The 276,807-nt window shown below is 44.6% G+C and overlaps 2 protein-coding genes, 3 long non-coding RNA genes and 2 pseudogenes across 10 annotated transcripts, besides 22 other annotated features; 4 read left to right on the forward strand and 3 right to left on the reverse strand.

Annotated features, from left to right (window-relative positions):
• Positions 2,044–2,163: an enhancer, noted in NCBI's record as "active region_25396". NCBI's record gives its function as "activates an Ori minimal core promoter by ATAC-STARR-seq in GM12878 lymphoblastoid cells {active_cell/tissue: GM12878}" and the evidence as "EXISTENCE:reporter gene assay evidence [ECO:0000049][PMID:35858748]".
• Positions 28,919–29,538: a silencer, noted in NCBI's record as "silent region_17756". NCBI's record gives its function as "represses an Ori minimal core promoter by ATAC-STARR-seq in GM12878 lymphoblastoid cells {active_cell/tissue: GM12878}" and the evidence as "EXISTENCE:reporter gene assay evidence [ECO:0000049][PMID:35858748]".
• Positions 29,358–171,780, forward strand: IGF2R (insulin like growth factor 2 receptor). Its single transcript, NM_000876.4, has 48 exons — positions 29,358–29,671; positions 51,460–51,599; positions 69,286–69,410; positions 70,963–71,061; positions 84,848–84,980; positions 87,461–87,590; positions 89,826–89,931; positions 92,827–92,989; positions 93,218–93,383; positions 94,695–94,798; positions 100,836–101,000; positions 103,424–103,564; positions 104,790–104,933; positions 106,021–106,158; positions 106,774–106,921; positions 107,435–107,612; positions 108,068–108,183; positions 108,651–108,819; positions 110,749–110,928; positions 116,700–116,801; positions 118,299–118,400; positions 119,182–119,374; positions 120,823–120,993; positions 121,779–121,922; positions 122,029–122,204; positions 122,808–122,895; positions 123,691–123,906; positions 124,677–124,807; positions 125,080–125,177; positions 128,525–128,661; positions 130,144–130,334; positions 132,186–132,312; positions 133,041–133,160; positions 133,489–133,745; positions 134,033–134,251; positions 136,123–136,272; positions 138,477–138,638; positions 139,856–140,063; positions 140,405–140,551; positions 144,226–144,460; positions 145,271–145,407; positions 148,309–148,423; positions 149,383–149,529; positions 150,192–150,379; positions 156,715–156,901; positions 162,795–162,947; positions 164,022–164,091; positions 164,950–171,780. Exons 1-48 carry the CDS (start codon positions 29,523–29,525, stop codon positions 165,358–165,360), a joined length of 7,476 nt encoding a protein of 2,491 aa, NP_000867.3. The 5' UTR covers positions 29,358–29,522; the 3' UTR covers positions 165,361–171,780.
• Positions 29,549–29,828: a silencer, noted in NCBI's record as "silent region_17757". NCBI's record gives its function as "represses an Ori minimal core promoter by ATAC-STARR-seq in GM12878 lymphoblastoid cells {active_cell/tissue: GM12878}" and the evidence as "EXISTENCE:reporter gene assay evidence [ECO:0000049][PMID:35858748]".
• Positions 29,849–29,978: a silencer, noted in NCBI's record as "silent region_17758". NCBI's record gives its function as "represses an Ori minimal core promoter by ATAC-STARR-seq in GM12878 lymphoblastoid cells {active_cell/tissue: GM12878}" and the evidence as "EXISTENCE:reporter gene assay evidence [ECO:0000049][PMID:35858748]".
• Positions 38,274–39,264: an enhancer, noted in NCBI's record as "H3K27ac-H3K4me1 hESC enhancer chr6:160399030-160400020 (GRCh37/hg19 assembly coordinates)". NCBI's record gives its function as "activates a minimal SCP1, AML or CMV promoter by ChIP-STARR-seq in primed H9 embryonic stem cells {active_cell/tissue: H9 hESC(primed)}" and the evidence as "EXISTENCE:reporter gene assay evidence [ECO:0000049][PMID:30033119]".
• Positions 40,255–41,245: an enhancer, noted in NCBI's record as "H3K4me1 hESC enhancer chr6:160401011-160402001 (GRCh37/hg19 assembly coordinates)". NCBI's record gives its function as "activates a minimal SCP1, AML or CMV promoter by ChIP-STARR-seq in naive H9 embryonic stem cells {active_cell/tissue: H9 hESC(naive)}" and the evidence as "EXISTENCE:reporter gene assay evidence [ECO:0000049][PMID:30033119]".
• Positions 42,078–42,127: an enhancer, noted in NCBI's record as "active region_25397". NCBI's record gives its function as "activates an Ori minimal core promoter by ATAC-STARR-seq in GM12878 lymphoblastoid cells {active_cell/tissue: GM12878}" and the evidence as "EXISTENCE:reporter gene assay evidence [ECO:0000049][PMID:35858748]".
• Positions 42,138–42,247: an enhancer, noted in NCBI's record as "active region_25398". NCBI's record gives its function as "activates an Ori minimal core promoter by ATAC-STARR-seq in GM12878 lymphoblastoid cells {active_cell/tissue: GM12878}" and the evidence as "EXISTENCE:reporter gene assay evidence [ECO:0000049][PMID:35858748]".
• Positions 42,438–42,607: an enhancer, noted in NCBI's record as "active region_25399". NCBI's record gives its function as "activates an Ori minimal core promoter by ATAC-STARR-seq in GM12878 lymphoblastoid cells {active_cell/tissue: GM12878}" and the evidence as "EXISTENCE:reporter gene assay evidence [ECO:0000049][PMID:35858748]".
• Positions 43,355–43,594: an enhancer, noted in NCBI's record as "active region_25400". NCBI's record gives its function as "activates an Ori minimal core promoter by ATAC-STARR-seq in GM12878 lymphoblastoid cells {active_cell/tissue: GM12878}" and the evidence as "EXISTENCE:reporter gene assay evidence [ECO:0000049][PMID:35858748]".
• Positions 43,355–43,767: a biological region, named in NCBI's record as "Sharpr-MPRA regulatory region 15614".
• Positions 43,473–43,767: a silencer, noted in NCBI's record as "tiled region #15614; K562 Repressive non-DNase unmatched - State 14:Gen5'". NCBI's record gives its function as "represses a minimal TATA promoter and a strong SV40 promoter by Sharpr-MPRA in K562 cells {active_cell/tissue: K562}" and the evidence as "EXISTENCE:reporter gene assay evidence [ECO:0000049][PMID:27701403]".
• Positions 44,773–45,067: a silencer, noted in NCBI's record as "tiled region #12427; K562 Repressive DNase matched - State 5:Enh". NCBI's record gives its function as "represses a minimal TATA promoter and a strong SV40 promoter by Sharpr-MPRA in K562 cells {active_cell/tissue: K562}" and the evidence as "EXISTENCE:reporter gene assay evidence [ECO:0000049][PMID:27701403]".
• Positions 47,772–48,346: an enhancer, noted in NCBI's record as "OCT4-NANOG-H3K4me1 hESC enhancer chr6:160408528-160409102 (GRCh37/hg19 assembly coordinates)". NCBI's record gives its function as "activates a minimal SCP1, AML or CMV promoter by ChIP-STARR-seq in naive H9 embryonic stem cells {active_cell/tissue: H9 hESC(naive)}" and the evidence as "EXISTENCE:reporter gene assay evidence [ECO:0000049][PMID:30033119]".
• Positions 56,350–57,236: an enhancer, noted in NCBI's record as "H3K27ac-H3K4me1 hESC enhancer chr6:160417106-160417992 (GRCh37/hg19 assembly coordinates)". NCBI's record gives its function as "activates a minimal SCP1, AML or CMV promoter by ChIP-STARR-seq in naive H9 embryonic stem cells {active_cell/tissue: H9 hESC(naive)}" and the evidence as "EXISTENCE:reporter gene assay evidence [ECO:0000049][PMID:30033119]".
• Positions 57,237–58,122: an enhancer, noted in NCBI's record as "H3K27ac-H3K4me1 hESC enhancer chr6:160417993-160418878 (GRCh37/hg19 assembly coordinates)". NCBI's record gives its function as "activates a minimal SCP1, AML or CMV promoter by ChIP-STARR-seq in primed H9 embryonic stem cells {active_cell/tissue: H9 hESC(primed)}" and the evidence as "EXISTENCE:reporter gene assay evidence [ECO:0000049][PMID:30033119]".
• Positions 58,822–60,021: an enhancer, noted in NCBI's record as "CDK7 strongly-dependent group 2 enhancer chr6:160419578-160420777 (GRCh37/hg19 assembly coordinates)". NCBI's record gives its function as "activates an origin of replication core promoter dependent on BRD2, BRD4, P300/CBP, MED14 and CDK7 cofactors, with strong dependence on CDK7, by STARR-seq in HCT116 cells {active_cell/tissue: HCT116}" and the evidence as "EXISTENCE:reporter gene assay evidence [ECO:0000049][PMID:35650434]".
• On the reverse strand, positions 63,567–67,940 carry AIRN (antisense of IGF2R non-protein coding RNA). 2 transcript variants are annotated; one of them, NR_047511.1, is made up of 3 exons: positions 66,757–67,940; positions 65,227–65,434; positions 63,567–63,663 (listed from the first exon to the last, which is right to left on the reverse strand). It is a non-coding gene; the product is annotated as an antisense of IGF2R non-protein coding RNA (long non-coding RNA). The 2 variants fall into 2 exon arrangements; NR_047514.1 differs by having other exon boundaries at positions 63,567–67,940.
• On the forward strand, positions 129,178–129,821 carry LOC124901451 (uncharacterized). The gene is made up of 2 exons (XR_007059841.1): positions 129,178–129,290; positions 129,397–129,821. It is a non-coding gene; the product is annotated as an uncharacterized LOC124901451 (long non-coding RNA).
• Positions 129,661–129,730: an enhancer, noted in NCBI's record as "active region_25401". NCBI's record gives its function as "activates an Ori minimal core promoter by ATAC-STARR-seq in GM12878 lymphoblastoid cells {active_cell/tissue: GM12878}" and the evidence as "EXISTENCE:reporter gene assay evidence [ECO:0000049][PMID:35858748]".
• Positions 138,200–138,700: an enhancer, noted in NCBI's record as "H3K27ac hESC enhancer chr6:160498956-160499456 (GRCh37/hg19 assembly coordinates)". NCBI's record gives its function as "activates a minimal SCP1, AML or CMV promoter by ChIP-STARR-seq in primed H9 embryonic stem cells {active_cell/tissue: H9 hESC(primed)}" and the evidence as "EXISTENCE:reporter gene assay evidence [ECO:0000049][PMID:30033119]".
• CHP1P2 (CHP1 pseudogene 2) lies at positions 153,358–156,488 on the forward strand (annotated as a pseudogene). The gene has a single exon (NR_003288.2). The product of NR_003288.2 is annotated as a CHP1 pseudogene 2 (transcript).
• Positions 171,982–172,570: an enhancer, noted in NCBI's record as "OCT4-NANOG hESC enhancer chr6:160532738-160533326 (GRCh37/hg19 assembly coordinates)". NCBI's record gives its function as "activates a minimal SCP1, AML or CMV promoter by ChIP-STARR-seq in naive H9 embryonic stem cells {active_cell/tissue: H9 hESC(naive)}" and the evidence as "EXISTENCE:reporter gene assay evidence [ECO:0000049][PMID:30033119]".
• Positions 176,322–181,971, reverse strand: LOC124901452 (uncharacterized). The gene is made up of 2 exons (XR_007059842.1): positions 181,118–181,971; positions 176,322–179,705 (listed from the first exon to the last, which is right to left on the reverse strand). It is a non-coding gene; the product is annotated as an uncharacterized LOC124901452 (long non-coding RNA).
• Positions 181,972–182,090: 119 nt separating this feature from the next.
• On the forward strand, positions 182,091–218,994 carry SLC22A1 (solute carrier family 22 member 1). Of its 4 annotated transcripts, XM_005267103.3 has the most exons (12): positions 182,091–182,622; positions 190,380–190,483; positions 192,508–192,662; positions 194,233–194,401; positions 196,496–196,610; positions 196,820–196,926; positions 199,929–200,143; positions 203,817–203,925; positions 215,074–215,186; positions 215,706–215,793; positions 216,251–216,350; positions 218,792–218,994. In XM_005267103.3, exons 1-12 carry the CDS (start codon positions 182,212–182,214, stop codon positions 218,825–218,827), a joined length of 1,722 nt encoding a protein of 573 aa, XP_005267160.1. In that variant the 5' UTR covers positions 182,091–182,211; the 3' UTR covers positions 218,828–218,994. The 4 variants fall into 4 exon arrangements, with proteins under 4 accessions (XP_005267160.1, NP_003048.1, NP_694857.1 ...); NM_003057.3 differs by lacking the exon at positions 215,706–215,793; NM_153187.2 differs by lacking the exons at positions 215,074–215,186; positions 215,706–215,793.
• Positions 194,168–195,367: an enhancer, noted in NCBI's record as "P300/CBP strongly-dependent group 1 enhancer chr6:160554924-160556123 (GRCh37/hg19 assembly coordinates)". NCBI's record gives its function as "activates an origin of replication core promoter dependent on BRD2, BRD4, P300/CBP, MED14 and CDK7 cofactors, with strong dependence on P300/CBP, by STARR-seq in HCT116 cells {active_cell/tissue: HCT116}" and the evidence as "EXISTENCE:reporter gene assay evidence [ECO:0000049][PMID:35650434]".
• A 4,817-nt stretch (positions 218,995–223,811) lies between the features above and the next one.
• On the reverse strand, positions 223,812–224,028 carry LOC112267977 (mitochondrial import receptor subunit TOM6 homolog; annotated as a pseudogene).
• Positions 241,419–241,619: a silencer, noted in NCBI's record as "peak6287 fragment used in MPRA reporter construct". NCBI's record gives its function as "represses an SCP1 promoter by STARR-seq MPRAs in K562 erythroleukemia cells {active_cell/tissue: K562}" and the evidence as "EXISTENCE:reporter gene assay evidence [ECO:0000049][PMID:32103011]".

A 276,807-nucleotide genomic window follows, 5' to 3' on the forward strand; every position in this document is an offset into this window, starting at 1 on the left:
GCCAGGGTGAACAGCAGGGCTGGCAGGTCAGCAAGTCCAAGAGGCTTCACTCCATCTTCAAGTTGAGTGTTCTCATCGCTAAGATGGCAGCCTTGGATAAGATGACCTTTAATACCCAAGACTTCATGGCAGTGGAAACACTGAGCATTTTCTATTGGTCTGGGTTGGGTTTCGTTCTCCACCAGGCACCGGCACTAGTGCTGGCCTTTGCGGCCCTCAACTCCTTGGCATGTGTGTCCTCAGGGTCAACATTAGCCCCTTGCGCCTGTGGGGAGGATTCATGGAGTGGTGTCAAAGAGTGCCTGGCTTGTTTTCTTCCTTTTCCTTATTCTAGTGGGAATGAAGTTCAGTCCAAGTCAGACATGCCAGAAATTGATTTTTTCTTTACTTTTCTGGTACTGAATTTAATTTCTACTTTGAGCCATCGACCCACTGTTGAGTAGAAATCAATTAATTTGGTTGGTGCCCTTCCTAAGAGTAAGTTCTAAGTTGAGGAAAGTTTATGTGGAGGCCTCTGGGCATGACGCTTGCTGGGGTCTTGTCCTCATCAGGGGCTACTCAGCAGTCGGTGCCCTCCACCTTCCTCTAGCTGAGCACCCACGGCTCATGATTCGATCTTCCCAGTGCAGCCTAAAGCCTCTTCAGGTTCAGCTCTCCTTGGTGTCTTCCACGCTCAGAAGTCTGAGGCATGTGACACAGTGGCTCATGCCTGTAATCCCAGCACTCTGGGAGACTGAGGCGGGTGGGTTGCTTAGGGCCAGGAGTTTGAGACCAGCCTAGGAAATACAGGGAGACCCCATCTCTACAAAAAATAAAAATAAGAAGTTAAAGGCATGGGCTTCAGAGACTGTTTGGATGGGAGGAAGGTCCCACATTTCCCAGCAAAGGCAGGAACTTTGTTTTTGCATCTGAAAACAACAGTGGGCATTAATTAAAAATAGTTTGACTCAGATCGGGCATGGTGGCTCACACCTGTAATCCCAGCACTTCGGGAGGCTGAGGTGGGAGGATTATCTGAGGTCAGGAGTTCAAGACCAGCTTGGCCAACATGGCGAAAACCCATCTCTACTAAAAATACAAAAATTAGCTGGGTTTGGTGGTATGCGCCTGTAATCCCAGCTCCTCAGGAGGCTGAGGCAGGAGAATCACTTGAACCCGGGAGGTGGAGATTGCAGTGAGCCAAGATCGTGCCACTGTACACCAGCCTGGGCGACAGAGCAAGACTCAGTCTCAAAAAATAAATAAATAAATAAATAAAAATAAAAATAGTTTGTCTCATAGGGTTGTTGTGAAAATTAAAGCAGTCAGTACTTAGAGCAATGCCTGGAATACTGTGAGTCTTCTGTAAATGACGTTTATTTTGTCACACTGGAGTCAGGGGAGCTTGTCTGCCCTTCTTCCTGGGCTCCTGGTTCCTTCAGGCTCTACCCAGGAAAGGTGGCTCTTGGGCTTCTGATCTTTTCTCTTCAAAATGATCCGGGGATTCTAGGGATGGAGAGGGCAGGGCTTCCATCTTTAGAGAGGTCTAGCTCCAGAAATCTTCATCCAGACTTGGGGAGAAAGTGCAAGAGAAGAAAGCCTTGCTACTCCTTGTCGTGCATTCTCCGAAAAAAATACATTCAAAAATATCTCCACCAGTCTTTCAAAATGCAAGGCCAATTACTACCCCTTTTCTGTCTGCGTTCTACCATCCTTTGAATGAGCCACAGGTGGGGGTGCCCTGGGTGACTGCATGTGGGTGGCTCAAGGACACAGGGAAATGGAGGGGGAAGCCCTGACTAACAGGTCCAAATGTTAACTTCCATCTGGTTCTCTGTGGGCTAAGAGGAGGCACCTAGTGCTAAGAAGCTGCCAGCAGAAGATGCCCTGGCAGCCTGACCACCCACAAGTCCTGACACTCGGATGGCCGCAGTCCACTCCTCCTGCAGGAGACAGGACCTACTGTGTTAGAGTCTCTGGTGGCAGGTGCTCGGGAGATGGGCATCACCTGTCGTGTAACACCCTTTGCAAAGACCGGGAGACATGGTGAGGATGGCCTGAAAGTCAAGTCAACTTCTATTCCATTTTCTCCTGGGGACGTGCAATGTGCTCTAAGGGCAGCCTAGTGGGTAGGCTACCAATGTTTTGGAAGATAATTCAAACTGAAAACGTTATATTGAAGCACGATGTCATTCTGCCATCTTGTGGCAGTATCATTCTCTGGATTCTGTGGTGATTGTGGTCTGTGGCTGTTAGAGATGTGGACTTACCCTGATGAGGACAAGTGCTTAGCCCTGCATGATGTCTTACTAACTACCATTAGGCTTTCTATGAAGAATGGATTATTTAAATAGGAAATCTATCATTAAGATGAATCTTTGAGGTGTATGAAACTTCAAATATTCATTTAGCAAATATTTATCTTCCTATATGCATGGAGCAATCCTAGGCTCTGGTGAAAAATGTGTAATTATAGTCTCCGTCTTCAATGAGCTTCAATGAGCTAGAGAATAAGGACAGTTTTCACACATACCTGTAATACAAGGCAAAAAGAAATAAATGTGTGTTATATGAGGAGCTCTGGATAAATGGAAAGAAGTTAACAGCACTGGACACTGGGAAGGGTGATGAAGAAAGTGGTGTTTGAGTCCAGGGAGTCACTGAATATCTTTGAGTAAAGGAGGGACATAAGAAAATCTGTGTGGCAGGAAGGTCACTGGGCTACTAGCTACTAGAGCAGTGATCCGCAAACTTTTTGATCAAGCACCTCTAACAAACCAACCAACCAAACCAACTAAGTGAGCATGCAACCAAACCAAAGCATTTTACTTAAGAATATAAACATTTATGGATCTAGCATGTACAAATTAAGATGTATATTAAAATAAAGAGATTAAAGTGATTTAAAAAAATAGTAGCCCAAGTATTTTCTTCTTGCATCCTATTGGATGTCCGGGTCCCCTGACTTTGAAGATTGCTGTTGTAGACCAGTTTGGGCAGGAAAATAGGGAAAAGAGAATCAGAAAGACCCTCGCAGGCCATGATGATAGTGATAGCGCAGACGAGAGATCACCTGGACCCAGGTAAGGTGGAGATGCAGGCAATGTAAGGTAATGGACAGACACTCAGAGACAGAAGTAGAGAATTGCCAGGAGCTTAGGGAGAGGGAACTGTTCAAGGTCATTCTGGGTTTGAGGTTTTGTTTTGTTTTAAAGTCTTACGCTATTGGAAAGATGAGGATTCATTTTAGAGAGAGTACAGGGGTAAAAGGCAGGTTTGTGAAGAAGATGGTGAGTTTGTTTTGTATAAGGTGAGGTTTTTGCACCAGTGAAATCTGTTTGTCTGTCCCCAGAAATCTGGAGATTTAGGACTGGACTCAGAAAAGGAGTCCCGAATGGAGCAGTGTCATCTGATTCAGATGTGATGTCAAACTTCAGGAATGTGTGAGGACACCCAGGGCAAGAGTACAGAGTGAGAAGAAAACAGAGCCAAGGACGAACCCACAAGGACACTGGCATCTAAGCGTGTTGTAGCTCAGGGTTCCTTGAGAAGTAGACTATGAGATAGAAACTTATGAGCAGGAAGTGTATTGGGGAGTGTTCCAGAATCAACAACCGTAAGGAGGGAGGATTGCTGGATTGGGTGGAGAAAGAAGTGGAAGTCTGATGTGGTTTCAACAGAGGCCTCAGCTGATCTCGTGAGGAGCTCTGAAATGAGGAGGGCCCTTCGAGGGATGGCTGTGGTGCGCTGAACTGGGTCCCCTGGTTCCCACCAGCTGGATTCCTGAGTCAGCTGTGTGGATCTCCTCCCAACTCCTCATTCAGTGATGTCAGGTTGATCTTGACATTGGCACAGTGGGAATATTTACACCATGAAAATTGCCCAATATTACAAACCAGGGCTTCCCCCATCCACCAGGAACAACTTGTTAAATATGTACCAGTATACACATTTATGTCCCTAATGAAGAGGGGAACTAAGTCTCTGCATCTTTTCATAAACTGATCATTGGATGCAGGCTGCCCCTGAGGAGAAGATGTTACTTTGGATGGGGTAGCCGCTTTCAGCTGAGGACTGTACCTAGAGAAGAACATAGCTGTGAAGCATAAAACATTTCCTAAATCTGGAGAAATTAGTGTCTTTGAATGTGAAGGGTGAATATGAACAACATACCACAGCATCCACTACAGCCTACCTTTTGCCCAACTGCTTCATATAGTGATTTAATCTCATCTAGAAACAGCTACTTCAGGATCTTAGTTACTCTCTTTTCCTGGGTAAATTTATGACAGTAATATTGGTTGCTATGGTTTGAATGTCCTTCTCCAAACTCATGTTAAAATTTAATTGCCGTTATGACAGTATTAAGAGGTGGGACCTTTAAGGAGCTATTAGGTCATGAGGGCTCTGCCCTCATAAATGGATCAATGCTGTTATTGCAGAAGTGGTTTTGCTATTGCAGGCATTCAGCCCTCTTCCTCTTTTTCTTTACACTCACTCACCCTCCCACTTTCTGCCATGGGGTGACACAGAAGGCCCTCACCAAATGTGGGCCACTTGACCTTGGACTTCCCAGCTTCCAGAACTGTGAGAAATAAATCTCTGCTCCTTATAAATTACCTAGTCTGTGGTATTCCATTATACCAGCAGAAAACAAAACAAAAAGAAAATTGGTACCAGGAGTGGGGTTGTTGCTGTAACAAATATCTGAAAAGTGGAAGTGGCTTTGGAACTGGATAATGGGTAGAGGCTGGAAGAATTGGGAGGAGAAGGCTAGAAAAAGCCTACAATGCCATTAATGGCAAATCTGGTGAGGGCGCAGAAGAAGACCCCAGAACTACAGACAGCCTAAATCTTAGAGATTACTTAAGTGATTGTGATCAGAATGTTGGTATAAACAAGGATAGTAAAGGCCATTCTGATATCTCAGATGGTATTGGGAACTGGAGTAAAGGCCATCCCTGTTATATGGTTGCAAAGAACTTTGCAGGATTATGTTCTTGTCCTAGGACTTTATGGAATACAGAATGTAAGAGTAATGAGCTAAGATATTTGGTAGAAGAAACTTCTAAGCAACAGAGAATCAGGCTGCTGTGTAGCTACTTTTAAACACATCCAGTGAGATGTGAGAGGCCAGAAATGACTTAAAGACAGACTTTTGTAATGAAAAGAAAAGAAGAATGGAAAGATTTCAGAAATTTGCAGCCTGGCTATGTGAAGAGTAGAAAGGTGTGTTTGGGAGAGCAAATCAAGGGTATGGTCAAGCAATTGTTTGCTTAAGAGATTAGTATGAACAGGAAGGAAGCCAGGTGCTATTCATCAATACAATGGGAGAAATACCTCAAAGGCATTTCAAAGATCTTTGAGGTTGTCCCTCCCATCACAGGCCTAGGGCATCTAGGAGGGCAGAATGGTTTCAGAGGACAGGCCAGGGCACTGTCCATGGGTTCACTGGCCAGGGCCACTTCAGGACTCTGCTCTCTGCATTCCAATATAATACCCCTCATCTGTCCCAGCTGTGGCTCAAGCAGGCTCAGGTGCAGCTTGGACTCCACAAGGTGCAAGCAGTAAACCTTGGTGGCATTCACATGGTGTTAAGTCTGCAGGCTTACAGAAGAAAGAGATATGGGAACATAGCAACCTTCACTTAGGTTTCAAAGAATGTTCAGACAACATGGGGGCCCAGGCAGAAACTTGTTTCAGGGGTAGAGCTACCACAGAGATTTCCTACTAAGGCAATGCCTAGTGAAGCCATTGGAACAAGGCCAGCCCTGAGAGTCCTCACAAGGGTAATGCCTGATGGGAATGGCATCACCATTGAGACTCCAGAACTGTAGCTACCAGTGTGCGACACCAGCCTGGGAGAGCTGCAGTCATGAGACTCCAACCTGAGAGAGCCGAAGTGTAGACTGAGCCCAGCAAAGCCATGTGGGTGAGGCTGCCTGAGGCCTTAGGGGCTCAATCTCTCACCCAGTGTGCTCTCTGTCTTGCATGCTCATTCACCCTTTCATCTTCTGCTATTAGGTGATACAGCAAGAAGGCCTTCACCAGATGCTGACACCTTGATTTGGGATTGCCCTAATGTAGCATTCCCAGCCTCGAGAACTGTAAGAAATGAATTTCTTTTCTTTATAAATTACCCAGTCTGTGGTATTCTGTTATAGCAGCATAAAACAGTCCAAGACATTAGTCTCCTTTGCTGCAGGTGAGGCCACAATCACTATTCATCATCTCTCTCCTTTAGTAGCTATTCTAGATCTCCCTCCCACTCAGCCAGCACCTGTGCTGGTCTGGTAACCTTACATGACCCTGGTAGGGTGATCTAAACCCTCATCTCTAGGGGTTGGAAATCTTGGTAATCATGCCCTTCTCAGGCTGTGGCTGCTGCATCATGTCTAATCGCTATTAGAATTGGGCAAAGAAATACCAAGAGACACCCTCATGAACTGCCAGTGTACAAATATGTTCTTCCACGACCCCGACGTGTGAGGGCAGACCCTGCTGCTGGTCTGATGAATCCTTTCCTTTGCAGCTGCTCTCTTGGCACCAAGAGACATGATGGCAGCTGTGGCCCCAGTGAAAGCGTTCCTTTTCTGGGAGCCAGGGCCTCTCACCCCACAAATACAGAATCCTCCTGGAGTTCATTCATCCAAACTTTAGGAAGTGTGTTCCATGCACAGTGCTCTTCAGGCTACGAGAAAATGAGCCTGGGTTCTGTTTGGCGGGAGGTGAACCATTAGGAACCATTGGACTCAGAACAGAACCCATTGAAATATGCCCCAAAGTGTTGCCTGTGGTGAGTGGAGATTCTCTTCTCTCACTAACTAAGAAGACTAAGAGAAGAGAAGCCTGAAAAATGTGATTTCTTCTGTCTCAGCAGGGCCTGGTCGGGAGTCACTGGGCCCCCTCTAGAATTAACATCACTGCATGTAAACATTAGGGACAGTATTTTTTTTTTAAATCCTGCCTAGGTATAATGTTTTCTTTTCCATTAGTAAGTAAAGCATATTCTCTTAAGTAAGCTATGCCATGGATAATATGGAATTTTTGTTATAAGCCTTTCCCATTCATCATACTCCCCAACACTGTTTTAGATCTTCCAGTCCTGGTTTTCGGATAATTCCAGGTGCACTATCTCAGAGGTATAAAAATTCCCAAAATGAAATTAATTTTAATTCATTTAAAATGCCACACCACACAGCTATTAAGGATGGAGAAGATTAGAGAGGAAAGAGGAAAATTATCTGCACAAACCAGAGAAAGATGCCATCATTCCCAAAATACTGGGAATGATAACACACTGCTTTGTAGTCCCTAATTGCAATTTCCCAGGGGGTGCTATTTTTAACTCTGTGGCTGAATTGTTGATTCTTTAATGCTTCTCCTGACTTTCCATGGTGTTTACCACAACTAAGGAATGGTAAGGGGCTGGCGAATAACAAATGATGAATGGAATCACTTGATTCTTACCTGAGAAAAGGTCACAGAGAACTTCCTATATGAACTTGATTTTCAGCTCTGTGATGAATAGGCCACGATAGATTATCCTACAGTATGACCCAATCTTGATGTTAGGCCATGTAACAAATGTCTAATCTAAAAATTTCCTCCTGGCATTTATCTCTCATTTCTCTCTCTGTGCTTAGGAAAAGTGGAAAATAATCACTCATTGGAAATTATCTTCTCATTCATTGATTTATTAACTATTTCAATGAATTCCTCATACATGTATTACGCTAGGCATTTGCATATAATCTCGTGAATCAAACATATAAATAAACAAGTAACTATAAAGTGTGAAATGCTATAAACTTAAGAAAAAAAAAAAGAATGTTGAGATAAAGAATGAGATGTGCCCAGAATAACTATTTAACCCAATTGCAACTGACCTCACCAAATCTGAGAAGGAGCTGGTATGGGAAATACCATTTTTTCTAGAAGAAACTGTACACACATAAACCCCAAGGTAGGAAAGAGCTTGGCAAGTGTGCCTGTCAAAAAGGAGACCCAGTAGGACAAAAGCTTGGTTAGAGATGGAGAGGTGGAACCAGAGTCTTAAAGGCCTGAGGCCAGAGTTTGGATTAATTTACAAATGCAAAGGAAACAATTACAATAATTTTAGCAGGAGATCGACAGTAACCCACAAAAGCCATAAATTCCCCCATCCACAAACTCAGGTGTGCAGAAATGTGACTTCTCTAAAACTGAATTCAACTTAGCCAACAACTTTTTTTTCTTCTGATGGAGGAGATCTATGTCTTGCCATGCTTCAATTGTCTCCAGTTTACTAGAGTTTCTTTTGAGAAACCACTCAGCTAACCCAAGATTCTTTCCAGCCTCTCCCCTTCTTCCTTTCATCCCAGGTGGTGCCTGGGTTCAGGTGAGATGACTACAAAGGGACCTGAAATAAGCCTCCAGAGATACCCCTCTTTTGCCAACAATTAGGGCCTTGGTGCCAACACAAACATGCCTATGCTCACTCAGCCTCGCCAGGTGAGCGGGAATCTCTGTGGAGTCTCCTTTCAGATTTTGAATCTCCCTGATTTTTGGTTTGAGATTCAAACTTTACTCAACTGACCTGACTTCACACCTGACAGGGCTGGAACTGAAGTTCTGTTTTAAAGCTTTAAGGTGGGAGCTTCGCTTGTTAATCTCTAGAAATTCTGCTGACTGCGGGTTTGTGATTTTCACTTTTCTCTGAGGTTCAGGTATTGTGTGTCTTACTCATTAAAGTTTACAACCTTTTCTCTTGGTCAAAGAGAAAACAGTTTTCTCTGAAAAGAGAAAGTGATATCCTTGTGGCTTAAGTGAAAAATTTGTAATCTGTAAAACTGGTGGGATTCTGCGACTTAGTGCAATTGACAGATCTAAAATTTCTTCTTGAGTGACTGAAATTCCTCCCACTAGGTCTTTTTGGTCTTTCAAAGGAAAATCTAAATTATGGACAATTATACTACTAAAGGAGAGATGTGCCTTTAGAAATACTGCCTGGATGCATGTGCAATACTAATAATACCTCTTCATTCATATAGTCACAAAAATGGTCTCACATAACTTATGAAGACCCCAAGTTACAATGGCCAAAATGGGGTATCTTTAAAATACCTAAAGTAGTTTATCTGTGCACTCAATCAGAAAATGCTGTTTGAAATAAAACAAAATAACGTATAGAGCTATCTTCAATGTACTTAGAAGCTTCTAGGCCAGGTGTGATAGCTCACACCTGTAATCCCAGGATTTTGGGAGGCTGAGGTGGAAGGATCACTTAAGCCCAGGAGTTCAAGACCAGCCTGGGCAACATAGTGAGACTCCATCTCTATTTTACAAAGCTTCTAATAAAGTCTTTTATTTGCAAGAGGAAAACATTTGTCTACAACAATTTCTGAATTGAAAAAAGACTGCCAAAATTGATTTTCAGTTAGGTTCTCTTTAGGGAACATGTTTTCCTTTTGGTTCCCTCAGCTCCCATCCACCTGACAGGCAGAGACTTTTAGAAATTATACAACACACCTATCTCTTTCTCCCCAAAGGGGGACAGTTATCCCGTGTGGTTGTTAATAAATTGCATGCCATTTCCCCCATTAATCTGTTTTTGTGAGTTGATTTTTTTCAGCGAACATTCAGAGGGTGAGGGGAAAGTTTTCCCATGGCCCCTGCAGCTTTAGCGCTATGAGCAGAGTACCTAACCTGCTCTGCTCTAAGCCACAGTGAAGGGAACCCAGGACCTGACAGGCCAGCAGAAGGGTAAGAACGTCTTACCAGCCAGCCTCCCTGTCTTTCATTTTGTGGAATCTGGTTGAGCGGACAGTAAAACCATGTTTGTCTCTTTTTCCTCTGCAAAATGTTGGCTAATGAGAGGAAAGGATTTGTATGACTAGTCTTGGGTATAGCAATCTTGGTGTACTTCTTGGTACACATATGGGATCGAGTTGCTCTTAGAATAAGTACATCATTAAAAATTCTAATCATCAGTGGTCACGAGATGGATCCTTTGAATTATAATAACATATATATATATATATATATATATGTATATATGATCTCTCATTCTAAACAAATTGCCTATTTGTACTTATGGGAAGATCAGATTTTTTTTTTCTTTTGAGACTGAATCTTGCTCTGCCACCAGGCTGCTGGACTGCAATGGCATGATCTCGGCTCACTGCAACCCCCGCCTCCCAGGTTCAAGCGATCCTCCTGCCTCAACCCCCCAGGTAGCTGGGATTACAGCCACCTGCCACCATGCCTGGCTAATTTTTGTATTTTTAGCAGAGACGGGGTTTCACCATGTTGGCCAGGCTGGTCTCAAACTCCTGACCTCAGGTGATCCACCTGCCTTGGCCTCCCAAAGTGTTGGGATTACAGGCGTGAGCCAATGTGCCCAGCCGAGATCAGATTTTCTAAAAGACACATAATGGTATCATGGCCAGCTTTAGAAATTCTCTTCACAAAAGTAAAGAGCAAAAATTTGACCAAAAACAAAGTTAAAATCCTTTGTAAGCTCAAGGTGCCTGCTTCAGATGCCCTGTGGGATTCACAGTGAAAGCTGCTCCACCTGGAATTCTGGAAGGTGAAATCCTGTACCTTCACTGCCATGGCCTTAGTCAGAGAACCATCCCTTTGGTTTGGTATTTTGGTGACTTTTGGCTTTGGGGATACCTGTTTGTTATTGACCCTGTTCCCTTTCATGGACAGCTTTTAGTTTCTCGTCTTTCCATTGGTGAGACACAGGGGGCCTTCGGGCCTTCAGGCCTTCATGTGTAGGTGCTCAGCTGCCCACAAAGCCGGACAGAATGTGAGTTGTACGCCATTTGTGGTTAGTGAAACTATCCTTTCATTGAGCTGTCTTTGGGGTGGTTCTGAATCTTGTGAGGACTGCTTTGCCCCTCTTCGGAGACACCTCATGAGTTCTTGATTAAATTACAACCTTGGTTAAGGCTTATTGGTTTTGGTAATTCACTTGGGAGGGTACTTGGGTGAAAAAAAAAAAAAAGCTCAAAAGCCAGGAATCTCATCTGTTTGTCTCAGCAATAATCTGATAATAAGAGATTTTTAAAAGAGTTTTTAAAAAGGAGCTGTGGCCAGGTGCAGTGGCTTACACCTGTTGTCCCAGCACTCTGGGAGGCTGAGGTGAGAGGATTGCTTGAACCCAGGAGTTTGAGACCAGCCTGGGTAACACAGTGAGATCTGTCTCAAAAAAAAATTTAAAAATTAGCCTCGCGTGGTGGTGCGTGCTAGTGGTCCCACCTACTCAGGAGGCTGAGCGGGAAGGATCACTTGAGACTGGGAGATTGAAGTTGCAGTGAGCTGATTGTGTCACTGCACTCCAGCCTGGGTGACAGAGTGAGACCCTGTCAAACAAAACAAAACAAACAAAAAACTCCACGGTCAAAGTTGGCTGAATTAAAAGCTGATTTTCAAGCCCCTGCTTCTTCTTGCTGTCTTTAGTAGCATATGAAGGAATCTAGAGAGGAATTCTAGTGACTCAGGCCCCTAAAAAAACACAGAAAAAAGTGCCATCCACCCCCTTTCTGGGATCTTCTGTCTTCCCGTGGAGTCTGAGGAGTCGTGGACAGGTAGCTTCCTCTCAGGCCTAAAGCTCGGCTTTCTTTTGCATTGCATGACCTGATCTCTTTGGCTTCTAGGGTACCAGGGATCACTTTGTACTGTGAGAGAACCACCTTTGTGTGTTCGTATTCAGGGCAACTTGAAGCTATGCTCCTGGGTGTCCATTCTCAACCATTGTGCTTGAATAAACTTTTAAAACCAGATTCTGACCTTTTTGATTATTTTAGGCTGATACCTCTGAAGACGTGCACTGCCCTGCAAGACATACATTATTATTGGGGCAACTTTGTTAGTCCTCTTCATCCCAGTCGGGAGAGCCCCTTCGGGACCACTGGCCCCCAAGCTACTGTAGCCATGTCCTTGCCGCCCTGATCCCCGCACCCTGCGAAGCTTCTCTCAAGCCCATCTACCAGAGCATGTACCTCAGGACTGCTGCTACCCAACCACTCAGGTGCCCTGTGGGCCTGGGAATTCTCTTTCGGTTTTGCAGCTTCAATGGCTAAGCGCTCTTGAGTTTTCCTGAAGTTTCTGTCTGGTGTTTATGCTCCTCACTCAGCCCTGGAAGGTAAGGGGCTGGACTCCTTCCCCGGGACCTTCCTGTATCCACACTCCGAATGTCCCTCAGGATCCCTCATCACACTTACAGGATGCACGCTGCCTTTCGGGTGGAAAATGGCTCTGATCTTTATACACATTTCCCACTCTGAAGGTGGAGTTTCCCCATTCCCCAGGGGGATGTGTAACTCTCTGCACTTTCCTGCTGGGAGTTAAACACTGCTTCTGTCGTTTCCCCTCCTCCTGCCCAACCTTCTTCCCCAGGAAGTTTACTTCCACAAGCACCTTCATCTTCTGTTCTAGGGGGATTTTGGAGCATTTGGGGCCCTCGGGTGATGGATTGGAAAGTCTTGAGGCACAGGCTGAGTCAACTAAAACCAGTGGATTGTCAGACAACAGGCCAGGCATCCTCCCCAACAGCAGCTAGAAGTGGGTCTCTGCCAGCCGGTTCCTTCACTCCTTTCAAACACGGGGCTGCCTGACCCTGGCTCTGCGCTCTCTCAATCTTTTGCTTTCCTCTAGAACAGACCTCTTCCTCCCATCCTCCTCCTGTACCAGTGCTAGGAGCAGCAAACCTGCTCTGTGAATCTGCATCTGAATCTTCTTACCTGGCCTTGAGGCTTGTGGCTTCTGGGCCGAATACCAAGTATTTGCCAACACTCAGGGGCCCTCGGGTTACAAGTGAAGGACTTTGGGGCAGCGTGGGATTGAAGAGCTGAGCGGGGAAATTCACTGACAAAAGCTTTGAAAACCTGATTCTAAAGCATCCAAACACTATAAAATGTGCCCGGAGGCTGCAGTGTAGGTGCAGCATAGAGAAAGGCAGAAGGTCATCAGGAGGCTGGAGCTGATGGGGACCTGGCCTGGGGGCGGCTTTGGAGTCTGGAAAGATCAGAACTATAATGAATTGTTTTGGATGCGGAGACTCTGGTGTCCTGTGTGTGCTCTAAGTTAAGGACCTTATTCATCATTTCAAGGACCTCGGAGACTAGTTCTGCATATTTGTGGGATTTATAAATCCTGTTTCAGTCTGTACACCTTTTTCGACCTTTCAGGGTCATCGGCTTTTGTTTTTGTTCTGCCAAGGACTAGCCAGGCCACAGAAATCTTGATGAATGGCAACAGCAAGGCAAAGAAAGCAGCTGTCTTCTATCGACACACCCAGGATCCACCTTGTCTCCTGAACAGTCATCCCCACGGGGAGACCCCCAGAAGGGGTTCCACTTACAAATGATTAAACAGTTAATGACACCTGGGAGTGTGCATTTGCTATTCATTTGTAAAATGGGTCTGATTTCTCTCCTAGCCTAAAGCTGGCAAGTTCCAGTGATGGGAACCCCTGAGCCTGATTCGCCATGGCAGAGGCCACACAAGCTGCCTTCCTCATTCACCAAAAAGGCGAGATTTGCTGGAGGGACGCCAAGGTCAGTGGGGGGACACACTCCCGGTGCCATGTGCCTCCCGCCAAGATTTCCTGTCCCTTTGATGGCAAATCTGCCCCCGTCGTGTGAACAATCACACCATCTGCATGGAGTCTGTGGGACAGAAAATGTACAGCAATAATCCATATATAATGAGTCCCCCTTCACTGCCCCCAGCCTTTGCAACTTCCGTGACCACAATTCCTATAGTACACTCTTGGGAAACAGGAAATCCTTGTAAGAGCTGCACAGTAATCACACTGGAGCTATTTCACAAACTCAAGAACTGAATTGCTTAACAGCAAAGCACAGCTTTTTTTTTTTTAAGGTGCAAAATCAAACGCAGAGCCCAGGGGCAGTTAGAAACAGCTGCCTTTCAGGGACCATTTTCTGGAGTAGCAGCCTGTAACCAAAGACTTTTTTTTAACCTAATGAGATTGATACTTCCATGAGAGTGTCTATAGGCCTGGCATGGTGGGAAGACGTTGTTCCTGCTTGTTTGGCAACAGTTATTTTTTAGGACAGTTGGCAGGACCGACTTAAACAGACCTGTCAGAAAAATGTATCATAAAATCAAAGGGCACCCTCTTGCTGCTCAAATGGTTTTCTCACAAAGATAACGAGGGTGGTGGAGTGACTTATGGATATGGTGAGATGATGTCAAGTGATGCTAAGTGCAGGTAGCCACAGAAGCATCCAGGTCCGAGGTTCCCAAACCTTTTGGTTTCAGCACCACTTTGCACTCTTAAAATCAAAGAGATTTTTTAAAATGTGAGTTGTATCTGTTGATATTTACCATAGTCAAGATTATAATGGAGAAAATATAAACACACAGGAATACTCAAGCCTGTGTGCCATTAGCGGAGAGGTGACATCATTACACATCAGATTGCCTCTGGGAAACAACACTGCTCACATACGTGCAAATGACAGTGAAGAAAGCGAAAGGTGTCTTGCAGTATTATAAAAATAGCTTTGACCTCACAGATGCTTTGAAAGGGTCCCATGGCCCCTGAGGGTCCCCAGAGCACACTTTCCTATGTCAGTCAGCATCCAGCACTCCAGGCTGGGCAACATAGTGAAATGCCATCTCTGAAAGAAAAAAAAAATTAGCTGGGCGTGGTGGCACACAACTGTAATTTCAGCTACTTGGGAGGCTGAGGTGAGAGGATACCTTGAGCCAAGGAGTTTGAGGCTGCAGTGAGCTATGATTGCACCACAGCCTTCCAGCCTGGGTGACAGACTGAGACTCTCTCTAAAAAATAATAATAGTAACTTTTAAAAATATATTTTAAAAACTCAAACATCTAGCACATGAATGTTGTTACATGCTTGGCCTTGTACTAGGTCCTGGGGAAGACACACAAAATAATATGATGTAGGGACCAAAAAGAATATAAAATGTAGCCCCTGCCTTTGAGCACACTGAAATAAATGCAAAAAATGGAAAACTGCCTAGTGATGCAAGCTGGTATACAGTAAGTGCCAAATGAGAGTCAGAGCTAAGGTGTATCCCTGGCATTTGGAATAGCAGTCCCTAGGGCCTAAGTGGGGCAAGCCAGGTGTCTTGGAGAAGGACAGTTTTGTGCTGGGCTTGAAGGAAAGATAGTTGGTTTATGGGAAAGAATGGAATTGGCATCAGAAACTAGGATTCCCCTGGGTCCCAGTTCTGTCATTAATCAAACGTGTGAACTGGAGCCCATTATGACTTCCCCGGGTGCAAAAGCAGCTGTGACATTTCCAGGTTGCTGATCCTAGCTTGAGTTCACCCCTCTCCCTGGCAGACGGCTTGCTGTCTCTTTGCTCACTCATGGTCCAATGTGTACCTCCCCAGGGCCCTGCATACCTCCCCAAGAGTGGCATGTCCCACCCTTGAACTCAATGCCGCGGCCATTAGCACTGGATAAGCACAAACTCCTGACAGATACACACTTCCCATTGTTTCCACACTGAGTGGTCCTCTCTGTAAAGGCCTTTGATGTCTTGCGGACCTGGATCTCAGTCCAGGCCCCTCTACTTCCTTGTTCTATAACCTTAGGCAAGTTGCTTAGCTGCTTGGAACCTCAATTTGTTTATGTGTGAAATTAAGGGAATAATACCTTACAGCGTTGTGGGGAGAGTTGATTGTCAATCTCTCAATCCAAGACACAGTCCAAAGTGGGGACTTTCAAGTTAGAGCTGCAATTCATCATCCATCTCTGGTAGGCTGTACATACAACATAGTTGCAAGCAACACAAGTTATGAAATATAATATTGGATTAACTGATTTATTTGTTTCAAATTTTAAATCACCACAGAACTGGGTCATCATGGAAAGATAAAAAAGAAATAGAAAAACAAATACTACTGATCCTACTAAACCTCCCCAAGAAGAGAAAATAAGAGAAAGAGAAAAAGACTATGAGTGCTGTAACTTTACAAGGTTTTAGACACTTTTCGATTTTCATAAGTAATCACAAATCCTTATTTATACCTTTCTTGATACTGCGGAATATTACTTATGAGGACTAGTAATACCCAGTATGCAATGATTTACTCAGAAGCAGAAGTTGGAAAGTCACAGAAGACCTATTTTTGATTCCAGGCCCACATTCCTCGAACCGAACTTTACCAATTGCTATTTTCCAGAAAAGAAACATAAAAAGGTAGGAAGGAAGGGAGAATGGAAGCAAGGAAGAAAGGAGGAAGGAAGGGAGGAAAAAAGAAAAAAAGGAAGGAAGGAAGAAAGAGAAAGAAAAGAAAAGGAGAAAGTTAGGAAGGGAGAAAGGAAGGAAAGAAGGATGGAAAATAAAGAGAAGAAAAGGAGAAAGGAAGGAAAGAAGGAAGGAAGGAAAGAAGGAAGAAAAGAGAGGAGGAAGGAAGGAAAAAGGGAAGGAAGAAAAGAGAGAAGGAAGGAAGGAAAAAGGGAAGGAAGGAAAGAGGGAAGGAAGGAAGGAAGGAAAGAAGGGAGTGAGTGAGGGAGGGAGGGAAGGAGGGATGGAGGGAAGGAAGGAAGGAAAGAAAGAAAGGAAGAGAAACTGCCCTGTATGGCCCTTCACCTACCCCTGCAGGGGTCATTAGGATACTGCTACTTCATCACTTTCACAGGTTAATAATTACTGTTGTTTTCTTTCCCCTGAGTTTTATCTTATGTGGGTTGGGAAACTCTAGCTAAGAGAAGTGATAGTTTGTGATCTTTTTTGATTATTAAGGAGGATGAAGCGTTTTCACTTTCAATGGAATATGTGTATCAAAGGCATGTGCATACATACAGTTAATTTGACTGAGACCCAGGGACGACTTGGGAGGTAGTTGGCGATTATTTCACTATTACTGAGTTGTACTGGTAGAGTTTTATAACTTGCATGCCATGATCACACAAATTTTTCCATTTAGATCTCATAACTACCCTTGGAATAAGGTTTTCACTTAGGATGCCTTTAGCCAAAATAACAGATGACCCAATTCAGAGTTAATAAAGAGAAGCTGGAAAATTTTTTAGCTTACATAAGAATTCCAGAGGAAGATTCCTCTCTGCCATTCTCGCCATCAGATTTGTCCTAAGGCTGGTAGTATAGAGCTAGTCCTAGCTGGGCCTATCTGCTTCCTTGTCCAGGCCCAGCTTAGAGAGAGGCCAGCTTTGTGAAGCAGCATTTTCTTAAGAGCCAGGACGCTGATTTCCCAGAAGCCACCAGTAATCCTCTGCTCATGTCTCATGGGCACAGAATGGCTTAGGCAGGCCTGTTTCTATACTAATATGGCCCAGGGGATAGACATCTTGATTGGCTTAGACTCATTAGTTGGGGTAAATAGATATTGAGCAGTCAGCTACAATGTCCTCTACATATGTCATTTTCTAGATCAGAGGTTGGCAAGTTGTAGCCTTTGCACCAAATCTGGCCAGCTGCCTGTTTTGTAAATAAAATTTTATTGGAACACAGCCACATTCATATGATTATGTATTGTTTATACCTGTTTTTGTGCTAGGATCACAGATTGACTGGTTGTGACAGAGACCATATGGTTCACAAAGCCTAACATGTGTATTATCTGTCCCTCTACAGAAAGTTTGTTGACCGTTGTTCGAGATGAAGAAAGTGGAGTTGAGGTTAAACAACCTGTCCAGCGTCAAAGAGCTGGTAGGCAGAGGCTACAGTCTAAGCCAGAGGCCCAAAGCTCTCTCTGCTACCAGCTCCACTGGGAGAATTTCTTGGGATAGGCTTGCATGTTTTGTGATGTGTGCCAATGCTGCCTTTTACACAGAGCAACACTGACGTAGGCCTGCTGAAATTAATATGTCCATAGTGACGAATTTAGTTCTTAGGAACTGAAATTCTACATGCTAATGTGGATAGAGGGATAAGGAGGGGCATGAGAAAATGAAAAGGATATTTTATAATTTATCATAAAACACTGGACGCTCCATTTTTAAAAGACACACAAACATCAACTGGAATAAGATTTAAAAATTTTAATAAGCACTGGCATGAAATTACACATTTTCTTTCTTTCTTTCTTTTTTTTTTTTGAGGCAGAGTCTTACTCTGTCATCCAGGCTGGAGTGCAGTGGTGCAATCTTGGCTCAATGCAACCTCTGCCTCCCGGGTTCAAGCGATTCTCCTGCCTCAGCCTCCCAGTAGGTGGGATTACAGGCACACACCACCATGCCCGGCTAATTTTTGTCTTTTTAGTAGGGGTTTCGCTATGTTGTCCAGGCTGGTCTTGAACTCCTGACCTCAGGTGATCTGCCCACCTCGGCCTCCCAAAGTGCTGGGATTATAGGCATAAGCCACCATGCCCTGCTGAAATTACAGATTTTCAACAGATAACTTCACATAGATTGAAATGTTGATTCATGTTTACTTTGATGAGTTTAATTCACAGAAAGTTTTTAAAATGAAGAACATGAAATGAACATAGTATTCACAAAAAAGGACACACCTGTAATATCTGTTTTTCCTTTATTATGCAGTCAATCCCTGCTCCCCAAGTGTACTTCTTCAGCCCCTCACCTACCCCTCATCTTTCTGCAGTAGTTTGTCTCCAAGGTGGCCCAAGTCCCTCTAGCCTTCTAGAATTCATACCCCCATAGAGTTTCCTCCTACATCATCTAAGAGTTGGTCTATGACCAATAGAATATGGCTGGCATGATGGCGTGCAATGTCTTAAAAGGCATCACAGAGTCTACCTTGGTTTCCTGACTTGCTTGCTCTGGGGAAATTCAGTCGCCGTGCTGTGAGGGTGCTCAGGCAGCCCTGTGGAGAGCCCCCTTGGAGAGGCACCAAGGCCCCCCACCAGCAGATTCAGTAACTTGCCAGCCATGTGACTGAGTTCATGGGAAGCAGTCCCTTCAGCCCTAGTCAAGCCTTCAGATGATGGCAACCTTGGCTCACCAAAGATGGTGTGAGAGATAATAAGTGCTTATTGTTATTTTTAGTCGTCATGTTTTGGGGGTAATTTGTTATGCTGCCATAGGTAACTAATACTGACATGCTTGCCTCGTCACATGATACTCTTTTTCTTTCATTTTTGGTCAAAAGTGATGGTGGAAGAAAGAGGCAGGCAGGTCAGAAGGAAGTTAGGGATGAAATGAAGGACAAAAAAGGAGGCTAAAAAGATGTCAAATGAAGGGAAAAGAAGGGGAAAAAAAAGAGTCCCAGATATTTCAGAATAGCACATGTTCAATTCTTCTGATAACAGTAACAATAGGTAGCTTTTATTGAGCACTTACTAGGTGCTTGGCACTGTGGTGGTATCTATAAGCACATTTTCTTTAAGGGATCAAGGGTTCTATTTTTTTACTAAAAATATGCACCTTAGAGGGAGGAAGTAATAAATATGAGGGATAAAAGCTGGACAATAGAGAACATTGCAAATAAGGCTATACAGAAAAAAATTACATGGAACTTTAAAATTTGGTAAGGAAAGGGGAAAGAAAAGATCTATGTGTGTATTATGGATATGAAAAAGATATTCTTCCTCTTTTCCTTCTTTTAGTCATTTTTCATTCATTCAATAAATATTTGTTTTAGGTACTAGGATCCAGCATTGAGCAAAACACAGTAATAGAGCTTGCACTCTGGGGCCATTTCCTCTTTTTCAGAGGATGGCATCACCAAATAGTCATGGTGCCAGAAACCTGAGAGTCATCCTAATTCCTCTTTCTCCCCACCTCTACCATCATCAATGCTGGGGTCCTGGCAAGTTCCTCTTGCTGTTCTCTGTCCCATTGCTGCTACCTCTCCTTCACTGGGCATTCATCATTTCTCCCCAGCTGCACCCATTTCCCACGGCTGCTGCAACAATGTGCCACGAACTGGGTGGCTTTGAACAACTGACATTTATTGTCTCACAGGTCTAGAGGCGGAAGTCCAAAATCAAGGTCTGAGTAGGGCCATGCTTCCTCTGAAGGGGAAGAATTTGCTCCAGGCCTCTCTCCTGGATCCCAGGAGTTCCTTGGCTTGTGCAAGCCCAACTCCAGTCTTCACATGGCACTCTCCCTGTGCACGTGCCCGCCTCATTACGTGATGCTCTTTTTATAGGGACACCTGTTATGTGGGATTAAGGACCCTCTCTAGAATCACCTCATCTGAACTATTACATGTGTAACAACCCCATTTCCAAATAAGGTCACATTCTGGGTTACTAGAGATTAAGACCTCAACATCTTGGGGGGAGTGGTCACAATTGAACCCATACCACCTGGGTTATGGCACAGTCTATCAGCCCACATATCTTGAATCCCTACCTCTAGTAATCCCCTCACTACTCCCCACATCTGTCCGGCACATGGTGGTCAGTGTGATCTGCCTAAAATGAAAACTGGATCATGTGATTACTCAGCTAAAAAGCCTCTCAAGTTTCATTTATCTTTAGCAAAGCACAAAGTTCCTTAAAACCTGCCCTGTGCTTCCCTCACTAGCTCCATCTCCCTAACTGTTTCACTTTTACTTGTATTTTAGCCACAAAGAACCAGACACATTTCCCAGAATCTGTCACAGGCCCCATTCCAAGGCAAGCTTCCTCTCATTTTCATGCTGTTTTTTTTAAAACTAAGTTCCCTACCCCGCCCCCGACCTTTGCCAAACACTCCCCCTTACAAGACTCAGCTTAAATCATTTGCTTTGGGAATTCCTCTCAGATTCCTCCAGACTGAGTTAGAATTAGAGGTGTTCTCTGTTTCCCTTAATTATCAACCTACTCATCACGCTGAGTTATAAATAATCTATTTGTCTCTCTTTTTAAAACTGTCAGTCCCTCCAGGGAGGGATTATGCATCCCTTGTCTTTGTATTCCTGTGCCTTCTTGTCTTTGCATCCCTAGTGCCAAGTATATTATTGTCTTAGTCTGTTTGTGGAGCTATAACAGAATACCCGAGACTGGGTCATTTATAAAGAACAGAAATGTATTAGCTTACAGTCCTGGAGGCCGTGAAGTCCAAGAGCATGGTGCCAGCATCGGGTGAGGGCCCTCTTACTGCATCATCCCACGGCTTAAGGCAGAAAAGCAAGAGAGAGTGAGCGCAAAAGATTAAGAGGCCAAACTTGCAGCCTCTAGCCCTTTTATAATTGGTGTTATTCCATTCATGAGGGTGACAGCCTCATGACCTAAACACCTCTCATTAGGCCCCATCTCCCAACACTATCGTATTGTGGTTTAAGTTTCCAACATATGAACTTTGGGAGAGTTCATATGTTAGCAACTTAACATATGAACATAGCATGTATCAATTAAAAATAAGTATTCAGTATATGTTTGTTGAACTCACTTTACTGTCTTCTCTTTGAACTGTGCCTTTTGCAGAGTGCAAGTAGAAGAGAGAAAGGTGGTGGTTCGATAAGCCACCTTGTTCTTGTAGTTTCGTGAGAGAACTTAAACTAAATCTTTCAAATACGGATCTAATGGGTTTTATTTATTCTGAGCTCTTTGACTCGGCTGGTATGGAACTTTAAAAATAAGGAAACTGAGGCACACAACTTGAGTTAGATAATGGTTTGTTTAAAAGGACACCGTACATTTCCCTGTCTTCTCACTTACACGAGGCGGTCTTGGCTCCCCAGCTGGAGAACTTAAGTAATGAATGTCTGTAATTAATCTGGGGACTTTTCTTGTAAACACCAACCTAAAAGTGATATTTTTGGTGGTATTGTTCACATCACTGCCACCACCATCATTTCCACATGTGCTTCTCATAACTGAGCTCCACACAGTCTCCAAATGGTAATTCACCAAAACTTTCTCTTTCCTCTTGGCTCCTGTAAATCCCCTTGGTTCTCTTTCTATGTCTCTGCTCCTTTTCTAGAGAATTTTCTCTTAATCATAACTGTGGTGCTCTTCAAGTGTGGCAAGTTGTGCTTTCCAAAGATAGCCACACCTGGATATTTATTCTGTTTCACATGTTCTTCTTATGATGTGAGTAGCCCTCCCCCATTGAGAGCTAGAGTCTAGGTTTCCTCTTTTTGAAGCTGGGTAGGGCTTGGTGACTGTCCTGATCACAATGGCAAAATTGGTGTCCTGTGATCCAAGAATGAGTCATAAGAAGGATGTAGCTTCCACCTCGCTTACTCTTCCTTCTCTCTCCTTTTGCTTGACTTGGAACCCAGCTACCACAGCTGAAGAAACTCCGGCCACATGTGGAGGCTATATGCAGGCATTCCAGCTAAGGTCTCAGCTGACAGCCAGCACCAACCATCAAATGTGCAAGTGAAAATCTTTCAGATGATACCAGTTTCCATCCTTCAAGTCTTAAAGCTGAGGGCCCAGAAGTCTTAAAACAGAAATGAGCCATTCCGACTGGACCCTGTCTAAATTCCTGACCCCATTAATTCTCACTAGTGAGAATTAATAAATGATGGTTGTTGTGTTACACCACTGGATTTGAGGGTAATTTATTACACACTGATAGACAGTTAATACTAAGAGCCTATTTTCTCTTTTGTTCTCTCCCTGGCAATTTCTTTCACTATGCCAATGTCTTGTTATCCTTCTCATCACCTTCCTCCCAAGTCAACTCTCCCATCTTTGCAAGTGCCTCCCCATAATTACATTCAATGCAGGCTTCCTGCCTGTGTTCAGTGTTGCATTACCAGTTGTCTAGTGGTCACCTCTGAATACCTAGACTTGCTATTGCACAAAAAGATACTTAGCGTCTTGCTCCTCAGATTCATTTCTCTTCTGTTTTCTCTGTTCTCTGGAACCAATCTACCTGTCTACAAGCGTTGATCATCATTGACTCTTTCTTTCCTGTCTGTCCTACCCAACAGGTTGCTAAGTGCTGCATTGGGTCAGTTGGTATGATTTTGGCTGCAAGAAATACAAAAGTTAGCTAATCATGGTGTGGCATTTTGGGGCCAATCAGGAGGTAGAAACAGGGGAGTCTTAATATAAATAATTACTAACTATGATGAAGGAGTAACTGTAAGATGTAAGAAAACTCTACATAGTCCCTCAGGCTGACGGAGAGGACTCAAGGAATGACAAGCCTTCAGATCTGAAGGCATTCAGATTTCATGGGAAAAGGTTTGTTTCCATTTATTGGATAGCAGACTGGCCAGGCTGGAGCTGGCCTGCACTAGTATGCAAGTTGGGGAGCAGGTGGTCAGCACCTCATGGTATGGATGTCCTGGGAACAGCAGGAGAATCTCTTCTGCAGTTTGCCTCCAGTGTCCTCTGCTCAGAAAGCTTAATGTCATTTAGTTGAAAGGAGAACTGCTTAAATGGATTCCTTTATCACAGAGCATATACTAGAAGATGCATTCAAAGCAGAGAGGCAATACATTAATAACACATGCACTTGGCTTAGGCATATTTATTTATTCTATCACAAAACAAAAGATCGGATACAAGAGTTTTGGTGAAGTGGACCAGTGTCATTCAGGATCCTGATGTCTTCCGTCTTGTTCCCACTGTGTTGGCCACATTTTCCCTCACAGTTATGAGGGGACAGCAGTTTCATATAGAAATTACTGCATCCAGACAACAAAAAAACACAAAAGGGGAAGGGATTTCTGTTTTGCAACTCTTTTTATTGGAGAGAAAGCATTTTGCAGAAGATCTCAGGAGACTTCCCATCGAGTTCCATCATCAGGACTGGGTCATACGCCCTTGCTCTGGCTGTAAGAATGTCTGGGAAGTGAGAATCTCACACCCACAGCCTCTGGTGGAGGTGGGCTTTGCCAGCAATCAAGGGCATGAGATGCCTGCAGGAAGGCAGCCAACCACACCTGCCTCATGCCTCTAACCCTATTCCCCTCTAAATTCCCATGCCAAAGCCTTAGGGCATTATCTTTGATAGTTACCTGGCCAGGTGTTAACTAACTGGGAACTGGGTGTTTTTGAAGGACACAAGGCTTTCTGCTGTCGAATTTGTCACCTTAATTGTGATACTTTTAATAAATTAGCTTCCAGTCTATCTTAAAACCAGATGGATTTTCCTGATGTGTCACCGTGAACATCTCTCTTTCTCCAAATCTCTCAATGAGGAGGCAGTTGATGAGTTAACTGCATGGGCTTTGGTCCCAGATCATACAGCTCACATCCAAGCGCTGTCACTTACCAACTGCATGACCTTGGGCAAGGTATATAATTTCTTTATGACTGAATTGCTCATCTTTTCAAGGAGGGTAATAAAATTACCTATTTGGTGGGATTGGTATTAACAGTAAATGATATAATACAGGAATGGTATTGACAGTGAGCCTTCAGTATGTATTATTGTATCTGCTGTTATTGTTCCCTACTTCATATCCAGCCAAATCTAAGCTTATTAGATGACCATTTAAGATCCTCTAGGAGCTGGGCACAATAAAAATTTTCAAACTTATATAAAAATTGACTACGTCCTAAACTGCGAGCTCCTTGAGGGAGGGATTATATTTTATGAGCCCAGGATCTAGCACAGTTTTTGGCCAAAAGTAGTTTTTCTTTATTCCCATGTGACTTTTGCTTAAGCAAAAGGCCTTGTACAGCAAATACAGCTTCTGTATTTTACCATGGCCTTGCACTTGCTGTTCTTTGTGCCTACAATGTCCTTTCCCTAAATTTCCCCCATTCTTCCAGATTCACTCAAAAGCAATCTCTTTCATGATGAGATCTCTTTCCCAATTCTCATTTTGAAAAATGTCAAACCTATAGAAAAGTTGAAAGAATAGTACAAGAGCACTGATATATTCTTCACTACATTTGTGACTGTTAATATTTTTAACCTCTGCTTGCTATTCATACATATATTCTTTTTTTCCCCTGAAATCATTTGAAAGTTGCCAACATCATGACACTTCACTTTCAGCATGTATCACATAAGAACAAGCACATCGTCCTATGTAATCACAGTAGCTTTATCTTATGAAATTTAACATTGATTCAATATTATTTACTGTACATTTTTTCTTGGCAGTTTATGATCTTAGAAATCAAGAAGCCTAAAATGAATCACTGTGTGTTTTGAGGGTCTTTTGGTAGAATCATGTTCCTTTCTGGGTGTTCTAAAAAGTTCCTGGATCTTTGGGGTGAGATTCTGTTTGAGTTTCAGAACAATGTGTGCATGCCATCAGTTTGATAGCTCATGGTTTGTGTTCCAAAGGGGCAGCTATTAGTGTTACCTGTCCCTGCTATTGCTCTTGACATCATGCAGGGACATCCTCAGTAGCTGCTCTTTCTGCCCTTGGTCTGTCATTTGAGCTTGTGTTTCCAAAGTCAGATGCAGGAAGATTGGGTCCTCACAACAGGGCGGTGGTTGGAGCACCTGGATGCCAAGCCTGGATCTGTCCTATCATTTGAGGGACATTTGTGTTCTTGGCTATTTGTGTTCTTAGGCTGCCATAACAAAGTACCTCTGGGTGGCTTAAAATGACAGAAATTGTCTCACACAGTTCTGGAGGCCGGAAGTCCAAAACCAAGGCATTGGCAGGGTCACGCTCCCTCTGAAGGCTCTAGGGGAGAATCTGTTCCATGCCTTTGTCCCAGCTTCTGGTGTTGCTGGCAATCCTTGGTGTTCCTTGGCTTGTAGATGCATAGCACCTCCATTCTCATATGGCTGCCTTCTCCTTGTGTGTTTCTTGCCCACTTCTTGAAAGTACACCAGTCATACTGGATTAAGAACCCACCCTACTCTAGTATAACCTCATCATAATTTATCCATAAGGAATGACCCTATTTTCAAATAAGGTCACACTTGAAGTACTGGGGGTTATGAGTTCAACGTATTCTTTTAGGGGACACAATTCAGCCTATAACAGGGGGTCTTAGGCTGATATCTGTGAGTCTCTGCTTCCTCAAAGGTTTTTCAGAAAATTTAAATGAAATACAGGAGAATTATGCCCTGCAGTATTTGACTTTACAGCAGGAGTCCCCCAACCCTCCGGGCCATGGACTTGTACTGGTCTGTGGCCTGTTAGGAACCTGGCCGCACAGCAGGAGAACGAGGGCATTACCGCTGAGCTCCGCCTCCTGTCAGATAAGTGGTGGTGCAAACCCTATTGTGCATGAGAGGGGTCTAGGGTGGACTGTCCTTGTGATGCCTGATGAAACATCCCCCACAACAGCCCTCCACCATCCATGGAAAAATTGTCTTCCACGAAATTGGTGCCTGGTGCCAAAAGGTTGGGGACTGCTGCTTTAAAGTCCCTTATATAGGATTTACATTAAAAATTTTCCAGTGGTCTCCAAATGTCCCTTATACCTTCCTATTTTTGGGTCTAGGCTCCAAGTAAGAATCACGCATTGCATTTTGTCATGCCTTTTTAGTCTCCTTTAATTTAGGACAATGGTTCTCAAACTTCCATGTGTATGAGAATCTCCTGGAGAGCTTGCTAGAGCAATCTCCTGGTGCCAAACTTCCACGTTTATGAGAATCTCCTGGAGAGCTTGCTAGAGCAATCTCCTGGTGCCAAACTTCCACGTGTATGAGAATCTCCTGGAGAGCTTGCTAGAGCAATCTCCCGGTGCCAAACTTCCATGTGTATGAGAATCTCCTGGAGAGCTTGCTAGAGCAATCTCCTGGTGCCCATCTCCAGAGATTTTCATTCAATAGGTTGAGGCAGGACCCATGAAATGGCATTTCTAACAAGCTGGTAGGTGACACAAAAGTTGCTTGTCTAAGGACCGCACTTTTGAAAACCACTGATCTAGAACAGAGGTTGGCAAGCTTTTTCTGCGGAGGGCCATATGGTAAAATATGTTAGCATTTTCAGGTCATACAGTCTCTGTTGCAACGACTCAACTGTGTCATTGCAGGCAAAAGCAGCCCTAGATAATACATAAACACATGGGTGTGGCCGTATTCCCACAAAACTTTATTTACAAAACAGCTGCCTTACCACATTTGACCCACAGGTTATTGCTTGCTACATGGATTTAGAGTAGCACTTCCACTTTTTTTCTCTTTTTTTTTTTGGAGGAGAGTTGTTTTTTCAGCGCATTAATATTTTGCAATAGTCCAGTTCAGTTTTCTTGTCATATGTTTCACAGTTTGAATTTGATTGTTTTATCTCAATTAGATTAAGTTGAACTTCTTGGCAAGACTACTTGTGATAGTGTGTACGGTAGGGAATAACTGTGAAAGACTTTGAAATGGACCAAAAATATTAGTGGTCAACTGTAATGGAATGCTAGCTGTTTAGTACAGTCTTTTGGGTTATCTGATTCTATGGGGTCTTGTGTCTGCCACTGTCTTTGAGGTATTTTACAACTCTGTAAATTGTAGACTACTGATGGTAATATACACGATTTTTGTCTTTAGAAATGCAAATTGTGTCTATTGCGTACGCAGCTGTTTTTTGACCTATGGTTACTGACCAATTTTCCATCTATAGACAACCTTATTTCAGCATTCCTAACTGCTTGAATATTTGTTGGATTCTCCTTGGATTTTCCTTTGAACCAGCTGTGACATGTTACCGGTTCTCACATTAATGAATGAGCTAAGGAATACCTTTGATACATGTTCATTCTACATCTGAGTCATGATTATACCATCTTTTAAATATTACCCTTTAGCATTTTTTATTGCATCACTTTAGAAAGCAGAAAATGCTAGTTTTTTAAAAATTGGTGATACTAGTTTTAATTACTTGATTAAGGTGGTTCTACCAGATCTTTCCATTGTGAAGAGGTATTTTGTGTTTTTTAAGGAAGTATACTTTGAAGGTGATACTTTGAGACAAAGAGAATATTCCGCTTCACAATAATTTTTCACCAGATGGTTTTAGTATTTACTGATGGTCTTTGCCTGTATCCATTATAACACTGGAGTTGCAAAACACAAACCCTTTTTCTTTTTTTTTTTTTTTGAGATGGAATCTCGCTCTGTTTCCCAGGCTGGAGTGCAGTGGCACGATCTCTGCTCACTGCAACCTCTGCCTCCTGGGTTCAAGCGATTCTCCTGCCTCAGCCTCCCGAGTAGCTGGGACTACAGGCGTGTGCCACCACGCCCGGTTAATTTTTTGTATTTTTAGTAGAGATGGGATTTCACTGTGTTAGCCAGGATGGTCTCGATCTCCTGACCTTGTGATCCGCCCGCCTTGGCCTCCCAAAGTGCTGGGTTTACAGTCGCGAGCCACCGCGCCCGGTCACCACAAACCCTTTTTCGACGTCCACAGTTTACACCTGAGCTCTCCCTTTGACCCACTACAACACTTTCTTTTCTTGGGCAATATATTAATAGCACGGTGGTTATGTCACAGGCCTGTGACTGGCTTGGGCTCAAACCCGGGCTTTTTCACTTACTAGCTGCAAGACTAACTAGTTATTTAATTTCTCCATTCCTCACTTTCCTTATCTGCAAAACGGATGCAATAAAGGCACCCCCTCTTACAGGACTGTTAGGATTAAATGAGCTAAATCACAGTGTCCGAACACTTCAGTACTTCGTACATAATTACTTGCTCAAGAAATGTTAGCTATTATTGGGTCATGATTATTTATATGTGTTTGAATTCCAGCTTTGCCACATCCCAGAGTGTCTTTGAGTAAGTCACTGAGTATCCTTGTGCCTCAATTCCTCATCTATAAGTAGGTTCCCATCTCATAGGTTTTTAAAGATTCATGCTTACATGCTTAGCAGTGTCTGGTATGGAATAAGCACTAAAAAAGATGAGCTTTTATGATGATGATGATTACTATTTTCAGTCATGATTATTTTGTATATTTACTCTAAAAGAAAGTGAATTTTTTTAGTTCAAGACTTTTAGATTCATCGTTCTACTTTCATTGTGGCTAGCTCATGGCCATCCACGTAGTGAATTAATAAAGCTTTGTTGAGTGGCACTTGCTTGACAGCGACACTTTTGTCCACTCTTTCACCTTGCTGGATTTGTGCTGCCTTCCTTGCTGTAGGAAGCCCACGCTTGGGAAATAACATTCCCACAGAAGGTCTGAGAGGCTCTGACGGGCCAAGGTTGTAAACCCCCATGATTTGACTCCACGGGCAGTTAAAGTGTGTTCCCACCCCCCACGGATCCGCTGCCACTAGGCTGTGCGAAGGCATTTACCTCCCTGGCACTTTGATCCAAGTTCCCTATTTTCCCCTACTGGTCGATCGAGGTTGGGAACAGTTGCTCTAACCTGGGAAGCACCCGCCACGATCCAGCAGGGCGCGGTGGGAGGGGAAACTGAGGCCCGGCTAGGCACCCCCGCCGCGCCCAGCCCGCCGAGAGGCTCAGGCCCCGGGAGGCACCTGGAGCCTGCGCCCCGCCCGCGCCGCTTCCTGTCCCGCGCGCTGCGCTCACGTGACCCGGGCCTGGGAGGAGCCGGGGCGGGCGGGGGTCACCTGAACAAGGGAGTCACGTGAGCGGGGGGCGGGGGTGGGGGGGCGGTGCCGGGCGGCTGTCACGTGACGCGGTTCCGGGGCCGCCGCTGCCGCTGTCGCTGTCGCCGAGCCCAGTCGAGCCGCGCTCACCTCGGGCTCCCGCTCCGTCTCCACCTCCGCCTTTGCCCTGGCGGCGCGACCCCGTCCCGGGCGCGGCCCCCAGCAGTCGCGCGCCGTTAGCCTCGCGCCCGCCGCGCAGTCCGGGCCCGGCGCGATGGGGGCCGCCGCCGGCCGGAGCCCCCACCTGGGGCCCGCGCCCGCCCGCCGCCCGCAGCGCTCTCTGCTCCTGCTGCAGCTGCTGCTGCTCGTCGCTGCCCCGGGGTCCACGCAGGCCCAGGCCGCCCCGTTCCCCGAGCTGTGCAGGTGGGTGGCCCGCCCGGACGCAGGCTCCGCTCGCGGTGCCCGGGGTGAGCGGCCGGCGTGGGGGGCGGGGAGCGCTCGAGGAGCTCCTGGGGTCTCCAAGTCGCCTCCGTTCCGCGCCGGGGTCCGCCCCGTTCCCGAGGGAAAGTTGCCTGCGTGGTGTCCGCGAGTCCCGCCGGGTCCCGTGCGCAGGCGGGGGGCGCGGGGGCACACGCGGTCGTGGCGGTCCTGGAGCCCCGCGTCCGGCCACTTGTGGCTGTCGCTGAGTCGGGGGTGGCTTTGTGCGGAGCGGTCGCCCCGGCCCTTGGGGTCGGCGCCTGCCCTCGCGCGGCCGGGCGTCCGGGAAAGTTGGAGGCAGGAACTCCAGTTTGCTTTGTTCCCGCTGCGCGTTTGCATCAGAGTTTCGCCAGCGGGGCACCGGTGAGGCCCCTCGGTGTGGAGAGGCTCACCGGGGCGTTGGAGCCCGCAGGAATGGTCCTGGAGTTGAGTGTTTGTGGTTTCATTTGCTGATTGATTTCCCCCCGTGGGCTCATTTTCTCTTTAAAGAATATATATATATATATATTTTTAGCAGGCGGTGACTTTTGTCTTCTTTAGATTGGGGGCAGGGGGTGTCGTCCAGTGTGAGCTTTCAAGACTTGACCCTTCACTTCTCTGAGCCCAACTTCCTGCCTGGTTGCTCACATGATGTCATTGTCTCCGGGGCGGATTATTCTAGTGGATCTTGCTCTGGGAACCATGATTGTATAACCCATCAGTCCCATCGAGGGCTGTTCACCTCGCGCAACTGCTAGCAGTCCAGGGCCTGGGGAACTTCGAATTTCAGGAATTTTCTGACCATCCTTTTCTGGACTGTTTAGGATGATGGAAAATTCAGCTTTTGTTTATTTTTTTAAACTTTGGTAAAAAGGAAGCAGGATGAAAAGTTTTGAACAGACAACAGTTTCTCCCTGTTACTGTTACTTTTACAAGTTACTTTTACAAGTTACTTTTCAGAGTGAAACAAAGTTGAGCCTACTTTGGGCTGAACTTGGAGTTTGTGGTAGGGTTTATGGGGGGGGTTCTTATTTTTCCCATGCATCAGAGATAGTTTTATTAGCACCCCTGTGTTCAGAACATGCAGAAATTAGTCTAAGGAGGGTGAGGCTGATCTCACGATAGAAACTCTTTGGAAAGGCCCATATTTTTTATGCTCCCTTTTTTGGAAGGGGAAGGGTGGATGGAGGGAGAGTTTGTGACACTAGTTTAAAGACCAGTTAGCTACCCTAAGATACATAGTTACTCCAGTAACTAGTATGATACAGAGAAATGGTGGCAGCTTAAACGAGGTCAGGCTGAGAACAACATTTAGAGGAAGGCATTTTGGAATAATGGCTTCTGTGACCAAAAATAAGAAATTAACTCGCCTGGGCGCGGTGGCTCATGCCCGGAATCCAGCACTTTGGAAGGCCGAGGTGGGCGGGTCACTTGAGTCCAGGAGTTGGAGGCCAGCTTCAGCAACATGGCGAAACCCCGTCTCTACAAAAAATATGAAAATTAGAGCCGGGCGCGGTGGCACACTCCTGTCCTCCCAGTTAAGGGAGGCTGAGGTGGTAGGATAACGTTAGCCCCGCAGGTCGAGGTTGCAGTGAGTTGTGATCGAGTCGAGTTGCACTCTAGTCTGGGCGACAGAGCAAGGCCCTGTCTCAAAAATAAATAAATAAATACAATAAGAAATTAACCCAGCTGGCCTAGTGTGGTTGAAGTCTTGGTCTTGTTAACAAATTGAAGTTTGTTTTCTTCACAGTTAAGATTAAGGTGGCTTCAAGGGCAGACTGATACTTTGGCTGATTGATGGGACCCTTACTTTTGCATTAGGTTAGTCATGGCAGTGTCTTGAACCTGTGTTCACGAACTTCATCTCCAGGTGGAACACGGCCTCTTGGTCTAGTAGGAATGGCCTTTGTATCTTTACGTTTTTCTGGCCACTGTCACACGTGGGCATACTTAGCAAATGCTGAAGAGGTTTCTGAGGTTGATATGCATTGTGAATATAATAAGATCTGCCCTTTGTAGTCTTAGAATATCTTAAAAGTTGTGTTTAATTTTTCTGCCAGATTTTCTTAGGATGACAAATCTGCCAATCATTTCAGAGACGGATTTTCACCCACCTCTTTCCCTGTTACTTCCCTGTAGTTGCACATGCAGACTTCTCCAGAACCACTTGCAATCTCTACTTTAAACCCAACATGTGCCAAGTGAACTTCCTGTCTGTTCCTGTTTTATAATTTTTTGAGGCAGGGTCTCACCGCGTTGCCCAGGCAGAAGTGCAGTGGTGCAGTCATAGCTCACTACAGTCGTGAACTCCTGGGCTCAGGCAGTCCTTCCACCTCACCCTTCTGTGTAGCTGGGATTACAGGTGTGTGCCACCCCACTTGGCTTATTATATATTTTTTAAAATTTTTAATAGAGATGACGTCTTGCTATGTTGCCCAGGCTGGCCTCAAGCTCCTATCCTCAAGTAATCTTCCTGCGTCAGCCTCCCAAAGTGTTGGGATTACAGGCATGAGGCACCATGCTGGGTTTATGTTCCTGTTTTAAACTGATACCTCTCCTTAAATACTTTTTGAAAACTTTTCTTGGGGCGGGGGAGGTTATCAGTCATCTGTACTTTTATGAGATAAAACTGGCTAAAATTTCCGTAAATGTAGCATGTAGTTGAGGAATAGGAATGTAAGTTGATTTTTTTTTTAATTTGATACAAAAAATTTTATCGTGTCACCAAGGTGTGACGTGTTAAGCTCCATTTTAATTTTGTTCCTGGGCATCAGTTTGCTGAAATGTAAATAACTCGGCCAGGTCTCCACTGTGAGCATGAAAAGTCGAGTCCTACAAATGTCCCCGTTTGTTTTTGCTGCTTGGTCACATGGAGGCAGTCCCAAATGTACAGAAGGATCACATTCCAAATGTTTGTAAATTGGTAATTTCATACGTGGAATGTGTTTTTCCATTGATAGTATTCTTGTTCATTGTATGGCCCCCAGAAAGTCATTATCCTTGCAAAGGTTTTGGAGCACCCAGACACCATATGGCTTTAACAGAATCCTAGCCGTAAATTCTCATTGTCTCTAAAAGATGGAGTTGGATTTCCAGGAAAACTACCTCTCCTCCCAAGCCCAGCTCTCTAGAACCTAGAGAGAATATTTTTCATCTGCAGTCGCTTAGACCCACAAGAGGGACATGAGGGCCTGCTTCAGGGGTGCCTGCGAGGCACCTTGTGGGGGCAAAGCTTCAAGGTGACCTTTGGCTCTGAGCACTCCTGGGATGGGGTGCGGTTCCTGGTGCAGTTAGTTATTGGGAGGAACGAAGGAGACAGCACCATTTCAGCAGCAGCTTTAACTGTGTCCGTGCACGTGGAGGGGCCTGCCCTCTGAGTTGTGCATTGAACAGCAGGCACGACAAAGGCTCATTTCCCAAAGTGTATCTGGCTTGAAGCAGCGCTTTAAATAAGTGCATGGTTTTTTTTGGAGAGACTCAGCAAAGCATTTTTCAAGTGTCAAGTGGATTACTTGCCAGGTGGTCCCAGTGCTGAGTTAGAAGTTAATGATTCTTATGCAGGTATTTCTTGGGAGGTGATATTGCTAGTACAAAGTTAGTAGAAAACTTGTTTCTGAGGCTAGTGTGATAGGCTGTGGGACTGGCCTGTAGAAAAGACCTGGGGCAGGAAGGAGTGTTGAAGGTCAGTGGAGGGCGGGAATAGTAGAGCAAGAAGAGAGGGCATTCAGGAGGAGAGGAGCAGAGGCCAGGCCATGCAAAACCAACAACAGTGTCTAAAGTGATCTCAGCTTGTCAGTGGCTTTACTTATTACCATATGCTTTAAACTTTGTAAAATGTCATATTATATATGTAATATGCAAGTTTCCACCCTTTAGTTAGGTGTTAACAAGATGCTTAATGGGTGAGGTCTTAGCAGTGTGCATTAATGATAAAATAATGCTTTGGGATGGTTAGATTTAAGGTAGTTAAGAGCTTCAAAATTTGTACAGGACAAGTTTTCCCCAAATTGTTTAGGTATAAATGCTAGAAAGTTTTTATTATATTGAGGACAAGAGAATAATGAAGCCAGCTGGGAGTTGAGGTTGGTTTAGTTACTGTCTCTAAGGAGATTTTTTTTTCCCTGTAATTTTTCCAAAGGAACAGTGCTTATATGCCTAATTTGGGCCACATGTTAAACCTGGATCACATCCATTTGTGTGTGTGCATTTCAACAGTAAGTGTATGTGGAAGCCTAAGGTTGTTAATTATGGTTACATTAGATCTCATGGATTAATTCTCAGAACAGCATCCTGACAGATTCCCAGGAAATGAATGCCTGCGTTGGGCCTCACGTCTTTTGTCAGCATTTCATAGAGAGAGGGATTTTTAAAAGATGGGGCTGAGAGAAATAATTGAGATGTTCCCTTCCCTATTTTGATCTTGGTATATAAACTATTGTATTGGGGAAAGAACTGAGCAGGCTCTAGAACTGAGCCTAGTGGCAGAGAGTAGCTTATCACTTTGCAGGTGCTGTTCTTTTTCTTCCTCCTTTTCTTCTTTGGATTGTCCTAGCCACAGAGAGCTCTTGCTAATGTTGTAACTGGTCATGAATGGTGTATGAGGAGGTGGGCGTAGCAGCTGTTTGACTTCATGGGACCCACCAGACTGTAATGCCGAATTACAATTTTGCATTTCCACCAGTGATGTATGAGAGTTCCAGTTCTATATCCTTGTCAACACCTGTCAGTGTTAGGTTTAGCCATTCAAGTGGAGTTGTAATGGTATCTCAGTGTGGTTTCAGCTTTCATCTCTCTGCTGACTCATGATGTTGAGCAAGAAAGGAACATCTTTTCTTGTATTTATTGGAATCCTGGATGATGTTCACCATTATCATGTGCTTACTGACTGGGTATTTTTTGTAGTGTCCTTTAAAAATCATATTTTGTCCCTTTTACCCCTTAAAAATTGTTTTTGGGTTCTTCTCCTTATTGAGCTTTAGGAGCTCCTCATGTCTTCTGGGTACAAGTTCTTTCTTAGATATGTGTGAGGTATGAGTGTTTTCTTTCAGTCTTTGCCTTGCCTTTAAATTTTCTCAGTGATATCCTTTGAAGAACAGATTTAAAAAAATTTGATGGACTATAACTTTTTATGGTTTGTGCTTTTGGTAGCTTGAGAAATCAACCTTAAAACTAGTGACATTTGACCTGGGTAATTTTTTGTTTGGAGGGCTATCCTGGGCATTGTAGGATGTCAGCCAGCATTCCTGGCCTCTACTCACTAGATGCTAAGACTATACTCTACCACTCCCCCTCCCCCAGTGGTAACAAATAAAAATGTCTCCAGGCATATCAAAGGCCCTGGAGGGGAGGGGGCAAAATCACATCCAATTGAGAACCACTGGCCTACCCCAAGGTCTCAAAGATTTTCTCCTGTCTCTGCCTCTAGAAGTTTTTTGGTTTTAACTTTGATTCCTTAACTCTAGGATCAATTTTTGTGGTTTAATTTTTATATATGATGTTTGAAGAAAACTCAAACCATATTTTTCCTTTGCTCTCATTCCATGAACAGTCATCAACACAGAAGACCTCCGTAATCAAATGTGTGGTCGTTTTTCCCCAGGCACCAAGCAGTGACCCCTGGCCAATTCAATTCCTGACCCTGTCTACCTGGAGATAGTGTCAGATGCCACAGGTTTGGGGCTCAGTTCCCGAGACCGCTCCCCACCCCACACCAGTCACAAGTCCGGGCCTCTGGAACTTCTGACCAACTGGCTTCAATTTGGGGTTCCCAGAGTGCCTCTTTGGGTCTGATTAATTTGCTAGAGTGACTTACAGAACTCAGGAAAACACTGATGATTAGCAGTTTATGAGGATATTACAAGGGATACGGATGAAGAGATGTTTAGGGCGAGGTATTGGGGAAGGGGTGCGGAGCCTCTGTGACCTCCCTGGCTCACTACCCTCCAGGAATTGCCGTGCATTCAACTATTTGGAAGCTCCCCCAACCCAGTTTTTATGGAAGCTTCAGGAGGTCAGCATTTCTTCTCCCGGGTATAGGGTGGGACCCTCACTGGGGAGGATCTTAAGACCCACAGTCCAAAAGCAGGGAAGATGAGAGTCCTACCTTGGGGCAGGTGGAAGGAGGGGCAGGTGGAGAGATTGTTTCCTGAGGCCTGACACACCCAACATTATAACAAAAGACCAATACTAGGACTGTGGAAGTTGGCAGCCAGAAACCAGATGGGAAAAAAAAACCCATACATGTATTATATATATTTATATATATATATATATAAAGTATATGTATTGTGTATATATTATATAAGCATATTTATTATATATATATTATAGTGTATATTATATATGTATTATATATAATATATAATATATAGTTATATATAATATATACACACGCACATATATAAATAACACCACAAAAAGGGTAAAAGTTTATTTATTTCCATGAATATATCTAGTTCTGTTTACTAATACTTTATGAAATATGCTTACAGCTCTGTTTTTAAGTGAGATTGGGCTACAGTTTTTTTGCTCTGCTGTTCTTGATGGATTTTGTTATTAATAATATGTTTGCTTTGTGGAAGGAGCTAGTTAGCTTTTAGTATTTTTGTATGTGGTGAAACAGTTTGTATATAAGATGGACATTTTCTGTTTCTTAAAGTTTGGTAGAATTCACCAGTAAAACTATCTGGCCCTGGCAGGCTCTTAGGTGGAATATCATCGGGGAGGACTTTTGATTATGGTTTTTTCTAGTTTTATTTTCAGTTTTATCTAGTTTATTTTTCTATTCAGATTTTCTACTTTTTCTTGGGCCAATTTTGGTAATCTCTATTTTCCTAGAAAATTGTCATTTTAATTGTGTATTCATATTTAATAAGTAGCATGCTACTCTCATATTTTTGATACTCTATAGCTCTAGGTAAATTTTTAAAATTCCTGATGTTTACTTGTGTACTTTTTTCTTAATTATATTTACTAAAGACTTATTTACCTTTTTAAAGTCTTTCCAAAAGAACTAGTGTTTTGTTTTTTCATCTTTTCACCTTTTATTTGCAATTTTATTAATTTATCCACTCAGTAACTTCTACATCATTTTTCTGTTTCTCGTTTGACTTGAATGCTTAGCTCTTTTATTTTAAATCATTTTGCATAATTAAGAAATATATTTAAAGCTTCATGTTTCTTTCTTCGGAGTACCATACCACTCATAGATTCTGATACTTTTTTTTTTCTCCATATTTCAATTTTGTGTATTCCCTTTTTGGATTCAAAAGTTCTATCTGTTTCAACTTCCTGGACCCACTAAATTTTTAGATTTTTATTTTTTTCAGGTCCATGGACTTTGGGGGTTTTAAATTTATTTTTTCCATTGTGCGGGTAAATGTGGTGGAACTTACTGACATTTCCCTTGTGGCCTAACACCTAGTCAAGTTGGGAGGGTATTATGTGTTTGGAAAAAAAGTTCTCTGTTTGGGTCAAAGTTACTCATGGTGCTGTTCAGCTTTTCTTTGCCCTAACTCTTCTTCGGTTTGTCTGTTGCTTTTATTATTTGTATCTGGCTGCCGCTGTGGACAGGCATGTAGCTGGATGTCGTTTGCTGCTGTCGCCCAGCTTACCAGTTCTCCCATGGTTCAGATGTTCTTCTGCTTCCCTGTTGTCTTTTGTTGCAGAATCTCAGCTGATGTGTAGTCACAGCTGCCTGTTCTTTCTGCGTGGACGCTGTAGCTTCTGTCAACCCTCTGAAGATCTCTCTTAAAGTTCTGCTCTGATTGCTCTATTAATTATTTTTCCTTGGGCCCAGTTTCTTTGGTTTGAGTTTGTCACCATGATTGCATGGTGCTGGTGCCCTTGCAGTGACAGGTGACTCCTGACCGTGCACTCTGCAGTGGGTCTCCACCCGACCTTGGCTGCCTCCTTGTGCAGCTGCGTGGGGTAGGGCTGGGAGCAGTTGTTGGAATTTGGCTGTAAATTGTTTTCAGGGAGACTAGGGGATGGGCAGGATGTGCCTCTGTGGCTGTTCTTGGCGCTTTAGGTCCTTTCCACCCTCCCAATGTCACCCCCAAGCGCTGTTCTGCCAAGACACAGCTGCTAAACCCCTGTTGATTGCTGCTGGCAGCGTGTGGCCTGAGACGGGGGATCTGGATTGTTGAGTTGGCTGTGTCCAATCACTTCTTTTCTCTGGACCTCATTTTCCTCCTCAAGAGGGGTGGGACTTAGTTTTCTTTCTCTCTTTCCTATTTGAAAACCTCTCATTAGGGAGTTAGTTTTGGAAGTCACTTTCCTGGGCTTGAATCCAGACTCCTCCCCTCACAGGCCTTGGGCAAGTCACAGAACCTCTGAAGTCTTCCTTTCCGTGTGTGTCCAGTCAGGATGCTAACCATGTTTGTAGGCTAGGCGTGGGATGCTAACCGTGTTGTAGGCTAGGCGTGGGATGCTAACCGTGTTGTAGGCTAGGCGTGGGATGCTAACCGTGTTGTAGGCTAGGCGTGGGATGCTAACCGTGTTGTAGGCTAGGTGTGGGAATTGGAAGACATTTGAATGCCTGGCACGTCCTCGGTGTTCATTGGTGCTGTAGTGGTAGCAGTTGCTTTATCTGTAAGTTACAGATGCTGCCTTACATCAGGGATTTATTTTTATAACCTGTTTCTCGCCCTCCCAGAGCTCTCCATTAGTGTCTTGGGGTTTCTGCCTCAACCAGAGAGCATTTCTTCTTCATCTGTTTCATGATTGGCACTCCACGTAAGCTTCCTCATGAGAAAGAAAGGTTTCCACTGTTTAAAAAAGTTTCAAAGCCACTGGACTCCGTGATTTCCGGGTCCATTTTGCATCCCAAATTCTGCAGTTCTGAGGTTTGCAGCCTTGAGGAGTCCTTCCTCACTCAGATTCCCCCAAACAATGAGGAGCTTGATAATTCGAGGTGTGGAGTTTGGATGGGGGCCGGGGGTCACCCTCCTGCATGTGGTGGCTTGGTCCCAGGCTAGGCTGGGAGAAAGGGGGCTGTCGTGGTTCCAGGGCAAGAAGAGCCGTCCTCCCTGTTTCCCTGTGGTAGGATCAGGAAGTCTCAGCTAACTTCTGCACATGGTCAAGGGGGTCCTGTCCTCACTTAGGCCTCTCCAGGCCTCCCTGGAGGGTGGAGGAATGGGTGCTGTTGTAGGTGGGAACAGAAGTGTCCAGGCCAGTGGCTTGGATGTGAAAGTGCTTCATAAATTCCACCTTGCTGTGCAACTTAAAAAAAAAAAGTACGGTCGTTTAGGTTTTCGAGGTGCCCAAAGCAATGCGTCATAAGCCTATTTTTGTCTCCGTGTTAGCCAGGGCAGAGGGGCACTTTCCTGTGACTCCTCCAGGGTGGGGAAAATCCCAGGTGCTCTGTGAACCTGGCCGTTCAGCCAGCTGCAGACCTTTGGTAGGAGTTTTCTTTTTCCTTTTGTGTGCTTTTCGATCCCCTGGGGGCAACCATTATTCAGTACATCTGGAGGGCAAGTTGTCCAGGAAGAGGAAGCAGATCCTAGGAGTGTCGTCCTTCACTGGGAGAGGTGTAGGAAGTGAGGGGGATGGTGGAAGTACTGGCCCGAGCTCTGTTTTCAGGAGTGTGTGACAGCAAAAACTGGCCTTTGCAGTTGAGTTGCCTGTGGGCTATGGCCTAGAGGGAAGGCCAGGAGGGTCTTGCTGTTAGGGCTGCCACCTTCTTCATGCCTGCTGTGTGCTGGGAGGAGAGAGCTCCTTCAGAGCGGACCCACCATTGGATTTTGAGTGTGTGCAAAATTAACTTGTTGCTATCTGCATGGTTATCTGTACTCCAGAATCAGTTATACATTTTAAAACAGCTGTTTAGTACTGAAAAAACTCCCCCAACACTCCCTGCGCCCCACCCTGGCCTGCAAATAGAGTGCCAAGCCACCAGAATAGAAGTGCTAAAGTAGTGAGTTTCCTAGAAGTGGCAAGCCTGAGACTCCAGTGAGTCACCCTCATTGTTCCCCTGAGGCACCCTGCCTCCACCTGCTCTCTGCTCTCGAAGCGTCAGTTATACCAGCACTTCTCTCTTCTCTTTTGTCTCTTTTTACAGTCACCCCTTTAGAGTGACAGGCAGCGTGAGCTCATGGCCTTGACTTTGCTGGACATGCGGAGGGAGAGGAGAGCTGGTGGCAGAGTCGGGGGTTGGGCCCTGAGGATGGGGCTGTTTTATTGGAGAGTCCGCTGTCACCAGGCCTTTCTGTAAAAGGCTGGAAGTGAGCGAGTGAACCAGGCACCCTGGTGGGGGGCCTGCATGTCAGACCCAGCGGGAAGCATGTCTGACTTGGTTGAGAGGCAGCTAAGGGCCCAGTGTGTCTGGGTGGGCTGAGCCATTGGGAGAATGGAGGGAGGGGCCAGAGAGCACGGAGGATTAGCTGTGGCCAGATCACAGAGGCTGTGGGACTTTGGGCTCCCTCTGGGTAAAAGCCAGAGCCCTTGAGGACTTCAGTAGATTGGTGGATTGAAAGGCACATGGGCCGGTGCTGTGGCTCATGCCTGTAATCCCAGCACTTTGGGAGGCCGAGGCGGGTGGATCACGAGGTCAGGAGATCGAGACCACGGTGAAACCCTGTCTCTACTAAAAATACAAAAAATCTTAGATGGGCGCGGTGGCGGGCGCCTGTAGTCCCAGCTACTCGGGAGGCTGTGGCAGGAGAATGGTGTGAACCCGGGAGGCGGAGCTTGCAGTGAGCTGAGATCGCACCGCTGCACTCCAGCCTGGGCAACACAGTGAGACTCCGTCTCAAAAAAGAAAGAAAGAAAGAAAGAAAGAAAGAAAGAAAGAAAGAAAGAAAGAAAGAAAGGTACATGGAAGATTCGATTGCTTGGATTGCCTTAGGGAACTATGAGATCCCTAGGTGAGGGTTGCAGTTGAGCATGGTAGCTGCTTTTCCTCTTCAGGTTGCCTTTAGGCTGCGATGGAGATAGCATGAGCTCTGGAGCAGGACAGGCTTCTTTCTAACATGGGCTTGGCCACTTTGTGAATTTGTGATCAGAGACAAGGTCACGGACCTCACTGGGACCTCCCTAGGCTGTCCATTCTGAGTCTGTAAGAAGGTGGAGAGGGGCAGCCCCAGCTGGGTGTTAGGCTTTGCGGAGCCTCTGCTGTCTGATGTTTGGCTCCAGCATCTTCAAAGCAGGGGCTTTTCTCCTCTGTCCACCTGATTGGCCTTTGTGAGGAACCACCACCTGGCGGTGGCCTCATTAGCATCATGGGCCAGCCAGCTGAGCTGACAGCCCGCAGGTTTTCTAGAAAGGCCCACCTTCCCTTGTAGTTTGCACACTCCAGGAAGGGCCCTGGGTCTGGGAGGGTTTTCTGGGACCTTGGTGACAGGGAGAGTAGGGGGCTGAACATTAAGGTCTGAATTCTGCGCTGGGGGCTGGATTGTCCTTAAAGGCGGTTGGCCTCAGACATCCACATGGCAAAGCAGGGAGTTTAGCCCATCTACAACTCTTCTTTATACATGAGGAGCAAAGTATGAGACCGCCCAGGTAATTGCTCTGATTGGAAGAAAATCATCACGGAGCAGGGTTTAGGGTTGAAATACTGGCCTGCATCCTGTACTGTTGAGTTGATCTGAGCCAAGGATAGCAGAGAGGACCAGCCATTTTTGTGGTAGCTTTCTGTTGTGGAGGGCACTTGCCCACCTCCTGGGAACGCCACACCCTGGTGTGTTTGCCCTTGTTCTGTTTCCCCTGCTGCTCTTCTGCTGGAAGCTCTGGACTCACCTGTCTCTGTTGTGGATGGTGCAGGGCGGGCAGGCCAGAGTGGCATCCTTGTCCTGAGAGGTCCCAGGAGGCAGTTGAGTGTGTATGTGTGCGTGAGTGCGTGTGTGAGTGCACGAGTGTGTGAGTGCAAGTGTGTGTGTCTGAGTGTCTGTGAGTGCAAGTGTGTGTGTCTGAGTGTGTGTGTGTGAGTGTGTTTGTCTGAGTGCGTGTGTCTCTGTCTTCATCAGCTCCTAGGAGATGCCTCCGGACAGGGGCCTGCCCGTCTCTCCCTCCAGTTCCTTGCCAGTGTCATGTGACACTCCTTTCAGAGGGCACCCCCCGCCCCCAGCCAACTCACCTTTTTTTGTAAACTTAGTTTTTAAGCAGTCCAACTCTCTCTCTGGATTCAAATGAAAGCTTTAGATCATAGTCTGTTTCGATAGCTCTGTGTTCCTGGTGGTGGTTTTCTCCTCACAATGACCTTGTAGGCTAGCTGAGTTTTGTCGAGGAAGTTGAGCTGGGAGAGACTGGCTCACACAGCTTGTTAGTCAGCGCTGGGGCAGGAATCTGGCCCAGGCCCTTCATGGCACCTTTCTTAGGGTAGCGTGCCCCCTCTCTATTCCAGGTGACCTCTGTTACGCAGTCCCCATTGCCTGCCCTGGTTCCCTGGGCTCTGACATCAACTTAGATGTCGTGTTTGACTTAGGGCTTCCAGCCGGATCCCTCTCCATACACCGGGCTTCCTTCCAGACCCTGCATACCTCTCAGGGAAAACCAAAGGCTGACGTTTGGCATTTCCCTGCTTCTATTTATTTGTATTTGTCGGCCCTGTATCTTTGTCCACAGCTTTGTGGGTTTGTTAGAATAGGAAGTGAAGTACTTCCTATATAAGCTCTGGCCATGCTGTGTCAAACTCACGTGCTTCCCCAGCCTTCAGCTCGGGGTAGGAGTCTTCATGCAAATCAGATTGTTTCTCTTTTAGTGTAGGCAACAGCAAGTTGTTGACGACAGTGGTTACCTTAGGCTCTTGACATTCTGCTCCCAAGGTCCAGTGTGGGAACCCTGCCTCCTTGCTCCTCTTCCTTGCTGTTTTTTCCCTTTCTCCTTAGTTAAGGAGACTGGTCTGGATTTCTGAAGGTGACTGTGCTGGATATGTATGAGCTGAAACACTGTCTGATACTGTTGAGGGACAGTAGTGAGCCAGGTGATTTCTTGAATACTCTGTTAGAGGACTTGCGTGCATGTCGAAAGTAGGAGAATCTTTTTTGGATGTTCAGGTTGGAAACACTTCACATTCTCTTTGTCTCCAACATGTTAGATTTGTTGCTTGCTGTAGACTCAGAGAAACATTTCTCTAGCTAGTGACCATGTATCTTGTTATGTGAATTTCACTTATGTGTCACCAACTGGGTTTCTGTCTTTTAAGGAAACCAAATTACAGATTCACACGTGCCTACTTTTATTATTACTGATCCCATCCTGCCTTTATCTTGCTTTATTAATTGCAGGCCAGTAGTAAAATGTTTAATAGTTACATGACCATTAGCATAACCCCAAGATTCACAGGGACTGAGGAAACTAAGATATATTTTAAAAGAGTTTGGATATATGGCAATAAATGAGGAAGGGACAGAGTGATACTTCATGGAGATGTTTTGTGTTGAAGGGAAGGAACCCAGTTTTCTAAGATTTATTTTCTTTAAGAGATTGAGCATACCATATATTTTGATCATAGAATTTTACATACTTTAGATGCTAGCTGTTTTTAAAAGGAAAGAACTCCAAATTACATCTTGCAAGCTATTGTGGTTTTGCAAGCATTGAGTGATGGCATATATGAAAACTCTGAGAGGTGTCATATTAAGATACCAATGTCAGTTTAAAGATATTCTATATCTGTATCCCTATGACATTGTATTTTGAATTTTTTATTTTTCATTTTTGGACAGACATTTAGAACTCACTCAGTGGAGATGGCTCTGCATCTCTGTTTTAAGCTTTTTGAACTCTAGGCAGCTGTGTCGGCCTGGGGCTACATTGACTTCTTCATTGCAGCCCCTCGATTGGTTTCGTCTGGACCAGGGTGGGTTTCGATTGCGGCCCTTGCTGGAACAGTAGCAGGAAAGTAGAAACACCTTCCTGTCTCTGGGTTAACCAGCTGACAGTCTGTTACTTGTGTGCTTCCTTCTAATTGGTAATCTGCCAACACCTTTCAGGATATTATGAAATTTCAAGCAAATGAGGTTAAAATGGAACCTCTGTACTTCTGAACAGGCGTGGACTGACTGCAGTTCTCCAGGATAGTTTCAGCAGAAGCAGTGAGATTACAGTCAGGAGCAAAACAGTATCTGAGCTTTCTTTATGGGAAAGATTCCGACTGTGTGCTTGGTTTATATGGTTAAATTAATTGCCCTTGTTAAATTAAAAAAATAGGGTATGTTTCTGCCACAGACTTTGCTTTAAAAGCAGAGATCTTCTAAAGTCATTTGCCTTGTATTTGACTTCTGCTGCTCCCCGTTTCCTGCTGGGCCTGATGGTTTGATTGTAGAATGTTTCTGAGTTGTGTCACTGTTGGACTCTGCTGAGCTGAGTAGTCTCATTAAAGGAGAGTGTGCATCTGAGTTGAGGAAGACAATATAGATGTGGACCTTGTTTGTAGAGTTCACAAGCTGCTTACATAGAAATAGCAAGGACAGTGCAGCCAGTGGGAAGGAGCCGGCTGAGGGACTTGATATTATTTCCATGGAAACCAGTTGGGTATGGGAAGAGAGGTTGTGGAAGGCAATGCTCTGGTGTTTGGCAATTCACACTGTGCAGAAGAGAAAGCAGAACTGGACTGGGAGTATAGAGTAGCAGAAGTTTAAGCTTGGGGAAGAAGTTGAGCAAGGAAAAGCATATGATCTGTTGATCAGCATGATGTGATGTGGTCTGAATCTTCAGACAGTTCACAGCTTTTTCATAGAGGCTGTCCTCAGATGGGTTCAACCATTCTGAGAATTCTGCCTTTACGATATAAGTAGTATCCATGACATTAAAAACGAGAAGAGAAGCGTTTTGGCCAATGACGGACTGCATAAACTACAGTCTGCATAAATGACCTTGGTCCTAGAAGATTAGGATGAAGCTGAACAATTCTTATCACCTAGTGATGCTGTAGCCATTGTAATGTCGTAGCACAATGCATTAGTCACATGTTTGTGGTAATACTGCTGTAAACGAACCCACTGCGCTACCAGTCTTATGAAAGCGTCCAGTCAGGTCCTAGGCCTTTAGGTCCACTCACTCACTGACTCACCCAGAGCCGCTTCCAGTCCTGCAGGCTCCATTCATTATAAGTGCCCTAGGCAAGTGTGCCATTTTAATCCTTTATACCATATCTTTGCTGCACCTTTTCTACGTTTAGATATGTGTCACATGTTACAGTTGCCTGGGGTATTCAGTGCAGCGTCATGCTGTGTGGGTTTGTAGCCTGGGAACAATAGGACATACCATATAGCCTAGGTTTGTAGTAGGCGACACCATCTATGTGTGTGCAGATACACTCGATGATGTTTGAGCAGTGACAGAATTGCCTCATGACACATTTCTGATGACGTATCGCCATTAAGTGAGTGACTATAAACCAGTCCCCCCATCAGCAGTTACACTTCCTGAGGTTTCAGTTACCCATGGTCACTTGCAGTCTGAAAATATGAAGATATTTTGAGAGAGAGATGCCACATTCACATACCTTTTATTACAGTTATAATTGTGCTATTTTATTATTAGTTGTTAATCTTTTACAACTAATTTATAAATTAAACTTAATCATGGGTATGTATGTAAAGGAAAAACCATATCCGAAACCGTATTCCTGGTTCCAGGCCTCTACTGGGGGTCTTGTATCTGTGATTACAAGGTGCTGCGAAGGGATAACTGTAATTTTTCTATATGACTAGCATTTTATTGAATCAAGTTGTGTAGATGGTTGGCAATATAATAGGAACTCAGAGATCTTTATGCCATACAGAGTCTGTCCTTTTAATGGCATTTATTGTGACAAGATTTAAACTAAAGTTTTGTGGAATGTTTTGCCAGTTTTTGTGTTGTAACTGAAACTAAATGTTTTCTGAAAAGTTAAAACCATTTCTTTAAATGGAAAATAAATGAAGCCGTTTACCTAATTGGTTAAGGACTCACCCGTGGGCCTCACACCGCCTAGGTTAATTCTTCACTTTATAATTCCGTGATGTTGGGCAAGTTCCTCATTCTGAGCCTTGGGATATTTGGCTTCAAAGCTGAGGAACTTGGGAGGGTTGGATAATGGCATCACGTTCTGTGGGGAGATTTGGCTCACATGTTAGCTGTGTGGGTGAGAGCCGTGCTGTCATGCGTTCTTAGCCACTGGCCAGTTTCCTTCTCAAGCCATCAGTAGAGATGCTGATCCTGCATCTGCCAGTCATTGCTCCAGGAGGGAAGACATTACTGTCCCAGAGTGACGGTGTCATTGGGGATAACAGACACTTCAGAAAATGCCACCACTGAGCTGTATGAAGTGCCATGGCAGCTAGTGCTGGAGCTGTGGATTCAGCCGGGGAGCACTGTCTGGAGGAGCTGCTGCAGCACATGTGTGTCTCTCCAGCTGTCAGGCTGGCCTTTGGAGTGCATTTGGATTTTTTGAGAATGAGAGAGGGACCATTGGCTAACTGTTTTACGCTCTGAAAAATGACATAGAATAGCAAAGATTTTACTTATTTTTGCTGATTTTCTAGAACATTTTCTGTCCCAGAGTGATGGTTTTGAAGAACCAGCGTTCTTGGAAAGATGGTTTTGCATCCAGAAGAGTGATTTTAACTAAAATCAGGCTGCCTCCCTTGAGGATGGTCACTGAATTTTGTACAACTGGGACAACGGACAGGGATCCTGGGTTGTTTCCAGTGGACAAGCCGCTTCTGTGGGGGCCTTTGCAGTTCTCCCCGCTCCTCTCCTGTGTCCCGCTGGTTTCCTTCAGTTGAGATGGAATACAGCATAGAGTCAGTGACTTTTAGAAGACTTGACAGAGTTTCAGGAAAATGCTCACTGGGCTTTCTTACCTATCCTGCTGCAGAACTTTTTTTTTTTTTTTTTGAGATGGAGTCTCACTCTGTCACCCAGTCTGGAGTGCAGTGGTGCGATCTCGGCTCACTGCAACCTCCACCTCCTGGATTCAAGCTATTCTCGTGCCTCAGCCTCCCGAGTAGTTGGGACTATAAGCGTGCGCGACCATGCCTGGCTAATTTTTGTGTGTGTGTGTGTGTGTGTGTGTGTGTTTTTTTTTTTTTTTTAAGTAGATTCAGGGTTTCACCATGTTGGCCAGGCTGGTCTCGAACTCCTGACCTCAAGTGATCCTCCCACCTTGGCCTCCCAAAGTGCTGTGATTACAGGCATGTGCCACTGCGCATGGCCTGAAGTTCTTTCTTTCAGAAAATGTATTCAACACATTCTTTTGTGTGTGTTTGAGTGAAGACGGTGTTTCCACACAGCTTGCAGATACTTTCTTCCAGAAGCTTGTTTGTTGCTAACATTTAACATCTTACTGTTACAGCTTAGTTTTCTCTTTGATTGAATATATTGATCTCTTTTTTTTTTTTTCTGTTGGCTTTTTTCTTAAGTCTTTACTTGTGTAAGCTCAGATAACTTAGTCTAGAATGTAGGCTTTTTCTGGGAATCTCAGCTGAATGGTTTCATTTGCTTGGCTGTTAAATGAACCATACTGTTTGGAATAGTTTCCTAATTCTGGCTGTACATGTTCACTTCAGGTAGAGAATTTTCTAACAGACAAACTTTCAGACAAAAAATTTATTATTCCTCAAAGATATCATTACATTTTATTTAGTCTGTAATAATTTTATTGCTTCTGAAACCATTTTCTAGTTCTATAATGTGATCATGGTGCTTTTAAACTTTAATATCAAGTTAATTTTAAGAATGATTTTAGCTTAGGCCATTCTAGGGGCTTGGCCTTTAATCTGAAAAGAAATTTAGAATCCTTTAGTTTCAAACATGTGATTTCTTAAAACTTGTTGTCAGTTATTTATACGATTTTCAAGTTTATTATGAAATAGTCTTTAAAAAATATTTACTTTAGTGGAAACATATCTAGTGATAGTTTAACCAGGGTGCATACCAGAGTACATAATAGTTTTTGGAATATTCTTCATAAATTTTCAGAGAGATTATTTAAACCACATGACTGTTTCTGAGCTCCTGTTGATACTAGGGGCTAGGCATATTCGTTTTTTCTTTTTGAGACAGAGTCTCGCTGTGTTGCCCAGGCTGGAGTGCAGTGGCACAATCTCAGCTCACTGCAACCTCTACCTCCCAGGTTCAAGCGATACTCCTGCCTCAGCCTCCCTAGTAGCTGGGACTATAGGCGTGCACCACCACGCCCGGCTAATTTTTGTATTTTTAGTAGAGACGGAGTTTCACCATACTGGTCAGGCTGATCTTGATCTCCTGACCTCGTGATCTGCATGCCTCAGCCTCCCAAAGTGCTGGGATTACAGGCATGAGGCACCACGCCCTGCCATTAGTTTGTTTTAAAGGAGACATAATGTCCGTTGAAACATCAGAATGTTTTAAGTACTGACAGCTTGCAGGTGTCTTTGGAGTGAAGTTTAGAAACCTGCTGTGACCATTCTTCATTTTAAAGCTGTGACTAAGAACTCTGAGATATTGGTGCCTTCGCCTCAAGTGCTGCTGATGGGTTTGAATGGCATTGAGGTTGCCAGGCCTGGAGGAGGGCTGCCTTGTGCTGAGTGGTTAAATCACCCCCCTGAAAAAAGTCAGTGTTTCAAGTATTTTAATAGGCTCCTCCTTTCCTACTCCCATAACCACTTACATTTGATAAATCTTGACAAAACAAGTATGAAATCCAAGTAGAGAAAATAATATAATTGAATAGAGCAACACTTTTCTTTCTAGCAACCCTGATTTCCAGATTATCAGGACAATATCCCTCATTTTATTCTTTTTTAAATCTTGATTCTGCTCCCCAAGCAAACACACTCTTTACCTTATTTAGATATCCCCTTTGCAAGAATGGTGGATTTCTTTTAAGAAAAGCATAGCAGGCCGGGCGCGGTGGCTCACGCCTGTAATCCCAGCACTTTGGGAAGCTGAGGCAGGCGGATCACGAGATCAGGAGATTAAGACCATCCTGGCTAACATGGTGAAACCCTATCTCTACTAAAAATACAAAACATTAGCTGGGTGTGGTGGTGGGTGCCTGTAGTGCCAGCTACGGGAGGCTGAGGCAGGAGAATGGCGTGAACCCGGGAGGTGGAGCTTGCAATGAGCGGAGATTGCGCCACTGCACTCCAGCCTGGGCGACAGAGTGAGACTCCGTCTCAAAAAAAAAAAAAAAAAAAAAAAAGAAAAGCATAGCATTTTAGGTACGTGTGGATCTCTTTAGCGTTGATTCCTACCAGTTAACTCATTTTAAATGACACCCTCATGCACCAATATCATATACTTAGGATTGTGAAATAGTTTAATGATGCCACTGCCGCTACTTGAAGTTTGTCTCTGTTATCCTGGAGAAACTAGTCATGGCTCCTGAATAAGAGATTAGCATTTTTCCTGAGTAGTAGCCAAGTCTTTGTTTACTTGTTTATCTTGTATCCTGCAACCTGGAATATACACTCCGAGAGGGCAGGGCGTCTTTGTTTTGTTCATTGCTGTACTCTCCTGTGCCTCCCGCAGTAAGTACTTAAGAAATACTTGTGAAACACATGAATAAAGGTTAACGAAGGGCAAAGGAAACAAGCCTTTATTGATGATTTTTCTCTGTGCCCAGTAATACTTGGGTTATTTTCTCATGTCCTTGAGTCATCTTGACTCTAGGAGACACCTCTTAACATGTTCCTGCTGAAAAAGCTGAGCTGAGGAGTCATACCCCGAGGGTATCACCCTAAGATTGGGCACCTGAGTACCCCAGCCTGCTCTTCAGGTCTGTAGCTGCTTAGTGGCTATCAGACCTTCCAAGTCTCCATGCTTTTGAAGGCCTATGTGTGCGGTTTGGTTTCTTGGCAGGGGGGTTTGATGGGTTCCCAGACCTAGGAGTTCTTGGCGCCTCGTCTTCCAGTGACCCCACCAGGGCTGCTCTTTCTCCTCCATTGCTGAAACTAGTTCAGGGTTGGGGAGGAGGGCACGTGGGGGGGCCTGGTGGTTGGTTTTGTGCTGAGTCATTGCCTTGGTGCACTGTGGAAGGAAGCTCTGGGAGGTGGACGGCTCCTTCTGTGAGGGAGTGCTTCTGTCGTCAAGGGAGTACTGCATAGGGTGAATAACACAGTTATGTAGATATATATGGTGGTCTTACCCCCAGGGCCTCCACAACTCCTGGATGGGCCTAGCCTAAGCAATTCTGATTTAACTTATTGCCCCTCCTTTTAGCAATACTGTTGAGTTAAATAACAGTTTTTGCATTGAAAATAAAAAAATTTTATTTTTGTAGAGATGGGATCTTGGTATGTTGCCCAGGCTGGCCTGAAACTGCTGGCTTCAAGTGATCCTCTGGCCTTCGCCTCCCAAAGTGCTGGGATACAGGCACGAGCCACTGGCCAGGTCTTTATTTTTTGCATTTTGCAAGGACATTTTAAGTCACTTTCTTCCTTTTCTGTTTTTACTCCTGCTGAGGAGATGATCCCCATTTTACAAAATGGACAAAACATTCTCCCCAGGGAAGGGAAGAGTAGACATTTGAGAATAATTGTTTTCACAGAACCGGGAAACCACCTATTTTGTCCCAAGTATACTGATTGATGCATTAGCAATAACTCACTATCTGCTTTGCCAGAGGTTTGAACAATGAGTGTTAATGCTTGGTGTAGTGAATTTTGTGTGATTTCGAATCTGATAGCTGACTCATTGCACAGCTCTGTCTTGCGAGTTCAGATCTGAACTGTAGCTCTAAGAGGTAAAAGCAGAAGTGGAGCTGCCTTTCATGCCATAGCTAGTTTTTTAATAAAATAGAGTTAAAAAATCCTTTGGCTTTTCAGCATTTTGGTGTGATTGGAAAGGCTATTACTATCTTATATTCAGCATGAGTCTTGAGCAATTACTGATTAATATGATTTGGCTGTGTCTCCACCCAAATCTCAGCTTGTAGTTCCCATAATCCCCATGTGTTGTGGGAGGGACCTGGTGGGAGGCAATTGAATCATGGGGGCGGTTACCCTTATGCTGTTCTCGTGGTCATGAGTGAGTTCTCACGAGATCTGATGGTTTTATAAGGGGCTTTTTCCCCTTTTGCTCCGCACTTCTCCTTGCTGAAAAAGAATGTGTTTGCTTCCCCTTCTGTCACGATTGTAAGTTTCTTGAGGCCTCCCTAGCCATGCTTAACTATGAGTCAATTAAACCTCTTTCCTTTATAAATTACCCAGTCTTGAGTATGTCTTTATTAGCAGTGTGAGAACAGACTAATACACTGATCTGAGTTGATATTCTTAAATTAATGGTAAGATATTTCTTTTTTTTTTTTCTTTGGAGACAGAGTCTCGCACTGTTGACCGAGCTGGAGTGCAGTGGCACGATCTCGGCTCACTGCAACCTCCGTCTCCCAGGTTGAAGCAGTTCTCCTGCCTCACCCTCCTAGGTAGCTGTAATTATAGGCGTGTGCCACCACGCCCAGCTAATTTTTGTATTTTTAGTAGAGATGGGGTTTCATTATGTTGGCCAGGCTGGTCTTGAACGCCTGACCTCGTGATCCACCCACCTCGGCCTCCCAAAGTGCTGGGATTACAGACGTGAGCCACCATGCCCAGCCAGATACTTCTATTTTGATAATCTTTGAGTCCTGAGGTAGCTTCAGAATGGATTGAACCACAGACAGATGGTGTTAGTAGTTTCTGCCCTGGCTTCTTTGCAACTTAACATACTTGACTTTTTAGTGTTTTTGGCTAAGGAAAGTGTATTTTCTAGTTTGTGGCAGTTTTAAGCAAATGTGGCTTGAATAAAACTAGAGAGAAGTTTAATTTTTGATAAATCAGTGACATTGACAAGTTGTTTTTCTTCCTTTCCAGTTATACATGGGAAGCTGTTGATACCAAAAATAATGTACTTTATAAAATCAACATCTGTGGAAGTGTGGATATTGTCCAGTGCGGGCCATCAAGTGCTGTTTGTATGCACGACTTGAAGACACGCACTTATCATTCAGTGGGTAAGTAGAACTACCTGAAATTACTGGATTGGCAATATGATTCCCCAATTTTGCAAAAATGACTGTGTATAGCTATACGTATATAGCGATACAAAAATTTTGAATGTTTAGAAATCATAAGTGTTTATAATACATAATACACATTTGTTAGTAGTTAAAAATGCTAACGGTTTGAATGTCTAGTATGAGCTAAAACTAGGTTGGTTCTGTCTAGTGGATACTATACAGACAGCTGTTATGAAGAATTATGTAGATGTGTATTTGATATTGAAAGCTGTCTCCTAGATGGCTCTCCCTTCTCACCCACACTTTTCTTAAACCCTGTTTTTACATTCTCCCCCAGCCCACATTTCCTTTTAGTGCTCCCCCGACTCCCATTCCTTTGTACCTTCCAGCTTTGGCTGTAGTTCCCAGACAGTGTTTCTGCTGTCAAAGATGGTCACTGGAGTTAGGCTTACATTAAAGGTTAAATAAATAGTCCTGAGGATTGGCAGTCTCAGAGAAAGAGGTGCAGCCCCTTCTTTCCTAGGGTTCGTTTCATTCCCCAAATGTATGCCTTTTGGGTCAGGATCGCTATCCTTCTGTGAAGAATATGAATCCAAGTGGATTAATATATCAGCACCAGGTTACATAGAGTGGAGTCAGGGCAGATGCCTGAAGGAAGGGAGGCAGGGCAGACAGAAAAGCAGAATGCATTGCCCTTGGATTTGGCAACATGGATGTCCGTGGTGACCTTTCACTAAGGCAGTTAGAATAATGAGGTTTGACCACAATGGATGCTCGTGACATAGAGATGGTATATGACTAGGGACTGTCTGATAACTAGAAGAAGATGCTAGGTGGGCTTTTGGATTTGGGAGAGAAGCTTACTGTGGTAGCTCTGTCATTTTCTTTTGTGTTTTAAACATTTTAATATTTTTATAGATTTGGCAGTTCAAGTGCAGTTTGTTACATGGATATATTGCATAGTTGTAAATCTGGGTTTTTAATACCCGTCACCCGAATAGTGTACATTATACCCAGTAGATAATTTCTAATTCCTCACCCCCCAACCTTTCTGAGTCTCCAGTGTCTGTTATTCCACTGTCCGTGTCCATGTGTACCTATTATTTAGTTTCTACTTATAAGTGAGAACATGTGGTATTTGGTGTTCTCTTTCTGAGTTATTTTACTTAGGATAATGTGCTATTGTTCAATTCATGTTGCTGCAAAACATGTGATTTCATTCTTTTTTATGGCCAACATGTGGAATTTGTCCATAGAAAAGAATGAAATCACACACACACACACACACACACACACACACAAACACACACCACATTTTTTGTTATCCAGTCATCCATTGATGGACACTTAGGTTTATTCCATATCTTTGCAATTATGGATAGTGCTGTGATAAACATATGAGTGCAGGTGTCTTTCTGATGATTTTTTTCCTTCAAGTATATATTCAGTAGTGGGATTGCTGGATGGAATGGTAGTTCTATTTTTAGTTCCTTGATAGATCTCTATACTGTTTTCCATAGAGGACATCCTAATTTACATTCCCACCAGTGTATGTAAGCATTCCCGTTTTTCTACGTTCTTGCCAACATCTTTTGCTTTTTGACTTTTTAATAATTGCCATTCCAGTGGGTATAAGATGGTGTCTCATGGTTTTAATTTGCCTTTCTCTGATGATTAGGGATGTGGAACATTTTTACATATGCTTGTTGGCCATTTGTATGTCTTTAGAGAAATGTCTGTTCATGTCCTTTGCCCTCTTTTTAAAGGGGTTCTTTTTTTCTTTTTGAATTGTTTGAGTTCCTTGTAGATTCTGGATGTTAGTCCTTTGTCAGATGCACAGTTTGCAAATATTTTCACCCATTCTGTAGGTTTTCTGTTTACTCTGCTGTGCAGAAGCTTTTTAGTTTAATTAAATCTTACTTGGCTATTTTTGTTTTGTTGCATTTGCTTTTGAGGTTTTAGTTATGAAATCTTTGTCTAGGCCAATGTCCAGGAGAGTGTTTCCTGGGTTTTGTTCTAGAATATTCATAGTTTCAGATCTTACATTTAAGTCTCCAACTTTTGTATATGGTGAGAGATAGGGTTCTAGTTTCATTCTTCTGCATGTGGCTGTCCAGTTTTCCCAGCACCGTTTATTGAATAGGGTGTCCCTTCGCCAGTGTTATGTTTTTGTCAACTTTGTCAAAGATCAGTTGGTTTTAAGTATGTGGCCCTGACTCTGGGTTCTCTATTCTGTTCCATTGATCTGTGTGCCTATTTTTATATCAGTACCATGCTGTTTGATTACTATAGCCTTCAGGTATAATTTGAAGTCAGGTAACATGATGCCTCCAGCTTTGTTCTTTTTGTTTAGGATTGCTTTTGCTATTCAGGCTTTGGCTACTCATATGGTTCCATATGAATTTTAGGATTGTTTTTCTAATTCTGTGAAAAATGACATTGGTACTTTGATAAGAATTGCACTGAATCTGCAGATTGCTTTGGGCATTATGGTCATGTTAACAATACTAATTCTTCTAGGCCATGATTTTTGCATCTGTGTTCATTAGGGATATTGGCCTATAGTTTTCCTTTTTTGTTGTGTCCTTGCCTTGCTTTGGTGTTAGGGTGTTACTGGCTTCATAGAACAAGTTAGGGAGGATTCCCTCCAACTTGATTTTTTTTTTTTTTTTTTTTTTTTTCAGGGAGTAGTCTCAGTGGGATTGGTACCAGTTCTTTGTACCTTTGGTAGAATTTGGCTCTCAATCTGTCTGGTCCTGTGCTTTTTCTTGGGAGATTTTTAAAGTACTGATTCAATCTCACTCCTTTTTACTGGTCTTTTCAGGATTTCTGTTTCTTCCGATTCAATCTTGGGAGGTTGTATGTTTCCAGGAATGTATCCATTTCCTCTAGGTTTTCTAGTTTTTGAGTGTAGAGATGTTTATAGTAGCCTCTGATGATCTTTTGTCTTTCCATAGTATCAATGTCTACTTTTTCATTTCTGATTGTGCTTATTTGAATTGTGTCTCTTCTTTTTTTGGTTAATTTGAGTAGTAGTCCATTGATTATGTTCATCTTTTCAAAGAACCAACTTTGTTTTGTTGATCCTTTGCATTTTTTGGGGGGGGTCTCAATTTCGTTTAGTTCTGCTCTGATTTTTGTTATTTCTTCTGTTAGGTTTCAATTTGGTTTGTTCTTTTTTTTTTCTAGTGCCATGAGGGTTACATTAGGTCATTAATTTGTGATCTTTATTTTTGATGTAGGCATTTAGTGCTATAAACTTCCCTCTTACCGCTGCTTTGCTGTATCCCAGAGGTTTTGGTCCATTGTGTCTCTATTTATATTCATTTCAAAAAATTTTTACATTTCATCCTAACTTTGTCATTGACCCAAAGGTTATTCAGGAGCAGGTTGTTTAATGTTCATGTATTTGTGTAGTTTTGAGAGTTCTCCTCTTGGAATTGATTTCTAGTTTTATTCCGCTGTGATCTGGAAAGATAGTTGATATGATTTCAGTTTTTAAAAATGTACTGAGACTGTTCTGTGGCCTAACATATGGTCTACCCTGGAGACTGTTCCATGTGCTAAGAGGAATGTATGTCCTGTGGTTGTTGGGTAGAATGATCTTTAAATGTCTTTTAGGTCCATTTAATCCTGAGTCCAATTTAAGTTCAGTGTTTTATTGTTGATTTTCTGTGTTGATGATCTTTCTAGTGCTTGTAGTGAGGTGTTGAAGTCTCTCATTATTATTACATTGCTGTCTATCTCCTCTTAGGTCTAGTGGTAATGATTTTATGAATCTGAGTGCTTTGGTGTGGGGTGCATTTGTATTTAGGATGGTTATATCTTGTTGAATTGATCCCGTTATCATTATTTAATGGTCTTTTTTTTTTCTTTTTTAACTATTATTGACTTAAAAGTCTCTTTTATCTAAATGTTGCTTCTCCCGCTCACTTTTGGTTTCTATTTGCATGGAATATCTTTTCCTACCTATTTACCTTGAGTCTTTGTTTTTACCAGTTAGGTGGTTTTCTGTAAGCAACATATGGTTGGATCATTTTTTTTTTTAAATCTAGTTCACCAATCTATATCTTTTATGTAAAGGATTTAATTCATTTATGTTCAGAGTTAATATTGATATGTGAGGTTTTGTTCCTGTCATAGTGTTAATTGTTAACTAGTTGCTTTTTAGTGTCAATTGTATAATTATTTTATAAGATGTGAGTTTTATACCTTTTGTCTGACTGGGTTAATTCAAACCTGTCTTTAAGCTATTAGATTCTCTTTTCTGCTGGTCTAGTCTGCTGTTCAAGCTTTCAACTGTATTTTGTAATTCCTACAATGAATTTTTCATTTCTGGAATTTCTGTCTGGTTTTCTAAAAAATAGCTTTCTCTAGTAAAATTTTAATTTAGATCCTATATTTTTCCGATTTCTTTGTGTTGGTTTTTTGACTTTCTCTTGGATCTTATTGCGCTTCTTTAAAATCAATATTTTGAATTCCTTAGCTGGTATTTCAAGGATTTCATTTTCTTTAGGGTCCACTGCTGGAGAGTTAGTGTGAGTCTTTGGGGATGTTGCAGCGCTCTTTTTTTTTTTTTTTTTTTTAATACTTCTAGAGTTGTTACTCTGTTTCATTCTCATCTGGATAAACTATCTCTTCTTTATTTTTGAATTTACTTTGGCAGGATTTTTTTTTTTCCCTTGAGAATGTGAATATAACGTATGTTGTATATAGTTGTTTGACTTCAGTTCTGGGTACTTTCAGTGACAGAGACTCTGAGTTTCTTGGTTATAGTTGGCCTTTTTGTGGTAGCTTTCTCAAATGCTAGTGATAGTAATGATGTGCTTGGGTGTGTGAGCAGGATCCTCACCGTCTCCCGCGGGGCCTGGAAGGCAGAGTTCTCAGGAAGTTATTTTGTTCTCCCTTGCTTTGCACTTTGGCAGCAGAATTTATATTGGGTTGTGCAGGCCAGCAGGTGGTATTTATGGGTAAAAACCAGCTGCAGTGGAATCCGATGGGTGGGTCTATGAGTCTCTGTGCTTGACCTTTGTTTAATGGGGGAAGCTCTGTTGCTTCAGGCAGTGGAGTGGTCTGTGGAATGCACAGTGGCCTGAGCTACCTGCTCAGCCCCTGAGTGGGGGACAAAGCTGGACAGAACTGAACTGCCAGTTCTTCTCTTGGATACTCCAGTGGCTCAAGCACCAGCCCTAACAGGGGTAGCAGGGGTAGCTGTGTAGAAGGTGCCAAGGTGTCTGCGGGGAGGTGTGGGGGTTGCTCCAGCTCCATGGCCTGGGCAGGTGGGAGCACAATCTGCCTCCCTGTCACACCCCGTCCTGGCGCTGGGAATATTCAGAACATGAGAATATCGCTGTCTGTCTCAGGCTGCAGTGTAGTGAGTGCTACGAGAGACACCTGTCCATGGCTTACCACCAATGTGTCTTCTGTAGTGAGCCTCCTCCCTCAACCCAAAGCACACACATTTGTAGCTCTCCTGCTCTTTGCCGCAGGAATGCTGTGGGTCCGTGTAGAGAGGGTGAGGCCCCACCTTTCGTGCAAGTCCTGGCTCAGTGGAAGTCGTGCAAGTCCACTGCCAGTGGAAATGCAGCTTCCCCTAACAGCCACAGAATGGCCACTGTCCTGTGTGCCTGTGCCAACCTGTGGGAGCAGCCATGACTGTGCCCACAGCAGTGGGTAGAGGGTGGGGGAGGAGAAGTCCTACTACCCACATCCGTGCCCAAGCACTGAGACCACCTGGCTCCTGGGCTGGAAGCATACTCCTCCCTTGCAGGGCTGAGTACAGCACCCCTGTCTCCACTGCATGTGGCACAGGCCACAAGCCATGCTCCTGGGCACAGGAAAGTGCATGCTCCTTTGTCCCAAGGAGTGCCCCCTTGGCATGCTGTACTCTTTCTTCCCTTAGGAGCAGCACTCCCTGAGGGTAGATCTCTGGGAACCCTGCAGCTCCCCTGGGTCCAGCCAGCCCTGTGTGGCTGCTGCAGTCTCAGCAGGTGCCAAGAAAGGTCTGCAGGGCCTCTGGTGATACGGAGACATCAGTGCTGAGCTTCCCCAGGCAGTCCTCCCACTGCTGCCGCCACTGCCACCCAGGTCCAGTGGAGGGTGAGCAACCTGGCATAAGTGGTAGTCTGATGTAATGCCCTCAGGAAGTCCCCAAATTGCTGCCCGCACCAGTGTTTGGGTTTGTGAGGGCAGAAAAGCTCTCCCACAGTTCGGGTACCAGCAGTCGACCACAGAGGTGAGGGGCAGCAACAGCATTCCCGCCACCCCTTTCAAAGGAATACCAAGTCCCTCAGGGCTCCTAGCCGCTCTCTGCCCCTCTCGTTTCCTGCTTTTTATTTTTTGCCCTCGTTTCATCCCAGGGGTTCTCCACCAGGCTCCAGTGCTCTCCACTTGATACTCCATTCTGGCGACGGTTGCTCACCTGTAACTTGGGTTCTTCTGAGAACCGGCCTCTGGCAACTCTGTTCAGCTGTCTTGAAACAAAAGAAACCCCCACTTGTCATTTTGCATGGAAATTGCTAAACACAGTTAAAAGAGCTTTGTAGAAAGCAGTGTTTAGAGTACGAAGATAAGGGAGTGCGAGGTCTGCTGATTGAGGCCCAGCTCCTGTTTGATTTCCCTCTCTCTCTACAAAGAGACCATCCAGACTGAAAAACCTGGTGAGAGGGATTTGAGGCCTGGGATTGAGATCTGAGAAAGCACTAGATTGTTGTGAATTCTTGGGTCTGACATTATCCTTGGTGATATACTTAGGAAACTTACAGGTGAGATGGCCAGTTTACTCATTGTGCTCTTTTGAGAACTCACAGAGAAAGGCCACAAGTAATTCTGTTGGCCAGTGTTATGTAGGTGTTCAGAAAGAAGGAAAAGTAGCTTTCTTCTTGATTTTATTATAATACTTCAATATTTTTGGCTAATGAAAGTATGTCTTGAGTTTATGGTAGTATAGTATGGTATGGTATAGTGTAATACCACATAGACTGATGCCAGATGGAGGCAACTTACTTGAAGGATAATTTGTGAGCTTGGCCTCACTGGACAAAGTTTGAGTTTGACCAAGTTCTGTGGACCTTGAAAGCCAGGGAGGAGAAGAGTTGTTATTTTTTTGTAGGGAGTGGATCCATTACAGATCTTTTGTGATGGTAACGGGGAGGTGATGTGATGGAAGGTGTTTTTAGGAAGCTGGCCCCGTGGAATAGGAAACGATGCCTACAGGGGAGATACCAAAGATAACTAGATGACTAAAAAGTAACTTACAGGTTAAGATGATGATGATACTATTATAAACCAGCAGTTTCCAATCTCATTTTTTCCCCCAGATATGTGTGACAGATCCCTTTCCCAGAGCTTGAAACTTCCAGAGGGAGTCATCATATATACTTTCAGGACTCTCAGTAACGGCTCCCTTTCTTCAACTGGAGAGAGCAGTTTGTATGAGTCAATGAGAGTGACATTCACAGTAGCATAGGGATAATCCCGAATCAAATCTAATTTGCATATACAATAAAAATACCTAAATTTTGTTGCACATTCATGTGCTAGGCCTAATGTTTAAAAGTAAAATATCTCATTTAATTCATTCAACAACCCTTTAAAGTAGGTGATTTCATTTCCCTCATGTTATAAATGAAGAAATGGAAGCGCAAAATGGATCTGTGTTCTACAGTGGGCAGGTCTGTGCAAATCTGCCCCCGAAGTCCAAGGAAGTTGAGAGGCTGAAGAAGGAGGCTGACACCCAGTTTCTCAGAAAGAAACATTTAATACGGACTTATGAATAGAAGCCACATCTCAAGAAGTCACGAGATGGGATGGATCCCTCTGCCATCACCCACTCCAGACCCAGGGATCATACACCATAGGGAAGGGGTGGTTCAGAAGGAATGTGTAGGACAATTGAAGTAGGTTTTTTGACCTAAGGGGAGGATTCGTGATAATTACCTGCTCTTACACAAGGAACAGTAGATAAACTGGAAATCTTGGAGGCCTTCCTGGAACTGGGGTTAATCGGAAGTCAGCAGGGCTGTTTGGCCTCCAGAATGGCGTTACTTTAGCCTCCACAATGAGCACCTTGCTGGAGGTGGTGTGGTTATGGATTTGAATGTGGACAGCCGGCTCCAGAGCCTGTGTACTCACTCAGGGCTGTGCTTTTGTGTGAGTCATGGGGTCACATCAGACAGATTGGAGCTGAAATGGAGACCAGGATGGGAGATCTGAATGTGTGGCTCTGAGAGGACATCTGAGAACGAACTTCTTTTGATCTTGTTAGAAAGGAAAAAATGTGAACCTTCAAAACAACCACAAGAACTGGAGCTCCCCGCAGATCAGAGGAACAGAAGAGCTAGCATAGAAATAGATCCAAATATGTATGGGAACTTAAGATAACTTACAACCAAAAAATTGGGTGTAAGTAGCTATTGTCTCTTACGAAACAAAGTTCAATCCCTCCTTTAGATCACATACTGAAATTACAGCTCAGTTAAGATTTGAAAGTAAAAAGACAATAGAACATTGGAAAAAAAATTAGTAACATATAGATATAATCTAGAAGAGCCTTCCTTAAGGAATCCTGGAAGCCATACAGGAGAAGAGGAACATTTCTTATTACATACCTTTTAATGACTAAAAGGTGTTCTAAAGACAAAAGACATACACTAGACTGGGAAAAACATTTCCAGCATGTTTGCCAATGTACTATTAGGATGAGAGCTTTTCTTAAAAATTGGTAAGAAAGACAGACACCCAGGAGAAAAATGGCAAAGTCAAAGAACAGGTAATTCACAAAAGAAGAAATCCAGATGCTCAATACAACTTCACTAATAAGCCAGGTGGATTAGTCCTTTCTCACATTGCTGTAAAGAACTACCTGATACTTGGTAATTTATGAAGGAGAGAGGTTGGATTCACAGTTCTGAAGGCTGTGTAGGAAGCATGGCTGGGGAGGCCTCAGGAAACTTAAAATCATGGCAGCAGGTGAAGGGGAAGCAGGCAGCTTCTTCACATGGTGACAGGAGAGGAGTGGGGCGGTGCTACACACTTTCAAACAAGCACATCTAGTGAGAACTCTTATCACGAGACAGCACTTGGGGATGGTGCTACACCATTGGAAACCAGCCCCGTGATCCAGTTACCTCCCACCAGGCCCCACCTCCAACACTCGGGATCACAATTCATCATGAGATTTGGGTGGCGAGACAGAGCTAAGCCGCATCACCAGGTATAAATGCAAATCAGAGCAATTATGAGATCTCATTTTTCTTTGAGAAGTTGGCAGAAATTTAAATGGTTGAATCATAGAGTGCTGGCAAGGAGCCTGGAAATGGGCACATTTATTTATACGTTGCTGTAGGAAGACGGTTGTCTCTAAATCCTTTTGGGAAGATAATAGTTGGTGTGAGGTTGTTTTTTTTTTTTTTTTTTTTTTTTTGAGACAGAATCTTGCTCTGTTGCCCAGGCCGGAGTGCAGTGGCGCCATCTTGGCTCACTGCATCCTCCGCCCCCTGGGTTTAAGCGATTCTCCTGCTTCAGCCTCCTGAGTAGCTTGGATTACGGGCACCACCATGTCCGGCTAATTTTTTTTTTGTATTTTTAGTAGAGATGGGGTTTCACCATGTTGGCCAGGCTGGTCTTGAACTCCTGACCTCAAGTGATCCACCCGCCTTGGCCCCCCAAAGTGCTGGGATTACAGGTGTGAGCCACCACGCCTGGCCTGGTATGAGTTTTAAAGTGCCCTGAAGCAGGGGTCCTCAACCCCCGGGCCACAGACTGGTAGCGGTTTGTAGCCTGTTAGGAGCTGGGCTGCACAGCAGGAGGTGAGTGGTGGGTGACAGAGTGAAGCTTCGTCTGTATTTACAGCCGCTCCCCATTGCTTGCACTACTGCCTGAGCTCTGCATCCTGTTAGATAAGTGGCAGCAGTAGATGCTTATAGGAGCGCGAACCCTATTGTGAACTGCACATGCAAGGGATCTAGGTTGTGACCCCTTATGAGAATCTAGTGCCTGATGATTTGTCAGTGTCTCCCATCACCCCCAGATGGGACCATCTAGTTGCATGAAAACAAGCTCGGGGCTTCCACTGATTCTGCACTGTGGTGTGTTGTATAATTATTTCAATTACATATTACAATGTAATAATAATAGAAATAAAGGGTACAATAAATGTAATATGCTTGAATCATCCCGAAACCATCCCACCCCCAGTCCAAGTCCATGGAAAAACTGTCTTTCATGAAACCAGTCTCTGGTGCCAACAAGGTTGGGGGCTGCTGCCCTAAAATTTTTTATAGTGAGAAACAAATATTAAGACCTCAATGCTGGTTTAAACAATATTACATTATTTTAAATTGAGGAATCATACATTATCCACACATCCAAGGAGCTCAGAAGAAATTAAAAAAATCATACATTAGTTTTTCCTTAGGCAAACAATATTACATATGTGAATCTTAGCAAATGTTAGCCATCATTTTCATAGGGCCTGTGAACAATATTTGGTCCCATTTGCAACCTAATTATTTTCACATTTTAAAGTGGTTTATACATTTTATATGCATTTGACCCTTGAACAACGCTAGAGTTAGGGGCACCAACCCCCTGCACAGTTGAAAATCCACATTTAACATTTCACTCCCTCTAACCTTAGCTGCTAATAGCCTGCTGTTGATGGGAAGCTTTACCAGAAACATAAATAGTCGATCAACACATATTTTGCATGTTATATGTATTAAGTACTATATTCTTACAATAAAGTAAGCTAAAGGAAAGAAAATATTAAGAAAATCAGGCCGGGTGTGGTGGCTCACACCTGTAATCACAGCACTTTGGGAGGCTGAGGTGGGAGGATCACTTGAGCCCAGAAGTTTGAGACCAGCTTGGACAACATAGTGGAACCCCATCTCTGCAAAAAATAAAAAAATTAGCCAGGCATGGTGGTGCATGCCTGTAGTCCCAACTACTTGGGAGGCTGAGGCAGGAGGATTGCTTGAGCCCAGGAGGTGGAGGCCTCAATGAGCTGTAATCAGGCCACTGTACTCCTGCCTAGGTAAGAGAGTAGTGAGAGCTTGTCTCAGGAAAAAACAAATGATAAGGAAGAGAAAATTATGTTTATTATTCATTGAGCGGCAGTGGATCATCATATAAAGATCTTCGTCCTTATTGTCTTCATGTTGCGTAGGCTGAGTAGGAGGAGGAAGAGGAGGGACTGGTCTTGTTGTTCTGGGGTTACCGAGGTGAAAGAAAATCTGTGTATAAGTGGACCTGGGAAGTTCAGACCTTTGCAGTTCAACTGCATTTGATTTCCTTTTCAAGTACCTCAGATGTCTGGCTTAACAGTTAAAATTTCAGTGTAACAATAATTATAAATTTATGAGTATTATTATTTAATAATTCTTATATATTTACTAGTTATGCTAAAATTCTAAAATTTCTAATTCTAAAATTCTCTTAAATGTTCTAATACTGTGTCGTAAGTCTGAATTAATTGCTGAGTTATAAACTTTGGATTGGAGTTATATTAAACATTGCAGTAAAAATACCAAATACATTCACATTTTTTTCTAACACATCAAATATTAATATTATGATTTTAATTAATCTTCTGAGGATTACAGCTCTATATCCATTTCAGGAAGCCTGTTACCAGCCCATTTAACTTGAGGTAATGTACTCACTAAGGAACAGTGTTAATTGAGGTTACCTCTGGAGCCTGGAATTCTGTTTGGCTTCTTGTTGGTGACCTGGTAGGACACAGTGAGTCCGACTGTAGTTGCCGTCCCAGGTGATTCATTTACTTTAAAGAGCCTGGCCCCTGACTTCCAGTGATTTGATAGTGTCTGATTCTTGTATGCACTCACAGAAATCTACAGCAGGCACTGGATTGATCATTGGATTGTATCTTTCATCTCTTTGACTCATAAGATGTGAAAATGCCTTTTCCTCTTAAGTCTTTTATTTTCTTAAAACCTAGAATTCTGTTGGATATTTAAGATGATACCTGGTTGAGTTTTGGATACAACTCATGTTTTTATCTGATTTATGGTCTCTCCTGATAGTCTGGCAATACCTGTTAACATTTTAAAACGTATATTCACATAATCTTTTGTGACTCAAACGGATAGAAGAAGTAGTACTATATGTAGATATTTGTACAAAAGGTTTTTGGTAGCATTGTTTATTGTGGCAAATATGCTGGAACAATCTACTGTGTGGGTATGGTTCAATAATTTATAGTGTATTTTCTTCTTATTTACTTGGTTAAATCATCTAAAATTATATGTGTACATTATATTAAAACATAGCCAACAGTTAATGTTTATTTATAATAACTATTTGACTATCAGTCATATGTAGGCACCGGTTTAGGTACTGGAATTGAATCAGTCACTACAACAGGCAAGAATCTCTTTTTTTCATGGAGCTTACATTTTAGTAGGGTGGGAGACAGATGAAAAAAGCAATGGCTAAGTAGTATGTTAAACTGTGATGACTGCTACAGAAAAGGAAAGGAAGGGTAATCAGGAGTACTGGGGGCTCGGGTGTGTGTGTGAGGATATTAAATAGGGTAAGTGTCACTGAGAATGTGACACGTAAGTAAAGACCTTGAGTTGAGGGAGTGAGCTGTGTGTCTCTCTGGGGGAACAGCCAGTTCAGGGGACAAGAAGGGTAGCCAAGGAGTGTGTTGGTGGTAGCAAGAAAATAAAAATCTTTTAAAAAGAGTATCCATATAAATAGAGAAGCTGGAGGTTAAAAAATTGGATGAGTATTTTTTTTTTTAATTTGGCAAAATAGCGTGAATAGTATATGTTGAAGGAAACGCTAAGTGGGTGGTGCAGGGGAGAGAGGAAGACTTGCTTGAGCACATCGGGAAGTAGGACAGGAAGGGTTCTCTGTTTGCCTTGTAGGTTCTAATTGCCATGGCAATAATATAATTGCTGTGGCCGCTGCGGTAGGCAGGAGGGCTGCCTGTGAAGTCAGGATCACCAGGCTTTGTGGCTTCAAGGAGGCCAAATCACCATGGGCTTGCTTGGGCTTGGAGGTGCGACCTGGTGGGCCTGCAGAATGCGACTTGGTGGCCTGACTGAGCAGCACGTGAGGGCCTGGTGCAGCCTGGCATGGTGGTACCCTTGAGAGCGTGGCCTAGAGGGCTCCGAGGTGCAGCCTGGCCAGTGTGGTCTGGAGGGGTCTGGCAAGCGCTATCTGGAGCACTCAGAGGTGTGGCCTGTTTTTCCGGGTGGGTCTAGTGAGTGTAGCTTGGAGTGCTGGGTGGTGTGGCCTGGCTGGCACCGAGGTCCCTGCGGATTCTGGAGAACCTCAAGGTGCGGCCCCGGGGGTGTGGCCAAGTGTGGTGTGTGGAGGGCCCTTGTGTGCAGCCTGGTGGTTCCTGTGAGCATGGTTTGGAGGGCCTGGTGAATGTGTCCTGGTAGGCCTGGTGAGTGTGTGAGCATGGCCTAGAGTGTCACCAAACCAAAGTGGACCCGCCTGCCTGTGCACCAGGGAAAGCCAAACACCAAAGCGCAGGGTTTTTGCTGGAGAGAGTGGACTGCACTGCGACGAGACAGGAGGAAAGGTCAAACCTGTCTCCCCAAGCTGGCGGCTGGGTCGGGTTTTATAAGCATAAGCTTATTACCATAAGGTAATGAGGTGTGTTCTGATTGGATCTTGCAATTAGATGACACCAGGGCTCTATCTGATTGGATCCTGGATCTTGCCATGTGGTGTGCGCTTCTTATTTCAGTCCCGCTCCTCAGTCCAGCGCTTAGGTTCCTCCCGTGTTGCAAGCTTGGTTCATCTGTGCAGGCTCCGGTGACATGATGTCGAACTGGGAGCCATGGCAGCTGAAAAACAACGAACAGCTTTGTACATAAAAGATGATACAGCTTGGTCTAATGTGGTTCTAAGGAGGCTCTGCCGGCGAGTCTTAGGGGTTCCGGCGGGCAGCCGCGTGAACCTGGAGCTTGGGGTCTGCAGTGCTGGGAGGCCGAGGCCTGGCATGTTGGGGACAGGTCTTGGGAGCTGACTGGGGGCCTGGCGTGGTGGCGGCAGCCCGCAGTCCCTGCCTGGCCCTTGTCTGGGAGGCCGCGGTTCTCTGCGGCCTCTCGCCGGTGTCGCCCTTGGCCACTGGGCTGCGAGGAAGCCGGCGAGGAGTGGGTGTGCGCCCCGCCCGGCTCTACCGGCGAGGGATGCAGTGGCCGCCAGCGTGGCCGTGCGGCTGGGTCACTCCCTTCCCGCTTCCAGGGCCTTTTTCTGCCTCCTTTTCAGGACGTGACCCGCACATTATGAGGGACCCGTAGGGGCTCTTGACACAGAGGGGTCACCCTATGTGTGAACAGGTTACGAGGTTGGGGGCTTGGCTTCTGAACTTGCCAGGAAACACCGCATCCCTTTTCCTGCAGCGGCCGCCCCCCATCCCCCACCCGCCCCATTCTCTCCCCTCCCCAACTGCAGCCTTCCGCGCCTCCTTGGCCCCTCGAGCCTCCCTGGGTCCCCTGCACCTCCCCATGTCCCCCACGACTCCTAGGCCTCTCGCGCTTCCCCAGGACCCCGCGCATCCTGGGCCTCTTGCGCCTCCCCGGTCCTCAGCGCCTCCTCGGCCGCCGTGCCTCCCCGCACCTTTTGCGCCTCATGGGGCTCCCGGTGCCTTCTGCCCGCCGCCTCGCCGCGCCCCTCGCCTCCTCATGCCCCTCCGCGCCCCATACCTCCCCACCCCTGTGCCTCTCTGCCTATCCCCTGTACCACCCGGCATCCTCCGTGCCCCATGCGCCTCACCCCTCACGCCTCCCTGTACCCTGCATGCCCCGTGTGCCTGCTGTGCCCCACGCGCCTCCCCCCTCGCGCCTCCCTGTACCCTGCATGCCCTGTGCGCCTGCTGCGCCCCACGCGCCTCCCCCCTCGCGCCTCCCCCCTTCGCGCCTCCCTGTACCCTGCATACCCCGTGAGCCTGCTGCGCCCCATGCGCCTTCCGCGTCTCCAGCCCTCATGCGCCTCCAGCTGCGCATCTCCCTAGGCGGGTACCTCAGCACCGCTGAGCCCACCCCCGCCCCTGCTCAGTGCCTCCCAGACACGCCCACTGCGGGCGGGACAGTGGGAGCTGTCCAGGCGCGGAGCTGTCCAGGCGCGGGAGCTGTCCAGGCGCGGGAGCTGTCCACGAGGCACTGACCTTGGTTTCAGAGCCTCTGCAGGGCTTCTGTGTCCTTTTGGCTGAGCCGACTGGGCAAAAGTTTTAGAAAAGACCCTGGGTGTTGCAGATGGAGAAGGATGATCGTGGCTGACTTTTGCTTGCAGGCAGAAGAACCACGGGGCCATCAGCCTGGTGCTGTGGGGGCGCGCTGACTCGTGGTCCGCCCCTGCCCCAAGACTTCAGGTGTATATGGGATTGGATCAGCTATCATCCCGAGCTCATGGCACGTACAGTGAGCCATGTGTTAATCCATAGACTAACCTTTTTCCTTTTAAAAAATTAGTTGTTTTGTATAATGTAGCGAGCACTGTTTCCAACAAAAATCTAGGATCTTGGCAGTAACCACTATCTGTTTTACTCTTTCCTCTTTCACTTTTCGCTAGGAGTAATCATTAGCTCCCATCTTGTATTAATTTTTTTTTTTTTTTACTGTATCTAATTTCCAAAAAAAAAAAATCTGTGTGTTTGCAACTAAGTTATCTTCCTATGTGTAACTTTTTGGGACTTAAGTGATAACAGTAATATTACTAAAAATCAACCGTATTGTTGTTTTTCACTGTGGTTTATTCCTTCTGACTGCTGTGATATTTTGTGTGGATCTGCTGAAGTTAATTTATCCACTCTTCTGTTGATGGGCCTTTGGTCATTTCCAGGTTTTTGCTCTTCTGAAGAGCATGAGATATTCTTTCACATTTTCTGCTGTGCATGTTCCATATGTGCATGGTTTTCTCTTTTATATAGACCTGAGTGGAGTAACTAGGTCATAGGGCACACGAATGTTCAATTTTAGGACATAATGTCCTGCTGACTTACATAGTTGTTGAACCAGTTAACATTTCACTAGCAATACAGGAGAGCTCTGAGCCACCTCATGGCTGACACTTGGTATTTAATTTTTGCCAGAGGGATGGTTGTAAATGGTATACCATTTTGGTCTTGATTTGAAATTCCTTGATCACCAGTAACATTGAACATGTCTTAACATATTTATTGATGTACATTTTTCTTTGATTTGCTTGATCATGTCTTGTTCATTTTATATTGGGTTATTGTGTGTGACCTAGATTAGAATTTTTTCTTTTCATTGGATATTAAGATCCACCATTGTGTGGCTAGGAGTGGGTTTTTCCTTCTCTCTCCTTTCCAGCATGGTGTGTGCTTTCTCAGTCAGAGGTAATTCATCGTCCTTTATTTCCTGGAATTATACAGACATTCTTTTCTTGTTTGTTTGCATGTGAATGTGTATGTAGAGATTCTTGATGCTGGTTCTTTGCCAGTTCTGTGTTTTTCCTAGTTTATAACTTACTTCCGTTTTCTTTAAGCTGTTTTTTGATGAGTATAAACTCTTAAATTGAATAGGTCAACCTCATTAATCTTTTTGAGTCTTAAGAAATCTTTCTCTATCTTAAGATTTCTGCCAAGTTTTGAAGTTTGGATTTTGATGTTTACATCTTTAATCCATTTAGACAGGGGTGTCCAATCTTTTGGCTTCCCTAGGCCACATTGGAAGAATAATTATCTTTGGCCACCTAAAATACACTAATACTCATGATACTTAATGATCTAAAAAAAATCACAAAAAAGATCTCATAATGTTTTAAGAAAGTTTACAAGTTTGTGTTGGGCTGCATTCAAAGCCATTCTGGGCTGTATGTGGCCCATGGGCCACGGGTTGGACAAGCTTGTGTTTAGAGTTGATTTTTGTACCCAGTACTGGGTAGGGATCCAATTTTGTCTTTTTCCATATGGAAAACTATTTTGTTTCCAGTTCCGTTTTTATTTCCAGTTCTGTTTATTGAACAGCCTCCTCTTTTCCCTGACCTATTACTTCTGTCATAATCAAAGTTTAATTCACATTTGTGTCTCTGTGCTCTCTCTTCTAGTCGATTGGTCTCTATTCTAGTCTTTTGATCAGTTTATTCCTATGCCAACCCCCATCATGTTGATTTTTACATAGACTTTTTATTCTGGACTGTTACAGTAATGTCCTGGACAAGCAGAGATGTGGTCATTCTACTTGTGGGCCTTTCTAGAGAATGTTGATTTTGTAGCATATGTGATGGGAAGTATTGAAACATTTCAGTGGCTGAGTTATATATCCTGATTTGTATTTTTGAAGATCACACTGGTGCAAGATGGATGAGGAAGTGGGGCTGGCGAGGGATGAGACTAGTGTGGAGGCAGGGGGAGCAGTTAGGTGGCCATTGCTGGAGCGCAGGTAGTGGTTTTAGCGGGAGTAGAGGTGGAGAAATGTGGACAGATTTGAGATGGGCGTATAGCTGTGGACCTTTCTGATGTATAGAATGCAGCAGACAAGGTAAAGATGGCACTTAATGTAATGTAATGGGGATGCCACTCTGAGATGGAAAATTCTGGGAAAGGACAGTTTTATAAATTTATAAGCTATCAGATACATTATAATGCTACTTTTAATTTGCTTTTCCTTGGAAATAGCTGTTTGGTTATGTATGTTTTATAGCCTGTTCACTCTCTTTTCTCTCCAAATAGGTGACTCTGTTTTGAGAAGTGCAACCAGATCTCTCCTGGAATTCAACACAACAGTGAGCTGTGACCAGCAAGGCACAAATCACAGAGTCCAGAGCAGCATTGCCTTCCTGTGTGGGAAAACCCTGGTGAGTCCACACAGGCACTTGATGTATTTCTTTAAAAAAAAAAAGGTCTGCCCCTTGGTGTTCTGGCTGTAGAGGTATTCCAGGAAGAATCAGTGAGCAAACTTAGAAACACAAATAAGAAAAACCCTACCAAATGACCATCATCATCAAGAACCAATAAGTAAACAAATTCTAAACTTGTTACAACTTTTAAGTAAAACATAGACCATGTCTTTTGTAAAACTACAATTCAAAGTGATTACTGTGTTAAAAATCAGTGCACTGTTTAATGTTTAAGTTATAGGCATACTTTTTTTTTCTCTAAAACCTCTTCTTCTAGCATTTCATTTTGATAGGTTTTAGGGCAGCATATTTAGTTTTTTAAAAAATATTTTTCTTTCCTCATTTATATTAAATTAGAGATACCCACATCTATTTAGGAGAAGCCTTGGCCCGTGGGTATGGGGTTCTCAAGTTTTTTGGATATTACCTGGTGTTTAAAGGGGACATAATTGTGTAAATTATTATGATTGTTCTTATTATGGGCATATTGTATGTAATTTGTTGATTTTAATCTTTAGTTTTTGGAAAGGAACTTGCAGTAAATAATTGTTTTAGCTCTTGGGAGAAGGAATTGGTATACAAATTCTATGAATGTTCTTGAATCCCAGTAAGAACCCAATCTTTAGGAAAGTCAGGTTGAGTGAAACTCTGTGGCTACTAAATTGCTTTAAAATATCATTTTAGAATTTGGGACTGTGACTATTGCATCTTCAGGTCCACAGTGTCTTATCTGAAGAACTTTGAAAATAAAACTAATATTGTTAATTTTGGATCCGCATATAAATTGCATCGTTGTGCATATTGAGACCCAAAAAAGAATCTGTTCGCAGCAGCATTAAATGAGATTTATATTACAGAATAAAATATATAGCTCCTGTTTTAACTTCAGCTAATTTCCTTTATGAATTCTGTGTTCACCATACCAGAAATAGAACTGTGAAGGATAACTCCCTAGACTTGCACGTGGGAGTGAAGAGGCCAGTTCCTGCTGTGCTTGTGTCATCCTGCGATGCTGGGGTTGACCTGTTTGTAGTCCACTCTGGTTGCGGTTAACAGGAGGGGCTGCCTTGGAGGGTTGGCGTCTGGTGGGTGTACTAACTTGGTCAGATGCAGATGGGCTCCTCATGGGAGCCTTTTCACGGGAAGCATGAGGTCACGTTTTCTGGCTTTCGTTTGCTGGCATTTGCTTAAGAGAACATTTGGAGTTTGAGAGGAGAATGACTGAGGATTTCTTCCCATGAACTCACTCAATGTACTTGCACAGCTGGGGCGGTAGAATTCCTTTGGATTAGTTACACAAAATCCCAACATGATTTTATGAAGCTTTGGTCTCAGAATTTGCAGATTTGGGAACCTCTTGATGACCCCGTTTAACTAAAGCGGTTGCATCCCCTGCCCTTCTTGCTGCTGCTTTCTTTATTTTAGTAGCCTTTACTGCATTCTCATTTTAAAGAAGAATCTTTACAATGTGTGGTATGGTAACATTATAATTACTATTTTTTTTTAATAGGGAACTCCTGAATTTGTAACTGCAACAGAATGTGTGCACTACTTTGAGTGGAGGACCACTGCAGCCTGCAAGAAAGACATATTTAAAGCAAATAAGGAGGTAACATGGGAACTTCAAATTACATGCTTATGAAGTATACTCTGGGGAACTTTATCTTTCAAATACTGATTCTAACCTTTCCGGGTGAAAATCTTTTTTAGCTTCCAAATTGCATTTGAGCAGAGATACCATGTGATTTAATTTTTAAAACTTTTCTGAGTGGTTCTTATTTTTAGGACAGGGCATTTAAAATATCACAGGATGTGATTTTTGGTCCAGATTGGAAATAGAATGGCTCATCCATATAGGGCAAGTTAGTTCTTGGTTTCTGGTGCTGTGCAACTCAGTAAACTAAGTGACGTGTTTGGGCTTGGGCTTAGAGTATTCACTCTACCTGCAGGAGCCATCTGTTTCTGACGCTGCCTGCTTCATCTTCCTTTGCACCTGGCTTTCCACCTGTGTTGTACCCCGCTTTTGATAAGTCTCCTTTACCTGTTTGCATTGTTAAATCTCTCTGTCCCTCTCCTCAGCCTTGGGATGACTTCTGGCTGCAATGTGAGTCCAGGTCAGGTATCCCTTAAATTCTTTTCCAGCTCACCTCAGAGACTAGATTACTAGGTTACTGTTACTATTACGTCCACCCCTTATTATTTGAACCCAGCATTCCTTGGTCAAGACATTCTTCTTGGGTGCATGTATGTATATATATCTATATACATACACACTGACCTATATGTATTATGTGCAACATGATATTTTGAAATATGTATACATTGAGGAATGGCTACATTGAGCTAATTACATATGTGTTACCTCACATATTTCGTTTTTTTTTTTTTTTTTGTGAGGACTCTTAAAATCTACTCTCTTAGTGATACGCAAGAATAAATTACATTGTTATTAACTGTGGTTGTGGTGGTGTTTAATGGATCTCTTGGGCAGGTCATTCTTGTTGACTAATGGAATGTCCCCTTCCCCAGCCTGGATTCCCTCATGTTGCACTGCTACTTGATTCTCCCTGGTCCTGGGGAAGAGCAGACTGTGTTCCTTCTGCCGCTTCTCCATGCCCACCACCCCAGATCCTAAAGGGAATTTCCTGTTCTCACCTTGATAACAATCTTAATTAATTGATTATCTCACTTTTCTCTCCTACTTTCTGTTTTTAAGAACTTTCAAAGGTTGTAAGGATTCAGGAACTAATGAATGGTCATAATCAGTAATTTTTACTAGTGGCCTAATACCATGCAGTTTAATAAGACAAAAAGAAATGTTTATTTAAAAACATTAATTCAGATTAAATTATGAACAATAAATCACTGATATTTTCAGATATGGTCATCTATGAAGGGAAAGACAGTGTCATATGGAAGTGGAAGTGGTAAAATACTGCCCAGGAAAGCCATAAGGAGCATTCAATGAAAAAAAAAAAGTTTAAAGTGGAAAGAATTAAGGCTGATATTTAGGAGACAGTGTCAAATGTAAGCTTCATTTAAAAACTTAGGTGAAGCTGTTAGATGACATACTGTTAGCGGTGGGAAAAGCATCTCAAAGCAGACATCTGTTTGGGGTTTGGGGGTGAGGGTGGGAGCACAGTGTGTTCATTCTCGCAGTGCTATAAAGAAACACCTGAGACTGGGTAATTTATAAAGAAAAGAGGTATAATTAGCTCACAGTTCCGCAGGTTGTAAAGGAAGAATGGCAGCATCTGCATCTGGAGAAGCCTCAGGAAACTTACAGTCATGGCAGAAGGCAACAGAGTATCGAGCACCTCACGTGGCCAGAGCCTGAGGAAGAGAGTGGGAGGGGGAGGTGCCGCCCACTTTGAAATGACCAGATCTCACAAGAACTCACTCACTATCATGATAATAGCAAGAAGGGGGTGATGGAATCTGCCCTCATGATCCAGTCACCTCCCCAGGCCCCGCCTCCAATGTTGAGGATTACAATTTGACACAAGATTTGAGTGGGGACACACAGTCATCCTGGGATTACAGGCATGAGCCACCATGCCCGGCTAATTTATATATATATATATATATTTTTTTTTTTTTTTGTTTGTTTGTTTGTTTATTTGTTTGTTTTGTAGAGACGGGGTTTCTCTATGTTGGCCAGGCTGGCCTTGAACTCCTGACCTCAGGTGATCCGCCTGCCTCGGCCTCCCAAAGTGCTGGGATTACAGGAGTGAGCCCCTGCGCCTGGCCCCACACACAGTCATCCTCAAGTGTCCAGTTGGCCGGATCTGAGTTGCTTCCTGTGGGAGGTGGAGGCTGCGGTGACAGTGGTGCCCTCTGCTCTCCTGTTAGACCCCAGACCTCTCAGTCCCACAGATACTCTCCTGGGCTCTGATTTTCCAACCTGATCATGATACCCTTTTTGTTTTGTTTTGTTTTTGTTTTATCTGAGTGTACCTCTTATGTCACGTTGCTGAATTGACAGTTGTGTCTTCTACCACCTAGGAAAAAATTGCTTTCCAAAATAAAATGAATAGCAACTTGTTTTCAATGGGTCAGAAATCACCAACTACAGCCCATGGTTCAAAGCCTGCCCTGGCCTGTTTTTGTACAACCCCAGGACTAAGAATGGTTTTCACATTTTTACAGGATTGTTACAAAACAAAGAGGAATATGCCACAGAGACCTATGTGACCTGCAAAACCCAAAATGTAGATACCACATGGTTCTTTGTAAAAAAAAAAAAAAAAAAAAAAAGGTGCTGATCTGTGTTCTAAATAGTTTTTGGGGTGGGAATGGGGAGGTATAGTCTGTGTTTTTCTCAAAACAATGACATTTAATTTCTCTTAGAAGCAGATTGAAGATGCATGAGAAACATTTGTACTTTGTACTCTCTTACCTCTTCAGGTGTAATTGGCAGCTGGGGCTTTATTCATTGAGTTTTCATTTATTGAGAGCCTATTGTGAGCTAAGCAGTAGGAATTTTGTTAAATTTTGGAATGCTTTCAGGGAGCCTATAGACTAATGGTGTGAAGGACATATCCATATTCATTAACTCATTTTTTTTTGTCTTATGGATAGATTAAATGGAAAGAACTGAAAAGCATAATGACTGCTAAAAATGTAGTGCTGTCACTGTTAGCAAATCTTAATAAAGCGTATGCCCTTTTTTCTGCTTTCAGTTTGATTTGATTACACCTTACAGGCTTGGTATGATAAGTTTAAAACATATTGAAGGTTTATGTACTTATAAAAACCTCATCATTCCCTAAAGAAAAAAAATCTCAATTTGGTTTAGTGTCATTGTAGTCTTGCTTTCTACATCTTACTAATGTCTCATTTATTTATTCATTTTGCTCTGTCACATTTAGAATGATTTTGATGGGCAAAAATCATGGTAGTTACAAACAGCCCTTTAAAACTATTGTTATACTTTGTTCAGTGGATTCTGGTAGAGGCTTTAAGGTAATTATTTCTTTAAAGCATTGTGTAAATATACCTCCTACTGTAGTGCCCTTGGGAACAGGCAAAATTCAGAACTGGCCTGCTAGCAGTCTTACCAGGGTTATAAAAGTAAGATTATTATATATAAAACAGCATTAACTCAATGCGTGGTGTGTTGCAGCTGGCAAACAACCTCGCTCCCCAGGCTGCTAAATTCGTGGTCTTATGAATGTCTCCATTGCTGTGTTTGCTGTAGCAGGAAGTGGGAGGGTGTTCCCCAGTAGCCTTGACTGTTTACCAATGCACACTCCAGTTCTGTGGAGTGCTGTGTGAGGCATGTCTTCTCTTCCCTCCTGGAGTAGGGAGACAGCCAGTAGTTGCTACCTGCCCCGAGCAGGGTGCTTGCAGATCTTGCCTATGTGGAATCCTCTAAGTGTCTTGGTGAAATGCAGCTGTTTTCAGAATGAAGAGTTCTTTCATTTTCCCTTCTTGCCATATGCCATCTTGCTCCCTTTTCCATCATAGGCTTTTATTTTGCTGGTTAGAGAATTGCATCTTGTCTTGCATCCTACCCAGTCCACTGACTCACTCCCCTCTTGGGTTAATGTTTTCATATGATCTTGCTGTGGGATGACAAGCTTTAGATTTGCAGGATAATGGGCACTTGTGGCTTTTTACTGTAACCCAATTATAGTCTGTGGCAATAATTTTCTTTTAGTTGCCTTTCTGCATGAATCTGGTGGTAGGCTTAAGCTCCATGTGCTGGTACCCTCTGAGCACTAGAGGTTCTAACTTCCTCCATTATTAGTAGAAACACTTAGGTGTCTGAGAAGTATTTTAGGCGACAGGCAACTTTGCTTTGAGGATATGGTCAAAATGAGTTCAAGTGCCTTTGAGGCTGTGAGTAGGTGTAGGTCGTTTGATTCACTCTATTAGCTCTCCATGAATCTCTGACAGCAGGACTGGGGAAAAAGGTTAGTGGGTTAGAGCATTCCTGCAGATTTGATAGCCTATTTCTAAGAGAAATTTGAAAGCTAAATATTAAGCAGTTAACTTTTGTAAATAGACCTGTCTGTGAATTGCTTCAGTCTAAAAGATAAAATTTTGGGAAACTTATCCACAGAAAATAATAAAACTATCTACTTTGAAATGATTTCAGAGAACATGAAGTTTTAGAATATTCTTTGGAAGAGGTAATTAAAATGATGCCAGTGTATTATTTTGGAAATAAAACTTACAGGAATGTTTCACATAGTCATGGTTCACTTGGTGACCAGGGCCTTTTTTACTCTGGGGGGGATTCCTTTCTGGGCTTGAGTTCTTGCTGTGATGCGGAAGTTGGGTGCCCCTACTTCATGAAACTGTACCGCAAAGATGTGGGTGCCCCTACTTCATGAAACTGTACCGCAAAGATGTGGGTGCTCCTACTTCATGAAACTGTACCGCAAAGATGCGGGTGCCCCTACTTCATGAAACTGTACTGCAAAGATGTGGCCTCAGAGCCATGGTTTCTGTCCTGGGCAGGGAGTCTTGCAGCCTGGGGCAGTTTCACCATCTGAGCACAGACCCTGATATAGTTTGGATTTTGTCCCTCCCCAAATCTCACATTGAATTTGAATCCCTAATGCTGGAGGTGGGGCCTGGTGGAAGGTGATTAAATCATGGGGGTCCCTCATGAATGGTCTAGCACCATCCCCTTGGTGCTGTCCTCATGACAGTGAGTGAATTCTCATGAGATCTGGTTGTTTCAAAGTTTCTGGTTGTTTCACTCTCACCGTCTTGCTCCTGCTTTTGCTGTGAGATATGCTTGCTCCCACTTCACCTTCTGCCGTGAGTGAAAGCTTTTTGAGGCCTCCCCAGAAGCCGAGCTATGCTTCCTGTACAACCTGCAGAACTGTGAGCCAGTTAAACTTCTTTTCTTTATAAATTACCCAGTCTCAGGTATTTATAGCAGTGCAAAAACAACCTAATACAGACTGCTTGGGACTGGGCTGGCTTTTTTGGCCTGCTGCCAGCGATGGGCCACAGGTGGGAGACTCACTGAGTTAAGGGCATTAGAACTTGGTGGGTCCTGCTATTGCCTGCTATGCTGTGGAGCTCAGGCTGCACCTCTTTTTACCATGTGGGCTCTTTGATGTGGTAGAGGCGCCTCTGTCCCTCCCCAGAATGTTGCCCTGGAGGCCCGCTGATCACCGTTGGGGCCAGTGCTTGTCTCAGCTGTTGGAGAGCCTGAATATGTGCTTGCCTGACCCAGCTCCACCCAGCTTTCCTTCCTCAATCTGCCTTGCTGGCAGAACACAAGACAGTGATGCTTAGGTGTCCCATGGCCCCACCCATTGTCTGGGACATGGGAGTAGCCTCCTCGTTAACAAAAGCCAAGCATAAATCCTGTTGCCACCACTGCAGCTGCCTCTTTCCTGCAAGTACCACTTCCTGGCCAGGAGATGAACTTGCGTAGCCCATCTGCTGAGACAAGTGCACAATTGCACAGTGCTACGGCAGGAGACAAGCTTTCCATGACCTCAGTTACCATCATCCCTCACCACACCCTGGCTACTCAGAAGGCCCTGAGCCTGCTCACCAGCCTGGTATATTACTACTACAACTGATGTTTGAGAAAGTCACCACACAAAGCCTATCTATAACCAAGGAATTCATACAGTCTTTGACGCTGAAAGCGTCCAGAAGCAAAGCCAAATAAAACTATGCAACATACATTATAGTCACATTCTCAGGGCGGGGGGAACCCTCTAGTCAAAGCAAAAGTAAATTCAAACCAAAAAGTGACAGTTTCTCTAGATGAGAAGGAAGCAGGGTAACAATTCTGGAAATATGAAAAAGCAGGGTGTTATAGCACCCTGAAGGATCATATTAATCTTCCAGAAACAGATCCTAACCAAAGTGAAATGCTTGAAATACTAGTTAAAGAATTCAAAATATTAATTTTAAAGAAGCTTAATGAGATACATGAGAAAGTTGAAAACCAATACAAAGAGATCAGAATATCAATCCAGGATATAAATGAGAAATTTACCAAAGAGATGTTTTAAAAAAATCAAGTAGAATTTCTAGAAATGAAAAATTTATTATAGGAATTATAAAATTGAGTTGAAAGTTTCAACCATAGACTAGACGAAGCAGAAGGAAGAATCTCAGAACTTGAAGACAGGTCTTTTGGATTAATCCAATCAGGCAAAAACAAAGATTCAAAGGAAATGAACGAAGTGTTTGAGAAACGTGGGACTACATGAAACATCCAAACCTATAAAGCATAGATATTACTAAGGGAGAAGAACAAACAAAATCTGGAAAATGTATTTGAGGACATAATTGATGTAAACTTCTTTAGTTTAGCAGGAGATCTAGACCTCCAAATATAGGAAGCTCAAAAAATTCTAAGGAAATATGTTGCAAGGAGGACTTCACCACAACATATAGCCATGAGACTGTATGAGGTCAACATGAAGGAAAAAATCCTATCCACGAGAAAAGTATCTAATCACCTATAAAGAAAATCCCATCAAACTAATAGGGGACTTCTCAGGAGAAACTTAAGAGCCAGAGAGATTGGGTTTCTCTTTTCAAGGTGCTTAAGGAAAAAAAATCTGTCAACCCTGAATTTTGTATCCTGCCAGAATAAGTTTCATGTATGAAGGAAAAATAAAGTCTTTCTCAGACATGCAAATGCTGAGGGAATTTGTCAGTACTAGATGGACCATACAATTAATGCCCAAAGGAGGTCTATACAGGGAAACAAAAGTTTGATACTTGCTATCATAAAAACACACAAAAGTATAAACACTCTTATAAAACAATTATTCAAACAAGACCACAAAGCAACTAGGAAACAGTTAGCATTATGACAGGAATAAAACCTCACATATTAATATTAACTTTGAATGTGCATGGATTAAATGCTCCACATAAAAGATACAGATTGGGAGAATGGATTTAAAAAATAAAAGACAGAATCCACCCATATGCTGCTTACAAGAAAGCCAGAACTAATTGGTAAAGACATACACTGAAGCTAAAGGGATGGAAAAAGATATTCCAGGCAAATGGAAATCAAAAGCAAGCAGGAAGACCCACCTATACTTAGATAAAACTGACTTTAAATCAACAACAGTAAAAAAAAAGGAAAAAGATGGTCATTATATGATAAAAAGATTATTCAACAAGATGTAACAATCTTAAATATGTATGCATGCAACTCTAGAGCACAAGATTCATAAAACAACTGCTGGTAGACTTCAGAAAAGAAATGGACAGCAATGCAATAATAGAATTCAATCACTGAGAAAGAAAATCAACAAACACGGCACATAAATTGGATTCAGGACCACGTAGACCTAACAGATATTTATAGAACATTCTCCCCACAGCCGCAGAACATATATTCTTCTCATCAGTGCATGGAACGTTTTTCGAGATGGACTATATGTCATACCAAAAAACAAGTCTCAATAAATTGAAAAAAACCAAAATGATACCAAGTATCTTCTCAGACCACAGTGGAATGAAACTAGAAATCAATTCACAGAGAAACTCTCATAACTATACAAATAATTGGAAATTAAATAGCCTGCTTCTGAATGAATTTTGAGTCAACAATGTAGTTAAGATGGAAATTAAAAAAAAATTGAAACAAATGAAAGTGGATACACAGCATAAAACCTGCGGGATACAGCAAAAGCAGGGCTAAGTGGGAAGTTTATAGTGTTAAATGCCTACATCAAAAATAGAGATCACAAATTAACAACCTAATATCACACTTCAAGGAACTAGAAAAAAAAGAAAAAACCAAATTGAAACCTAGCAGAACAGAAGTAACAAATACCAGAGCAGAACTAAATGAAATGGAGACCAAAAAATGCAGTACAAAGGATAAAAAAAATGAGAAGTTGGTTCTTTGGAAAGATAATATTCATAGACTGTTGGTCAGATTAACCAGAAGAGAGAGGATTCAATCAGAAATAAGAAAGTAGACATTACAGCTGATACCACAAAAAAGATCATAAGAGACTTCTGTGAACATCTGTGTACTCACAACTGAGAAAATTTAGAGGAAATGTGTACATTTCTGGAAACATTCAAGTTCCTGAGATTCAACCAGGAAGAAATAGAAATTCCAAAAAGACCAATAACAAGTATTGGGATTGAATCAGTAATTTAAGAAAAACAAAACAAACAAAACAAAACAAAACAAAAACCTCCCAACAAAAAAAGCTCAGGACCAGACAGATTGACAGCTGAATTCTCCCAGAGGCACAGGGAAGAACTAGCACAAATCCTACTGAAACTGTTACCAAAAATCAGAGGAGGGAATCCTCCCTAACTCATTATTTGAAGCCAATATTATCCTGATAACCAAAGCCAAACAAGCACACAACAAAGAAAGAAAACTAGAGGCCAATATCTATGATAAACAGATTCAAAAATCTCAACAAAATACTAGCAAACTGAATGTAACAGCACTTCAGAAAAATAATACATCACGATCAAGTGGGTTTTATTCCAGGGTTGCAAGGATGGTTCAGTGTATGCAAATCAATAAATGTGATTCACCATTTAAACAATTTAAAAAAAAGTCTGACCATCTCAGGAGATACAGAAAAAGCATTTGATGAAATTCAACATCCCTTAATGAAAAGACAACACTCAAAAAATATTAGAAGGGACATACCTCAGAATAATAAAAGGCATATACGACAGAACCACAGCCAGCATCGTACTGAACAGGGAAAAGTTGAAAGCATTTCCCCTAAGAAGTGGAACAAGACAATGATGCCCACTTTTTCATCTCTCCTATTCAACATAGTACTGGAAGTCCTACCTGGGGCAGTCAGGCAAGAGAAAGAAAACGCATCCAGATCAGAAAAGAGACAGTCAACGTGTCTCTGTGTGCTGATGATATGATCTTATACCTAGAAAACTCTAAAGTTTCCTCCAAAAGTCTCTTAGATTTGATACGTGAATTCAGTAGTTTCAGGATACAGAGTCATTGTACAAGAATCAATAACATTTCTACACACCAGTAATGATCAAGCTGAGAATCAAATCAAGAAGTCAATCCCATTTATAATCACTAAAAAAAAAAAACCCACTAGAAATACATTTAGCCAAGGAGGTGAAAAATCTCTACAAGGAAAACTGTAAAACACTGATGAAAGAAATTGTAGATAGCAGAAGTGGGAAAACATCCCATGTTCATGAATTGGAAGAATCAATATCATTAAAATGATTATATTGCCCGAAACAATCCACAGATTCAATGCAATTCCTATCAAAATGCCAACGTCATTTTTTATGGAATTAGAAAAAGTCCTAAAATTCATGTGGTCCCCCAAAAAATCTTAATAGCCAAACCAATCTTAAGGAAAATGAACAAAGCTAGAGGCATCACAATACCCACCTACAGATTTTACTGGAGGGCTATAGTAATCAAAACAGCTAGTACTGATAGAAAAATAGACACACAGATTAATGGAACAGAATAGAAAACCCAGAGTCAAAGCTGCATACTTACAACCAACTGATCTTTGACACAGTTGACAAAAACATACACTGGGGAAAGGACACCCTATTTAGTAAATGGTTCTGGGAAAACTGGACAGCCATATGCGGAAGAATGAAACTGGACCCCTATCTCTTACCACATATAAAAATTAACTCAGGTCGGATTAGCGACTTGAATGTAAGGCCTGCCTGAAACTATAAAATTCCCAGAAGAAAACCCAGGAAAAGCTCTCTCGGATCTTCGCCTAGGCAAAGAATTCATGACTAAGACTTCAAAAGCAAATGCAACAAAAATAAAAATAGAGAAATGGGACTTTATTAAACTTAAAAACTTCTGCACAGCAAAATACATAGTCAGCAGAGTGAACAGACAACATACAAAATGGCCAAAAGTGTTTTTAAACTCTACATTCAACAAAGGATTGATATTCAGAATCTACAAAGAATGCAGACAACTCAACAAGAAAAACCACAATCCCTTTAAGAAGTGAGCAAAGGACGTGAACAAACATTTCTCTAAAGAAGACATACAAATGGCCAAGAATCTCCTAAACATACTCCACATCACTAATCATCAGAGAAATATACAAATTATTATAAAACCACATGGAATACTATGCAGCCATAAAAATGATGAGTTCATGTCCTTTGTAGGGACATGAATGAAACTGGAAACCATCATTCTCAGCAAACTGTCGCAAGGATAAAAAACCAAACATCGTATGTTCTCACTCATAGGTGGGAATTGAACAATGAGAACACATGGACACAGGAAGGGGAACATCACACACCTGGGACTGTTGTGGGGTGGGGGGCGGGGGGAGGGATAGCATTAGGAGATATACCTAATGCTAAATGACGAGTTAATGGGTTCAGCACACCAACATGGCACATGTATACATATGTAACAAACCTGCACGTTGTGCACATGTACCCTAAAACTTAAAGTGTAATAATAATAAAATTAAAAAAAAAAGTTTAGGAAAAAAAAAATAAACTGCATATATGGAACGTAATAAAAAAAAACCCCACAATGAGATACCATCTTATACCAGTCAAAAATGGCAATTATTAAAAAGTCAAAAAACAACAGATGTTGGCAGAGTTGCAGAAAAAAAAGAGAACACTTATACACCATTGGTGGGAATGTAAATTAGAATGACCTTTATGGAAAATAGTATGGAAATTAATCAAAGAACTAAAAATAGAACTACCATTTGACCCAGCAATCTCACTACTGGGTATCTACACAAAGTAAAAGAAATCTGTCTGTCAAAGAGATACGTGCACTCGTCTGTTTATTGTGGCACTATTCACAGTAGCAAAGATACGGAATAAACGTTAAGTGCCCACCAACGGATGACTAGGTAAAGAACACACACACACACACACACACACACACGTCTATCATGGAATACCACTCAGCCGTAAGGCAGAATGAAATCCTATGTTTTGGAGTAATATTGGTGGAACTTGAGGCCATTATCTTGAGTGAAATAACTTAGTCAGACACCACATATTCTCACTTATAAGTGGGAACTAAATAATACATACACATGGACATAGAGACTGGAATAATAAATATTGGAGCTTCAGAAAGGTGAGAGGGTGGGAGGGCAGTGAGGGTTGAGAAATGAGAAATTTCCTAATGGGTACAATGTACAGTATTCCAGTGCTGGTTACACTAAAAGCACAGACCTCACCACTGTGCAATATCCATGTAATACAACTGCACTCGGTCCTCCTAAATCTAAATAAAACAAACAAAGAGGCACCCCCTTAAAGCTCAGGGTCTTGCCAACTCTAACAGTGGGGTTTCTTGATGTTTTTTAAAATAAAAAGACCATTAGTTCATAGGTATGAGAGACTGTCATAAATTAAAACCAAGTAAGGATGGATTGAAATACCCACAGGAGGAACTCATCTTCACAGTTTATGGAACAAATATAGAACAAATATTTACTGAGCTCCCACTATGTTGTAGGCATCATCTTTAGCCTGCAGTGACAAACCCTTGACCTCAAGGAGCCCCTATTATAGTGGGGGGAAAATGACAAAAGTCAACAGATGGCAGTACCTAGTATCATACATCACAGTGCTGTGAACAAAAGTGAGGCTGAGTATGGGAGACAGAGAGAGGTAGAGAGTGCTGTTTTAGGTAAAGGTGTCAGAAGAGGCCTTACTAAGGGCGATGTTTCATCAGAGACCTGAATGAAGTGAGGGAAAGAGCCATGTGTATATTTGGGTAAGCACATCTCAGGTAGAGAGGACTTTTGAGTTTCAGGAGGGTAGAATTGCATCAAGAGGTGAGTGTGGCTGCGTTGAGTGAGGAGAGTGGTAGGTTAGGGCGGTGTCATGAAGGAGTTGGAATTTCCTTCTCAGTGTAATGGGAAGCTGCTTTGAACAGGGAGAGGTGTGGCCTGATTTAATTCTGAAGTGCTAATCCTGTGCTTGTGGAGACATGGGCTGAGGTAGTAGGGCACTGAAGCTGGAATTGGGGGGCCAGTTAAGATACTATTGCAGGCAAGAGATTATGGTGGCTTGGACAGGGTGGCGATGGTGGAGGTGATAAGTAGGGAGTGGATCCAGGGTTTAGTCTGAAGGGAGAGCTGGCAGGACTTGCCGATGGTTGGATGTAGACGTGAGAGAACTTGGCGGTGGGGCAGGGGGACCTTAAGGTTTTGGCTCAAGCAACTGGTTGAATGATGGTGCCATTTGTTGAGATGAGGAACACTGGGGTAACAGTAGGTTTTGGGGGAGAAATCAAAGGCTCATTTTAAATTTAAATACATGAAATTTGAGATGGTTTTGTGTATCCAAGTGATGATGATAAACAACAGCAATAAATAACACTTATGCCAACCTGCCAGGAGCTGTACCCCAAGCTTCACATACATTAGTTCACTCAGGCCTTACAGCAGCCCCATGAAGGAATAACTGTCATTATTCCAGTATGGCACGTGGGGAAGCTGAGGCATGGAGGTTAACTTCATTCATGGTCATGCAAAGTGTTCATGCCAGAGGTTGAACCCCAAGTGTTCTGCTTCGAGTCTGTGCTTATAAACGTAGCTTCTGCTATTGTTGGCTGTGTAAGCCTGCAGTTCTGTGGAAAGGTCAAGGCTAGAGACATGAATTTGGGAGTCTTTGGCAGACATTTATAACCATGCACGAGGTCACCAAGGGATTGGGTGTAGACAGGAAAGAGGGCTGCTCAGTAAGCTGTGGCACACCTCTGGATTGAGAGTCAGTTAGAGGGAAGGTGAGAAGTGTTTCCAGGAGGCTGAAAAAGAGCTGGAAGTGGGGCAGAAGAAAACCAGGAGCCTGTGGATGCAAGCCACAGGAGAAGGGGTTTCATGAGGTGGAGAATGATCAGTAGCATCCAGTGCCACAAGAGACCATGTAACGGGAAGGCTAGGACACGAGCACTGGATGTGTCAGCAGAGATGTTGTGGGTGAGCTGGTAAGCGGGGTTTTGCTGGAGTGGGAGGCAGCAAGCTGATGGGACTGTGTTCAAGAGAGAATGGAAGGCAGGAAGAGGAGAAGACGTGTAGGGACAATTGAAGAAATTTTGCTCTAAGTTGCAGAGACATGAGATGATAGCTAGGGGAATGTAGGGACCAGGAAGGACGTTTGTGAGGTGGTAGATCTCATGGCATGCTGACGGAAACGATCCAGTGGAGAGGGAAAACCTGGTGATGTAAAGTGAGAGGAGATGATTGCACAACAGTCCTCATGTAAGAGAGAAGAGATACCGAAAAGAACGCAGAGGAGCCAAGACGTTTATTGACCTTTGCCTGAGTTCGTTATTAGGGGACACCATAGCATGATAGTCCCTAAGGAATGGAGAGCAGTGTTGTGTGACATTGGTCATAAGCTTTTCTGATTGACCAAGATGTATACTGAAGACTCACTTTTTTCTTCCTCCCTTCCAGGTGCCATGCTATGTGTTTGATGAAGAGTTGAGGAAGCATGATCTCAATCCTCTGATCAAGCTTAGTGGTGCCTACTTGGTGGATGACTCCGATCCGGACACTTCTCTATTCATCAATGTTTGTAGAGACATAGGTATGAATCTTTGTGGGGCTGAGGGGGTGGTGGTGAGGGATTTCTTCTATGGCTTCAATATCTTTGCCTTTCTACCTTTATTTCTGTTTTCACATCCATGTTTCTGATTAGGCCCTCTAATAAAGCTTTTGTCCCCAAAAATGTTCTATTTGCACAACCCACCTCTTCTCCCCCAGTAGATTCCATGCCTCCTCCCCAACCCCTGTAGATTCCATCCTAACTGTTGATCCATTCCATGTGGGTGTTCTCTCGGCCAGACACCTTGGGTTTCGGGATTCTACAGAAGTGAGGGTCGGTCTTGTTCTCTGTGTGTGCCTGAATCCCTTGGCTCTGAGTTACGGGCTGGGTGAAAAAGAAAAAGGGATGATCAAGGACTTGGGTACTTGGTCGGGATGCATATTTGGCCCAAGCTGACTTGTTCCTTTCTCTGTACTTGCCAAAACTGGTGTGAGAAGCTTTAGCTTAAGCTTTAGAATCTTTGATAAATTAACTAAAGACCGTAAATAAATGGTCTTTATCTAAAAAGGGCCATGAAAAGTTTTACTAAGCCTTTGACTAGCCTTCAGCTGGTTTTACTAAGCCAAGTTTCTAAAACCCAGCTTGATGTTCCCCTCAGGGCTATGAATTGTTAGTCCTGTAGGCCAGGACTGTCTTTCTGCAGTGCTAGCCATGAGTAAATTCTGCTGGTGATTAACTAATCTAAAGGTCATTTTTAGTGTTCTTCTTTGTTTTTTATTTCTCAAATAGTACATAATGCTTTGCCCTTAGAAAAGTTTGGAGAAAATTTTAAAAAATAAACTCAATACATGGAAGTATTGCTGGATAGTAGATGAGTATTAATTTATGATTATTCTTTAAATTATATATATACATTATGTACTATCTTGTTTATGTATTATTTCTAAACAGTTAAAAACAGTAAATATACCCCATTCAGGGCTCACCAAAAGTAACCAATGATAACTAGGTTTTTTTGTGTGTGTTAGAGTATTACATCTTTCTTTTGTTCTCCAAGGATAACCTTTATTGATTTTTTGGAAAAAGACTAATACAGTCTTTGTCTTAAATGGGTCTGTAACTCAAGTTTGGTTATAGAGTTGATGAGTTGTAGATTATTGAATTCTGGAATAATACGCTATTTTGATTTGGAAAACATTTAGGTTTCTGGTCTCTTAACATTTTACAGATCATCTGAATTTGCTGAGTATTTTCTTACAAGTTTTTTCTTTCCAATTTATTGGCAATTTGAGTAGAGCTTGAATGACTTTGATTCACAGTAGGGGTGCCCTAGTTTTTACTCAGACATTCTCCATTCCCAGGAAATTGCCCTAAGTCTCAAACCAAGATTGAATGTGACCCTCAAAACCTCTTGGATAGTTTCGGACTTGCCATCATGTGCTTACCTCCTTGCATCCTCAGGGCGCTTGCTGTGTATTCTGCCTTTGGTATACCAAGTGGATTGTCTTACACTGAGTCCCCATGAGGGCAAGGAGCCTATGGCACAGCAGATACTATAGGTGGAACAAAGCAGTCCATTTGTGAAATTTCATAATTCCACATAATTTCATAATTGTTTGGAAGGCTTGAGAGTTAAAGGTTTGCTTACCTCTTCACTAGCTGGTGCAAAGGTAGATAACCCTCTCCATCTTTGATTAATAAGGCAGGTAAAACTTAAGGGAGGTAAGATTATTCACTCACTCATTCGTGGGAGAAGGGTTGTTTGAATCCCTTCTGTGTGCTAGGCACTAATCTAGGCACTGGATTATAGCACTGAACTCACCACAGTTCCTGTTTTCCTGGAACTTTAGTTAGATAGGAGAAAAGATAGATAGTAAACAAATAAATCCCAAAGTATACTGTGTAAGGTATTGAGTCATGGTCATAGAAATGAATGGTAAAGAGCAACCTAGCTGTAATCATAGCTGTTGCTATACTGGCAATCTGTAAAGCCTGCGGGATGTTCTGGACATATTCTGGGTATGTTTTCATCTTTAATCCTCCACCAAACCTGTGCAGTAGCACACTGGCAATTGGATAGTTTTGTAGTTAGACCAACGTTATCGACATAGTAAGTGGTCGATTTAGGATTTGAACCCAGAGCTGTGGGTTCTTTCCCTAATCTCCTAATTGTTCCAGTCATCTGTGGAGTGCCTGCATTTTCTAGTCTCTGTAGCTTGAAAGGGGATAGTGCTAATGTTGTTGTACCTCAAGCAGAGGATGGGTACATTTCTTGATTACAAATAACATCATAACCTGTTTCCTGTGCACCTCTTATATACCAGTGCAGAGCCAGTACTTTACAGTCCTTCATCCTGAGCTTTGTTTGCAGAGGGTTAATGGCTTGCCCAAGGTTTCAGAATAGTTACTTAGGGAGACTTTTAGGAATTCAATAATGTATTTAAAGGGACCCTGGGTCTAAGGGTACGTGTGATTATCACTCCTAACACCTAATCTGATTTAATGTAATACATGATTTTCAGACACACTACGAGACCCAGGTTCACAGCTGCGGGCCTGTCCCCCCGGCACTGCCGCCTGCCTGGTAAGAGGACACCAGGCGTTTGATGTTGGCCAGCCCCGGGACGGACTGAAGCTGGTGCGCAAGGACAGGTCAGTCAAGGCCTCCGATGCTGTTGGCGTTTTTAATCTCCAGCAAGGACCTGACTTTCAGGGAGCTGCAGGAACATCCTTTTTCAGCAAGGCTTGGGATAGTCCCTGCAGCATTGCTGCTTCACATGTACTTGTAAGATTGTTGGTCATTGCTGTGAGTCACATAGTCTAGTGTGCTTGTCTACTTTTTAATCATTTGTCTCTTACAGCAGTAAAAATACATCTCATGATCCAGTCCATAGTACATACCTGTATTTGCCTCATGAAATAATGCCTATCTTAAGGTGCCATCTGATATTTTTCATTCTGTGGCACCCGTGAAATTGATTTTGTGTCCATTGTGTTCTCATCTTGGGAGGGCAAGAGACAGGAGGGACAGTTTGCTGGTGACCTTCACTGGGATGTGACAGGGACCTTGGTTCCCAGTGGGGAATGGTGTTCCTTATAATGTGTTGTGCCGTGTACATATGCTCTTGTACTGCCTTTGTATCTTGCCTTGGCAGACATACGCATTTCTCTAGTGTGTTGCACATGACCATATCCTGAACTTCGATCAAGGATTCACATTTTCTCCCCATTCAGAGGCCTTTGGTAGACACCTTGTTGTGCTTGCTCTAGTCTGGAGCTCGTGGCATGTCTGGGTGGTTGTAGGGAGCATGTGCAATTATAATGGCACTCTGTCCAAAGAAAAAACTTGAGCGTAACCTGAGGGGAAAAGTGTTTGGAATTTTCTATGTGTGTGTCTGTATTAGTTTGCTCAGGCTGCCATAAGAAAATACGATAGGCTGGGTAGCTTAAACCACAGAAATGTATTTCCTACACAGTCTAAAGGCTGCATGTCTGAAGAAGGCGTCACCGGGGCTGGTTTGTTCTGAGGCCTCTCTCCTTGGCTCGTTAGATGGCCGTTTTCTTTCTGTGTCTTCACGTGGCCTTCCCTCTGCGGGGGTCTGTGTCCGAATCTCCTCTTCTGATAAGGACACCAGTGATTTTTTGGATTAAGGCCCACTCACATGATCTCCTTTTTCCTTGTTCACCTCTTTAAAGGCCCTGTCTCCAAATATAGTCACATGCTGAGCTATGGCTTAGGCCTTCAACATACAAATTTTGAGGGGAAACAGTTCAGTCCATAACAGAGTCTTTAAGTGACACATTGGTAATTCTTAATATGAATGAGTTTGTGTGACGATTTAGTAACATGTGGGACACTGAGCAAGTGTGAGCTTCTCTTGTGGGAAAAGGCAGGTCATCTGTGATCAGCTATTCTCTAGCAGGCAGCCAGGGGCACTGGGCCCTTTCCACACTGAGTGCAGTAAACCCTGGTGGTGGGGGCCATGTTGGATGGTGGTTTGGGTGGTGGAAGAGAACCCCAGTTCAGTAACTGCTGTAACTGCTGGGCAGGTGCTGTGGGGTTAAGACAAAACAAAACTTTTGGCTGGCACTTAGAATTTGTTGTATAAAGAGGAAATGATTGACTAGCCTTGTGGGCAAAAATGCACCTGGCCTGCTTGTCTGCCTTTTTTTTTTTTTAATTTTGTTATCTCATTTACAACCGTTTTTTGCTTGTTTTAGTCAAATGGTGTTTCTTCCTTTTTTTAAAAAAAATAATTTTTTTGTTCCTTTTCTCTTTCCTTATTCTAGGACATGAAGCAGATCAAACAGGTTTTGTTTTTGTTTTTGCTTTTGTTTTTGAGATGGGTCTTGCTGTGTCACGTAGGCTGGAGTGCAGTGGTGTGATTTTGGTTCACTGCAACCTCCGCCTCCCTGTTCAAGTGATTCTCCTGCCTCAGCCTCCTCAGTAGCTGGGACTAGAGGCGCACTACCATGCCCAGCTAATTTTTGTAGTTTTAGTAGAGATGGAGGTTCGCTGTGTTGGCCAGGGTAGTCTGGAACTCCTGACCTCAGGTGATCCACCACCTTGGTCTCCCAGAATGCTGGGATTACAGGCGTGAGCCATCGCACCCAGCCAGGTTTTCTTAATATATCAAATTTATGTGCTGGTCACTTTAGATATTTGATTTTTTAACAAAATAACACTCACTGGAGTTTACTTAAAACTTTTTTTTTTTTCAAATGGAAATAAAGTCATTTTATACCATATCTACTTTTATATTTTAATATTTCTTCTGTTACCCTCTCCTCCCCCCCAAGTGAATGTGCTGAATGCTCAGGGCAACATATGAATTTGGATGTACTTTATACTTTTGTAATACTCTTTTCTCAATGTGGCTCTCCCAGGCTTGTCCTGAGTTACGTGAGGGAAGAGGCAGGAAAGCTAGACTTTTGTGATGGTCACAGCCCTGCGGTGACTATTACATTTGTTTGCCCGTCGGAGCGGAGAGAGGTAAGTGACTCGTCTCCTGATCACTAATGTGGCGCACAGTAGCCTGGGTTGCCCATGCGAACGCGTTTCTGGGCTTGGGGCAGGGTGGGCCTGGATGCAGGAAGCTGGGAGCCATGACAGAGGCACTGGTGGGTTCTCAGGAGAAGACAAGCTTCCTGGGATAGCTTCTGTCACATGCAGCTCACTCAGGGAGAGCTGTTTGCATTTTGCCTTTTGCTTTTTTACAGCAATCCGGAGGGGCCTCCACATATAATGGGATGGTGTTTTGTTCTAGTCTCTGTGAGATTATTTTAAGTAGTTCACGGACAGATTTTTTTTTGGTAGTTGGGTTGTTTTAGTGAATAGTGGAAAAACGAAGTAGAATTTCAAGCCTGTGATTTCTTATGAGAAGCCTTTCCCTCCCTCTCTCTTCCCAGTCTGCCCCTAAACCCCCATCCATGCCTTCTCCCCTCTTTCTCATCACAGGCCAGTTTATTGCTGTGCCCTCTGCTGTTGATGAAATCTCCAGCGCAGCTGTAAACTCTTCGAGTGTGGCTGCTGAGACTTACTTGTCCTTGAGTGCCCAGCGCCTGCAAGTGTTTTAACCAGGGGCAGGTGCTGATGGAAAGGAGGCGTCCCCCAGGGAGGGAGGGGTAGGGCAGGGCTTTCCTTTAGTTTCTTTCTGCCTTCTTAGTAATAGGGTGAAGTAGGGAGGGGCTGAATTCTTTTGCCAGAGAACCACACTCCCCTTCCCCCAAGCAAATGTGGAATTTGCTCTGACGTCAGGCTGGCAGCTGGCCTGGTGTGTGTGGGATATGGAGACAGTGCAGGGCTCAGCTTTCCACTTTCTGTCCCCAGACTTCCACATCAAGTGCTGTCAGCTGAATGAAGGCCGGAGTGTCTGATGTTTGTTCTGAATGTGAATGGGGAGGAATATTTATTCACACTTTTCATTTGTACCTACAGATGTGAGTTGAAATCTTTTAAGCCCAGTGAGATGTTCTCAGGCGGTAGTGGTTTTAGTGTTTTCCCTTTTTATTTGTTCTACATTTGGTAAGAATCATTTTACACTGTGAGAACCAAGAGAATTGGGAGTTTTCCTCCTTTTTCTTCGAAGGGGTATGAGGCATTTCTTGGTGTTAGAAGAAGAGGCTGATTTGTTATTAGTGGAGCAAGAAGTTCCCTCTGTTTTTTTTTTTTTTTTTTAAAGACAGTGTCTTGCTCTGTCGCCCCGGCCGGAGTGCAGTGCCACGATCTCACTTCACTACAATCTCCGCCTCCCTAGTTCAAGCAATCCTCCCACTTCAAGCAATCCTCCCACTTCAGCCTTCTGAGTAGCTGGGACTACAGGCATGTGCCACCACGCCTGGCTAATTTTTGTATTTTTAGTAGAGACAGGGCTTTGCTATGTTGCCCAGGCTGGTCTTGAACTCCCAGGCTCAAGTGATCTGTCCACCTCGGCCTCCCACAGTGCTGGGATTACAGGTGTGAGCCACCGCACCGGCCAGGTTTCTTTTCAAGCTTAACTGTTCACTGGGCAGACCTTGTGTGACATGTGCTTGGACACTGTAATACTTGGGAGGTTTGTTTAAGCATTTACATTTGCTCATTGAATGATTTTAGGAGCTGGTATTTAGTAAACACTCACCTTGTCATATAGATCATTTTAAAAATGCTTTATTTAATTTATTTATTGGGTTTACATACTGTAAAGTTCAGTTTTTTTTAAGTACAATTCAGTGGTTATTAGTATTTTTTTTTAGAACTGTGCAACCATCATCACAATCTAATTTTGCATTTCCATCACCCCAAAAAGAAACCTCCTGCCCATTAGCAGTCTCTTCCCATTCATACCCCAAGCCCTGGCAACTGTCCACCTTCTTCCTGTCTCTGTGGATTGGCCTTTTTTGGATGTTTTATGTCAGGAGAATCCTACACTGTGTGGCTTTCTGTGCCTGGTTTCTCTTACGGAGCCCTGGGGTCTGCATCACCATGTGTCAGACTGCACTGAGCCACGTGGGCAGAAGCATCGATTATGAGTCAAACAGAAGAGGGTTGGGCCTGCAGCTCTGCAACTTACTAATTGTGTGCGACCTGTTTGTAAACCTGGCACCTAGTGCCTGGCGTGTAGCAGGTGCTCAGTGAGTATTTACGGAATGAATGGTGCTGGGAAGCAGCACGGCTATGCCCGGTGCTAAGCCCAGTAAGTCGTGTCTCCTAAGGGTGATTAAAAAGCTGGCAGTGACATTCCTGGTGAGCAGGGACCCCATCAGCCCCCTTCATGGCTCACATCAAAGACGAATGGTGGAGCTCCTGCTCTGTAGAAGCAACACAATGGCAGAATCGGGTTTGTGTCTGGGTGGTGCCCTGGCTTCACCCAGGAGCAGGTGTGGGTACAGATATGGTGGTGCCCAGGATCCCAAAGGGGTTGTGGACCGTGTCTCTGGTTGTGCACGCATGTGATAATGTTCACTCAGTGTCAGGGTTGCACCACTCCAGTTGAGCACCTCGTGGAAAGCGGTGAATGGACCATGCACCCTGCACGGCCTGTTAGCGCTTGCCGATGTCCTAGTGATTGCCACGTGCCACTGAGTCCAGGTGCTTGCTGGCCGAAGCTTGAGTGTCTCTCTGAAGGTGACTAGACTAGAAAGGGAATAGAGTGTAAAGAGGAAATGGAGGTGTTACGAGTCAAATGGAAAAAAAATAACAGTTTAGAAAAAAATTAAAAGTAACTTTACTGAGTTGTTATAAGTCAAATAATCTTAATGTGTTAGAGGCAATTATGATTCAAAAAACAGAAACAGCAAAATGTAGAAACCTAACAACCTGTCTTTGAGCTTTTCATAAGTGTGGAAAATCTGCATTAAGCTGCATGAAACATTTTTTATTTTGCTTCTTTCACATTGTTCCTGATAGGGCACCATTCCCAAACTCACAGCTAAATCCAACTGCCGCTATGAAATTGAGTGGATTACTGAGTATGCCTGCCACAGAGATTACCTGGAAAGTAAAACTTGTTCTCTGAGCGGCGAGCAGCAGGATGTCTCCATAGACCTCACACCACTTGCCCAGAGCGGAGGTAAGCAGGTGCTTTCTGCCTCCTGGCGCTGCTTAGGAAGAAGGGGATCGAGAGAGGGAACGGGACAGTAGGGGCCAAGTCAGTCCATGCATGCTTCTGGGTTGGAGAGAGCTGTAGTTTGGGCTGGTGTTTCAGAAATAGGATTCAGGTTTGACTAAGTAAGACTGTAATCTTCTAATACCTATTCATATAAAACAAGCCTCTTCTTGTTAATTTCCCTGTTTTTAGGTTCATCCTATATTTCAGATGGAAAAGAATATTTGTTTTATTTGAATGTCTGTGGAGAAACTGAAATACAGTTCTGTAATAAAAAACAAGCTGCAGTTTGCCAAGTGAAAAAGAGCGATACCTCTCAAGTCAAAGCAGCAGGAAGATACCACAATCAGACCCTCCGGTACGTCAACAACCTCTGTGCGATTTTCCTTTTTCTTTGTATTTCTTGAGATAGGGTTGCACTCTGGCGCCCAGGCTAGACTGCAGTGGTGCAATCTCGGTGCATTGCAGCCTTGACTTCCCTGCCTCAAGTAATTCTCCCACCTCAGCCTCCCGAGTAGCTGGGACTACAGGCAGGCACCACCATGCCTAGCTGGTTTCTGTAGTTTTTGTAGACATGGAGTTTTGCCATGTTGCCCACGCTGATCTTGAAGTCCTTGCCTCGGTGATCCTCCCACATTGGCCTCCCAAAGTGCGTGGATTAGAGGCGTGTGCCTTGGGACTGGCCTGCATAATTTTCAAGTGCGTTGTGTGTATTCTTGTGAAACATAACTCCCTCTCCTTTTCTTCCTCTTTCCATTTTCCGTAAGGTACGGGAGAATCAGTTACTCCAGCATTCCTTCCTAGTAGACTTCGGCAAGTTGCCGTTTGTCACTAAACAATCAAATGTTTTTCCTGGCTTTAGAGTAAGAATGCTTCTGTTAGAACTGTTCACTTTATAAACTTGCTGTTTGTACGGAACCTACTGTAGGAAAAGTATTTAATGAGTTTACAGTTGATAGGGTTTTTTATTTTAAAATTCGTTTTTAAGGAGTTTTGATTTTTCTCTGGCAGTTTGAGAATCTGAAGCACCATCAACATAACAGAAAATTTTAAACAACTAAAAAAATGCATTCAGCACATTTCTTTTGACCCTTAACTTGGTAGTTGACCTTCATAAAAGCAGGATGAAAATGCAGTTTTCTGAAAATGTGTTAGGGGCAGTTACGATTCAAAAATTAGGAACAGAAAACTGCAAAAACCCCAGAACTGGTCTTTGAGCTTTTTAAAAGCATGGAATATCTGCCGAGAAGCTGCATTTTAAACATTTTATTTTTGCTTCTTTCAAATTGTTCAGGATCAGTATAGTCCAAGGCCCCTCAGGCACGGCTGTGTTCATGGCGGCTGTTAAGAAGGCTGTCTAATTCTTGGGCGTTATTTATTTTGTACGAAATCTAAAAGTGAGAACAAGAGAAGTCTTCATGCTCACAGCAAAACCTTCGGCACTTTCTTCCAGCCAGTTACTACTTTGAAGCGAGAGGATGTCAAGTCCATACATTTGGAACTCATTTCCTGTAGATATTTTTCCCTAGCTGGCTAGAGAGCTTGCTGTTTTAGATCCGTAGTGATTTGTTGATGCTACGCAAAAGGCTTAATGTAGACATTTAAAAAGATTCAAGTTTTTTTCTTGGTTCTCCCAAACACATTTGTCTGTGTATTCACAAAAATCTAGATATTCGGATGGAGACCTCACCTTGATATATTTTGGAGGTGATGAATGCAGCTCAGGGTTTCAGCGGATGAGCGTCATAAACTTTGAGTGCAATAAAACCGCAGGTAAGTGTGCGCTGGAGTTCAGCCCCTCCTCTTTGCATTCATGGGCATGTGCTTGTGTGTGTGCACAGGCGTGTTCTTGGAAGTGAACACTGAATGGAGGAGTCAGATGCCCTCCTTTGGACTGGCCAGCTCTAGCCCCCAGACTGGGTTTTTTCTGTTGGAGTAACACTTTCCCCACCCCCACTGCCCCAGTGGACACACACACATCCTGTTTGTGTTTTCCTCGGTTTTCTCTGTTTGTTTTGGGAATGGGCCCAGCAATGAGCTTGTTGGGAAAGTTTTCATCTTGAATTTTGGTGCACACTAAACTACAGCAAGGACAGATTCGGCAGGGGCGGGATGGCTTGTCAATTTTGATTGAGTGACCTCTTCTTTTATGTAATGAGTATCAAGATAATCCTTTTTGCAAAGTGGTGACCCTATGGTAGAGTTTGGATCTGGGGATTGCAGAATGTCACTGGGTGCATTGAAGCTGAAGGCGTGCATTTCTCTGAGTAATGAGAAGCACCCTTGAGTCACCAAGGCACTGGCATATCAAAAAGCGGTGCCGCTGTCCATATCTTGACGATTGTAGACACAGTTGTAGCTGTAGAGAGATGATGGGATTCCGTCATCATCAGAGACCTGCCCCATCTGTTGACCCCCAGGCTGTGACTCCAGGCACCCTGCAGGGCATCCCACCACTGCTCAGAGCAATTCTAGGGCCCATTCTGGTTTCCAGCCTAAGTGCTGCCCCACCCAGAGGGTCTTTCTGGCCCTTGCTTCCGTGTGTTCTGTGTGTTTTTCTACAGCAGAGCTTTGGGTGGCTTGGTTACAGGATGGGTTGCTACAGGATTCACTGTGGGATGAGGGAGAGGCAGCTGGACATGATGTGAACCATGCTCTCGAAGCCTCCGGAGATCAGGTCTGCGTTGGGAGAGACAGGCACCCCTGCCCTGGTAGCACCGCACCCCTGCGAACGTCCTAGCAAGCAGGCAAAGAACCAGCCCAGGGTCTTGCCACTGGGAAGGCTTTCAAGCCCAAAATGCCCCAGTAACTGCTGTTGTGGCACCTGCCCCTGGGATGCCCTTGTTCACAGGTCTGCCATTGCTGTCCTTGTTCTCTACATGGCCCCTTTTGTTACTTTCACAATACACACATTTTTTAAGTACCTATTTGCTTAGGCCCTATGAGGCTGGAGGGTGTTGTGAGGATAGATGGCTCTCTAGGTGTTCACAGACTAGCAGCAGAGAGAGATAAGGAGCATGATGATGGAGGTTCAGGGCAGTGCTGCTAGAGTAGAGCGAGTGCTTAGTGTTGTCGCTCCGCTGCTTTACCAGGAGGGAGGCACCGAGGTCAGCTGGCTGGGGTCTGGGCTGGGTGCAGGGGTCAGGCAGTTCAGAGAGGAGGAAGTGCTGCCTGAGCCACACTACATTGAGGAGCATGCCAGTCCCGTGTTGGGGTGGCTTTAGGGCCTGGGCCTCCAGACATTCAAAGGCATGGACCAGGGGAACTGCGAGCAGGTTAGAGGCGTGTATGGGGAATGTGGCTGAAGATGACCCTGGAACGGTGAGTGTGCAGTATTGTAAGAAACTTGTATGTCCTGCAGAGGAGCTGGATTATATCTGGAAATCTGTGAAGTCCCAAGGATTTTCAGCAGGGGTATGACATACATCTGACTCGTGAATGAGAAAATCAGTGTGGCCTCTGGATGGACCTCGCATCTGGTCTGAGCACTCCCTGCACCCCTCAGCTTCTCCATCATTCTCTCATCGCCCTCACCTCCTAGCCTACCTACGCTACTAGCCTCCTTAGCCATGTCTGCACCCTGAATCACGTCTCTCCTACTTGGTGTCCCCAGTCCCCAGGGATGCAGCCTGTATCTTCCCCATGTGCCCAGCCCCTCTGATGCCTGACCTTGGTTCTGGCTCCCAGGTCACCCCAACTGGCTCTCCTGGACTCCGGCTGGCTCAGGCTGCTCTGCTGTGGTCTGAATCTCCCTGCAACTTTGTGATGACCTCCTTTGGCCTGTTCTGTTCAGGGCTTTTTATTAATGACTTGGCCGAGATCTTTGAGAGTGTGCTGATCTCATTTGGGGATGCTGGGAAGACAGAATCATTATCCAAAAAGATCGAAATGGACGAGCAGGATATGAGAAGGGCATTATATCGTTTCAGACTTACAGGGAAGAGGTGTGGACATCGATGAGCTGCCAACCAAACAAAAAACACAGGAGAGAAAAACCAAAGAACAGAAAGAAAGAAAAATAGAAAAAAAAAAGAAGACCCGCAGTAGAGTGGGGAGATCTTGCCTTGTAGTTATGAGCATAGATGAGGCCACACCCTCTGGGTTTGGTTCCCAGCTGCCCTAGTTTTTAGTTATGAAATCATGGGCCCAGAGGGAGCTAAAGCCCAGATGAGCTGAGGCTTGACAAAACGGGTGAAGGCCTCCCATAGCTCCATTTTTCCTTTTCATTATAAAAATTTTCAAACATGGAACATTAAAACAGAAATTTACATGCCTGCCACTCTGACAGCCATTGATGTTTTGCCAGATTTTTCATGTAAGCCATGCGTCATTGATGGCTCATATCACCCCACCCTGATGCCAAGAACGAACATTCCTTTATGTAAATTCAGTACCATCGTTGTACTTAACAAAATTAACAGTGACATCCTGATGTTAAAAAACCCATGTTTTCCTAGGCTGTTTTCATTATGATTGTAACAAGGAGCCTGGACAGAGAGATGTCAGGTGTTTTGTGGGAGGGTTTTGAGCTGGCTCTCAGGCAGGAGTTGGATTAAAAAATACTTACATTTCCTTCCAGCTCTGTAATTCAGCACTCCAAACTCTGAGAGCAAATTGTGTACTGTAAAATTAGTTCATTATTATTTTGCTCGAATTTAAACTTAGAGTTTTTGGAGAATATCCCTTGGTAGACTCTGTTTATTAGATAGATGTATTTTTGAAGGTGAACGAGTGTTAATTGGCTATGTAATAGAAGTGTGGTTTAAGTTGGATCTCTAGGAATTATTCATGTGAATCTAGGTTCATGTACTTTTCAGGATGCAAGCGCATCTTTTGGTCATAATATTTTTTACCAGTTTAAATCTAGTTTGTTGTAAAGCGATGCTTTATTATTGGTGATTTTTTTAAATAAAGATGTTAGATAATTTTTTGGAAGAGCAGAATTCATTAGGATAGGCTAATAAACTACTCACAATTTAAGTGGCTCAGCCCATTAAAGGTTTATTTTCTTAGTTCAGTGCTAGTCTTTGGGGATGGGGCTGGGGTCGGGGGTGCGGGCTCTGCTCCATGTGGTCATTTGGAGACCTACGCTTTTTCCATCCTGTGTTTCTGCCATCTGCAGATGTGACTTCCAGGGGCTCTGCAGGATGGGAACATCAATTTGCTTTGTTTTATTTTTTTTCCAGGCCAGAAATAAGTCACTTGGCCCAGCCTGAATATCAGGGGAGGCTGGGAAACGGAGTTTAGCTATGTGTCTAGAGGAAAAATTAAACTAGTTGGGTAAGAGGTAGCATTGTTTTTGCCACAGAGAAATGGGTGCTGCTGCCTCCTCCTTAGGCAGAGAGCTCCTTGGTTCCATTTGAAAACCTTCCTTCCCCTTTTGCTGGAATTGAGAGACTGAGGACACAAAGTGGTGTGCTGGAGAATAAACTAGAGCCTGTGGTGCCAGACTGGCAACTTGGGGATTGTGTGAGTGAGGGAGAGATTGTGCAGAGCTAATCCTAACATTGCTGATGAGTGGACAGAAACCATAGGCCTCATGAATAGTGATTTCTGAAGTCAAAGCCCAGTATGCTTAAATATCAACCCAAGTGGTTTGGGAGAGGGGAGCACAGCTTACTGTTCTGCTAAAATTCTTTGAGGAATTAAGTAAGAATACGTGTAAGGTACGTAGCAATGGTTATTTACAAAATGGACTCTGCCTGCAGATTATTAGTATGTCTCAGATGTAAAACCAGCTCAAAAGTACTAGGACGATTTGTAGTAGTATTTAATTATTTGTAAACTTACACGTTTTTCTTCACGTTTGCAGAATACAAATCTTTGTCAGTAGTGAAATGTGAATCTAGTAGGATTAAACTGTGTGTAAACCTTGTGGGCGGGATGAAGAGAGGCAGAGGCGCGTCACTGTTGCTGTTAGTTGACCGGCAAGCTCAGGGGCCCAGCTATGGTAGCTGCCTCTGGGTTGTCAGCTGCGCCCAGGAGGTGAAGGTGGAAGGCATTCCTTAAAGACAGTGGCTTAGTGTACTTATTAAAAACCAAACCAAACCAGCCAACCAAACAAACAAAAAACACAGGAGAGAAAACCAAAGAAAAAAAGAAAAATAGAAAAAACCCCACAGTAGAGTGGGGCAATCTTGCCTTGTGGTTATGAGCACGGATGAGGGCAGACCCTCAGGGTCTGATTCCCAGCTGCCCTAGTTTTTAGTTATGAAACCATAAGCAAATTATTTAGCCACCCTAAATCTGCAAAATGGTGCTAAAATTGTACCTTTGCCATGGGGTTTTGAGGATCAAATACATTAATATAGTCATGTGTTGCTTAACAATAGGAATATGTTCTGAGAAATGTGTCATTAGGCGATTTTGTCATTGTGTGAACATCATAGAGTGTACTTAACACACACCTAGATGGTATAGCCTGCTGCACACCTAAGCTATATGGTGTAGCCTATTGGCTCCTGGGCTACAAGTGTGTATAGCATGTGAGTGTACTGAATACTGCATGCACTTGTAACACAACGGTAAGTATTTGAGTATCTAAATATATCTAAACATAGAAAAGGTCCACTAAAAATACGATACTATAATCTTTTGAGGCTACCGTTTTATATGCAGTCTGTTGTTGACCAAATGTTGTTATGCAGCACGTAACTGTATAAAGAAAGTACTTAAACAGAGCCTGTTCTTCTGCAGCTTGCCTTTATGTAGCCGAGGTGCTGAGCTCAGTGCCTGGCTGAGATTGTGCTCACTACAGGTTTGCCGCTGTGGCTGGTATTATAATTATAGTGATGATAATATTAAAGATTGGATAGAAATTACAATTGAAATATCATTTGCTCTTGGTACAGAATCTTACTTCCTGTTTTCTTAGATCATTACCTAGCTTATGATACCAAACCTCAAGAAGGCAGATCACATGGTGGGAGGCTCAGACAAGGATTATGAAACCATCAGGGGTGGGAAAAGGAGTGTTGTGCCCACGGACCCCTAGCCTGGAAAGGTGCAGGGATAGGATTTCCAGCAAGGAGCAAGTCAGCAAAGCCTCTGAATCTCAGCGTCCATGGGATGGGGACGTGGCCTGTGAAGAGCTGGTTTTCAGACTTAGGCCTGAACTATTCCTGCTGATGGATGGGAAATCTGGGTGGCTCACTCTTGGTGGAAGAAGAGGCTTGATTTGAGGAGGGTGTTACAGACAGGTGCACTGACGGAACCACAGAATTTCAGCACTGTTTGGAGTTGTGCTGCTAACATTGTGGGGCTGGCATAGGACCTTGGCGTGCTTCACTGGGAGCGACTGACTATAGATGGCTTCCACTCTTGTTTTACTTTAGGGATGAGTCCCAGAGAACTTGTCTTGTTCACAGTCGCATCACTAAGTCAGCAGTGCACAGGGAACTAGAGCTCCATTTCTGTCCTCCTTTCTGTGAGTCCCCAGTGTCACCCAGAGATGTTCAGGAGCCTCTGGGAGCTGACCACAGCCCGGGAGCAGAGGATCCCACTCACTGCTCTTGCGTTCCTCCTGCCTGCCCTTTTAATCTTATCTTTGGAGATGCTGTACACAGCCTTCTGTCAATGTCTCCCAAGGTGAAAGGCATGCTGGCCTGCCATCGAGGACTTAGGGTTAAGCATCTGAAGCTTAATAGAAGCCTGTGTCAACTCAGATCCCCATGGTCTCTAAAAAAACCTGGACCTGAATTTTTTAACGGAGCAGTTGGCATTGGTCCTGTTCAGTTTCTTCCTTGCTCCTTAGCTGTTCCTCAATTTTGGTCACGTATGGAGTTTAAATTTCTCCTCTTGAATTGTGCAGGTAACGATGGGAAAGGAACTCCTGTATTCACAGGGGAGGTTGACTGCACCTACTTCTTCACATGGGACACGGAATACGCCTGTGTTAAGGAGAAGGAAGACCTCCTCTGCGGTGCCACCGACGGGAAGAAGCGCTATGACCTGTCCGCGCTGGTCCGCCATGCAGGTACTGCCCTCCTTGCCATGCGGGTCTTAGTCCACATGCTCATGGAACATTTTCCCATGAGTACTTTTGGAAATGCGGTTACTATTTTCTTTGTCAGTGGGTTGCGTCACAGCCCTCCCCCAGTTTTTTCATGTGGCTGTGTGAATTATTAGAAGGAGCATTGGACTGGGAGGTGAAATAACTGAATTTGAGACCAGCATTTTTGACCTTGTGTTTTCACCCTTTTACACACTGCCTCTCTTCCATCTCTGAGGTGGGATCTGCAGCCTCTGCCCCCTGGGGTTCTTCTGTTTGGATCCTCTAGGCAGATGGATGTGCACCTTGGGCTGCTGTTCACCGCTGCCTCAGCGTGCAGTGGGCTTGTACTCGAGGCTGAGCTTGCTGTTGCACGGCAGGCACCGGATGAGGTGCCAAGGAGGCAGCAGCGCCCCCCACAGCACAACCCCTGTCCTTGGGGGCCTGGAATTTAGCAGGAAACAGAGCAGGTGGAATAATAAGAATGGGAGTCTCAAGCAGGGATAATCTGATGGGGGGGATTTCTGGTTTTACCCTCTTGGCAGCTCAAATTAGGTGTACAGAAGCCAGTTGCCTCTGTAAGGGGGAGATGACCCGAAGCAGAGAGAATGACTTGCCTCATGTAATTACCACCCAGAACAGTCACAGAACTGCTGGCGGTATGTTCTCGCTCGTAAGTGGGAGTTGAACATTGAGAACACATGGGCACAGAGGGGAACAGCACACACCATGGCCTGTTTAGGGTTGGGGGTGAGGGGAGGGAACTTAGAGGATGGATCAGTAGGTGCAGCAAACCACCATGGCACATGTATACCTATGTAACAAACCTGCACGTTCTCCACATGTATCTTGTTTTTTTTTAAAGAAAAATAAAACTGCCAGGGTGACAGCACTGCTGCTCCTGTCTTCTGAGTCCCACCTGGTTTGCTAAATACCAGGTTAGAAAGAGGAATCCCTCTTGTGGAGTGTTTGAGAACCTGCCTCACTGTGAACCGCCTGGGCAGGGAGTGCTGGCAGTGCTGTTGTGGTTAAACACCCTGTGTGCTGCTGGGAACGGTGCCATAGTTAATTCTGGCACATGTGTGCTAGTGAAGACATTGGTTTTCTGTGAAGTGGAAAGAGTTCTAGCTGCAGAGTTGGAGACCTGGCTGAGGACTGGTGTTGCCGCATCCAACCACATTTGCTTGAGCGAGCTGCTCTCCAGGCCCGGGTTTCTTACGGTGAACTGGGTGGTGCTGTTAGATTCCTTAAGTTAACTTTTTTTTTTTTAAACATTACTGTGTATAAGAGACAACCTAGGATCTATGAGATAAGGAGAGATACATTTTTCAATCTACAGACTTCCTGACATAGCTCTGGTTTCTTGGAATCTGCAGTATTTCGTGGTATTTGTGCGTAGATAGCCCTAAGTAAATTATGAAGGGAGAGCTAAAACCATTCCTTACTGCTTGAAGAAGTCCCTTAAGACTTTACAGCCCACCTGGCTCCACCCCAGACTTCCAGTGTTTAGGGCAGGTCCTTGTTCACATGCACAGTCTTGTATGGTTTCTTTTAGGCTGTTGACATTGGAAAGTACTTCTCCAAATGTACTGTATCACCACTGATGAGTCATGGGGTTTTGCCTTCCAAACCCCAGTACCCAACCTGCAAAGGGAGCATTTTCAAATGAGAACGTGTATTTTTATATCTTTACCTCCTCCTTGACACACTTTGTAAGTTACTCCTTCAGCGACTGTTCGCCGTGTGGTTTGCTTTTTGTGGATGCCCTCGCCCTTGCTTGCTGTGCTGGTGACACTCAGCTGGTGCCCCCTCACGTCCTGCAGGTGCCTAATCAGTGTCTGATCACACTGACCAGCTCACCAGTCTTGTGAGTTCAGCGGCCACCTGTGGTACCTTGCTTGTCTTCTGTGGTAGCATGCATTGCATCCTGCACTCAGTCTGCAGATGTGTAAGAGGTTGCTGGTTTCTTTTAGCTTCACAGGCCTTCACAGGGGCCGAGCGGGGTGTATTAGCAATGGTGTTAAGCGGGGTGTACTAGCAATGATGTACCACTCTACTGCGTCCCAAGACACAGGCTGGCTTCTTGATTTGGGTTTTCAGTTTCTAATTTCATACTGTGGGGCTTGGGAGAATTTTGCCGTTCAGTTCTCTGTCCCCCAGTTGGGCCTACTCTTCTGAAGAAGTATTGGGATGTAGTTTGTTTCTGTCACATTAAATGAGAAACCTGAGAATCTCGGTGAATTTTTGTGCTTTCAGTCTGCCCGGGTTCCAGAAACAGCGCTGGGGATTGAGTGACGAAGTGGTTTGGGAACTTTGAGCCCTTGACTTTTGGCTTAATCACTATTTATTCTGTGACTCAGAGAAATCAGCATTGCTTTTGGCTAAAATACACTTTTGTTTTGTTACAGAACCAGAGCAGAATTGGGAAGCTGTGGATGGCAGTCAGACGGAAACAGAGAAGAAGCATTTTTTCATTAATATTTGTCACAGAGTGCTGCAGGAAGGCAAGGCACGAGGGTGTCCCGAGGACGCGGCAGTGTGTGCAGTGGGTGAGTTGTGCCTGGATGGAAGATCTAGGTGATGCTTTTCTAGGGCATCCAGTTTGGAATGAGTTAGAAGATCTTTCTGTGGTTCATCTAAGCCTCCTCTTTCTATAATCACATGAAGGATGGTAAAAATTTTTCATTCATAACTCAAATGTCAGTAATTGCTTGATGCACTCTGGAATCCTGAAGTTGGCTAGAGCTCCCTGACATGGGCTAAAGCCATAACTGGGAACAGAAGGAACCACGTGGAAAATACTACATCATCTTTTTAGTTTGTAACCTGAAGAATAACATTGCCAGTGTTTGTGTACAAGTGATTTTATTTTATTTTTTAACAACTTTATTGCCTAGAATCGTTCAAAAGTTATGGCTTGAGTGAAGTGTAATCTCAGCTGTAGCCCTAGTGTAAGAGGGGCTTGCATGCTTCGCTTCCTTTTGCTGTCATTGTTTTGGTCCCGTAGCTGTCATGCAGAGACTTCTCAATTATTTGATACAGGTATTTAGCACTTCATTTTTGTCATTTATGACTCACTTTGAAAATGCCAGGCTATGAGAATAGTGAGAATCTGTTAAAAGCATTCAATAAGGAATTGTGAGCCTCGTTGGATTTTAGGAATTATCTCGGTATTCAGAATTGCTGGTGTGTCTTTAAAAGCAGGTTCAGGCATGTCCATGTCTTTACTAAGAAGGACTTTGGAACAGAGTTTTAATCCTTTATAACAAAAAGCAAGTGAACTAAGAAGTAAGCGGCCTCCTGCTTGGGTTGCTAAACAGGTTTCGTTAATTTCTGCTTTGGATATGAGACACATTCTCACCCTTTGGCTGTGTGGCTGTGCTTTCAAAAGACTTTGTGTCTTGGGGTAGCTGAAGCCCTGACAGTAGGGGACAATGTCAGTTTACAGTTGGTGCTGATGCATGTTGCAAGCCATTTGGTCTTTCTTGCCCTGGAAGGGCATTGTGCATCCTTCATGGCGCTTTCTGGCTGAACCTATGGATGACCCTGGAGGACCCCAATGTGGCTGTTAATGTCTAGCCAAACGTGGCACTCTAGGGAAACCCATCCGCTGCCTTGGTGGGTTCAGGGGGCTGGAGAAGGGCTGCACGTGCTGGGTTTGGGCTGATTTCTTTCTTTCTTTCTCTTTCTTTCTTTTTTTTTTAAGTCACTTCTTTGTCTGCGTGATGATCATTTTTAACCACATCTTCTGTTTTCTCCCCCTTTCTCTTCCAGATAAAAATGGAAGTAAAAATCTGGGAAAATTTATTTCCTCTCCCATGAAAGAGAAAGGAAACATTCAACTCTCTTATTCAGATGGTGATGATTGTGGTCATGGCAAGAAAATTAAAACTAATATCACACTTGTATGCAAGCCAGGTAAAAATTTTAAAAAAGATGAAATCTTTTCTGGCTTCTGCCAGAGGTCCTGCATTCTTCATATCTCTGTTCCTCATCAGTCACTGCAAAGCTGATCAGACAGATTGGCATGGTGTTCAGCATTTTGAGTTCCAGACTCTGGCGATGGGAGATAGGTCATTTGGAATTTTTCCCTCATCCCCTCCTCAAAACCAAATCAGAAATGGAGAAACCAGATGGTGTCAGAAGGGAGTTGTGGGTCTCAGCGCTGTATCCTCTTCCTCGGGACTGATACTCGGCCAGTCATGTGGTTACTTAACTTCCTTCAAAGGGGAAAAAAATCATAAATGGTTTAAAACATTGCCCGTGATCTCACCACTTAAACACAATGTTAATTTTCATTACCTTTATTTATAGATGTATGTTGTTTTTACCAAGTCAAAATTTTTATGGTAACAAATCTTAATGTTTCTCAAAGTGTAGTATTTTGTAAATACTTTTCTATGTTTCACAGTTCCATTAATAATTTTTAGGAACTTCCTTGTTGACATGGTGTGGTTTTACTATTTTTGAACATTTTCCTTATTGTTGGATTAATAGCGCGTTTCCAGTGTTGCTAATTGTGCTATTATGTATCCTCTCTCTACCTCCCATTGAAATATTTCCTTTGGATAAGTTCCCAGCTGTGGGATAAAGTCAGAAGCTAGGGTCATTTTGTTTGTTTGTTTTATATGGTAAAATATACAACATAACGTAAAATGTACCATCCTAACTGCTTTTAAGTGTGTAGCTTGGTGACATTGTTGTGTAATACCACCACCATCCATCTCCAGAACTTTTTGATCCTCCCAGACTGAAACTCAGTTCCCATTAAACACGAGCTCTCCATTCCCTCTCTTCTACTTTTTGTCTCTACGGATTTGACTGTTCTAGATACCTCATATAGGTGGAATGCTACAGTATTTGTAGGGCTGTTTTTTGACCCTTCTATGCATTATACCTCATTTCCCACTGTCCCTTCCAAGTCTACTTCTAGCAGAGAAGAATGAGGTAAGATATTTTAGGAATGAACGGATTAGTGATCCCCATCTCTTTTCCCCATTGACAGGTGATCTGGAAAGTGCACCAGTGTTGAGAACTTCTGGGGAAGGCGGTTGCTTTTATGAGTTTGAGTGGCACACAGCTGCGGCCTGTGTGCTGTCTAAGACAGAAGGGGAGAACTGCACGGTCTTTGACTCCCAGGCAGGTCTGTGTCCAAGCAGGACCTCTGCTTTAATGTGACTTGGAACCACTTAAGGTTTTTTCCTTAACATTCTGTGTGAGGTTTTCAAGGTGACCCGCCTTAGAATTTTATTCATGCTGTTTGAACAAAATTCTGAACATCCGATGTTTGAGGCTTATTTGAGATACTGAAAATACTATCTTAAATTCATTATTGAGGTGGTTTTGCTGAATGCAAAACCTTCGGAACACAAGGGAATAAATTATGTTTGAAAAGGCTTTCGTGTGAATTCTAGGCAAGAAACCTCTCTGAGGGAGACCTTACAAGAAGGCCATAATATCATGCTCGTCCTACTTTGAACATGCTGTTGTTTATTAGCCCAGCAGTTATGGGCTTTGAATAGCGCTTTAGGCTAACCCAGTAGAAGGGAATGGTGGAGTTGGATCCATCTCCAAGGAAAATGTTAGTAATCGCGGTTCTGGTGGCCTCAAGGGGCAGCGTCTCTTCTGCCTCCTCCACTTCTTCCTGCCGTTGGGAACCTCCTGGGAAGAACCTCTCCCTTTCAAACTGTGGGGTGAGACCACTCTGTTAACTGTCGGACTGACCTTCCATACTTTTATTGTTTTTATTCTTTCTTAGGGTTTTCTTTTGACTTATCACCTCTCACAAAGAAAAATGGTGCCTATAAAGTTGAGACAAAGAAGTATGACTTTTATATAAATGTGTGTGGCCCGGTGTCTGTGAGCCCCTGTCAGCCAGACTCAGGAGCCTGCCAGGTGGCAAAAAGGCAAGTAGCTTCTCAGTTCTGTTTCATTCTTAGGCATTATATGCTAAGAAATATTATTTTCAGGAATAGGTGTGTTCTCACTTAATGTCATTGCTTTATGACAAGCATTTAAATACTGATGAGACCTGGTCTGAAAACTGAAGGATGTTAGGAGTTTAATTTCCCAGAGAAAGGAGCAGGCCCATCCTTGGGAAAGAAGGGTGGATTGAGGTTATGCCTCACTATTGCGCATTTTGTGCTTCTCAGTGCCTAGATATCTCTGTGCGTATTTCTGCATTCTGCGTAACTGCAGTTCAAATGAAGTGAGTTGTCTAAACCAGCGGTGCCAAGAGGAGATTTGGGTCCCAGTGTTCCTGCTGCCGTTGGAGACCTTGTGTGGGTTCCTGTGGTCTGCAGCCCGGGCCTGGTTCTGGTGACTCCTCACGTCGCTCACGGGCCCTCCCTTCAGTGTGGCAGCCTTGGAGTGCTTCTGCCCCTCAGGTCTTTGCTGAGAGAAACGTGTGTTTATTTCAGTGATGAGAAGACTTGGAACTTGGGTCTGAGTAATGCGAAGCTTTCATATTATGATGGGATGATCCAACTGAACTACAGAGGCGGCACACCCTATAACAATGAAAGACACACACCGAGAGCTACGCTCATCACCTTTCTCTGTGATCGAGACGCGGGAGTGGGCTTCCCTGAATATCAGGTAGGAATGTTTGTTCCTCATCGCGCTCCCTGAGGATACTCATGCCTGTGGTGGGCCTTTCATTTAAGCAGAGCTTGTATCAGTCTGGGTTTCCAGCCAAATCATCACCGTCATTAGATTTGCCAGGGTGCCTGGGCAGTATTAGTATTTTAAGCTGTTTATTTAGTGGGTTGTGCACCTTAATAACAGCCCACAAGCCTGTCAGTTTTGGGTACAAAACATACAAAAGCATAAAAAAAAATCCTGAATTAACCCCCACTTAGCAGAGGCTAAATTTTCATCCTGATTTGTTACTGGACAGTCTTCTTTTTAATAAAATGAAGGGAGATGGGCAGACTAAGCTTTTCTTCACAGTTTCTCATTGGGAACATTGCTCTCGTCCTTTTTTGAATCCTGGTTTTATGTCACGTGTCTTTCTCTTTTTGCCATCCCTCCGCGCATCTGCCGTGGATTAGGAAGAGGATAACTCCACCTACAACTTCCGGTGGTACACCAGCTATGCCTGCCCGGAGGAGCCCCTGGAATGCGTAGTGACCGACCCCTCCACGCTGGAGCAGTACGACCTCTCCAGGTGAGGCAGAGTCAGCTGCTCTGTTTTTGGCCTGGTACAGATGCTGAGGTTGCAAGTGTTGCTGGTGAGCGTGTGACTGAGCTGATGATGGGGAGTGATGCTGGCTGTGGGGCTGCAGGACCAAGGTGGGGCATTTTCAGCAGAGTGAATTCTAATAACTGTCTGGTCGCCTTTGGGATAGCAACCAGTCTTGGCCACAGCAGAGCCTCGGCCTTTAGCTTCATCATTTAAAACAATGACTGTCAGTGCAGAGGCACGGGGGACAGTTAAGGTCCACTGCATACTGAGTTCAGCGAAGGTGGAGTGTAATCCTGGTGCGTCATGCGCCCAGACAAGCCAACTCCTGGTAGTGTGATTGGTGGAGCATGTTTTATTTGGTAGCTTTACTTCCCCAACTACATAGAAATAAATGAGACTGAAATGTGTAAGCTCTTTAAAAGCATATACATTTTGCTTTGAAATTTTAGTCTGGCAAAATCTGAAGGTGGCCTTGGAGGAAACTGGTATGCCATGGACAACTCAGGGGAACATGTCACGTGGAGGAAATACTACATTAACGTGTGTCGGCCTCTGAATCCAGTGCCGGGCTGCAACCGATATGCATCGGCTTGCCAGATGAAGTATGAAAAAGATCAGGTGAATCTGTTTTCACTGCTTGTCTCCTTTGCCCTCCTAATTCCATGACTTAGTGGGAGGAGGTGGTTATTCTGGGACATCCAGATCAAAGGCAGCACAGCTGCTCGAGAGAAACCCTCTGAGTAGGAGTGGGGCCTCCATGTGAACTCATCTGCCTCCTGTAGGAGCAGAAGTGTGTCACACAGGAATCATTGTTCACATGGAGAATGCTGTGTTGCAGACTTTTGATCACACAAAGGGCAGAGGAAGCACCGAATGGTTATGTCTAGCCTGAATTCAAAAGTGTCTTTAGGTGCTTTCAGCAGACACCTGTGAAAAAGAGAGTTTTGCTTCCAAAAGCTCTTGTTTCTGGATTGATTAGGGGGAAAAACCGATTTGGGAGAGTTGCTGTGGATGAACCAGATTCAAGCACACGCTCTCATTCGCTGCAGTTCGTCCCTGGGTTGAATGCAGTCACCGCCAGAACATTTACCCGTCTCCTGTGGTCGTTGTACGTGGTGAATCTTAAAAGAGATGTCTCTGGACATCTGTATTGGCTTCTGTAAAAATAGCATGTTGGGAATGTACTTTTCTTGGTGTATGCTAATGGCAGCTTGGAGGTTTTTGAAAGGAAGGTGGCAAGTGTGCTCTGGTGGTTAGGAATCGAGTTCCTGGTTGTGTTTACCTCTGCACATGTGTGTTCTTTACTGGAGCAATGAGTTCAGTGTATAGTCAGTCCTCTTTATTCACAGATTCTGCATCTGTGAACTTGCCTACTTGAGAACACGTGTAACTCCAAAATCACCACGCGGAACACTTTCTCAGTCATTGTTGGAACGAGTGTAGTGGCCCAATGTGCATAGTACCCGACAAGCCTGTTCCTGGTTGAAGTTGAACAGGGGGACACTCTGGCCTCTTGTTTCTGCCTCACCCTGAGATGAGCAGGGGATGGAGAGGGCGAGGCAGTGCAGTGCAAAAGCTCCAGCCCTGGGGCCAGTTGGACGGGGTCTGAATTCCAACTCTGGCATCTCAACTCAGAGATGCTCCAGAGCTGGAACTTCCGCGCTGCACTGCCTGGTAAGGTCTCCCTAAGAGAAGTTTCTTGCCTAGAATTCACACTAAAGCCTTTTCAAACATGACTTACTCCCTTGTGTTCGGAAAGTTTAGCGGGGCAGCCTTAGGTGAGCCACTTAACACTCCTTAACCTCGTTTTTCCTTCTGTAAAATAAAGAGAGTAGAATCTGTCAGCATGAGTTGTCTTGGGATTTCAGATTTATAATCTGTGTGTAATAGGTTTGTTTGCCTGATGTGCGGCCAGTCAGTACGCTGAGACATTGGGGATTACAGCCGAGAAAGAGTTTAATTGTAGGGCAGGCGAATGAGGAGATGAGAAGAAACCTCAAATTCACCTCCCTAAGGAATTTGGGTTGAGGGACTTAAGGGATTTGGAGCGGGCCAAGGTGTGGGGATTGTTTATTGGTAGAAGAGTGCAGGGTGAAGTCATCGGATGGGGAGATGAAGAAACTGCATTTGGTTCCCTGTAGGGAGGTCTTCATAGTGGTTAGTGTCAGCCGTTCCACCGGAATTCAGGATCTGAAGAACATCTTACACGATTATTGAACGAAAGCCTTATGATTCCAATGCCAGTGATTCTTTCTGTAGCAATAATGGGGATGTGACTAGTATCTAGTGCTATGTGACTTTCAGTTACAGGCCAGCATGCAGCCTGATTGGTGCTCAATTGCATGCCTGGAACGCAGCATGCAGTTGTTGTTAACTCTTTGAGGATGGTTTCCTATTCCATATGTAATAAGGGGATTTCCCCAGGAGCAGTGGTTCTGTATTCAATAATTCATTGTTTGCTGCAGCTTTATAGAATGTAACCACCACCAATAACGAATCGACTGTATCTTCAGGGGGAAAAGCCTAACAAGACTGGTTTTCTTGCAGGGCTCCTTCACTGAAGTGGTTTCCATCAGTAACTTGGGAATGGCAAAGACCGGCCCGGTGGTTGAGGACAGCGGCAGCCTCCTTCTGGAATACGTGAATGGGTCGGCCTGCACCACCAGCGATGGCAGACAGACCACATATACCACGAGGATCCATCTCGTCTGCTCCAGGGGCAGGCTGGTAAGGCACTGCTGCTGGCTGGTGACCTTCACTGCTGCATTTTTTGACTGAGCGTTGCCTTATGTGTCTCTTAACAGCAGCAGTCTTGGGGTGGGTGGCGGAGCTAGGCCAGTCTTAGTTCTGCTTAAGGTCAGTGTGCGGTATATATGTTCACAGGCAGGGAGTGATTTGTGGTACCTTCATGGCTGCGATTTCTGAAGTGTAAGCCTCATCTTTTGCTGCGGAGTTTGAGGCTCTGGTGACATACACTGTTTCCTGGATTTTTTTTCTGAGTCGTACAGACATTATCTTGCCTCTTAGTTCTTGTGAGTTGAGGATCGTGGCAGTGGAACGGGGCTTAGAGATAGTTTGGTCCTGTAGGGGCCAAGGGAAAGCTTCCCTTTCACCCTTTGAAGTTTCCCTGAAAATCAGCTGTCAACAGGAGAAAAGACATTAAAATTTTGACGTGCATAGCACCGGGGAATAAATAGCAGGAGAAAGATGACCCAGTAGCCTAATGCAACACAGAAGGTTATGTACCCTATTTCACAGGGGAGAGGGAGATAGGGGATGTAGACAGTTCTTTTGACGGGGCAGCAAATGATTATTTGGGAGAAAGAATGGACAGAAATTAACTTGCAAATGATTCTCTTTGGAGCCTGAATGAGGAAGGCATTATCTTGTGCACAAGTCTGTCCAGGTGTGATTGCTGTCCTCAGTCTTCTTTTGTGGGATAGATAATGAGATTTCCGAGTTTCTTTTGGAAAGAAGCCTTCTTGGTCAGGTAAGGAAATTCCAGAGAAAGTCTCTCCCTGTGCTTGAGGGTGGAGGTAACAAGGCACGGTTCAAAGGATGACCTTGATTCTCAGGCAGCTTCTCAGCATGTCAAAGCACTGATCCTTGGGGTATTGCTTTCTGAGCCCCAGCAGTCCAAACCACAAAGACCACAGATAGGAATCTGAGGCTTGGTATAGCTCAGGCCTGTGGGTGAACGATGAGGGCTGTATGTGTAATACAAAACAGGAATAAGAAATTAAGGCTGAGGGCTGGGCACAGTGGTTCAGATCTAACCCAGCACTGTGGAAGGCCAACATGGGAAGATCACTCACTTGAGGACAGGAATTGGTGACCAGCCTAGGCAACATAGTGAGACCCCATCTACAAAAAATTTAAAAAAAAATTTAGCCAAGTGTGGTGGCTCATGCCTGTAGTCCCAGTTACTCTGGAGGCTGAGGCAGGAGGATTCCTTGAGCCCAGGAGGTTGAGGATTCAGTGAGCCATGATTGCACTGCAGCCTGGGAGACAAAGCGAGCCCCTGTCTCAAAAAAAAAAAATTGGGAGGCAGAGGTAGGAGGATTGTTTGAGCCCAGGAGTCTCAGACTAGCCTGGGCAACTTAGTGAGACCCCATCTCTACAAAAAATTAGCCAAGTGTGGTGATGTGCACCTGTAGTCCTGGCTACTTGGGAGGCTGAGGTGGGAGGATCACTTGAGCCCAGGAGGCAGAGATTGCAGTGAGCTGAGGATGTGCTACTATACTGCAGCCCCTTGGCAACAGAGCAAGATCCTGTTTCAAAATAGTAATCATATAAACAACTTCAGCAAAGTCTCAGGATACAAAATCAAGGTGCAAAAATCACAAGCATTCCTATACACCATTAACAGACAAAGAGAGCCAAATCATGAGTGAACTCCCATTCACAATTGCTACAGAGAGAATAAAATACCTAGGAATCCAACTTACAAGGGATGTGAAGAACCTCTTCAAGGAGAACTACAAACCACTGCTCAAGGAAATAAAAGAGGACACAAACAAATGGAAGAATATTCCATGCTCATGGATAGGAAGAATCAGTGTCATGAAAATGGCCATACTGCCCAAAGTAATTTGTAGATTCAATACCATCCCCATCAAGCTACCAATGGTTTTCTTCACAGAATTGGAAAAAACTACTTTAAAGTTCATATGGAACCAAAAAAGAGCCCACATTGCCAAGACAATCCTAAGCAAAAAGAACAAAGCTGGAGGCATCATGCTACCTGACTTCAAACTATGCTACAAGGCTACAATAACCAAAACAGCATGGTACTGGTGCAAAACAGATATATAGACCAATGGAACCGAACAGAGTCCTCAGAAATAACACCACACATCTACAACCATCTGATCTTTGACAAACCTGACAAAAACAAGAAATGGGGAAAGGATTCCCTATTTAATAAATGGTGCTGGGAAAACTGGCTAGCCATATGTAGAAAGCTGAAACTGGATCCCTTCCTTACACCTGAGACAAAATTAATTCAAGATGGATTAAAGACTTAAATGTTAGACCTAAAACCATAAAAACCCTAGAAGAAAACCTAAGCAATACCATTCAGGACATAAGCATGGGCAAGGACTTCATGACTAAAACACCAAAAGCAATGGCAACAAAAGCCAGAATAGACAAATGGGATCTAATTAAACTAAAGACCTTCTGCACGGCAAAAGAAGCATGGATGAAGCTGGAAACCGTCATTCTCAGCAAACTATCATAAGGACAGAAAACCAAACACTGCATGTTCTCACTTATAGGTGGGAATTGAACAAGGAGATCACTTGGACACACGGTGGGGAACATCACACACCAGGGCCTGTTGGGGGCTGGGGGGGAGGGATAGCATTAGGAGAAATACCTAAATTAAATGATGAGTTGATGGGTGCAGCAAACCAACATGGCACATGTATACCTATGTATCAAACCTGCATGTTGTGCACATGTACCCTAGAACTTAACATATAATAAAAAAAGGTATTAAAAATAATAATAATAAAATGAATTAAGGCTAGGAGGTAGAGGAGGTGAGTGGGATTGATGTTGGCCCTGAGTTCCTTAGCCAGGGGACAACAGCAGACTGTGTGGAGTTTGCTCTGCTCTTCTCTCCATGGAAATGCTTTGGGGCCATTTTATACAGTCCCAATTGCTTCTGTTTTTTAATTGGGGTAAAATATATATAACATTAAACTGACCATTCTGACTGTCTTTGGGTTACATATATTATACACATCTCTGGTGTCCTGTATTTATCACCAGTATCCATGTCCAGGACTTTTACAGGGTCTTGCTGTGTCACCCAGGCTAGCGTGTAGTGGGTGTAATCATTGCTCACTGAATCACTGCAGCCTCGACTTCCTGGGCTCAAGTGACCCTGTCACCTCAGCCTCCTGAGTAGCTGGAACTACAGGTGGAGTTACCTGTAGTTATCAAAATGGTTTTTAAATTTTTTGAAGAGATGGGGGGTCTGTCTATGTGGCCCAAGCTGGTCTTAGAACTCCTAGGTTCAAGCAGTCCTCCTGCCTCAGCTTCCTAAAGTGCTGGGATTATAGGTATGAGCCACCATACACAGCCTAGAAGTTTTTTGATGGTCTCAAATCTAATTTGGAAAGGAGAGCTTTATTTCTCATAAAGATTTGCAGCCTGCAGGGTGGCCATTTCTGACAGGCTGGGAAGTGTAGCCTCAGGCCAGAAGCCAGAAACAAGCGCTGGGAGGGAGGAAGACTAAGACACGAATGGATGCTGAACAGGTTAGTCAAGTATACATATTCAGCAGGTTACAGGAGCAGCTATGCATATTCACGAAGGGATGGCACACACATGCGTGGTAGGCAACATGTATGCAGCATGTGTCCCCATGTTCATTTTGGGTTGAAGACATAACATTTAAATATATTACAGTTGGGCCCTGTATGTCGAAAGGTGAAGCAGAGGACATGAAGGCCCTCTGTGTGCAGCCTCCTTAGAAGGCCAGGACCACCTGGGAGTTGTGGTCTCTTATCAGCAGGGAATGCTGGTCGATTGTTGTGTTGTCAGAACCACAAAAAGGGATGGACGTTGTCAGGTGGTAGGTTGATACCAGCAGCAGAGTCTTTCAAAAGGGTCGGCTTCTGTTTAGCACTTAGGGAAGAAAGCCTAGTGGTTAACGAGGAAAGGGGTGTAATGGGGTATGTCTCACCTCCCACCCCGTCATGGACAGGAATGCAATTTTTAAGTTTCTCTGGAGTCCCCTTGGCTAAGAGTGGGGTGTGTTCAGTCAGTTATGGGGCTTAGGATTTTATTTTCATTTCTTATTACCTGTAGTTTTAGGTTTATACCAGGGTCATGTGTTTTTGAGAAATTATCAAATGGTTAGGAGAGTGGAGAGACTGGAAGCCATGTTCATTATCAACTAAATTATTAACAATCCCTTGTTAAGGGTGTGTGGCAGCTTCCTCAAGCCCCACTGAAATGAGCCAGCAGGATGCGTTCTTTCCCTGCAGTGGCCCAGTGGACGCTGCGTCACTCACCTGCCTGGTCTGCTTTGTCATTGGCTAACACTCTTTTTCCTGAGAGACACTTCCTTTAGAGTTGAAGATCTCGGTGATCAGGGAATGAATGACGGGCAGGCTGAGCTTGGCCCATGCTCTCTGCGGGAGGTGTTCTACCCAGGTTGTACACACTCTCCTTGGGTTCACCTGAGCTTGGGCCGCCCACTTCTTCTCTCAGTCTCAGGAAGGATCCAGGTTTGGTGTTCCACGGGGAGATGCCTAGGTTGCCCAGTTCAGCCTGCTGGTCTGTTTTTGGGCACATCTGTGCATTCCCTGCCTGTGGACTGCCCCCTCCTTCTCTGGTTTCTTGTTGCCATTGAGACACTGGGTAGTTCCAGAAAGTTCTTGGACCCTTGGTTTTCCAGCTTTTCTGTGATACCATATTTAGTTTACAGGGTAGCTTCACATTGTTGTCGTGTCTCTCAGCACTCATATAGGGCCTGCAGCACAGGAAATACACTCACTGAAGGAAGAAAGGGCCGCTCTCCCAGGGGTTTGCAGTCACAGAACTTTCACAGGCTAAAGCTCAGTCCCTTTCACAAGCACATTGTGAAGTGGAAGGAGCAGGTGTGTTTTTATTCTACTGCTAGTGTTGCTGAGGCCTGGAGTGGGTGGGGGCTTTCAAGGGTAGAGAGCCCTTGACGGCCAAGGGTGTGGACTCAGTGTTAGTGGCTGTTGTTCCTGAACCCGTGACCCTGGGCAGGTGTCTTAACTTCCTTGTGCCTCAGTTTTCTCATTTGTAGGCTGTGTTTGTGGGTCACTGTGAGGCGCAGTTGAGAAATACTAACAAAACTCATAGTGCAGTCCTGGTGTGTGATAAACACTCCCTGATCGGCAGCTACCATTGCCTGTGTGGTGGTGGTGCTCTCACAAAGCTAATGGCTCTTTGGGGGAGCTTTTTATGGAAACATACACACCGAAGGGCACACAGATGATAACGTGACACAGCTGGGTGAGTGTCCATAAACTACACATCAAGAAAGAACATGCTTCCCCCTAGGAGCCCTCCTGTGCCCTCTTCCTGCCACTGCTGAGCATCCTCCTGACCTCTGACAGCGCAGGCCATTGTTGCCCAATCCTGAGCTGATGTCAGTGAATCCTACGTACCGTTGCCTTTGTGTATGGCTTCTTGCATTCAACTTTTTGTGTAGGGTACTTTTCAGAACCTTGAGCTCAGACCTAGGTTTGGATCTGAATTCTACCATTTACTGCTGGCACGATTTCTATATTTCTGAATATCCAAGCGTAGGAGATTATTTTGTCTTCATAGGGAGAATGAGAACATTAAATTCTAATTAGGTAATGCACATTAAGTGCCTAGCTTATTGGCTGACTCATAATAAACATCTAGCAGATTTTGGCTATTTTTATGTCTCAGGCGAGTATTCTTTTGGTTCTATCAAGTTCCATGTTACTGTATTGACTTTTACCCTGGATTTGCCCATTCAGAACAGCCACCCCATCTTTTCTCTCAACTGGGAGTGTGTGGTCAGTTTCCTGTGGAACACAGAGGCTGCCTGTCCCATTCAGACAACGACGGATACAGACCAGGTACGTGTGCTTTCACCTGGCCCTCGTGCTGAGCTGCCTGCTGGACATCCTCAACTCACCCCAGTGTTCCAGCTCTGAACCGACCCCTGCCCCTTCTTTCTGAATCAGTTACTATGTTGCATTGACAATGGGTGTCTGCAGGTCACCCAGAGTTCCTCTCCACTCCGCAGCTCCCAGCTCCTGGGATAAGAACCAGGTCCCTCAGTCTTACTCTCTGCTCACTGTAGTTTCCTTCCTTTTGTTTCCATTCCTTTGTGCCTTCCATGTGGCAGTGGTATCCTGGTGGGCTCTGGGGCTTCTGCACCACCGGCAGATGTCTGACTAGTCGATACGTCACTCCACACCTAAACCATCTCAGTGCCTGTCCCCTAGAGGGTAGAGCCCGTATGTTTTAATGTGACCCTATCCATAGAGCACAGCCTGCAGGTGTTAATGTGATCCTGTCTATAGGGTAAGGCCTGTGTGTCTCTCACCTGTGCATAGGCCAGAGCCCACAGGTGTTAATGTGATCCTGTCTATAGGGTGAGGCTTGTGTGTCTCACCGTGGCCCTGTGTGTAGGGCAAAGCCCACAGGTGTTAATATGATCCTTTCTATAGGGTGAGGCCTGTGTGTCTCACCGTGGCCCTGTGCATAGTGCAGAGCCCACAGGTGTTAATGTGCCACTTGAGTCTCTCAGTGCCTACTGGCTCCTCCCGCCTTCTGCCCGGGTCCATGCCCTCCACTTGTTGAGTGCACCCTGCAGGGCATAGTAGTAAGCTGCTCAGTGACGTTCTCTCTGACCTCCCCAAGGTAGTGAGTTGTTTTCACAGCACCGTGTATATTTCTTTATGGTGGGACCTGTTTGCCTTCCCACTTCCTGTTCTAAGCTACACTGCAGACTCTGGCAGCAGAGACCAAGGCTTTTCCAAACCAACGGCCCCAGCACAGGGTCCTGGCTTTGTAACTGCTCAGTGAGGGCAGGATGCCAGGCACCCTGTTCATGGACAATGTTTCTGGGGCTGTGGCCACCGTCTCCTTCCCTGCATTCAGTGGACAGAGGGAGGCCCAGGGCAAAGTTAAATATGGAGAGGAGAGGATATCATTTGACAGTCACCTGGTCATACTTCCCATGATTACCTTAAGGGAATAATTGAGACAGAAAACAGAACATGAGATTTCTTAAGATGTTTATTTTCTTTAAGAAACTAATTTATGAGTCTTATATTTCCTCTCCAACTTTAGGGAGTAGCAATAGTCTTCTTAGGGAAATGCAGTAGCCTTAACAGCTTCCAGGTGAGTGTAATTTCTGAGTCTGGGCTCACACTTGGTATACTTCAGGGTGGTGTATTTGAAGAGGCTACATGTAGGGCTACATTTTTGATAGGGATTTTGAAAGTAAATGGAGAAACAGTTTTGTCAGGTGCATACTTGCAGGTTTCTGGAGGTGCTGTATGTATGTTATGTTCCTGTGGAATTGGTTTGAATGCGCCCCTTTTTCCCCATTTTGTTTCCTGTAGGCTTGCTCTATAAGGGATCCCAACAGTGGATTTGTGTTTAATCTTAATCCGCTAAACAGTTCGCAAGGATATAACGTCTCTGGCATTGGGAAGATTTTTATGGTAAGAGCGATATGATGCATTTCCAGTTTGCTTTGAAACAGGGGGAGAGTGCATTATTGAAGTCACCTGCACGTGGTGATATGAGAGAATTGCCCAGGCCACTGTGGTGGCAGCTCTTACTCAGAAGGAGATGGGAAAATCCAGATTTAAGGGAAAGATGAAGTAAAACCATTTACCACCATTCTGGCACAGTTCAGACGTGAAGACTGTTATTCTTCAAATAATAAGTTGTTCTCTTTAAGGAAACACTTTCTAAAGGTAGTGCTGAAGCCTGTACTCATTGTCCATTGGTCTCTCCTTACTGTATCTTCACACCAGAGAGCATAATTGACTTCATTTTTACAACTATAATATAATAATTTTTAATGGAATAACAAATTTAAGAAATGTAGGGTACCACTTTATATTTACTTGTAATTAACATGATTTCAATGATACATACTTTCTCATAATTGAAAATATTATAACATTATGACTTCTGTGTCTTCCCTCTCTTATATATGGTACATTATTACATGCAGTAGATCTTACACATTTATAGATACGGGGATGTATGAATTTAAATGATGTATAGATACTAAACCTTAAAGGCAGTTTATAGATACTGCCCTTTGGACTTATGTACTAACTGTACTAACATGCCAGAAAGTGGAAAGTTGGCAAGTTAACTAACAAATAAGAAATGTTTAACCTAGTGGGATTTGGAGTTGCTAGGGTTCTTGTCTGTGGTGAGATACGAGGCATAAATTTGTTTGTATGGCTCTTACCGTCTGACCTGCAGTTTAATGTCTGCGGCACAATGCCTGTCTGTGGGACCATCCTGGGAAAACCTGCTTCTGGCTGTGAGGCAGAAACCCAAACTGAAGAGCTCAAGAATTGGAAGCCAGCAAGGCCAGTCGGAATTGAGAAAAGCCTCCAGCTGTCCACAGAGGGCTTCATCACTCTGACCTACAAAGGGCCTCTCTCTGCCAAAGGTGAGCTCAGAGCCATGTTGTTTTGTAGCTAAAAAGGGCCCTGGTGGCTCTGTGGCTGGCCATGCACCTTCCTGAGTGTAGGATGTGCACATCCCCCGCCACCATGGGCTGTGCTGTCCACCTTGCTGCAGGAGCCATCACGGTGGTCTTCCTGCGTTTGACCTCGCAGAATACAGGGGTCCCGTTATCCGTGGCTTCACTTTTGTGGTATCACATGGTCCGAAAATAATAAGGTATTTTGTGAGAAAGAATGAGAGAAACCACATTCACGTAACTGTCATTACAGATATTGTTACAGTTGTTCTGTTTTATTGTTGATCTCTTGCTGTGCCTAGCTTACAAATTGAGCTTCATCCTCTGTATGTGTGTATAGGAAACAGCATAGTATATATAGGGTTCTCAATTTCAGGCATTCACTGTGGGTCTCGGAACATATCCCCCCGCAGATAAGGGGGGCTGCTGTAGCCTGTATTCAACACAGCAGTCAGAGTGATGTTTCTGAAACATCACATCATATCACTTCCCAGCTCAGAGCCCTCGGAGGCTCTGCACTGTACCTAGAGTAGAAGCCAGTGTCCACAGTACGGCCATGGGACGCCCGTGGGGGCTCTCTGAGATGATCACCCCCTGCTGCTCTTCCCGCTTGGCCCGCTGGCCTCCCTGTTTCTGATATAAACAAAGTGCACTGTCTCCCACCCTCCCCTCTTGAATCTTTGTACTTGCTCCTCGCTCTGCAACCAGCACAGCTGCAGGCAGGGGTTTTCGTCTGCTTCATTCATTCCGATACATGGTAGGAACTTAGTATTTGTTCAATAAGCCAACGAATTAGAGTTACATTGTCTTCTAATGCTTGGATTGGTAAACTCGTGGGATTTAAATATTTTCTGGAAGAGTAGGAATGCCAGGATGTTAGGCTTATGGTAGAAACCTGTCATAACATAGGCCGCTGTTGCAGTGTGTAAAGCTGTCATCACATAGGCCACCATTGCAGTGAGTGTGTAAACCTGTCATAACACAGGCCACCGTTGCAGTGAGTGTGTAAACCTGTCATCACATAGGCCACCATTGGAGCGAGTGTGTAAACCTGTCATAACACAGGCCACCGTTGCAGTGAGTGTGTAAACCTGTCATCACATAGGCCACCATTGGAGCGAGTGTGTAAACCTGTCATAACACAGGCCACCGTTGCAGTGTGTAAACCTGTTGTAACACAGGCCACTGTTGCAGTGAGTGTGTAAACCTGTCATAGGCCACTGTTGTAGCGAGTGTGACCACTTTGTTCATGTCGAGTCCCTCGATACACACTTGGTGCCCTGGTGTCATTGCTCCCACGAACGGCTGTGAAGCTTGTTGCCAGTGGCAGCCTTGTCCTGTTGCTGCACTGTGCTTGTGGGCTGCGCCATGAATACTGTTCTGTCTCTTAAAATCTGGGCCTTCTTGCTTTACAGGTACCGCTGATGCTTTTATCGTCCGCTTTGTTTGCAATGATGATGTTTACTCAGGGCCCCTCAAATTCCTGCATCAAGATATCGACTCTGGGCAAGGGATCCGAAACACTTACTTTGAGTTTGAAACCGCGTTGGCCTGTGTTCCTTCTCCAGTGGACTGCCAAGTCACCGGTAAGGCCGTGCGGCCTAAGAACTGAGAGGCCGGTCAAGAGTCAGTGTGTGTGTGAGTGGATATGAAGGTGTGTTTCTGTGTGTATGTATATTTGTGTGTGTGTGGTGTGTATGCTTGGTTATGCAGGCAGCGTGACATTTCTGTTATATATTCTCTTTGAATGATGCCTAGAGTTGTAATGTTTTTCTTGAAGAGAATCTGACTATATAGTTAATGGTTTTAAGCTATCTTTTGGGATCAGATACATCTTAAGAACAGAGAAGAAAATGCAGAGGAAACACATTTCACATGTACTGTCAGAGCTTCTTATTTGAGGGTGAAAAAAAAAGAAAAAGATGTTAAACTCCCTAAGCTGTGCCCTGGAAGCTGACAGTGTATACAGGAGACCTTGACCTCTGGGATTGACCCTGCCTGCTCTGCAACAGTGGTACTTCCTTGTCAAGGGCAGTGGGGGTTTGGCTTTTTTCTTTAAAGAGTCTTTAGGGACTCACTATGTTGCCCAGGCTGGCCTTGAACTCCTGGTCCTAAGTGATCCTCCTGCCTCAGCCTCCAAAGTAGCTGACTACAGGCGCATGCCACCAGGCCCGGCTGTGAAGGGCAGTTTTGAGGGACAGAGTGGGTGTGTTTTGTAGGCAAAGCCTCTCAGCCTCCCGTGGATTTCCTTATCCTCACAGTTAGGAATGCCAGGTTCACGCCTCCTCAGGGCTTATTTAGGGTGAAAGGCAGTTCTTGAGTGCTCACAAGGAGGCAGAGTTCTCCAGCGTGGTTTTTTGTTGTGTTTCAGACCTGGCTGGAAATGAGTACGACCTGACTGGCCTAAGCACAGTCAGGAAACCTTGGACGGCTGTTGACACCTCTGTCGATGGGAGAAAGAGGACTTTCTATTTGAGCGTTTGCAATCCTCTCCCTTACATTCCTGGATGCCAGGGTGAGTTCTCCTTGGTCTCTTGATTGGCGTCTGTTCATTTTATTAGAGCATTTGACTCAAGGTCATCGCCTTCCTCATGCCCAAACCACTTATTCTGTTCTTCCAGGCAGCGCAGTGGGGTCTTGCTTAGTGTCAGAAGGCAATAGCTGGAATCTGGGTGTGGTGCAGATGAGTCCCCAAGCCGCGGCGAATGGATCTTTGAGCATCATGTATGTCAACGGTGACAAGTGTGGGAACCAGCGCTTCTCCACCAGGATCACGTTTGAGTGTGCTCAGATATCGGTGTGTGTTCAGACCAGCAATGAGATGTTGTCCCCGGGTGACTCCATTTCCCATTTCCCTTGAACCTCTGAATCTTCTATCTTGTTTAAAACTTGCCTGTGTTTTCGTGGAGTTTCAGCCATTGCTAGGGTTTGACGAGAATGCACTCATTTCTTCAGGTCTTAAATGTTTAATAAATGTTACGTAGTTTGCACATGGAGGTCAAAGATTGGGTACTAACTGTGGCTATCATTTATTTAATTTTTTTTTTTTTTTTTTTTTTTGAGATGGAGTCTTACTCTGTCACCCAGGCTGGAGTGCAGTGGTGCAATCTTGGCTCACTGCAACCTCCGCCCCCCAGGTTCAAGTGATTCTCCTGCCTCAGCCTCCCGAGTAGCTGGGATTACAGGCACCTGCCACCACGCCCAGCTAACTTTTGTATTTTTAGTAGAGACGGGGTTTCACCATCTTGGCCAGGCTGATCTTGAACTCCTGAACTTGTGATCCACCCGTCTCGGCCTCCCAAAGTGCTGAGATTACAGGTGTGAGCCACCGTGCCCGGCCCCATTTGATTAATTTTTAAAATAAACAGGAAACAAATCAGGCTGCTGATTTATATTACAGGGCTCACCAGCATTTCAGCTTCAGGATGGTTGTGAGTACGTGTTTATCTGGAGAACTGTGGAAGCCTGTCCCGTTGTCAGAGTGGAAGGTAGGACTGGGCCTGTCCCTACAAGTCATTTTAAATGTATAGAGTAGCAGACGTTCTGAACGATGCCTTAGATATGAGACCGTGTGATAACAGCCATAGCTGGGGTCATGAGACACACGCTAGGGGGAGGATAATTTCTTTTCCTTGAGCTTTTTTTTTTACTGAAGCATATTGCTAATTTCACGAGTGACATTTTCCTTGTGTGCCTGGATTGATGGGATTTTGGCGTCTGATGCTTGAAGACACTAATGTGGGGTTTGGTTTTGTGTTGTTTGATGAAGCAAGTCTTTATTCGGGGACCTAGACTTTCCTAGAAAGCTGTTTGCCAGGCGATTTGTATTATATATAAACAAAATCATGTGGAAATGGCTTTTAATGCCCATTTATAGCTGGTATTTACCTAACCAAAAATTGTAAAAGTTTTTTTTTTTTTTTTTGAGACCGAGTTTTGCTCTGTTGCCAGGCTGGAGTGTAATGGCGCCATCTCGGCTCACTGCAACCTCTGCCTCTTGGGTTCAAGTGATTCTCCTGCCTCAGCCTCCTGAGTAGCTGGGACTACAGGGTGCCTGCCACCATGCCCAGCTAATTTTTGTATTTTTAGTAGAGACGGGGTTTCACCATGTTGGCCAGGATGGTCTAGATCTCTTGACCTAGTAATCCACCCGCCTCAGCCTCCCAAAGTGCTGGGATTACAGGCGTGAGCCACTGCGCCCGGCCATTTGTAAAGCTTTTTGCTTGAAAATGTGAATGCGTGTGTGGTTGCAGTTGCCCTTCACTTCTTCCATGTTCTTGAAGGGGACAACTGTGAGGTGAAAGACCCAAGGCATGGCAACTTGTATGACCTGAAGCCCCTGGGCCTCAACGACACCATCGTGAGCGCTGGCGAATACACTTATTACTTCCGGGTCTGTGGGAAGCTTTCCTCAGACGTCTGCCCCACAAGTGACAAGTCCAAGGTGGTCTCCTCATGTCAGGAAAAGCGGGAACCGCAGGGATTTCACAAAGTGGCAGGTACCATTGTTTGTCGTTTTCCTTTTGTTGCAAAGGAATGGAATTAAAATATTAAAATATTTTGCTGAAGATGAATTTTCCCTTGAGTCAGAAACATGAGTGTTCTACTGTAAAAAAAAAAAAAAGCATATTAATGATATTTCGGATTTTGCTTGATTTTCTTAAACAGAGTACATACTGAAGGATGTTGGTAGAGCATGTCTATTTTATTCTTAGTTAGCCATGCCAGTTACTGACTCTAAGGTCATATTTCTCTTCTTTATTACAACGTTGGGACACAGTGAGCTAGCCAGTGTTGGATGTTCTGGGGTAGTACTTGATAGCATTGAGTCACAGGGAATGCATTTAGTACGAGGTTTGGCTGTAGAAATTACAGGGCACGCTGTTGGTCATTCATGCTGTTTCAGCAGTTGGGCAAGATTTAAATACATTTAGGAACTTGTAAAAATGAAGTCAAAGTAGCTGGTGGTGAGTACGTGGACAGCCCTCAGGCACAGTGGAGAAAGTGACATTCCCTTAGGTGATGAGGCTAAGGAATGCCTCATGTCATCATACACGGGTCAGTCTGTGACGTTGCAGCAGCCTTGGACAAGGGGAAGCCTGATTTTATTCCCAAAGTGTAATGTGACAGGAGTGCATGGTATGGTGCTGGGAGGCCAGGGATACTTTGTCTCACACTCTTCAGGGTGTGTGGTGTCACATGTCTTAGGCTAAGTTTGACAGCCTAGGGACCCGAACCAAACCTTGTTTAATGTTCTCCTTCTTTACAGGTCTCCTGACTCAGAAGCTAACTTATGAAAATGGCTTGTTAAAAATGAACTTCACGGGGGGGGACACTTGCCATAAGGTTTATCAGCGCTCCACAGCCATCTTCTTCTACTGTGACCGCGGCACCCAGCGGGTGAGCATGTACCGACGGCCCTCAGCGGGGTCTTCTCCCCACCCTCAGGCTGCTGGGATCATATTAGAAAGAATCTGTCCTCAGATCTCATCAAATCTCCTGGTTAACTGAGTTTAAAATAACCATTTACAGAAAATATGTTGAAACTTTCATCAGTTAGTATTGATTTTCATGAACGTAACCATTCTTTACTATTTTCATTCTTAAAACTCAAAGTATAAACTAAAGTTTTGCATTCTCACTTTTATATATGTGCCTCTTAACTTTTTTAGCCAGTATTTCTAAAGGAGACTTCAGATTGTTCCTACTTGTTTGAGTGGCGAACGCAGTATGCCTGCCCACCTTTCGATCTGACTGAATGTTCATTCAAGTAAGTCCATGGATGTGTTGTCTCTTTTGGACAGACTAACTTGGTATGATTTTGCTTTAATAATTAGTGGTCTTGGGTGCAGGGGATTAGATTAGTCAGTTAATTTACCTAGGACTCGGTTTGCTCATATTAAAATGAGGAGTCGGGCTAGGTTAACTCTCAGCTCCGTCACCACCTGGAGCTGCTGTGGTGACTGCATGGGGAAGGGATTGGAGCTGAAGCAGAGAGTGGACCCCTGGCACTCTTGCGTGATCCACATGTCAGTGAGCAGAGTGGGCCAGGAGCGGTGTGGTGACCCCTGCGATGAAGGGAGGTCTTCGTTGCATGTGATCGTCCACAGAGCTGCTCTCAACAGCTTTGCCAGATCGCCCTCTGGACACCTGGGGTCCCATCCTTAGAGATTTTGGTTTTGTGGGTCTGCGGTTCTGTTTTTTGGAGGGATGCCCTGTGTTCTGCCGTGTGAAACACCCAGTATGAGCCACTTGATCACTGTTGACTTTCCTGGGGGAAAGTGCAGGTGATTCTGTTTCCTTCCGGCCTTTGTCCTGTTGTGTCATCGGTTATTTATGTAGGTGAAATCATCATTTAAGTTTTAGGAACGTATGTAAATGCAAGCATTTAGTAATTTATGTTCAGTGACTTTAAATCATAATTTTAGTAACCTTACCTTTTCCAGTTAACATTTTGTAAATATTTTCATGTGAAACAAATTTGTTTCTCATTTCTACTGGATGGGAAATGTCCTCAGTAGATATCCCCAGTTCACTTAGCAGTTCTCTTTCTGCCATGTGAGGCTGCCTTCAGTTTTCTGATATTTATATACAAGGAATAAAATTTTGATTTTCTTTGCACATAAAGCATTTTTCCTAGAGATATGTGTATGTGTGTGTGTGTGTGTGTGTGTGTGTGTGTGTATATATATATATATATATATATATATATATGTATTTTTTTTGAGATGGAATCTCGCTCTGTCACCCAGGCTGAAGTGCAGTGGCGTGATCTTGTCTCACTGCAACCTCCTCCTCCCTGGTTCAAGCAATTCTCCTGTCTCAGCATCCCTAGTAGCTGGGATTACAGACACCACCATGCCTGGCTAATTTTTGTGGTGTTTTTTTTTTTTTTTTTAATGAGACAGAGTCTTGCACTGTCGCCCAGGCTGGAGTGCAGTGGCGTGATCTCGACTCACTGCAACCTCCGCCTCCCGGGTTCAAGTGACTCTCCTGCCTCAGCCTCCCGAGTAGCTGGGATTACAGGCGCCCGCCACCACACCTGGCGAATTTTTTTGTATTTTTAGTAGAGATGGGGTTCCACTATGTTGGCCAGGCTGGTCTCGAACTCTTGACCTCGTGATTCGCCCGCCTTGGCCTCCCAAAGTGCTGGGATTACAAGTGTGAGCCACTGAGCCAGCCTATTTTTTGTATTTTTAGTAGAGACAGGGTTTCACCATGTTGGCCAGGCTGGTCTTGAACTGCTGACTGCAGGTCATCCTCCGTCTGCCTTGGCCTCCCAAAGTGCTGGGATTATAGGTGTGAGCCACTGCGCCCGGCCTTCCTAAAGATATTTTTATGCTAAGTTTTTAAAAGTAGAATTAAATCAGAGGAGAATTTTATAATCTCATAATAAAAGTTAATATATGTCTATTGTAATTGAGAGTCCAAAAATATTAATAGATGAAATTACCCACCCTCACCTCTCCCTCCCCAACCCCTAGCTTCACTCCACTTTTTACTGTTTCTTCTTGTGGTTCTTTTTGGAACCTTCTATAACTCTAAACCTCTGTTTGTCAGCTTCTAATGGTGTCTGTTGACTCTCTTTTAAAAGATGAAAGCTGTCCTCACCTGTGCTGTTCTCCTCTCCTCTTTCCTCTGCCTTGGCTTTGTTAGTTCTATTTCTGTTTCTTCTGTTGACTACTTTTAGAGCATTTGGTGATATTCACTAAGCTCTGTTCTTGTCCCATCACCTTCAGGCAGCTTTCCCTTCCTGCCACCTGCCCCTGGTTTGGGCACTCCTCCTCTCGTGCGTGCAGTACTGCAGCTGCCACTCCGAGGTCTCCTTGCCATGTCCCTTGTCACACGTTTGGTTAGTCCCACACAGTAATTAGAATGATCCTCTTGAGATATAAGTCCCACCATGTCGCTCTTGCTGAAACCTTCAATGCAGTGAGCGCCCATCTCATTGGGACCTACAGGCTGAAGTTCTTCCTCTGATGGACATGACCCCCGTGTTGTCTCTAATAACCTCACTTTCACTCTGTTCCAGCCACACGGGGTTTCTGTCTTTCTCGGGTCATGTCGGGCTTATGTGCCTCGGGCCCTTTGCTCATGCTGTTCTCTGCCTGGGATGCGCTTTACTGGGTGCCAGGATGGTCAGTGATTCCATTTCTCTCAGAGTCTATTCACAGGTCCCCTTCTCGGTCACGCCTTCTCTGGCTCCACTGTCTAAAATTTCAACAGCTGCCTCTGCCCCCCGAACTTCATATCCCCCTTATCTGCCTTTTTTCCTTCAGCTCTTACTTCCATCAAATACAGTATGTATTTTTAAAAGTCTTATCTTGTTCACGGTCATTTTCTTCCACAGGTAATTTTGGTAAACTTTGTAAGATTGATGATGTTTAATACTGTTTTGTTTAATACAGTACCCCCAGTTTAGCACACAGCTTTTGAATGAATGACCAGTTTTTATTCCCCTCTGAAGCGCTAAGAGCTGCCGCTGAGGTGGCATCTGTAGCTGCTCCCGTTCCTGCTCCGTGGTGGCAGAGTGTGTGTCTCACTCACTGTTAATATTGCTCCTGGCATGGGGTTGGTTCCCAGTTACTGTCTGTATTTGGGATTTGTGTAGTTAGTGAACCTTTAGCCTGTGCAGAAAGGTCAGCAAGCCCATTTTAATTTCAGAATTTCAGTAACTGCTGGCGGCCTTGGTTTTAAACAACAGGTGGCGTGCGGCTGCCCCGGGCATGGCCCCTGCTGTGTGTGCTCCTAGCATCTTGGCTGCTTACCTTTGTCACCAGCAAGTTCCACTTCTCAGTGGCCTGAGCACAGACGGCACGCACTTTGCAGACTTGAGTTTTTCTGTTAAAATTTAAATTTTTTTTTAAGTGAGCCTAATAGTTTCCTGAACTATTATGTTCAGGGAAGTTATGTTGTTGCTGATTCTGATGGGGGGTGTGTGTGTGTGTGTGTGTGTGTGTGTGTGTGTGTGTGTGTGACAGAGACAGAGAGAAGTCGAGTCTAAAGTTCTGTCAGGCTTAGACTATGCCTGAATACTTGAACGTTTCTAGACAGAGTGCCCAATGTTTAAAGAGAATACGACCAAGCCTAACTAACTGCGGGTTTTCTTCTTTTCAGAGATGGGGCTGGCAACTCCTTCGACCTCTCGTCCCTGTCAAGGTACAGTGACAACTGGGAAGCCATCACTGGGACGGGGGACCCGGAGCACTACCTCATCAATGTCTGCAAGTCTCTGGCCCCGCAGGCTGGCACTGGTGAGAGAGGGCCTCCTCGTGGGGTGGTGTTTGCAGTGAGTGTATCACAGGCCAGCACTGGTGAGAGGGGGCCTCCTCGTGGGGTGGTGGTTGTAGTGAGTGTATCACAGGCTGGCACTGGTGAGAGAGGGCCTCCTCGTGGGGTGGTGTTTGCTGTGAGTGTATCACAGGCCAGCACTGGTGAGAGAGGTCCTCCTCGTGGGGTGGTGGTTGTAGTGAGTGTATCGAAGGCTGGCACTGGTGAGAGAGGACCTCCTCATGGGGTGGTGGTTGCAATGAATGTATTGAAAGCTGGCACTGGTGAGAGAGGGCCTCCTCGTGGGATGGTGTTTGCAGTGAGTGTATTGAAGGCTGGCACTGGTGAGAGAGGGCCTCTTCATGGGGTGGTGGCTTGTCATGAGTTTATCAGGGAAGATCAAGTAGGATGGGGATTCTTTGGAGGCGCTTTACTCTCTGCAGCATGGACGTGGTTCGGCCGAGAAACAGCAGGACGAAGAATGATTTAAGGGTGTTAACAGTTGATCCCTAGTATGGCCCAGGGTAAATCAGTGCTGAGGACTGCTGGGAACATGATAACCCTTTCTGAACATGAGGAGATGAAGATATAATAGATAGAAATAATAGCCATGGTGAGGAATCCTTCTTAGCAGGTAGAAGATGGGGGGTGTGACGTGGAGGTCTTGGTGTGTGCCTGCGTATGTTGAGAGTTGTATGGTCGGTCCTTTTGTGATGCAGGGACAGCTCACTCAAACCTGCGGTGGTTGGCTGAGACTGGATGTCAGCTGTACATGGGAAACCAAGGGCACCTCCAGGGATCTTGGTACCACTCATGGCCCCTCGGAACCCTGAAGATGAAACTCATCCCATGTTCGTGGAGTTTCATACAGCCCCACCTGCATCTTGGGTGGCTCACCTCAAAGGCGGTGTGGTTATTTTTAGCTGCAGAAGGTGGTTCCATCCTCTGTGTGGTTTGAGGCTGTGGTTCCACTTCCCCTTGCTGCGTTGTGCTGTGCAGACTTCGACAGTGGCTGTACCCCTGTGGCATGGGACTAGTTCTTCACCCAGGGCACATGGCACAGGCATTTTAGGGACTGGGAAACAGGCAGAATTCTTGGTAGCTTCTTGAATAAAGAAGGTGCATGGACGTAGGCCATTTAAAATGTTCCTCTGTCTTAATTTGGGAATATAACCTTCATCCTATATGGGGTTCAGAAAGAATTTCGACTGCTACAGCCTAGCTATTCCTCTACACTCACGCCCGCCTGCCCCAGTCCATCTGTGACAAAACAGCATGTAAGTGAGTGAGAACTAACGTGATGTCATTGTCATCTGACTTATGTGAAAGAAATAGCAGGTATTTTGAAGTGACTCTTAGAAAGCGTATGAAGTTCTGCAGCGTGTGTGACATTTATTGCCTGATGAAGTTCTGTTCTAGCCTGGGGAGTCACTAAAGGCAACTCTTTCTTGTGTCTGGTGCTGCAGAGCCGTGCCCTCCAGAAGCAGCCGCGTGTCTGCTGGGTGGCTCCAAGCCCGTGAACCTCGGCAGGGTAAGGGACGGACCTCAGTGGAGAGATGGCATAATTGTCCTGAAATACGTTGATGGCGACTTATGTCCAGATGGGATTCGGAAAAAGTCAACCACCATCCGATTCACCTGCAGCGAGAGCCAAGTGGTAAGGGACTGTTCCTGCACCTTCTGCTGTTGCAGCTTTGGGAATTGAGCCCATGTGCAGGGCGGTGAGCCGCACGTCCTCATCTGCCTTGGGATGCGAGTTCTAGAGCCTGGGATGATGCGCCCTTACCAGAGGTTGGGGGAACAGCGTCGCCGCGGCCTGCAATCTGGGGAACCCTCGTGCTGTCTGGCTCCTTAGAAGCTTGCCTGGCAGTTCCCGACTCAGAATTGGTTCTCTTCAGAGTTTGACTCAGACCCCTAAAGGCTGTGGAGGAGATTGTTGTTTGACTACATGCCCTTTTGTCTTCACGGCGGCAGCTTGGGAAGCACGAGAAGGTTGGCTGGGCCCGGGTCACAGGTAGCGCTGCCACTTCCCAGCCACATAACTTGGTTAATTACTCAGGTAGTCTGCCCTGCTCAGCCGTTCATAACATGAGGCATACTTGTCCTGCCCATTGCAGGGTTTCGAGAGAAGAGGTAGGAAGTGCCAGGTGTCATTTCTGACACACGGGAGATGCACAGTCAGTGAGCATGAGTGCCTGTGATCAGTTCTTCCCTTACTTGTTTGGCATGCACGTAAGCAGGTGTCGACTGCATACAGGTTTTTCTGTGTGTGAGATTGTGGTGAGCCCCAGTGCTAGCGTGCATGACAAGCTCGGTGGCTGAGTTGGGCATTAACTCGGGCAAGACCAGCTCGCTGGGTGTCAGGGTGGCTCGCCCCATGCTCTCCAGCGGTGGGCAGCAGTGGTAGGGGAGCTTGGGATGGGGGGCTCCAGGAGCTTCAGGCCTGCCCTCTTGCCTGGAGCGGCAGGGAAGTTTCCTCTTGGGAAGATTGTGCAGAGGCTTAGTCCAGACTCATGAGCTGCTGGGGCCTCTGAGCATTCTCCTCTGTGACCTGAGAGGCTCATGGCCGAGGACAAAAGGGCTGCCCCACATGTGGGGGGCAAAGGTGAGAGGGTGTGTGGGGCCCCTGTGCCCAGGGCCCAGAAGGCTGGGAGGGAAGGGTGAAGGGGTGTGTGGGGTTCCCCATGTCCAGAGCCCAGGAGGCTGGGAGGGAAGGATGAGGGTGGTGTGTGGGGGCCTCTGTGCCCCAGACCCAGGAGGCTGGGAGGGAAAGGTGAAGGGTGTGTGGAGGCCCTGTGCCCCAGACCCAGGAGGCTGGGAGGGAAGGGTGGGGGTGTGTCGAGGCCCCTGTGCCCAGGGCCCAGGAGGCTGGGAGGGAAGGGTGGGGGTGTGTCGAGGCCCCTGTGCCCAGGGCCTGGGAGGCTGGACTGCAGCGTGGCTTATCAGGGTGCCCAGCAGGAATCATGGGGTTTACCTGGGAAGGAAGGTGCTGCTGAACTCATCATGCTAACTCTGCAGTGGACATGAAGCGTTTTGAGATGAGCAGAGTAAGCCTTGGCTGGTGCCAGTGGGAGGATGCGTGGAATGGGCTAGTTCTCTTGGTATATCTTTTTGTTTTGACTGTGATAATGGATTTTACCTCATTTGGTTTTTAGAATTTTATCAATGATTTACACATTTGTGTCTCCCTGTAGCCCTTCCAGCATCCTTTGCACGCCTGTCCCCAACCCCTGTCCTGTTCCTCAGCCTGAGGGAGCTTCCTGGTCCCCTAAGTGTGTTGCTGCCTGTGGGTGTTTCACTTACCTGCAGGGGAAGCCCATGGTGGCAGCTCAGGACACATTCTGACCCTTTGCTTTTCCTAATCTGCGCCTCATCCCACAGGCACATGGAGACAGAAATGTCACATGCTGTGGAGTTTTTCAGAGAAGCTTCCACTTGTAAGTTGAAATCATGATAGACATGGAGTTTTTGCGTGATCCCTTCAGGACCTGTCTGTGCTTTGTTGTAGAACTCCAGGCCCATGTTCATCAGCGCCGTGGAGGACTGTGAGTACACCTTTGCCTGGCCCACAGCCACAGCCTGTCCCATGAAGAGCAACGAGCATGATGACTGCCAGGTCACCAACCCAAGCACAGGTGAGAGGTGGTGCCAGTCGTTAACCCCAGCGCAGGTGAGAGACGGTGCCCCCACCAAACCCAGCTCATCAGGGGAGAGACCCAAAGAGAAGCTATGGGCAGCAGGCGCCCTGGGCAGAGGTGTCATGGTGTGTGGGTGTGTTTGGCCTTTCTCTGGATGGGCTGCTGTGTGTTCTCCTGGCTCTCCTTCAGTGGAGGAGAGAATGCTCCCACAGAGAATCCATCCCTCCTGTCACTCTCCTGGTGTGAGAGGTGCTCCTGACTGGGGTTACTGACAGTGTCAGTCCAGCAGCTCTAGGCTCTCCAGGGCAGGTTAGAGCTAGCCCCTGGCTGCCTTTCAGCATCAGTGTAGTGGATTGCCAGGAGTCTCTCACCTGCCCTTGTGCTGGGCACCCAGAAAGGCACAGGCACAGTCCATTGGCAGCAAGAGGTGTGCTGGGCAGGCTCTCCCCATGCCCACCAGACTCTTAGTGGCTGCTGTGGTATGGCCCAGCAGAGGGTGCTGTGAGCCACGATCTTTTCAGCTAAGGATGGGACATCTCATGGATCAAGGGACTGACAGTCTCATGATACAGCCTGGCTGTTGGTGGAGGATTTAGGACAGGGGTCGTGGTGAGAAGTCAGAAGTCCCGATGCTGACATAATCTGTGTGTGAGCTCGCCGATGATGAGCCTCCCAAGTCTCAGCTCCCTGGAGTCACTGTGTCCCCATCTTCTTCCACCCTACAGGACACCTGTTTGATCTGAGCTCCTTAAGTGGCAGGGCGGGATTCACAGCTGCTTACAGCGAGAAGGGGTTGGTTTACATGAGCATCTGTGGGGAGAATGAAAACTGCCCTCCTGGCGTGGGTGAGTGCTGTGGTCTCTCGTGTGTTGTCTGACTCTCCCGTCCTCTGGGGTTGTCCTCAGTCTCTTTGCATGCTAATGGCAAAAAGGATGAGCAGAGCCAGGAAGCTGAGACGCTTTTGTCTCCTGCAGCAGTCACCCCATGTGGGGGACACATGGTCATGTGATGGAATGAACATTCAATGTAAAACAATGGTTAAAGCCGGATTGGACACTTGAAGTTATAAGTGTTGGCTATGAAATTGATGGTCCTGACTTGCGAAAGTTCTCATCAGAAAATTGGCCATCGAGTCTGTGATTGTGTTTTCTCCGCCTTTCCCTTGTGGTGCAGGGGCCTGCTTTGGACAGACCAGGATTAGCGTGGGCAAGGCCAACAAGAGGCTGAGATACGTGGACCAGGTCCTGCAGCTGGTGTACAAGGATGGGTCCCCTTGTCCCTCCAAATCCGGCCTGAGCTATAAGAGTGTGATCAGTTTCGTGTGCAGGCCTGAGGCCAGGCCAACCAATAGGCCCATGCTCATCTCCCTGGACAAGCAGACATGCACTCTCTTCTTCTCCTGGCACACGCCGCTGGCCTGCGAGCAAGCGGTGAGTTTTCAGATGGGCACGGGAGAAGTGCATGTCCAGTGCCTGGCTGCACCCGGGCCCCTTCGTCAGGTTCACTTGCCCACTAGTAGATGCCCAGCTGAACTGTCCACTCCTGATCACCCCAATAATAAAGTTGACTGGAAGTGCCCAGTGCTATGTAATGAAGCATTTTGACACCTTTCTACTTTTTTTGTTGTTGTTATTCAGCTTTTAAATTCTTATGGATGACCTAGTGGTGATTAGGAAAATTTTTTTGTAGACTCAAAGCAGTCTTTCCTACTTAACAGACCGAATGTTCCGTGAGGAATGGAAGCTCTATTGTTGACTTGTCTCCCCTTATTCATCGCACTGGTGGTTATGAGGCTTATGATGAGAGTGAGGATGATGCCTCCGATACCAACCCTGATTTCTACATCAATATTTGTCAGCCACTAAATCCCATGCACGGAGTGCCCTGTCCTGCCGGAGCCGCTGTGTGCAAAGTTCCTATTGATGGTCCCCCCATAGTAAGTATGACAAATCCAAGGGTGGAGATAATTTTTGCAAGACTTTTAGTGATAACCTTTGCGTTGTTTCTTGCCTTCAGTGGGGAGTTGCTCAAGCATAAAAAAAATGGAGAAAGTAAGTGGGACTGTGTATGTTCTGGGTCCGCTACTGGAAGATTAAAGGTTTGCACATTGAACTGTTCGCTGATGATGGTAGCCAGCCAGTCTTTGAGCATGGGAGGTAACACGAATATGTGTGTAGGGACTCTACTTGTCATGAGCCTCAGGGTTGACCCAAATCAAGAAGTTTTTAGGTGAAGTGACAGGAAAGCACATTGCCCTAGCCTGGTTTCTTTGTGTGAAATGCCTTGTCTTCTGTAGTTAAAACGCTTGCGAAATGCAAACAGTTTCTTTGGCAAGGAGTTATAATTAAGGGCAAGAGTACGTTTGCTAATAGCTAAATATTTTGCCTTAAAAGCTTTGGTTTTATGCATTAAAAAATTATTTTGTAGAGATGGGAGTATTGCTATGTCACCCAGCCAGGCTGGCCTCAGGCTCCTGGCCTTAAGTGATCCTCCTGAAGTTCTGGGATTACAGGCATGAGCCACAGTGCCTGGCTTACTAGCATGTTTTAATAGAAATTTGGATCTTTAAAAATTGTCTCCATGAGTTATATTCATATTTTGTCAAATCCTTGGTATGTTTTAATATTTGAATGTATCTCACAAGTCGTCTGTATTTCTGTCTGTATCATCTATTATGCTTTAAAGATGGATCCTCTTGTAACATATCTAGATGTCCTTTAGAAAGATGGCCATTATATGTGGCAGTGATATGGGGAGATGTCAGGAGTGTGTAAGGAGATCGGCCACAGCCTGAATTAGCACAGCTCCAGCTCTGTGTGAGATGGAGGCCTGGACAAGCTGAGTCTCCCCAGGAAGCTCTTTGGTAGCGTCCTTTCTGACAGCGCAGACCGGGGATCCTCGATCGGGAATCATTGCCTGGCCACCCATTGTCAAATGTTAAAAGATGTAGAAAGTTATTTAACTGGAGAAGGTGTGGTGCCACGTGGTCTGAACGTGCCCCACAGTGGTGAATGAAGAGCACTGTAGCTGAGAACAAAATCATGGGGAAGCTGCTTATACACACACTCACACCCACATGCACACACACGTGCATGCACACACACATTCATCACATACACAGTTCCTGGCCATTCACCTTTATTTACTTTTTAAAAATAAAAAAAGAGTTTTTTGTTTTTTTTCTCATAATACTCAGACTGGTCTTTTATTTATTTGTTTATTCACTCAAAAATATCTCTTGGGCAGCCGCTGTGTGCCAGGTGCTGTGCTAAGCAATGAAAATGAACAGTGAACACCTCCTGTCCCCTCTCCCAAGGACATAGCCAGTGGTTACTGCTGGGCCACGTCAGTGGGCAGTCCCGGGGCAGCACTGGGCAGTGAGGGTGGCAGGTCAGCATGGAGGTTCCGGCCTTCCCCTGTCAGGTGGTGGGAGGACCGTGTAGCATCCTTAGAGGTTTTTCAGGTTCCGGGCTTCCCTCATCAGCTGATGGGAGGACTCTGTAGTCTCCTTGATGTGACTGGAGAGATTCCTATTGCTTAGGATCTTTGAAAATTGAAGATACCTAGAAATAGAACCAACCTTAGAACTAACGTTAGGATCAAAACGATAACCACTGACATACGGAGGTTACACAGCATCTGTCAAGCCTTCCAACTGGAGTTGGTATAAACCCAGTTTCTTTAGATGCTGCTCATTCTCAGAACCTATGAGGTCTGGTTTTTGCAATTCTGTATCAATTCTTAATTCCACTAACCTTGGGAATGGTTAATTTCCTGAAATACTGTTTGCCCTCGCTCTTTGTTTAGGATATCGGCCGGGTAGCAGGACCACCAATACTCAATCCAATAGCAAATGAGATTTACTTGAATTTTGAAAGCAGTACTCCTTGCTTAGCGGACAAGCATTTCAACTACACCTCGCTCATCGCGTTTCACTGTAAGAGAGGTGTGAGCATGGTAAGTGTGGGCCTGTGACGATCTAGATGCTCAACTGCGGGTTAGTGAGCCAAGGCTAGACAACCAGAAAGTGCGTGTCAGGTCCAAGGATACTCTTATTCAAAATGTCTGCCTTGGGTAAGATGGTACGCTAGTAGTGTGTCTGAATAATTTAAACCACTGATTGAGGGCTGAGTGAGCTCCCCCGCAGTTAACAGCATATAGAAACTTGCTGTAATTTAAAAACATAGAACACAAGTATAGAAATGACATTCAGCTTTGACTGCTGATGCATAAAAGTGTCATAACTTTTGTTTTTACTTTAACAATTACTGATTTTATTCTAACTGGGAAGTCAGAAAGACATTTGGGCAGCTATAGTCACTCAGGACATAGCCCAGAAGTTAACAAGTAACAAAAGACCCCTGGAATCAGAATAGCTACAACAAAGTGGCACCTTTTACTTATAATGAGGTATTGACTTCCATTTTATGTGCATTAAAAAAAGAATACCAGCTTCCATTATAATGAGTTCGGTATTGGTTATAGTCTTTGAGGACGTTTTCTTTTGATCCCTGCTCTGTGAGATAAATTGGTAGATTATGGCCCCTATTCCACAGGGACTCAGAGTAGCTCTGCAGGGGCAGAGCCAGGTCCCAGCTACTGCACAGGGGAACAGCTCTTTGCTCCAGGGACACAGCACCACAGCCTGTCGTCTGTGCTTCTGAAATCTCTGAAGCTCTGAAAACTTGGGGCTCCTTTGACATGAATGGACTGAGGCTATTTATGGTGTGGATTTGTCCCACCTAATGTGGATATTGATACATCTAGCTGCAGAAATATTAATATGTTTGATCACAGGATCTGGGGGTGTGAGAATTGCCTCTTAAAATCCTAATAAAGATGTTGGATTCCAAGGCTCATCTGACCCCTAGGAGTTCAGGTGATGGATTAGGATCTGTTGGGTGTCTTGTAATTCTGATAAAGACATCCTTCTGATGTTTGGGCCTGGAGCAGGTTTGTAAAGGGACTGTTAGACATGGGTGTGCTGACAGTGACAGAAAGTGACCTGGCAGCCGCCTGACCAGTGAGAGAGACAGTATTTGAGAAGGAGGAGGAAACAGTCCTGCTGTTTGGGGCTACTCCACAGGGGCCCAGAGCACCTCAAAGCCCTTGGATGTGTTCATGAATCTTAGAGTGTAGTGACAGTCCTAGTTAGTAAGGAAAGGCAGAGCTGTATTCAGTCCACCCATTGCATCTGTTTATAAGCGTATTGGCATATTTTTATAGGGGTGTCTGGGTGTGCCTCTGTAGATGCACACAGCATGGGGCAACGTGGATTTTGCCTTGCGGGGGGCTTCTGCATTAAGTTCTTCGTTCTTTAAAGGACAGTCTTCACTTCTAAGACCCACCTCATCATGAGTGATGCTTTGTTATCTACACCACCAGCTAAAGAGTGTGGAACTATGCCTTGCTTTGACTCTGCTGCCAACGTGACAAATCGAATTAGCTAATGTGATTTTAGTTAATTCTCAGCAGCTGCACATTGAGGGTGATTAGTGTTTACTTGATTTTAGAAATGAAGCATCTTATGCTGAATGTGTGTTCTAGCGTTCCAGAAAGATTTTTAGAAGATTTTTCTTCCCCAGCAGTTTTCATTTTCAATGGAAGTACTTTTACCACTGAATCATAGGGAAAAAGATGCTTAACATTAATTACAAATGGAATTCCTGAGAGCTGCCTCATCTTTTTTTGTTGCTGTTGAATGAGGGAGGGAATAAATAAAGTGATTCTACAATACTTGGCCTATGGAATATCTGGCCATGTGGCATCTTGCCCCTTGAATAAATGTCTCCCGTGTCTAGAGACAGTAGATTGGAGCACTTGTGAGGCAGGGTCTCAGTTTCACAGACCTCTCTCATGACATATAAGCCCTCCCCCTTTCTTCCTTTGAACCCGTAGCACAGAACATTGAGGCTTTCTCTCTAAGTAGAAGACAAGACCTGGATTCAGCCAGGGAGCTCACAGGATGTGTAGGGGGCAAGGGCAGGGTGATGTCTGTGCCTTGAAGATGGCATTGGGTCTTTCAGCTGCTGTTGTCTAGCATCCCTTCCCTCTGAGAGGCCGCTGTGGGTTATGCACAGCCCCTGTAGGGACGTGGTGTGTCACTGCTATCTATCCCTATGCCATGGGGTTTTTAAGACCCGTGCTCTTCCTGGCAACAGGGAACGCCTAAGCTGTTAAGGACCAGCGAGTGCGACTTTGTGTTCGAATGGGAGACTCCTGTCGTCTGTCCTGATGAAGTGAGGATGGATGGCTGTACCCTGACAGATGAGCAGCTCCTCTACAGCTTCAACTTGTCCAGCCTTTCCACGAGCACCTTTAAGGTAATGCGTTCACCCTGGGCGTTGCTGGTGCAGGTGTACCAGGTGCCAGGTGCTGTGAGGCTGCTGGGAGTGTTTTGGATAATGTGGTACCTGTGAGCTGAGAGGGTGTATGTGGCCACTGGGCAGCATCTTGGTGCTCTCGTAGGGCATGCCAGGTCTCAGGAAGGTTCTTGGATTGCGTGGCCAACTCAGCGCAGCTGACACTTGCGTTGTACCTCATGGCTCTGCACTTAACGCTTTTTGATGATAAGTAACCTCATGAGGCGGGTAGTGGGACCCTTTGTATCAGACAGAGGGCAGGTGGGGCAGCCCGGAGACATGAATGTAAGGTATCCATGGGGACAGGGCCAGCTCCTGGGTGGCTGAAATCTACAGGGATTTAATTCCTCCAACCTGGTTGAAGATGATCAAGGCAGTTGTTTGCTGATTGTGGCAGCTTTGGGAAGAGGGAGGTAGGAGGTGCCCTGGAATTGAGAGGCACTTGGGCATGTGCCTCCATGCCATGCCAGAGCCCTGGCGTGTGCTGATTCTTTGGGCTGCTGGTCTTACTGATGTGGTGTCGTGGTCACTGGTGCCTGGGGGCCCCTGACTCCCTAAGCCTAGATATCTAGATGTTACCATGCCAGTGCCTGGACTGGGGTACGGAACCCCAGCACCTGCTGTGGCACGGCGGCTGGTGAGTGATGAGCCTGGAGTTTTGGGCCCAGGTGTCAACACCCTGGCTCCTGTGATGGAGCCCTCTGCCTGGGTACAGGTCCTCCCGACAGGTGTGCAGTAGGTGTGAGCCTTCTGGGCGCTGGGTGGGCCAGGAGAGTCAGGTCCATGCTTCAGCGTGCAGCGTCGGCTCTGCTCATTCACTCACTTGGCCCGCACAATGTCTTATTACACAGGTGAGGGAGGTGGGGTGACCCCACTGCTGGGTCCCTTCTCACTGGGCTCTGACTGGAGACGACAGCCAGAGCAGTGGCTGGCTGGCAGGGGTGGCCGAGGCCCCCAGCAGGGAGCAGGAGGAGCAAGCAAGCTGGGCCTAGGGGTTGGGGGAGGCCCCCCAGGGAAAGCCTAGGGCCAAGGCGATTGCGTGGCTCTGATGCACACAGAGGAGTCTTTGCTCTTCCTCATGAACCTGCCTCCAGCATCAGCTGCAATAGTGGTTCTCTCTTCACTTTGAGACCTGGGTGCTGCCACTCTGCTGACGGCCACGCATGGTTTTTGTCCAGGTGACTCGCGACTCGCGCACCTACAGCGTTGGGGTGTGCACCTTTGCAGTCGGGCCAGAACAAGGAGGCTGTAAGGACGGAGGAGTCTGTCTGCTCTCAGGCACCAAGGGGGCATCCTTTGGACGGCTGCAATCAATGAAACTGGATTACAGGCACCAGGATGAAGCGGTCGTTTTAAGTTACGTGAATGGTGATCGTTGCCCTCCAGGTAAATATTTGCAATGAGGTAAATAAACTTCAAGCTCATAGTAAACTAGAAATTAGACATAGCAGCAGAAAGAAGCTGCGGAGTGGAGCTCCACGGTCCTATGAGTGCTGTAACCTTGGGCGTGAATGTGAGCTGTTCCTCTGTACACCCCCGGTGTGAATGCTGGTGTGTGAATCACGCTGTGTTCTCTCAGTTGCCTGGTGAGTTTTGGCAGGTGAATGCCGGTTGTCACGTAGGTGCTTTAGGATGGGCAGCTTCCTTAGGGACTGCTGCTGCATTCTGAGGTGATTGTGCCTGGCGAGGCACAGCTGCCACACTGATAATGTTCTTCTTCTTTCCAGAAACCGATGACGGCGTCCCCTGTGTCTTCCCCTTCATATTCAATGGGAAGAGCTACGAGGAGTGCATCATAGAGAGCAGGGCGAAGCTGTGGTGTAGCACAACTGCGGACTACGACAGAGACCACGAGTGGGGCTTCTGCAGACACTGTGAGTAGGACGGCTCCGCGTCCCCACATGGCCTGGGGCCTTGATACTGTCAAGGCTCGATTCACACTGAGACCTTTGTGGATGCCCCAGTCAGTGGCAGGAATTCTCTTGCATAAAATATTTTCTTACTCGGGCTGTTTCCCACAGAGAAACGTTTGAATTGCTCTGTGGGATTGCTGGGTAACCGTATCTACAGACCGTGGTAGAGCTGCCGTGAGATGCTGTGCTGGGTGGCTGGCTAGGCCCACTCACTAGCTGGAGGGCCTTGTGTCCACATACCAGGTTTTAGCCCTGGTGGTTCAGATTATGCCTCAGGAAAATGAATGTCTGCTATGGGTCTTCAGGATTCTGAAGCTAGTGAGGATTCCGGTAAACCAGGCGACTCATTTATTGACTTTCCGCCATGTGGCAGCCCAGGTGGGGATGGAGGTTTCTTGGTGAGCCACACTCAGTGCCTTGCCCCTGCGGTGCTCAGGAAGTTTCATGAGAGGAGCCAACTGCTGTGACTTGTGTCTACGGACCGTGAGATGAGGGAAATGCATGAAAAATTACTAATTTTTGGCCAGGCGCGGTGGCTCACGCCTGTAATCCCAGCACTTTGGGAGGCTGAGGCGGGTGGATCACGAGGTCAGGAGATTGAGACCATCCTGGCTAGCATGGTGAAACCCCGTCTCTACTAAAAATACAAAAAAAAAAAAAAATTAGCTGGGCGTGGTGGCGGGCGCCTGTAGTCCCAGCTACTGGGGAGGCTGAGGCAGGAGGATGGTGTGTACCCGGGAGGCGGAGCTTGCAGTGAGCCGAGATCATGCCACTTCACTCCAGCCTGGGTGACAGAGTGAGACTCGGTCTCAAAAAAAAAAAAAAGAAAAATTACTAATTTTCATAAATGTCCAGTATCGGGGGAACCAGCCCCCGATTTTTCAACGTAGGTTCTTTTCTATTTCCCTAAGTGTTGGCCGGTCTGAGAAATAAGGGGAAAGAGTACAAAAGAGAGAAATTTTAAAGCTGGTGTCCGGGGGAGACATTACATGTTGGCAGGTTCTGTGATGCCCCCGAGCCGCAAAACCAGCAAGTTTTTATTAGCAATTTTCAAAGGGGAGGGAGTGTACGAATAGGGTGTGGGTCATGGAGATCACATGCTTCAAGGATGACAAGAGGTCACAAGGCAGAAGGTCAGGGCAGGATCACAAGGTCAGCGCGAAACTAGAATCACTAAATAACTTCCATGTCCCACTGTGCACACATTGTGAGGGTTCAAGAGCAGAGAACCGGTTTAACTAGAATTCGCCAGGCTGGAATTTCCAAATCCTAGCAAGCCTGGGGGCGCTGCAGGAGGCCAGGGCGTGTTTCATCCCTTATCTGCAACTGCATAAGGCAGACACCCCTAGAGTGGCCATTTAAGAGGCGCCCCTGCCTTCCTCCCGGGAATGCATTCTTTTCCCAGGGCTGTTAATTATTAAAATTCCTTACTGGGGAAAGAATTCAGCGATATTTCTCTTACCCGTTTTCGGTAATAAGAGAAATATGGCTCTGTCCTCACCGGCCCACAGTCAGCCAGACTTTAAGGTTATCTCACTTGTTCCTTGAAAATCACTGTTATCCTGTTCTTAAGGTGCCCAGATTTCATATTGTTCAAACACACATGCTTTACGAACAATTTGTGCAGTTAATGCAATCATCACAGGGTCCTGAGGCGACATACATCCTCAGCTTACGAAGATGATGGGATTAAGAGATTAAAGTAAAGACAGGCATAGGAAATTATAATATTGATTGGGGAAGTGATAAATGTCCATGAAATCTTCACAATGTATATTCTTCTGTCACGGCTTCAGCAGGTCCCTCCGTTCATGGTCCCTGACTTCCCGCAATAGTCCAGGGACCAAAATGGGATGTATTAAGGAACCAAACGTGTTAAATTTACGAAGGATTGCTATAGCTTTGTTTTGAGGCTTATTTTGACAAAACGTTATTCCCTATTTTCTGAATCACACTCCTGTTTTCAAGTACTTGTAGGTATTACATTATTATCTTAAATTTTTTTTTTTTTTGAGATGGAGTTTTGCTCTTGTTGCCCAGGCTAGAGTGCAGTGGTGCAGTCTTGGCTCACTGCAAGCTCCACCTTCTGGTTTCAAGTGATACTCCTGCCTCAGCCTCCCAAGTAGCTGGGATTACAGGGGCCCGCCACCTCACCCAGCTAATTTTTTTGTATTTTTGGTAGAGATGGGATTTCACCATGTTGGTCAGGCTGGTCTCCAACTGCTGACCTCATGATCCGCCCACCTCGGCCTCCCAGAGTGCTGGGATTACAGGCGTGAGCCACCGCGCCCAGCTATCTTATTTTTTTTCGTGATCATTAGTAGATTGGTCAAATATTGAATACCCGTGTGAGGAATCACCTAGGGCTGTGGGGTTATTAAGAAGTACGATGAAAGGCTGTGTGCCAAGGAGCTGGGTCTATTTGGAGTCAGGATACACATGAGTGAATCAACATGAGATGTGGCCAGGGCAGCACGTGGTGTGTTGCCAGATGGCGGATGGAGTCTGCAGGTGCTCCTGAGGCAGCATGGGGAAGGCGTGCAGGAACGTGCCCTGGTGCAGGCCTTGGTCTGACATTCTCCCGCCTCTGCTCCCCTGAAGGGGTGGCCTGCCCCTCCACACTTGTGGGTATTTCTAGTCGGGTGGGATGAGAGACTGAGAAAAGAAATAAGACACAGAGACAAAGTATAGAGAAACAACAGTGGGCCCAGGGGACCGGCACTCAGCACACCAAGGACCTGCACCGGCATCGGCCTCTGAGTTCCCTCAGTTTTTATTGATTATTATTTTCATTATTTTAGCAAAAAAGGAATGTAGTAGGAGAGCAGGGTGATGATAAGGAGAAGGTCAACAAAAAACATGTGAGCAAAAGAATCTATATCATAATTAAGTTTAAGGGATGGTACTATGCCTGGACATGCACATAGGCCAAATTTATGTTTCTCCCCACCCAAACATCTCAGCGGAGTAAAGAATAACAAGGCAGCATTACTGCAAACGTGTCTCGCCTCCCGCCACAGGGCAGCTTTTCTCCTATCTCAGAGTTGAACAAATGTACAATCGGGTTTTATACCGAGACATTCAGTTCCCAGGGGCAAGCAGGAGAAAGTGGCCTTCCTCCATCTCACCTGCAAGAGGCTTTCCTCTTTTACTAATCCACCTCAGCACAGACCCTTTACGGGTGTCAGGCTGGGGGACAGTCAGGTCTTTCTCATCCCACGAGGCCATATTTCAGACTATCACATGGGGAGAAACCTTGGACAATACCGAGCTTTCCAGGGCAGAGGTCCCTGCGGCCTTCCGCAGTGCATTGTGCCCCTGGTTTATTGAGACTAGAGAATGGCAATGACTTTTACCGAGTATACTGCTTATAAACATTTTGTTAACAAGGCACGTCCTTCACAGCCCTAGATCCCTTAAACCTTAATTTTATACAACACATATTTTTGTGAGCTCCAAGTTGGGTCAAAGTGGCTGGGGCAGAGTGGCTGGGGCAAAGCTACAAATTAACAACATCTCAGCAAAGCAATTGTTTAAAGTACAGGGCTTTTTCAAAATGGAGTCTCTTATGTCTTCCCTTTCTGCATAGACACAGTGACAGTCTGATCTCTCTCTCTTTTCCCTACACTCCCCAGCAAACAGCTACCGGACATCCAGCATCATATTTAAGTGTGATGAAGATGAGGACATTGGGAGGCCACAAGTCTTCAGTGAAGTGCGTGGGTGTGATGTGACATTTGAGTGGAAAACAAAAGTTGTCTGCCCTCCAAAGAAGTTGGAGTGCAAATTCGTCCAGAAACACAAAACCTACGACCTGCGGCTGCTCTCCTCTCTCACCGGGTCCTGGTCCCTCGTCCACAACGGAGTCTCGTGAGTGCCTTCCCAGTCCACCCGCGGCGCCACACCCTCAGCATGTGAACTTCAGACTGCTTGACGATGGTTGGCTCTTTTGGGTTCTCAAGATGGGAATACTATGCCCATGTGAGGCTGATGGTGGTTGAGTTGTGACTGTTCCTGGAAGCAGCCCGCAGTGTCAATCCTGGCACAGAGGGTGGTTCTGAGGTCAGAGTGGGGGCAGGAGCTTTGGTGACTGGAAACGGAGCCTCTGGAGCTGGAAGAACCTGGGCGGACTGAGTTAGGCTGGGTTTGATTTGCGTTTGTGTGTAGCTCAGGTTGTGGGAGGCGTGTGGGTTTTCTCGGGTCTTTGGCAGGAGCTCCTTAGGCTTTGCTGGCTGGGGTCAGCCCATGGTCCTGACCACTCTGCGTGGGGAGCGCCCGCTTGGCCAGGTGCTCCTGCAAGACATCACCGAGGAGCAGGGGCATGGACTCACAGGGTTTAAGTGGTTCTAAGTGAGGTGGGAAACTTGCCGAGATTCTAGCCACTGCCTCTCCCAGCCCCGGAGCCCTTCTTTCTACTGTACCACGCTGTGTCCAGGGTGGCCGCAGGTGTGGACATTCCACTCCGCGTGTGTCTGGTTGGTGAGCTCCCTTCTTCAGTGAAGACTTCTTTTGCCCTTTTTTTTTTTAATTGGAAAAGCTATTTTAGTGCTACATTCAGTGATGGAATGGAGCCCTTAGTTATCAGAACCTTTCTCTGAAAGTAAAGTGAAGAGCCCTCCTGTGTCAGGGCAGAGACGTCACTTGCATGCCTTTTACCTGCCCCTTTGTGTCGTTTTCTAGGTACTATATAAATCTGTGCCAGAAAATATATAAAGGGCCCCTGGGCTGCTCTGAAAGGGCCAGCATTTGCAGAAGGACCACAACTGGTGACGTCCAGGTCCTGGGACTCGTTCACACGCAGAAGCTGGGTGTCATAGGTAAGGCCTGTGGGTCCTGGTCCTTGGTTCAAGGAGCAGCATCTGAACCGGGAAGGTGAGGGTGTTCTCAGGATGGCAAGGAGAGTGAGCATGTGCTTTGGTGGAAACCTCCAGATATGATTGCCTGTCACTGTCTCACAGGCATTTTGGCTCTCCTGGCACATTAAAATAAGTGCTGCTTTGTATTATATGAGACTGCAGGTCCTAGTCTGTGTGTTTAGAGGGGTTGGGCTATCTCGGGGAAGTGCGTCTATCCAGGAGGAAGTCTCAGAATGTTCAGAGTTCCTCTGAAGTTCACGTTCTAGCTGTAGATCAAGTGCCTAAATTGGCATAAACACACGTGTTTGTTTAGGAAAGCCAAACAGTTGCATGAGGACTTGGTACAGGTAGTTCAGAGGTACATCTTTGTAAAATGTCTTAACAATTTTTCACGGGAAATTGATCTTGTACTTGGTTGCTGAGTGAAAGTTGTTTTCTTTCATTATTTAAAGGAGGAAAATAGAGGTTTCTTAGTAAGAGCAATTAGGATTTGTTGGAGGGACCAGTAAAGGAAAATATTCACCTTTGCCTCTTAGGCTGGAGTGGGGTTTCCCGAGTTGTCCTGATTCAGCCACAGGGCTACTTCAGATTAGCTTGAGATGTTGAGATGGAGAAAGAGAATTCCGAGAAAACTACTGCCACCCTTGATAAAAATCACACACAGACTCTGCAGGTTGGTAGGTGGAGGGAGAGCTGCCATACAGGAAGTGGCGCCCAGACCGCCAGCCTGAGACCCGCCCTCCCTGGGAGGTTCTTACTGCTTTAGAGGTCAGTTATTGCTGCCACTCCCACACTGCCCCAGAAGGGGGAAGGAGGGAAGGTCGTGGAGGGTTGCTTTTTCCCCTGTAATCTTGCAGTATATATGGATATTCGACTAGTCTTTCCCCAACTTCAGCCAACTGAAATGACTAAAACACTTAAGGCTTCCTAAAAGTTTGAGGCAGGAGGAGCAAAAGAGAGTAGTGAACACAGGGGGTGACATGGAACTAGATCATCTGACTTCTTAGCGGTGACCTGCAGGCCACCTCCATTTGGAGAGCACCATTTTGCAAGTCCAGCCTCGCCTGGCGGGAAGAGCTCATGCTTTCTCCTGGGACTGGCATTTGGCATCCTGAGCACCTGCTGACCGGAACGAGAAATAATCTGGTGTCTGACACCAAATGAGCTCTTAATCTTTGGCGCCAACAAGACAGCATCTAAGGACAACCACGGTGCCCCCATTGTCCGCTTAGGGAATGGACCCCTGTTGGGGTGGGAGGTAGACTTTTTGTTTTCAGAACCAACATGTCTCAAGCAGCTGTGCTTAATATATGTTTAATCCCCATCCACTCCATGGGGCAGCGTTGTCATCCGTTTCACAGGCTGGGCCCCTGAGCCGAGGAGGTTGAGCCTCCTGCCCAATCAGTAAGGGCTGTCTACACTATTAAAGTTTTTTCTTGTTTGATCCCATATGCCAGAAGTTTTAAAAATTTTCCGTAAAACAGTGGAATTCTTTTTTCCAAAATTTTACACAGAAGCCCAATATTTAAAACAAATTCAGCTGGAGCAGCTTTGAGTTTGGGGCAGGCCTGAGAGCCTAGAGTCCCACCTCCCACCTCACCATCCAGCAGCCCTCAGTACCTCAGCCTGTGTCCTGTGGAAAACACTCGGGAAGTGAGCACTGTGCCCATGTTGCCTCCACCGCATGCCCCTGCCTGGAAGGATCTGTGTGTGTGTGGTCAGGGTGGAAGGCACCTGCTTCCCCTGGACACCCTGCGCCATGCCCTGGAGACATCATCTGTCCATGCAGCCAGGCTGGGCCCAGACCGTTCCCAGAACAGCCCCCTGCGCAGCCACAAGCAGCCTCTTGGTGGTGGCTTGAGAGTTGGAACCTGGCGGCCATGCTGCCCCAGTGATACCTGCAGCTTAAAGCATGTACTCACTTTTCTCTCAGACCCTGCGGGTTCGAGGGCTCAGGTTTTTCTTTTAATGGGTCACTTTTAAAAGCAGACAGTGCTCGACTGAAAGCTAGAAGACCCTAGAAAACCACAGTTGGTTTCTGTTTCTGGCTTTTCACTTTTTCCATTCTGTGCTCTGTTATTACTGGGAGGCTCACATGAGGGTACCTGTCAGGAAAGCACCTAATATGATAGAGAGAGTTTACACAATTGGAGCGATAATGAAGGCTGCCATTACCCGGGGTCCCACTGTTCACATGAGTTTGTTGGGCACTTTCTATACATGCCCGAAACCTGCCCACTTTGGACAGTGCCCTGTTCTGCAGGTAAGGCCCTCAAGGCTCAGAAGCTCAGCAACCCAGGGCCACAAAGTACGGGAGTAGGAGGGTTTGGGTTTGACCCCAGGTCTTAGGCTGTGACAATTGTGCAGTGGGCCAGGTGACCACCCCTGAGTGTGGGAATGCAAGAACAGGTCGATAAACCTTTAGGGAGCCCAAAATTTATTTTCTTCTGGCCTTTAAACCAGATTTTTACTCCTAACATTGAAGCTTTGTTTGTTTGTTTTTTGTTTTTGTTTTTGAGATGGAGTTTTGCTCTTGTTGCCCAGGCTGGAGTGCAATGGCGCCATCTCGATCTTGGCTCACTGCAACTTCTGCCTCCCGGGTTCAAGCAATTCTCCTGCCTCAGCCTCCTGAGTAGCTGGGATTACAGGCACCTGCCACCGTGCCCGAATAATTTTTGTATTTTTAGTAGAGACGGGGTTTCACCATGTTGGTCAGGCTGGTCTCTAACTCCTGACCTCAAGTGATCTGCCCTCTTTGGTTTCCCAAAGTGTTGGAATTGACAGGTGTGAGCCACTGCGCCTGCCTGAGGCTTTTTATAATGCACTAGAAATAATGTCAGTTCAATCATTTGTGTGTTTCAGGTGACAAAGTTGTTGTCACGTACTCCAAAGGTTATCCGTGTGGTGGAAATAAGACCGCATCCTCCGTGATAGAATTGACCTGTACAAAGACGGTGGGCAGACCTGCATTCAAGAGGTCAGGAGACTGGGGGCTCAGAGCGGGACTGTGCAGTGAGCATACTGGAGGGAATTCCTCCTTGGGGTTTTCATGGGCAGGTTTTGGCTGAGTCTTAGGAGCTCAGGGCCAGAGCCGCTGATTGTGCTGTATTGGGCGGGGCTGCTCCAGGCAGGGAAGACCTCCAGATACAGTGCTGAGACACTGTTACAAGACCAGTGCAACTTCTCTGGGCTAGCTTGTCTCTTGAACTAGGTTTAGCACTGGCTGAGCAGTACTTAACTGACCTCTACCTTTGAATGTCATAGTAGAAACAAAGGGGCGTGGATTTGTCCCACCCGAGGTGTTCAAGCAGCCTGGCTGGGACCCTCGAGCAGCTGGGACCTGCATCTGGACCTGGGATGTGCTTGGATTATATTCAAGTTTTCCCGGCCACATTGCATCTGGTGCCAGGGAGAGCTTGGCCAACAGAGGGTGCATGTGAGCTGCTGTTTGTGAACAGAACTGATTCCTTCCAGACGCTGAGTTTGGAAAAGGGGTGACTCAGAAATTGCCAAAGGATTTATGAATGTATGAGTCTGAGAAGCTTAAACAAAAATCTAAAAATCTAGGAGCAAATTTTCCAGGTTTTGAATGTTGCACGGTTTACAAATTTTAAAAAATTTATATTGAATGCTTGCCTGCTTTGTCACATTACTGATGTGTGCACCACAGTCATCTTCCCTGTCCATTGTGGTGATGAAAAGAAGTGAGTAAAATAACCACCCTCGCTCCGAGCTGCCGTCAGTGTTGAGTCGGGAAATTCTGCCTAGGCCTGCGCAGCCCGGGGAGTGGGGGCCTCGGGACCCAACTGAAGTCTCGCAGCACCTTGACTGAAAGCCAGTGAGCTGCTTCAAGGGCTCCGCAGTGTTCATTGTTTTGCAGTCTTCCCTTATGTCTGGCTGGGGAAGTGACTGTAGCCTGTGCTTCCCTCCTCCTAGGTTTGATATCGACAGCTGCACTTACTACTTCAGCTGGGACTCCCGGGCTGCCTGCGCCGTGAAGCCTCAGGAGGTGCAGATGGTGAATGGGACCATCACCAACCCTATAAATGGCAAGAGCTTCAGCCTCGGAGATATTTATTTTAAGTAAGTAAAACGTTTTCCTTCTGAGCTGTGAAATGTGTTCAAAATTAAACCAGCAATGCCGCTCTTTCCCTATCGGGGAGCACTGCAGGATAAATAGGTCTGTGTTTTAGTTACTGTTGCTGGAGTCATCGTCATCTTTTGCTTAAACTGAGGAAAAGCGTTACTCAATCATTAAGTTTTAACACCAAAGATGGTGAATTCTCATGAGTGTAAAAATAAATCCCCCGTCCTTCTCCCTCTCTTCATGATAATCTCAGGGGTTGAAGCCGAAGCCTTCTGACATGTTTGAGCAGGAATCTTCTGGGCTTACCAGTGTTTAGAAAATAAGTTTCTCAGCAGTGTTACTGGGGCTGCTCTTGGGGGTGGTGGCCGAGGTGCACAGACAGGGCGAGGGCCGTGTGGTGCTGGATACGGCACCTGAGGAAGGTGGATTAGCACTCAGAGGCCAGAACTGGTTGGGGAGAAAGCCTCTTGAGAGGGAAACTGGTGTCCTCAGAATTGCTGTGGGGTCACAGACGTGCTGCCCTAGCGTGTCCGTGCTTCCTTTCCCTAGGAAAGGAAGCATCCTGGGGCCCTGCAGTGATTCTGAGGACTGAGGGTTTATGTCATGAATGCCTTCTTGAAGGACTTCCATGTCACTGTGATCTTTTCTGTCTCTTCAGGCTGTTCAGAGCCTCTGGGGACATGAGGACCAATGGGGACAACTACCTGTATGAGATCCAACTTTCCTCCATCACAAGCTCCAGAAACCCGGCGTGCTCTGGAGCCAACATATGCCAGGTGAAGCCCAACGATCAGCACTTCAGTCGGAAAGTTGGAACCTCTGACAAGACCAAGTACTACCTTCAAGGTAATCCGTGGCTTCCCACAAAGTTCCACATTTAACTTCCTCCAAGGAAGGGGATTAAAATTTTCAACTAACTCCCTTCAGTTGAAATCTCGGACCACTTTTAAAACAAAAACCTTGGTCTAATTCTTTACTTTGTTATGAATTTCTTGACAGTGGATTGAGCGATACGTGTCAGAACTAAGCATTTCACTGTAGGCAAATTGTGTCTTAGTTATCAAGTAAATGTACAAAAAAACTAAAACCTGGTCTGATCCAGTGGTTCTGAGGTTGGGTGGAGGCTGAGCTGTGCACAGTCAGAATTGCCTTTGATTTGGTTTTAACCATGACACTTCCTTATTTTGGAATGCCAAATAATATTAGAGAAGGGTAAGAGATTTTATATTTGTAAGAAGGATGAAAGGAAACTGGCCTAAATGTTAGGATGTAGGTTAAAATCAACCAGGACGCACATAGGGCAGAGTCCAGGGTGTGAAGGAAGGTTTTAAACTGGCACTAATAAGGGTGTTGCCCTTTGTTCCCTCACATAATCGTGAAAGGCTGCTTTTGTTTTGAACAGCTAGTCTTAACTATATACCTTTCATAATTTGATTTTTGAACCGTGTGTGGATGTAATAACTCTTTAAAAAAAAATGAAGTGTGTTTAAAGAAAACCCCAGCCTGCTCTGATGTCAAAGAGCTGCCGATCATGTCCTCTGGGAGGGGAGAGTAGTGATAGCTGAGAAGGAGCAGGTGCTCTGTGCCCTGGTGCTGAGCACATTGCCGAGAAGGAGCAGGTGCTCCGTGCCCTGGTGCTGAGCTCATCGCCGAGAAGGAGCAGGTGCTCCGTGCCCTGGTGCTGAGCGCATCGCCGAGAAGGAGCGGGTGCTCTGTGCCCTGGTGCTGAGCGCATCGCTGAGAAGGAGCGGGTGCTCTGTGCCCTGGTGCTGAGCGCATCGCTGAGAAGGAGCGGGTGCTCTGTGCCCTGGTGCGGCTGAGAAGGAGCGGGTGCTCCGTGCCCTGGTGCTGAGCACATCGCCGAGAAGGAGCAGGTGCTCCGTGCCCTGGTGCTGAGCACATCGCCGAGAAGGAGCAGGTGCTCCGTGCCCTGGTGCTGAGCGCATCGCCGAGAAGGAGCAGGTGCTCCGTGCCCTGGTGCTGAGCGCATCGCCGAGAAGGAGCAGGTGCTCCGTGCCCTGGTGCTGAGCGCATCGCCGAGAAGGAGCAGGTGCTCCGTGCCCTGGTGCTGAGCGCATCGCCGAGAAGGAGCAGGTGCTCTGTGCCCTGGTGCTGAGCGCATCGCCGAGAAGGAGCAGGTGCTCCGTGCCCTGGTGCTGAGTGCATCTCCACGACGGCAGCACCTGATGGAGGGAAGCTGGGTCAGCATCGCTGCTCCTGGTCACAGATTGTAGACAGCGCCCTGGTGCATCTGCTCATAGCACCTGTGGCCCCTGAATAGAACTGGGAAAGTGAATGTTCTGCTTTCTGGGTGAGTTGATGATGGGAAAGTTGATCAGCCTCATTCACTTGCATAACTCCACAGCACGGAGCTAGCACTCTGTGTTTCTCTGTTCTCTGCCTTCCTCACACTTCGGTGAATCCTTCAGTCATTCAGAATCAGATGTTGCATGTCACAGGTTGTGCCTTCTCTTGCTGTCCTCTTTCCCAGTGCTCGGTAAATCTTGATTAAAGGAAGGAAGGAAGGATTGTTTCAGAAGCCTTCAGGGGCCCTATCATGCAGAGAAGGAAAGTCTAGGCTCTCTCTGACACAGCTTGAAGATGTCTGAGAGGCTCCCATGTACCAGGGTAGCCTTGCAAGCTGCTGCTCCTACACATGCCTCAGCCATCAGGTTATTCACTAGTTCCCAAAGTCACCCTGTAACCTGGTGGGTTTACATATGCTGCTCTTGGTGCTGGAATGCCTTGGCCCACCTTCCTCATCCTTCCAAACCTACTTCTAGTGCCCCTCCTGGGAAGGCCCACCTTCTCATAGCAGGGTGACACCGCTGGTGTGTCTGCAGGATTCCAAACCTACCTCCAGTGCCCCTCCTGGGAAGGCCCACCTTCTCATAGCAGGGTGACACCGCTGGTGTGTCTGCAGGATTCCAAACCTACCTCCAGTGCCCCTCCTGGGAAGGCCCACCTTCTCATAGCAGGGTGACACCGCTGGTGTGTCTGCAGGATTCCAAACCTACCTCCAGTGCCCCTCCTGGGAAGGCCCACCTTCTCATAGCAGGTGATACTGCTGGTGTGTCTGCAGGAGTCTTCACGCTCCATCGCGCAGCACTGGCCACTTGTCTGGTTACACATAAGACCTCCACGTTCACAAGTGGTATGTCTAGCAGACCTTTGAGGATCCCCAGCTTTCAGAGTGCTTGTGCATGCGCATTTAGTCATTCTTGGTAAATAAAATCCCTTTCAGACCTTTTCACTTTCTTCATTCACCAGCCCCAGGAAGTAGCTTTAGTTTTAAGACATCTTTTCATCTTTCATGAAGAAATGAAGTTTCTATCTCTTCCTGAGGCTTGCCATTCCTTCGGGAGGGCAGAGCTGTCTCTCATCAGGACGTGGAGCTGCTGGGCGGTTTGCTTCCCCACATCAGCCCTGTGGAACAGTCCATTCAGCAGCCCCTGCTTCAGCTACTCCCAAGCGAGAATGTGGGGCCCTCCCGGAGCGGAGCCGCACCGCCTGTCTCTGGGCCCCATCTGTGTGTGGACATGTCCGTCTCCTACCCTGCACTCTCGCCTCTGCATTCCTGGCACCCAGCAGCACCAGCCACAAAGATTTTCAGCCAGTGACAAAGGTTGGGAGCAGCAGAGTTCATGCAAGGAGTCCACACAAGGGTTCCTCACTTCTGACAGCAACAGCACACTGAAGGGGTTCCCAAGCCAACTTCAGATTTACCCTTTCACCATAACTCACAGAGCTCCCTGGAAGCAGTTACACTTATAGTTATGATTTACTGCAGCAAAAAGATACAGGTTAAAATCAACCAAGATGCACACAGGGCAGAGTCCAGGAGGGAATTGAATGCAGAGTTCCCACCAGCTCTCCCGTGGAATCAGATGTGTTGTGTTCCCAGCACCCACGTGTGGCAGTGCACATGGAGTATCATCAGCCGGAGGTGCTTCCCCAAGCCTTGGTGTCCAGAGTTTTTCCCGGGGCTCTGACATGGGCAGGATTGGTCCATTGATCACTCAGGTACTGCATGGCCAGCCCCTGCTCCGTATCCTGTCATTAGCCAAGGAGCAAGGCCAGCCCTCTTTTTGGGCAAGGTTAAATTCTTGCCTTCCCTCTTGTTGCCGTTGCTTCTGTTCCTGGAGGAGCTCCTGGCACAGTGATGGGGTCTCAGGCCTCCACCTTACTGCACGATGAAGAGTTTGAGGAGATCAAGAAGGAGACTGGCTTTTCCCACAGTCAAATCACACGTCTGTACAGCCGGTTCAGCAACCTGGACAAAGGAGAGAACAGGACGATTTCCAGGGGATTCCAGAACTTGCCATCAACCCAGTGGGGGACTGGATCATCAATGCCTTCCTTCCAGAGGGAGAGGACCAGGTAAACTTCCGTGGATTCCTGCAAACTCTGGCTCATTTCCAAACCATTGAGGATAATGAAAAGAGCAAAGTTGTGAATGGACCTGAACCACTCAACAGCCGAAGCAACAAACTGCAGTTTGCTTTTCGACTATATGATTTGGATAAAGATAACAAGATCTCTCGTGATGAGCTGTTAAGGGTGCTGTGCATGATGGTCCAAATAAATATCTCAGATAAGCAGCTGGGCAGTATCGCAGACAGGACCATTCAGGAGGCTGATCAGCATGGGGACAGTGCCATATCTTTATCACAGACTTTGCTAAGGTTTTGGAGAAGGTGGATGTAGAACAGAAAATGAGCATCTGATTTCTTCACTAAAGGACAGACAGCAAACTATTCCTTGCAGTCTAGTATTTAAGTACTGGAACTTGACAGTCCTCCTGTCCACCAGCCCTACCTCCACCCCATCATTCCCCTTCTCCCAAAGTACTACTGCTGTTGCATAACAACCCCAAATATGTTCTGTCAACACAAACCTGCTTTTGGTCTATAAACAGGGCGTTACAGAATGGTACACCCAGTCTATTTCTTCTCAGTATCCATTCGCCAGTTCTTCATTTATAAATATCGTCTTCCTCTGTTCTGCTGCTGAATGCCACACATCCATCCAGTCTGAGAAAGTAAGATAGGGAATCCTGCCGAGGAACAAGCCAGCAAAGCTCTTTCACTGGATGTAGACTGCACCTGCTGCCTTCCCTCTGGCGAGTCTGCCAGCATGCTTCTCCATCCTTTTTATATGTCCTTTGCTTCCCACTTCTGTGTACATTCAACATACTGTTCACGTAGTCATGCAGTCTTTCTGCTTTTTGTGAAGCCTCAGAATCTCCTCTGTTCTACTTGGCACCCCAAGCTATGCCTGGTATTGTATTTCTGACTTGGCTCGATAGTTCGGTGGTCTGGCAGTTTTTATCTACCTTCATTATTAAAAGGCCCTCTGGAGCTGGGCGTGGTGGCTCACGCCTGTAATCCCAGCACTGTGGGAGGCTGAGGTGGGCAGATCACGAGGTCAGGAGATCGAGACCATCCTGGCTAACACGGTGAAACCCCGTCTTTACTAAAAATACAAAAAATTAGCCGGGCGTGGTGGCGGGTGCCTGTAGTCCCAGCTACTCGGGAGGCTGAGGCAGGAGAATGGCGTGAACCTGGGAGGCAGAGCTTGCAGTGAGCCAAGATCGTGCCACTACACTCCAGCCTGGGCGACAGAGCGAGACTCCATCTCAAAAAAAAAAAAAAAAAAAGGCCCTCTGGGATGTTGCCTCTCCAGGAGCTTTTTGGTAACCAACACTTCTCTCGGGAGTATGAGATCATCCTCTGCACTCTTCTCTGTCATCAAAGGGCTGCTGGGTGGAGATATTCTTGAAAGGTGGCCTTGGTGAGAGGTGTGGAGTCAAGTCTTTTAGGTTGCTTGCCCACGTCACTCTACCTCTGGCCTCTGATTCTCAACTTTGTACCTATGGGGCGTCTCTTGTTAGTGCAGTGTTGACTATTCAAAAAGTAGCAATATGCCTGCAGATTTGCTTAGTCTTGGGACACGGTTACCACCAGAACGGCTGCTCAGACAATATGCTTGGGGACTTTCTCATGGCTTTTTGAACAAGGAGGCTGCGCACCCTGTGAAGCCTCCTGCATTCACACCTCTGCTGCATGGTTTATGCCTCAGTGTTATGTGCACTGGAATGCTTTTCACTATACGTTTCCAAGTTAGAAAGATTAGTGTTATGGAAGTGCCTAATGTATCCTAGTCCAAAATATTTAAAGATTGTTCTCTGTGTCTTGAAGTTTTGCACAAAATTCTTTATGAATTTTACACTTGGCAAATGTTAATGCTAGAAGCCATAGTCCGCTTCTTATACAAGTCCAAAGCGTTGACTGTTGTATCATTAGCTCCCTGGTTACACTGGTTTCCCAGCTCCTTGTGTAGACCACTGCTAATCCCTTAGAAACAAGAGGTCTGGCACTAGTAGCACAACCTAAGGTGGCATTCCAAGTCTTTAAGCAAGTCACAGCAACTTTTCTGCCAAAGTCAGCTTAGTTTAGACTTCAGTGAATCAGGCTGTTGCCATCCTAATGTATGTCTCTGTGAGTCTGTTCATTCACATATCTGCCGTTGGCTGACTTTCTTGACTCGCTGCTTGCTTGCTTGTTTCCTTGCTTTGGAAAGCTATTGAAGATGTGTACATAATTCTTTAGGAAGGGGATTGCTAAAAAATACACTGCAAAGCGATGGAAAACAGTGGAGAACAGGGGAGTAGCCAGGCTGGATGGCTCAAATATAAATGAATGAGGAATTCTTTATGAAGTGTCAGTTGGACTTTGTGATTGAGTGATGTAATACAGGAATTATATAGAAAGGGAAGAATATCTGATACTGATCTGTTAGATACTTCAGAGGCTCCTTGATTTGCATATTTAAAGTTCCTAAAATTGTAGCTTTTCCCTTCTTTTGGCTGTACAGCAGACTGTTTTAATCCACGGTTGTGCCTTATTGTTCCATTAAAATTGTGTCTTCAGTCCATCAATAAATACTCGTGGTTAAAACAAAACAAAAATTCTTTACTGCATGCTGACTAAGGGCAGGGCTCTATCCATGTGCATCGAGTGGCCTCGTAAGCTGTGAACAGAGTGCCTGTGGGACGTGGGATGAAGTCTCTTCTGCCTGATTTTAAGTCTTTGCAAACTTTTTAGACCGTAAGGAGCTAAGCTCAGTCTGCTCGTGAAAAATGATGGTGACATGCCATGTGTGCCCTTCCCGTTTGACAGACGGCGATCTCGATGTCGTGTTTGCCTCTTCCTCTAAGTGCGGAAAGGATAAGACCAAGTCTGTTTCTTCCACCATCTTCTTCCACTGTGACCCTCTGGTGGAGGACGGGATCCCCGAGTTCAGTCACGAGACTGCCGACTGCCAGTACCTCTTCTCTTGGTACACCTCAGCCGTGTGTCCTCTGGGGTGAGTATGACATCCGGAAGCTTAGCACTTGTACCCCACATCTTCCCTTAAGAATAAGTGTATGTGTGTTTTTTCCCCAATGTTTTCTTGTGAAATATTCAGAACATGCACCAAAAAATAGAGAAAATGATAGAAGCGGACCCCACATAGTCAGTGCCCCGCTCCGTTGCTTGTCAGCATCCTGCCACTGATTTTTGGTCCATGGCTGCGTCACCTCCCACCACCCCCAGCAGCAGTGCCATTGTTTCCTTTGTGTGTACCATGCCCCGAATAGGGTCCAGTCAGGGCACCCCAGCTCTGTCCCTCTACCCTGTTCCCATTGCTGCCTCCCTCTCCTTAGCTCCTGGGAGGCAAGTACTGGTGGTGCCTCCTCTGTGTAATCCTGGAACATCTTTTGTGTCGTAATACAAATGATTGTTTGGTAAAGTTTCACTTTGATTTGAGTGCAGTATTTTTACTTTGATTTGAGTGCAGTATTTTTACGTTTGTTTGAATGAATGAAAAGCTTACTCTCCAGATTTTGAGAATCAGCATGAGAACAGAGGGAGCAGTTTCTGCTCTGAAGGAAGGTGGCACCTCCATTGGTTGTCTTGTGTCCCACAGCCGTTTTATACTTTGCCACGAATAACATGTTGTCAGTTGCTTTCCTCTTGGATTTATTTTCTTCTTATGTTACCCCCACCCATCATTGTATTTATATTTATTTTTATTTTTTATTTTTTTGGGATGGACTCTTGCTCTGTCACTCAGGCTGGAGTGCAGTGGTGCGGTCTTGGCTCGTTGCAACCTCTGCCTCCTGGTTCAGACGATTCTCCTGCCTCAGCCTCCCAAGTAGCTGGGATTGCAGGCATGTGTCATTATGCCCTGCTAATTTTTGTATTTTTGGTAGAGATGGGGTTTCACCATGTTGACCAGGCTGGTCTTGAACTCCTCACCTCAGATAATCTGCCTGCCTTGGCCTCCCAAAGTGCTGGCATTACAAGCGTGAGCTGCCATGCCCGGCCTGGCCCACCATTTTACATAAGCTTTTCATTCTCTGTCCTGAGACTTTAAGATTGGGGGAACATGAATTCTTGCCATGTAATTGTTTCCTTCATGTCCTGAAAAAGGGACCGTAGAGTCAGCAGACGACAGTGGTGGGGGTCATGGGGGAATGAAGATCACACATTTTACATCTTAAATCAGCACTCCCCCTGCCCACCCTTAACAGTGGACATGAGCTCAGCAAAAACCAGCTTTGTCCTGTGCTGTTCAGGCCTGTGTACTTAGGGATCCTCAGCTGCACAGTCAGGGAAAGAGGCTTTTGGTTGAAATTTCACTTGTGGTATTTTCAGCTTTTGAATGTTTATGGTGTTCCGGTGACGTCATTACAAAATGAAAGGATTGAAACTGGAAGTTCTTCCTGAAAGAAGCAAAATGTGAATTTTTATAAAAGATAAAACCCAGAAGTGAACTTTCCCTGCATTCTCTGTCATGGAGAGGCTACAGCTGCCATGAGATGAATCCTGCCTCCTGACATGGCAGCTGGTCTTCTGTGTGGGTTTGAGGGACCAGGCCAGGCTAGGATCCCGTCCATGTTGAATGTTTAGAGTTCGACTTCTGTGAGTAGGAAAAGCACTGTTTATAGGGCTTTGGTGTTTGACTCTAAAACCAGAGAGGAAGATTCTCCAGGAAACCTCGGTTTCATGATGTTCAGAACATCAGGATTGGGAGCTGTTTAAATCCCTTAACACACTGACAAGGTAATAAGGACTTTAAAAAAAAGAAACAGAAGTTGAAACCAAGAGCAAAAACTCAGATGGTGGATTTTGAGGGATGCAGGTACCACCCGGGGGTGACGTGGAATAGTGCCTGAGATTTTTTTTTCCCCAAATGTTATCAGTGTTGTACATTGTAGAATCATGTAAATATGGCCAGACGCGGTGGCTCACGCTTGTAATCCCAACATTTTGGGAGGCTAAGGTGGGCGGATCACTTGAGGTCAGGAGTTCTAGACCAGCCTGGGCAACATGGTGAAACCCCGTCTCTACTAAAAATACAAAAATTAGCCAGGTGTGGTGGTGCACACCTGTAATCGCAGCTACTCAGAAGGCTGAGGCAGGAGAATTGCTTGAACCTGGAAGGTGGAGGTTGCAGTGAGCCGAGATGGCGTCACTGTACTGCAGCCTGGGTGACAGAGCGAGACTAGATCTCAGGAAAAAAAATCATGTAACTATAACAAACAGGTAGCAATGTTCGCCCTAATAGATTACCATTTTTAGTTCTTTTAGCTATTTCTTCTGGAATTTACCTCAGTATTTTAAATTAACATCCTATATCTCATCTGTTGACTTCCTGCAATAGTAGATGAAGATAGAGCTGTCTTACACCTTCCTCCTACTTTACAAAAATGGTTCTTTCACAATATTTGATTAAAGTCAAAAAATTTACACAAAGCTAAAAGACAGGCATCTACAGATGGAAGGGGCAGGCTATGTGCCCAGCACAGTTATTGATGACAAGACCCACCCACTTATGAAATACCAGGAGAGCAGATACAAAGAAAAGACTGTAAAAGCTTTAGGGGAGGCTAATTTGTTGTATTAGAAAATAATTCAAGAAAGGTTAAAATACTTTAAATCCTCACTTTATATCATCGATAGGTTCTTGGAAACTGCAACTTTATGTGAAATGATGTATAATGAAACCAGTTTTTTTTCCTCAGCTTTATGTTATGTTATGTTATGTTATGTTATGTTATGTTATGTTATGTTATTTTTTTGAGACAGAGTCTCGCTCTCGCCCAGGCTGGAGTGCAGTGGCGCGATCTCGGCTCACTGCAAGCTCTGCCTCCCAGGTTCACGCCATTCTCCTGCCTCAGCCTCCCAAGTAACTGGGACTACAGGGGCCCGCTACCATGCCCGGCTAATTTTTTTGTATTTTTAGTAGAGACGGGGTTTCACCGTGTTAGCCAGGTTGATCTCGATCTCCTGATCTTGTGATCCGCCTGCCTCAGCCTCCCAAAGTGCTGGGATTACAGGCGTGAGCCACCGTGCCCGGCCTCATCAACTTTATAATGAGACAGTTTTGAAGGAAATGATGTCATTCGAGGACCTCCCATAGTCGCTTCACGGAAGGTTGCAGTTTGAAGGAAACTGTCAGCGACCCTATGAGGACACACTGTACTGGACAACAGTGGTGTCTAAGCTGAGAGGGGTGGCAGAGTTCCCAGCTTTTAAAATTTCTTACAGTGATAGCATCATATGAAAGTAAAACCATTTTCTTGAAAGAAATGAAGGAAGGAAGAAAAGGTAGAGTTCCTAATTGTTTGGAAGACATACTGTTAGACTTCCTGTCTTAGTATGCATGCCAGTATTTTAAGAATAACCACTAAAATAATATAAATATAGTATGTAACTTCCAAAACAGCGGAGAAGAAAAGGAGAAGTAAAAATACTTAAATCCCCAAAGAAGACAAGCAAGGAGAAAAATAAAACAAAAATCAGATAAGTAGAAATTTCAGCCCAGTATGGTAGAAATAAATCTAAATATATCTATAATCATAAGTATAGCTTGACTAAACTTGTCAGCTAAAAAACAAGTTGTCAAACTGGATTTCAAAAACAACTCTGTTTACAGGGAACATGCCTAAAACAAGGATACAGAAAAGACCAAAGTCAAAGGAGAAGAAAAGATATACCAGAAAATAATCTGAAAGAAAGCTGCAGTAGTTATGTTAATATAAGATAAAATAGGATATTAAAGAAAAATATTAGGGATAAAGAATAAAGAGGGTCATTATAATTTTAAAAGGGCTAATTTCCTAGGAAGATACAAGAATCCTAAACTTCCATCTACCTAATAAAAAAGCCTTGATATGTAAAGCAGAAATTGACAAAACCACACACAAGAAACAAGCCTAGTGATTGCTGGGTTGAGTAGACAAAGAGTAAAGCTTTTTTTGGAAGATTGAGACAGCACAGTGAAAAGCAAGATTTAATAGACATGCGCAGAACACTGTTCCCTGCGTTGGGAGAACACTGTTTGCCCAAGCTTACATCAAACACTTAGAAAACTTTAGCAAAAATTAACCACAAAGCAGGCAAGTCAGCAATTTCCCTTTTTTTTTTTTTTTTTTTTTTTTTTTTTTTTTTTTTTTTTTTTTTTTTTTTTTTTTTTTTTTTTTTTTTTTTTTTTTTTTTTGGAGACAGAGACTTGCTCTTTTGCCCAGGCTGGAGTGCAGTGGTGCGATCTTGGCTCACTGCAACCTCTGCTTCCCAGATTCAAGTGATTCTCATGCCTCAGCCTCCTGAGTAGCTGGGATTATGGGCGTGTGCCACTACCTCCTGGCTAATTTTTGTATTTTTAGTAGAGATGGGGTTTCACCATGTTGGCCAGGCTGGTCTCAAACTCCTGACCTCAGGTGATCCACCTGCCTCAGCCTCCTAGAGTGCTGGGATTACAGGCATGAGCCACTGTGCTCGGCCTAAGTCAGCAGATTTCTGACTGATGCAATTAACTACATACATGATGCAATTAAGTTAGGAACCAAGAACAAACAACTGAAAAATAGAAATACGTTTGAAGACTAAAACTCACTTCTGAATAATCTATGGTCCAAAGAAGAAATCAAAGGTAGAAAGTAAAATACGCTTAGAACTGAGTGATGATGTGTCTCTTGGATGCATTTCGAGTGGTCCTGAGTGGCTGGAGCTGCTTCTGGGTGAGTGGGTTTCTGGCTTGGAGGGAGAGGTCTGCATAGCTCTCAGACCTGTCTGTGGAGTGTGGTGGTGCTTCTTTCTGAGCAGAGGTCAACCCTTGCAGGCCCACCTAGAACTGGACGCCAGGCTGTCCCTGTGGTTTCTTGTCTTGCTGATGTTTTAGATTGTTTGGCTTAAGCTGAACTTTGAGAGCGGCAGCCCTTGCGGCTGGGCCGCGGGTTGGCCTGTTGCCCTCAACCTCAGTTCTTTGAGCAGCCGGCATCTTCAGCAGCACAAGATGCGCCCCGCTGGGGTTGCCTCTTATCACCAGCAGCACAGGAGGAATTTCTGTTTATGTGATCCTGTTCCTGTGTGTGTGGCCCCAAGTGACAGAGGGCCAGAGAGATTAGAAGTGTCAAGTCGTTACACTCTTGAGTGTCATCTTGCTCCCTAAGCGCAAAGGGAAGTCTCCGTGGTTGTTTCTCATTTTCTATTATTGTCCCAACTCTGCTTGAGTGTTCGATGTCATGGAAACGCACTGCTTTTTCCCACAAGTGTGCATGTGGGTCTTGGGTGGGAATGGTGAACTCCGCTGGTGAGGCAGCTGGTGTGCTCAAGAGCCTTCTCCTGGGATGGAGCAGGCTTGGAGAGAGGAGACCCGTCGGGGGCTGTGCTGGGCTCTGCTGCTCCCTGGGCCCCACCCTGGTCTGTGGCCGCCCCTGGGCCCCGTCCTGGCCTGTTTCTAAGGCCCCCTGGGCCCCTTTCGTGTGGAGATGGTGTCTCATGGTGGGCTGCGCTCACTGCTTCCAGAAGAAATTCTGAGAGGAAAGAGCTCTGACCCTGGAGAGAAGTGTGGTGCTTCGGGACAGCCTCTGCCCCAGCCTAGTCCTGCCGTGGATTGGGCCACCTAGAGGGGGCCGCGTCCCTCCTGCCTGTCTCCTCTGTGTTTGGGTGAATGATAGTTCATGGAGCTGGAAGCAGTGCCTTCTTGTCTGCTTTCTGACAACCCTGCCACAAACTCATCATCAGGAACTTTTTGCAGCCCTCTTCCATGTGGAGTGGGACTTGTGGCCTTGTTTTCTGGGCAGGAGTAAGAATCACATGGTGTTGGGAAAGTCAGAGCTGCTCTTGCCTTGGGGACTCAGGTCTCAGGTTGTGGCTGTGGCAGCAGGACCACCCTGTGACACGGCTCCTTTTCTGTGACGTCCTTGCAGGGTGGGCTTTGACAGCGAGAATCCCGGGGACGACGGGCAGATGCACAAGGGGCTGTCAGAACGGAGCCAGGCAGTCGGCGCGGTGCTCAGCCTGCTGCTGGTGGCGCTCACCTGCTGCCTGCTGGCCCTGTTGCTCTACAAGAAGGAGAGGAGGTAAGCGGGTGGCAGGGCGAGGTGGGGCGGGTGGATGCATGCCTCCCATAGCTAATCTTGGGGTCAGTTTTGTGGGGTTTTATTTATTTGTTTTTAAGCCCTACAGCAGCGAAGGCTCGAGGTTCTTAGTCCAAAACTCTCTGGAAGCAGTCCCCAGCGTTGTGGTTTTTAAATGCCTGCATTTCTGTCTGACCAAGGCCGAGGCCCTCGCACATCACCCGTGCCTGCGGCTTCTAGGACCGTGGTCCTTTGTGTCCAAAGATGAGTAGAACATTAAACGGCACCTTTCATGGGTGCCTTTTCCCACTGAGCAGCTGACCCCTCTGCCCTCCTCACATCATAAATGCAGGAGTTTATTAAGCGCCTGCTATGTACCAGGTATGATGCCATCCTTTTGCGCCACTTTGCTGGGTGAAAGGACTCTCCATGTGACGGTCAAGCAGATTTTCACGTCAGGCGTCAGTGTTAGTGGCTCTGACCTGGGGGCAGGAGCTGGCCAGCTCAGGCGTTCCCTGCTGCCACTGTCATTTGCCAGCTGAGCCACAGGCCAATGAGAGAGGTGGTCAGAAAGTACCAACCATGGAGGTTGCAGTGAGCCAAGATCTCACCACTGCACTCTAGCCTGGGCAACACAGTGAGACTCTGTCCAAAAAAAAAAAAAAAGTACCGATTGTGGCCCTCTACACCCAAAATGCAGAATGGGGCAGAAGAAGGTCTGGGCCGGGAAGGGCATGTGATGTCTGTCTCTGCGAGCCACCATTGGGCAGGCTTAGTGGCGACGGACTGGTGTGGTCCTGTTAGTCATGTGAAAAAGTCCTTGCCCTAATGTTAAGTTGCTCTAGAGGGCCCTCTGCTGTTGGATTCCAAAGCCCATCTTCTTTCCACTCAATCACAACAAATACATTAGGGTATATATAACCTGTCACGGCTACTCATTTGTCATTCAGAATGTGGGAGAAATGCAGCCACCACCAGCCCCCTGGTGGTGCAGATGGGGGTGGGGCTGGCGGGGGTGGGGCTCCTGCCCATGCCCTCTCTACACTGGAGTAATTATTGTCTCCTTTTTTTTTATAGGGAAACAGTGATAAGTAAGCTGACCACTTGCTGTAGGAGAAGTTCCAACGTGTCCTACAAATACTCAAAGGTAATTTTCTGTGGCGAGTCTCTTGAAGGCCTGCCTCCCCGGCCCCCTGTGCTGCGCTGTCCATGTCGTTCTCATCAGGGGTGCCAAGGAAAGCAGTCACAGGCTGACTGGAATCCAGAAAGGAAAGCAACACCCGTTGCCTCAGCCACTTACGCCAGCACATTTTTTTGTTATTTTTTTCCCTCAAGTTTCTCTCGTGGTTACAACTGATTTCCTTGAAGTATTTAATAATTAGGTTGTTTCCACTGTTTTTGGCTGTTCTTTAAAAAAAAAACAAAACACACACACACACAGTAGTGAAGATAGTTGTGCATGTAGCATTTGGATGATTTCTTTCAGGTAAATTTGCAGAAAAGAGGCATTATCTGGATCAAAGGACATAATGTTTGTGGTCTCGATGGGTAATGATGAATTGCTCTCTAAAACTAGGCTTTTGACTGGAGTCCCTCCTTTGACATTCCTCCCCTGCCATGCAGTGGGCACCTTTCAGTCTATGAGTAGCCCGGAAGAGCCCCTTCTCCCCCAGCTGCGCTGGGGGATCACTGGTCTGCTTTTCGGTCCAGGCCATCCCGAACGCCTTCTGCTTGGTCCCACCCTTGGCTGTGAGACTCCTGCCAAATGACCCCACTGCCACCCTCCCAAACCCTCCTGCCTTGGTGCAGTCTCATTAGGAACAGGAAGGTGTTGCCAGCCCTCGTCTTCCTTTCCCTGGGAACTGGAGATGCAGTGACTGTGAGGACAGTGGGCCAGTTCTTCCCCAGCTCGTGCCAGCAGAGAGCATCCCTGATGTGGTGGATGGTGGAGCAGAATGGGGTCTCTTAGGGGGCTCACGTGGTCTCTGCTGTTGATCCCTGGCAGGTGAATAAGGAAGAAGAGACAGATGAGAATGAAACAGAGTGGCTGATGGAAGAGATCCAGCTGCCTCCTCCACGGCAGGGAAAGGAAGGGCAGGAGAACGGCCATATTACCACCAAGTCAGTGAAAGCCCTCAGCTCCCTGCATGGGGATGACCAGGACAGTGAGGATGAGGTTCTGACCATCCCAGAGGTGAAAGTTCACTCGGGCAGGGGAGCTGGGGCAGAGAGCTCCCACCCAGTGAGAAACGCACAGAGCAATGCCCTTCAGGAGCGTGAGGACGATAGGGTGGGGCTGGTCAGGGGTGAGAAGGCGAGGAAAGGGAAGTCCAGCTCTGCACAGCAGAAGACAGTGAGCTCCACCAAGCTGGTGTCCTTCCATGACGACAGCGACGAGGACCTCTTACACATCTGACTCCGCAGTGCCTGCAGGGGAGCACGGAGCCGCGGGACAGCCAAGCACCTCCAACCAAATAAGACTTCCACTCGATGATGCTTCTATAATTTTGCCTTTAACAGAAACTTTCAAAAGGGAAGAGTTTTTGTGATGGGGGAGAGGGTGAAGGAGGTCAGGCCCCACTCCTTCCTGATTGTTTACAGTCATTGGAATAAGGCATGGCTCAGATCGGCCACAGGGCGGTACCTTGTGCCCAGGGTTTTGCCCCAAGTCCTCATTTAAAAGCATAAGGCCGGACGCATCTCAAAACAGAGGGCTGCATTCGAAGAAACCCTTGCTGCTTTAGTCCCGATAGGGTATTTGACCCCGATATATTTTAGCATTTTAATTCTCTCCCCCTATTTATTGACTTTGACAATTACTCAGGTTTGAGAAAAAGGAAAAAAAAACAGCCACCGTTTCTTCCTGCCAGCAGGGGTGTGATGTACCAGTTTGTCCATCTTGAGATGGTGAGGCTGTCAGTGTATGGGGCAGCTTCCGGCGGGATGTTGAACTGGTCATTAATGTGTCCCCTGAGTTGGAGCTCATTCTGTCTCTTTTCTCTTTTGCTTTCTGTTTCTTAAGGGCACACACACGTGCGTGCGAGCACACACACACATACGTGCACAGGGTCCCCGAGTGCCTAGGTTTTGGAGAGTTTGCCTGTTCTATGCCTTTAGTCAGGAATGGCTGCACCTTTTTGCATGATATCTTCAAGCCTGGGCGTACAGAGCACATTTGTCAGTATTTTTGCCGGCTGGTGAATTCAAACAACCTGCCCAAAGATTGATTTGTGTGTTTGTGTGTGTGTGTGTGTGTGTGTGTGTGTGTGTGAGTGGAGTTGAGGTGTCAGAGAAAATGAATTTTTTCCAGATTTGGGGTATAGGTCTCATCTCTTCAGGTTCTCATGATACCACCTTTACTGTGCTTATTTTTTTAAGAAAAAAGTGTTGATCAACCATTCGACCTATAAGAAGCCTTAATTTGCACAGTGTGTGACTTACAGAAACTGCATGAAAAATCATGGGCCAGAGCCTCGGCCCTAGCATTGCACTTGGCCTCATGCTGGAGGGAGGCTGGGCGGGTACAGCGCGGAGGAGGAGGGAGGCCAGGCGGGCATGGCGTGGAGGAGGAGGGAGGCCGGGCGGTCACAGCATGGAGGAGGAGGGAGGCGCTGCTGGTGTTCTTATTCTGGCGGCAGCGCCTTTCCTGCCATGTTTAGTGAATGACTTTTCTCGCATTGTAGAATTGTATATAGACTCTGGTGTTCTATTGCTGAGAAGCAAACCGCCCTGCAGCATCCCTCAGCCTGTACCGGTTTGGCTGGCTTGTTTGATTTCAACATGAGTGTATTTTTTAAAATTGATTTTTCTCTTCATTTTTTTTTCAATCAACTTTACTGTAATATAAAGTATTCAACAATTTCAATAAAAGATAAATTATTAATTGGGTGTTACCATTTTTTCCTTGATAGTGAGACGTTCCCGAGCGAGTTACCCATCTGCCTGCCTGTCTTTTCTTTCTGTTAAGTGACTGAATTTGGGTTTTAACTCTGGTGTTCTCGTTGACCCTTTATGAGGCAGCACTTTCATTTTTCTCCAGAGTCTCCTGGTCGTAGGTGTTAACTTTGGGTCCAATCTGCCTTCCCTTGGCTCTTTCTAGATCCGATTTCTTTACCTTCTCCAGGCCAACCTCGGGGTGTGGTCCTGTTCATCAAAACAATGAACATGGAGTTTAGAGTCCAGTGAGTCAATAAAGCTTTTTTTTGTGCAACCTGATCTAACATGGAGATGTTTTCTCTTGAGTAAACTCACTGAGTTTTCCATCTTAAATTACTCAGCAGTGACTGAGAGCTACCTGCATGGAAGCAGGAAGTTACTCCAGTGTTATAAACAAACTTCTTAGACTCAACATCCTATTCTCCATCCCTTTTTTTTTCCTGTAGAGTCCAAAAACCTCAACCGTCTCATTTTTAAATTATCCAATTGGAGTTACCTTTTTAAAAAAGTTATTCTTAAGGACTTTCCAATACCTCTCCTGAGGAAGACATGTCAGGTCTTCTAAAAGTTTACATTATGACCAAAGAAAGATGCTGGTCCTCAGGCATTCTACCCAGGGGGCTGTTCTCCAGGCCATTCCCACCTCCTGCTAAGACCATGGGGAGCCCTCTCTGTAAGGAGGGGCATATGCAGGGACCTGCCCATCCCCTTGGTAAGCTGGATGGCAAAAAGGCATGTTGTCTGCACCACTGGCTGCCTGCTAATGTCGCTGTCAGTGGGGAAGGAGAAGTGACAACACGTTTGAGTGCATTTGCTTTGACTCTTAGAAACCCAAGCCTCTGAAAAAAGAGTAACTACTTGCCAGCTGTTGTTACAGATGATATTTTTAGGAAAACATCCCGTGACAGCAAATCAGAATTGGACTCTTTTTCAGAGAAATGATTTTATTGATGGAGTACAACCTGGGTATTTAGCTTCCTTTCAACAAAATTTTTTGTGCCCCTTTCTTGAGACTGTCCATGAATGACAGAGACATAGAATAAGAACTGGGGTGCTAAAGATGGAATAGGCAAACCCCACACCAAGGAAATCCACAGTGAAGTGGAAATCTGGTTCTTATGAACATTTTAAGAGCATCTGAAGCCTGTACTTCACCAACCCTAAAATAATACGTAACACGAGATGATTCCTCAGGAAGGAACATATAGACATACAGACAGGAGACAACATATAGACATTAGAACTTACAGGACAAAGAACTCTTTTTCCCTGAATCATTTGAGATGAAGTTTCTTCCCATCACCAGGCATTCCTACAAACAAGGACCTTCACACGACTAAGATGCCACCTGGTGATTAAAGAACACTTTGGGCTGGTCCGATCCATTGTACAAGTTAAAGCACTGATGGGTACACAGGTCTTACCCCTGTTGGCGATCGGGTCACAAGGAGCCAGTGTGTGTGTCACCAGGAGGTTGTATGGACGAGACTGGATTTCTGGAAATATCCTTTACTGACTCTGAAGAATCCCATGGCTCAGGGAGGTACACTCATGTCCTTTCTTACTTCTCCGGTTCCACTCTGTTGACTAGTAGTTGGCCTCTTGAGCCATACTTGCTGTCAGTTCTGGACATTGTTCTGTGAGAATGGGGTCAACGGGCAGTCGTGGTGCAGGTGAGCTTGTGTGCAAGGCGGCAAGATAGCCACATTGAGTTGGGGACAGTATGGCCTGGGGGTGTTGGATAGGTAAGGCAGAAGCAAGCCCAGAACTTGGAGCCTGTTGTGACTGTCACAGTAAGGAGTTTGAAGTCCTGAAAGCAGTTGAGAGCTGTAGGAGGGCCAGATTGGGCTTTTGAGCAAGATAGTCTAGATGAAAGTAAAGAGATGGAGACGCTTCAGCAACCAGATGGGAGGTTGGGCATGGGAGCTGTGGCTGTGCTGAGCTGAGAAGCCTCAGACTGCCTGCGAGGCTCTCTCTGGGAGGAAGTCAGGTCTTTCTTTCCTTCGTTTCCTTCCTTTCATTCCTTTCCTTTCCTTCCTTTTTCCTCTTTCTTTCTTTCCTTTTCTCTCTCTCTCTTTTTCTTTCTCTCTTTCTTTCGAGATGGAGTCTCGCTCTGTTGCCAGGCTGGAGTGCAGTGGCATGATCTCGGCTCACTGCAATCTCTGCCTCCCGGGTTCAAGGGATTCTCCTGCCTCAGCCTCCCTAGTAGCTGGGATTAAAGGCACGCACTGCCACGCCCGGCTAATTTTTGTATTTTTAATAGCGACAGGGTTTCACCGTGTTGGCCAGGATGGTCTCGATCTCCTGACCTCATGATCCACCTGCCTCGGCCTCCGAAAGTGCTGGGATTACAGGCGTGAGCCACCGTGCCCAGCCAGGTCTTTTTCTTAAAGAGGGACAGACTGAAGGTAGGCTGTGAATGGTCAGTTATTTGTATTTCTTTACCTTTTATGCTATCTTGTAGTTTGACCAGTTTGCAAAACAAATTGAATAAAAAGTAATTGATAATGTTGTTTTGATGCTCAGTGTTTGAGGGAAACACAATCTAGTGAATGGGGTTATTGGTTGTCACACCTGGGAGAGTGAAAATGAGGGGCTCACAACCCAGGTGAGGTCATCTGGTGCCACTCAGCCCCATCCCAGAGAAAGCAGCCTTGGGATGCTGGCCTCGGTGACAACCAAGAAGTGATGGTGGGTTGCTAGAGACAGGGTGGAGCACAGAGCCCTGGAAGGAAGCAGGAAGTCAGGTTCAAGAAAGGACTTGTGACCTCACCCTTGGCTTCAGGGTTTTATTTTTCTTTCTTTTAAAACATTTTGAGACAACATGTAGACATTCAAACTTACAGAACAAAGAACTATTTTTTCCCTGAATCATTTGAGACTAAGTTCCCTCCTATCACCAGACATTTCTACAAATGAGGACCTTCACAGGACTAAGGTGCCACCATCAGAACCACAATATGTGGGGACGGTACTGCCAGCTAAGCCTTAGTGCTGTTTCGGTGTTGACAGCTGTCACAATGATGCCCTTTTCAGTAGAGGAGCCTGTGATGGTCACGTGTTGCAGGTGATCATTGTGCCATTTGGTTTACTTCTGTCTGGAAAGTTTCTCCTTTCTGTAACCTCCATGACCTTGACACATGAGGTCACTCTTCTCACCCGCCCCACCTCTGGGAGGGTGCCTGATTTGCCCTGCCCCACCCAGCGGCTTTAGGACTCAGCTCTTCAGGAACAATTAGGGAGAGGGCCCTTGGGTCTAACTGCAAAATCATACTTGAACTAGAAAATCCCGTTGGCATAGGTATGGATTGTCATATAGAAACATTTTTCGCAGTGTGCCCCGTGGAACACTTGTTCTGTATGTTGTTAACAGATGTTTTGCAAAAAATGAAAAGGACCTGAGCTCTAATAAGTTTGGGAAATGCTGAATTGAAGTGAAACAGCTTTTCTTGGTGTGAGACCTTTCAGAGTCTTTAAAGGAGAGTTGCTGACCACACGTGAAATCACAATAGAAAATGGCCAGCAGGCCTCCAGGTAGGCAGCAATTCCTAGACATTTGCCTGTGTTCCCTGGGGGAGCTGGTGGCCTGTGACCATCCACTGGGAAATTCCCTTCTGTGGCGAGGTTCTGTTGTTTTCCAGAGGCTCCCACGGAGCATGCTGGGTGGGTGGTCTGTATGAGACCACACCGTTGATGAGCAGTGAGGCCCAAACAGGTATATCAAAAAATGCTCAGCATCGCTGATCATCAGGGAAATGCACATCATAAACACAGTGAGACGTTGCCTCACACCTGCCAGAATGGCTACTGTCAGACGAAAGACAACAAGTGTGGGTGAGGATGTGGAGAAAAGCGAACACTTGTCCACCTTTGGTGAGAATGTAAATTGGTATAGCCATTATGGAAAACAGGAAGTTCCTGAAAAAATTAAGAACAGCTACCAGGAATCCCACATCTGGGTGTATATCCAAAAGAAATGAAGTCAGTACCTTGAAGAGATCTCTGCAGCCCCTGTTCATTGCAGCATTATTCACAATAGCCAAGATAGGGAAAAAGCCTCAGTGTCTACTGACAAATAAAGATGGATCAAGAAAATGCATGTATGTATACACACACACAGTGGAATACCAAGTCTTGCAGAAGAAGGAAATCCTGTCATTTGTGACAACATGGATGAGCTGAGAGAACATTATGCTAAGTGAAATAAGCCAGACACAGAAAGAAAAATACCAGATGATCTCACTTATATGTGGAATCTAAAAAGGTTGGACTCAGAAGCAGAGAGTGGAATGGTGGTTACCAAAGGCCAGAGGGTGCAGGAAGTGAGCAGATGTTGGTGAAAGGGTGCAGAGGTTCAGCTATGCAACATGAATGAATTCTGGAGATCCACTGTGCAGCATGGTGACTATGATACTGCTTTGTGTATTTAAAATTTTCAGAGAGTAGATCTTGTGTTCTTTCCCCTCTCCAAATAAAAGGAAATTATTTGAGGTGATGGATATGTTTAACTAGCTTGACTGGGGCAATGATTTTGTAATGATAAGTATCTCAAAACATCATGTTGTACAACATAAGTATACAATTGACCCTTGAACAATACAGGTTTGAACTCTGTGGGTCCACTTACATGCGGTTTTTTTTTTCTGTAAAAGTTACACCCGATGCGTCAGCCCCTTCTTCTACCTCTTCCACCTCTGGCACCCTTGGCACAGCAAGACCAACCCCCCACTTCCTCCTCCTCCTCCTCAGCCTACTCAGGGTAAAGACAAGGATGAAGACCTTTATGATGATCCACTTCCACTTAATATATAATAAATATATTTTCTCCTCATGATTTTCTTAAAACTTTTTCTGTATTTTATTGTAAGAATACAGTATATAATACATACAACATCGAAAATATGTGTTAATTGACTCTGTTATTGGTAAGGCTTCTGGTCAACAGTAGGCAATACTAGTTGTTAAGTTTTAGGGGAGTTAAAGTTCTATGTGGGTTTTCGATTGTGTGTGGGGTCTGTGCTCCTAATCCCTGGGTTATTCAAGGTTATTCTACATAATTTTTCTGTCCGTTACACCTCAGTAAAGCTGGATAAAAGCGAAAACCAAAAGACTACGAAGGCTAGGAGAAAATCAGTACATGCCACTCCAGCCCCCATTCTCCCCAGAAGCAGTCCCCACTTCTTCCCCTCAGCTTTGTCCCCTGTCAGTTTAAAATCATGAGGTTCATAAATTTGAAAAGGAAAGCTTTATTTCTTGTAAAGGGTCTCAGCCTGCAAAATCGCCATCCTGGCAGGCTGGGAAGTGTATCCAGCAGAGACCAAAGGCAGGTACTTGGAGACGGGGAAGGATGAGGCAGGAATTTATGCTGAATGGGTTGGCCAAGCATACATATTCAACAGGTGATGGGGGGAGCTATGAATATTCATGACAGGGGGACATGCACATGCATTGTAAACATTCCTGTTACATACGCCCCATGATCACTTTGGGGTGGAGACTTAACATTTAAATGCATTTCAATTAGGACTTATGTGTCAAAAGGTGAAGCAGGGACATGAACGCCCTCAGTGCATGCCTGGGCAAACTAGACAACCAGTCCATGCTTGGTGGTCTTTTACCAGGAGAAAGTCCCTGAAATCAGGCTCTTGTTAAAGCTGTAGTTACAGCTGGTGGAGAAGGGGGTCAGTTAGTCTGCATCTGGCCATAGGTGGTGAGCTGAAATTGTTGCCGTATTGCTGATCTCCAGGCCCCTGCTTATTTAGCTGCCAGAGAAAAAGAAAACAAAACAAAACTTTGTGGCAGTTAGAACCTAGTTTATTTTTTAAGTGCCTGACTTAACTCTTGCCTGGCATGGCCATAGGTCATGTTTATAATTTGGCATCTTACTTCCACAAAGAGTCTGTTCTGTCGTGTTATGATCTGTAATTTTAACACCACCAACAGACTTCTCTCTCCTTCAGGTCAAATTCTCCAAGTTAACCTTAGCATTGATGCAGCTGAAATACTGGAGCCATTGAACGGACACTTCTGACCTGTTCCTACACTATCCTCCCACCTTTGGGTGCTGAGGTAGATTGCTATGGGTTGAACTATATTCCCCAAAATTCACATGTTGAACTCCTAACCCCAGTACTTCAGAATGTGACCTTATTTGGAGATAGTGTCTTTAAAGAGATAATTAAGTTAAAATGAGATCATATGAATGGGATGTAATTTAATATATGTGTCTTTATAAGATGAGGAGATTAGGACGCAGACTCACACAGAGGCATGGCCAACTGGAAGCCAAGGAGAGAGGCCTCAGAAGAAAGCAAACCTGCCCACACCTGGATCTCAAACTCCCAGCCTCCAGAAGTATGAGAACACAAATTGTTTAAACTACACAGTCCATGGTACTTTATGGCAGCCTAAGCAAACTAGCCCAGACACACTCAGCAACCTTCCCACTGCCAGTCACACGATGCGCGCACATACATGCTGGGCACTCCCCAAGGCCCTGTGCCTCTGGGAGAGTACGCAGAACCCCATGTCATGATTCCTCCCATCGGAGCTGAAGGAAGCCAGAACATGCTGACCTGCAACATGCTACTTTAGCCTAAGGATTATTTGGCACTGGAGGCAGTTAAGAAGCAGCAAATGTATTTGCCTAAAAGCAAGACATACATTTTTCAAAAGTGTCTCTCCTTCCCTCTCTGAACAAGAGTTAATCACAAAGACAGCTCCAGACACCGCTCAGCTTGGAGATGGCAGCAGAGGTGTTCACGTAACCATCCTCACTAACTCGCCTTCTCTACCCCAACCTTTCCACTTGGTGCAGACGCCTTCCTGCAGCGCCGTCTCTGGAAGCTTGAAGTCACTTTCCTGTGTCCCAGCATTTCTCTACAAATAAATTGTTCTTAGTGAAGATGGTACGTATGCCAGAGCGTGAAGCCTATCTTTCAATTGCTGTTTCCTGAATTTCTCTCATGTCTATATGAGATGTACATGCTAGAAACTTGTTTTTCTCTTATTAATCTTTTAATTTTTTTTTATAGGGGCCCCAGCAGAAAACTTAGAAGAGTACACAGAATAGGATTTTTTCCTTCTTTACAAAGTTCCGTGTAGGAAGGCATGAGCATTTCTCTTCCTATCACAAGTGTCCATGCCATGGTGTGTCCGGAATTGGTGGGTTCTTGGTCTCACTGACTTCAAGAATGAAGCCGCGGACCCTCGCGGTGAGTGTTACAGCTCTTAAGGTGGCGAGTCTGGAGTTTGTTCCTTCTGATGTTGGGATGTGTTCGGAGTTTCTTCCTTCTGGTGGATTCGTGGTCTCGCTGGCTCAGGAGTGAAGCTGCAGACCTTCGCGGTGAGTGTTACAGCTCTTAAAAGCAGTGTGGACCCAAAGAGTGAGCAGTAGCAAGATTTATTGCAAAGAGCGAAATAACAAAGCTTCCACAGTGTGGAAGGGGACCCGAGCGGGTTACCACTGCTGACTAGGGCAGCCTGCTTTTATTCTCTTATCTGGCCCCACCCACATCCTGCTGATTGGTAGAGCTGAGTGGTCTGTTTTGACAGGGCGCTGATTGGTGCGTTTACAATCCCAGAGCTAGACACAAAGGTTCTCCACGTCCCCACCAGATTAGCTAGATACAGAGTGTGGACACAAAGGTTCTCCAAGGCCCCACCAGAGTAACTAGATACAGAGTGTCCATTGGTGCATTCACAAACCCTGAGCTAGACACAGGGTGCTGACTGGTGTGTTTACAAACCTTGAGCTAGAGACAGAGTGCCGATTGGTGTATTTACAATCCCTGAGCAACATAAAGGTTCTCCATTTCCCCACCAGACTCAGGAGCCCAGCTGGCTTCACCCAGTGGATCCCACACCGGGGCTGCAGGTGGAGCTGCCATGCGCCCGCACTCCTCAGCCCTTGGGTGGTCGATGGGACTGGGCTCCGTGGAGCAGGGGGTGGTGCTCATCCGGGAGGCTCAGGCCGCACAGGAGCCCAGGGAGGGGGTGGGAGCCTCAGGCATGGCCGGCTGCAGGTCCTGAGCCCTTCCCGGCGGGAAGGCAGCTAAGGCCCGGCGAGAAATCGAGCGCAGCGCCGGTGGGCTGGCACTGCTGGGGGACCCGGTACACCCTCCGCAGCTGCTGGCCCGGGTGCTAAGCCCCTCATTGCCCGGGCCGGCAGGGCCGGCCGGCTGCTCTGAGTGCGGGGTCTGCCAAGCCCACGCCCACCCGGAATTCCAGCTGGCCCGCAAGTGCCGCGCGCAGCCCCAGTTCCCGCTCGCGCCTCTCCCTCCACACCTCCCTGCAAGCTGAGGGAGCTGGCTCTGGCCTTGGCCAGCCCAGAAAGGGGCTCCCACAGTGCAGTGGTGGGCTGAAGGGCTCCTCAAGTGCCACCAAAGTGGGAGCCCGGGCAGAGGAGGTGCCGAGAGCGAGCGAGGGCTGTGAGGACTGCCAGCACGCTGTCACCTCTCAATGGTACCTGGGCTAAAATAGACATTCAGGACCATGTTTTTGAACAGTTAGGAAAATGAGTGGATTTTCTGCATCAAATTTTCAGTAGTTCCCAGGAACAGTTAGCATAATGGGCCACAAGGGCATGCAGGGTGGTGAGTGGATGTGGTGGGGGCCGCCTGGATGACAGGCCTGGCCTGGGGCTCCTCATGGCCGGAAGTCAGCCTCCCTGTGTTAGCTCTGCCCGCAGGTCCTGGGCCTCATCTCTGGATTTGTTTGGGAGGGCTGCCATAATAAAGTACCACAGACTAGGGGCTTCAACAACAGAAATGTATGTCTTCCAGTTCTGGAGGCTGGGAGTCCAACATCAAGGTGTTGGCAGGGTTGATTCCTTCTGAGACTGTGAGGGAGAATCTGTTCCAGGTTCCTAGGAGCACAGCGTTCCCCTTCTGACAGGCACAAAGCAGGAAACAGCCAACCCTGGGGGCCTGTTGAGGAGGACAGAAGCCTAGGACACACTGCGGGGCCCTGAGCACAGCCCCATGGGGAGGGGAGTGGCAGGAGCAGGAGTTTCCACCCCAGGCAGCTGCCCCCTCTGCACCTGGGACCATCGGGTGGGCAGCAGGCCCAGTGCCCAGTGACTGACTTGCTCATTCATGGCTGATTTTCTCACACATATGTGCTTCCCCAGACCTCCATCATGGCCCTTGGGGCCAGGACTGGTCTGCCCTGTGTGCTGACAGCCACTTCACTGGCAGGTACCTGGATTCATGTACAAATCTGGGCCTAAACCCAGCTCTTGCCTTCTCTCTGTTTCCAGGTGAGACCTGCCTCTGCTCCGGCTCTGGCAGCTGGCTTGATCCCCTTCTCCTCCCTGGCCTTAGGGGGCACTGAGACCTAGGACAGATGAGATGCCCACCTGGAGTTTGTGTCTAGTTGGACATTAGGTGAATAGGATTTCAGCATAGGGAGTTTTGGAAAATCAGTCCCTGGTGACAGGGCTTTGAGTGAGTTGATTTATTAAGACTTGACATAGAGCCAGGCATGTGATTCTGGGCAGATGACTTGCCCCCTTAGGCCTTCGTTTCTCATTTCTCATCTGCAGTACGTGGGGGTGAGCAGTTCCATCAGATCAGGAGACGGGGCTCAGAAGGAGCCCGGCCTGCCATCCTAGATGCTCAGGATGGTGGCAACGGCTTGTTCTCAGTTGGCCATGGCCCTCAGTCCCATCTCCCCTTTGCAATTTTGATTGCCTGGGATGTCTGGTCATCCCCTCATGGACCCAAACCATGGGGCTGGGAGACAGTGGAAAAGGAAGGATGCAGGGGTGGGTACAGGCTCCCTTGCTCCCTAGTCCAAGCCAAAGAAAGGAGGCCTGAGTCCATTGAGCACCCAGAGTTGGGGGCAGCTGCTTTCTCCATGAAACAGGTGAGCAGTGGCACCAGGCTTGGCCTGGACAGGCCACTGGGGAGGTGGTACCACAGAGGGGCCTGGTTTCTCCTCAAAGTGTGCTGAAAGTGGGCCCCTTGCACCCTGGCTGCTTCCCATCCACATGCAGGACACTCGTGTCAGGGTTGTGGGCACAACAGGGCCAGCACTGAGTGTGCGCCACCACCTTCCTCTGGGCTGGGGAGTGTCTGCCTCTGGCCCACCTCCCTCCTGCCCAGGGCATGCTCAGCCTTCTGGGTGGCAGCCCCCTTGAGCCCTCTCTTGGCAGCAGCTGAGCATTTCCAAAGAAGAAAACCCCCCAGGAGTGGGAATTATGGAGCTGCAGCCCCCAAGGTGGGGCATGCTTTTGACCAAATCAGCCAGTGGGTCTACTGGGCTTGAGGCTCAGCTGAGAGTCTCAGAAATCCAGAGTATGCCTGACACCATGGGCCTCTGTTTATCTGTACTTCTATGTGCATGTGGAGGGGCTCACCCCCAATGCCACATGCACTCCTAGGTCTGAAAATGGGGGAGGGATGGGGTGTTTTCCACCTTGCGCCACTTTGATGCCTTCCATCAGCAACTCTGAGCCAGAGCCTACTGGGGCATTACCCCTGTGCAGAGGTAACTCCCTGGCCCAGGTTCCCTAGGAACTTGGGCTATTGCACCATCAGCGAGGAGTCTGCCCAGGGGAGGGGAGGCAGTGAGTGGCACCTGTAGGAGCTCGGGTAGGTTCTGGAGAGCACAGCCATCTGGGTCATTGACAAGGTGCAGGCAATGGGCCTGCTGGAGAGTGCTGGGCTGCTCAGTGTGGGGCAGGGAGGAGCCCTGCAGCTGCTCTGGGATTCCCAGGAGCCTGAAGCTTTCTTGTCTGTTGCCGTGACACCATGTCACCACAAACTGAGCTGCGTAAAGCATGCACACTCCATGTCTCCTGGGCTCTGTGGTCAGGAGGGTAGCTGCAGGGCAGCTGGATGTTACATTCAAGGTGTTAGCTGCAGTGGTGGCCTCGTCTCAAGGCTCATCTGGAGAAAGATTTGATTTGGAGCTCAAGTGGATATCGGCAGGATTCATTCTGTCCCACTTCAGGACCAAGGGTCTTGGTTTCCCGCTGGTTGCCAGCTGAAGGTACCCACAGCTCCTTGCCATGTGGGCCTCCACCACAGGGCCAGGGCTCCATCACAGCCAGCAGGGGAGAGAGACTCTCAGCCATGTGGATGTTACAATCTTAAGGAGCATGATCATGGAGGTGTCATCCGTGACACTTGCCATTTCCATTGGTTACAGGCAAGTCACAGGTTCTGCACACTCAGCTGAGAGGTGAGGATATGTGGGCCACTGGACAGCCAGTCTGCTACACCCTCTGGTCTTCTTTCTTGTCTCCTGCTCTTCCCTCCACCTTGTAAGGCACTTTTTGGATGGTAGGACTGGTTTTGGGGTCCTGTGGTGCCCCATGCCTGCTGCTGTCCCAGCTTTGGTGACTGTCTCTTTGTTACAGGACCTTTGAGGTGTCAATTTTCTGGCTGGAAACCTCTGTGGTCACGGTGCCTTTGCATGAGCTCTTGTCCTGCGTCCAGGAAGAATAAGGGACATAGACAAGTGAAGGGTGAGCAAGACGAAGATGAGCTCTATTGAGTGTTACAACAGCTCAGAGGACACCTGCATTGGGTAGCTCCTCTTCTAGGCAGGTCATCTGTCGAGTGTTCAGTTCTCAGTAGAGAGGAGGCCCAGGAGAGGTAGCTCCTCTCTGCAACTGGTCATCCTGATGTTTGCAGCTCTCAGCAGAGAGGAAGCCCTGGAGAGGGTGGTTCCTCTCTGCCAGCAGGTTGTCGCTGCAGCTATCAGCAGAGAATGTGGCTCCTCTCTGTGGGTTGTCCCATCATCTCCAGCTATCGGCAGAGAGGGTACTCCTTTCTGCAGCTGGTTGTCCCATCATCTCTCTGCCCTCTTCATCCTCTAGCTATCCTCTGCCCTGCTCTGGCTGAGTCCAGGGCTTTTATGGACCTCAGAAGGGAGGAAGTGCATGCCAGTTGTTCTGTGGGTGGCCATGGGTGGGTTAGGAAGAGGCACCACAAGTCCCCACTCTGGTTTCCGGGACTGGCAGCCCAGGCCCCAGCCTTCAGGCCCTTCTTGGCCTGAAGGTGGGCCTTACTAGGGACACACCTCCTTCTTCCCAGGACTCTGTCTGCCTCCTGCTGCCATTCATGGCCCCAGGTCTCAACCCCAACCCTGCTCTGAGATCGGAGCAGGTGCTGGGATGGGAGAGGGGCCAGGCAGTGGGAGCAGACTCTTCTGAGCCTGGGATGGGGACTAGTGGGGAGGCCTTCCCAGGCCCCTGAGGTTGCAGGCTGCAGAGATGCCCAGGTCTTGTGCCTGGGAGGGCAGCCACAGCTGCATCCACGGAACTCCCACCCTGCCAACTCAGAAGGGGTGGGGTTCCTGCTTGTCCCTGGCTCCTGCCTGCTCTGTGGAGTGAGAGGCCCAGGTCTGCAGCCACAGGTCAGGTGGTTGCAGCTGCATCCAGGCAGGCAGATCTGGCCTGCTGCTGGCCCCCTCCAAGAGCACAAGGAGGCTTGGATCCACAGTCCCAGGAGGGTGGGGCTTCCATCAGCTCCGTGGAGTGTTCAGCCCCAGCCACGCCTCCCTGCTGCTGCCATCATTTCCCCCTCTGAAGAGGTACACCTAACTGCTGTTAGGGTAGGGACAATGACCACTCTTAACTGCTTCGTGCTGACCAGGGATATTGTTTTGGGAAAACAACAGTCAAGTCTCTCTCAGAGACCTATCTAAGAATATCCAGTACAAGGCAGCCATCATCTGAGGCTCCATTTTCATGACCATTTGGAGTTTAACGGCCCATCCCTTGTTTCTTCTGAGCTGTAGTCAGATATCACTAGTTGGTTCACCTTCACAATTGTCAAAAGCTACAAATAGCTCAAAAGAAAAGCTTCCTTGATTCTGAAAAACAAGATAAAGGATCAACAGTATTCCAAGCAAAAGGTCAAAACAAGATTGCTTCAGTCTTCTATTAGTTCAGCTCACCCAGTCAACTCCTATTCACAATCTCCAAAATTATCAGAAATCTGCATTTGAAGACTATAATCCATCCCTTGAAGAGGATCAAAACATGACAACAATTGTCTGTGAATGTCAAAATGTCCTAGCGTATTCATAGTCAAAAACACAATTGATGAAGAAATCTGGTCACCTCTGTGATTTACAATAACCTAACACAATAACCCTAGCTATGATTGATAACACAAACTCAGGCATCAGAAATCTAGAAATCCCATACAATTTTGAAACACACATTAACATTTTTCACTAAAATATAACCTGAAGATCAAACACCTTATTTTGGTAATCCTATGTAACTAAACTTGTCAAATAACCCTGTTTACCTCTCCCTTTCGATGCTCCAGGTGTCTTCTGTAGCATCCAAAACTCAGGGGTTAGGAAAGAAAATTTTGAAGCTGTAAAGGCTCAAAACACTTAACAGAATTTTTGGTTACTATAAGTCATTCATTTAAATGACTCAAAGCAAAAACCTTCAGTCACTAAGAGGGAAGACCTAATTTTCCAAACAATCTAACTTTTAACCATCGCACTCCTTTTTAAGAAGTCCTTTTAAGTCTCTTATTATCCAACTTTAGCCATGCCAAATGGCCAGTTGAATTCATGGAGGGGCAGAGAATATAGTGATTTTTTTATTGTTCCTGCAACCAGTTTGCACAGAGAGAGAAACCAAAAGTCTGACTGGTAAGAACTTTTACCCTTTCGCCAGCATGTCAGGCTGCTGAGCTCCCTTCCCCTCAGCTATGGAGCCCTATTGACCCTGGAGTCCTGTTGATCTCTTGTCCTTCCCTTCTTGTGTCAGTAGCTTATTCACAAAGAAAACAAAATCTTTCATTGCATGAAAATCTTGTTCAAGTGAAAGCCAAATTTTACCCTTACATTAGTCTATTAATGTCAACCCCAATTAAAAAAAATAAAACCTTACAGAGAAATCCATCCAATCTTAATCAGTTTGATCATGAACTGAGATTGTTATAAATCTTTTATAACCTTTTACAAATTTTTTTTGTTAAACAGCATGTAAGTGCTTCAAGAAAACCTTGTTGTGCTTGTATTCCATTGTTCAACTTATGGAAAACCAAATAATATCCTTTTTAGTGTAGTCAATATGTTTACACACAGGATTCCTTTTACAAGATTAATTTTTTACAAACCTTCCATAACTTGTTTGAACCTTAAGCTTTATCTTATATAATTTAAAACAATCATTTAACCCTCTGAACTAGGCAAAAATTTACATTCCCATGCCTTCTTATATTATTTTACTAATGATACATTTTACTCTCCTTACTCACCTCACGTGTAGATCTGTTTTCAGTAGTCATCACTACATGTTATAATGGTAGCTCTTAGTAATTGTTAATTTTGGTGAAATACCCAGTAAGTTATTTTAGTTACGTACTTAGGTGCAGATGAGGTCTAACTATTTCCAGCATAGCTAGGGCAGGCCCTACCAAACTGCAAAGCAGGAAAGTTGAACAATTTTCAAAAGCCAAAGCAGTTTATGACCTTAAAGCATTTAGTCAACCTAGTTTCTGACTTGCATAATTTAGACCATGTCTATATTTTGAAGACATTTCTATTTTCATTTTACTGATAATTTAAAAGACAGCCTATTTAGCAAAGTCATACTTAAGTGAATTTGAAAATTGCTTAGACTTATTTACTTAATTTATGAACACTCTTTTACTTATAAGCCAATTTGGTAGACACAACATATAACAGTAAGTGTACATACAAGTAAACACATCTAGACATGTATACACACACACAAATGAAGAGGTGGAGCTTAAAACACCCAAATTGGGTGCAGTGTATACTGCTTGGGAGATGGATGCACCAAAATCTCACAAATCACCACTAAAGAACCTGCTCATGTAACCAAATAATACCTGTTCCCTCAAAACCTATGGGAAAAAAAAACTAAAAAAAATACTTAAATGGTATCACAGAACTAATTAGCCGAATACAGTATCTAGTACCTGGCTGTCACCCAATACTTGCCTCATACCATCACATCTAGAAAACAAGTAGATATTCTTTTTGGAAGAGCCCTGAGGGAGCTACTAGGAGGTTTGCACGGCCTGCTCTCCTGCCCTCTTCTTGCTCTGTGGCTGAACTTCAATTCTCTTCGGGCTTAGACCCCACTGACTCGCTCCCGGGCAAAGCAAACGATTTGATCAGATGGCCACGTGCATTCTTCCTTTTCCTGAAACCAGCACCATAGGGTAAAAGATTATTTCTACTTGGTTGCCTTCCAGATGTTTCACACTTGGACAGCAAACTGATTTCAAACCACTCCTTTTCAAAGATCTCTGAGGGAGACATTGCACCTGGCCACTGCAGCCCAGAGCAGGTCTGGCCACGGCCATGAGCATGCTGAGCCATCATGCCCACCGTGGATGACATTCTGGAGCAGGTTGGGGAGTCTGGCTGGTTCCAGAAGCAAGCCTTCCTCATCTTATGCCTGCTGTCGGCTGCCTTTGCGCCCATCTGTGTGGGCATCGTCTTCCTGGGTTTCACACCTGACCACCACTGCCAGAGTCCTGGGGTGGCTGAGCTGAGCCAGCGCTGTGGCTGGAGCCCTGCGGAGGAGCTGAACTATACAGTGCCAGGCCTGGGGCCCGCGGGCGAGGCCTTCCTTGGCCAGTGCAGGCGCTATGAAGTGGACTGGAACCAGAGCGCCCTCAGCTGTGTAGACCCCCTGGCTAGCCTGGCCACCAACAGGAGCCACCTGCCGCTGGGTCCCTGCCAGGATGGCTGGGTGTATGACACGCCCGGCTCTTCCATCGTCACTGAGGTAAAAAAGCCTCTGTAACATGGGAGTTCCTGGGACAGGGAGAAATATAAAGCAAATCCTATGAAGTTCAGTTCCATATCAGGAAAGAGGTAGGGGGCTATGTTTATTGTGCAGTTCGTGGGTGTCTGGCTGTGTCCCAGGCACGGGGCATTCTCTTCTCTAGTTTAATCCACCACAAACTCTGGGTCTTTGAGGAGGAAGCTGAGGCAGGAGAGAACAGCTAGCACAAGTCGGGGGCCAGGTTGCCAGGTTGCTTGAATGGGAGTTGACTGGGAGACCAGGAGCCTCTCTGCCTGCCCCACTGGCTTCTCCCAGAACTATCAACTTGCTCTGGGTCCCGCTTCCCCACCAATAGTACTGTGGGCCCCCTCCTTCTGCTCAAGAGTGATGACGATTGACCTCAATGATGGTGTTGAGGTGGCCTGGAATTGCCCTGGCTTGGAAGTGAGAATATTTGGTGGAATCCCAGCTGTGCCCCTTATTAGCTGAGCATCACTGGGTAAGTCACTGCCTCTCTAAGCCTCATTTCCTCATCAGTCAACCAGGGATGATGACGGCTGCCTCATAGGGGTGTGAGCTTCAGCTGGGATCTGTGAAAGCACTGAGCAAATCCAAACTGAGTCACACCGTGCAGTCCGATGGGGCCCATGGGATAGGGCGATGGCCTCAAAAGGGCCTTGCTTGAGTAGTTTACTTGGTTATTTGAGCATTTTGCTTTGAGAATCCTTTAGTAAAAAGTGTCACCACATTTTTTTCCCATCATGAGCCCTTTTGAAACTATTGCACGGTAACAAGTGTGGATGCTTGGTGGGTTGGAGAAGCTGTGGGCCAAAGCCCGTCAGGGGCCTTCTGTTAGTAACGAGCAGTGGCGTGGTTTTGGTGCAGGCACTGCTTCCCTGAAATAAGAGGTAACTGGGCCCTCCCTGCCTCTGGTCCTGCCCACTTGTCTGCCCCCACTACCCTCGCCCAAGCTCTCCGGACTTCTTGGGTCTCTGTTCTTCCTCTTTTCCCTTTCCTGAGTGGTATCAGCGGTGACACATTTAGGGCTATTACTGGAGGAAAGCTTAGGGTCCCTCCCCTCTGGGCCTGAGCATTGCTCTACCTGCTTGCCTGGAGCAGAGCAGGTGCCGGTGCAACTGGCTTTACGATGCTGAAGAGACATCTTGTCTCCAAGGCATCCTCCAACAATGGATGACAAGTTAGGCAGCCCACCTTCCAGGGATCTCCAACCATCTGACATTCCCACTGGGAATCTAGAAGCAGACCAGGATGAGGATGTGTTTGCTCTCTGGGACTGAGACATACTCTGCTTTGAGGAGATCAGATGTGATCATTCCTCCAGTCAGACATCCACCCAGTATGTTCGGCATACTCCCTCTATTCTGGCACTGGGTGTGATGCCGCAGGGGAGATGCAGAAGAAGATTGTGAGGTCCCTCAAGGAGTCTGCAGTCTTGTGGGGACTGAGAGGGGAAGAGGATGGCAAGAATGAGACCAGTGTTCGTTTAATGACAGCCCAAGGCCGCCTGTGGTGAATGCCATGAGCAGGGCGGAAAGGGACTGGTGGGCTCTAAGAAGGTAGAGATCTCAGCTGCTGAGCTCTGAGCTGATCATAGACGTCTTCTGGGAGGAGGTGGCTTTGAGCTGAGCCTCAGCTGGTATTTGGACCAGCAAGGAGAGGGGACAGGTGGAGTAGAGGGGAGGGGAAGTAGATCCCCAGACCAAGGGGAGAGCTTGAGCCTAGGCTCAGGGCCCAGGGAGTGTTTGCTGCATTCAGGGTGCAAGGAGCACTGATATGAGGGTCATGATATGAGGAGTTGTGGGGAGAACACTGGTGTCTAACCTTGGGGCCAGAACACGGAGTGCTTAGTGTGGGGTTGCCAGGTACAATACAGGATGCCCAGTTAAACTCGAACATTTGAACTTCAGATAATCCAACTGGATAGGATACTTACTTCCCAGATACTGCATGATATTTGGTACTGATAACTGAGACTGGAAATGCAAATATTGCATGAACATACTTATCCTAAAAAAAAAAAAGTTGTTTATCTGAAATTCAAATTTACCTGGGCATTCTGTATTTTTATTTGTGAACCCTGGCAACGCTACCTTAGTGCCCAACAAAGGAGTTTGGGTCTTATTTAGGCAGGCAAGCAAGGTGACCCTAGCTGGACTCGTGAATGGGTGGGAAGGGGCGGTGGTGGGATTGGAGGCTTCAGGAGAGGTAGAGAGATGCATGAGGAGGCCAAGAGTGAGCCCCGGTAAGAAGTGTTGGCCAACATGGTTGTCATGGGAATGAAGGGAAGACAAGATGTAAGAGATGCCAGCATTGTCAGGGCTGGGGAGAAGGAGGCCCAGCTTGGCGGAGGGCTCTGGCTTGGGGGGTATAGGCAAATGGAGCTTCTGAACGCTGAACTGGGAGCCTTGGAGAGGCAGCCATGTGGGCAGGTAGAGGGGCCTGGTAAGAGGGGACCTTGGGGTGCAGCAGAAGTGGGGAGGCTGGGACAGAGAGGGGCCCGAGAGTGCTTTAGAACAGCTTGCCTGTCCGTGGCAGCTGTGGAGGGGGCTTCCAATAACCCCAAGATGTAGAGCCCTGGGGAGGATTGTGGGAATCCTGGAACTCTGATGGGCAGAGATGGTGAAGAGGATATGGTTTGTATTGTACCTGGCAACCCCACACTAAGCACTCCATGTTCTTTTGGGGTCGTGGTAAGTTGGGAGGGTGGTGGGATTCATGTGGAGATTTTCCAAGGTGATTGGAAGCCTGGGGGTAGGTGGGAGGGTGATAGAAACTGGCTCGTGGGTAAGAATTGTCTCCCACTTTAACCCCAACTTCCTTGGCCCCAGCTCCTCCTCCAAAACTGAAAATTATTGTTGGGGAATCAATCTTAGTTATTCATTTCTGCAGAACTAATTTTTAACCTAGCATTGCCTTGGACATTGGAACTTGCTTTAGGAGGGAAGGTGAGCTAATCTGTTCGAACGCCAAGTTTAACTCCCACTGCAAGGCTAGGTGCTAAGATCATGAGGTCCACTCGGGGGGGATGTGGGCATTTTCCTGGCTTTTGACTCTCCCAACAAGAGGATCTCCTCTGGTGCTAAGATCATGAGGTCCACTCGGGGGGGATGTGGGCATTTTCCTGACTTTTGACTCTTCCCAACAAGAGGATCTCCTCTGGTGCTAAGATCATGAGGTCCACTCAGGGAGGGATGTGGGCATTTTCCTGGCTTTTGACTCTCCCAACAAGAGGATCTCCTCTGGTGCTAAGATCACGAGGTCCACTCGGGGGGGATGTGGGCATTTTCCTGGCTTTTGACTCTCCCAACAAGAGGATCTCCTCTGGTGCTAAGATCATGAGGTCCACTCGGGGAGGATGTGGGCATTTTCCTGGCTTTTGACTCTCCCAACAAGAGGATCTCCTCTTCTGCTAAGATCATGAGGTCCACTCGGGGGGGATGTGGGCATTTTCCTGGCTTTTGACTCTCCCAACAAGAGGATCTCCTCTGGTGCTAAGATCATGAGGTCCACTCGGGGGGGATGTGGGCATTTTCCTGGCTTTTGACTCTCCCAACAAGAGGATCTCCTCTGGTGCTAAGATCACGAGGTCCACTCGGGGGGGATGTGGGCATTTTCCTGGCTTTTGACTCTCCCAACAAGAGGATCTCCTCTGGTGCTAAGATCACGAGGTCCACTCGGGGGAGATGTGGGCATTTTCCTGGCTTTTGACTCTCCCAACAAGAGGATCTCCTCTGGTGCTAAGATCATGAGGTCCACTCGGGGGGGATGTGGGCATTTTCCTGGCTTTTGACTCTCCCAACAAGAGGATCTCCTCTGGTGCTAAGATCATGAGGTCCACTCGGGGGGGATGTGGGCATTTTCCTGGCTTTTGACTCTCCCAACAAGAGGATCTCTTCTGGTGCTAAGATCATGAGGTCCACTCGGGGGGTATGTGGGCATTTTCCTGGCTTTTGACTCTCCCAACAAGAGGATCTCCTCTGGTGCTAAGATCATGAGGTCCACTTGGGGGGGATGTGGGCATTTTCCTGGCTTTTGACTCTCCCAACAAGAGGATCTCCTCTGCTGCTAAGATCATGAGGTCCACTCGGGGAGGGATGTGGGCATTTTCCTGGCTTTTGACTCTCCCAACAAGAGGATCTCCTCTGGTGCTAAGATCATGAGGTCCACTCGGGGGGTATGTGGGCATTTTCCTGGCTTTTGACTCTCCCAACAAGAGGATCTCCTCTGGTGCTAAGATCATGAGGTCCACTCGGGGGGGATGTGGGCATTTTCCTGGCTTTTGACTCTCCCAACAAGAGGATCTCCTCTGGTGCTAAGATCATGAGGTCCACTGGGGAGGGATGTGGGCAGTTTCCTGGCTTTTGACTCTCCCAACAAGAGGATCTCCTGTGGTGCTAAGATCATGAGGTCCACTCGGGGGGGATGTGGGCATTTTCCTGGCTTTTGACTCTCCCAACAAGAGGATCTCCTCTGGTGCTAAGATCATGAGGTCCACTCGGGAGGGATGTGGGCATTTTCCTGGCTTTTGACTCTCCCAACAAGAGGATCTCCTCTGGTGCTAAGATCATGAGGTCCACTCAGGGAGGGATGTGGGCATTTTCCTGGCTTTTGACTCTCCCAACAAGAGGATCTCCTCTGGTGCTAAGATCATGAGGTCCACTGGGGAGGGATGTGGGCATTTTCCTGGCTTTTGACTCTCCCAACAAGAGGATCTCCTCTGGTGCTAAGATCATGAGGTCCACTCGGGGGGGATGTGGGCATTTTCCTGGCTTTTGACTCTCCCAACAAGAGGATCTCCTCTATCAGTCTTGGTTTCAGCCACAGCCCCCACACCAGGCCAGCTGTCTTCCACCAGCCATGAGTGCTGAGCAAGGGAAAGTGGTCTCAGGCCAAGGGAGACAGAGGTAGTTACATTAGTGTTTCTCAAACTTGGCTGATCCTCAGGATCACCTGGATTCCTATTCGGGACCCACTGAGGCAGAATACACAGGGAATCTGTGGTTCCACCAGGACCCTGTGTGGTTCTCGTGATGAAGCAGTAGGTTGCTTTATAATCGTGCCGGAAAGAGCTGCCCCGGCCCTGGTGAAATCCCAGCAGGAGCAGCGAGTGGGCTTAGGAGATTCCCATCCTCCATCCCGTCCCTACCTTTATGCAGCCCCAGCTTCTCCCAGGGCCCAGCCTATCTTCTCAAGGTGCACAAATGTGTCAGGGTACTCATGGTTGGGCTGGTGTTTGGGAGCAGAGGAAGCATGGCAGGTTTACAAGCTTTGCAGGTGGCTCTAGAAACTGATCCTCAGGGTAGCCTGGGGCAGAGCCAGTTCTCTGTGTGGATGAGATGTTGGAAGGTGGGATGCACTCCAGCTCCAGGAGCTCACTGGTTCCATATACAGTCCTGGGGCATGATGGCAACAGGGTGTTTCAGGAAGGCGGCAGGCACATCTTACAGAGATACCAACTTGCAAAGATTATAATAAAAACCAGACAAACAATGGCTGAGAAGGGAATAAGCCGAGGCCCCAGGTAATAATTCCACATCTTTCCCTGACCCCTGCAACTTGAGTGAAATCCTGTACGGCAGACCACGGGTGAGGCTGCAAAGAGAGAGTTGGGCAGTTGGAGACACAAACCCTGGGAAAGCCAGATAAGGACGTGTCCACGTGTATTCTAATGGCAGAGCACACGGCAGGCAGGAAAAGAACCACAGCCAAAAAGAGTTATACATCGGGTGGGTGACCTGGGAGGCGCTCCATGGAGAAGCTGTGTTTTAAGCTGAATTTTAGAGGAAATCAATATTGGGATTGGCAGAAAACATGAGAGTGACACTGAGCAGTAGCTTGTCGCACGCCCCAGAGCTGTACCACCCATAGGAGCAGACACTGGGGTCTGGGCAGAAGGCAGTTACTAGGAGAGGCTTGTGTTTGTTTCTGAAACTCAGGTGGTAACACAGAGTTTAACCTATATTTCAGGGAAAAAAAAAAGTGCTCATGTCAAGGAACTAGTCAGTCCATCAGACAGAACCCAGGCTGGCTGAGTTCAGAGTCCTTGAGGCTTTGAATGTTGTTTGGTTTTTGAGACAGGGTCTCACACTGTCATCCAGAGTAGAGTGCAGTGGCTTGAACACAGCTCACTGCAGCCTCAACCTCCTGGGCTCAATTGATCTTCCCAACTCAGCCTCCCAAGTAGCTGGGACTACAGGCACATGGTACCATGTCTGACTAATTTTTTAATATTTTGTAGAGATGAGGCCTCACTCTGTTGCCCCAGCCTGGTCTCAAGCTCCTGGGCTCAGACGATCTTCCTGCCTCAGACTCCCAAAGTGCTGGGATTAAGGCATAAGCCACTGCACAAAGCCAGTTCTGAATGTTTGACCCCAGGATCGGGGCATGGTGTGGCTCAAACTGGCAACTTTAGAGATTTGAGGGTTGGAAGTGGGGGTAATAAAACCTGTTTCTAAAATAAAAGGGTTTATTATTTATTAAAGCTATCTGCATGTGATTTCTCCCCTCCAATGCACCCAGCAGCCCTATGGGTGTGATGGAATGGGTACAACACACGTTTCAGACAGGGAAACTGAGGCCCAGGGCTGTGAAGTGACTCACTGCCATCGTACTCCACAGTATTCTGGTTAGGGGAGCCATGGACTTGATGCAGACAAAGCAGTGTGGAGGGACGGGGGCAGGAAGGATGTGTCGACCACCCAGGAGGGGCTGTACCAGGAACTGAAAGGGTCGAGAGGCCTCCACCCAACACCCTCTGTTCTCCCCAGAGTCCACTCTTTCTGCCTGTCTCAACTCTAAAGAGGAAGGGGCCATTCTTCTGCCCTCCAGCCTCTACCATGTCTAGGCATGTGCCAGCATCACCATGCTCTGTGCTATGGGAGGTAGGACTCTTGGATGTCCCTCCACTCCTGGTTTTCTTCCCCAAGGCCTCTAAACGCAGGGAATATCTGCCTTCTCCAAAAACCCAAACAAAACAAGCCCTTCCCAGCAGCCCATGCCTGTCTTTTCCTCTGTCCCCTCCACCTTGATATCTTCCCTCCCCTGGCTTTTGGTGCATGGGAGCCTCTGATGTCCTCCTAACCTTTGGTCCCACCCACATGTGACCATAAGGCACAGTCTATCTCAAGAAACTTAACAACTAATAGCTTACTATTGACTGGAAGGAAGCTTTGCCAATCACATAAACAGCCAATGAACACATATCTTGTATGTTATATGTATTATACACTGTATTATTACAATAAAGTAAGCTAGAGAAAAGAAAATGTTAAGAAAAACTTAAGGAAGTGGAAAAACATCACGAAGTGGAAGTGAATCATCATCAAGGTTTTCACCCTCATCATCTTCACGTGGAGTTGGCTAAGGAGGAGGAGGAAAAGAGGGCTTGGTCTTGCTGTCCTGGAGGGCAGAGGCAGAAAAGGTGGAAGAGGTAGAAGAAGAGACAGGCACACTCGGTGTAAATTTTATTGAAAAAAAAAAATCTGTAAGTGGACCCGCGCAGTTCAAACCCATGTTGTTCGAGGGTTAGTTGCATTTGATATTTGCTGAGTGATTCATCAGAAACTTTGAATTTGTCTTATGAAAATGTAGTAGGAGAAAACTCTGTGAAACAGCCCAGGGATACCGAGTTTGATGAACTGCATTTGCTTTGCTGAAGAGAGGATGGAAGGGTGTAGTCCTGACTCACACATGGTTCTGTGCTTTTCGTCCTCCTCTTGCCGTGGTATGACTGGCAGTTCAACCTGGTGTGTGCTGACTCCTGGAAGCTGGACCTCTTTCAGTCCTGTTTGAATGCGGGCTTCTTGTTTGGCTCTCTCGGTGTTGGCTACTTTGCAGACAGGTATGTAAAGGCCAGTCCAGGTAAGCCTCCTCTGAATGTCATGAGAACAGATTCTAAGGGCGAATCTGTTCTCAGTGGTGGAGAACATGACCAGTTGGAATTAACTGCAGAAGCTGCTGGAGACAAGACACAGTGGCCCCTGCTTTGGGATACTGTGGGGCTACCAGGGGAGTGGTGGAGAGATTTGAGGTGTGTTTCAGAGTCCAAGCTGCATGCAGATTGTACAGTTAGTGGGCTGAGAGAAAGCGGGGACACAGCCAAGATTGATGCTTCCAGCAGGTGCCTGGTCGTGAGGCCATTTTGAGATGGGATGCAGAGGGTTAGGAAGGGATTTTGTTGCAGCGGTTGATAGGGGAGAGGTTATGGAGGAAACTAGGGCTCTTAGAGATGTTAGGTTTGGAGATGAGTTGCACGGCCTGAGACATCTACGAAGAGATGCCAAGGAGCCACTTGGGTATGTGAGTGAGCTCTGGAAAGGGGTCTGGGCTGGAGTTCAATATCGGGGGTTTGTCACCAGTAGTTGGTATTTAAGGCTGTACAGCATATCAGGATGTGCTGGAAGAGGGTGTCGAGAGAGAACTGCAATGCAGAAAGGTAGGCAGGGAAAGTGCCCTGGGAAAGGAGACAGGAAAAATGGCAGCGAGATCGAAGGACAACTGTTCTCCAGGGCGCTTGTGGAAATGCACCAGGAGACCACGAGGAGGAGTGGTCAGAATCTGCTGTGGGGGGCCTGGCACCCAGGACAGGGTGGTTGGAGAAAACCCGAAGGCAGGAGAGTGGAGTTGTGTGAACAACTCTTTAAAAGAGTGTGGGGAGGGTCCAGGATGAGGAGGCTGATAGGGGAGGGAGTCAGGGATGCAGGAAGAAGACAGGGGCCAGGGAACCCAGGCCTGGCTGGGGGTCTGAGGCCCAGCTCAGAGGTGGAGACAGAGAGAAGGGACAGAGAGCCAGGTGCTGCCGCAGGAGACAGGGAGAGGGGACAGAGCCAGGTGCTGCCCCAGGAGACAGAGAGGGTACAGAGCCAGGCGCCACTGCAGGAGACAGGGAGAGGGGACAGAGCCAGGTGCCGCTGGAGGAGACAGGGAGAGAGGACAGAGCCAGTCACTGCCCCAGGAGACAGGGAGAGGGGACAGAGCCAGGCACTGCCCCAGGAGACAGGGAGAGGAGACAGACCCAGATGCCGCTGCAGGAGACAGGGAGAGGGGACGAAGCCAGGTGCCGCCACTGGGGCTGAGCATCCCTGGTTAGAAGACGTGGGTTCTGGCAGAAGTTCCTATGTTTTCACAAAGGGCAAGGGTTTACTGGCCGGTTTGGGGCTGTCCTGAGGCGGGGTGGAGGTCTGAGGCCAGGGGACACAAGGTGGACAAGTGAAGTGGCCTAGTGGAGGCAGATGGGGGTGGCAGAGGGGACGGGGGCGGCAGGCGGGTGGGGAGCGTGGGTGGGCGGGCACACTGCATGGTCTGCCCTTGGCTTCTTTCCTTGGCTCTTGGAGAACATGGGGTGTGGTCAAAAAATTGGGTGGGAACAGTGCAATCCCAGCGAGTAATTTGCCCATTTCATTCCCGGAAAAAGGAGAAGAGAAACAGCCCTGTATGGCTACACTATCAGAGCTGAATATGGCACTGAAAAGCTTCCATGATGGTTGATAAGACTATGGGAGGAAGGAAGCCTGGTTTGGGTGCAGCCTGACCAGTGGCGATAATAATGATGCCATCTGCTAAATATGAAGATAAGGCAAGGGGACAGGCGTGAACTGGAGAGGGTCTGCGGGCACTGCCCGGCTGAGCTGTGATGCTGCTGGGAGCGCTCAGACTCCTCTTCAGACCCGGAAGGGCTGCGGAGCTTGTTGGGACAGATGAGCAGGCTGGGCGGTGCACTGGGCACTGCTGTCCTGATAGACCCTGCAGTCTCCCAGGACAGTGGTGCGGTGGCCTCCGACTGTGACCCTTGGCATCCCACCATGCATGTCTGACCCCAGATTTCAACCTCTCCCACCTGCCCTCCATGTCTCCTTCTCTCTGAAGGTTTGGCCGTAAGCTGTGTCTCCTGGGAACTGTGCTGGTCAACGCGGTGTCGGGCGTGCTCATGGCCTTCTCGCCCAACTACATGTCCATGCTGCTCTTCCGCCTGCTGCAGGGCCTGGTCAGCAAGGGCAACTGGATGGCTGGCTACACCCTAAGTAATTATCATGGGGATGAGGCCAGGTCTCAGGGTAGAATGGGATGGGCCTAACGTGGGTAGGGGGTTGTTTGTGGGGTCAAGGAGCTTGCGGGGCACCAGTTCCTTGTATTTATGTGACTAGGGCAGGACATGGGCTAGAATGGCCTCCTCTCTTTTTGTGTCTGAGACACTTAAATTATCACTTAGATTACTGACCTATTAATCAACTAATCTATTTGGGGAACAAAAAGACCCCATGCTGATGTGCTCACAGCAGTCAGGATGGGGTGCAGAAGAGGAGATAAGTGAGAGAATATTCTAGCATTTTACATAAGAAAGAACCAGCAACTCCTTAAAATAAATACAGCAAACTTGACGGGCTTGAATGGCACTCAAGAATTAGGAAAGAAAACAGGAGCAAATAAAATAAGGATTGTGAAAATCAGGATTTTGAAAAAGTTGAAGTATAAACCAACATGAGGAGTTTTACATATCAGCCTTTTTTTCCCTTTCAAATATTCTAAGGTTAAGAATACAAAACAAAAAACCCTTTCCGGGAGGAATGCAGCCTAAGAGTCATCTGTACTTCCCCAGGCCAGGGCACGGCAGCCAGCAGTGAGGATGAGCCACACTTTTACTCATTTGTGGGGGAGAAAAAAGAAATAGCCTGTCTTTTCATCTTTGAAAACAAGGTGCTATCACTTGGCATTCTGAGAACTCATTCACTAGGGCCAAGAGGATCCACGTTCCCGCCTTGAGAAGCCATGAGCAGCCTGGTGAAGCTGAGCTGGCTCAGCCCCATGCGTGTGGAGCCTGTGACAGCCTCTGCTGCTAGGCACCGTCCCACACATGGTTTGGGGGGTCTGACCCGGGGCCACATCCACGCTCCAACACCACCCGCAGCCCCTCCACCCACGACTCCCCTGACTTCCTTTTCCCCTTTTCATTTTTGTTCCCGTTACACGTATCACGCTCTAACATAGGATTGCATTCTCTTATCTGTGATGTGGAGCGTCTGCCAAATGAGGTCTCCCAGGGCAGGACTCTACCTCCTATGCTTAACGATGTGCCTCAGACACCCCGCACAGTACCAGGTCCCCAGGAGGCACTCAAAGATATTTGCTAAATGAATGAACACCCCTGGGGTCCTGACAAATATTCCAGCTGAGTCTGGAGCTTCTCGAGGAAGGCGTTGGGGAGGAGAGGCCAGTGGACTGAGTCCTGAAGCAGGCAGAGGGGAGTGCAGATGGTAAAGGAGCAGACGCGGAAAGCGACGGTCAGGGAAAAGCCAGAGAGCCAAGCAGCCTGGTGGATCTCCGGGGCCTTGGTTTGATGGGTCCGGGGCCCCGGTTTGATGGGTCCGGGGCCCCAGAGAGAAGGGGAGGCGTGAGCGCGGCTGTGGTTTGCGGGAAGGAGAAATGGGAGACACACAAGAGAGAAGCCTGGGAGCAGGTGAGGCTGGGCAAGGCCGGGTGGGAGCTTCCCGCGGGGAGACAAGCTGGACTGGGGCCCCGAGCTTCTGAACGCACGGCGTCGGGCTCCTGGGCTCCTGCAAGGAACCCGCATAACGTCCACACCTCCTGTTTCAGTCACAGAATTTGTTGGCTCGGGCTCCAGAAGAACGGTGGCGATCATGTACCAGATGGCCTTCACGGTGGGGCTGGTGGCGCTTACCGGGCTGGCCTACGCCCTGCCTCACTGGCGCTGGCTGCAGCTGGCAGTCTCCCTGCCCACCTTCCTCTTCCTGCTCTACTACTGGTGAGGCCCTTCCTCCTGCCTACGGGGAAGGGGCGCCGGCCACCCCTCTGGCTGCGCTTTCTGTCCTCTCGAGGGACCAGTCTCTTGGAGTGGGGGGCGCCTACAGGCCGTCTTCCAAAGGCCATGGTGTCCACATGCATAACGCATGGGGCTGCGCGGAGCCCGGCGCTTCCCACACTCATGACGCATAGGGATGAGCTGGTCCCGGGGTTTCCCACACGCATGACGCATAGGGATGAGCTGGTCCCGGGGTTTCCGACACGCATGACGCATAGGGATGAGCTGGTCCCGGGGTTTCCCACACGCATGACGCATAGGGATGAGCTGGTCCCGGGGTTTCCCACACGCATGATGCATAGGGATGAGGGGAGCCTGGGGCTTCCCACATGCATGATGCATAGGGATGAGCAGAGCCCGGGGTTTCCCACATGCATGATGCATAGGGATGAGCAGAGCCCGGGGTTTCCCACACGCATGATGCATAGGGCTGCACAGAGCCCGGGGTTTCCCACAGGCATGATGCATAGGGCTGCACAGAGCCTGGGGTTTCCCACACGCATATCGCATGGGGCTGCGTGGAGCCAGCGCTTCCCACCGCTTGTACTGTTCAGGTTGTTCTGTTATTACCAGGCGGCCCAGGTTACATGTGGAGCTTTCCTCAGACAAAGCCTCTTTAGATAGGTTCCCCCAGATAAAGGTGGGCCATGCCAAGAGTCGGACAGAAATCCAGGAAAACTCAGGGCCTCAGCATGTGCACTTTCCAGAAACACAAGGCTGAACCTCACTCCCGGGTGAAGGAGGCAGCTTTTTGAGGGTTGCTCAGTGGCCTTGGGAAATCTGTATCAGCGTCCAGTGGTAGGAAAGGCTCCACAGGTGGCAATCCCACTGCAATGGCTACCACTCCCGAGAGTCCCCTAGAGTCCGTCCCAGGGGTGCTGGCATGAAGTCAGATGCTCTGTTATCTTCTTGATCCTCTCCCTCTTCCCCCTCTTCTCTTCCTCTCTGCTGTCATCTCTGCTCTTCTCCCACTTCTTCATTTTTATAGTACTATTGGTATTATTATTAAGACACTGAAATACCTCTCATCTAGCCATAGAGCAGGCATTTGATCTTGATTGAATGAATGAGTGACAGAATGAAGGAACAACAGGCCTGCTCAATGCAACCTTCTCTGGGGACTGTGTACCCTGAGCCATTATGACACAGAATCAGTCCAAACAAGGTGTTAATCATATTAGCTGTGAGTGCTTCGCAGAGTCTGAAGGGCAAAGAACTCCACAGGTCAGTTTTTATTGTGGTGGAGGGAAGAGGGGGTAGCAGAAAGGTCCACAGAGAGGAATTTCTCATCCCTCCACCTTTTGTCTTAGTTTTGCTGAGAGCAGACCTCATCTGTGGGTGGCACTAGAGTTAACCCAGTCTCTCTAAATGAAAGAGTTGTACACGTATGGCCAGGGAGTTCTGAGGAGCCTGCCCTTCCCCTGCCTCGTCCTTGTGAAACAGGGATCTCTCCAGCAGAAAGGCAAATTCTGCATGCTCAGGCAGGGTGAGGCAGTCAATGCCGGCCAGCTTTCAGAAGACCCTTATGCCAGAGAGGCCCAGTCTTTGAGTTGTACCCTCCTCGTCCCATTTGAAATAGACAGCATGGTGTTGATTTGATTTTAAAGGACAGTAAATACATTTTATTTTGTTTGAGAAATATTTTGAGAAGTGTTCAACAGCCCTTGTATTGCCTGGAGATGTCCTGGTGTCATCGGGTAATATACATGGAGCATCTGCTCTGTGAGTGTTTTCCGTGGGGGACAAAGGCTGCCCCAGGAGAGATGAGGCCCCTGCTGCACAGAAGGAAGGCTACATAGGAAGCGATGGCTCCCTTTTGGTCTATAAATCTTAGGTGACACTAGGAGTCTGAGTGACCCACAGAGCTGTGACCTGGGCCACATGGGCTAGCGCACAGTGACCCCAGGTCCTCATCCTCTTGAGGGATTACAGCCCCAACGTGGGGAGGGCAGGCTGCACTGAGCAACAGCATCACCCCGCTCAGGGCTGAACGTCAGACCGAGGAAAATGCCAGATAGTGATGAGTGGTGTTCGCAGGTGTGTGCCGGAGTCCCCTCGGTGGCTGTTATCACAAAAAAGAAACACTGAAGCAATAAAGATAATGGACCACATCGCTCAAAAGAATGGGAAGTTGCCTCCTGCTGATTTAAAGGTGAAATCTAGGAAGGGGTATCTCACATCACTGAATCTGGGGCTGGGTTCTGGTGCAGATTCGTCTGGGGCTGCCAGGGGAAAGAGCAGAACTGTGCCCCTTGTCATGGGTGTGAAGCACGGTGGTGGCAAGGCTCACCTCCCCAGGGGCTCCCAGGTGGCTCTGCTCATGACAGCGTGAGTGTGGCTGATGCTCTCCCTCCCTCCTAGATGCTTTCCCTCGAAGAGGATGTCACCGAAAAGCTGAGCCCTTCATTTGCAGACCTGTTCCGCACGCCGCGCCTGAGGAAGCGCACCTTCATCCTGATGTACCTGTGGTGAGGGGCGTTCCTGTGCGTCTCTCCAGGCAGAATCAGCACGCTCGCCCAAGCACTGGGCTATAGATTAGAGACAGTGGAATACTCAGGTGGAAAAAGAGAAAGGGAAAAAGAATTGTAATATAGTTGTGAGTGGTCAAAGAGCTCTTTTTGTTTCTCCCTTGGGGATTGAATAATAAGGAAAAGGCTTCATTTTAGTGAGGAGCATTTGTTACCTTTGGGAGATCACCAGTGGGATGAGAGAAATAGGATAAAGGGTTATCGGGGCTGCCTCCGTTCCACATGGTCTCATCTTCTGGGAATAGCCAAGTCTTGACTCGGCGTCAGAAGGTGGATGAGAGCTCCTGGAGCGTTCGAGGAGGAAGTTCCATTCCTCATATCTAAACACCCTAGAGACCCTACCTGAGCATCTCTGTGCATTTGTTACCTATTGACTAGAGAACGCACACCCACATGGACCCACGCACACACGCTTTGCACATTCCAGGGGTCTGCATGCTCCCCCAGCTGCTGTCACGAGCAGGAATCCCCTGCCCTGCTCCCTAGGAGGATGCTGGCTCACCTCCTCCGCACAAGGGCTTTCCCCTCAGCATACAGTGAGGGCCCCCCAACTGCACTCTGGGCCTGGCCCCTTCAGCGGGAGCAGCTCCGCTACCCAGGCACACTTGTTTGCTCTTCTATGTGAGGTTTTATTGGAACAAAGAGTTTGTAGTAAGTCAGTGCCTGGCATATTGCAGACCCTAAATCAATATTTGCTGAAAGTTGAATGAGTAAACACTGTGCCCCAGAATCTGTCCAGGTTCAGTGTGTCCTGTCCTGCCTCAACCTTCACCCTCCCTGTCTCCGAGTTTGCCGCTGGGGTCCTGCACCCAGCCACATGCTGGGCCCGTGAACCTTTGCAAATAGCCCCATGTACCTGGTGGGTTTCCATGGATACTCAGTGTTGAACTCAGCATGGAGGCTGGGACTGGCCGCTGCAGTGGAAGTAACTGCCCGCTCTGCTACGCTGTTCAGCTCCCCTCCCCAGCTCCGAGACTCCCCACAAGGCAGTGTTCTTGACTCTTCTGTTCTGTTACCCCCACATCCAGTCCTCTGGCAAGTTCCATCAACTGGCTTGGAAATGCCTTCAGAACCTGCTGCCTCCCATCTTGGGCACCCTGGGTTCCCTTGCTGGGGTTGTAGTAGCCCTGTCCTTGGCACTAATTCTTTGTATAAATGTCAGCTGTCTCATGGACAGTTCTGCAGCATCTCTTACCTGCATTACTGTAGGCACCTTCTGGGTGGCCTGCTGGCTTTACCCATGCCCCTCGGTGCTCCACAAAGCAGGCAAAGGCATCCCTTAGAGCTCAACAGACCTTGTCTCTCCCTGTTTACCCTCTGCTGGCTTCCTAATCACTGAGAATAAAGCCAGATCCTTTTCTGTGGCCCACAAGGCCTCACGCCTTTGGCCCCTGAACGCCCTTTTCTACTGTCCTGCTGGTTGTCATGACTGAGACTCGAAAGGTCTGTCCACCATGTCCTGGCTGTGTGACCTTCCAAAGGGCCTTAATCTCTCCGTGACTCAATTTCCCCCTCAGTAATGGGAGAAGTGATAGTACCTATCTCACAGATGTGTTGGGAGGATTAAGGAGATTATATGTGTAAATGACATAGAAGAGGGTACAGCATCCATGCAGGAAATGTTCAATGTCAATGTGGTTTTTTTTGTTATTTTAATACACACATGCAATTCATGAGCTCTGCCCACAGGTGGCAGCCCGGCACATTTGTTAACTGGCTTGTTGACAGGAAAATCAAGGTTACACGTTCCTTTCTCTTAAACCAGTTTCTTTATCAGTAATATGACTGCTGTCTTTAACTGGCTAAATGGTACAGAGGCACTCAGGCTAACCTCAACTCCTTGAGTTGCAGGCAAGCACCTTGTTTCTTGTTCTCTTGACCCTTTGTCCAATCAGGAATAATTTAGGACTAGAAACAAAAGCATCCCAATGCTTCTTTAGGCGAAATTTTATCAAAGAAGGATACATTCCTTAGCAACATGCATTTTCATCTCAGTTTTGGAGCTGATAGGCAATCTGCATGCTGGGATGAGACAGTAATTTCTTATTGACCCAAATCTGTTCTCACAATGTAAATATGACTGTAAAAGCTTTCTAGCTTCCAAATGATATTTTCCCCCCGAAGTGACACATGAGGCACCCTACATTTTGGCTCAGGTGAGAGTGATTTAGCTAGGCCTCGGGTCTGTGTGCCATATGCTGTAATGTTGCTACATTTTCTCAAATATGGACGGAGGGGGTGTGCAGTGAATGGAAGAGCGTAGGTGAATCAATAGCGCCCACTAAGGACAGCACAGTAAAGGGCCGGGAATGCCATGGTGCGGTTGGAAAGACCTGGCCCATGCCTCTGTCTGTTGTGCCCTGAGTCTTCTGAGTGCCCTGAGTGCATACTGTGTGCTGGGAACTATAATTGGCACTTTTGTACGCTAATTCAGTGAGTACTCAAGACAAACAGATGTGGGAGGTACTATTACAATCCCATTTACAGACGAGGGAACTGAGGCCCAGAGAGGTTAGTTAACTTCCTCAAGGTGACACAGCTCATAAAGCAATCCGACACCTGGCCCCTTACTTCCTGGTCTCTCCTGCCCACCTCCTCGTAGGCCTGTTGGGGTGTCAGATGAGGTACGCACGTGCAGGGCTTGGTGCAGAACCAGACATTTAAATCTGCAGTGAACAGTAGCCATCCTCACGTGCAGTCTCCAGGAGACTTGGAGGCATATCCTACAAGTCAGACTCTCACATCTATCATGAAAAAAATGTATCATTGGGGCCCTTCTAGGACACTCTTTCTCATTTTTACTCCCCTCTTCTCATATTGCTCTAGGGCATTCTAAACCCAGTGATTCATGCTCTTTCTCCATCTGCGAGGGGCTTTTTTTTTTTTTTTTTTTCTTCAGTCTCTGACTCATGCCTTTGACTTGAAACCTCCTCTTGGCTCAGGTTCACGGACTCTGTGCTCTATCAGGGGCTCATCCTGCACATGGGCGCCACCAGCGGGAACCTCTACCTGGATTTCCTTTACTCCGCTCTGGTCGAAATCCCGGGGGCCTTCATAGCCCTCATCACCATTGACCGCGTGGGCCGCATCTACCCCATGGCCATGTCAAATTTGTTGGCGGGGGCAGCCTGCCTCGTCATGATTTTTATCTCACCTGGTAAGTTGGTAAGTTGTCTGCTTTCATCATTTCCCAGGCAATCGAAGTGTGGGGAAAGTGTTGTGACTCTTTGATAAGCCTCTGGAATGAGAACAAAGATGAGGTGCTACCTTTGTCTACAAAGTTTTTTTAGATTTTAAATTGAGGGGCCGTGCACAGTGGCTCATGCCTGTAATCACAGTACTTTGAGAAGCCAAGGCAGGTGGATCACCTGAGGTCAGGAGTTCAAGACCAGCCTGGCCAACATGGTGAAACCCCATCTCTACTAAAAATACAAAATTAGCCGGGCTTGGTGGCGGGCGCCTGTAATCCCAGCTACTTGGGAGGCTGCTTGAACCCAGGAGGCGGAGGTTGCAGTGAGCCGAGATCGCACACTCCAGCTTGGGAGACAGAGTACAACTCCATCTCCCAAAAAACAAACAAACAAACAAACAAAAAAACCCCCAAAAACAGCAAAAAAAAAAAAAATTAAATTGAGTTTTAACATACATACAATCAGCAAACTATAAGTGCATGACTCCATGAGTTTTTAAAAATGTGTACACCCGGGCAGCATGATCCACGTAAAGATGGGGAACCTTTCCAACTTCTCCAAAGCCTCCCTCAGGCTCCTTCACAACAACCCCTGCCACCCCTCCAAGGTCACCACTACTCTGCCCTTTGTCAGCACAGATTGTGCCTGTTCTTGAGCTTCATATAGATGGCACCATACCAAATATACTGTTTTTGTTATTGTTGTTGTGTTTTGAGACAGAATCTTGCTCTGTTATTCAGGCTGGAGTTCAGTGGTGCAATCACAGCTCACTGCAACCTTGAACTCTTGGGCTCAAGGGATCCTCCCGCCTCAGCCTCCTCAGTAGCTGGGACTACAGGCGTGAGCCACTATGCCCGGTTAATGTTTTTATTTTTTGTAGAGATGGGGTCTTACTATGTTGCCCAAGCTGGTCTCAAACTCCTGGGCTCAAGCAATCCTCCCACCTCAGCCTTTCAAAGTGTTGGGATTATAGGCATGAGCCATTCATCATTGCACCTATGAGACCCACCCATGTTGTCACATGAGAGTGTAGTTGGTACTTCAAACAAAATTATTGTGTAGGATTCCACTGTATGAATATGACACTCTGCATCCCTTCCACTGTTGATTGTCACTTGTGTTGCTTCCAATGTTTGCCACTTATTGGGACTAAAATCATCCTTGCACGTATCTTTGGGCAGGCACATGCTTTCATTTCCCTTGGGTACAGGTCTGTGAGTACACTTGCTGGGTCCCAGGGAGGCATATGTTTAGCTCTAGCAGACACTGCCAAACAGCTTTCCAAAGTGGTTAGACCATTTTATACTCCTCCCAGGAACACATGGGAGCTCCGATTACTCCAGATCCTCCCAACACTTGATCTGGCTCATCTTTTTAAGAGTGGCCATTTTGGTGGATGTATACTTTAGTCTGTAATTCTTACAATCAAAGATAAACCAAGCTACATTTAAACCTAAAGCAGATTAACTTCAGTCAGTTTTAATTTGAGTACGTAAATTGCCTTTCACATTCATTGCTCTTGGATATGTTGTAAAATAAATACAAGGGCAGATCTGCTCTTTTCTCAGTTTTTACTGCGTGTGCTCTGCACTTGCTGATTTAGTGAGTCATTTTGGCAGGCTTTCGTGCAGGGTATTGTAGAGACTGTTCTGTGAAATCTGTATGCCCAAGAACTAGGCTGTGTAGATCAGGCTGGAAAGAAAAAGGGTTGGGGAAAGAAAGCTCAGTTTTCTTTTCCCTTTTTTTCATGGAGAAAGAACAGAGAACACAGGAAAAGGGGCAGCATGGATCTGAAATAGATTTTGCTCACTTTCTTCCCAATCTCTCTGTTTCTGGAATCCTGGGTAAGATGTGATGGATGGGCATACTTTTAAAAAGTTCACAGCACTGAGTGCCAAGAAGGAGGGCCATCGAGGGCTAAGTCCATTCAGTTGTCACCTGGACAGAGCCCAGGCATCGTCCCCTCCCCAGCCCCCTCCTCCCAGCTCCTGTCCTCCCCTCGTCCCTCTGTCTTAGTCCTTATCACATTTTAGGACAGTCATTCATTCAACCCGCAGGAAATATCTCCAGGCCTTCTATATGGCTGGCAGGTATCTAGGTCCTAGGATTTCAACCATGAGCGAAGCAGAGAGAGTTCCTGCTCCATGGAGCTGACATTCCAGAGGGAAAAGAGAAGGATGTCAGTGCTTTCTACAATGGGCACGGGAGGCCTGAAGAGGCCTAAATGAAGTGGGAAGAGCCATGTAAAAATCTGGGGAGAGTTTTCTGACACGTGCAAGGCCCTTGGGGTGAGAAGAATGTGGCATTGGAGGGACTGCTCGGGATCTAGGGACAAGGGTCAGGCGAGCTCGTGGGGAGCAGTGGAGTGAGGCGTGGAGTGAGTTGGGAAGTAGCCAGCTGTGGACTTTATCCCAAGAGTGGTAGGAAACCACTGGTGGCTTTGAGCAGGGGTGGACTTGACCCAACTCCAGTCTGAACTGGGTCCCTCTGGCTGCTGTGATGAGCGGCCCTGGGGGTGCAGAGTGGAGGCATGTTCAGTTCTCTGAGGCCAGGGATGCTGTTTACCTCTGGTCAAGCATCACCAGGCTAAAGACCTGTGAATGAGGACCTCCCTCGAGGCATTGGAGTGAACTCCTTGCCTTTTATCTTTTAGAAGCTAGATGAGGTGTGGTCCTTAACAGAAGGCTCAGCTTGGCTTCTCTATCAGGGCTGAGAGCTCCAGGAGGCAGAGAGACTGTGTTGCACCCATGAGACGGGTGAGGGGCACTCTCATTTGGACCCTCACACTGGCTGAGTGAGATGATACAAGATTTCCATAAATAGCCAGTATCTGGGGACAAGGGTCAAGCTGACATCGTGTCTGTGACCCCAGAGGCCTTTATAGTGAGCTGGTGTGTCACAGGGTTACTTGCATTTCAGTGCTGGGGGTAACCCATGCAGAGCAGATGATGGTGGTTATTAAGGATCTGAGCTTCTTTCCAATGAAGCCAAATTCTTTGATCATTCTCAATAGGGAGAGGGCTTTCTGGGCCTTCAGGTGGTCGAGAACCCCACAGCAGCCTGCCAGCGTGAAACAAGGGCTCGCTTCCCTCATTCTCAGCCTCTGAGACTATTATGAAAGGTGTTTTGGTTAAAACTGTATTGGAAACAAATATTAAATTGAGGATTAGAAATCTGTTTTGTTAGTTTGAGAACTACTACTAGAGGGATTATGTTTATTGAGTGCTTTCTGTGTTTCAGGCACTGAACTAGAATGGATACTATCATATAATAAATAAAAAGCCAACTTTAAAATTCTGTGGTCACAGTGGACATTTGACATACATCAGCTCTAAGTCTCATGATGATCTATAAGCTGGGTGTCATTATTCCCATTTTACAGCCCAGGAAACCAAGCTGAGATTCAAAAAGCCCATTCTTTCCCCTGTTCAATGGAGTCTTCTTGAATATGTCATCGTCAACTCCCCAAATCTCTTGAGACTCAGTTTACTTATCTAAAAATGAAAAAGTTAGATAAGACAAACTTCCAGGCCCCACCAGCTCTAATAGTCCAAGCATGACCCACCATGGCCTCTCACAGTAACTCAGGGAACGAAGCCCCCATCCACCACCCACACCCTCTTTGTACTTCCTTTCCAGACCTGCACTGGTTAAACATCATAATCATGTGTGTTGGCCGAATGGGAATCACCATTGCAATACAAATGATCTGCCTGGTGAATGCTGAGCTGTACCCCACATTCGTCAGGTGAGTGCATGGAACAGGGGTAGCCAGTGAAATGGCTGTGAACCCACCAGCTCAGTGGGAACCAACATCTCCAAGGTGCTTCCTAAAGATGCAGCCAAGCATTGCTCAGTTTGGACATTGAGTGGCATTGTTAAGAAATCACGTTCAGAGAGATGGGGTTAAGCATCAAGAGAGGGTCAACCCATAATTATAGCAGAGAATGTGAAAGGGGACCCTGTGAGCTGATGGATGGGGTCAAAGTTGTTCTGTACATACAACAAGTACAAGAACAAAAGGTGTAGAGAAGTGGGTACTGGACAGGGACTTGGGAAACCTGTGTTGTAGCCCTGTCCTTGGCACTAATTGATTGTATAAACATCAGCCATTTCATTGACACTTCTGGGCATCATTTTCTTAAACAGCTGACATTTGTATAGTGATACGCGAGTATTTCCATACATGTGATTCCCTTAAATTTGTTCTTGGGTATGATCATCCCCATATTACATATGAGGAAGCTGTGATTTAGAAAGGGAAAGAAGCGTTGTAGGGGTCAGACAGCTAGAAAGAAGCAGGGCTGGGGCAAGGACCACATCTTCCTGACCTGGAACCCTGTGGTTTTTCCATTATGGCACATTACTGTTCTGTAAACTGAGGAACTTTTCAAAATTGTGGTAAAATATACATAATATGAAATTTACTATCTTAGCCACTTTTAAGTGTACAGTTGAGTAGTGTTAAGTACCTTCACACAACCAAGCTCCAGAACTCTTCATCTTGCAAAACGGAAACTCTGTACTCATTAAACAGTAACTCCCCATACTCTCCACCCTCCAGCTCCTGACAACCGCCTGTCTACTTTCTGTTTCTATGAGTTTGGTTACTTTAGGTACCTCATATAAGTGGAATCATATAGTATTTGTCTTTGTATGACTGGCTTAGATCACTTAGTGTGATGGCCTCAAGGTTCATGTATGTTGTAGCATGTGCCAAAATTGTCTTCTTTTTAAAGGCTGAGTAATATTCCATTGTACATATATACCACATTTTGTTTATCCATTCATCTGTCAATGGACACTTGGGATGCTCCACTTCTTGGCTATTGTGAATAATACTGCTATGGACATGAATGTACAAATATCTCTTCAAGATATCTTTCAATTCTTTGGGGTGGAATATCCAAAAGTGGAATTACTGGATCATAATCTAATTCTATTATTAGTTTTTTGAAGGAACGGCTGTATTTTTTTTCCATAACGGCTACACTATTTTACATTCCCACCAACAGTTCACAAAGGTTCCAATTCCTCCACATCCTTGCCAACACTTGTTAATTTCTGTTGGTCTTTTTGATAGTAGCCATCCTAATGGGTTTGAAGTGTTATCTCATTGTGGTTTTGATTTCTCTGATGATTAATTATGTTGATCATCTTTTCATGTGCTTGTTGGCTATTTGTGTATTTTCTTTGGAGAAATGTCTACTCAAGTCCTTTCCCCATTTTTGAACTGGTTTTGTTGTTCTTGAGTTGTAGCAATGGTTTATATAATCTGGAGATTAACTCTTTATCAGGTACAAAATCTGCAAATATTTCAGCCCATTCCATAGGTTACCTTTTCATTCTGTTGATTGTGACCTTTGATGCACAGAAGTTTTTGATTGTGATGTAGTCTAATTTATCTCTTTTTACTTTTGTTGCCTTTTCTTTTGGTGCTGAAGAACTTTTTTTTTTTTAATCAAGTTTATTGAGGTACAATTGACAGAGTAAAATTCACTGCTTCTAACATGCAGTTAGATTAGTTTGACGACACACACACACACATACACTCACACACACGTATATATAGTCATTTAGCCACTGCCATGATGAAAATAGAGAATATTTCCATCACCCCCAAAAGGTTCTTCATGTCTCTTTGCAGTTAATACCCTTTTCTTCTCACCTCCAGACCATGCAGTTTTAGCTTTTCCAGAATGAGCTGTAAATGTAATAATAGGGCACGTCACCTTTTGTGTTTGGCTTCCTTCACTTAGCATGATGAAACTCACCCACTTGTTGGATGTATCAGTGTTTTGCTTGTTGTTGCTGTATAGTACTCCAGCATGTGAATGTCAGTGTGCCACAATTCATACACTGTTTAGCTATTCACCACTTGAGGGACATTTGAACGGCTTCCTTCAGAGGGATTCTGATGCAGATGCTATAGACATTTGGGTACAGGCCTTTGAGTGGATACATGTTTTCATTTACGTTGGGTTAAAAACTCAGGAGTGGGATTGTTAGGTCATATGGTAAGTGTGTGTTTAATTCTATGAGAAACTGTCAGACTGTCAGACCGTTTTCCGAAGTGGCTGTGCCATCTTGCGTTCCCACCAGCCATGTTTGAGGAATCCTGTCGTTCCACATTCTCATCAGTGTTTGGTGTTGTCAGCTTTTTTTTTTTTTGAGATGGAGTTTCACTCTTGTTGCCCAGGCTGGAGTGCAGTGGCGTGATCTCGGCTCACTGCAACCTCTGCCTCCCAGGTTCAAACGATTCTCTTGACTCAGCCTTTTGAGTAGCTGGGACTACAGGCGTGCACCACTGCGCCTGGCTAATTTTTTGTACTTTTAGTAGAGACAGGGTTTCACCATGTTGGCCAGGCTGGTCTTGAACTCCTGACCTCAGATGATCTGCCCTCCTTGGCCTCCCAAAATGTTGGGATTACAGGTGTGAGCCACCACACCTGGTCTGGTGTCAGCTTTCTAAAAGTCATTTTGGTAGGTAATGGTATTATTGTGACTTGACTTTTCCTAATTACTGATAATGTTGAGTATCTTTGTCTGTACTTAATTGCCTTCTGTATCTTGGAAGACTTAGTTTTAAATGAAGATTATTTTAATTGTAAAAGTAAACACTTTACTTAAAGTTCTAAGAAATTCTAGTTTGTTAGAAATTCCGTATGTTACTTAAACTCTTTTTCCTCTGTATACATTGTTTCTTCTCCTTATGTCATCATACCAGTAGTTTCTAGGAAATACCCCAGCTCCCTAATCTCATCTTATACATGCGCAGTGCTCTGAGCCCTTCAGTAAAGCCAGAAGGCACCAGGATGGCCTTGATTCACTCTTTCCTGACTAATCCTTTATTAACAGGCCATGTCTGAGACTCTCATTGGTAAAAAGTTACTGGGACTGAGTACAGGAGATGAAGGCATATTAAAAAGAAAACCTTCTATATTTGGCAGTTCTGAGCCCAGAGTCTAAAATAGCCAGGCCAAACAATTCCATTGTCATGGCCACTGGGCCAAGGGGACTGACTCAAAATGTAAACTGTGAAAGGTACTGAGTGTGTAGTTCTCTAGGGAGAAAGGCCAAGCAACCCATCCCCGAGGAGCCCTCGACCACTGCTCAGAGAGCTGGTGGGAGAATCATTCTCATTCACTAGGGAGGGAAGCTAGATGTTCAGAAAAAACTCTCAACTTCTTATGTACACACGCGCACACACACAAGGTAAGGCAGTCATTCAAGTTCCAATATTTCTAATCAATTGAATCAAATTTAATTTGCAGAGAAGGAATAATTTCTGTGACTTTATTACTTTATAAGCACTCCAAGTTTAGACAGTCTCTATGTAAACCATTCTGACCCTGCCTCCGTTCCAGGCAGTTTCAGAGTTGGACTGCTCTGCTCCTCTTCACTTTGTGCAGCACGTGTTGTAAGAACATTCATTTGGCATTAATACCCACTGCCTTGTTTTGAAAATGATCTTTCCATTTTTATCTCCTCACCTTCTCATGAGCTCCTTGAAAACAGAAACCACATGTCATGTCATACTTCTCTGTACCTCACAGAACTCTTCCACAGCCAGACTCACTACATGCTGTAGAATGACTCAATGAATGAAGTACCGCAAACATCTGAATTTTAAATAAGGGGCCTAGTTCCCTACTTCTTCTAGCTTCTGTGTGCTTGCCATTTTTTTCCTTTTAACAATAATTTTTTAAAAATAGTAAAAAATAACTGTGTCTTTTCTTGCACCTCTTGGAAATCACACAAAAGCTATTAGAAGAATGAGGGATAATGCAAATGTGTTTGAAACTGTGATAACATGAAAAGACAATCTACAAGAGGAAGGGCTGCCTAGTGTGTGAGGTCTAAGGGAGTCCGAGAAGATTCCAGGAAAGGACCCCTGTGACAGCAAATCGTAGGCGAGGCCAGCAGCTTTCCAAAGTAGACAGCGTGACTTGAAGGGTGTGATCCATGGTCCCTTGTTTGGAGAAACAGAATGATGGGTGCATGGGCTGGAGGTGGAAGCTCCCTTCCCTGGATGTTGTATGGCTGAAGGTGAAGCAGGGAGGGCAAGGCTGTAAAAGAAGATATGCAGGAACTTTCAGACAGCAGTTACTGAGAGGCGGGTGGAAGAGACTAGCTCCACACCATCAGCCCCTGTAGATCAGGAATAAGTGAGCCAAAAAAATCTAATCATATACAACCCTGATCAAAGAAAGAATTTCTACTAGCCCAGAACATGGCCTGGCTGCTTCCCCACAAACCCTTCTAGAAATGGCTGATAGAGGAAGAAATAACAGTATGAAAAGATGAGTAATAAACAAAAAAGTAATTCATTCAGGAGGTACACAAACATATCATGAGATAAAGGGGGAAAGGAGCAGAAAAAGCAAAAGGCAAATGAAGAACATGTACCAGAAAAATGCTGTAACAACATAGATCAAAGTTCTAACTACATATACTACCAAAATGTAAAGTATTAATAAATCAGTCATCTCTATAAAAATAAGACTTTAAAGCAGAGGTATAGTTCTAGAGAGAATATCTGGCAAGACAATAGAAGACACTGAAGCTGTCTTAAGAAAGAAACGAAAAAGAAAAATTAAGAAGTGGAGAAATTCTTGCATTTGAGAAATGAAAAACCAATTTGAACACAATGCAAAGGAGAATAGATTCAGTGAGGGAAAGGCAAGACAGGACTAAGAGTTGCAAAGTAAAATGGAAATAAGAAATAAGCAGAGTTTAATCCAGGCATGGTGGCTAACGCCTGTAATCCCTCACTTTGGGAGGCTGAGGTGGGCAGATCACTTGAAGCCAGGAGTTCGAGACCAGCCTGGCCAACATGGTGAAACCCTGTCTCTACTAAAATTACAAAAATTAACTGGGCATGGTAGTGCATGCCTATAGTCCAAGCTACTCAGCAGGGTGAGGCAGGAGAATCACTTGAACCCAGGAGGTGGAGGTTGCAGTGAGACAAGATCGAGCCACTGCACTCCAGCCCGGGCAGGGAGACTTTGTCTCAAAAAAGAAGAAGAAAAAAAAAAAAAAAGAAATAAGAAATAAGTAGAGTTTCAAAGGTTCTATGCATGTATGTATGTATATAGTCCGTAAACTTTTTGGTTAAAAAAAAAAAAGATATATATATATACACCCCCTGCCCACACACATACGCAATAAATATACTTCGGGAATACATCTGAAAATAAAAGAATGCTTGAATCTATAAATTAAAGGGACACATGTAACAGAAAAAACTGACCCAGTGAACAATTATTAGGACATATTTTTATTTGGTTACTATACTTTAAAGATAGAGAAAGAGTCACCAAGTAGCCAGGCTGAAAGTTTGTCACCTATATAAGAAGAACAAATTGTTATCATTTGATGAAGACAGTCAATGCCTGCAGTGACCTCAAGAAAATAAAGTGCAATCCAGTGATTTTTATTATTGTTTTTTTGAGACAGGCTGGAGTGCAGTGGCATGATCTCGGCTCACTGCAACCCCTGCCTCCCCACTTCAAGTGATTCTCCTGCCTCAGCCTCCTGAGTAGCTGGGATTACAGGCGTCCACCACCACGCCCAGCTAATTTTGGTATTTTTAGGAGAGATGGGGTTGGTCAAGCTGTTCTCGAACTCCTGACCTTAGAAGATCTGCCTGCCTCTGACTCCCAAAGTGCTAGGATTACAGATGTTAGCCATCACGCGCGAATCCAGTGAATTTTATCCAACCAAGCTCTCATTTCTATATAGAAGCAATAGCCAATCATTTAAAAATATCTCAAATAATATGGTTCCTATGATCCTTTCCCAAAAAAGTTGTTAGAAACAAAATTCAGTAAGTACAGTGACGAATGAAGTAATGTGTCAGAATTATTGGTAGTGATCATTGAAATTGATATTAAAACGAGTGTGTTTTTGGCTACAAAACAATATAATATCACAAATCTGAAAATAAAGAAATGTTATAACTCACAAAGACTGAAAAGAGAAAAGAGAAAGAATGTTGGAGATGGTGTAATACACTGATTTCTTCAATACACTTGTTTTTTGGAAAAGTGTATCCTTAAAAACTGACAAGTATAATTAGTTCAGCAGCAATATATTTTTAAAAACTGATAAGTAGTATCCTAGGCATATGTTAAGATATAAAAGAAAACACTAAAAGTAATGATAGAATCAACTAAATCAGGTCATGGAGGGATGGTTTGAGGGGGAAGTAGAAATATACTAATTTTATGATTGTTCATAATAGGAAGTTAATCAATACTGTCTAAAGAAATAGGATATTAATTATATAAGGTTATACAGTAATCATTTGACTAAAAATACAGCCCTTCCAAATGATCAGGAAAAATACAGATAACCAACACATACTGAAAATAAAAGACACCAGAAGCAATAAAAAGCCCTGGTGTGAATAGGTGATAGAATATGAATAGATGACAGCATTGATATGACAGAACTGACATGGTAGAATTAAGACGAAACATTTCCGACATTTAAATAAATGAAAAGAGGCTTAACTCCTTTATTGGAAAAAATGAGATGACTCCCTAGCTTGATTACAAAGTAAAATCCAACAATATGCTGCTATATGAAGTATAACTTTTCCTGAGAAAAGCTAAAAAAGAAAGAATGCACAAAAGCATACTAGGGAAATATATAGCAAGTGTCATAATCTAATTAAAGTTGAATTTATGGGAAAAGGTGCTAAATAAGATAAGGAGGGCCCTAAATAATGATAAAGAAGGAATCCACAATGGTTTTAAAGGGGGATTTTTAAAAACATTTAACAAATAGAAAATTCCAATAATATTTAAATTGCTCTAAAGCATAGAAAAAGAAGAAAATTTTCCAACTTTAAAAAATAAAATTAGCGTAATATTGGTACCAAAGAACAACAAAGATAAAGGAAACAAGGAAACTACAGACATATATTTATGAATATGGATCTAGAAATCCTAAACAATATATTATCAAACAGTGGAGAACATTAAAATAATTACTATTCTATGTCTTAGATGAATTATTCCAGGAGTGCAAAGATGGCTGAGTTTTAGAAAACCTCACAGTATAAATCATGTTTATTAGTCAAAAGAGAAAAATTATATTATTATCTCCATTGATACTGAAAGGCATTCAATAAAATTTCCACCTCTACGTTTGTTTTAAAAATTTCTAAGAGATGATATAAGCATTTTTATCATCAGGATATAGGTCATGGGGGGAGGGATTGGGAAAGAAATATAAATATATGAATTTTGTAATTAGTCATAGTAGGGAGTAAGAAATTATGCAAATAATTGCAATAGAAGAAGCTTAAAAGTAATACCCGAAAGGATAGAACTTTTCCTGATTTATTATTCCTATTTTAATCATGTTTTCAAAACAAAGCTCAAGATTGTTTCTAGGAATACAAAATCGAGCATGGAACAAAGTGAAATTTACAATTTCTGACATCCAATAAAAAATTACCAGGCATACAAAGAAGTAGGAAAAGATAACCTATCTTGAGGAGAAAAATAAATCAATTCAAACTGACCTAGAAATGGCACAGATGGTAGAATTAGTGGACATGAACATTAGAACAGTTATGATACCTATATTCTCTATGTTTAAGGTCCTAGAGTAAAGATTGAGCATGTTAAGTAGATGCAAGGAAAAAAAATTTAAGTCCCAAATTAAACTTCTAGAGATAAAAACACAATGTCTGAGATGAAAAATACACCACATGAGTTAACAGCAGATTAAACATTATGGAAGAAAATATTAGTGAACTTGAAGATAGCAATTGAAACTATCAAAAAGGAAAGACAGAGAGAATCAGTGAGCTGTGATACAATTCAATGAATGTAATTGGAGTCTGTAGAAGTGAGTAGGAGGGGTTAATAGAGAGAGAAATAATGCTCAAAATTTCTTCAAATTTGATGAAAACTTCCAATACATAGATCTAACAATCTCAATAAATACTAACCACAAAAAAACATCAAGAAAGGCACATCATAAAAATCTTAAAAAGACCAGCCTGGGCAACATGGTGAAACCTTCTTTCTACAAAATATACAAAAATTAGCTGGGTGTGGTGGTGCATGCATGTAGTCTCAGCTACTATAGAGGCTGAGGTAGGAGGCTTGCTTGAGCCCAGGAGGTGGAGGTTGCAATGAGCCAAGGTCACGCCACTGCACTCCATCCTGGGCAACAGGGCAAGACCCTGTCTCAAAACAAAAACAAAAACAAAACAAAAACCTTAAAAAGGAATCAGAGAAAAAAGATATCACAAATAGGAACAAAGATAAGAATGACAGAAAATTTCTCATTGGAAATGATACAAACAAGAAGGTGGTAGAACATCTTTAAAGTACTGAAAGAAAGAAAAATAAACTGCCAATCTAAAATTCTTGACCCAGCAAAAATACTTTCAAAAATGAATGGAAAATAAAGACTTTTTCAAACTTACAAAGTCTGAAAGAATTAATCACCAGCAGACTTATACTACAGGAAATATTAGTCTTGAAGATCTTTCAGAAAAAATGAAAACAGTATCAGATGGAAATCTATATCTACACAAAAAAATGAAGAGCACTGAAAATGATAACTACGTGAGTAAATGGAAATTTTTTTTTTCTGGTTATTTTCTTTAAAAGACAATGAACTGTTTAAAGCAGGCATTGGCAAACTTTTCCAGTACAGAGCTGGATAGCTAATGTTTTAGGCTTTGTGGATCACATACAGTCTCTGTTGCATATTATTCTTTCTTTCTTTCTTTCTTTCTTTCTTTCTTTCTTTCTTTCTTTCTTTCTTTCTTTCTTTCTTTCTTTTTTTGAAATGGAGTCTCGCTCTGTCACCCAGGCGGGAGTGCAGTGGTGCGATCTTGGCTTACTGCAAGCTCTACCTCCCAGGTTCACACCATTCTCCTGCCTCAGCCTCCCAAGTAGCTGGGACTACAGGCACCTGCCACCACGCCTGGCTAATTTTATTTATTTATTTATTTTGTATATTTTTAGTAGAGAAAGGGTTTCACCATGTTAGCCAGGATGGTCTTGATCTCCTGACCTCGTGATCCACCCTCCTTGGCCTCCCAAAGTGCTGGGATTACAGCCGTGAGTCACCGCGCCTGGCCTAAAAAACCTTTTAATCATGTAAAAACCATTTCTAACTCAAAGCTAAAAATGCTGTCTTTGGCCTGTGGGCTGTAGTTTGCCAATCAAAACAATAATCACAATGTGTTGTGCAAAGGCTGGGAGGGAAGAAACACAAGTATACTATTGTAAGGTTCACATATAATCTATGAATGTTACAATATTACTTGAAGTTACTGTGATCAAAGAGTTAGGTTTTCTGTAAACCTAAATCAAAAATTAAAAAACAAAATAATTATAGCTATTAAGTCAACACAGAAGATAATGTGAAATCATTTAAAATAATTTATAAGAAGGCAGAAAAAGAAATAAAGGGTTACAGAGGACAAACAGAACAAAAAGAAAACAAATAGCAAGATGATAGATTTAAACTCAATCATATCAGTAATCACAAGAAATATAAATGGTCTAGACACTCCAGTTAAAAGGAAGAGATTATCAGATTGGACAAAAAAGTGAAACACAACCCCATGCTGTCTACAAGAAACTGACTTTAAATATAAGGGGAGAAAGATAGTTTAAAACGAAAGGATGGAGAAGGATATTTTATGCTAATACTAATCAAAAGAAAGCTGGAGAGGCTATAGTAATATCAGATAGTGTAGATTTCAGAGCAAAGAACATTACCAGAGATGAAGAGGGTCATTTCAAGTAGATAGTTTCTCTACATGTTTCCCCACTAACTTTCTTTCTTCGATTCCTCAATACCTTCTATCTACCCTTCCCTATGTTTCCATGCATCAGGGGTTCTCTAGTGGAGACTCTTTTCCTCCCATCTCTTAACATCTGCTCTGAGCATCCCCAGCAACTCATCAGGTGGAAAAAGCTACTAGTCACAGTTTAAATCTCATTCTCCCAAGAAAATGCTCATCTTAGCACAGACCAAAGCTTGCAGTCACAGGAAAGGAGCTCTAAGTTAGAATTTCAATGATTAGTCTTCTCTTTCTCAACAACTACAAATTCAGCACCAGATTATCCTCATCAGCACTGCAGATCCCCCATGGTGCTAGTGCTAGAAGCTGGAATCCATGTTTTTCTTGGGAAAATCTACTTAAGGCCTGTTGCCCTGTGCTGCAAATCTCTGGGTCACATGCATAAGGAACCACATTCATTGACCCTTAACCAATGAACGCCAGTGGCAGATCCCTCATTCTGATTAGGTCTCCTTTCTTCCCCATGTGCCTCCTCTAAGGGTCACTTGTTGGCTATTGAGGTGATGGGTTGGTTAGTCAGTCCCTGGTGCACATCAGTCAGGATTTCCTTCCTGGCTTGACCCTGCTCCCAGGGTCTTAGGGCTGGGAAGGGCCCAAATCCCACTAAACTCAGTCACTCCCAGACATTGTGCTTTCCCACAGGTGATGACAGGTCATGGACCTAGAACAGGAGTGAGGTAAAATTGAAGTTTAGAGCAGGGAGCATGTGTTCTTTTTATCTTTGTAAGGCTTGTAGCAATTCTTCAGGTATTATACACCTAAGAGCTAAATATTTGAATGTGTAGTTAAAAAGAGGTAGGCTCTCTGCCATTGCATGGGCAACGGATGGCTCATACCCACTTTCACTCTAGCCTGTTACCTCCTCTCAATACCCTCTGGGCTGGTCCTCATGGTTCCTCCTGACCCCTGCAGTTTTCTTCTGAGGTGCTGAGCACTGGACAGCCACAGCAAGCTGCAGGTATTGGCATTGTACTTGTTTTAGCATCAGGTGAACATTTGGAAAAGTGAATCACAGAATTATCGTATTTTTTGTCCTTTGTATTTTATCAGGAACCTCGGAGTGATGGTGTGTTCCTCCCTGTGTGACATAGGTGGGATAATCACCCCCTTCATAGTCTTCAGGCTGAGGGAGGTCTGGCAAGCCTTGCCCCTCATTTTGTTTGGTAAGATTTTGTGGAGCATATATCATTCCTTCTTTTGCAGCTCGGCAGTGGGCTCAGCATGGGTGGAACTGAGTGTGAGTACTCAGTCGTATTTGTTGAGTGAAGGGAATGATATCTCTCAGTGAGTTTACAGAAGGCAAGGATGATGCATGCTCTTGGGATGTCTTCTGGCTTATTCTGTCTTGCTTCATGGGAAAGATAAGAATCCATTCCTAGGATATGGGTCAGGGATTTCCATCCTCTGGCTCTGGACTCCAATCATTCATACTATAGGACAGAATCTGAGAGACCTTTTGACAGTCTCCTGATAAATCTGATCACCAATTCTTACACATTTAACACACAATTGCTAGAGTCTTGAAGATGCTGAATTATCACCTGTCTTCTGTATCTAGATCTTAACAATTGAGAACACTCACAAGGAGATGAGTGGGAATCAAAGTTCCGTATCAGCTTTCTTCCTGATACAGTTGGATGAGAGAAGGGAGAGGGGATTCCTACTTATCTCTCCAAACCTAGGCCAGAGAACTTCCAAGACCCTGCTTACCCACTTGATAGAAGACAACAGTTGCTGGTTGTTTGCAGAGCCAGCCATGCCTGGGCACAGGTGAATACAAAAAGAGGGGTGGAGGAAGAGATAGGGAAAGGGAGAAAGGAAGAAGGAGGGAGAAAGGGAAGTAGAAGGCAAAGGGAAAAAGGAGGGAGAAAAGAGTGATGGGAGGGGTCCACCCTGCCCACATATAGACTGTGCTCTATAGCTAATTCTATGTGTATATGTACCCCAACAACAAATCCCCAAATACTTAAACATCAGTTACTATGGAACTTTACACTTCTATAGAAGTAAAATGAAGGCAATGTTTCCTTTACGTACTCTGACATTTCCCCAGTTATCCTATTGTTTTAATTTTCTTTTATAAATGTTCCTAACTTTTTTTCTTTTTAAAAAATAGTATCTCTCCCATCTGTGTTGTCTCTTCCTCTCTTTGGCTGGCTGTGATTATTTCTGTAAATGACATTGGCTGTGCTCTAATGGCTCCATTTGCAATCTGTTTCCTTTGAAGCGGTGTTGGGCCTGCTTGCCGCGGGAGTGACGCTACTTCTTCCAGAGACCAAGGGGGTCGCTTTGCCAGAGACCATGAAGGACGCCGAGAACCTTGGGAGGTGAAGCCCATGGTGCCCAGGACTCCGAGGCCCATGAGTCTGACACGCCCTCCAAAAGGGGCCTAATATCACTCCACATTCTCCATTTCCTCTATCTTAAAAGTTTAGGAGAGCTTTACAGATATTTGTATGTCTTTTTATTACTCCCAGAACTGCTATGAGGAAAAAAACCCATGATAGCTACTGACTTTATGTAAGAAAATAATGAAGAGCATGACTTGACAGCTATCTGTTCTCAAGTGCATGGCAGAGAATGATTTGTCTGTAATGTTGGCTGTGGTGCACCAAGATCCCTAGCTCACCCCAAGAGTTAATGACTCTGAGTGGGGAACATTTTAAAATCAATCTTCTGTCCTCTGAGCAATTGTTGTCTCAGATTCTTTAGTAACTTTGTTCACAAAATTCTTTTGACAGAGAGCAAGGTTTGCTGGAGTTTCATATTCTAGTCTTAGAGCAATAAAAAAGGAAAGGAAGGAACAGTGCTTGATGAGGTGATCTCTCTCAAGATCCTTTACAGGCTCAGTTCTGTGGATTCCACAGCAAGGATGCATGTGTCCTCGTGAATAGAGAGAGAAAAGTCTATGCAGTCCTACAGACTTACGATTGAACCTAGGTCACCTGACTCAGTAGGCCATGTGACTTTGGGAATGTCATTGAACCCTATGGAGCTTTATTTTTCATTTAATTTCCATGCCTGCAAAATAGTCACAATAATACTTAATTTACAGAGTTTCTATAAAGATCTAATCAGATTAAGTAGGTGACAGTGACTAATCCATTGCCTGGCACATAGCAGGTGTTCAATAGAGCTCAGATTTTCTCCATTCTTCTTGCAAATCGTGCTATGTCCCCAGTGATCCTCCAAACTAAGTGTGCAGAAGAAGCACAAAAGGAACATGCTAAAATGCTAAATTCCTTGGCCTTCTTGGTTTTTGGTTTAGAATGTGAATGATGCAACTCAGGAATCTGTTTTAATAATCTCTGCCAACAATGCACATGCAGATAGGCACTCTGTACACTTCACTTGGGGAAATTCTAGATTTCTCAGTACTGATAAGGGCAAAACACTATTTTAACAGTAAATGCATTTTCTAGTTGCTGATGATTTCCTTCTTTTTGATCCCAAGTGTTGTGTTATCTGATTTAAAGATATTTCATTCTAGTGTGTTAACAGCCACTTGGTTGTCTTTTTTTTCTTTTTTTTGACTTGGAGTTTCCCTCTTGTTGCCCTGGCTGGAGTGCAATGGCACTACCTTGGCTCACCACAACCTCCGCCTCCCAGGTTCAAGCGATTCTCCTGCCTCAGCCTCCTGAGTAGCTGGGATTACAGGCATGTGCCACCATGCCTGGCTAATTTATTATTTTTAGTACAGACAGGTTTTCTCCATGTTGGTCAGGCTGGTCTCGAACTCCTGACTTCAGGTGATCCGCCCATCTCAGCCTCCCAAAGTGTTGGGATTACAGGCGTGAGCCACCGTGCCTGGCCTGGTAGTCTTTTAAGATGTTCTGTTTAATCCCTTCACTCTCTCATCCTAATCATTCCCGCCCTGCCAGGGGAGGCAGGTGCTGCTGCCCAGAGCCCTGAACCCCCTGTGCATCCTTGGTTCTTGACAGTACTCTTCACACGTTATAATAATTGTTTATTTCATTGTCTGTCTTCTCTGCTATACCAATTCCATAAATAGTAGCCACAGTCTATGGCCAGAGTGATCATGTTGATTACTCCTTCTTCCCCACTTGCAAGGGGAGAATGTCAGGAATGGAAGTGACTGTAACTCTAGCTAAGCTTCACTGTGTGTGTGTCAGCCTCCCTGAAAGCTCATGTGCATTTCACCGAATCCTCCCAAAACATTGGGAGGCAGCTTCTATGGTTATCAGACCCATTCCACAGATGAAGGAGATAATGACATGTATCCCCAAAGTCACCGGATTCAAAATGAGTTAGCCAGGAACATGATCAACCTTCTACTTCAGGGCTTGTCTCTTTCTGGAAAGGGCCAGATAGTAAATATTTCAGGCTTTGGGGCCCTGTGGTCTCTCTTGCTACTACCCAGTTCTGCCCCTGCATTGGAAAAGCAGCTATAGACAATGCATGAAGGAATGGTTGTGTCTGGATACCAGTAAAATGCTATTTATGGATGTTGAAATTTGAATTTCATGTAATTTTTTAAGTATCTTGAAATATTTTCATTTTTTCCAACTATATAAAATGTAAAAACCATTTGTAGCTCACTAGTTGTACAAAAACAGGCTATAAGCTCGAATGGGGCCACAGGCTGTAGTTTGCTATGCCCTTTTCTTCTTTGCTGTTTGCCATCCTTACTTTCTCTTTGTCTTGACACTTATTCATTTCTGTGTACAACTTTGCAACAGTTCCATCATCAACAAACTGATTGCTTATTTATTTATTTTAACTCCAACTTTTAATTTTGTTGTTACAGAAAAGCAAAGCCCAAAGAAAACACGATTTACCTTAAGGTCCAAACCTCAGAACCCTCGGGCACCTGAGAGAGATGTTTTGCGGCGATGTCGTGTTGGAGGGATGAAGATGGAGTTATCCTCTGCAGAAATTCCTAGACGCCTTCACTTCTCTGTATTCTTCCTCATACTTGCCTACCCCCAAATTAATATCAGTCCTAAAGAATGGTTTGTGTGGGCTTTGTCTTATTTTGTTTTCTTTCTTTTAAGTTCTCCAAAGCCCTGGCTATCTTCCACCTGTGCATTCGATCTAGGGAAAGCTGTTGGTGCTATTGGTATCGGGTACTTAATTATCTAAAGGCGTTTGAAGATCAGTAGAATTTAAATATTGCTATAAAAGAGGGCTGTGTAATTGGATTCCTAGAATAAGTATTCTAGAAAGAATTTTCTAGAAAGAAAATTGGTTTGATTCACTCTCTGAAACAAAATGCCTTTGCATTTGTATGTATCTATATTGGTGAAAACCTTTCAACATGTAGATTGCTTGGAGAGTACAATCAGCCTTCCATATCTGTGGGTTCCACATCTGTGGATTCAAGCCACTGCAGACTGAAAATATTTGGGTAGCTGGGGTTGGTGGCTCACGCCTGTGATCCCAACACTTTGGGAGGCTGAGGCAGGAGGATTGCTTGAGCCCAGGAGTTTTCGACCAGCGTGGGCAACAGTGAGAGCCTGTGTCTACAAAAAAGGGAAAAAGTTAGCTGGATGTGGTGGCCCACACCTGCAGTCCCAGCTATTAGGGAGGCAGAGGTGGGAGGCTTACTTGAGCCCAGAAATTCAAGGCTGCAGTGAGCCATGATTATGCCATTGCACACCAGCCTGGGTGACAGAACAGGACCCTTTCTCAAAAAAAAAAAAAAAAAAAAAAAAAATTGTGCAGCAAAGATGATTGCATCTGCATTGAATGTATACATACTTATTTTTTGTCATTATTCCGTGAACAATACAGTATAACAACTACTTACATAGCATTTACATTATATTAGGTATTATAGTTAATCTAGAGATGATTTAAAGCATAAGGGAGGATGTATGTAGGTTATATGCAAAAATGACATCATTTTATATCAGGGACTTGAACATTCTCAGATTTTGGTGTCCATGGGGGTCCTGGAACCAATCCTCACAGATATCAAGGGGCAACTGTACTGGTTTTTAGTATGGAAACTCTGCCCACAAACCATGTCCTTGTGACATTTACGTACACATGATAGAATAAAACATGCTCCTCATTCAAACACCAGAAGCACCATGGCCATTTTAGGGAAGATGTCTCTGCCCCCTTGTTCCAGGAATATTTTATTCTATCTCACTCTTGGTTTTGGTTCTCCTTGGTGATTCTAGAAGGTGAATGCCTGTGCCAACCATGAGATATCACAGTAAATATATCAAAGAGAGTTCACTTCAGGATGAGTTATGTGCTTCCTGAACCCTACACCATGCATGATTTTGTTCCTGGAGGACACAAAAAACTTTATTTTAAAATTTCTTTACCTGTCAGGCAAATCACAAAGATAACAATAGCCAGTCTTCAGAGTATATCAGGAAAAAGCTTCTAATGGGAATTGGAGGCATGGTGAAATACACGTGGTTGTATTATAGACACTTCTGGCCTGATCTAGCTGAGGTCAGTGATGGCCACAAGGACTTGAGATCACGGAAGTGGGTGACGAGCAGCACTTTGGTTGTCCTTTGAGAACAGACATTGCTACTTGAAAACTCAAATCTTTGTCCTTGGGAAAAAAACCAAAAAAACAAAAAACAAAGAACTCTCAATGGTGGAGTGAACATAGCCCTTCATTTCAGTGTTGGAAGCAAAGCCCTTGCCCTGTATCTTATACTTTCTGATGATAATGATCACACTGTTTACTGGTCACAAATAGTAAATTGTAGGCTTTGAATGATGTTTTTCAAATGTGTATTAAAAATGTCCTCTCTAATCTTTCTTAGAATCCTCTTGGCAAAACTTCTGAGGAAGGCCTTAAACAAACAAAAAAAAGTCAACATTAAAAACAGCGACACTCCCTGGTCAAACTTCCTTATGGCTCTGTGGACATGTATGAAGAAATTAGCACGTGTGCTGTTCTTGCAGGATAAGGCACAGCTAGTGTGTACTTACAGCACACAGCGGCATTGGTGCGGGTCACAGTAAGGTTTGTCTGACCAGTCAGGAAGTGAATCTGGGAGAGTGGCAGGACCCCCGCAGGCATGTCTGCTCATGCTCTCCCAAGGGAGGGAGGGAGCGTAATTCCAGGGAGGGTTTAAACATGGAGCCATGGAAACAAAGTGTATTTCATGTTGCCTGATGCATCATGAAGGGGACATTGGGGACCCTTCCCTTCCTGCCTTCCTCACTGTTGCTGTGACAGAGCCAAAGTCTGTCTTGATAAAAATGGGGGGTGGCGAAGGGCGTCTGGCAGTGTGAAGGCAGAAATAAGTGGGTTGGGAGCCAGATGGCATTCAGATGCTTGGAAAGGCTAGTAGCTGTGACCCGGGCATCAGGAAACATACAAAGTTCCTGGTCAGGGCCTTGCTGTGAAATGCCCAGGCCCCTCCTTCAGGGGCAGTGCTGTGGAGTTCCCTGCCATTCCCCAAGCATGTGACAGGAGCCAGGGGATGCCCCAGCCCTCCTCGGCTGGTAAGAGAGCCCAAAGATAGTCACAGCAACAAATCATGCAAGAATTCTCATAGCAGTGGGGCGCACTCAGGTGGTGCTGAGAACATCAGAGCAGCACAACTGACCCTATGCGTAGATGGAGGGGATCTGCAGATCCCTGCAATCACCTCCTCAATCCCGCCCCAACATGTCTTCATGTGGGTCTTGCAATGAAAGAAGTAAAATTTTACCTTGGTCAGCAAGTGATGGGTGTGGGGGGCTGCAGATCAGGAAAGAGCAGGATGGGGTGGTAGCCGGGGGTCTGGCGGTCCAGGGATGGGTGTCTGACGAGAGCAGGAGTGACGGCGATGGGAGGAGGCTGTCACTTTCTGCCTGTTGCTGAGGACGCAGCTTTCTGTCCCGGAAGGAGGGAGGCAGCTTTCTGTCCCGGATGGATACTGGACCCTGGCATGAGCTGGATGTGTTTCCAGGGTCTCCTCCACCCTGGAGCAGGGTCCTTGACCATCTGAGACTCTGTCTGAGACTCCGCCTCCTTACGGCACCTCGCTCCCAGTGGTTGTGAGGATTCCAGGAGCTGCAGGCTTCCCCCAGCAGAGCCCCAGAGTCAGTGCGGGGGCTGCTGCTGCATCAGGTGGCCTCCCAGCCACGTGGTCTCATGATCAGCAGCTTATGGTGGATTCAATGATCTCCAGCTGAGGAAAGAATGACTGTCCCTTGATGCTTACTCCTTATACCTGGTTGCTAAGGGCAATGTGTCCTAATGTCCATCCCACCTGCACCTCTTCCCAGCAGGTGGCAGGTGAATGTCTGATGTTTTGAGACATCAACAGAGCAGGCAAATTAGAGGCCTATTTGACTTAATTTAAGAGGTCTCTTGCAAAAGGTCATTAATGAGACATATTGATAAAGACTCAGTCATCGCCACATTGGGAAGTTAAGGAAGCTAAGTTCAGAGATGTCAAATGACTGACAAGCATGCAACGGGACTTTGAATTTCCATCTTCTGGGTCAGATTACAGGAGGAGCAAGTATAAGCTTGCAAATTAAACAGGAAGGAGGGAGGTTGGAGGGAGCTGTGTCCTCTTTGGGATGAGCTTCCTGGCATTACTGATTGTGCATTTGTCCCTGGCCCCATGCTGCTGAGCAGGACAGAGGGAAAGCCTAAGAGTGCCCTGGGCAGAGTTCGAAGATCCCATCCCAGAGCGGTGACACTCTAGGCATCCTGTGCTCACTTGCTGATTCTGCTCTTCAGCCTGGGCAGTGGCATTTATCCTCTTCCGGGTTCCTGTCTGAGTAGAGCATTTCATCTTTCTATGCCATTTGTAAAAAGGATGTGTACATGGAAACTACATACACATCTACACATTCACATACACAGCTACATTCACACATGGTCTGGTTTATGAGGGTATTGGATTAATTTCAAACCTCTCATTGTAGAGTACATGCTGCTTTCTCTCATCAGTCTCATCATTCAGTTAAAATAAACATGAGAATCTGGTTGTCTGGGAGTTTTGAGGAATGGCAAATTTGTGACTATAAAAATAACAATAGCTCAGATGTATTCAGAACTTGCTGTGTACTAGCTACTGTCCTAAGCACTTTCTTATATTATCTTGTTAAATTCTCATAACACTTCTATTATATTGGGTAATGTTACCTAATTGCAAAGAAAAGGAAACTGAGGCATAAAGAGGCTAAGGGGTTTGCCCAACATTACCAGGTAGTAAGCGAAGAACCTGTAGTCTCGCTCCAAAATCCAAGTTTTGAAGCAGGATACTGCATTTCCAACTGACATCTGGGCAATAGCATCTTTATGCATTACCAAGAAAAACCCCAAAATAAAAAAAAAAAATTCATTCTTTTGTAGAGAAACATTGTTTTTTTTTCCTTTGTGTGAAGTCTTTATTTCAGGTTTGTATTTTTTTTTTTTTTTGAGATGGAGTTTCACTCTTGTCACCCAGGCTGGGGTACAATGGTGTGATCTCTGTTCACTGCAACCTCTACCTCCCAGGTTCAGGCAATTCTCCTGCCTCAGACTCCTGAGTAGCTGGGATTACAGGCACGCCACCATGCCCAGCTAATTTTTGTATTTTTTTAGTAGAGATGGGGTTTTACCATGTTGGCCAGGCTGGTCTGTAACTCCTGACCTCAGGTGATCTGCCCACCTCAGCCTAACAAAGTGCTGGGATTACAGGCATGAGCCACCGTCCCCAGCCTATTTCAAATATTTGTTAAATCACCATTGCTATTCCTCAGGACAAGAGCAAAAAACACCCCCCAGAGCATAGCTAACATGGTCCCAGATTGCAGTTTCTGTTTCTGGAAGGTTCAGGTACAGTGCGGGAGTCCATTTGTCTACTTGGCTACACCACCGGCTGAGGTGTCATGGGGTCAATGTCACTCAAGTTCCTGGCAAACCAAACTCCTGCAAACAGTCCCAGATTGAGGATCAAGTTCCTCTGGAATCACTCCTATCAGTGGCAAAGCGGTGGACACCCCACGACTATCTCCGCCATTGTCAGGAATTTCAGGAGCTTCATTGGCTAAGCCTGCAGCACTCAGGGTGACCCGGCTGGAAGGCAGAGTAGTCGAGAATCATTCTTTTGGAGACAAGACTGAAAAGGCTTCCCTGGCTGGTCTGAGCAGGACGTTCTAAGGGTCGCTGCTCCTTGGTGGTGTGAGAAGCACATTCTCTTTGGAACTGCAGTAACTAAGCACCTAGCTGCAACTAGGGCTATGGTGAGTTTGCCTCGATTATTGTTAAATTGCAGTTTACCTGACACCTCACTTGTGATTTAGTTTAAAAATTTTAAATTACCAAGAAACGGGGGAAAAAAAGTAAAATTCACTTTAAATCCCACCACTTAGAAGAATTCCATGGAGGAAAACTGAAGGTCGGTCACCGCCCCGTCTCCCCCACCCCAGGGAGTCAGTGTTGACAGGTGGTGAGTTTCCACCCTTCCTCTCTACAGACGGAGCTTGCTGACTAAGGAAAAAAAATCAAGCTTTTAAAGAATTAAAGTTTGCTTTATTCAGAGGTCTTACTGAGGACTACAGTCCAGGAGAAGATTTTCAGAGAGTTCCTGTCAGGCTGTTCCAGAACACCATTTTGGCTCAGAATTTATATGCGGATCATGGAGGCTCAGTGCAAAATCACATCAAACTTGCTTATAAGTTACATGAAAGCAGAATCAATCGCATCAAGGTGTGGGAGCAGGAGCACATCTGGTTATAGAGTACAGTGGCACAGTCAGCAGCCCCATCAGACGTTATCTTCCGTGTGGGAAAAGGCAAGGCTAGGGGCATTCAACATTTTTTTTTTTTTTAATTTTATTATTATTATACTTTAAGTTTTAGGGTACATGTGCACAATGTGCAGGTTAGTTACATATGTATACATGTGCCATGTTGGTGTGCTGCACCCATTAACTCGTCATTTAGCATTAGGTATATCTCCTAATGCTATCCCTCCCCTCTCCCCCCACCCCACGACAGTCCCCGGAGTGTGATGTTCCCCTTCCTGTGTCCATGTGTTCTCATTGTTCAATTCCCACCTATGAGTGAGAACATGCGGTGTTTGGTTTTTTTGTCCTTGCGATAGTTTGCTGAGAATGATGGTTTCCAGCTTCATCCATGTCCCTACAAAGGACAGGAACTCTTCATTTTTTATGGCTGCATAGTATTCCATGGTGTATATGTGCCACATTTTCTTAATCCAGTCTATCATTGTTGGACATTTGGGTTGGTTCCAAGTCTTTGCTATTGTGAATAGTGCTGCAATAAACATACGTGTGCATGTGTCTTTATAGCAGCATGATTTATAATCCTTTGGGTATATACCCAGTAATGGGATGGCTGGGTCAAATGGTATTTCTAGTTCTAGATCCCTGAGGAATCACCACACTGACTTCCACAATGGTTGAAGTAGTTTACAGTCCCACCAACAGTGTAAAAGTGTTCCTATTTCTCCACATCCTCTCCAGCACCTGTTGTTTCCTGACTTTTTAATGATTGCCATTCTAACTGGTGTGGGATGGTATCTCATTTTGGTTTTGATTTGCATTTGTCTGATGGCCAGTGATGATGAGCATTTTTTCCTGTGTTTTTTGGCTGCATAAATGTCTTCTTTACCAATGACTTTCTTCACAGAATTGGAAAAAACTACTTTAAAGTTCATATGGAACCAAAAAAGAGCCCGCATCTCCAAGTCAATCCTAAGCCAAAAGAACAAAGCCGGAGGCATCACGCTACCTGACTTCAAACTATACTACAAAGCTACAGTAACCAAAACAGCATGGTACTGGTACCAACACAGAGATATAGATCAATGGAACAGAACAGAGCCCTCAGAAATAATGCCACATATCTACAACCATCTGATGTTTGACAAACCTGAGAAAAACAAGCAATGGGGAAAGGATTCCCTATTTAATAAATGGTGCTGGGAAAACTGTCTAGCCATATGTAGAAAGCTGAAACTGGATCCCTTCCTTACACCTTACAAAAAATTAATTCAAGATGGATTAAAGACTTGTGTGTTAGACCTAAAACCATAAAAACCCTAGAAGAAAACTTAGGCAATACCATTCAGGACATAGGCATAGGCAAGGACTTCATGTTTAAAACACCAAAAGCAATGGCAACAAAAGCCAAAATTGACCAATGGGATCTAATTAAACTAAAGAGCTTCTGCACAGCAAAAGAAACTACCATCAGAGTGAACAGGCAACCTATAAAATGGGAGAAAATTTTCGCAACCTACTCATCTGACAAAGGGCTAATATCCAGAATCTACAATGAACTCAAACAAATTTACAAGAAAAAAACAAACAACCCCATCAAAAAGTGGGTGAAGGATATGTTTGTTTTGTTTTTTTTGTTTGTTTGTTTGTTTTGAGACAGAGTCTCGCTCTGCCCTGCAACCTGGAATGCAGTGGCATGGTCAGGGCCCACTGCACCATCCACCTCCCGGGCTCAAGAGATCCTCCCACATCAGCCCCTGCTAGTAGCTGGGACTACAGGGACTACAGGCATGTGCCACCATGCTGGGCCAATTTTTTGTATTTTTAGTAGAGATGGGGGTCTCTTGCCATATTGCCCGGCTGGTCTCAACTCCTGGACTCAAGTGATCTGCCCACCTTGGCCTCCCAAAGCTCTGGGATTACAGGCATGAGCCGTTGCGCCTGGCCAAGTCATTCAACTTTTAAGGAAAGACGCGACTCAGGCAAGAGGCATGGGGGCCTCTCGGGCTCCATGTGCTCTCTCCTGCTTTATCTTCAAAGCACTTTTCCAGGGAGCTGCACGGCCTCCCAGTCAAGGGCTTTGTGAAACGATGTTGGCAAGTAGAAATGAGCACACCTGGCTTCTTACCTTTCTTACAAGCCGTATACAAAAATATCAGGCAGGATGACCTTCTGAAGCAACAAGAATGCGTGTTTCCCCCACACTCTTCCTTTCAACCCCTATTCTGGTGACCATTGCCAGCTGAGTGGCCTAAGGGGAACCAGAAGACAAAGGCTGCAGACTGCTGGCATTGGGCGGCAGGCCAGCTATGACAGAGTCTCAGGACACCAGCACGAGTCTCCCTGTCAATGGAGGAGATAAGAGTTGTTGGGGGCCGGGAAAGCTGGCTCCTGAAGGGTGCATTAGTCTGAGTGGAATTTGCCTGTGAGTGGCCAAAATCTCCAAAATATCAGGGGCTTAAACAAGATAAAAGAAATTTTATCTGACTAAGGAAAAAAATTCCTGACTAAAGAAAGAAATTCTTTCTCATGTTCAAGAAGCTTGAAGGACAGAGTGCAGTGCTTGTGTGGGATGTGGCAGAGACAGGCCCAGGTGCCTGCCATCTCATTCTGTGGACAGAGCTTCCTCCCTGAGGTCCACACTGGCTGCTGGGCTCCCCGTCACATGCAGGAGATGGGGTACCATGAGGAACATAGATCCTCCCTTTAAGGGGACTTCTGGACACTGCCTGCAGCCCGTCAGCTGGACCTCATGGCCAGAATATCTGGAGAAGTGGGTGGCTTCAGGCCCTTCCTAGAGTTGGGTTGCTTTACTGTGGAAGTAGGTGAGAGGAGATGGGAGGTGGCCAAGTGCATCTGCTCTGGTTGGAGGGGTGGATGACCTTGAGGGTCTGAAGTAGGGACCTGCTTGGTTGCTGTAGGTGGCCATGACGCTGCCCACCTGGGGACCCTGAGCAGGTGGACCTGAGGCAGCTCAGAGATTCCTTGTGCCATGGGGGTAGGGGGAGCAGCATGATGTGACTTAGGGCTTGTCATGGCTGGTGATATGGTTTGGCTGTGTCCCCACCCAAATCTCGTCTTGAATTGTAGCTCCCATAATTTCCATGTGTCATGGGAGGAACCCAGTTGGAGGTAACTGAATCATGGGGGTGGGTCTTTCCTGTGCTGTTCTCTTGATAGTGAATAAGTCTCATGAGATCTGATGGTTTTATAAAGAGGAATTCCCCTGCACAAGTTTTCTCTTCCCTGCCACCATGTAAGATGAGCCTTGCTCCTCCTTGCTCTTTTGCCCTGATCATGAGGATTCTGCAGCCATGCGGAACTGTGAGCCCATTCAACCTCTTTCCTTTGTAATTACTCAGTCTCGGGTGTGTCTTTATTAGCAGTGTGAGAATGAATGAATACAGCTGGGATGAAGGTTCCACCCACAGCTGGGGCACGGACTGCATAGCTGGGACCATGTGGGGAGAAAGACACCCTGGAAAGGCTGGCGTGGGCACAGGCTGCCCAAGGAGGGACACTGCCTGCAGAGCCATGGCATGAAGCAAGCCTCCCGGGCCCTATGTGCCCTGCTCTGGGGACACCAGGGGAGGGGAACAACCTGCAATTCATGAAATTTACATGAATTTATGAAGGGGAGAAAAACCCTGAAGTCACTGAGCTTACTTTGAATTGCGAAGATTACGTTTTCCACTGCCTGCTGGAGTACAGGCCTGAGGTAAGAACAAAGTCACACAATTACAAGGTCATATTCCTTGCACAATTAACTTTTATAGCCTTAGAATTTATGGGGTTGTGCCATCTGCTGGTCTGCAGCTTGCTTTTTCAAATTAACTTCTTTCCATTTCAGCACACAGGGGTCTGACTGGTTTGAGCAGCTGCATAGCAATGTATTGAGTGCCATCATTGATTGAACCATTTCTGCTTTCTGTTCCTAGAGTGTGCTCCCCTTCATGTGAATGTCAATGATGGGGTTGTTAGTTGGTTCTCCCACCTCATCCTGTTTGTCACACCCCCCCTTAGTGGTCCAACTCTCCTTGGGGGCAGCCAGTGGGAGCAGTTAGGGCAGCGGGCAGTCCCCTGGCTAGTCACCCAGGGCCTCTGCACCAGGCCCTCTGCACCACCTAGCCCAGACCCTCCTGCCTGCAGCCCAGTAGGATGGGTGGATCAGCTTGGATTTCTGTGTGTCTTGGGTGCTTATGGCGCTTGGCCCACCACAGAGAGCAGGTAAGGCGCTGTTCTGTGCGTTCCTGGACTCCCCTGTGCTTGATCATCCTCTTGCACATCCTCTTGTGCCTTCCTTTTTTTTGTTTTTGTAAATGTCAAAGCTGTAGACTCTGTGTGCAAAACATATTTTTCTTGCTGAACCAAATCCTGTTTGCCTCATCTTACATATTCATTTTGTTCTATTTCTGTATATATAGAACAAAATATGTATTACATTTTATTTTTATAAATATATTTTAATGTATTTATAAGTGTATTTTATAAATGTATTTATTACATAAAATACATAAATACATTTATTACATAAAATACATAAATATATTTAATGTGTAAAATACATAAATACATATGTATTTATTACATAAAACACATACATTTATGTATTTATGTAAAACATTTATTGTGTATAAATGTATTTATACATACATTTATTGTGTATAAATGTATTTATACATACATTTATTGTGTATAAATGTATTTATACATACATTTATTGTGTATAAATGTATTTATACATACATTTATTGTGTATAAATGTATTTATACATACATTTATTGTGTATAAATGTATTTATACATACATTTATTGTGTATAAATGTATTTATACATACATTTATTGTGTATAAATGTATTTATACATACATTTATTGTGTATAAATGTATTTATACATACATTTATTGTGTATAAATGTATTTATACATACATTTATTGTGTATAAATGTATATTATTTATACATACATTTATTGTGTATAAATGTATATTATTTATACATACATTTATTGTGTATAAATGTATATTATTTATACATACATTTATTGTGTATAAATGTATATTATTTATACATACATTTATTGTGTATAAATGTATTATTTATACATACATACATTTATTGTGTATAAATGTATTATTTATACATACATACATTTATTGTGTATAAATGTATTATTTATACATACATACATTTATTGTGTATAAATGTATTATTTATACATACATACATTTATTGTGTATAAATGTATTATTTATACATACATACATTTATTGTGTATAAATGTATTATTTATACATACATACATTTATTTATATATATTGCATTTTATATTGCTTACAACAGGGCCTACAAAATGATCTCAAACTTGCAGGGCTGTATTTGAAATCTCTCAATAGGTGTGTTTCCTAAACATATCACTTAAGCATTTTGCCCTGACTCAATTAAATAACTTTCATCTCTAATAGGCACTATCCTTAGTCCTCAAATGCAAGAGACAACGTTTTTACCTTCCAGCCCTTGAGAAGTGTACAGGGGAGGGGACCTGTACTGTCTCCAGTGCTGCAGTCCCCTTGGGGCGGGGGTGGCTGACAAAATAGATCTCAGGGGGATAGATGGCCTTGGTGCCCAAAGAGATCACAACAGCCAAATGGACTCCCAAAAATGTACTGCCTGTTTCCTGTGGCTCTCACACAGACCCTGGCTGGTGACACTAGATGGATTCTTTGCTAGTCCCAGGAGGGTAAAATGGGGATCCTACGAGCTAAAGAGCAGCTGAGAGGAGACGTGAGTAATCCATGACCCCATGTTCCATCCTCTTCACAGCAGATTCTAACATTGTTTCAGGCTAGCCCTGGACAAAAAGGCTGAACTATTCAGAGCATCATGCTTGGGCATTCAGTTACCCTAGTTTAGGAGAGACACTTTCAGTTTTCATCTATCCCTCAAGGGAACCTCTGACTGTGACTAGAATTTCCACCCAGTCTCGGGTGGCCTGTAATATATCAGCACACCCTTCATTTCCCAACTGCTCTCTTTCTTTTCCAAGCACAGCACGCATTTTCTTTCTAGCCCTAAACACTGGCTGCTCATAAAACCAACCCCTGCCACTTATTGTCCAGCTCAGAGGTCCAGACCTCTCTCTAACTGTTCCAGGAATGTTCAGGTTTTATCAGCTCATAGTCCCAGACATGAGCATTATTAATAACATTCACAATTGCTCTTCTTGACAAAGAGCTCTTTAAACATTGGATCGTTTACCCGTGGGAGGCAAGGCTTTTGTGGCCTCATTTTCATCACTCTTAATTTGTACTTTTAGATAAATGTCTTGAAAATATTTGCAATTTCACCCCGATTTAGTAATCATAGACACTGGTTTGTTTAACCATCTATTTGTTGGACGTGCACTGCAGCAATTGAGATGACTGTCCGGTTTATGGGTGCCCAGAGAGACCCCCACTTCCAGTTCAGGACATAGAGAGGAGGCTGCCTTTTGCTTGTGGCTGTGGCCCCCCAGGGTCCCTGGGGTTCATCTAAACCTCACTAATGGAGCTGTCAAACTTTACCTCTCTCCTCAAACCCAAGTACTAAACTCCTCCCACCCATGTATTCATTTAGGCCTTTATTTAGAAAACACTCATTGAGTACCTGTTATGTGTCAGGCACTGTCTTAGTTAATGAGGATTCAACAGTAAATTAAAAACAAAAGAAAAACCAAAAAACCTCCGCCCTCAGAGAAGTTACTTTCTAGTGGGGGAAAACAGACCAAAACAAAATAAGAAAATGATATTAAATCTTTAGAAAGGATCAGGCCTTGTGGATAAGAATAAAAGAGCAGAGTTCAGCAGTTCCAGTTGGCAAAAGCTGGGAAGGAAGAAATGATGAATCTTGTCCAGGACTTGTTGAGTTTGAGCAAAGATGTCCAATGGGTGGTGGGAGATGGCTTTGGGGCTTGAGCTCATGTCTGGAGAGGGAGAAACATCAGCATTTGATGGATACTGAAGACAGGAGAATGGATGAGCAGTCTGGAATGAGAAAAGATGGCGTTCAGAACAAAACCCAAGATGGAGGACAGAATAGAGACTTCATAATAAAGACTTGGGAAACTGCTGAAAACAAATGGTAGTGTGGGATATAAGTCAGCCAATGATCATCATTTCGCTGCTATTTGGGCAAAACCCTGTGCTCTCTCGCTCATTCTGACTTAAAATCTAGCAGAAAATATGATGGGCACTTGGAAGGAAATCCCAACCTATTCAGCAATTTAGTGACTACAACATACTAGGCAGCTGGTGGCTTCATTCTGCCATATGTAATTTGCAAGATGGTCTTGGGTCCTGTCTTTGTTCTGGAGGGGATGAGGAGCAGGGTGCCTATGTTCTAGTTCTCATATTTATAAAATGGGGAGGGATTTTCCACCTTACATCCAAGGAGGAAAAACTACCAGAAGAATTATACTAGCTTCTATTTATTTACCATCTCATTTTCTTATGTGTGTTCTAAACATATACACAGTTGAAGCAATATTCTGATAGAAACTTCTTTTTGTCTTTAAAATTGCTGTCCCATTCCCATACATGTCAGTAGCTGGCCACAGTGGCATCCCTGCACCCTTGAATAGTTAAGTTGCTCACGGCCACAGTCTTGCTTAAATATTTTCAAATTGCTGGATGACATCCTTTTTTTAAAATTTTTATTTTTAGAGACAAAGTCTCACTATGTCTTTCACCCAGGCTGGAGTACAGTGGTGCAGTCATAGCTCACCACAGCCTCAAATACCTGGGCTCAAACGATCCCCTCATCTCAGCATCCTAGGAGCTAGGACTACAGGCATGCACCACCATGCCTGAGTAGTTTTATAAAACATTTTTTTGTTGTTGTTGTCGTTGTTATAGAGACAGAGTCTCCCTATGTTGTGCAGGCTGGTCTCAAACTCCTGGCCTCAAGCAATCCTCCCACCTTGGCTTCCCAAAGTGCTGGGATTACAGAGATGAGCCACTATGCCTTGCCTACTCTCCTCTTTTTTATTAAGAAGGAAAAATGAAGATTTATAAAGCTTTGGATAATATTATAATGTAGAGATGTGGTTTGGTGGGAGGAAATAAAGCATGATACAACAAAGTTAACCAAAAGGATCTTTTATGTAAGAGAATTAAATAGTAGAGAAGAAAAGTTGATAGTTCACTAGGGAAATTTATTTTTACATGAGAACATGATACGAAAGGACTTAGTAAAATCAGTCAAATGGGGAACTCTACACGTGCTATGACTTTGAAGCCTTCCCTGGTCCCCTCAGTGGCTCGGGCTGCCTCTGATACGGGGCCGCTGTGGCTGGTCCTAAAGACAAGAAAAATGCAAAGTTCAAGAAGGTCAGGGAAATGTTTTTGCCAAAGAGCAAGGACTCTTGGAGATGTCTAGGGTAGTGGCAACAGACAAAGATGCCTAAATATGGATGGTGCCCAATGCCAAGCGGAGACAATTTCAACATCCTGATGACAGTGGTTAAAGTCAAGCAGAACAAGTTGAGCCTATAAACAAGTCCATGATAATACTCAGATGGAACAAACAGCAAGCACGCCAAGGAAAAAGCACATGAGTTTCCAATAAAGTTTACAAGCTGTTCAATTAGTTCAACAAAACTGATGTGAGCCCTCCACTCAAGGTGAAACACCCAAGTTAATAATCATAAATAAGCAGATGTAGCGAGGAAATAATTAAAGCATGCTTAAAATATATGATGTCTATGGTTTGATCATTTTAAATTACAATATTTTGGCCATCCAGTATTGTAGTGACTTAGAAACCAAGGCCAAATCTTTCAGAGGCTCAATCCAAATTGAAGATGATACATTTGGAATTGAGAATGTAGACCTGCTTTGCCCCAATGGGAATAAATGACCTGCAGGGTCGGAGGCTGGCAGCTGGAGGCTAGAGGCCCCGAGGCATTCCCCTCGCTGTGGCTCTCAAGGCTCAGATTCAGCTACTGGCCAACAAGCCATGGAGTTATGCCTTGGGCAGAAACAGCCACAGAACTGTTCATCACTTTCAAAGATAAAAAAAATTAAAATGGTATCTTAAAACGTTTTAGTTTAGGCTGGGCACAGTGGCTTACACTTGTAATCCCAGCCATTTGGGAGGCTGAGGCGGGTGGATCACCTGAGGTCAGGAGTTCGAGAGCAGCCTGACCAACATGGTGAAACCCTGTCTCTACTAAAAATACAAAAATTAGCTGGGTGTGGTGGTGGGTGCCTGTAATCCCAACTACTTGGGAGGCTGAGGCAGGAGAATTGCTTGAACCTGGGAGGCGAAGGTTACAGTGAGCCAAGATCAGGCCATTGCACTCCAGCCTGGGTGAGAGAGTAAGACTCCATCTAAAAACAAAACAAAACAAAACAAAAAACAAAACTCTTTAGTTTATACTTAAAAATCTGAATTACAAGACAGTTCCTCCTACCTTAGCTGTCATACTCCTAACGGTAATTACAGTCAACTCTTCAAATGGTACTTTAAATTCCAGGCTAGAACTGTAAGATTCAGAAATTCCCACAGCCCCAGGCTCCCTCTCAACCTCCCTGCTCAGGGAGGGTGAGGTCGGGTGATGACACAACCTGCACAAACCTGATAAAGCCACCAGAAAGGGACCTGGGGGCTGACCACTGAGGAGGTCAAAATGGTCACCATCGTTGTCAAATTGGAAAACAGTAATCAGATGTATGCACTTAAAACAATAAGTATTTGGGGTTTTTTAAAACAAAATTTGAGGGAATTCTTTGATGCTGATTTACTGATTAGAGTTAGCCAAAAAGTCTACTGAAATGATAAAAACCCTCTGGCCACGGGAGGCTGAACGGGGAAGAGGTGTGGGGTGGGTGGCTGAGCGGGGAAGAGGTGTGGAGGAGGCAACAGTGTTCCTGGACCAAACTGAGGGTGGGGTTGCTTATTCTCGCAGCTCAGTAATGAGATGCAGATGAACTGGGAAAGAAGAGAATTTACTTCAGTAACCGGGTACAGGGAGAAGGGTGGGAAAATATCACCAGACCGACTCAAAATTATAATGTTTTCCAGAGCTTATAGACCTTCTGAGCTATATGTCTATGTAAAAGTGTACATTCTTCTAAAGACGTAAGTGATTAACATTTTCTAATCTCTAAAGTCTGAGTCCTGAAGACCTTCCTCCGGAGCCTCAGTAAATTTACTTAGTCTAGATGGATCCAAGTGCTAGGGTGATTACCCTTATCTTGTCTCCTGCTAAATCATGGAGGTTTGGGGAATTCCTTTAGACCCCAGTAAAACTTGTTTGTGGATGTCTGGGGAATTCCATCAGACCCCAGTTAAACTTGTTTAATCCTAAACGGGTCCTGTTAAGAATTCCTTAAAAAAAAAAAATTCCTTTGTTATCTTGTCATGCTTCAAGGCCCAGGAAAAGCCTAGGCAAAACAAAAGGTGGGCTTTTGTTACATATCAGCCTTTGTATAGGGACAGAGGCTCTATCAGCTTTTAATATTTAACTTAACCACTCAGTCAGTGCTCAAACAATTGTCATGGAGGTCTGCCCGTTCAGCTGTTAGTGAGACCTAGCCTGCCACAAAAGGAAGAGGTATCTATGACCTAAACCAAGGGCATGAAGAAAATTGTCTGGAGATTTGGGAAATATAACTTGTGATCCACAGTCATTTAAAATGGGGAGGTTCTAGAGACTTCCTTTTCCAGGGTGGTCCCAGGGATCAGCTGCTCTTGACATGACTGGTGGTGTTCAAAGCTCAAGACACAGCCCACTGCATCCCTACCACATGGTCTCTGATTTTGCAGGGTCCAAACCAAAGGCTGCTCTCTTTGTATGAGAAAAAACATGTTTAAGACGAATGAGCCTGGGGCTGATACCTCTACCCCAAATGCCAATATGCATGAGTGGCCCTTGAAGCCTTGTTCCTGTGCTGGGTTTGTTCTAAAGAACAGTTGTGCAACATCTGACTACTACTATCCAAGGAAAAGGATAGGTCATTCCGACATTTGGTGCAGAAACTCTGGTTAATTTGGTTAAAGGAGCATGTCTTCTGCCAGTGAGAGCCACTGTGTAAAGGATGCAGAGACTTGAATTAATGATCAGTTAAAAGAAAACCGTGCGCTGGGTAATTTTTAAAATTCAACAAGGCAAATGTAGTTGGTGAATTAATGACCTGTTTAAGACTAATGAATGATGATCTTCTGATAGCAATGGTAAAAAATGCTCTTACCTGGGTATTCTTGGATCATTACAAAATTAACCATCATTCTGGGGCTACACAGCCAACCATTATCTCCCCCCACCAACTTTTATTTTGTCTTGGGTAGAGTCCACATAACGGAAAACTATGGCTCAAGAAATTTCTTACCTGTTTTCATTAATTGATGCATCCATCATCCAACCATCCACCATGAACTCAGTTAGTAGTTGTTAATTGACCATCTATTATGTGCCAGGCACAGTTCTAGGTGTTGGGCTTTCAGTTAGAGAACAACAAAGGCACGATCTCTTGCCTTCATTGAATTTATATTCTAGTTGGGGGAGACAGACTAAAGACATTAAGAGATGATCAAAATACTTTCAGAAGGAGATAAAGTCAGTCAGGATGATAGGATGCAGAAAGACTTGAATAGATGCCCGGGGCTAATTTAGTTTAAGTATTTGTGGAACTATTTTTTCTTTTTTCTTGAATAGAGAGTATTAATACATGTTTACCATGGCTCCTGAATGAGTGTATGATCCCCTTTTTCTATTGAAGAAGGATTAATATTATGTAATTTCATTGATTTGAAGTTCTTTTCTTAGGGACCTTTCTGGATCCTGGTTATAATACCCCTCCCAAACCTACTTAGGGAGAAGTTTATGTCTTAGTTTAAGGCCTGTTCTTGTTCAGTAAACTCTGCTGACATTAAACCCTAGCAAGGCTGTGAATACATTTCTTTATCAAGTTACAATTTCTGTTTCCTTAACCTTCAGTTGCTGGAATGGAATGGCCCCCACATTCATACATTTTAACCCTAGGCCATGGGCACACTATTTTATTTTTCTGCTTCTAATAGGAACAGCAGCTGAGGGCCCTAGCCCTGCTCAAAGGCTTGAAATTTCCCAAGCAAAAGCTGAAAGAAATACAAGTGGTACAGAGATATTGTCTGGGCGTTGCATTTTATCAGGAAAAAAGAGTGGGTGGAATCTGCTAACCAGTATCAGACTATCAATGCCAGGAAATTTCCATTTCATTGTGAGCAAGAGAATCAGAGCAGTCTGGTCCAGAGACAAGTAGCAAATGCAATTTGCAGCAAGTGCCAAAACATGGGGCAAAGGGAAACTAGAGCAAATCTAAACTTTTCTATTATCCAGAGGTCTGTACCCCAAAGATCTGAAGTGTGACTCACACATTGTGTGTGTGTGTGACTGTGGCAGTGACCTTGTCCATGGGTCTTCTACAAAATCATATTTATGTGTCATTGAGAAAACCATCTCATCTACTAATTCTGAAAAAGTGTAGATTTTGTCTACAAAAAAAATGAAGAATCAGAGAAAAGATAACCAACCATTAAAACCATTTTAGGAGTTCAATACAAAATGACAAACCTGAGATATCATAGAGTTATATGAATTCCCCCTATGAAAAAGGGGAACATTTTTGAAAATCTCTATGCATGCTCTTTCCAAGATTCTAGAAGACAATGAAGTCACAGAAAGGGAAGCATTTGTTAGTACATATATTGCTTTTAGAAAAAAAAACCATCTGGAAAAGCAACAGAAGCAACGACGAGTAGATTGAATATTATGGAAATCAAATTTGGGAATTAGAAGATAAGCTTGAGAAATTCTGCTAGAATGCAGAGAAAAGAGACAGAAATGAATATGACGAGTAAAAAGATAAAGCACAAAGAAAGCAGACACAGTAGATGCCATGTGCATCTGCAGAGGGGTGAAGTTTGAAATTAACTCCCATTTGTTTTGCTCCTGTGCTTGAGGCTTAGCCTGAATTCCACAAAAGCAGAGGGGAATTTGATCAGGGAAGGAATCCCAGGAATGCCAGGAGTGTGGGAAGAGAGAGGGCGTGGAGCTGACAGGAGGATGCATTATTTTGGTGATCTCCAGGGACATCTGATCAAGTCCCAAGACCATGTATTTATTTATTTATTGATTCATTTATTCATTTATTTATTTATTTTTGAGACAGTCTCACTCTGTTACCCAGGCTGGAGTGCAGTGGCTTACTGCAACCTCCACCTCCTGGGTTCAAGTGATTCTCCTGTCTCGGCCTCCTGAGTAGCTGGAATTACAGGTGCCTGCCACCACACCAGGCCTGACCATGTAGTTTGATCACACCAAAGTTATTCCTCGAGCTTGGGAGAGCCTGGAGCACCACCTAAACATTGGAGTATTCCATCAATACTCTCCAACTTACATGACAATATTCTGGTAGAATTATTTAAATGTGAAATATAAAACCATTTGAAATACTAGAATATGATAGGGGCCAACATTTATGTAATTTTTATTCAAGCAAGACTTTCTAAACATAATACCAATTAAGAAACCACAAAGGAAAACAAGTATAGATTTGTCCACTTAAAAATTTAAAAAATTTTCTCTCTATGAAAAATACCAAATAAAAAACTAAAGGGCGAATGACCAACTCCAAGAAACAATTTGAAAAAGGCTCTGACGGAAAATAGAATATCCCAGAAGGAAAATGGGCAAAGAACAAAAATAGTCACTTCATAATATAAAGAAAATTAGCAATAACCATGAAAACATGTTCAACCTCACTCCTCAAAGAAATTCAGATAAAATGGCCAGGAGATATTATTTTGTGTGTGTGTGAGTGTGTTGTGTATGTGCATGTGTGAGACAGAGAGAGAGAAAGAGAGAGAGAGAGAGAGAGAGAGATGAGAAGGGAGAGGGAGAGGGAGGGAGGGAAGGAGAGAGAGAGAGCGCGAGAGAGCGAGAGAGAGCGCTGTGTGTGTGTGGCAAAGAAGACATGAAAAAGCCACACTCTGGCATTGTGTTGGTGAAATTAATTTGTAACACATTTTGAAGGACAAGCTGATGTTTATAGCAAAAGTCTTAAAATGTTCCAGCACATAGTAAAGAGTAAAAAAAACTCCCTGATTTTCGCAATACCCATACTCTTAACCACTTCTTTCTACTGCCTCAGAAAATGATTGCAAGTAAAAATGTAAAGTAACTGCCCTAAAGACAGTTCAGTGTTTCCCTCCATCCCCCTCTCTCCCTGTCTTTTCCCTTCACCTTCTACTCTCCTCCTCACCATAGCACAATGACCGACTTTGTTCCGTTTAAGAATCCTGTTTAATGAATGTATGGTACTCTATTTAACTAGGGACACTGTATTTTGTACTGCTGTTACCAACTCTTGCCTCTTATGGAATACTTTAGAGACAATCACTCCACTAGTCTTAGTTAGCAGAGCTCCTTAGAGCGAAATTTAAAAGCAGGGTTGCGGGGGGTGGTCTCCTTTTTTTTTTTTTTTTGGAGTTTCCCTTGGTCCTCTCATCAAGTTAATTACTATTCTAAGTATACTTCACGTGGAACAGTTATTCTCTTGTACCTAGAACAGAGGAAATCTTTATTTTAAAATGTGAGCTAAGATAACGCTGTGTCAGTGTCTGACCTTGGGCGGCTCATTTCCCAATTAGGAAAACTGGAGACAGCCAGTCATGGCTTTGGAGGAGTCCCCTGAAAGCACCGTAGCTGGTCTCCCTTGAATATCCAGGCACAGACATTTCCCTGGCCTCCTGACTTGGTCTGTTTGGGCTGGTATAACAAAATACCTTGGACTGGGCAATTTATAAATTATTATAAACAGAAATTTATTGCTCAGAGTTCTGGAGGTTGGGAAGTCCAAGATCAAGGTGCCAGCAGATTTGTTTCTTGGTGAGGGCTCTCTTCTTCACAGATGGCACCTTCTTGCTGTGTCCTCACATGGTGGAAGAGCAAAGAGGAACCGACAGGCTTCCCCAGGCCTCTTTTATAAGGGCACTAATCCAATCATGAAGGGTTTGCCCTCATGACCAAATTATCCTCAAAGGCCCTACTTTCTAATACCATCACTTAGGGGTTAGGTTTTAACCCATGAATTTTGGAAGGATACAAACATTCAGACCATAGCACCTCCTAACAAGCCATGGCTAAAAGAAAAAAGCTACCTACCCTCTTGGCTGTGAGAACACATTTTTGTGCATTTTGTACCGACCCATGTTATTAAGGGCCCTACACAGAAAGCCTGGGACAGTGGATGGAGTGTTGAGACCCTGACATGCCCAGTTAAGTCCTGATGTGAGAACCCCAGCCAGGGAACATGGGGACTTGGAAAATACTTCTTGAATGGCAGCAGCCTTCAAGACAAGAGTCAGCCAACATCATAGTTAGGTCAAAAGGTTGATGCTCAGAGTCTAAATGGTTTTTGTATATGGGCCATTGTAAAACACATATTTACACAATAAATACTGTGAAACAAAATTAGAACAGGCCTGTTTGTGGCTCTTAATAGTACAAATTGGAAACTGGAGAAAAACCGTGATTTATTTAAAAACATTTTTGTAAAAGCTTTTGCCTTTTCTGGAGTGTGTCTCTTGATGATACATAATGATTCTATTCAAGGTCTATGACTATTACATGAAAAACACTACCACAGTCACACACACAAAAATCTGTCAAGTTAATTGGAACCTTTTTGTATTGTTGGTGGTGGGAATGTAAAATGTTGCAGCTACTGTGGAAAACAGTATGGTGGTTCCTCAAAAAATTAAAAATAGAATGACCATATGATCCAGTAATTCCACTTCTAAGCACGTACCCTAAAGAATTGAAAGCAAGGTCTCAAAGAGATATTGGTACACATATGTTCATAGGAGCATTATTCACAACAGCCAAGAGATGCAAGCAACCCAACTGACCATTGACAGATGAATGCATGAACAAAATGTGATGTATACATACAATGGAGTGTTATTCAGCATTAAAAAGGAAGAAAATTCTGACACATACCACAACGTGGATGAACCTTACTAAGTGAAATGTGTGAATCATGCCAAATGAAATAAGCCAGTCACCAAAAGACAAATACGGTGTGATTCCACTTATATGAGGTACCCAGAGTAGTCAAATTCATAGAGACAGGGTAGAATGGTGGTTGCCAGGGGTTGGGGAAGGGGAGAATGGAGAGCTATTGCTTCATGGGTATAGAGTTTCCATTTTGCAAGATAAAGAGTCCTGGAGAGAATGGTGGTGATCATTGCACAACAATATGAATATATTTAATACTACTGAACTGTACACTTAAATGTGATTAAGATGCTAAATATCTTGGGTGTCTTTTATCACAATAAAAAATATATCAAGCTAAATGCCCCACAGTGCTGTGGTGAGTTATTTCTGTGCATGGCAAGATAGTCTCAAGTAACAGATAAAGTTAGGTTATCTCTCACATATTTGACTTCCAGCTGGTTAATTCCCATTTACCCTGCAGATCTCACTGAAAACATTGCTTTCTTCAGGAAGTCCTCCTTGGCTCCCAGCCTAGGCCAGGTCTCCCTGTAACATTCACTTCTCCTCTGGGCTGCCGTTTCTTAAGTGCATTCTTTGTGTCAGTTGTTGCTCTAGGTGAGTATGTTCAATTCACCATGATAACCAGAACTGTAACTTCTTGCTTAATGTTTTCTCTTCTGCTACAACATGAATTCTATGATCCAGGAAAAGAATCTGCCTTGTTCTATGCTGTGTCTCCATGTTCAGTATAGTACTTGCTAGACACTTAATGAGTATTGGTCAAATAAACACTACTGTGAATGTCAATAAAATGTCTACTTTTGCTTGTCTCCCTGTAGATTTTAATACTGCTTTTCTCTTATGCATTGAGATTGGCAGAGGTTTTTCTGTAAGATCTATAGATAACATCAAGAATACAGTTTTAAAACCAGAAACTCTTAAAAATATTAATGGCAAATCTCATTTAGCCATTCTTGGTAGCTGCCAGAATCCCAAACATGCATTTCTAGTAGGTTCTCATGTCTTTGGGGACTGACTCTGCTGTGTTTCTTCTAGGCTTCTAAAGACTTAACTAAATAGAAGATGGCCATTAATGTCCTTCCTGATGTTTTTATACAATATCCTTTACTTTTCAAGGACAGAAAAGGCTTGAACTTTGGATCATGTAGTAACCAAAGGTAGGTCATCTTTATTTTATTTTATTTTATTTATTTATTTTTTGAGACAGAGTCTCACTCTGTGGCCCAGGCTGGAGTGCAGTGGCTTGATCTCGGCTCACTGTAAGCTCTGCCTCCTGGGTTCAGGCCATTCTCCTGCCTCAGCCTCCCGAGTAGCTGGGACTACAGGCACCTGCCACCACACCCAGCTAATTTTTTTTGTATTTTTAGTAGAGATGGGGTTTCATCGTGTTAGCCAGAATGGTCTCGATCTCCTGACCTCGTGATCCACCCACCCCAGCTCCCAAAGTGCTGGGATTACAGGCGTGAGCCACCGCGCCCAGCTGGTCATCTTGATTTAGACTGATCCCCAAAGGGTTCCCAGAAAGTCTGGGGTTCACCCAAAGTTTATAGGCCAAGGAGTATTTGTGTTTCTCCCTCTTTTTTTTTTTTTCACTCTACTCTTAAAGCTGTTTCATATGATCCCATTTTAATGACAGCTTCCTCCAATACTCTAGACTGGGCCTGCAATACGTTTAGCATTTCAGGGAGTTTACATTATTGTAGTTTTAATCCCAGAATCAAGTTAATTACTATTCTGTCAGAATCAGCTGCCAGAATATTTATTACTTCAGTCAATCGAAGCTGGCCATTCAAAACTTTGTTGGTGAATACTTGCTTTTTTTTTTTTTTTCTTGAGATGGAGTCTTGCTCTGTCTCCCAGGCTGGAGTGCAGTGGCACGATCTTGGCTCACTGCAACCTCTGCCTCCCAGGTTCATGCCATTCTCCTACCTCAGCCTCCTGAGTAGCTGGGACTACAGGCGCCCGCCACCACGCCCGGCTAATTTTTTGTATTTTTACCAGAGACCGGGTTTCACCGTGTTAGCCAGGATGGTCTCGATCTCCTGACCTTGTGGTCCACCTGCCTCAACCTCCCAAAGTGCTGTGATTATAGGGGTGAGCCACCGCGCCTGGCCAAATGCTTGCTTTTTTGTAGTTTCTGAGGTTAGCAGAAAGCTTGGTATGTTGTTTAATCTTACTGATATAGTTAGGTTGCAACATATGCAATGAGAGTTGCTTTCCATTCTAAATACTGGAACTTTTCTATTTTAAACATATATCAAAGGAAGTAAATAGGTTATTTGAAATCACATTTTCAAAAAATTACTACCAGATTTTTAGTGTTATCATCTGCTTTGAATGAATAAAAACATAAAGTCCATTTCATCTGCTTGCTTTCCAATTTTTAAGATTACTTATTGAGTCAACTGAATTAACATTGTTTTCTAACACATCAAAAGAGGTTGAATCTTCAATAACCAAAGAAACCTCAAGTACATACTGATGTGTTTCTTTTTTTAGATAAACATTTATTAAGTTACTATAGCTCCTTTGCTCTCTTAGAATAGGAATTTGCAGGATATTTCCTTGGTTACTAACTTGCCTGATTAGTAATTAAATTTTACTTTATTCTGATTAGGGAAATACATTTTCCCTCAATGAAATGGAATGGTATATACTTGCTACAATTACTAGATCAAATATGGCCAAGAAAGACCCAGAATTTCTCCTTCACTTATGAAACTTAATTTGGCTGGATATGAAATTCTGGGTTGAAAAGTCTATTCTTTAAGAATGTTGAATATTGGCCCCCAGTCTCTTCTGGCCTGTAGAGTTTCTGCCAAGAGATCAGCTGTTAGTCTGATGGGCTTCCCTTTACAGACAAGCAAATGCTGAGAGATTTGGTCACCACCAGGCCTGCCCTAAAAGAGTTCCTGAAGGAAGCACTAAACATGGAAAGGAACAACTGGTACCAGTTACTGCAAAAACATGCCAAATTGTAAAGACCATCAATCCTAGGAAGAAACTGCATCAACTAACGAGCAAAATAACCAGCTAACATCATCATGACGGGATCAAATGCACACATAACAATATTAACCTTAAATGTAAATGGGCTAAATGCTCCAATTAAAAGACACAGACTGGAAAATTGGATAAAGAGTCAAGACCCATCAGTGTGCTGTATTCAGGAAACTGATCTCACGTGTAGAGACACACATAGGCTCAAAATAAAGGGATGGAGGAAGCTCTATCAAGCAAATGGAAAACAAAAAAAGGCAGGGGTTGCAGTCCTAGTCTCAGATAAAACAGACTTTAATCTAACAAAGATCAAAAGAGACAAAGAAGGCCATTACATAATGGTAAAGGGACCAATTTAACAAGAAGAGCTAACTATCCTAAATATATATGCACCCAATACAGGAGCACCCAGATTCATAAAGCAAATCCTTAGAGACCTACAAAGAGACTTAGACTTCCACACAATAATAATGGGAGACTTTAACACCCCACTGTCAACATTAGACAGATTAACAAGACAGAAAGTTAACAAGGATATCCAGGAATTGAACTCAGCTCTGCATCAAGCAGACCTAACAGACATCTACAGAACTCTCCACCCCAAATCAACAGAATATACATTCTTTTCAGCACCACACCACACCTATTCTAAAATTGACCACATAGTTGGAAGCAAAGCACTCCTCCGCAAATGTAAAAGAACAGAAATTATAACAAACTGTCTCTCAGACCACAGTGCAATCAAACTAGAACTCAGGATTAAGAAACTCACTCAAAACCGCTCAACTACATGGAAACTGAACAACCTGCTCCTGAATGACTACTGGGTACATAACGAAATAAAGACAGAAATAAAAATGTTCTTTGAAACCAATGAGAACAAAGACACACATACCAGAATCTCTGGGACACATTCGAAGCAGTGTGTAGAGGGAAATTTATAGCACTAAATGCCCACAAGAGAAAGCAGGAAAGATCTAAAATTGACACTCTAACATCACAATTAAAAGAACTAGAGAACCAAGAGCAAACACATTCAAAAGCTAGCAGAAGGCAAGAAATAACTAAGATCAGAGCAGAACTGAAGGAAATACAGACACAAAAAACCCTTCAAAAAATTCATGAATCCAGGAGCTGGTTTTTTGAAAAGATAAACACAATTGATAGACCGCTAGCAAGACTAATAAAGAAGAAAAGAGAGAAGAATCAAATAGACACAATAAAAAATGACAAAGGGGATACCACCACCGATCCCACAGAAATACAAACTATCATCAGAGAATACTATAAACACCTCTATGCAAATAAACTAGAAAATCTAGAAGAAATGGATAAATTCCTTGACACATACACCCTCCCAAGACTAAACCAGGAAGAAGTGGAATCTCTGAATAGACCAATAACAGGATCTGAAATTGAGGCAATAATTAATAGCTTACCAACCAAAAAAAGTCCAGGACCAGATGGATTCACAGCTGAATTCTACCAGAGGTAGAAGGAGGAGCTGGTACCATTCCTTCTGAAACTATTCCAATCAATAGAAAAACAGGGAATCCTCCCTAACTCATTTTATGAGGCCAGCGTCATCCTGATACCAAAGCCTGGCAGAGATACAACAAAAAAAGAGAATTTTAGACCAATATCCCTGATGAACATTGATGCAAAAATCCTCAATAAAATACTGGCAAACCGAATCCAGCAGCACATCAAAAAGCTTATCCACCATGATCAAGTGGGCTTCGTCCCTGGGATGCAAGGCTGGTTCAACATACAAAAATCAATAAACATAATCCAGCATATAAACAGAACCAAAGACAAAAACCACATGATTATCTCAATAGATGCAGAAAAGGCCTTTGACAAAATTCAACAGCCCTTCATGCTAAAAACTCTCAATAAATTAGGTATTGATTGGATGTATCTCAAAATAATAAGAGCTATCTATGAGAGACCCACAGCCAATATCATACTGAATGGGCAAAAACTGGAAGCATTCCCTTTGAAAACTGGCACAAGACAGGGATGCCCTCTCTCACCACTCCTATTCAACATAGTGTTGGAAGTTCTGGCCAGGGCAATCAGGCAGGCGAAGGAAATAAAGGGCATTCAATTAGGAAAAGAGGAAGTCAAATTGTCCCTGTTTGCAGATGACATGATTTTATATCTAGAAAACCCCATCTTCTCAGCCCAAAATCTCCTTAAGCTGATAAGCAACTTCAGCAAAGTCTCAGGATACAAAATCAATGTACAAAAATCACAAGCATTCTTATAAACCACTAACAGACAAACAGAGAGCCAAATCATGAGTGAACTCCCATTCACAATTGCTTCAAAGAGAATAAAATACCTAGGAATCCAACTTACAAGGGATGTGAAGGACCTCTTCAAGGAGAACTACAAACTGCTGCCCAATGAAATAAAAGAGGATACAAACCAATGGAAGAACATTCCGTGCTCATGGGTAGGAAGAATCAATATCATGAAAATGGCCATACTGCCCAATTTATAGATTCAATGCCATCCCCATCAAGCTACCAATGACTTTCTTCACAGAACTGGAAAAAACTACTTTAAAGTTCATATGGAACCAAAAAAGAGCCTGCGTCGCCAAGTCAATCCTAAGCCAAAAGAACAAAGCTGGAGGCATCACACTACCTGACTTCAAACTATACTACAAGGCTACAGTAACCAAAACAGCATGGCACTGGTACCAAAACAGAGGTATAGACCAATGGAACAGAACAGAGTCCTCAGAAATAATGCCACATATCTACAACTATCTGATCTTTGACAAACCTGAGAAAAACAAGAAATGGGGAAAGGATTCCCTATTTAATAAATAGTGCTGGGAAAACTGGCTAGCCATATGTAGAAAGCTGAAACTGGATCCCTTCCTTACACCTTATACAAAAATTAATTCAAGACGGTTTAAAGACTTACATGTTAGACCTAAAACCATAAAAATCCTAGAAGAAAACCTAGGCAATACCATTCAGGACATAGGCATGGGCAAGGACTTCATGTCTAAAACACCAAAAGCAATGGTAACAAAAGTCAAAATTGACCAATGGGATCTAATTAAACTAAAGAGCTTCTGCACAGCAAAAGAAACTACCATCAGAGTGAACAGGCAACCTACAGAATGGGAGAAAATTTTTGCAACCTACTCATCTGACAAAGGGCTAATATCCAGAATCTACAATGAACTCAAACTAATTTATGAGAAAAAAACAAACAACCCCATCAAAAAATGGGCGAAGGATATGAACAGACACTTCTCAAAAGAAGACATTATGCAGCCAAAAAACACATGAAAAAATGCTCATCATCACTGGCCATCAGAGAAATGCAAATCAAAACCAAAATGAGATACCATCTCACACCAGTTAGAATGGCAATCATTAAAAAGTCAGGAAACAACAGGTGCTGGAGAGGATGTGGAGAAATAGGAACACTTTTACACTGTTGGTGGGACTGTAAACTAGTTCAACCACTGTGGAAGTCAGTGTGGTGATTCCTCAGGGATCTAGAACTAGAAATACCATTTGACCCAGCCATCGCATTACTAGGTATATACTCAAAGGATTATGAATCATGCTGTTATAAAGACACATGCACACGTATGTTTATTGCGGCACTACACACAACAGCAAAGACTTGGAACCAACCCAAATGTCCAACAGTGATAGACTGGATTAAGAAAATGTGGCACATATACTATGGAATACTATGCAGCCGTAAAAAATGATGAGTTCATGTCCTTTGTAGGGACATGGATGAAGCTGGAAACCATCATTCTCAGCAAACTATCGCAAGGACAAAAAACCAAACACCGCATGTTCTCACTCATAGGTGGGAACTGAACAATGAGAACACATGGACACAGGAAGGGGAACATCACACATCGGGGACTGTTGTGGGGTGGGGGAGGGGGGAGGGATAGCATTAGGAGATATACCTAATGCTAAATGATGAGTTAATGGGCGCAGCACACCAATATGGCACATGTATACATATGTAACAAACCTGCACATTGTGCACATGTACCCTAAAACTTAAAGTATAATATTAATAAAATTAAAAAAAAAGAAAGACCCAGAATTATGTATAAATACAATGACACATAAGCTTCAAAGTGTATAGCCTGAAAAATGGTGCTTCAGGGATTTAAAATTCCAACTGGTGAATTGTAATAGAAATATAAATTTTGTAAATGAAATAGATAGTGAATTAAAAATCAAACCTCTTTCTTTTAAATGAGTTATATTTTTCTGGCATAGATAAATGATATACAGGAAGACTTTCGCTTCTGACAGCATGGAATAGAGAATTAGAAAAAGGACCGCCAAATTTACTCAAAGTAAGAAAAATGGAGAAAAAGAGCAGAAAATAATGAAATACAAAAAAAGAAAAGATAATGTCAAGGAAGCCAAACCTAGCTCTTTGAAAAGATTAATGAAATAGACAAACGTCTGGTGAGACTGATCAAGAAACAATGAGAGAAGGCATGAATAGACAATATCAAAATAGAAAAGGGGCATAATTACAGATCTGGGAGGTATTTATTTTTTCTTTTTAAATAGCCAAGTTCAAGAGGAAATATCTGGGAGATATTACAAAGGTAAGAGAAAAGTGTCCACAACTTTCTGCCTATGCATTAGAAAAATTAATGAAATGAACTAATTCCTAGAAATGCTTAAGTACCAAAATTCATTGAAGAAATAGGAAGCCTAGATCATACTACAGCAATAAAATAAAATGAATGAGTGGTTAAATGCTTCACCACAAGAAAACATCAGCTAGATGGCTTTGAAGGCAAGCCCCACTAAACTTTCAGGCAGCAGATTTTTCAATCCTTTGCTAACACTTGTTTTTTTTTAAATTTATTTTATTATTATTATACTTTAAGTTTTAGGGTACATGTGCACAATGTGCAGGTTTGTTACATATGTATACACCCATTAACTCATCATTTAACATTAGGTATATCTCATCATTTAACATTAGGTATATCTCCTAATGCTATCTCTCCCCTCTCCCCCCAACCCACAACAGTCCCTGATGTGTGATGTTCCCCTTCCTGTGTCCATGTGTTCTCATTGTTCAATTCCCACCTATGAGTGAGAACATGCGGTGTTTGGTTTTTTGTCCTTGCGATAGTTTGCTGAGAATGATGATTTCCAGTTTCATCCATGTCCCTACAAAGGACAAGAACTCATCATTTTTTATGGAATCAAAACAAGTGTTAGCATGGAATGCTAACACTTGTTTTGATTTCTGTGTTAATCCAAGTCCTCTGAGAAGCAAATGCCAAAGCAGAATTAAAAGTGCAATAATTTTATTGGGCAAAATTCTTGTGATATAAAATGGTATGGAGCTGGGGAGAACTGTCAGAAAGGAAAGGAGAGGAAGAGAGGGGGCACAGAGGCATCCTAGACTCCTGGGCAGTCAAGGAGAGGTTTGGCAGAGTTGGAGGGCAGATGAATCACTCAGGAATGGACTATCTGAGTCTCCCTGCAAGCTCAGTCATCATCTGGGAGCAGCCCAAGGGAAGCAAGGCCTTGGGCACACACAGCAATGGCACTCAGAGTCCAGCCTCGGCTCTGGGTTAGTTTTGCTTCCTCTTGGTGATCTGTGTATACTCATAGCAGCCTCAATTCTAAAACCAGGAGTGGATGAGAAAGGAAACATAGAAGCCATTCCTATTTATTAATATAGATTTAAAAATTCTAAACACATACTAGAAAACCACATCCAACAATAAATAAAAATGATAATGCTATGACCAAGTCAGGTTTGTCATACAAACTCAATAGTAGTTTAACGTTAGACAATCTATAAACATAATTAACCACACTAGCAGGTCAAATGAAGAAAAAATCTTAGCAAATGAGAAACATAAGGTATTTTCGTAACCTGATAAAGTGGCTGGTTAACAGTCTACAGCAATTATCATTTTTAATGATGAAATGTTATAATTATTCCATTTAAAATTAGGGCTAATGGAACGATGGTACACTCAATAAGGCTTCAACACTGTGCTGAAGTCCTAGCTAGTGTAGTTGGAGAAATACTGGAAAAGAAGAAGCAATACTATCATTATTAATATATAACATAATAGTTTGTGTAGAAAATAAAAAAGAATCTACAAAGTGTCAGGAATAATAAGACAAGTACACAAAAGTAAATTGCCTTGCTATGTGCCAGCAGCAACGACAAGAAAAACATAGTTTCATAAATATATCATTTAAAACAGTAACAACAAATAAAAGATAGCTAACAATAAATCTAAGATTTGCAACACTTGTAAGCAGAAAATTTTTAAACTTTACTGAAAGATATTAGAGAATATTTAATTCAATGTATAAACATATGATGCTCTTGAATAGGAAGATTTAACTTTACAAAGATGTTAATTATCTCCATATTGATTTAGAGGTTTAAAACAATTCCAATAAAAATCCCAACTAGGTTTGGAGTTTCTAGGGGAATCTGAAAAATTAATATGTAAGAGCAAAGGCCTAAGAATAGCTAATACACAGAAGAAGGAGGAGGAGAAGGAAAGAGGAGGAGGAGGAAGAAAGAGGAAGAGAAAGAAAAAGTATACTTGCTCTGGCAGATACAAAGACTTATGATAAGGATACAGGTATTGACAGAATCATGTTGATGTAGGGATTGAAAGCCAAAACAGGAAAGAGAGCTCAAAAACAGATGACATCTATTTCTATGGAAACGGAATTTAAGACAGAGAAAGAGTAACAAATTAGTGGGTAAAGAAGAGACAGTTTTCTTGCCATACACAACAGTTAAATCCTGACAAATTAACAACTTGAGTGTGAAAAGCAAATCTTTGAGACTTTTAGAGGCTTATGCATGTTCAGGCTCTGTGTAGTAAAGGATTTCTTAAACAAGATATTACCCATGCAAATCTAAAAGATAAATTTAGCTGTGTTAAACTCAAGAATTTCCTTTCATCTAAGGACACTAGAAAGATAGTAAAAGACATGTTGTCAACTGAAAGAATATATTTGCAACATTTATAACTGATAAAAATATTAGAGCAATACATGATTTTTTTTTCTTTTTTGATGGAGTCTCGCTCTGTTGCCCAGACTGGAGTGCGGTGGCGTGATCTTGGCTTGCTGCAACCTCCGCCTCCTGGGTTCAAGAAATTCTCCCTGTCTCACCCGCCCCCCCGAGTAGCTTGGATTACATGCTCCTGCCACCATACCCAGCTAATTTTTTTATTTTTTAGTAGAGACAGGGTTTCGCTATGTTGGCCAGGCTGGTCTTGAATGCCTGACCTCAGATGATCCACCCGCCTCGACCTCCCAAAATGCTGGGATTACAGGCATGAGCCACTGCACTCAGCCAGCAAGCAATACATGATTTGAGATGCCAGGCACTCATCCTCCACACAAGAAAGGATAAAGGCCATGAAAGAGAGCTAAGGTTTGACTGGAGGTCGAAGGGAGAGTGCTGGAGTGTAGTGTGGAGTCGACAGACACTTCTGAAGCCTTGTCTCCCCTTCCCAGATTATGCTGGCATGGAGTCTGGAAGGACTTCCAAATGTGGGGAAAGGAAAGCAGAAGATCCCAACCAGCCCCCATTGCCATTGCAAACACTAACAGCTTTTACTACAGAAGAATCCCATAGTCCTTGCAAGCCCTGAGCCCAGTTTGGAGAGCTGCCAGGAACTCACACAGTTGCATTGCTCCAGATTAGAAGTGCAAAGTGTGCACTCCCTTCCTCCCACCCACTCCCTGTGAAGCTACTTTAGCATGGCACCACCTCTTGAGTTCATTCTACTCTGACAGCCAGCAGCCACTGGACTTTTCTAGCCCTGAGGCTTTGTCTTCATTCCACCAAGCCCATACAGGTGGCTGAACACCACAACTCCAGCTGTGCAGATCCTGGGCCTAGGATCAGCTGTGATTCTAGTCCTGCACATTAGGGAAACTAATCTCTGTGACCTCCACTTCCAGCAAGAGAAACAGTCTGGCAGTCCCCCCAAGGCAAACTTGCCCTTGAGCCAGTCAAACTTCTATGTGCCTTCCCCCAAGCAGGAAAGGTCCTCAAGCCACTAAGCAGCTGGCATGTCCCCAGGCTGGCAGGGTGTCTACATGCCCATACCCAGAGCCTGAGAAATAGCACAGGTAGTTCCTGGCCTGCCCAAAGGCCCTGTGCCCACAAGCAGGGCCTGAGTAACAGTCTTGTAGGTTGCCCCTGGCAGACACATCCCCAGGCAGAGAACCCCCAGGCCAATTGAGCAGACTGGTACCTGTGTTCTGGTCTTGAGAAACATCCTCATGGGCCATACCTGGTAGACACCTCCAGGCTGGCTGTGAAACCACATGCCTGTGCCCCCAGCCGGAATAACATCACTGTGGCCCCAACCTCAGCAAGCTGACCCAAGTTGGCTGACACACTGCGTATGTGCACATGCCCACAACCTGAGAAACAGCCCAGTGAGCCCACACCTGGCAAAGTTAAACTGCCAACACAAATGGTCATAGCCTAGGCCACTGAGACACTCATAAACATCACTGGTGTGGATTATAGCTGAAGAAAATACATATAAACAATAGTATTGTGTCCACCTAGAACCAAAGCCAATGCACTCCACCAAATTGACATCCCAAGACCCACCCATATGAGTAAGTCTTTTTCTACAAAGTGCACTCCATAAAATTGGAAGAGGTGAATTTTCCACCAGATGCATAGACATCAATGTAGGTATACATCAAACATGAAAAAGCAAAGAAACATGACACCTCCAAAAGAACAAAATAATTCTCCAGTAACAGACCCTAATCATAAGAAGATATACAAAATTCCAGAAATGAAATTCAAGATAAGAATCTTAAGGAAACACAGTGAGATACAAGTGAACACAGACAATTCTAAAAAACTAGGAAAACCATTCATTATTTAAAAGAGAAGTTCAACAAAGACACAGAAATAATAACAAAGAACCAAACAGAAATTCTAGAGCCAAAAGAACACAGTGAATGAATTAAGAAATACAATCAAGAGCTTCGACAACACATTAGGCCAAGCAGAAGAAAGAATTTCTGAACTTCAAAACAGGCTTTAAAAAATATCACAGGCAGACAAAAAATAATAAAAAGTAAAAAGGAATGAAGAAAATCCATAGGATTTATGGGACACCAGTAGGTAAACAGATGTTCACCTTAGAGTGTTCCAGAAGAAGAGATTGGAAAAGGTATATAAAACATATTTAATAAAATAATAACTGAAAAATTACCAAGTCTTGAGAGAGAGATGGACATCCAGATTCAGGTTGCCCAAAGAACCCTAAACAGATTCAACCCAAACAGGTCCTCTCCAAGGAACACTATATTCAAATTGGTAAAATGTAGAGACATAGAAAGAATTCTAAAAAGCGCAAAAGTGTCAAATTATTTATAAGGAAATAACATTAGACTAACAGTGGATTTCTTGGCAGAAACCTTACAGGCCAGGAAAGGATGGGATGATATATTCAAAGTACTGAATGAAAAGAAAAAAAACCTTCCAACTTAGAGTATTATACCCAGCAAAGCTATTCTTCAGAAATGAAGGATAAATAATATCTTTCAAAACAAATAAAAACTAAAGGGATTCTTCACCACTAGACTAACCTTACAAGAAATGCTCAAGGGAGTCCTACATCTGGAAGTGGAAAATTGTTAACTACCATTATAAAAACATGCAAAACTATAAAACTCACTGGTAGAGCCAATAAACAAAGGAGAAAGAAAAAAAGGGATTAAAACCTTATCACTACAGAAAACTGCTCAACCACAAAAATAAGCAAAAAGGGAAGAAGGAACAAAAGGTGTACAAACAACCAGAAAAAATTTGATAAAATGACAGGAGAAAGTCCTTGTGTATCAATAGTAACCTTGACTATAAATAGATTAAATTTCCCATTTAAGAGTTATAGACTGGCTGAATGCTTTAAAAAAAACTCAAAAAAACAAAAACAACAACAAAAAAGGCAAGACCCAAGTCTATGCTGCCTACAAGAAACTCACCTTATCTGTAAAGACACACATAAACTGAAAGTGAAGGAATTGAAAAAGATATTTCACACAAACAGAAACCAAAACCAAGCAGTAATAGCTATATTTATGTCAGACAAAACCAACTTCAAGTCAAAAGCTGGAAAATGAGATAATTAAGTATACTAATAATAAAGGAATCAATTCAGCAAAAGAATATAACAATTATAAATATATATGCACCCAACATGGAAGCACCTAGATATATACAACAAATATTAGATCAAAAGGGAGACATAAAACTCAATACAATAATAGCTGACAACTTCAGCACTTCACTGTCAGCATTGGACAGATCATCTAGACAGAAAAATCAACAAGGAAATATCAGACATTTACAGAACATTTCACCCAATAGCTGCAGACACACATTCTTTTCATCAGCACATGGAAAATTTTGCAGAATTCACCATATGTTAGGACACAAAACAAGTCTCAAAAAGTTTTTAAATATCAAAATTATATCAAGTACCTTATCAGACTACAATATAATAAAACCAGAAATCAATACAAAGAAAAACGTTCAAAACTGTATAAATGCCTGGAAATTAAAAAAAAAAAAACATGCTCCTGAATGACCAATAGGTGAAGAAAGAAATTAATAATGAAATTAAGAATCCCTTGAAACAAATGAAAATAGAAACACAACATAAAAAATTCTATAGCACACAGCAAAAGCAGTATTGAGTCAACTTTATAGCAATAAATGCCTACATTTAAAAAGTAGAAAGATTTCAAATAACCTAAAGATGCCTCTCAAGGAATAAGAAAAGCAAGAACAAATCAAACTCAAAATTGGTAGAAGGAAAGAAATAATAAAGATCAAAGTAGAAATAAACAACATTGAGACTAAAAAAATACAAAATATCAATGAATAAAAAGTTTTTTTTAAAGTTAAACAAGATTGATAAATCATTATCTGAACTAAGGAAAAAAGAGAGAAAACCCAACTAAATAAAATTAGAAACAAGAAAGGGGAATACAAAAGATCATTAGAGACTACTATGAACAACTACATGCCAATACATTTGAAAACCTAGAGGAAATGGATAAATTCCTAGAAGCAAACAATCTACCAAGACTGAACCAAGAATAAATAGAAAACTTGAACACAGCAATAACAAGTAACAAGATTAAATAAAAAGTCTCCCAACAGAAACAAGTCTAGGACCAGATGGCTTCACCACTGAATTCTGCCCAATCTTTAAAGAAGAATTAATACCAATTCTTCTCAAACTATTCTTAAAAATGGAAAAGAAAAGAACCCTTTCTAACTTATTCTATTAGGCCAGCCTACCCCTGATACCAAAATCAGACAAAGACATTACATAAAAAGGAAAATACAGGCCAATATCCCTGATGAACATAGATGTAAAAATCATTAAAAAAAAATACTAGCAAACTCAATCCAACACTACATCAGAAAGATAATACACCATGAACAAATGGGATTTATCCCAAGAATGCAAGGATGGTTTAACATACACAAATCAATAAATGTGATAAATCACATCAACAGAATGAAGGACAAAACCCACGTGATCATCTCAATGGATGCAAAAAAAGCATTTGGTAATAGTTAACATCCCTTCATGATAAAAACTCTCAATAAATTTGGTATAGAAGGAAAGTTCCTGAACACAATAAAGACCCTATATGACAAACCCATAGCAAACACCATACTGAATGGGGGAATGCTGAAAGCTTTTCCTCTAGGAACTGGAACAAGGCAAGGATGGCCACAATCACAACTCTTTGTCTTTTTTCTTTTTCTTTTCTTTCATTTTTTTTTTTCTTGAGACAGAGTCTCACTCTGTCACCCAGGCTGGAATGCAGTGGTGTGATCTTGGCTCACTGCAACCTCCACCTCCCAGGTTCAAGTGATTCTCATGTCTCAGTGTCCCGAGTAGCTGGGATTACAGGGGTGCACCACCACACCTGGCTAATTTTTTTTTATTTTTAGTAGAGACAGGGTTTTGCTATGTTGGTCAGGCTGGTCTTGAACTCCTGGCCCCAAGCCACCTGCCTGCCTTGGCCTCCCAAAGTCCTGGTATCACAGGCATGAGTCACTGCATCTGGCCTCTTTTTCTTTTTACTTTTTCACCTTTATTTCCACAGGTGTTGATACAACCCTTTCAACATAGTACTGGAAGTCCTAGCCAGAGCAATTGGTCAAGAGAAAGAAATAAAGATCATCTAAATTGTAAGAGAGGAAGTCAAATTGTCCCTGCTTGCAGGTGACAGATCTTATATATATAAAAACCTGAAAACTCCACCAAAACGTCTTAGAACTAATAAATGAATTCAGTAAAGTTGCAAGATACAAAATCAACATACAAAACTCAGTAGTATTTCTCTACACTAATTACAAACTAGCTGAAAAAGAAATCAAGACAGCAATCTCATTTACTATAGCTATAAAAAATGAGACACCTGGAAATAAATCTAACCAAGGAGGTGAAAGACCTCTACAAGGAAACCTATAAAACATTGATGAAATAAATTGAAAAGGTTACAAACAAATGGAAAGATATCCCATACTCATGGATAGAAATAATTAATATCATTAACATGATCATATGACCCAAAGCCACCTAAAGATCCAATAAAATCCCCACCAAATTACCAATGAAATTCTTACAGAAAGAAAAAAAAAACTATCTTAAAATTTGTATGGAACTCAAAAGACCCCAAATAGCCAAAGCAATTCTAAGCAAAAAGAACAAAGCTAGAGGCATCACCCTGCCAGACCTCAAAATATGCTACAAAGCTGTAGTATGTTTAATGAAGACAGCACGGTACTGGCATAAAAACAGACACAAAGGCCAATGGAACAGAATAGAGGATCCAGAAATTAATTCATGTGTCTATAGACAACTGATTTTTGACAAAGTTGCTAAGAATACACAATGGTGTAAAGACAGTTTCTTCAATAAATGGTGCTGGGAAAACTGGATATCCATATGCAGAAGAATGGAACTAGACTCCTGCCTCTCACCCTATATAAAAATCGACTCAAAATGCTTAAAGACCTAAATATGACACCCAAAAGTACAAAACTACTAGAAGAAAACATAGGGGAAATATTTCAGGATATTGGTCTGGGAAACAATTTTATAAATACAACCTCAAAAACACAGGCAACAAAAGCAAAAATAAACCAACTGGATTATAACAAACCAAATGGCTTCTGTACAGCAAAGGAAACAATCAACAGAGTGAAAAGACAATCTACAGAATGGGAGAAAGTATTTACAAACTATTCACCTGACAGGGCATTATATCCAGAATATAAAAGGAACTTAAATAACTCAACAGCAAAAAATGCTCAATCTGATTAGAAAAGGGGCAAATGATCTGTGCAGATATTTATCAAAATAAAGACATATAAATGGCCAATAAATATAAGAAAAAATGCTCAGCATCATTTAATCATTAGGGAAATGAAAATCAAAATCACAATGAGGTTAATACCTCATCCCAGTTAGAATAGCTGTTATCAAAAAGACAAAAACAAAAAACAAAACAAACAAATAAAAAACAAATACTGGTGAGGATGTGGAGAAAAGGGAATGCTTTATTTTTATTTTTATTTATATGCTTTTTTGAGGCAGAGTCTCGCTCTGTCACCCAGGCTGGAGTGCAGTGATGCGATCTCGGCTCACTGCAACCTCCACCTCCTGGGTTCAAGTGATTCTCCTGCCTCAGCCTCCTGAGTAGCTGGGGACTACAGGTGCGTGCCACCATGCCTGGCTAATTTTTTGTATTTTTAGTAGAGATGGGGTTTCACCATGTTAGCCAGGATGGTCTTGATCTCCTGACCTCGTGATCTGCCCACCTTGGCATCCCAAAGTGAGCCACCGCACCTGGCCGAGGGAATTCTTATACACTGTTGGTGGGAATGTAAACTAGTATAGCTACTATGGAGAACAGTTGGAAATATTTCACAAAACTGCAGATAAAACTACAATATGATTCAGCAATCCCACAACTGGTCATTTATCCAAAGGATAGGAAATTGGTGTATCAGAGACATCTGCAACCACCACCCTCCCCACTGCCCATGTTTATTGCAGCACTAATAGCAATAGCCAAGATATAGAATCTACCTAGGTGTCTATCATCAGATGAATGGATAAACAAAATGTGATAAATATACACCATGGAATACTATTTGCCATAAAAAATGAAATCTTGTCATTCATGGCAATATGAATGGAACTGGGGGACATTATGTTAAGTGAAATAAGCCAGGAACAGAAAGTTAAATACTACAAGTTCTCACTCATCTGTGCAAGCTAAACATTGATCTCATAGAAGTAAAAAGTAGAACAGAGGATACTAGAGGCTGGGAAGGGTGTGGGGAAGAGAGGGTTAGGGAGAGATTTGTTAAATGACACAAACTTACAGCTAGGTAGGAGGAATAGGTTCTAGTATTCTATACCACTATAGGATGAATATAATTAACAATAATGCATAGTTTCAAATAGCTAGAAGTAGGGTATTGAATGTTCCCAACACAAAGAAATGATGAACATTTGAGATGATGGACATGCTGATTACCCTAATCAGATCACTATACATTATGTGTTTCAAAACATCACTATGTATGCCATAAATATGTACAGTTACTATATGTCAATTAAAAAATTAAAATTAAAAAAGGAAGAAACTAAAACCCCGATGAAAAAACTGCCAAAACACTTAGGCAAGCATTTCACAGAAAAGAGAATACAAATGGCAAATATGCCCGTGAAAAGATGCTTAACCTCCTTACTAATCAAGGACAGGAAAATTAAGGCCACAGTGAGATTAAAAATGTTATATTCACTAATTGGTAAAAAGTAAGAAATATGAAAATATAAAATTGGTATAATAATACCAAATATTAATGAAGATGTAAATTGACAGGACATTTTTGATGCTGCAGATGGGAGTGTAAATTGATACACTTTAAAAAATAATTGAGAATTCTATTGTAATGGTGAACATTCCCACATCTTATGATTAAGTAAATTCTGTTTCTAAGTGTGTGCTGTATAGAAATTTGTATACAAGCCCTGGGACATCACAAGAATGTTTAGAATTGCATTGTTTGTAAAGCCCCCAAGCTGAAAACAACTTGAATTTCAATCAGTAGGAGAGTGGACATATAAATTGTACTAAAAAGAATCACATGCTGGTTTCACAGTGAAACTTCCTGTGGCAGTGTAATGAGTAACTAGTGCTCTCTGCAACAATGCACATAAAACACGGACAGTGTTTGGCCTCAGGAGCAGGACTGCAGCTGGTGGATAACATTCTGGCTTCTCATTCTCATTCTTTAAATGAGATAAATGGTGGATAACACTGTGGCTTCTCATTCTCATTCTTTAAATAGACAATTCAGGATGTGTTCTATCTGTTTCTCGTGGTAGAATTCCCTCACTAGTGACCATGATGAATGCCCTTCAGTGAGTTTCTCTCCTTCCCCTCTCACTTTCCCTGATCTCTCACTCCTGGTTCCTGGGGTTACTTCCTCAATAAACCACGTTTGCCCCATAACAGTGAGTAAAAAGGCACTTCAGAGAAGACTATAGTACAATGTATTATTTTTATAAATTTCAAAAACATGTTTATTTAGCCAGCAGAAGGGGAAGAACCACTGACATATACAACAACATACATGACAAATCTCACAATAATTATGCTGAGCGATAAGAAAGTCTGACTGGTTTCATTTCATTTTCCAGAAAATGCAAATTAGTTTACATTAAAATAAAGCTGATCAGTGGTTTCCTGAGGGGCACAATGGGGAGGTGTGAGTGGGATTATCAAGGGGCATTCAGAAGCTTTTGGGGATGATGGATATAAATTCATTATCTCGATTATGGTGATGATTTTACAAGTATGTAAACACACCAGAACTTACCAAAGTGTATACTTTAAATAGGTATATTGAATTACTGTATGTGAATTATACCTTACTAAAGCTGTTTAAAAAGCTAAGTAAAACTAAAATATATTTCATTTAGAGATACATATGTATGTGCATGCTTGTGTGTGTGTATGCGATAAAAATAAAAAGCAAGGACATAATACAGACAAAACTGGAACAGTCTTCCCTTTGGTGTGGTGAGGGGGCTGGGTAAGGGATGAGTTAAGGAAAAAAAGATTTATTGGTGGCCTGTGTGTCACATATATGCTTGTGTATGCATCAAATGCTACCTAATACATATTTCAAAGAAATACACACTCTAAAGAAAATTGGGAAAATGCAAAAATTATAAAGAAGAAAACTAGAAATTATCCCTACCTGAAATCTTACCTCCATTTCCATTTTAACCATTTTGGATGAAACTGTTTCCAAGATGTCTTATACGTTTTCTTGCTTTTTGAAAGAGTACTTTAAATGTACTTATTAGTCTGTTCTTGCATTGCTATAAAGAAATATCTGAGACTGGGTAATTTATAAAGAAAATAAATTTAATTGGCTCACAGTTCTGCAGGCTATACAGGAAGCATAGCAGCATCTGCTTCTGGGGAGGCCTCAGGGAGCGTACACTCAGGTGGAAGGTGAAGGGGAAGTGGGCATGTCACATGGCAAAAGTAAGAGCAAGAGAGTGAGGTGGGGAGGTGCCACACACTTTTAAATGACCAGATCTCATGAGAACTCACTCACTAAGGCAAGGACAGCACCAAGTGGATGGCTCTAAACCATTCATGAGAAATCCGCCCCCATGGCCCAATCATCTCCCACCAGGCCCCACATCCGACAGGGGAGGTTACATTTCAACATGAGATTTGCAGGGGACACACATCCAAACTGTATCAGTACTTGAACCTATTTTTATGTTTTCTGATTATTTTTGGTACCAAAGTTACTGTATCGTGCTCTGCGATACTGGTGATCTCAGGACCTGTAGACCTCCAGATGTTTGCTCCTATACTAAATGTCCCAAAGCTGCAGAGCATTTAGGGTTAGTTTCCAGTTTGTTTGTTTTCTGTTAGATTATTATGGAATCATTCTCATCACTAGACTTGTCTTAAATTCCTCGTTTGACCTCTTGCCCCACATCTAATCACATTATTTTGTTTTCCTTCCTAGGTCTGTTTCTCATTTATTTGCTTCTCTCCACCCACCCCACCTCCTGTTGCCCCTCATTCCCTCCCCACCTCTCTTCCCACAGTGCCAAGGCTGTGCAGTCCCGGCTTGCCTCCCTCCTTTCCACCTTCTGTTCCCCACCTCCAGCATGCACCCTGTCCCTCAGCCACAAGGGTGTTCCCCCAAACCTGTCCTGGCGACATTCTCCAGTGCTGCTATCTCTGTAGGGAACATGCTTTCTCCTACCTTTCCTGTCTGCCTGGAAAATCTTGTTGATTTCTAGAATTGCAGCTAAATGTCAGCTCCCCAAGGAAATGTGTACCAACTCAGCAGGCAGGACTGAGCTCTGACTCTGAGAGCCCAAGGCTCTTTCTTCCTGTTCCCAGGGCACATCGATGGTACTGCCCAATTCCTTGCCTCTATCCCCCTTGTGAAAACAAAACCCTGTCCGTCTTGCTTATCTTGTTGCGGTGCCTAGTGCAATGCTGGGGTTACTATTCCAACATCCAGGATTATTGAATAGAAAAGACCAACACCAACTCTTGCCACCATGCTGTGGTCGTAGTCTGATGTTCTAGTGACATTGCTCACACAGTGCAGTTCTGGTTACAGCAGTGTAATGTGTTGTGTTGGAATTGTGGTCTTATGAGACTGTGTGGCCCAGAAGGTCAACAGCTGTGCTTCACAGCTCCTGGTGTCTCTAAGCCTGACATAAAAATAGTTACTGGACATCTGTTTTTTTGGGTAAATAGCTTATGATATTCCTGGAGATGAGAGATGGCTTAGAAAATGGGCAAGCAAAATATGAATATGGAATTTTTCAGAATTCTTCTTATCAAGATCTAAATAGGCATTTTAAACGTCTGCAGCAATATTCCAGTGAGAAATGGTGTTCACGGGAAACCCTCAGGACAGCTAAATGGCAATGTCTGGAGACGGGAAGAGAGTTCAGGGCTCAAGTCATTGATGTGAGAATCACAGCGGGTACCTAGTGTGGAGAGTCACAGCTTTTTAGGAGCCTCTGGGCACACAAGTGCTTCAAATGATTTAAGGCCCCAGGGCTCTCTAGACCATAACTCCTGGTTTCACAACATGGCTCGGTTAGTTTCCAGGATAGTGTCCTCTACTCCCATGCTGCACTCTGTGGCAGAGTCCTCAGATTCTGGGTGGTGGTGCCTGTGTCTTTTGATGAGAAGCTCAGGGGAGACTGCTTGGTGTCACAGGAAAAGGGCTATGGACTAGCCAGGAAGGTGGGCTATGGACTAGGTGGGAAGAGGATAGAGTTTCCTGGGAACAAGGGAACCTGGGAGATGGGCGCCTCAGTTTTGTCAGGACTAGTCCTTGTGGAAGGAGTGACGTTGTGTGCTCTGTGACTGAGGAAAAGCATTAATGGCACAAGATTTATTATATTCTAGACTAGCCAGGGAAGGTATAGAATGAGGCAACATTGATGTCACAGAAACCTGAAAATTCCAGCAGCTGGAGAGGGAATGGACAAGGACAGCCTCTTATTCCACATCTTCCTGCCTCAAAGAATTGTTGTCAAAGACATCAGAATGTCAACTTGAGCCCAAGACCACTTTGTCTGATGATGTGAAGTGGAGTCAAACTGTTTTGGAAAAGATGTCTTTGCCAAGTCACTTTTGATTCCAGAACTTAATGGAGGGCACTCAGGCTGACCTGAGTCCTTGTTTTAGAATCCTTGCTAAGCATGGATCTCATGTTAAAATTTGCCAAACAGAGAAAGAGAAGAGAGTTTTATTCTTGGGGTTTCGTCAGGGTGGAGTTTTATATATGTGGTTCTCTTCAAAGAGGCTCGTGTGAGGGAAATAAAAACAATTGTATGTTTTGTTTAAAATATCAGCATTGAGCTTAGGAGAAGCTCACAAAACCAGATTCTACTTAGTCATCTGGCAGGACCACCCCTCCCTCTGCAAAATCAGCTGACCAGCCCACACCTCCTGCTAGGTGGTCACATTCTAGCGTGCTCAGCCACCCACATCTACCAATTGAGTTACAGGCTGACCAAGAGTAGGTTGGATTTGTTCCCAGATGTATTTTATTTTCTCATTAAACTTGGTATTGAAATTGCCCAACTTTACTACTTATGTAACCTGATGAAATGTGAATGTGAAAATGAGTTACTTTTTTATTGTATTTAATGTAAATTAAATGCTTTCTTAATATTCCATAAATGTTAATCACTAAAAATATCATTTAATTAAATGTGAGTGAATCAAATGTAAAAAAAAGTGTTATACAAATCTGGGATTTGGGATTCAGAATGTTTCAGAATGTTTTCAGTTCTAGCTCTACTTTAAAGAAACCAGAATTGCAAATCATAAACAATACATTCTGAATGTGGTATATGCGAGAAAGAGCACATGGAACTCTTACCAGAAGACCCACATTTAAAGAAAAAATCTGTGTCCTTCATCAAAGACAAATAAATATGCCTTTTAGAAAATTTTAGGTTAAATTCAAATAATATTGTTTTTGATAAATGGGCATTGGATCCGAGGGATTCTCCTGAGCTAGTCATGAGTAGTCTGTTGACCTTCCATTTGTAAGTCACCTCCAAGACCTCAAGAGCAAGGGGGCTGCTGGGAGTTCCACACCCTGAACACACCCCAGGCCCTGGGACCTAGGGAGATGGGCAGCACAGCCTTATCGCAGGGATATGGGGAGGGACCTCCCGGGTCACATTCAGAGTGCTGAGCACTGCCCACATTCCAGGAATGTTCATTTTTATTTTTCTTTCCAAATTGCCCCCTGGCTACTTGCCTGCATACAAAAAAATGATGTTTAATTCCAGGCACATAGAAAAAGAAATGCAGGTTTTAGAATGTCAAAGGCACTGCCTTCTCTGTTCATGTTTTTTTTTTTATTCCAATGTTTCTTCAGGTTATAGAGATGGAATATTACCTGGGAGTTAGCAAACTTTCTCTGTAAAGGACCAGATGGTAAATATTTTAAGGTTTGTGGGCCAGAGAGTCTCTCTGGCAATAACTCAGTTCTACAGCTGATTTATTTCAATCTACTGTAGATTGAAAGCAGCCATAGACAATACATACATGAATGGGTGTGGCTGGGTGCCATTAAAACTTTATTTAAAGAACAGGTGGTGGACTGGATTTGGCCTGTGGACTTAGTTTGCCTACTGCTATGTCTACAGCAAGAGTTCTTAACTGGGTGAGGAATCAATAAAGTCTGTGAACATTTGTATAAGTTTTGGTTATGTATTTTTCTGGGGAGAGGAACTATATTTTTTTCAGATTTCAAAGATACCATAATTGATAACTTTAAGTCACATTGCTATAGAGAAATGGTCTCTTCTGGGATTTCATAGCTTTTTTTTTTTTTTTTTTTTTTTAGAAATACTGTATGGTTAGTCATTTATTCTTTAAAATTTTATTTTGAAATAATTATGGGTTTATAGGAAGTTGCAGAGATAGTACAGAGGGCTCCTGGTTATCCTTCACCTAGTCTCCTGGTGGTTACAGCTTCTTTAATTATAGTACAATATCAAAACCAGGAAACTGTCATTTGTGCAATATGTATATAGTGTATAGTTCTATGTTGTTTTAGCACGTGTAGATTTATGTAACCACTACCATCATCAGCCACCAATCTGTTTTCCATCTAAAAAATGACCTTCCGAGATTGGCTTTTATCACTCAGCATAATGCCCTTGAGATCCATTCTAGTTGTGTGTGCATTGTTTTTGTTGATAAGTACTATTGCTTGGCATGGATATACAACACTTTGTTAAACCATTCACCTATAGAGGGACATTTTGGTTGTTTTTAACTATTACAAATAAAGCTGTTGTGAAGAATTGTGTATAGGTTTTGTGTGGACATTGGTTTACTGGGATAAACGCTCAGGAGTGCAACTGGTGGGTCATATGATAAGTGCATATTTAGTTTTTTTAAAGAAACTACCAAATTATTTTCCAGAGTTAAAAATGTATGTTTTAAAGTGACTTGAACATATGACATGAACATGCACATGAAAGCATAAAAATGCAAGAACTTCAGGAAAATCTAAAATGTCTCCTTGCCCACTGCCCAGTCCCAGATGCCCTCTTCATAGGCCATCAGTGAGTGTGCATCCTCTCTTTCCCATACTGTTGTTCTAAAACCTGGCTTTGCCTTTCATCTTGGAGGTCTTTCTATGGAGCATTTATAAAGCTTTTTCATTCCTCTTTAACTGAGGAGTGGATATACCACTATGTAAGCATTCCTCATGTTTATGAACTTTGGTTATTTCTAAGTTTGCTGTCGTCAATAAATGATGCAATGAATATCTCTGAAATGCCTCTGTGTATACTATTGTGTTTTTCTAAGATAGATACATAGGAGTAAATTGTTGGGTCACAGACATGCCCATTTGTAATATTGATGAACACTGCCAAATTGCCTTCTTAAAGGAATGTATCAATCAATACTCCTACCAGCAATTAGGAAAGTTTACTTACACACTTGTCCACACCCAATATGTTCAATTTTATTAATTTTAAAAATTAATCTGATGAATGAAAACTATTTCTTTGTTATTTTAATTTGTATTTTTCTGATTAGCAATGAGGATACAGATCTTTTTCATAACTTAATTGACCATTTTATGTTATCTGCTCTAAATATTTGAATTTTGGGATCTTTTTTTCCCTTACTTTTTCTTATTGATTTTTAGTAGCTCCTTATTTCTATTAGACAGAAGTCCTTTGGATATTTTTTATATGCTGAAAATGTTTTTCCAAATCTGTTACTCATCTATTAAATTTGTTTTTGGTCTGTATGATGGTGCATGTGTGTTACTCACCTAGCTTCACTTAACTTAGTCTTGTTTTGTGTAGCCAAATGGATCAATCTTTTGCTTTAAGTCTCCTGGATTTTGTTCTTACCTGAGAAGCTCTTCCTCATTATAAATTATGAAAACATTCCCTTACATCTTTTTTTTTTTTTTTTTTTTTTTTTTTAGATGGAGTCTCGCTCTGTCGCCCAGGACGGAGTGCAATGGTGCAATCTCAGCTCACTGCAAGCTTCGCCTCCCAGGTTCACGCCATTCTCCTGCCTCAGCCTCCTGAGTAGCTGGGACTACAGGCGCCTGCCACCATGCTCGGCTAATTTTTTGTATTTTTAGTAGAGATGGGGTTTCACCATATTGGACAGGCTGGTCTCGATCTCCTGACCTTGTGATCTGCCTGCCTCGGCCTCCCAAAGTGCTGGGATTACAGGTGTGAGCCACTGTGCCCAGCCCCCTTACATCTTTTCTAAAGTTGTTGGTCTGCAAACTACTGGAACTGGTGGCCAATGGTTCAGCTAGCACATTAAATCTAAATCTTGCATTAGGGAACTCATATCAATAAATTTGACTTGCTCCAACATTATGTTCACCCTCCTGGGTCTAGCATCATTGCAATTTATTTCTAAATCTCCCCCCTGACTTCTGCCAATGTAAACTAAAAAATCTTGAAATTCTTTTCATATTTAAGCTATATCTTTCCTAGACTGCAATCTTTTGACTTGTCTTGAGATGTACGTGGGAATCTACTCTAGACATATCTGGGGGCAATAATGGGTGGAGGAGGTCTTAAGGAGTACTGGCATTCCCTCTCAAGGCAGCTACCTCAGATGAGATGATTACAAGTGTTCAAGCAAGGGAAGTTCGTTTTTCTCAAAAGGAAAAGAAAGGTTGCATCTTTTGGCAAAAGAGATTCAGGGGGTTTGGGGTGTATTAGTCTGTTCTCACACTGTTAAAAAGATACCTGAGTCTGGGTAATTTATAAAGGAAAGAGGTTTAATGTACTCACAGCTCTACATGGCTAGGGAGGCCTCATAATCATGGTGGAAGAAAAGGAGGAGCAAAGGCACATCTTACATAGCAGTAGGCAAGAGAGCTTGTGCATGGGAACTCCCATTTATAAAACCATTAGATTTCATGAGACTTATTCACTACCATGAGAACAGTGTGGGGGAAACCACTCCCATGATTCAATTATCTCCACCTGGCCCCACCCTTAACACATGGGGATTATTACAATTCGAGGTGAGATTGGGGTGGGGGCACCAGGGCCAAACCATGTCATTCTGCCTTTGGTCCCTCCCAAATCTCATGTCCTCACATTTCAAAACCAATCATGCCTTCCCAATAGTCCCCCAAAGTCTTAACTCATTGCAGCATTAACTCAAAAGTCCACAGTCCAAAGTCTCATCTGAGACAAGTCAAGTCCCTTCCTCCTATGAGCCTGTAAAATCAAAAGCAAGTTAGTTACTTCCTAGATACAAGGGGAATTGGGTAATTCCTAGATACAGGCATTGGGTAAGTATACCCATTCCAAATGAGAGAAATTGGCCAAAACAAAGGGGATACAGGTCCCATGCAAGTCCAAAATCCAATGGAGCAGTCAAGTCTTGAAGCTCTGAAATAATTTCCTTTGACTCCATGTCTCACTTTCAGGTCATGCTGATACAAGGGGTGGGCTCCCACGGCCTTGAGCAGCTCCACCCCTGTGGCTTTGCAGGTTACAGCCCCCCAACTCCCTCCTGCTTTCACTGGTGTTGAGTGTCTGCAGCTTTTCCAGGCACACAGTGCAAGCTGTTGGTGGATCTACTATTCTGGGGTCTGGAAGATGATGGCCCTCTTCTCACAGCTCCACTAGGCAGTGCCCCAGTGGGTACTCTGTGTGGTGGCTGCAACTCCACATTCCCCTTCCTCACTGACCTAGCAGAGATTCTCCATGAGGGCCCACCCCTGTAGCAACTTCTACCTGGACATCAAGGCATTTCCATACACCCTCTGAAATCGAGGTGGAGGTTCCCAAACCTCAATTCTTGACTTCTGGGCACCTGCAGGCTCAACACCAAATGGAAGCTGCCAAGGATTGGGACTTGCACCCTCTGAAGCCACACGCTGAGCTGTATCTTGGCCTCTTTTAGACACAGCTGGAGTGGCTGGCACACAGGCCACAAAGTCCCTAAGCTGCACAGAGCAGGGGGGCCCTAGGTCTGACCCAAGAAACCATTTTTTCCTCCTACTGCTCCAAGCCTTTGATGGGAGGGGCTGCTACAAAGGTCTCTGACATGCCCTAGAGACAGTGTCCCCATTGTCTTGGGGAGTAACATTTGGCTCCTAGCTACTTATGCAAATTTCCACAGTGGCTTGGATTTCTCCTCAGAAAGGAAGTTTTTCTTTTCTATTGCATCATCAGACCGCAAATTTTCCTAACTTTTATGCTCTCCTTCCCTTTTAAACAGAAGTTCCAATTCCAAGCCATGTATTTGTGAATAAATAAAACTGAATGCTTTTAGCAGCACCCAAGTCACCTCTTGAACGCTTTGCTGCTTAGAAATTTCTTCCACCCGATGCCCTGAATCTTCTCTCTCAAGCTCAAAGTTCCACAAATCTCTATGGCAGGGGCAAAATGCCACCAGTCTCTTTGCTAAAGCATAACAAAAGTCACCTCTGCTCCAGTTCTCAACAAGTTCCTCATCTCCATCTGAGACCACTTAAGCCTGGACTTCATTGTTCATGTCACTATCAGTCATTCAACAAGTATCTAGGAAGTTCCAAACTGTCCCACATCTTCCTATCTTCTTCTGAGCTCTCCAAACTGTTCCAACCTCTGCCTGTTACCTAGTTACAAAGTCACTTCTACATTTTCAGGTATCTCTACAGCAGCACCCCATTACCTGGTAAGGACTGAATTCTGATTTTTTTTTTAAATCTTGAACAAATTCCTATCTAAGGGGCCAGGGGAGTCATGCCCTACATATCATAAACTCATCAGATAAATTTTGTTTAACCCTATATATTGTGACTTACTTTCCAACCTGACTTTGGCATAACATTACAAGACAAGGAATAAAATACAAATATTTTACCCCAAAACATGTTTCTTTGCATATTTTGAAATGGTCCTGCAAAGCTGTTCTTTGTGGGGGAAAATTTGCATCTGTAAAGAATCTCTGTTAACATAGCTAGATCTTTGTCTTCCAGACCCTCCCAATCCTAAAGAGATTAACTAAGATCTGAATAGGAAATATTTGTCATCTATTTTCTCTAAGGGCAGCCACTATAAAACTTCAAAAGAACTTTGGTCTCCACAATCTTTATCCTTTTTTTTTTTAAATTACACTTTAAGTTCTAGAGTACATGTGCACAACGTGCAGGTTTGATACATAGGTATACATGTGCCATGTTGGTTTGCTGTACCCATTAATTCATCATTTATACTGGGTATTTCTCCTAATGCTATCCCTCCCTCAGCCCCCCACCCCACAACAGGCCCTGGTGTGTGATGTTTCCTCCCTGTGTTCAAGTGTTCTCATTGTTCAATTCCCACCTATGGGTGAGAACATGTGGTATTTGGTTTTCTGTCCTTGTGAAGTTTGCTCAGAATGATGGTTTCCAGCTTCATCCATGTCCCTGCAAAGGATATGAACTCATCCTTTTTTATGGCTGCATAGTTTCCATGGTGTATATGTGCCACATTTTCTTATTCCAGTCTATCATTGTTGGACATTTGGGTTGGTTCCAAGTCTTTGCTATTGTGAATAGTGCTGCAATAAACATACATGTGCATGTGTCTTTATAGTAACAAGATTTATAATCCTTTGGGTATATACCCAGTAATGGGATCACTGGGTCAAATGGTATTTCTAGTTCTAGATCATTGAGGAATTGCCACACTGTCTTCCACAATGGTTGAACTAATTTACACTCCCACCAACAGTGTAAAAGCATTCCTATTTCTCCACATCCTCTTCAGCATCTGTTGTTTCCTGACTTTTTAATGATTGCCATTCTAACTTGTGTGAGATGGTATCTCATTGTGGTTTTGATTTGCATTTCTCTGATGACCAGTGTTGATGAGCATTTTTTCATTTGTCTGTTGGCTGCATAAATGTCCTCTTTTGAGAAGCGTCTGTCCATATCCTTTGCCCACTTTTTGATGGGGTTGTTTTTTTCTTGTAAATTTGTTTGAGATCTTTGTAGATTTTGGATATTAGCCCTTTGTCAGATGGGTAGATTGCAAAAGTTTTCTCCCATTCTGTAGGTTGCCTGTTCACTCTGATGGTAGTTTTTTTTTGCTGTGCAGAAGCCCTTTAATTAGATCCCATTTGTCTATTTTGGCTTTTGTTGCTACTGCTTTTGCTGTTTTAGTCATGAAGTCCTTGCCCATGCCTATGTCCTGAATGGTATTGTTTAGGTTTTCTTCTAGGGTTTTTATGGTTTCAGGTGTAACATTTAAGTTTTTAATCCATCTGGAATTAATTTTTGTATAAGGTGTAAGGAAGGTATCCAGTTTCAGCTTTCTACATATGGCTAGGCAGTTTTCCCAGCACCATTTATTAAGTAGGGAATCCTTTCCCCATTTCTTGTTTTTGTTAGGTTTGTCAAAGATCAGATGGTTGTAGATGTGTGGTGTTATTTCTGAGGCCTCTGTTCTGTTCCATTTGTCTATATATCTGTTTTGGTACCAGTACCATGCTGTTTTGGTTACTGTAGCCTTGTAGTATAGTTTGAAGTCAGGTAGCGTGATGTCTCCAGCTTTGTTCTTTTGGCTTAGGATTGTCTCAGCAATGTGGGTTCTTTTTTGGTTCCATATTAACTTTAAAGTAGTTTTTTCCAATTCTCTGAATAAAGTCATTGGTAGCTTGATAGGGATGGCATTGAATCTACAAATTACCATTGGCAGTATGGCCATTTTCACGATATTGATTCTTCCTATCCATGAGCATGGAATGTTCTTCCATTGTTTGTGTCCTCTTTTATTTCCTTGAGCCGTGGTTTGTATCTCTCCTTGAAGAGGTCCTTCGCATCCCTTGTAAGTTGTATTTCTAAGTATTTTATTCTGTTTGTAGCAATTGTGAATGGGATTTCACTCATGATTTGGCTCTCTGTTTGTCTGTTAATGGTGTATAGGAATGCTTGTGATTTTTGCATGTTGACTTTGTATCCTGAGACTTTGCTGAAGTTGCTTATCAGCTTAAGGAGATTTTGGGCTGAGATGATGGGGTTTTCTAAATATACAATCACGTCACCTGCAAACAGGGAAAATTTGACTTCGTCTTTTCCTAATTGAATAGCCTTTATTTCTTTCTCTTGCCTGATTGCCCTGGCCAGAACTTTCAACATTATACTGAATAGGAGTGGTGAGAGAGGGCATCCCTGTCTTGTGCCAGTTTTCAAAGGGAATGCTTCCAGTTTTTGCCCATTCAATATGATATTGGCTGTGGGTTTGTGATAAATAGCTCTTACTATTTTGAGATACGTCCCATCAACACCTAGTTTATTGAGAGTTTTTAGCATGAAGCGCTGTTGAATTTTGCCAAAAGCCTTTTCTGCATCTATTGAGATAATCATGTGGTTTTTGTCTTTGGTTCTGCTTATGTAATGGATTACATTTATTGATTTGGGTATGTTGAACCAGCCTTGCATCCCAGGGATGAAGCCAACTTGATCGTGCTGGGTAAGCTTTTTGATGTGCTGCTGGATTCGGTTTTCCAGTATTTTATTGAGGATTTTTGCATTGATGTTCATCAGGGATATTGGTCTAAAATTCTTTTTTTTGTTGTGTCTCTGCCAGGCTTTGGTATCAGGACGATGCGGTACTCATAAAATGAGTTAGGGAGGATTCCCTCTTTTTCTATTGATTGGAATAGTTTCAGAAGGAATGGTACTAGCACTCCTCTTTGTACCTCTGGTAGAATTCGGCTGTGAATCTGTCTGGTCCTGGACTTTTTTTGGTTGGTAGGCTATTAATTATTGCCTCAATTTCAGAGCCTGTTATTGTTCTATTCAGAGATTCCACTTCTTTCTGGTTTAGTCTTGTGAGGGTGTATGTGTCCAGGAATTCATCAACTTCTTCTAGATTTTCTAGTTTATTTGCACAGAGGAGTTTATACTATTCTCTGATGGTAGTTTGTATTTCTGTGGGATCAGTGGTGATATCCCCTTTATCATTTTTTATTGCATCTATTTGATTCTTCTCTCTTTTCTTCTTCATTAGTCTTGATAGCAGTCTATCAATTTTGTTGATCTTTTCAAAAAACCAGCTCCTGGATTCATTGATTTTTTGAAGGGTTTTTTTTGTGTCTCTATCTCCTTCAGTTCTGCTCTGATTTTAGTTATTTCTTGCCTTCTGCTAGCTTTTGAATTTGTTTGCTCTTGCTTCTCTAGTTCTTTTAATTGTGACGTTAGGGTCTCAATTTTAGATCTTTCCTGCTTTCTTTTGTGGCATTTAGTGCTATAAATTTCCCTCTACACACTGCTTTAAATGTGTCCCAGAGATTCTGGTATGTTGTGTCTTTGTTCTCATTGGTTTCAAAGAACATCTTTGTTTCTGCCTTCATTTCATTGTTTACCCAGTAGTCATTCAGAAGCAGGTTGTTCAGTTTCCATGTAGTTGTGTGGTTTTGAGTGAGTTTCTTAATCCTGAGTTTTAATTTGATTGCATTGTGGTCTGAGAGACAGTTTGTTGTGATTTCTATTCTTTTACATTTGCTGAGGAGTGCTTTACTTCCAGCTATGTGGTCAATTTTGGAATAAGTGCAATGTGGGGCTGAGAAGAATGTGTATTCTGTTGATTTGGGGTGGAGAGTTCTGTAGATGTCTATTAGGTCTGCTTGGTGCAGAGCTGAGTTCAAGTCCTGGATATCCTTGTTAACCTTCTGTCTCGTTTATCTGTCTAATATTGACAGTGGGGTGTTAAAGTCTCCCATTATTATTGTGTGGGAGTCTAAGTCTCTAAGTAGTTCTCCAAGGACTTGCTTTATGAATCTGGTTGCTCCTGTATTGGGTGCATATATATTTAGGATAGTTAGCTCTTCTTTTTGAATGGATCCCTTTACCATTATGTAATGGCCTTCTTTGTCTCTTTTGATCTTTGTTGGTTTAAAGCCTGTTTTATCAGAGACTAGGATTGCAACTCGTTTTTTTTTTGTTTTGTTTTCCATTTGCTTGGTAGATCTTCCTCCATCCCTTTATTTCAAGCCTACGTGCGTCTTTGCACATGAGATGGGTCTCCTGAATACAGCACACTGATGGGTCTTGACTCTTTATCCAATTTGCCAGTCTGTGTCTTTTAATTGGCACATTTAGCCCATTTACATTTAAGGTTAATATTGTTATGTGTGAATTTGATCCTGTCATTATGATGTTTGCTGATTATTTTGCCTGTTAATTGATGCAGTTTCTTCCTAGGATTGATGGTCTTTACAATTTGGCATGTTTTTGCAGTGGCTGGTGCTGGTTTTTTCTTTCTATGTTTAGTGCTTCCTTCAGGAGCTCTTGTAAGGCAGGCCTGGTGGTGACAAAATCTCTCAGCATTTGCTTGTCTGTAAAGGATTTTATTTCTCTTTCACTTATGAAGCTTAGTTTGTCTGCACATGAAATTCTGCGTTGAAAATTCTTTTCTTTAAGAATGTTTAATATTGGCCCCCACTCTCTTCTGGCTTGTAGAGTTTGGGCTGAGAGATTCACTGTTAGTCTGATGGGCTTCCCTTTGTGGGTAACCTGACCTTTCTCACTGGCTGCCCTTAACATTTTTTCCTTCATTTCAACCTTGGTGAATCTGACAATTATCTGTCTTGGGGTTGCTCTTCTCGAGGAGTATCTTTGTGGTGTTCTCTGTATTTCCTGAATTTGAATGTTGGCCTGTCTTGCTAGGTTTGGGAAGTTCTCCTGGATAATATCCTGAAAAGTGTTTTCCAACTTGGTTTTATTCTCCCTGTCACTTTCAGGTACACCAATCCATCATAGATTTGGTCTTTTCACATAGTCCCATATTTGTTGGTGGCTTTGTTCATTTCTTTTTACTGTTTTTTCTCTAAACTTCTCTTCTTGCTTTATTTCATTCATTTGATCTTCAATCACTGACCCTTTCTTCCACTTGATCAAATCAGCTACTGAAGCTTTTGCATGCGTCATGTAGTTCTCATGCTATGGTTTTCATCTCCATTAGGTCATTTAAGGTCTTCTCTACACTGTTTATTCTAGTTAGTCATTCGTCTTTTTTCAAGATTTTTAGCTTCCTTGCGTTGGGTTCAAACACCTTCCTTTAGCTCAGAGAAGTTTGTTATTACCGACCTTCTGAAGCCTACTTCTGTCAACTCGTTAAAGTCATTCTCCGTCCTCCTTTGTTCCGCTGCTGGTGAGGAGCTGCGATCCTTTGGAGGAGAAGAGTTGCTCTGGCTTTTAAAATTTTTGGCTTTTCTGCTCTGGTTTCTCCCCATCTTTGTGGTTTTATCTACCTTTGGTCTTTGATGTTGGTGACCTACAGATGGGGTTTCGGTGTGGATGTCCTTTTTGTTGATGTTGATGCTATTGCTTTATGTTTGTTAGTTTTTCTTCTAACAGTCATGTCCCTCAGCTGCAGGTCTGTTGGAGTTTGCTGGAGGTCCACTCCAGACCCTGTTTGCCTGGGTATCACCAGTAGAGGCTGTAGAACAGCAAATATTGAAGAACAGCAAATATTGCTGCCTGATCCTTCCTCTGGAAGCTTTGTCCCAGAGGGGCACCCGCCTATATGAGGTGTCAGTCAGCTTCTACGGGGAGGTGTCTCCCAGTTAGGCTACATGGGGGTCATGGACCCACTTGAGAAGGCAGTCTGTCCATTCTCAGAGCTCAAAAACTGTGCTGGGAGAACCACTGCTCTATTCAGAGCTGTCAGACAGGGACATCTAAGTCTGCAGAAGTTTTTGCTGCCTTTTATTCAGCTATGCCCTGCCCCCAGAGGTGGAGTCTATAGAGGCAGCAAGCCTCGCAGCACTGCAGTAGGCTCTGCCCCATTTGAGCTTTCTGGCAGCTTTGTTTACCTACTCAAGCTTCAGCAATGGCAGATGCTCCTGCCACTGCCAGGCTGCTGCCTTGTAGGTTGATCTCAGACTGTTGCACTAGCAGTGAGCAAGGCTCTGAGGGCATGGGACCCACCGAGCCAGGCATGGGATATAATCTCCTGTTGTGCTGTTTGCTAAGACTGTTGGAAAAGTGCAGTATTTAAGCGGGAGTGTCCCGTTTTTCCAGGTACAGTCTGTCATGGCTTCCCTTGGCTAGGAAAGGGAAATCCCCTGACCTCTTGCGCTTCCCAGGTGAGGTGACACCCCACCCTGCTTCAGCCCTCCATGGGCTGCACCCACTGTCCCACCAGTCCCAATGAGGTGAACCAGGTACCTCAGTTGGAAATGCAGAAATCACCCATCTTCTGCATTGATCACGCTGGGAGCTGCAGACTAGAGCCGTTTCTATTTGATCGTCTTAGAACAGACCTCCACAATCTTTATCTTAACCTGAACATTCCCTTTCTATCAATTCCAGATCTTTAGACAAACCCAACCAATTGTCAACCAGAAAATGTTTAACTTCACCTATAGCCTGGAAGCCCCCGCCATGCCCTCCTCACTTTGAGTTGTCCTGCCTTTCTGGACCAAACCAATGTATTTCTTAAATGCATTTGATTGATGCCTCATGCCTCTCTAAAATGTATAAAACCAAGCTGTGCCCCGACCACCTTGGGCACATGTTCTCAGGACCTCCTGAGAGCTGTGTCACGAGCCATGGTCACTCATATTTGGCTCAGAATAAATCTCTTTAAATATTTTATAGAGTTCAACACTTTTCTTTGACACTGGTACCAATTTATTGTATTATTCTGTTCTCATGATACTAATAAAGACATACCACACTGGGTAATTTACAAAGGAAAAAGTTTTGGCTTACAGTTCCACATGGCTGGGGAGGCCTCACAATTGTGGTGGAAAGCAAAGGAGGAGCAAAAGCACGTATTACATGACAGAAAGCAAGAGGAGTCCTGGCATGTAAAGGGGAATTCCCTATTATGAAACCATCAGATATCATGAGACTTATTCACTACCACAAGAACAGCACAGGAAAAACCTGCCCCCATGATTCAATTACGTTGCATTTGGTACCTCCCATGACACGTGGGGATTATTACAATTCAAGGTGAGATTTGAGTGGGGACACAGAGCCTAACTATATCATGGGGGTTCAAGATCTTCAGATTCATTTGGGTTCAGTCAGTGTCTCCATTCCAGTTCTGAGATTCCCTCCTTCCTACCCATTTTGTAACTTTTGTTTAAGAGACCTGATGAGGGTATGAATTCAGCCTATGGTGCAATTCTACAGCCTATAATATCAATGTTTCTCTTCTCTCTTGCTCCTTCCTTCCCATCTCTGGCCAGTGTGACCCACTGTATAGGAAGCCAGGTGGTGACGGGTCTGAGAAATGTCATTTTCAGGTTTCAACAGTTGATGCCACAGAAGAGAGTGCAGGAGGACAGGCATACCTGCTTTCTCAGGAAGCTATTGGAAATTATGCTTCTTTAAAATGTGACAAAAATCAAGAAGGAGATGGCATCTAGGAGACAGGAGACAAAAGGAACACTCAGGAAGGTGGGGAAAGAGAGCCCAGGGCAACAGCTCTGCTGCAGACCTAGAGATCCACCAGGCGAAAGTGGAGCAGGAGGGCTGGGGGCTCCATGTGGGAGGTCTCTCAGAACAAAAGAAAAGAAGAGAAACCAATGCGTGACGTATTTGAATACATTGAGGGGAGAGCTATTATTCTGTCAGATAGTTTGGAGGAAAATTAATGATGAATATGTAGAAAACAAAACAATAAAAACCAGTGTTCAGGAAAAGCAAGATACTGTAAAAGAAAGGAAGCATAATCATAGTACACAAAATGACTCAGTGTTAATAGCCATAATGACATGAAAGTTCAGTATTTGATTTAATAAAAATGTGACAAAGTTTAAAGGGAACAGAAAAGCTGTGTGTTGGGATGAAGGGAGAGATGAAGAGAGTTACATTTTTATCTGTTATATTAAAAAGTAAATAGATAATATTTAAGCTGAAAAATCAAGAAATGTCAATATAAAGAAGTTATTTATATATAT

This window comes from Homo sapiens, chromosome 6 (assembly GCF_000001405.40).
Source record: "Homo sapiens chromosome 6, GRCh38.p14 Primary Assembly".
NCBI lineage: Eukaryota > Metazoa > Chordata > Mammalia > Primates > Hominidae > Homo > Homo sapiens.

What these genes read in the sequence shown, in the direction of transcription:
- IGF2R (NM_000876.4), top strand. Translation starts at nt 29,523, where the DNA reads ATGGGGGCCGCCGCCGGCCGGAGCCCCCACCTGGGGCCCGCGCCCGCC. An exon ending in TGAGTGCAATAAAACCGCAG is followed by an intron (nt 94,799 to 100,835) that starts GTAAGTGTGCGC and finishes TGAATTGTGCAG; the next exon opens with GTAACGATGGGAAAGGAACT. An exon ending in GTAAGAGAGGTGTGAGCATG is followed by an intron (nt 136,273 to 138,476) that starts GTAAGTGTGGGC and finishes TCCTGGCAACAG; the next exon opens with GGAACGCCTAAGCTGTTAAG.
- SLC22A1 (XM_005267103.3), top strand. Translation starts at nt 182,212, where the DNA reads ATGCCCACCGTGGATGACATTCTGGAGCAGGTTGGGGAGTCTGGCTGG. An exon ending in GCTCTTCCATCGTCACTGAG is followed by an intron (nt 182,623 to 190,379) that starts GTAAAAAAGCCT and finishes TATGACTGGCAG; the next exon opens with TTCAACCTGGTGTGTGCTGA. An exon ending in GTTGGCTACTTTGCAGACAG is followed by an intron (nt 190,484 to 192,507) that starts GTATGTAAAGGC and finishes TTCTCTCTGAAG; the next exon opens with GTTTGGCCGTAAGCTGTGTC.